The 284,474-nt window shown below is 48.3% G+C and overlaps 3 protein-coding genes across 4 annotated transcripts in view; 2 read left to right on the plus strand and 1 right to left on the minus strand.

The window, feature by feature from the left end:
• Positions 1–15,342: 15,342 nt before the first annotated feature.
• CSMD2 (CUB and Sushi multiple domains 2) lies at positions 15,343–242,290 on the plus strand (the record flags this gene model as incomplete). The annotated part of the gene is made up of 70 exons (XM_079545965.1): positions 15,343–15,499; positions 33,275–33,491; positions 46,280–46,392; positions 68,070–68,264; positions 74,833–75,040; positions 103,471–103,583; positions 108,586–108,663; positions 115,611–115,698; positions 116,859–116,983; positions 119,271–119,392; positions 124,949–125,052; positions 128,453–128,565; positions 135,527–135,709; positions 145,379–145,705; positions 147,522–147,716; positions 149,739–149,877; positions 150,045–150,232; positions 150,609–150,797; positions 150,957–151,073; positions 155,233–155,448; positions 157,092–157,280; positions 159,210–159,379; positions 160,345–160,501; positions 160,849–161,040; positions 162,324–162,450; positions 166,740–166,942; positions 169,251–169,442; positions 171,805–171,943; positions 172,345–172,532; positions 178,547–178,741; positions 179,545–179,661; positions 182,408–182,521; positions 182,684–182,779; positions 185,161–185,364; positions 185,889–186,013; positions 189,489–189,585; positions 190,616–190,720; positions 193,281–193,399; positions 193,494–193,563; positions 196,204–196,320; positions 196,606–196,815; positions 198,198–198,386; positions 200,648–200,825; positions 201,180–201,325; positions 204,852–204,932; positions 205,296–205,409; positions 206,965–207,153; positions 207,624–207,770; positions 208,710–208,898; positions 213,187–213,372; positions 213,601–213,795; positions 215,177–215,354; positions 215,596–215,843; positions 219,081–219,254; positions 220,057–220,245; positions 222,887–223,060; positions 225,363–225,545; positions 229,732–229,908; positions 230,213–230,392; positions 231,595–231,768; positions 232,583–232,756; positions 235,016–235,089; positions 236,182–236,293; positions 238,195–238,374; positions 238,817–238,882; positions 239,498–239,659; positions 240,184–240,296; positions 240,987–241,074; positions 241,435–241,573; positions 242,131–242,290. 70 exons carry the CDS (start codon positions 15,343–15,345, stop codon positions 242,288–242,290), a joined length of 10,872 nt encoding a protein of 3,623 aa, XP_079402091.1.
• A 26,980-nt stretch (positions 242,291–269,270) lies between these two features.
• Positions 269,271–280,903, minus strand: COL9A2 (collagen type IX alpha 2 chain; the record flags this gene model as incomplete). The annotated part of the gene is made up of 33 exons (XM_079546039.1): positions 280,605–280,903; positions 278,841–278,923; positions 276,977–277,051; positions 276,387–276,422; positions 276,232–276,294; positions 276,021–276,074; positions 275,906–275,941; positions 275,771–275,794; positions 275,604–275,657; positions 275,285–275,338; positions 275,128–275,175; positions 274,821–274,877; positions 274,540–274,593; positions 274,157–274,210; positions 273,491–273,544; positions 273,346–273,399; positions 273,222–273,275; positions 273,053–273,106; positions 272,880–272,933; positions 272,752–272,805; positions 272,606–272,650; positions 272,442–272,495; positions 272,108–272,161; positions 271,987–272,040; positions 271,792–271,863; positions 271,539–271,574; positions 271,149–271,193; positions 270,967–270,999; positions 270,706–270,852; positions 270,229–270,283; positions 269,937–270,125; positions 269,765–269,842; positions 269,271–269,476 (listed from the first exon to the last, which is right to left on the minus strand). The coding sequence occupies exons 2-33, from the start codon at positions 278,907–278,909 to the stop codon at positions 269,271–269,273; spliced, it is 2,070 nt and encodes a 689-aa protein (XP_079402165.1). The 5' UTR covers positions 278,910–278,923; positions 280,605–280,903.
• The window catches only part of SMAP2 (small ArfGAP2), a gene marked incomplete at both ends in the record, with an annotated part of 11,204 nt that continues 7,534 nt past the window's right edge, over positions 280,805–284,474 (plus strand). For both annotated transcript variants that reach the window (XM_079546040.1, XM_079546041.1), the window contains one exon: positions 280,805–280,907. In XM_079546040.1, coding sequence (XP_079402166.1) covers positions 280,805–280,907 — 103 coding nt within the window. The remainder of the gene's footprint in view (positions 280,908–284,474) is intronic.

Below are 284,474 nucleotides of genomic sequence, written 5' to 3' on the forward strand. Positions count from 1 at the left end.
AAATTTACATTTTTATGTAGCCTGCTCCATAGAAGGTTATAACACTACAGTATACTTATGTCTGTCTTTGCAAGATCAATGTGAAACCAAAGACTAACACAAATGATTCACCTCAAACTTTTTTGTAAATGTCACAGTTCTTAATAGCGTGGAGTTCAGAGTTCTGACTTGCTTTGCTCCTGCATCTTGAATTGCAGCACAGCATTCCATGGCAATGCTCCTGTGAGCCCTGTTCCCAGAGGAAGGATTTGGTGCATCGACACCATTTGGGCACTTTCCTTGGAAGCCTTCCATCCAATAATGACTCAGTTTGCAGCTTGCAAGGGGAGCTGGGAAGGGCTGGTGCTGAATCACAGGAAAGTCCTGGAGATGAGAGGAGGGAGGATGGTGGGAGAAGAATAAAAATGAGCTAGTGTCAGATTTTGATGGGCCTGCAACTGTGTAGAGGGATGCTTCTTGAACTGTTAATTAAAAGGGGAAAGAAAAAAAAAAAGTAGTCGCTAACAAGAAAGGCTGTCAGCGCTTAAGAGTGGTTTGGGAATAATAGGCAGAGATGCTCTTCATGGAAACAGTTTTATGAGTCTTCTGACCTTGGTGAGTCTGATGCCATCCTACTTCTCAGGCTGGGTCGGGTCTCAGCAAAGAGCTGAGATTTCTGGCCCAGTTCTCTCCTCTTAAGTGCTTCCACCAACCTGGCAGCTGTGACGTGCTGGGATCCACTGGCAGCTCCACTAACAGCCACTCCATTGGGGTGCTGGCAGTGCTGTGCAAACTGTGCCTGCTGAGCTGATCCCCTGTGCAGAGGGGCTGCCTGTAGGAGACACTGATGTGCTTGTTATTCTTTCCTCATCTACAGTATTTATGTATTTAAGCACAGACTTCCTTATCTTGGAGCAATCCTCTTCCTCTCCCCCAGGCTCTGAGCTGCAGTAATCTCAAATGGTGGTGAAAGAATAAACCTTTTGCCTGGAATAATTGTGTTCTGCATTAGTAAGAGAATCTATTCTGTGTTTGTTTGTTTTTTTTAAGTTGTAATTGTAGAAAACTTTTAAATTCTTCTCTATAAGCTATATATAAAATATAACAGATAGGCAGAAATGTATTATTGGAGCTATCTATTTTTCCTTGACGTTCCTGTAATTTAATAAACGGTGTGAGCTCAATTTCTGCAGTTTATGACATCACAGGAATAAAACCCATCTTTTGATTAATAGCTATCCAATCCATCCCCTCCCCACATGTTAAATATAATGGACTTAGGAAACAAGCAAGCTAATTTTCTAGAAGTTTGCTTTGGATAGCTGGATTAAATTACTTTGGGGAAAAAACTGCAGTGATAGCAAGATGAGCAGTGCAAGGCTCTAGAGGGAAGGGAGGGAAGCTGCTCTGTGCCTACCGATGGAGATGTGCTGTCTCCAGTATTGCAAATCCAAGCGACTGCAACTCCTGCAAGTGTCTGCTGAATTCCTTCAGGTCCTGTAAAGCTCTGTGGAGCTGTAAGCAATTCCACCATCCGTGTGCTGGGGTTGGTGTTTCCATCCTGGCTGTGTCCTGGTATGAGATTCTTAAAACCCATCTGTTCTGTTTCTCACATTCACAATTGGTTTTGGTTGGCTGCCCAAGAAGGATCTAGTGCACAGCCTTTTACATCCATTCACTCCTGAGACCTGCTGAATAAATCTGACATTCTTGTACGTAGGTGGAAGACGAGGACTGCTGAGAATGACTTGTAGCAAATCCTTAAGTGGCGAAGAGTCAACAAGATGAAAATGAAGCTGACCGCTTGTAAGGAGGGCTGCTCTTCTGAGAACGTTGTGTTAAAGACATGCAGGAAGGGCACTGGAGGCGCAGAGCAATGCTATGTCAACGATGACCTCTGTTCCCAGAGAGCTGTCTCTGTGGCAGAGCGTTTCCTGTAGTACTCCTACTGTAAGTGCTATGTTATGGGCCTTCAAGGAGCTTGGAACAAATCCCTTGAGCCAGAGCAGCACAGGCAGCGTGCAGGGGTTTGGATTATTCAGTGAGTGAGCTGAATGTGGAAGGAGACGTAAATTTTGTCTGGAGCTGGTGTGACTTGTTAGAGCACAGGATGGGCACTCGGCTCTCTTTCTAAATTTGCTGCTGGGAGCACAAACTTTGCAAGTCGAGCACCTTCACATTGAGTTTCCCTCTTTGGGAGGCTGGGAGTGGTGATGCTGCTCCAGCAGGATGTGATGCAGCTGCTTCAGCCTCATGCGTGGAGCAGGAAGCTCCCATCACAGCCAGCTGACGGAGTGGGATGGAAAGTCTGCTCCTTTTGTGATATTGCCAGCTGGGGAAGCATCTCATGCTCTGTTGTGCCCTCACTTCGTAATCCCTTTTGTGTGAAAAGAGCTGCTGCCATCCCTGTAGTGAAGGGGAAATCAAGGCACTGGGGCAGTGCTGCTGCAGCCAGGTTATGGCTGTGCAGAAGAGAAGAGCTTTGAAGCTGGGGCTCAGCGTGCTCACAACTGAGCTGCTCCTTCCTTTCCTTTTTCTCAGTCGTCCTTGTTCATGTTGGCCATTGGGGCTAGGGAGTGCTTAGAAAATAACCAGCTGTTTCGTTAAGTGAATTTGCTCAATCCCTCAAGTTGACAGATGATTTTTATTATGTACTATTACTTAATGAACTCTTTTGTGGCAAATGTAATTCAATACGGATTCTGATTCCCAGTTTGTCATCAGTCCTTTTGTAAAGGAAGAAAAATGGAAAAGGACTTGATTCCTTTATCTTGTTATGCTAATTGCATTAGGAATATTGGAGAAAAACAGTCAGTGAATTTAACAGCAGAAAAATCCAAGCCTGTATTTTACTGAGAGAAAATGGGAATTTATTGGGGCTGAACACAGCTGACTTTAGCCAAAGCAAATTCTGATCTGTTTTGGTTTTTGAAAAACAGAAATATAAAAGTAATATGTAAAAATCTAAATCTAAAATTCATATGAGAAGCCTGTAACAGACAGAACAGGATGAGAGGAAGGAGTTGTAAGAGGAACTTGGAAAAATTCAGTACTTATATCTCTCATGAGCAAGGACCTGGTCAGGGAGCTGCATGTGACATCAAGCAGTGGTGGGATGCACTGGAAGAGAATGGCAGTAAGGGTCAAACCAGTGGAAAAGTGTATGTGAGTGCTGTGCCCTCTAGAGACTGATTCGTGTTCTTATATTTGACTGCCTGCCATTAGAGCCCTTAAAATGAACGATGTTTCATGTCTCTTATTTCCTAGAGTTCAGCTTTTTAATTGCAAAATTGGGGTTTTTTTTTAGGACAAGAGTTTTGTGCAAGAACGAAATTGTGGGTTTCAGAGTGTGAGCAGAAAGCTCCTGAGAACTTGGAATACTCATGGGGTTAAAACAGGGCTCACAGCCATGTGTTGAGTAATGGCTAAGGAAGGAAACATTGATAGGTGTCTTCATTAAGTGCCTTTGATCCCCAGCTGAAAAAAACTGCAATCCTGCCTGAGTGCACTGGTGTTACAGACTGAGGCTCCAGCTGTGGTCAGACCACTGGTGCTGTAATGATCCTATGGCCCCATTCCTTGCAGGGAGCTCCTTTGTACATCTGGGCTAGTTTTCAGTTCCTTGAAGGATCACAGATTTCTAGCCCAAACTGTGGTGCTGTAATACGCCTGGTTAAGGGGATGTCATTAACAGATGACATCTTGGTGGCCCCTTTTGTTGTCTTTTTGGATGTGAGGTGCCCTGGAGCTGTAAGATCACTATGTCTGTGTTGCTGACACCTGTGGGAGCTTGTAAGCAGCATATGGACATCAGCGCTGATTTTCTTCAGTAGTCATCCAGATCGTGTTATCAACCTATCAGCCACAGGACAAGGAGATTGAGGAGCAATGCTTTGAGGAAACACTAGAGGTTCCTAATTGCTAATTGATTTATTAATGTATCTCAGTGGAAATTTGGGCTCATGGTTGTACCATGGAGAAAAAAGGGCTAGCATGAACATCTTGTCAAAGCATCCATTTCTTAATAGAAATTATCCTAGATCTCCTTGGCCACCAGCTAGTTGATCCAAATGAACGTTGATGCGGTGTGGAAGGAGGCTGCAATGAGAAGGGAGCAAACTATTAGCAGACATCACCTGTGTGTCACTGGGATTGTGTGTCAGCCCTTCAGAAGTAAGGAACTCCATGTGAACGTGCACTGGCTGCAGGTTAAGTCTACACAGCTAAGCTGTGCTGCTCGTTAAACAAGATTGAAGGGAAGGAAGAGTTGTATTTGAGTTACAAGACCAGTTTCATTTGCATTTGTCTCCTAGTAAATTAATCCTGTGTTTGTTGAGTCTCTGGGGCTAGATCTAAAGCTCAGTGAATAGAAGGAAGCTGTATCCTTTGTTTGAGGTACAAGGTGCTGTTGTAGCCAGCCCTATGGCTCCCAAAGCCCCTTGCAGGGGTGAGGTACACTTGATCCCCTCAGCTCCATGTCTTGTGGGGCTGTAACTATCTGCAAAATACCTGAGCTGCTGGTAGGCAACGTTTAAAAGCTAATTTCTGTCAATTTAATCCAACCTCAGTCACTGTGTGATTTGACATACACAGATGTAATATACTTATGCAAAACACAAATCTCAAGTTTAAGAGCAGACTCTTTCACACTGCTCAGTTTAGGGCTGTCATGGTTGCAAACTGTCAGCTCTGTGTAACTGAAACTTTCTTCACCAGTTTTAAGGCAGGAAGAGATTTGTGATAACTTGCTGTGATGTGCACAGCACAGGCTGTGAGATCCCACAAATGCCCTTGAGACCCAGCAAATTGGCTCAGGTAACAGCAGAGAGCTCTCCCTGCTCTGTGTGGAAGAAAGCCTTGCTGCTCTGGCTTTGCAGTCATGATGCAGGTATGGAGGCAGCAGCAGGGACAGAGTCAAAAGCCAGAGCCTTGAAACTGAATTAAATAACCAACAAAATACACTTAAAGAGGATTCTTCATACAGGCATTATGGCTTGACCACCTTTAATACTACAAGTCAGATTAGCACGTGGATTAGCACTAGGGTTTGCAGTAACAGGATGGGAACATTCCATTCATGGGGCTGCAGCACAGACTGCATCTGTGCTCACCTCACTTTGGATGTATGCTTTAGAACTACCATAGCTGAAATTTGTGGCCAGAACTTCTTTTTTTCCAACAGTCTTTATTGCACCAACATTCAATTTTAAGTGTTCAGACATCTGTCATAAATAAAACAGTTTTTATTACGTCTTTGTTTTCCAAAAGGGAAAAAGCCCCTTTTTCTGTCATCCTAAAAAAAAAAAAAAAATTATTTCTGATTTGTCACGCAGCTGTTTCTTAATGTTTCTTAATGTGTAATTCATGTGGAATTATATTCAAGATAGAAATTTTCTCTTTGGGGAAACACAAAGTTCTTATGGAATCCTAGGGCTTCTGATATTTACATAAAAATCTGGTGCTATTAGAACAGGAGTACTGGTCCTCTTAGAAGTTCATGCAGTTCCAATTGGGGGGGTAATAGTGTGTGGACCTCACAGCTCCTCCTGGTGCGGCACCAAACCTAAAACAAGAAGGAACATTCAGTCCAGCTTCAGGAGATTGCATCAAGTTACAAAGAATTTTTTAAAAAGACACCCATGTGGTTTCTGGAAAGGTGATGGAGGGAAATTATGTGCTATTCTGTAAGTACTGAAAGATGTTACACAGAACTTACATATCCTAAGATTGTAAGCAGATCCTTGGTTTTTATAGAAACCTATGGAGACGAATCTTTTAATGACATTCTGTGTCAAAACGTTTTGGTTTCTATCATGCTGAAGCATTTCCTTTCTGCTAGGTTACAAAAATTTCGTGCTTTATCCACGAGGACTGGAAAGCTGTAGGTGTGATCTTATCCCACAGCAGCTTCATTGGATTAAAACAAACTATTTCATTGCTGCATCGAACTTACTTTGGAGTTATATGCCCTATAGAAACTTTTATTTTCTGTTCTGATTTGGCATTTGGTGAGAATGGAGCTGGGGAACCCAGTTTGTGATTAGGCTGTGAGTTCCATGAAGGGGTGCAACAAGGGATGATCCCTCACTGGGCACTGAAGCTAGAATGCAGATCTGCACGGCCATACCCATAGAGAGGAGGAAACGGGAACTGCATCCCATTGTGTGCTGCTGGCAGATCCTGGATGCTGGTGGGCAGCTGAGGTGCGGCCCTCGGGTAGGGAAATCCAGGCTGAACCAGGGGGATGTAATTCAGCTGAGGAGTGTAGGGTGACCGGAACATCTGTGGGCTGAATGGAGCCCCCTGGGGAGGAGAGAGAAGGCACAGGAGAATGGTGAGAGTCTGCAGGGGGGTGATCATCCCAACGATAGGAACTGCAGTTCACTGAAACGTTTTCAGATATTTTGGTGGATTCTTTTTCCCCGCCCCTAATATCTCCTTTAACCCGCTGCTCTTCTCCATGCAGACTCCCATCTTCACTCAAGTTTGGGCTCAGCTTGCTTCACGTTAGGTGTTTTTCAAGTAAGTCTCTGGAGCAAAAGCTGGAGGAGCTGCATGGCTGTGGGACCTACAGCTGTGGGTTTGACCCTCTAAGTTCACTCTTCCTCTCTATTTTTGATCCTAGAGAAAGGTGGTTTTTGCCTTTATATAAATGCAAACTCTTAAAAAAAATAATCATAATAAAACTGCAGTCTGAATGGAGAAGACAGACAAATCATTTGGTACAAAACTTGAGCGTATGCAATAGATCTCCTCCCTTAGAGGCTCAGGGCTGTCTCCTGAGCTATCTTGCAATAACTCCTGCTCCAAAGAACTAAATGAACTCAGCCCAGCTCAGCATCTTGTCCCCAGATCTGTTTTTATCACCAATGTCAATCTTGGCATACGACAAACATTACTGACTAATCCATTGTGCTTAGCATCTGTGCTCTGCAAATTGAAGCACATTTGTAGCCATTTGAACACACCTGTCTTGAATAGCATCCAAAGGAAGGGTGCAGAGCTTGCTGGAAAGGGATCCTTGCTCTCTGGTATGGACCCTGTTAAGCATATGGAAAGCATGATTTTTAAAAACAGTTTGAGTCGCCCCGTTAATTATTATTACTTTTGTGTGAGATTTTTTTTTTTAGTGGGAAGTTATGTTCAGAGAAACCAGGTTGAACTAAATTAATTTCTTAGCTTTGGGGAAAAGTCTTCCCTTGGTCTCCCTACGGCATCCACAAGTGTTTCCTTTCAGAAACTCTTTCTCTGCCCAGGCAGAGCAGCCCAGTGCTGGGGGTAGAAGGGCTGCACTTGTCCTGTGCTCAGTAGGTCTCTGAACTGTGGGCTTCAGGGAAAATGGGGAAATTCTTGGACTGTAAGCCATGGATACATGGGATTCCCAAGGTTTTATTCCTCTTGACTTAAGGATTTGCTGTCTTAATAATCCTGGCTGGCTTTTTTACTTTGAGATGAGGTCCTGTTTCATCAGGTGAAGAAAGCAGTATCCCAGTGTGTGAACAGAGCCACCAAGTGAAATATCCCTAATGAATTATTAGCTCAAAGTATTTGTAATACAGGATAAATATTTGTAAATACAACATAAACGTGGAAACTAATGAATGCCAAGTGAGGTCAGCATTCAGTACATGTCAATAAAACATCATCCTTTGATCACAAACATCTCAGAGGACTGCATTACATAGGATGTTAATACTCTAATGGTGAACCACTGCGATGCCAGTGTAATTAATCACTGTAGGACAGTAGTCTGGTTGCTTTTAAGCTCTGCCCTACAAATCAGAAAGCAGTTTTCACAGCGCTGGTAGCTGGTGCCCTGAGCTTGTTGGTACGGGCCTGGAAATGTGCTCCTCTTCTCAAAATGTGGGTTTACTTAATCTTACCTGAAAGGGTGGGAAGTTTGGCTGGTTTGGAAATAGAGGAAGTGGAGGGAAGCTCAGATTGGGCCACGTGGGCTGGTTGAAGGCTGTGGTTGTTGTAGTAGCAGAAAAGCATGGAGTAGAAGTACTGGCATTGTATATAACAACTTTTTTATCCAACATTGCAGTAGTTACTGTAAAATAAAACACGGTTGGAGATAATTAAGCATTCCCTTCATTAAATTGTGAAGCACTTGCAACTACGAGGACACGCTCTCCCTGTGAGCAAAGTGTTTAAGATGCTTTTGCAGGCTATATTTCTGCAGCACAGAGACCCCACACTTAGAAATCAGCAGTTCATATTCACATGTAGGGCCATTAAACACCAACCCACAAGACCTGGGATAAAGTTAATTGCCTGAGCTGTAAGAACGACTGGAATGGGGCACAAGGTTCTTGTTTCATTCTTACAGAGATCAGAGATAGTTTATCTGAGATCAGGAAACTACCACAGAAAAAGCTGATGGTGTGGAGTGTCTCCAGACTGATAAATCCAACCCAGAAACTTAACAGCACATCTAGAAATGCATCGTGATTTTTCCCCATTCTGAGATGTTTAAATGCCTTAAGTTATCAATACTTTGTGGAAATGTGGATCTCTTAAGCATCTCTTACTGGGAACCCAAAGTCATAACATCTGATACACAACCAACCCCCTCCAAACAGCGTAGCTTATAGAAAATATTGACCAGGTACACAAAGCTCTGTGGTTATGACCTTCCTGTATTCCTTGCTTGTTCGTATGAGGAGGACATCGGATAGAGGAGAGAGCAATATTGGCATCTGATATGAAATGCAATTTGAGAATGGAAAGGATTAGCTTGGTACATTTCAGTCCCACGTACACGTTTGAAAGACACCACCGCAAAGTGAACCCTGCAGGGCTGCTGGCCACCTCAGCCAACTGCGTGCAACCACTTCCACTCAGCCTTGGTTCTCCCATAGCTCCCACTGCTTTACCAGCACCATGCCCTGATCCATACCTGGATTCTGCAGTGCCTTTGTGGCTGCATTGGAGTCAGTTCTGGAGCAAATCTTGCCAACCGTTGAGAGCTGCTGCTTCTGTCCTGCAGTTTGACTTTCTGCTGTCAGAGCTGGCACAGCTGTGCTGTTCTTTGCAGTGCTAAACATGCCATTCTGGAGGAACTCTTTCACTGCCTTGCTTTCCTCAGCCATGACCTGCCTGTCTGGGCCTTTGGCAATGTCTGTGTGTTTCAGCAGCAATGGCATCCCCAGCTTGCTGCCAGCATCTGTGGTGCTGCTGTCCCCCAGGCCCTTGGGAGAGCTTGCTGAATGCAGGAGGTTGGTGATGGTGGATTTAGCAGAAAGCTGAGCATCGCAGAGAGCTCTTAATTTCATCTCTCTTTCTCTGTTTCCAATCACTGCTTTGTATATACTTTCAAGTCCCTCTGTTTCATCTAGCAACCAGTCTCTGTAAGAAAGTGGAATAAGGATTCTGTTCAGAGTTTGACATAAGATTGAGCTCATTTTCTTGACTCCTTCTACACCTTGCATTTCTCTCTCATTTATGCTCTGTTTAAGATTCGAGCGTTCCTTCTCAACCAGAACAAAAACTTCTCCCAGCACACTGTTCTTTTTCAAAGAACCACGTAAAAATGGAAAAATTAAAACAAAATCTCAACTTAATGCATCTATTCAGGAATAACTGAAGCTTGGGTGACAGCATTTCAGATAGAAAGCCCTGAAATCCCTTGAAGGGATGAAGCCCTTACAGTGGGATGGCTGCAAGGGCTGAATGCTGTGTTCTCTGAGGCACACCTCAGTGCCCGTGGTGGTTCCCTGCTCAAAATACTCATTTAAATTCCACTTTGCTCCTGCACAGACAGGTACGTTCAATAACTTAACGTATTATCAGTTTACTCTCTTCAGTTTGAGGGAAAGCGACGCTCTGTGCATGCACTGCACAGATACATATATAGTACATAAATGGATTGCTAATATTAGTGAAATCTGAATAGTTAGAGGTATCTAATTATCCCTAATCATAGGATCACTATAATTGGCAGGATGCTGCTTTGTCCCCTATTTTTAAAGCGTAGATACCTTAAAATCCTCAACAAATTCATATTATGGGCATAAATATAGAAAATTGCTGTTATTTCCAGAGTAAAGCTTATTTTCTACAACACTTTATCCCACCTTTCAGTGGGATTCCTCTCTCCAATGGTGGTTGGAAAGACCTGGAGGGTTGGTTTTGGACATGGGCTTTAAATTACTGAAGTCCTCAGTAGCTTTGCTCTTCTGAATTGAAATACTCCAGAACAAACCCAGGAAGGTGAAACTTGTTGTTGTTTGTTCAAAAGATTCCAGGTACATTTTTAAATGAGCAAAACAGCAATTTGCATAAGTCAATATTCTAAGATAATTAAAGACTGCTAACTAGAGCAAGGTCGTGCAGTGTGATCTTTGACCACTGACGTTACTGCAGCTGCTGGGCAGGGGAGCATCTCTATTGACTCCTGGGTATGGAGAGATGAGGGAAAATAATTCAGTGCAGCACTGTCAGGAATAACAGAGGTACCCGTGGTACAGAAGCTGCTCTCTCCAAGGTCAGAGGTGGGCGCCTGACCCAGGGCTGCCTCACCTGAAGAGATTTTAAGGAAGTTCTTTTGAATTCTGTACAGCAATTTGGTTTCAGCACTTCAGGTTCGGTATTTTTGGGAGGTTCAGTGACTCAGGAGGGTCTTTGAACAACTGATGAGCAATGTACTGTGATGAGTGTATGCAGAGGGTACTTCTTTGCTGAAGTGCCTGCTTGCTGAATGCATGAAAATGCTGCTGGCAGAAGGGTCAGAGCAGCTGCCCAAAGCAACTCGAAGATCAGCAGGCGAACAATGAATCATTTTTCTGAACCTGAGAATGGTGCTTTAGCCACTGTGCTTTGCTGGCTTGTTAATTTCATCTTGGTTGGAGTTGCTGAGTTTGTCACAGGTCCTTTCTGCTTGTCCCAAACCATTCTGATCTGCTGCCTCAGCCCTGTTACTTAAGGCTTAAGCGTGGCTGCAGGTTGCTGGGGGTGGGAGGCCGCTGGTTGGGCTGCTGTCACTGCATTAGATTAATTGCTAAAAACTAGATCTGTGTATTTCTTTTGGTAGCTTTGTTTCTGTAGCTGTTAATAGTTCACGGTGCTTCATATCATATTCCTTGCTTGGATTTCTAAGCAGCTGGCAGGACCAAGGGATGTAGCTGAGCATGTGCTAATTAAGATGTTTCAGCAGCACAACTTGACCTACCAGTGCAACTCCATTGGCTTTGCTGGTTATTCTTGGGTTGTTTGCCTTCACTTAGTTTATTCTAGTTCAATTACTATTCTTGTTACGGATATGGAAGGGAAAGGGAAAGAGCCAGGACTCCAAGATCAACACCCTGGGTTTCACACTGATACAGTGTTGGCCATTTCCCCTTCTGTTCCTCCATGTCTTCAGCTAAAATTATCAAACTATCAGCTTTTTCAGTCTGTGAAGTTGGCCTCAAAAGACACGATCACATTTTTTTTCACTGTATCAGGCAAGATGTGTGATTTATGTAGGCTTTAAGATCTGGACACGTGCTAATAACTTGCTGATTGATAGCTGGATTTGTACATTTCACTTTTTTTCTACTTCAGGAGCATATAGTAAATATTATCTCATTAATCTGAAGAGCATCCTTCCCTCCCTTATCACCATTTGTCCCACAGAACATGATTTGGCATAATTTTTTCTGTACTAAATTCAGCTTCTCTTTGTAAAGATCAGCTGTTTACAGTAGCTTCCTTATAACACTTTAATTTTCGATTTTGTTCCTTTTGAATGCTGCTTTCACTTCTTCCTGTAAATATTTTGATGTGCGTGTGGTTGTTTTCCTTTAAATGTTGTGGGGAAGAGAACGCAGCAGCTGCTTATGGTGCTTCAGATTTTCAAGTAGCTGGCTTTCACAGGACACGCTCTCCCAAAGAAAAAAGCCTGGTTACAGTGGGAAAAGTGGGAAAACTTTGTCCTATCAGGATCCTGCCTGAAGCCAACCCAGCACCCCGTGCTCCAGTTCTCTGTTTCCAGGGGTTATGAGGGCTCTTTTGAGCCGGGCACTGAAGGGAAGGCAGCAGCCCCTTGTCCTGGCTCACTCACCCACTGTGGGCTCCATTCCTGCTCCATGGGGGACCAGGTGGATCCGTGCAGACGATGGGCTGCAGATCCCAGGAGAGGCTCTGCACGCGTTTCCAGATCTCGTGGCAGGCTTTGTCCAGCCCGTCTTGGGGTGTGTTGTCGTGGATCCAGATGTGTCGTGGGAATGGCCCCAGTGGGAACGGCCCCTCTGATTTCACTGCTGGGGCTGAAAACCTGTCCGTGCCACTGAGCATCCTTCAGCCTCTTTGCATTCAGGCAATCTTTCTGAACGATGTTTTGTGTACGTTGCAAACGGAAAGAAGAGCCGTGGCAACCATGGAATGCCAGGACCTGGCAGTTGGTAACGGCAAAAACCCACTTGTCCTTGGCACAGCTGGGAGCTTTCCCTCCAATAAACCTGTAACTAGATTCCTGTCTTTCCAGGGTCGGCATTCAGCTGTCCTTTGCTCTTCTTCCTCCTCCTGGAGCTCTGCCTCTCTTACTTGATGTGCAGGTGCTGAAGCTCTGAAGGGCGCATGGCTCTGTTAACTCATGGCTTTGCCCACATAAATGTTATTTTCTCCCTACTAATAGTGATGATATGGTTAAGAAAGAACAAATGTGTGGTAGTTACTAAGATGTTTTGCGTTCCTATACCAGATTACTAGTGGTGAAACTCTCCATTTTTGGCATCGTTCTCCAAGTGCGAATGCCTTCTGTGGTTCCTCATTGATCACCAAGGGTTGTGTTTGTGAGCTGCATTGGGGGGGAAGAGAGAAAGGAGAGCCCAAGGGATGTGGGTTGGTGTTTGTGCCTGGTACTGACACGTGCCCTTGCCAAGCTCTAGGCTGCTCTTCTTGTGGGAGGCCATTGTGAGGATGTGGTTCCTATCTGTGAGCTTTCAGCTCTCTGCCTTAAACCAGGAATCAGGGATGTTACAATTGCTCTAATTTCATTGGGAGGGATCACAGAGTTTACTGTTCGGGCTGGGAGGAAGAGGTATTTTGAGCTACACAAAGTATGAAATAGTTGGCTGAATATCTGCCACAAAGTCTGAAGGCAGGAGGCTGATCTGAGGCCTGGTTGGACTGCAGACTTCCCAGCCCCAATGATGCTCCTCTCCCCCCATTGAGGACTCCTTGCAAAATCACCCCGAAGGTGAGATGCAAAGTGAGCATCAGAGGTCAGAAGTGGGCTGTTAAGCAGAACCTGCAAGCATCTCCTTGGGGAGGTGAGCTGTAGTGGTAGATGCTGGTTATGGTGATGGATTCTACTGCATTCATCACGCTGTCCATTTGGCAGATAAAATACTTTTTTTCTTTCTTAAAGAGCGAGTAAGCTTTCTTTGCTAGGTGTGGGGTCCTGCTTGGTTGGGAGCCCTTCATTTGCAATAGGTATGGCATTACTGCCCAGGAATAAAGTAGGACTGTGTCTCCTCAATGCCTCGATTATGCTGGCTGCTTGCTCCCGGTGCGGGGCTCCAGCTCCAGCCCTTGGCTCGGCCGCGCTCTGCTGTGCGCAGCAACCGAGTCGCATCTCCGGCTACAGCCTGGGGGTGGGGGATCGAGGTGGATGGCTGTGTAAGGGAGAAGCAATGTATAGAGCTGTCAAGTGTGGTACCCTGTTCTCTGATCCTTTTCGATTTGGATCTGTGCCTTTGAACAATAAGGTCTATTTGAATAGGACACTGCAGTTTAAGCAGACATAAAGCAACTCTTTCATGTAACAGCACTGGTTGCCTTGGCTCTTGGCATCGGCTCACAGTGTAGGCAGTGGAAGGATTCAAATGCAGAGGGGACCCAGGGAAAGGGAGCGAGAGAGAGGATAGATCCGAGGGCGGAGGGACAGATTTGCGAACCCTCGATATAATTTGTTTTTAGCTGTCAAATAAGCTCATTCAGGGCAACCGGAACAAGCCCCAAGAAGGGGGTTTTGCAGCAAAGCAACTGCAGCAAACGCAGCGCGGGGCGGGGGTTGGGGGCGGCCCTGAGCCGGGTCGGCTGCTGCGCCCTGCTCCGTCCCGGGGGGGCTTGGGGGGGTGGGGGGGGGTGCGGGTCGCGGTGCTGCGGGATGGGGCTGCTGCTGGCCTATGGGCGGTCGTTAGGCAGCAGCTTGCCGGGAATTGGGGGGGCGGGGGAGAACTGACGACTTCTGAGGGTGTTTTTTTTCCCCTTTTTGTAAGGCTGTAGGGTCACGTAGTTGTTGTTTTTTTCTTGTCCACAGATCTGCGCATCATTACCACGATAATTAAGTTCCTCACTGTATCTTTAAAGACAGCATTTTTTCCCCCCTATCTTGCATGCAGCCGTAGGGCAAATGTCCTAGCAGACGCTTAAAAGAAAACCACCAACAAGGTGGAGGGGGGTGGGGGGGAGGAAGGGGAGAGGAGAATGCCGCTCAGCCCCGCAGAGGGGCAGCAGAGCAGGGTGCCCGGGGGGGGAAGGGCACAGCTCGTTCCGGTGTCCAGGACGGGTCACAGCCCTGGGGTGGCCCTTCTGTGTTCTGCGTTTTGCTTCATCACCAAAATCGCGTCAATATCATCAAGTTGTTTACAAGGGGGGGTGGAGGGGGCTGCGCTGCTCCCCGGCTGATGCCCTCGTAGCAGAGATGCTGTACGTGTGTCCGTGGGCACGCCGTGCTCGCTGCAAAATGGGGGGCTGCGGGCCCGGCTGCCACGCCAGAAACCTGTGGCGTGCATTAAAAAACAATGCCTAAAGATGCTAAAACGTAATTTGCGGCTTGGCGGTGGTGCTGCTGGGGCGGGGGCTGGTGGGAGGACTGCGCTGGGTCCAGGAAGCAGAAGCGAAGCAGATCTGCTCGCTGACTACACAGCAGCCCCTCATGACAGCGCCCGAGCCCCCTCCCAGCATTTAGAGAAAGAGGAGAACAAAGATACAGGAGCGATTAATCAAGTGGCTAATAAAAAAGTATAAATCCCCGGGGGCTGCGCGCCGCTGATGCCGGAGAGCTGGCTCGGAGACAGCCGCCGGGAGGGACGAGCCAGCCCTCCTCTCCTCGCCTCTCCTCTCCCCGAGCTGCTGCCACACTTGGTTCATTCCAGCTGCAGAAGCTCAGAGCCTTCCATGCGGTGGGATTTTTTTTTTTTTTACCCTGAGCTGAAAAAAAAAAAAATAAAATAAAAAAGAAATCGCAAGCCTGACCTGCTTTTTTTTTTTTTTTTTTTTTTTTCCTTCCTCCCCCCCCCTCCCCCCCCTCTTGCCTTTCTCCTCTTCTTCCAGCCGAGCCGAGGACTATCCCAATCGCAAAGGGGGAGAAAAAGGGGGGAAAATCCGCCACCAACCAACCCCCAGCACGCCCCATTCCTGCCGCCCTTTGACATGCAACCTTCCTTGGGATGGGACCGGCCGGGATGCAGCTGCAGCATCGGAAGGAATTGGGGAAAATTGGGGATCTTGGCTCTGATGACGGTGGAATTGAGCTCCTGGAGCCGGGTGCTGCTGCTCTCCGTGGGGCTGCTGGCTGCCTCTGCGAACGGTGAGTGTGCTGGGGAAGGCTGGTAACTTTGGGGCATTTCCCTGCTTGCTGCTTATAGCCTGGGACTGCTGTTAATCCTCTTTCCAGGGGACTCTGGTGTGTGTGTATGCGTTTGTATGTCAGCACACGCTTCCCTGTAGTGTTGAATGAGTGTTCAGTTTTCTTCAGGCAAGATTGTTGCACCCAGAGGCTGGAGAGAAACTGCCTCAAATGATGTAATACCACATAGAACCCCGTAGTATTTCTCCATCTCTGATGGGTCAAATAATCTGTGCACGGTTGCTGTGTGATACGCAAGACGACTGTAGAGAAATGCCATTGCTTTCCCCCTGTCTTTCCCTTGCATCTTAATTCATTATTTCAGTACCCACAGCGTTTGACCATAGCTGATAAAACAGGTTTGCACTCCTTGAATGGAAATTGAAGCACTTTCCTCTTATTCCCCCCTGCATTTGAACTTGATAAGACGAGCTCTTTGGCCTCAGCGTGGTGATTTTTGTGGGAAATGCATGTATTGACTTGGAAGAAGGAGACTTCAATTTGGGGGCAGCGTGCACTCGTCTCCTCCCCGCTTTCTGCAGCTGACCTTGTAGCCAAAGGATATCTATGGACTGAAGTTTATTTCTGGTGCAAACAGCAAATATTTAGGGACTGTCTTTGTGTATGTGGGAGGGGGAAGAGTGGGAGAGCTGTGCTTGGCAGCCTTCTTTCAACGCTGCTGTGCCCTGGTTTCCAAGAGTTTCTGAGTAATGTTTGTCTTGTCTGCTGCATCCTAGGCTGGAGGAATGTATGCTTGTGTGCGTTCATGTGTATAAAAGCTTTTCTTTTCTTTTTTTTTAAAAATCCTCGTGTTATTTAGAATGCAACACTCATTTCATTATGTAAGACAGACTTTTCTCCAAAGAGATTCAGAATAATTAACTGTTCCTCCCGAGCACTCTTGCAGTGGACCCGAGGAGTTGTGCTAACGGGAAGCATCTATTAGGGAAGGAGGTGGAACCACCCAGCAACCCACAAGCCATAATTAGGGATGAGTATTTATTTTTGGTGATTATTTTTTTTCCCCTTTCTTCGGCAGGAGCATTTTGCCTATCCACAAGGGAGAACCGTTCCAGCAGTTTCTGTTGTGCTTCTCTGATACAAATAGAATGATGCAGAGATACCTAAAGAAGATTTATTATGTCAGGTTTTTGCAGCTCTCTCTCCTTCTTTCAGGCTATCTGTAGCTTTTTTCACACTAGATTTTCCAGGCTTCTTTCTGTACCTGCTTGTTCAGTATTTAATCTTTTCTTTCCAGGCCCCTAGCTCTATCCCTGCATTCAGAGTGCTGTTTGATGCCTTCATCCCCTGGTCAGCGCTCTGTTTTTTTTCCTCTGCAAGTAAATCTGCAGAAGCTTTTCAGATGCCATGTTTTTGTTTTGTTTGTTTGTTTTTAAAATTTGCATCGGAATCAGAGCTGTCAGTCGATGAGGACTCTTTCCAAGCTCTTCCTTTTCACCACATTCTGAAATCCCAGTGATGATCCTTTTTGTCAAGGTAAAGGTTCCACTTGGAACCGGTGCTGCCCTGCTGCAGGAGCTCCACAGTGCAGTTTGCCACCAGGCAAACACAGCCACCTCAGTGCAGAACCCAGTGCAGTTTTGGGGCCTGACCCCAGCAAGGAAGCTCACTGTGCCCTTTGGTGGGCAGGCAGTGATCCTTGGTAGAGCAAAGTTCCTCAGAGACTTCAGTTCTGATCTCGCCAGTTTTGGGGGTTTGTGTGGGTAGTAATAACCACGAGTACCCATAGTGTGGCAGTAGAGCTGTATGTATTTATATAAAAACTACCGGTTAGTGGGTCTGGCCGGCTGAAAAAAATAAGGGAAAGAAATCCTCCTGAGATCACATCAGTTGTGTTTGACAGCGGTTCTGCTGCCCGACAGCATCCTTCCAAAACATGGCTGTTTGCTGTGGGTGCTTCCTTCAGACGCGTGGGGAAGCAAGACGAGGCAGCTCCTGTTGTGCAGCGAGCTGAACCAGCTGCAGGAAGGTGTTCTACCATACCCCAAAGTTCATTATGAATATGGGAGCTGATGGGAGAGGAAGTGGTTCATGGTTTCCCTTTCTTATTTTGATGGTGTGCTAACTTGATGGCATTTGGGTTTGAGAGGTCTTTGGCTGAGAGCAGACTGATTCACGTATGTGCTCTCAGCAACAAAGTGCATCTTGTGCTGAAATTTCTCGATGGTGCAAACAGGTGGTCTTAATAAGAATGTTTCTGTTCCCTGCTGGGTAATGAGCTGTGCGTTGGCACTGGGGCATTTGGTGTGTGCATTGGCGGAGCGTGTTTGGTGCACACATGCAGTTTCTCTTGAAGGACTGTTGTGAAGGAGGTCTCGATGTTGTTATTCACACTGTGCTTTACTAGTCAACGTCTTGTTTTGTGCTGCGTAACAGAAAGTTGCAGTGGCTTGAAATGTGGTCTCACCAATTTTATCCCACTGTAATTTTCTGTTTTTCTTGACGGAAAAGAGTTTTGGCAAATTCTTCCTTTGAGGAGTAGGAAGCAGCTTATGAATTTTGATGCATGTGTACGTATCTCCATTGTAAACCATCCTTTTATTTTGTTGTCTCTAATCTGCACAGGATCAAGAGTGATTCAGGGATAGTTGCTCTGCTAGGGAAGCAAGTGAAGCACTCAGAGTATTTTTGTAGGGGGTAAGGATGTGAGATATTAACTCTGATGCAGTGGATGGATGTTTGTGTAGGAGGGAAGGGAACAGTCGCTAGCGTGATTACATTTGATTGTGGCACACAATGAAACGACAGTATTTGATGATAGTAGCTGAGCGTATCGTTTTGATGTGAGTCCTACTACCAGCATTCAGGCAGTGTGGATATCAGTGCTAAATGGAATGAATGATTCCCACTTATTCATTCATATCTTGCTGATGCCTCTTGTTGCAGGAGGGGGAGGTGGTTCTGGCAAACATTTAGAGGGTGCAGCTCTTTGCTTGGGATCAGGCTGGCCTGGGGAGGGTGGGCACAGCAGAGGGCTTTGTGTTGCAGTTCACTTTCCTTGCCTTTGGGACTGCGGTGGAGGAGATGCTTGGCCTGGGCTGGATGCTTTCAGTGTGTCACAGTGGGGTGACACGGGTGTGATCCTCAGTTGGGTAGGGTTGGCCAATCCTTCCCTCTCTGTGTGCCATGTGTACCTGGTTTGACTGGTGCACACTGAGCTTTCTTACCTGTCCATGGAGGTTGGTGCTTTCGTGAGTTCTTCCTGAAGAATATCTGCATTTGTCATGGCTTTCTCCATGGAAGCATGTGCCCACATAACAGGTAGGGGAGCACAGGGGAAGGAACCAGGGGCACTGCAGTGTGTGCTGCTGCCTTGCTATGTAACCCTTGGCAGTCGATCTCACTCATTCTTTGGCTTCTCATTCTTTGTGCTGATCGAGTTCATCATTTTGGGTGCAGGAGCCTTTCCTATGCTATGTGGCTCCCCATTGCCCATCACTCTGGTTTTTGTCGTGGCCTCTCGGTGCTGCTGAAGAACATCCAGGCTCAAGCTCTCCTTGCCGCAGAGCCGGTCTGTCATGTCAGATACCTCCTAGGGAAATTCTGTATTCAGCTGGCTGATGGTTCCCAGCCTGCAGTGGTACAGAGGTGGATGTCTGCTCTGCTGATCCTTGGTGGCTGCCTTCCAGTTGTCTGTGAGTTTCTGTCAAAAGAAGGCAACTGTCAAAATGGGTTCAGGGAATGTGATCCAGGCAATCTGCCGTGGATCCCAGTGGATGTGTGTTTGCCAAGGTGATTTAGGGCTCAAGGTGTAGCTGAGCTGTTGATAGCGTATTCATATCATAGGTTGTATTCCTGCTGTAGAGAATGCTTTTTCCTAAACAAGAGTGACTGCCTCATTGATTTGTTTTCAGGGACAAGAAGAGACTTTCAGATGTAGGTACTTACACTGCTTTCAAAGAAATCTAGATAGAGATGCATAAAATCCCCAACACTCCAGTGATGGTAGCCCCCATAGTTTCTGTGTTTACACAGTGTTTCTGGAGGAGTGAAGTGCAGTGCAATTATGGAAATCAATGTACTTTACTTGCTATAAACATGATGCAGTGCAGTAATCTGCAAAATAAATATGCCTCTGCCATGCTATGCAGTGGCTGACTGATCTGATAGTGGTTTATGTGTAACTGGGAAAATCCCATTGATTAAAGAAATCAAATTAACTCCGTTTCAGTCTTCGCTACCATGGACACGGCCAGGATGGAGACAGTATGCTGCAATGAGCTTGTGTGCAATTTCCTTATACCTGCCCTGTGTGGAAGTGGAACAGAGGGTTTTTTGACTTGTGGCTTTCTTACATTGCTTCACAGTGGACTGAATATGGTGTTCCCAGGCTGAGCTACATGCCCTGCTTCAGCCCCTTGCAGGAGTGACTGCAGTAATTTCCTGTCTCTGAGATGCAGGCATCGCTGCTGTGATGCACTGTGTGCCACTGCTGTCTGCTGGTGGGAGGAGGAGCAGGGGCTGTTGCTGCTGGTCATGGCTGGGAGGCCCAGACGATTGTGCAGCAGGGAGATGTGGTGAGCTATGGCTCTCATAGAAGTGCAGGAAGATTTGCAACTGTGAGGTCTGGAGCAGCTATGGTTGCCAGGGAGATGTGTGATAAAAAAGTAATTAAAAAAAAAATTCTCTCCGTGTTATTGACTGCAAAAAAAAAAAAAAATCTGCATGAAAATGAACTGATGTGTAGGTTTGGGGACGAGCCTATGGTATTTAGAGAGTGAAGGAAGGGGAATGTCACTGAAAGGGACTTATGGGTCCCTTCCAACTTGAGATGTTCTGTGATTTTGTGACACCCATGCAACATGTTTGTAGTATGGTGACTGCTGCAGCTCTGTGGGTGAGCAGAGGTCGTAACCTATGTGTTCATAATGTTGGAGGCAGCCCTTGCCTAGAAGACAGCAATCCAAATGATAACAATCCCGAATGTATCTCTTGAGTGTTAGAGGACTGCAAAGACTGGAGGAGACAGCAATGCAGCATCTAGAGGTGATGTGTGAGGGGCAACCAGCGCCACCAGAGAACAGCTTTGTACTCATCTGTACCTTTGACTGGGCTTGCTAATAGCACTGCCAAGCTCTCACCCAGGCCTGGTGTACTTCAGTGTTCTCTGGCATTTGTGCCTCTTCCTTAGTAATTTGTGGTGACTTCAACATGCAAGATTCCATCTGTAATAAGAAGGAAATAAACAGCGTATTATATTCCTATTGGCAGGTGTTTTCTTCCCTTCCACTCCACGTGTGAACCATTGCTGCTCCTGCTTTGCTGTTAACCCTTTAAGTGAAGGCACTGGGCAGAAAAAGTCAGTCCATTTGCCTGTAAGTGCACAGTGGGGATGAGGTGGGACCCGATGCAGAAAGCCTTGCCCAAGGTCAGCCAGCATGTTCCTAGCAGAGCTGAGGACCAACTTGAGGTCTTCTCCTGCTGTTACTGCAGCACAGAAGTGCCATCCTCTTGCTGCTGGGATAGGAGATGTTTTTGAGATGTCTTCTCTCTGTGGATGAGGTCTCAGCTGTATCCGCACCGTGAATGTGAAGGCATTTTACTGTAGTTACACTGAAACAGAACAATTTCTCAATCAATTTATCAAAATGTCTGCAGTTCCCATTTCAAGGCAGATAAAACAACAATGAATATCAGTAAAGGTGTCTTTATCCAGGACATTTAAAAATGAAAGAAAGAGAAGATTGGTTCCTTTGGCCTCCGGCTGTTGTTAGCACTCTGGAATGCTAAGTGTGTTCCGTCCTAATAAAATGGCTTCATTTAGGCTCAATCCACCTGTTTTTGTGCCACACGTGTTGCTTTTAACATAGGAATTCAGCTGCTTCTCAGGCTGTCAGCTCAGATGTGGACCAAGGAGGACATCTCTCTGCCCCAGTCTAGCTTGGTAATCATGGCCCCACCAGCATCCAGAGCCAGGTGCTGTAGGAGGTGCAAGAGCACTGAAATAAGGAGACTGAAAAGATGAATTAATCACAGCTAGAGAGCTGCCCACCACTGGGGATTTTATGGTTCAGTGCTCTCCTGTTATTTGTGTTCTTTCTCTACTTGGAGAAGTCACCGCAGCCCAATTCCTGCTGTTTTCCGTGGCTCCTGGAAGTCCTTGAGGGCGTAAGCCTTTGTCCTTCTGTTCCACTTCCATCCCTGTAAGGTGGGGGTGAGCAGAATCTGCAAAATCCTGAAATGATTTACAGATTTATTCTGCGGAGAGATGCGGGTATGTTTGTGATAGGCTTTCAGCAGATACAAATTGCGCTCTGTTGATTAGCCTCACAGGTTTTGTGCTCTTGGTTCTCTCCCTTGATTGCATGGAGTGAATTCAATCATTTCACGTACAATTTGGGATTAATTGGGAATGATGTTAAGGTGAAAGTTGTCTGTTTGCTGCTGAACTTCAAGAAATAAAGCGCTCATGGCAAAAAGTCAGGAATGTGATGCAGGTTCTGTTCCAGCCCGGGTTGCTTGGCTCATTCTGTAGGTTGTGGTGCATTACTTGCATGAGTTTTTTTGTATGTCTGTATCCACATTTGTGCATTTTTTTTGGTGAAAGACTGCAGCACAGCATTTACATGTGCTCCAATGGAGGGTAGGAGACCTGCAGACTAAGAATTTTCCAAAAGCATCAAGGAATGAGATACTGAAAAAAGCAGAGTATTGACAGGGGAGGAGGGCTGGGTGTTGAGGTTTGAACCCTCTGCAAACTCACTGGCTCCAAAGCAGTTGTTCAGTCTGTGTGAGCTTCAGCTTCTTGTACAGAATGGATAAAACAATGTTACCCGATGTGTGATGGAAGTTTCAAGGACTTTGGAAATAGGGAAGTTGTTTCCTAGTCAGGGTGCCTCTTGTTAGTAGTTGAACATTTATTTAAAGCACTGGAAGCCATTTGATGAATTTTTTTCATCTTTTTTTTTTTTGTAATAGAAAGTTTGTCAAAGAACGTGGTTGTGTAATCTCTTGCATATTGTTCCAGTTCTGCCCTCACTCTGCTTTTCTGACTGGTGTGTTCCCAAGCTTGAGATCTAATGGCTTGTAAAGGGAATTCTTTTTCTCTGTTCTTTGAGCTGAAATGAGCAATTCTAGCTGGCGTTTTAAGCATCTTGCAAAAGAGCCAGTCTCGCAGTTTCAAAATGTAAGGATGTTCTGGGTGTTGTTCTGTTCCTCAGCCATTTCTCCTTCACATTTGTCACTCCATTATCTTCAGCAGGATTCTTTCCACCTCTGGTTGCTACAGGGCCAGAGAGGATCTGGTCCTTTGTCAGATAGATGTGATGCTTGGTGAGCAGCCATTGCCAAGCTGGAGGTACAGAAAATGGCAGCTCGTTTCTTCTACAACAAAGGCACAATTCAGTATTCCTTTCCCATTTGATACACCGAATAATGATATCGAGAAAAACATATATTCTTCCAAAAAAGAAATCTGTTTCCTCAGAAGGATAACAAGCTTTCCCAAAGCCAGTGTCATTTTACAAGATGCTACCTGCATTGTGCAGCATATTGTTTATATCCCTCGATTGTATTTTTGTCTCCATTATGGAAAGGTTAGATGCTGGTTGTGGACCCTGCACATCTGTCAGCCACAATCCTGGGTTGTTTCCATTAAAGTTAAGCACCACTCGGAAAACCTCTGTGTTAATGATGAAAAGAAGCGTCCACCTGCTGAAATAATGAGCGTTTGAAGGGTAGGGGACTTCTCCTTGATTGCTGGGATTTCTTCTAAAGCTGGGTTTAACACAGCCTCCATAGGAACCAGTCCTGGGATGGGCTGAGAAGAAGCTGAAGCCTCTGCAGGGCTCTCCCTTTCCCCGAGGGCTCCAGCTCTGCTTCTATAAGCTATGATGACTCTCATGTTCATGAAGGATGACGGTGAAGCAATTGTGTTGGAGTCCCAGTGTTTTGGCAGGGTGTTTTCATGAAAACACCTCTAAAAAAGCTGGCAGGTACGCATTTGTTGAGGGAACAGTATGTGAAATGGTCCCCACGCTGCAGACATCGTTTTGCTTAGAGCTTGGAGCTGAAGCACAGTGAAACCATCGTGGTTTGTGTGGCTTTTTATTTTAATTTTTTTTGAATGAAATTCTTGGGCCTTGGTGGTGAAGGCAGCTGTGGTAGCTCCGTGCTGATGTCTCAGACCCACAGATCTTTCCGTGCTGGAAAGTGGTGTTTGCTGTGCCTTTGGCAAGAACGAGGGCATCAGAAACGGTCCTGCAAGCTCATGCTGCTGTCAACAGCTCTTCATAAATAGCTGAATCAATTCTAACTGATGGAAGTCGGCTTAGCAACAGCGAGTTAATTCATTGAATTTCAAGTGCTCCAGAAAATGATGTTTTATGGGAGGGTTTGTATTTGTTCCTACTAAGTGCTGCGACAGACTTAAACTAGAGAACAAATTATAACCTTAATTTTATTTATTTATTTATTTATTTATTTTTCTAGGAACCTGATGCTGAGGGCTCTTGTGGGCAGGTTTTTTCCTTTTCCATGACTGCATTTAGCAAATGAGGCTTCTTACAAAAAAATACCCAATTTGAACCTACGAGTCGATGCAATTCACCCCTTGTTAACTCTTTGATTGAGAGCTATGTAGATTGAAGAAGAAAGGTATTGATCTCCTTTTGGGATTGAAAACTAAGATTAAATAGAAAGTCCGAGAGTGAAAATGAGTTTTTAAATGAATGGACAAGCTGAAAGAAAAATAAAATAGTACAATATACTGGAAATAAGTTCTGAGACTTTGGTGCTTAGCATGGATGGAGGCCACAGAATACAGCGACTGTATGGAGGTGCGTTGGGAGTTGCACGTGGCGTGTCAGGTTGGTGAGAAACTTTCTAAATTGGATCAGAACAAGAGATAAAGCAGCCTGGTATCTTAGTTTCAGAGTACAGATTGGTTGCTGGTATAATATTATGGACATTGAAAACTGTTGTTTGTGTGAAAGGAATGAAACTTTGGATACGATTGAAATGGTTTCAAATGGTTGCTTTTTCTTCTGCATCTGATTCATTAGAGACCTTTGGTAGCTTTTTCTTCATTAGTTTGTGTCACCTCTTCTGGTTAGGGTGTTGTTTTTTTTGGCTCATTTGGCCAAGTGAATGGTAAAGTCTGTGCAGTGTGGATTTCTGGTGACTTTCATTGATTGCCCAAGGTGAGAAGCAGGCATTTGGTAGTAAATATGAAGCACAGCTACACTTAAAGGATGTGAATGTGAAAGTGCTGCTAACAGAATCAAATACAAAAATGGATTTATGTCCCAACAAAAATTCCCTAGAGAAATTGCCTTCTGTTTGCTTCTTTTTGTAATTCAAATACAATAATAGAAGAGCAAGCTGTTACAATGCAAACGCCTGGCAGTGTGTTTTGTTGGAAGATCTCAATGCACTTGTAAATGTAGAGCACATTTCTTTATTGAGTGCAGCAGAAGAATGAAGTGGAGGATGTGCTTATTCAGGATGAGGGCTTTTTATTTTTTACCCACAGGCGTAAGATCTTGGTCACTACTGACAGCTAACTTGCTGGTTATGGCTTTAGCTGAGTATTTGAAGTCTGTTCTGTGTCATTTTCTCCTACAGAACTTCTGTCTCCTTTCTTTCTGAGCTCCTGGTGCTGGAAAGGACCGGTGGCTGCCCTGCAATTACCACAAGCTTTCGCAGATTGGTGCAGCTCCTGGCTTTCCAGGAATTACAAACAGATGAAAACATAACCAGGTTGCTCTGTTGACATTTAAAGGTTTAAGCCAGAAGTGGAAACGTAGTGGGAAGGCAAAAAAAAAAAAGAAAAAGAAAAAGCTTGCAACTCCATGTGAGCATGGGGCAGGCGTGCTTCTAAATAAGGCTCTATACCCAGTGTGTTTTTCCCTTTGGGCTGTTAATTCTCCATCAGTGTAACAGTGAAATTGCCAATATTGGGGGAACTCATAGCTGGGCCAAAGGTTTCTCCTGGGACAACTTCCCTTCTTGGTGGCCTTGAAGGGAACGTTTTACTTCACAGGTGGATGCTTCATATCTAATAAGGCAAATAACACCACAGGTACTGCAGGTCATAAGATCTTAATTAGCACCTTAAAAATTGAGAGAGTAAAAATTCTGCCTGTGAATAGAGTCAGTCTGGGCTTTGTGCAGATGCTTTTGACAGGTTGGTTTCCTTGTTGTGGATTTCCACGTCAGTGATGAGCTGAGATGAACTGTCAGGTGTAGAACACCAACCTGCAGGAGAATGGCACAAAGCTGAGCAACGTGAGACTGGCTGTGGTATTTGTGAAGGATATCTGGGCAACCAAAAAGCCATGAAGGGAAGTGGTGGGAGAACCTGGTGAGGCTGTTATTCACACTGGAGGCAGCGTGAGGAGAATAAGCATTAATTGGTTAATGGTGGTGGAGGGCTTTGAAGATGGAAATAACTGTATAAGTGCTTGGTGTGATTATTATGCTGACAATGGCAAGGTAGAGGAGTGGTGGTGCTCAGGGAGCAGTCAGAATTGATTAAGAGATGATCTTGAAAGGGAAAGTTTTGAAGGGAGAAAATTGCATCCCTTGAGAAGGAGCCGCTGAGGCTGAATTTGGGATAACTGATAGTGCTGAGAGCTGAGCAGGTGATGTCACATAATGGATGGTCTGTGTGAGTTCCTCAGTTTCATCAGGAGATCATGAAGGACTGGAGGGGAGCACGGTCCCTTTGCAGAGAGCACAGCCTGGAGCTGGGGCTGTCAAATGTCCTGACTCTGTTTAGCACCAGCCACAAATGCTGCTCAGAGCCGTACCGCTGCGTTTGGATGCGTGATGTAGATCTTTGTACAACAAACATTTCCTCCCACTCTCTCCCCATTTACATGAGGAATCTTAAACAGAATCCCTTGCTCTGGTTTCACACTGATACGCAGAGATACCAGCGTGGCACATCCTCAGCAGCAGCTGTGCTGAAGCCAAGCCCCGCTCCCTGGCTGAGCTGCAGTGCACTGCCCTTGCTGATGGGATTCCTGCTCTTTGTTCATTGTTAAAAGGTTCAGGGTTTTCTTTTTCTATGTACACTCCTTGCATCAACAAACTGCCTGGCTGGACGCCATCTCTGGGGGTCAGTAGAGCGTGGAAACAATCTCTCCTGTTGTGCTCCAGGCAGACCCATCTTTCTGCTTTGTTCTACAAACACTTCCAGATGAAGCAGTCATTGTGATGCTCTTTGTTACCGTGTTTCCAGGGAAGATGGTGAAAGCTGAAATTTGGCTAAAAGGTGCTGAGGTGTGCAGTTGGTAATGCAGTAAGTCAGGTTCCTCATCAGCGTTGGCCAAACAAAGTTCTGTTTTACTTACATGGGGGATGTTGTCTGATGTTGCATCTATTGATGTCGCACTGTTGGATCAGATGTGTATGGAGGGATATGTGTCCCATCTGCATCCAGCTAGTGAACTTCAGCTAGCTCAGAGAGAACAGTGGTTTTAAGATTGCTGGTGCAAAATACTGAGGGGAAAAAAATCATTTATGTATCTTTAATAAACAGAGACATCTCCATTTTCTTTGATACTGCTTAGATTATTTAGCATTAATAGCAGGGATTTTCTTAGATGATTATTAAAAGTAGATGTATTCCTGCTGTGTTTAACAGAGTATATTGACATCATTTTGTCTATCTACTTATGCAGTGATTCATCTGTAGAGCAGCCCCTTAACACAAGATGATGTAGTTTTGCTGGTTGTGCCATCTCTGAAACGCTGGTGCAAATCTTCTGCTAAAGGCCTGGCCTGTTCTCTAGCTTGCTTTTGGTTCTGTTTAGATTGTAAGCATTTCAGATAATAAAGTGGTATATAAATCTGCTGGGGTAAGTGCTTCTAAAGTAGCTGAGAAAGATAGAGCACGCACCTGGGGAAGGCAGCGTGGCACAGTAATGTCTCTGATAACCCAACTGGGAGGTGTGCTGCGATGTTCGCAGTACAACTCAAATCCTTACCAGCTATGCCCCGGGTAGTGTGATTTTTTTAGGTCCCCCTTTGATAGCAATCTGCTTTTAAAATACAAATCTGATAAAGGTCTTGAAGCCTGAAGTCCCTGCTGTTCCAGGGCAGGGGACAGCCTGTGTCAGGTCAGCTGCCATGCTGCCCTGTCCTCCTGTTAGAAACAGGGAGCTTCAGCCTCGGGGGACGATCTGGCAGCTGCTGCCATGACCCATGTACTCACTGCAGCAATTTGTCTTAACCCAACAAGGCATTACATTCCAGCAGTTGAAGTCTCTGGCCTCTCAACATGTCAGGGGCTGCTGTGCAGCTGTAAGACAGACATATGTGCACTGTCATGTTCTTGTGATTTAAGTTTTGCCCTGCAATGCCTTTTGATGTTACCCGAAATGGGATGTTGTCTTTATTTTTTCAGGATAGCATATCAGAACTCCTTTGATCTTGCTACTGGAACTGCATGCCCTTTTGAGGTTCAATCGTGAAATATAAAAATAAGTCTTTTCAGCTTTATTATGTCTTTTTTATTCCTCCCTTCTAAGGGAGAAGGTCAGCTTGGTGCTGAGGAGGGGAATGTACAAGCAGGGATGACAATCAGTTTCCCTTCTATATGGATGGGGCAGTGATCTGCTCAGTCTCTGCCCAAACTGCAGCATTCTGGCCGATTCTTGGCTTCAGACAGCTGTGGAAGGGCTTGGGGAGTCTAGAACCTGGCCAGGGCCTCAGAAATATCATTGAACAAGGAAGCAATGAGCAGGTTGTGTTCATCTATGACGGTACTTCCAGCGTTTTGGATGTGTTGTCCTCAGCGTTTTCAGTGGAGGTGCCTTTATTGTGTAATAATGAATTATTATATTATGATATTATGTAGGTTGTTATTTTGGGAAAAATGAACTGTCATCCTTTTGTGTGGGATTTTCTGCATCTCGGATGTGTGCGTCGCTTCCAAGATGTGTTGGAAAAGCTGTTCAGCCAGCACTAAGTGGGACACAGAGATGGTGATGGGACTGAGAGACTGCTGGATGGGAAGAAGTAATGCCTTGGGACTGGAGGGGTGACGTAGCTGGGTTTGGAAATGGTGTGTTGGGTTTCTGGTATCCCCACAGTACTGTGCAAATCTGCTGTAGTATGGAACTCGTGTCCTGCTTTGGATTGGAGGCCCATGCTGTAATTCCTTCTGGGACTTGGCAGTAGGGGTGTGAGCTAGATTCAGATAAAATGTGTGCTCTTTGCCCTTGTGTTCTTCATTTCGTGTGTTCACAGTAAAAAGGCACTGGCTATCAGAGATGTTAATCATCCCCTTGATGATGTTCTTGAATCCAGTGGCTTTTGATTAAAAGTTATAGTTAATGGAATGTTTCTGCATTATTTATTACCCTCTGGGCTTTGATATTAGACTGCAGGTTAAGTTAAAACTATGAAAAGGTGAATGCTTAGGGAAACAGGGCTTAATTTATGAAGTATGAAGGTACTTTCCCTCTGCGTTCACTTGAATTGTGTGAACAAGAGAATGAAAGGCAGCCTATGGGCAATCTAGTTCTGATTTCTGAGTCTGTAAAGATCCAGAAACCTGCTTTGTAAGAAGGCACAGTCACTTGCAGATAAATCATTCAAAACAATAAACCTTAGGAAAAGGGGCCTTTTTCTAACCTTAGATGGCAGATCAAGCAACGCTTAAAAATATATTAAAAAAAAAAAGAAAAAATTGATTTGAAGATCTTCATGTGGTGAAGGTGAATGATTCTGAGCAGTACATAGAAAAATTTGGGGAGTTATTGATGCATGAGCAGAATCTGGCCCTGGCATTGCAGCCTGGAAGGGAATGTGCTCGTCTGCAGGGTATGGATTTCAGTTTTATGATGGAAGGTGTATTTTATATTAGTCTGTTTCCTTGAGTAGACTAGAACAACACAGACCAGAAACACTTGCTCCTAAGTAGCAATAACTACAGAAACTGACAATATGGAGCACTGCTGCACTGAGGAGAAGGCAGCCATGTATCACCAACAGCCACTACTACTGAGAGCAACTCAGTAGATATGGTTTGATATTTGTTCCTTGAATTGTGCAGTGACCATACATCAATGTTAGCTAAATTAGTTTTTCCTTTTTTTCTGCTGAGAAACAAAGGGCATGGAGTTCCATTTTAGGAAATACTTCAGAAGTAAATTCTGTTTTCTTCTCTCCTAAGAATCGCATTCTAGAGATTTAATATCGTGTACATCTGAGCAGTTAAAATGCTGCTTTGATTTCTACCAGATCCAGCCTGGTAAGCTTAAGGAACTGGAAGTAGGTGGGAGATGTTAACCAGCCTTGGATTGTTGTCTATTGTACAGGGAATGGGTACATTTACCATCAGACTGCATCTTATATTACTACCATTCTTACCAGAAGTTCCAGTTTTTGAGTTCTGGGGCACTCTGCCCTTCTCTTGGCACGAGGCTGATGGGTTCCATGCAGAGGGGTTTGCAGCTTTTCCTGCTCAACAAGCAGGAGGCAGTCAGAGCTGTCCTTGGCTGATATTTGTGCCCAGTCATGTTAAGTTCTGTGGCATATAGATCAACTGTGTGTTATAAAACTGCAGGCAGCCCCTATTTCTGCCAGAAATATGGTTCCTCTGTGAACATCATGCAAGGTAAATGCTTCATCCTTTTCCTCTTGTGTATGGACTAGAAGTAAAGCTGATCTATATGTATATCTTGTGTATATGGCCTAGAAGTGAAACCGAGTGCTGCAAGCTGAGCGGGGTGAAGCTGCCTTAAGCTCTGTGTTGAGGAGGCGGTGGTTGTGCTGCTGGGAAGAGATGCTCTTCTGCAGAACCCCAGTCCTGCCACTAATGCATCTTTTTGGGTTGTGATGTTTTCCTCTTCCACAAATTGAGATCTCTGTGGTTGAAAGGCTCTGTCCACTGAGCAGTGCCAAGCCTTTTGTCCTTGTCTACAAACCGAGCGCTGCCGCAATAAAATTACACTGATGCAGTCATTAAAAAGATACACCCTCATAATAAACCACTTCCCAGAATTGAAAATGGCAGGCTGCGTTGGCAGAGCACGGGTTGGAATTAGCTCTGTTCTCAGACTGCCCATCTCCATCACAAAATAGGACAGCTGCCCGCAGACGCATCTCCGCCGATGAGTTTCATGTTGGTGTTTTACCTTCAGAAAGTGGGAGTCTGTGAGTAACAGCATTAGCAGGGGGAGATGTACACAAATATTTACACGGTCATGCTGGTGCCGAGCCGTTCGCTGCCAGTGTTCACCTTTCTCATCCTTGTTCTGGCTTTTGGATGAAGAGTGGCAGAGGGAGAGGGGGATGTGGGGTTGTTCTGGTGTGTGTCAGCCTGCAGGGAGTGGGGGGCAGTGAAGGGAATGTTCTCTGCCAAAGGTGAATTCATCGAAACTGCATTGCGCTGAGTGGCATTGTCCTTTCAGACCTCTCTGTTTGTTCGTGCTTCTGGGCCAAAGGGATAAAGAGAATTGTTTCTGCAAGTATTCAGAGGAGAAATGGTGTGTTTCCTTGTCATGTACTTCAGATAAGGTTTTGTCAGTCAAGCCTGAGCTGAGCTAACTCATACCTGAAAACAAATTACAGAGCATGCATAAATTCTCTTGGGCTTTCTGGATCTCTTTCCCGTGCCTGCTGACTTTTCCATCAGCGTCCAATATAAACGAAGCTCCCTACTATCACAGTTGATGAAGTATATATTGCTTTTCAGATTGTCAGCTTTTGGAAAACTAATTTTTCTTTGCAATGAGCAGCTTTGTTAGCGATGTGCAGAGCACATCTTGGTCAGAATCATGAACGCGCAATTATTTCAGTAGATTGATTGGATATGTCACAGAGCTCTGTCCTAATTTTCTCTTATGTATTTGTTTTTATTCAGCTAGGTTTGAGGCCTTATTCTTTCCTTTAATCACTAATTATGCAAGGATAGCATAAGTTTGTATTGATCTTAAATCTTGTTGTCTTTCCTGTGACCTTGGAAACATTTGGAACGCAGCATCTCTGACCTTGAATTTCCTTTCTCATGCAGTGCTGGTGGCTTTAATACCATCAGGAAAAGGAGAGATACAGGCTCTTTAATTTCCCACTTTCCTTAAATTGTTCTGATGATATTTACTTACAATTAAGATAAAACATGTGCAGTAGCTAGAGATTCAACTGCCGCATTGCCTACTGTGTGCCAGTCTGGTGAAGAGAAGAGGCTGTGATTGAATTCTGGAGGACTGGAAGTGATGGACTTCTGGCAGTCTGAGGCACTAAACCAAACCCGGCTGAATTTTACCCCTCTGTGCCATTCCCAGTCCTGTGCTGGCGCCTGGCTTACACATCCTGCAAGGAAATGGAGCTAAGGTGAAAGAGGGAGGAAGGATTCACTCTTGTATTCATTTATATTGACAAGCTGCACTGAGAGAGGCAGATGCCAGGTGCTGCAGCAATGCAAAGTACTGGAGTCTGGCCTTGTTAATGAGTTATGTGCCTAGCTCAGCTTCAGTCCCCCGCGGATTACTGGGCTGTCGTAACTCTGGCTGATGTAATAAACATGATACAAAAAGAGTCCCCGGGTAGTAAATATGATTAACCATTTTAGATTCATGAAGGTGTGAGCTCCATCCTGCAGAGACAAGTTTCACTAAGCATTTTTTGCACCAAAGTAGGTCAATTTAATTGTAATTGGCTTTAATGAGCCTTACTCTGCAGTTCTTTACCTGTAGCTGGTTGGCCCTCAGAAGTGTAAATGCCATTGCTGCCTTGAAAAAAGCAGTGAGAAATCAAAGAGGCAATTTCTACTCTGATTCATTTCAACTCAGGTGATGCATAAGCAGGGTAAGCAAGGCAGGATCCATGAGAAAAGCTGGCCCACACGTCAGCAGTGCTGACCTGCAGGTCTGCTGGCTGTAGGATAAAGGTGAAACTTTGCTTTGGGTTTCACAGCAGTTGCCTTGCAAACTGTCTGCAGTTTCATTTCGGTGCGGGTGAGTGGAAGATTATTGCATTACAGCTGCAAAGAGATATCCAAGTTTGCATGAGTGAATTTGTCTTTGTGCCTCAAAAGACATTCCGGTAAAGTAGCAGTGAAGAGAGGAAAGCACTAAGGAGAATTTGTCATTTGGGCTGTCTCCAGCACATATTTATGTACTAGTTTCCCTTGAGAGATAGAAAAAAACTCTCATATATCCGGAAATTGTGCATCATGGCAGTTGATCTTTATCTTTGGGATGGAGTGCTCACAGGTAGTGCTTTGGGGAAGGAAAAATTGATGAAGGGAGGCTTGAGGTATTTAGCTGGTGGATGTGGGATGGGGTTTCTGCCTCAGCTGTGGAGTCAGGGCAGTGCTTTAGGAATGTGGCCCAGCAGATGTTTGCTGTGTGTTTAGCCTGCACCCTCAGCAGGTTGCTGATGACTCCAAGCTGTGTGGTGCAGTCAGTGCTCCCGAGGCATGGGATGCCATCAGAGAGACCTGACAGGCTGAGCAGGGGGCCCAGTGAACTCATGAGGTTCAGCAAATCCAAGTGCTAGGTCTGCACCTGAGTCATGGCAACCTTGACAAGGTGGGGGATGTAAGGATTGAGCACAGCTTTAAATACAGGAGATTGTGTCTGGGGCCTGAGCTCACACAGGGGGGACAAACAGGTGCTATGTTGGTGTGTGCCTGGGGAAGAATGCCTGGGGAAGAACAAATTCAGTGGGAAGAATCCTGCATGACCTGTTTCGATGGAGATGATGCTGGATTTCTATTCTGCGCCGTCTGACTTGTGCTTTTGTCTTCTCTTTCACCAGCCCAGAACTGCAGTCACATTTTGCATGGCCCGAATGGGACAATACAGAGTCCAGGCTTTCCGTATGGATATCCAAATTATGCAAACTGCACGTGGACAATCACTGCTGAGGAGAAGAACAGGATACAGCTTGTTTTCCAGTCCTTTGCGTTAGAGGAAGATTTTGATGTATTATCTATCTACGATGGACTGCCTCAGCAGGGAAACCTGAGAACAAGGTATATTGTCTATTATAGAGATGTTTATAAACCTATTCCTATTTCTGCCAGTAGGATTAAATGCATCCAGCAGTAAACTGGGGTTCTTCATGAGCAGTTCTTACAGCTCTTTTGCTTTCTTATCTCTGATAAAGTTTGATATGTTTCTCTGAATGCCTGACAGTAGTGATTTATCAAAAGTCATTCCAGATATCCAGAGAAGTTAATTAGAAAATGGAGCAAGAGGGAAGCAAAGCTAATGTGCAGAGGAGCTTCCTTCAATCCGAAGGAGATTCTCTGAGTGGGAGGACGGATAATGGGCTTCAGTTTATATCTCTGCCAAATGCTGTGTGGGGAATTAGCCAAATCACTGAATCTGTGGCTTGCCCATCAGCTGGACTGGGGTGATATTCTCTCAGTTCTGACTGAACTGATGGATCTTTCGGGGTAAGGAGTTATCGAGTAAGATAGTTTAGTATGAAGACCCTCCATGGAGTTTGATTTCTGAGACTTCAGAGTACCATCCTGAAATAATAAAAAGTCAACGAGAGGCTGATTATGGAAAACAATGCATTACTGTATAGCAGCTGTTAAATGGTATGCTAGTTTCCTCCATTTGGAGGAGTAATGACTCCTATATGTTGTGGACAGTATGACTATTGTTGTGTGATGTGGTGTCTGATTGCTGCTGATATCTGATAGTGATGTGCTCAGAGAGGGACCAATGGTGGCATCTAGTGTTAGAATCCTGGTTGGGATGCTGGACGTGGACAGTTCTGGAAGTTTTACTTCAAACTATTTTAGTAGGGGTCCTTTGACCTCAGTATCTTCTCCAACACAACTGTATAATCTGAATTAGAAACACTGGCGAAAAATCAGCTTTTTATGTACAGTTATATAAATAAATATTCATCTAGCAACCATTCTTTAGAATCATCCTAATTATGGGACCTCATCACTTAAGCAGAAGGTGAGGTAGTGCTTTGCTTCAGATATTACATGAAGGATGCCCACAGCTAGCATATAATTCTGCTGATGAAACTTTACGTGCACCTCTTGCCCTTGGAGGCATCCCAGTGAATGGCTTTGCTCATCAGCAGTGCCAGCTGTTTCCTTTTGCCCTCTGCGTGTCAGTGGGAGGTTCTGCTGAAGAAGCAAAATCCATGAATGAAATGAATTCAGAAGTGGGGTCGTGGTGGAGTAAATCAGTAGGACGCAGTAGAATAACTGTGCCCAGCTATTGCCCTGAGCTGCTCTTCAGCATAATATGTTATGGTCTGAAGTACCAGCAAGGGCGTCGTGATACAGTCCATTGGTACAACAAACCTCTGAGGTGCAGCTTGGCTGCTGCCTTTTAGTGTGTGGACTTGCATTTTTGGGGAAGGTGCAGGAGACAAATCAGATCCTCTGCATCACTGATGGATGTTTTGCACGACTTGAAGCATATGCAAGTTTGCAGGAGCACAAAGCAACGTGAGAATTTCATCTCTAATGAGTGGGTGATGCATTCAGGTGGTGGTGTGCCACGGAGGAAAGTGAAATAAACAGAAAAGGGTATTGTGGAAGTTTTCTAGAGAACTGAAAGCACTTGCAGGGGGCTTACAGAAGTCAATGAGATTTGGGCTCATACGTGATGGACACCTGTGTTTTCTCCCGTATGTTTCTAGATTAGTGATTGCAAAACCTGGATCTTGCTCCTCTGTGCTGTTTCCTGTCTGATCTCTTTGTTCAGCTCATATTTTTTCATACATCCATTTTACTTCATTAAGCTCTGAAGCTGTTGCCCAACATTGGACTTTTTTTTTTCTTTCTTCATTTTTTTTTTCCCCTTTGGCTATCAATTTTTTTTTTCTTGGACTGCTTTCCAAATGTACTCCATTCATCACTGAATTGCAGCACCTGAAGATGGATGACCACACATCATTCATCAAAGCTGGTGCTACCAGGAGGTGAGCCATAATAAGCTGTAAGCAAGCATACAAAAGGGAAAGAAAAGCTGTTTCTATAGAGAAGGTAACTGCTTTGTTCACTGTTGTTCAAGGCCTATGAACAAAACAGTTAACAAAGACAGGAACCGTGCCTCCCTGCTTCTCCCACTCAAGCTTGTATTATTGAGCATCGCTGATTTATTTCAGTAGGTCTTGACTGGGAGAAGTGAGTGATCTGGGTATAAATGAGTGGTTTACGTGTCGATGTGCTGAGAGATAAAGGATGCTACAATTTTCTCTAAACCCTGATATTCCATTTCAGGCCTATATTGCTAAGAGTCCCTCCAGTCTGATGGCTCAGTGGCACACCTATGCTTTTTGCCTGTGCCTTCCTAAGGAAGGGTTAATGATTGCCTTCATCGTGTGCTGCCAAACACCCTGTTGTCATGCAATTTAATGTGGTGTGAAAGTTGCCTAATAGAATAAGAGCAGACTTAATCCAATGAGACATTTGCTAATAAACTGCTTTACTGTATATTAGGGAATTTGCACTGCGTGTTTGTGATGAGTATGTGAATATTAAATGTGTTCCAGTGTCTTAATTTAGACGTGCAGGAATCTTGCCATCTCTTGCTATGACTTTGCTGTGGTTGGTAGAATGGGAGCTTGCTTCAGAGCCCTTGCTTCTTCAGCCTGATTCAGTGATTCTGCTTTTTCCCCTCACTGTGGGGCTTTTATCAGTGACAGCACCACAAGCAGGGACCGTTGTAGCAGAATCTTCCTTGGATCCTGGGAATGTGGAAAGATGCAGATTTTTCTCTCCTTGGCTTGCATAGCAGAGCTGTGTTCTCAACCATCAGATTCGTAACTTCTCTTTGGGGCTGCACGTGGCTTTCCTTCTCCTGAGCTGCATGAGCTCACCAGACCAAGCTGTCCCAAACTCCCATCCTTTGAGTTCCTGAACTGCCACTGGAGGTCGGATCTGAAAGCTGCAGTTGCTCAAGAACACTTCTTGTGAATTCCCATTGTGCTTCGCTGATTGCCTTTGTGCAGGGGATGCTCCAATCAGGTTCCATTCCTGATTGCTTTCCCACCGCGCTGGGCTTAGCAGCTCAGCAGAGACCTGACTGAAATTTGAATATTTGGAGTTATTTTTGGATCTTAGATTGCTGTGGGATTTGGGAGCTGCTTTGCACCTTTTCATATCTGACTGTGGGGACGTGACATAACCAGACAGTAGCTGACAAGAAAGAAAGAAAGTAGAGAAGTGAGGCCACGTGCCATCTTCAAACGTTTTCATCTGATGCTGATGATTTGTAGGGTGATCTTAATGTAAGAATCCTTAATTAGTTGCTAACTTAGTGCAGGCCTGAAACTTCAAGTAATTAAGATGATGGGAAAGTGTGTTTGCAATGTATTCAGTAAGTCAGTCATTTCACATGTTTTTTGTGATGGAAGCTGTGGGGTTTACACTCAGTATAGGACTGATGGGTGGAGAAAATCAGATTTGTACTCTTCCTTCTAAAAACTCTTAAAATATTCAGGAAAGGCAAATAGAATGTACCAGTGGTTTGTTGAGGGGAAGAATGTCAACAATATGTAGTTAAAAAACATCTCTTTGGCCATGTTTAATTGGTTGCAAGATGAAGTATTTTGTTTGATCTTAAAATTGTCAGATAGCGGTGATGAGAGGGACAGTTGGTGCAAGGAAATCTGAAAGTTTTGGAGAGCTAACGGGGTAAATGCAACAGCATTTAGGGCTGTTTGCGTTCTCTGCATTTCTATTAGGTCATGTTTTTGTGATGGGTGATAGAAGCTGACGGTGGAATTGGGGCAGGAGGATTTTTGGACTGGAGTTTTTTCCAGATACGGCTGTTCCTGCTGTGTGCTCAGTGTAGGGGCTCTTTGTGGCTGAGCCTTAAAGCATCGCTGTTATCCAAACCATGAGTGGTTTGTTTTCCCACTGAACTGCTGATTAATGGTGTTTATGGGTGAAAATCTACTAGAAATCCTTGACAATGACTCTTGCTTCATATTAAGGTAAGCTGAGCGCAGAAGGATTCCCTATAATTAGGTAATGTCTATTAGATTTAATTAAGACTCCACCTACCACCAATATTTCCCCACTAGAGCGTGTCCTGTAGTACAACATCTAAACGTTTCTTGAGCACAAGAACTTCAGGCTGAGTGTTAATAGCATTTAGACAGCAGAAGCAGAGTGTTGTGAGCTCTGAATGTGATCTTATTTACGACTATAGATCCTGCAGTGCCCAGAACTGGTGCTCCAGGTAAAATACATGGGCAAGGTGGGAGCTGTAATGGCTCTCCTGGGATTGCTCCTTTGCCTTATCAAAGTTGTTTTGCTACTGAATGTCCAATAGTGGGAAAGTTGATTATCTTTTTATGTGTGTGGTGTTCAAAACGATACGGTCGTGGATGTTTGCAGTCCATAGAAGTCATTGATGTAGACGTGGAGTTTTAATTCTTTTAGCAGGAGTAGCAATTTACAGAGGCAGTGGGCGAGCTTCTGGGGTCAGAGCAAGGGAAATGAGTTTGAAAGTTTTGTCTTTAGCAGTGAAGGGAAAGAAATTGAACCCATCTACTGACTTTGCCTGGTGCTTCTCACCTCCCCATCAGTGCTTTGAGGCCTCTTATGTTATAGGGCAGGGCAGACAGCAGCACAGGGAGGCTCAGTGAGCTGCCTTAGGCAGCACAGTGTGTCAGCAGCTGTTGGTTAGTGGTTGTTTCCATCTGTAAAATGGCACAGCTTTATTTGTGGAAGTTGTAGCTGTAGAATGTTTAAAAACTCCCTTGGAGGGCCTGTTTGCTGGGGTGGGAAAAGACTCAGTGCACAAAACAAACTTGAGCTGTGCCTTCCTCCTGAAGGGAGGCTTTTTTGGATGCAGTGAGTCTCCAGGTCAAGGAATTATTTTATTTCACTTTAATGTCTGACCTTGAGAGTTTCTCAGGCAAAGCATCTCTCCAGTCAATGCGTATTTCTCTTTTATCAGAATTAATGAAAGACTGCAGGAGATGATACAATCTTACTAGATCATTGAAGATACAATGAAATTGTGGAGTGCTATTACTTGCAGACTCAAATGGAAAATTGACAAATCTGCAGTGCCCATTGCCTCTAATTCATTACGCTCCTGTTGGGCAGCAGAGGGTGGGCTGTGACTCCCTTCAGGCTCTCAGAATTGTGTTTTGGTGTGGCACAAGGCTGCTGACGTCCGGTCTTTTTTTCTTAGGGAGTATAATTGTCTTTTTGCAGTCTCATAACTGTGCAGAAGACATAAAGGCTTCTGCTGTCCAAAGGTGCAGTAATTGCCCTGACATCTTCAGTTACCTGATGATACACAGTCCTGCAGCTGATTACTGCTGCTATGGTGGAATTAGAGGGACTGGGAGGAGGAGAAATATTTCCACTTGAGCTGTTTGGTAGCTGTTGTCACCAATCCATGTGCAAACTGAAGTGTGAAATGTTGTCTTAGTATTTCCTACACAGATTTTTTTTCCACTGGAATTGGGTCCTTAAGCTGTGCAGATTTGTAGCACGACAGCCTCATGCTGGAGTTCTTTGCAGCCCATGTGTTCGTAGCAGAGGAGGAGAAGTGGAAGCAGAAGTGGCTGATGCAAAGTGAAAGCTGTGATGCTGCTGGGACTGAGGCTTTTTGTCTCCAGTGCATCGAGCGTTCCTGGAGCTGGGATCTCCTCTAAACTCCACCATTTATCTGCATGGTTCATCTCATCTCTGCTTGGTACTCAGCATTCACTGAAGGTGCAGGTGAACAGAGAATTAGGTATGATGTGAATCAATACTGCAGTCTTTTTAGATAGATCTTCATCATCAGAAACTTTTTTTGTTTCAGGATGTTTCATCATCCAGCACATCTGAGAATCACATCCCTTATTAACCTGTTTTGTTGGTTGGTTTTTACTGCATTGGTTACGGAGGCCAACTTGCATCACTTATTTGTGCCATTTGGATGCTTCCCTTTAATTTAGATTTATGGAAAGCAAATTTCTGCTGTTTCCTTCTTTCCTATTGCTGTTAAGTTTCATTACTGTGTACAGTTACAGATTAAATTCTAAGGAGGCATAGCTGTCCTCTGGTCAGTAGTGAGGCTGCAGTTTGTGTCCATCCCCAGGAGGATCAGAGCTCACCACTGAGCTGCTGTTCTGGGGTCACCTGGGCAGAACAGTTCCTGCCTTCTGCTGCTGCTTAACATTCACCTGGGAGAAGTGAAGGTTCCCTCTGAAGGCCGATGTCTGAAGCAGAGCTCAAACCCTGCTTGTGTATGCGTCAGGAGTCGGAGGGATGCACAGAGTTGGCAGCTGAGACCCAGAGTCACTCTGCATGTCAGCTTTGGCTCTTCACAGTTGTGTGGCTTCAGCTTCTGGAGATTCAGATGGAGAGAGCAGGAGGAATAGGGTTGCATGGCTGGTAACAAAGCCATAATTAAAGTTTTTGCTTGATTATGCCTCCATACACTCACCCTCCTGGATGCCCAGCATGTTCTGGGTTTATTCACGTGGCTAAACAGGCAGGCTTTCAGCCTTAAGATCCATTGAGCTCCTGCTCCTGGAAAACGTAAGGTTCCCTGAGAATTCCTTGGCTTTGTTAGCTGCTGGCACTTAGAGCAAAAGCCTGTCTGTGCTCCTAGAGGATTTATGATAACAATCCCATGGTCTCTGTTAAACGGTGAGGTTAGAAATGATACTTGAGGACAAGTTGCTGTGCTCCTGGGGCATCAGCAGCAGCATGCTGCTCCATCAGGCCGATGCTCGTGCTGTGCTCAGTGTGCTGCATACCCAGACACAGCTCCTGCTGGAGGGGTCTGAGAACAGAGCAGCTCCCACCAGCAGATGTTCACCAAGGGAGCCGTTAAGGGCAGGCGATGTCCTCCTTGCACAGCATTTGTCCTGGGTTGCTTTGCTTTGTCCTGCAGGAGCCTTTTTGAATCGTTGATGGGGATCTTTTTGGGAAATTAAGCGACTGCCTGGGGTTGAAAATATTTTCTCTTTTTAGAATGTGTTTGTACCAATGCCCAAAAGGGAAGAATATTCTCTTGGCATTATTGATTGCAGTGTGTACGTTCTTTTGGCTAGGAAGATAATTTACCATTCCATCTTCTTGGCTAGATAGAACTGATCGTCAGACTCTTTTCAAACTGACATTTTGCTGCTCCAGAAAGAGAACAGCCAAACTCACAGATGCTTGGGCAAAGACCTTCTGTGTTGGATGGACAAGAAATGAAAATGAAGCAGAACACCCGCTCACTTTATGAGCTACAGCATTTTGTTCTTAATGGTGTCTGCAGTTGTTGCAGTGTGACCCAGAGCCTCTTCAGTCCGAGCCAGGAGATTGAGTGCTGCTGAACCTGGAGCTCAGAAGGAACATACGAGGTCAGCAGGATTGCCTACATCATGGCTGGCTTTTCTGAGGGCACTGGCTGTGCCTTGCACTGCTGTGATCTCACCAGCTGTCCTCCAGGGGAACAGGCTCAGAAAGCAGCCTGAGAATTTTTACATTCGTTCCCACATCTTTTCCACACTTAAAGTTGTTTTTGAGCATCTGTATCTGTTTAAAGTTCTTATTCTTTAAGACACTTTTATTTTCCCCCCCCCACAGCATGCAGCAGAAGAACTAATGGTGTGAATATTGGGGTGTTTACAGCACGCCCGGTATGCTGATAATTGTTTTTCATCAGCTGCATCACATGCAGCATTGAGTCCCCCAGCAACTGGATTTCACACCCCTAATGACTCTTTCTGAAGAAAGTCGTAAATAACCCAAATCTGCCAACTTTTGAGTTAACGCTGCTGAGCCTTACTTGGTTTGTGGCCAATCTTGTTGCTGTTTACTCAGAATATCAGATCTGATTTGCTGAGAGGTTGCTAAAATTTGGTGAACCTTTCTGATAATTTGTGCTGTTCTTCTGAGTTTGTAATAATAAGACCAGAGATACAGCTGCCAAAGTTTGCTTGTTTCTCTGTTATCTGAGGAAGTAAAGGCAAAATGTGCATGGAAAGGATGTGATAGGAAAGCTGTGAACTTGGGAGTTTTCTACTTTTTTTCCATACACTGGAAAAATGGCATTTATTGAAATCTGATGCTTAGTTCCTGTTCATAGCTTGAGAGCCATGAAGGCCCCATGTATTTGAAATGGCTGTGCAGGCTTTAGGCCCTATAAATAATACTTTTCTAGTGGGAATTCACCCAAAACTCATTTTAAATGAGCAGAGAAATCCATCCAGGCTGGAATTTATGAGCCCTGCGACTGTCCCTGGAGACCGTGTTAGTTAATGAAGCCTTTGTCAGTGTCAGAGGTAAGCAGAGGACTCTTGTGGCTTGATGAATTATCCTTGGCTTGGAGAAGGGAAAATGCAGTTGCTGCTTAAGTCATGTTGGCATGGGGGGGGTTGATTGTATCAAGTTAGATTGAGGGCTGTTTGCAAAGGGTAGGTAAACTTCCTGAGAAATCAGGGCGTTGCATTTGTCAGTGGGCAGGAGCTGAAGGGATGCTGACTTTGTGCTGTCTCAGGAAGAAAAATACAGCAGTGCACTGGGTCTGGTTGAGCTTGACTCCAAAAGAAAAGCATCTTGGTTCCAGGCATAAATCATGTCTGCAGTTTGTAGAAGTTGTGTGTTAGAGGAATGCCAAGATGGTCTCCATCTCTTTCCATTGGCCACTTCACCCTGCAGCCACCACGGCTGCTCTGAAATGAAACATCTACTTGTGGGGGTGTCTGTGCTGGGGTTGGGTTGTTGTGGATAAATTCCCTGATCTCTGGCATCTGTTCTTTTATTGTTGTTGACATAGTCCATGAAGCAGTTCACAAGGCAGCCTAGAGGAGGATATTTGTTAGTCACCACTGACTTTAAATGAGGCTCTGTTTCTTGTTTTCCTAAGGCTTTAATATTTAAACATGCACACGTTTCTGAAGGTGGTCTTCTGGCAGCAGAATGCTTGCACGTTGGTTTCATCAAAATTGAGAAAGTTGTTGGTGTGAGATGAACAATCTTTCACTTATTCAGTCTCCAAGGTAGTCTCCTTGAAACTAGCGAGTTCCCTCGTACTTCTGTGTTTACATCAGCCAGCTGTCTAACTGAATGCTAAAGACATGAAATTCAATTCCAGGTCAATGGGAAGCTATTGGGCTTTTCCTCTTGGCACCAGTCGGTAATAAATCAGCTTTGTACATCATGAACTCTCCATCGCCTGCATTGGCTGCTTGGTGAGCAGGAGCTCAGTGCTGGAGGACTTGCTCTGATTCCCCTCTTAGTTTTCCATAGAGCAACTCCTGCTCCGGAGTGCTTCCTTAAGGCAGTCCCCTTACGCCCAACTTTACTTGTAAATTGTCCTGGGGATAGCAAGGGGGGTCAGACCACATCTTGTTTTGACTGTATATGGTGAAGAGAGTGGTTCATTTGATGGGAAATTTCTTTAATAGGTGCCTTCAAATTAGATACAGGAAAAAATCACTGAAGTATGGTGTAGTGTAATTTAATGCTGGTTTAAACGATGCAATCCAATGCATTTTCATTAGATGTTCTGAGACACTTCTCTAGCATTTATGCTTTGAAGGCTGCTGGATTGCCAGCTGCAATAACTATTTTGATTGCAGTCTGAGCTGATGGTGGGCATCCTACCAGAAAAATAATGTGCTCTGTTTTAATTATGGCACCTGCATTCCAAAATGGGAGCCTGCGTCACAGTCTGTGATGTTGCTGTACTTGGTACAGTGGAGCAGGACAATATGCAACAGGTGGAGGTGGGCACACGAGCAAAGGGGTTTGGTGCTGCGACCTGCTGTGCACTTAGCTTAGCAGGTGGTGCTTCTGGCACTGCTTTAGTTTGGTTCCCCACTGCAGGAGCAGAATGAAGCCAATGGAAAACACATTGAAAAGCTCACACAATCAGCGTTGGCCCCCAAGCAACTTAAGGGGATAATGACTCAATAATCCATTTGGCCAGAGATACAGAAGGAATGGGAGATAATTTGTGCTCTTATTACTGCCCTCACCTTCTTGTTCCAGCCCTTAATGAAAACAAGGGACAGTGTTTGCTGCTTTCCTCTCTCTTGTTATTGTATACATCTTTTTTTATTGCCACGCTAAATAACGGTGATGTCAGAATGACTGTTTCGTGCATGAGGCCATTTGGGGATGACTTCATGTTGTCTGCAGACATGATACCCACGCTTTGAATTTGCCTGGGCTGCAGGTTTAGGCAGGAGGTGTGGGACTGGAGGGATGTGGTGCAGGCTGGGCTTCTCCAGGCTGAGGACAGCAGTGCTGGGGCTTATGGATGGCATCTGGGCAGAGCCTTGTTAGTGAAGTTCCCATTCCTTGAATATTGCCTGTGCTCTTACTTACTCAGAGAAGTTGAGGACATCAGATGGGAGAAGTTAGCTGCACATGATGGTTGAGGGGTTGAGAGGAAAGTCATAACTTCTCTGACTGCAGCTGCTTGTAGTGGAGGGCATGTGGAATTTCATGGCATTTCTCATGCAGGCTGTCACTGTAGAAGATATGAAAATTAGCTGTAGAAAAGCTATATATGCTAAAGCTATGATAGGAGTTGCTGCATAAATACTTGATTGAGGCAAACTTTACTTCTTCTTCCTAGGTGTAGCATTAATGGGGACATTTCCGATGTCTAGTGTGAAGGGCAGGATGGCATTGGTTGCCTTCTGAACTGCTTCTTGCTGCTGTTCCAGGGGTACCTCCTACAAAGGAACGTAGGAAGCTCAGGATGTGAAGAGATGGCTGGGTTTGGTTGTTTATTTTTTTCTTTTACAATTTCTGAAAGTCCTGGGTGCCCATGGAAACATCTTCAAACAGTGTGGAATCTGTGGAAAGACTGAGGCCAAACTTCTGCCTCAATGTCATGCCCCTGTGCACAGACCATTCTTCTCTTTAAGCACCCTGTAACTACAATGCATGAATATATGCTTAAGGGCAATTTTGTTTCAGGAGCACTTAATTCCCATTGTCTCCTCTGGGACGTGTGCACTTGCTTACAGGTAAGCAGACATGTAAATGTTGCCCTGAATTAAAATCAACATCTGCAGAGTGGAGTCGTCCTGGTGCGCACTGTGAGCTGAATCCAAGATGCAAAAACCTTCACTCAGAGAGGACAGATCTGCTCAAAATAAAAAGCACAGGCTTTTGGTAACTGATCCCTGGGTAGTGATGAAGCAGTGTGTGGAGGTTAGCTGGGGAGAAAAACCACCAGGTTCTGTTTTCTGTTTTTAGTAAAACTTATCTGTGCGTTGCTTGGTGTTTTTGGGGACGTCGGGGTCTCCATCAGCCATTGTAGCTAAGTTGCACAGTAAAACTGTGGCACTCTCCTTTAATTCTGTGCACAGCTGTATGGGAACTACTGAGTCACGGCCTGAACCTCTGATTGATCACCTGAGGCGAGCCATGAGCCAGCCAGAGGAGCACAGCTGAAGGCAATTCACCTGTGCTGCTGGAAGGGGTGGAGCCAGGCTGCCCCCCTCCTAGACCTATTGAAGAGCTGGCTACCAGTGGGGGAGGATCTTGTCTGGAGATCCCTCCTTCTGGTGTTTTGTGGGTGAGCCCAACATAAGGGTAAGCCTTCCATTTGTTCTCTCTTGTTATCATAGTCCACTTTGCCTAACTCTCTTGTTTATTTTGTGGTTGTAACGTCTTAATATCCATTGATCACACAACAGCAAAATTGTCTGAATCCTAAGAAAAACCTGGAAGCTTTAAATCTGTAATAAACAGCAGCAATTGTTCTTTCAACTTGCGTAGACAATGGGTTTTATGCTGGGAGCTGGGAACTACTTCTTTGCTGACATCAAATCATCTGCCGTCATTGGCAAGTGCATGAATTTTGCCAGCAACTGAACATTTTTGCTTTAATAAGGTTCCAAAGGCAGAGCATGTCAGCTTTCGTTAGTCAGTTCAATCTGTTTGACATAAATATTGGAGCTCACCGAGTTGGGGATGGAATAAGAGCAGTGAGGGAGGTTCGCTTACTGTCTCTGTAAGTTGGCTGAGGGCAGATTGAAGGAGAAGCTGCTGGGCTGGGACTGGCTGTGCTGGCCCCTGGTTGGTGAGGGTGGGTGGCCCCAGTGCTAAGGGTTGTTCAGTGGAGCTGTGATACAGGAGGTGAATGGGATAAATCTCTGTAGGTGTGCTTTGTGAGGCGTCGCTTGTCTGTGTTGCGAGCATCTTTCTCATGGAACAGGAAAAAAGATGTAACTGCTGTATAAAAGATGTGGGATGAGCGTCTGCGTGAGTAAGAAGGATTAGGCTTTCTCTTACAGCTTTCTCTTACAGCAGCGTGTTTGTACCTTATGTAAATCTATTATGTAAATCACTTAGCCTTGTGTGGGGAGATGGATTATAAGTTATAAAACTGCGATTGTTTGTAAGGAATGTGCATTAGTTCTTGGGCTGTGTCAATATAGTGAGAGGGATTTGGTGTCTGCCATCTAATAAAGCGTTACAAATAAAACATTACAGAAGAAAGTTTTGTAATAAAATTAAGTTGCCATTTAGCTCTGAGTCTGCAAGGGGGGAGGGCAGAGATGCACATGGAAAGTGGCATTTCTGCAGTGTTATGCTGGACGGAGTACATGAGTAGTTCCTGTGGAAAGCCAGGAGGGGTTGCAAGCCCAGGATGGGTTTGCCCAGCGTTAGCTGAACAGCTGTGTCATTGACTCAACCTCTGCATGTCCCTTCCAAAGGAGCTGTTAGCCATTCTCCTTCTGTCTCTTGGGATTTCCCAGCCCTTTCAGGCTATGCTGTGTTGGCCAGGCGGCAGCTGCCCTGCTTGTTGCTGTGTGGGGAGGTGAGGGGCAGTGGTGAGTGTAATCTTCCTCTTGATTTTCTTCCAGGTTAACGGGTTTCCAGCTGCCTGCTCCTATAGTGAGTACGGGGGTCGTGCTGTCCTTGTGGCTTGTGAGCGACTACGCAGTCAGTGCTCAAGGCTTCCAGGCAAACTATGAAGGTAAGTGCCCAGTGCAAACCTGTCTTGAATCATGTGTGCATGCTCTTATGGCAGGATGAGAAGCTGAAGTGCGGAGTTTATACCACAAGAAGTGTTTATACGCACATATATACCCATGTGCCGATGCTTAATCTAGGACAAAACACCCGATTCAAATCGCTCACCCTTTACAAGGGGAAATGCATTTTTCTCCTTTGCATTTGTGCTTAAAATCTTAGTCCAGCAGCAACTCCAGAGTGACTGAGGCAGGAGTGGAATTTGGCAGTGGGATCCTCAAGGCTGCAGCCAGTGGGATTTATGGGATTTACAGCAGAGCTCATGGGGAGCACAGAGGAATGCAAAGGATGTTTAGAGGTTGCAGCACTTTTTTTTCCATTCTCTTTGCTTTTTTTTTTTTGTCATGCATCTCTTCCATCTCTCTTGGAAGTCATGAAATACCTAAAAGAACTGTTTGATTCTCGAAGGAGATTGTGGCTGTGTGAGCTGGGGCTGCTATAAAGGACAGGTTAACCATGTCTAAATTGGAGTTGCATTTATGTTAATTATTGAACCTAGAATATTGTCTCTGTCCCTGTAAATGTTTTTCTTAAGTTCTCAGCCTTAATGGTAATTTTTGGTAATGAGTCCTACTGGCCAATTACCCAATGCATTAAACCAAGCAGATGCCTTCATTTAGATGATGATTTGATCTCTCAATGTTTTTTGCACTTGACAATTGTGCAGGTTCAGGAGAATTCTGTTTAAATACTCTCTAATTTCTGTTTAAACACTTTGCTCTGCCTTGAGGCAGCAGAGGCTTTGCAGAGAACAGGGGCTTTTTATTACTTCCAATGGTTGGTGTTGCAGCAGGTGCTGAGAGCAGCCTGGCACTGCTGTGTGCTGTTGTCCAGCTCAGAGCAGGCTCTGGTTGTTCACAGGGCAGAGGAGGAGAAGCAATCTCATCCCATTGATGGGACCTCTGGTAGAAGTCCGCCATTATGCTTGATAAATGCAACAGCTCATGGCTCCCAAATTTGGTGACAGAGGACAGAGCTGTTTTTGTACTTTCCTGACTTTGAGAATTCATTTTTTTTGCCATTTAGTTGCACAGCTCTTTGCACTCTCCATCCTGTTGCTGGTTAGCCTGGTTCCACCAATTGCCCTTTGCCCAGGCAATGCCAGCCATGCTTCTGTGCCACAACTTGTTCTTACATAGGAAGTTCTGCAGATAAAATGTATATAACTTCATTTTCATGAAGCTGTGTTCTCCTTTCTTCTCTGTGGTACCTTCCTGCCTTTGTGCCTTGCTCACTGCTTGTGACCTTGCTGCAGCAGGTGTTCTTGTACACAGCCTGCTCCAGGGCTGCCCTTCAGTCACATGTCATAAATTTGCTAAGGAGGCTTTAAAGCAGATAACAGAATGCATTGCAGGGGAAAAAAAAAAATGGTTTTTCAAACTTGACAGAACCATTGAGTGACACAGAGCAGATGGAGGCTCGCTAAAAGCGTGGCGTTGTGCCTCCCTCCCAACAAGGTGCTCCTATTTAGATTTTTGTTAACTCACGGTAAAGGAGGAGATAAGCCAGCTTTTGATAAGAGGTACATGCTCTGCTGTAGTGCTGTTTCAGCTCGCTGGTAATCCACGACTCGGTGAATAGCTTGTGATTCTATAATTCATGCTTAAAGACAGAACAATGCATCAGAGTCCTTTTGGTAAATGGCTCCTTTATGATCTGCTATCAAAGCACGCTCATTATTTGCATCCTCCCTGAAAGCAGGCATTTGGAAATGGTAACAAAAGATCTCGGGAACCCCTTTTTTGAAGGAAGGAAATACATACATGGGACATTGAAGTGATAGGAAAACATTGCACATAAGCTGCTGTCTGCTCTATCCTGGTCTTCTGGGAGGCAAAGAAGTTGAGGTTAGCTTTATCGAAGTGAAGGTCTTCCTTGTTTATCTAATTAGTATGAGTATGCGTGATGAAGACCATTTATAAGCAATTTATTGGAAGCAACAAACATCTGCTTAGATCTGTGTATATGTTTATTCATTTCTGGCTGCACTTAAGCCATGCACTTCAACTGGGAAAGGGAGCACTTGCATGCACGGGTGGCAGAATGCTTGCACCGAGAACATGTAGAGATGCTACAAGAACAGATGGACAGAGCACATTTCTGGGAGCCTGCAGAGCCCTTTGTGAGCCCCAGGTATTGCTGGTGCCAGAAGGGCACTGGAATCTGAAGAACTGCCAGCTCCAGGACTGCCGTGCTGCAGCACTGCTTGAGTGTGTGCTCCTCTGACTTGTTTTATACACACCTATGCAGTGCTGCAGGATATTCCTGAACTCTCTTTTCCTCTGATTTCCTCATCTTTGTTCATTTGGTTTGCTGTGTGTTGCCAGCTTGTTTGTTTTCATTGTCTGATTCCTCCTGTTCTCCAATCTCTTGATGTTTGTTGTGATTTTTCTTCTTCTATTGATGTCAACTGTTATTTTGAAACCCAGTACAAACACTAAGGATTTTACATTCATTTTCCTGCTGTGGAAGGCGAACAGGCTGATGTGATGCTTCCCCAGCACAGCCCCCTTCTGATGGGTGGAACATCTGCAGCTGGAGGTGGTGCTGCTGCAGGGTGCAGAACTCTGTTAGAGGTGCTGGGGGACAGCTTTGGGGACATGGGTGCTGCTTCCAGCTCTGGCAGGGGTGTTCTGCAGGATCTCATGTTGGTCCAAGTCTGGATTCCAAGTTCCCGTGATGTAAAATAAGGTCAGGATGGCTTCTTGTCATACACACTGCTCTGAGCTTGCAAAGGTGGCGTTCAGGAGCTTCTCTATGGTGTGGTGGATTTGGGAAGACCTCACACATGAGGAGATGTGGCTGGATTGCCAGTACTGAGGTGGATCATCTGGAAGCAGAGTGGGGGCAACTGCTGTAAGATGAGTGAGAGGCAGTGAGAAATGGCCTTGGTCACAAGGGTTTGTTCTTTTAAACAAGCAATTCTTAAGAAGCTCTACTCCAGGACCAGTGTTTTAGAAAATGCTTACATGAAGTGCTTTCATGCCTACAGCAGACTTTTTTTTTTTGTCTTTCTTTTTTTCCCCCTACAGAACTGTCCCTTGAACTCCATATGATTCAGTTAGCCTTGTTCCCCTCCATCTGTGGGGCAATTTCCCTTTGTGGTTAAACACTTCTCAGGGTTCCCAGCCGACCCTTGGAGCCCTGTGTTCCATTTTCAGGAGAGCTGTGAAGCAGCAGCCATCAATAAGCAGAGCACAAACTGCACTGGGATGTGAATCTTGACCACGTTGTCTTGTGAATAATATTCTTGGGGACCGAGGAACCAAAAATGACCGATGCCTCCATTGATTGCTTCCCCTGAAGGATGTCTGAAGCTAATATTAAGGCACATGCCTGCATTACAGTGTGAAATTAATTGCAATCACAGCTGCCACACACCTGATGAATACGCAGTGAGTTAACATTTACAATAAATTGGGCAAGTCTTTTACAATAAGAGGAAATCAATACACATTCCACATCACTTCCTCAATAATACTAATAACACTTCATGATGAAGAGAGGGCGGGTTATTTTAGCTTATTAATGTAGGTATAAAATAACATTACGTTATTATTTGTAAACCATTACCTCTTGGCTGCCTCACTTTAGCACTGAGGGGATGAAAAATGGCAGAGGACTTGAGGAAAGATACCTGAAGCTGCTCTTCATCACACATGACTGAAGAGAGCACTGCTATAAAACACTTCTGCCCTGGCTTTGTGCACTGTAGCCACAGAGGCTGGAGGCGTTTCATGGAATCATAGTCACTCAGGTTGGAAAAGAGCACAAAGATCATCGAGTCCAACCGTCAGCCCATCCCCAGCATGCCTGCTAACTGCATCACCCAGCATCCCGATGCTGTGCCTGGGGGTGTGAGCAAAACAAGGAGGCATACAGAGGATAGATGATGTTCTAAGACTGCTGGTGTTCTTTCCCAAAAGCAAAAGTTCATTTAGAAACTCAGGCCCTGGAATGAACTGAAGGGTTTTGGACTCTGGACTCCTCTGCTTCAAAAAACTGCTGTGTGATGCAGTGAGATGGAACAGTAGGTGAAGATTTTCCTTCCCAAGACATCGCGTTTGATTACAGCTGCAACAAATTTGATAGCTGCAAACACTGAGTGCCTGATTGAAAAGAAACAATTATGCCTAGAAGAACACTGCTTATTTTAAGAAATTAGAAGCGTTTAAATACAGAGGGAAACAACCCCAAGTAAATGGTACTGTTTTCCTTCATAATAAATACCCTCCTCTTTCTCAAGCACAAATATTTCATTCTTTAGAGGGTTGTATGGGGAGTTGTGCGTATATATTTAGATAATGCAGTTTAAAAGTGGGTCCTGTCCATCTTTATCCATTGCTTTTCCTAAATTTGAACAACGTTTCTTGACTGTTGTTCTGGATGTGTCGTCACTGTGCTCTGTGTCTCCCTTTTCCCATCTGTCATTTGACTTCACAGTGGCAACTGCCCCATTAATGGAGTCGCTCTGATTTCTGTCTTTAGCAGCGAAGGATGCAGAGTTGGTGCAAAATGTCCAAATCAGCTTCTGATTGTTCAACTCGGGGCTCCCAGAGGGGCAGAGGGAGCTGCCTGGGGGGGTGCAGAGGCACTGGGGTGACCCACACTGCTCAGGAAGCTCTCAGAGTATTTTCTCCATCTGGGAAAATAAATTTCAGGTCTGCCAGCTTAGAACTGAATAGGCTAAAATCTTTAAAGCTGTAACAGAATGTACTTTTTACGCCAATTTTCTTTCTGAGCAAACACCGCATTGGGTTCATTTAAACATCCAGCTGGGTCCCAGCTCTCTCAGTACCTGAATCATAGCAGAGACACGCTGGGTGCTTGGTAAGCTTCCTCAGTTGGTGCTTTTCTTTCATATTGAGGCAGAGGAATGTGAATCCTGCAGCAAAGCACAGGTTAACCCTTGCTCTGGTGGCAGCGGGAAGGATGGAAGCTGAGGGTGCTGCTCTGCTGCTTGTTCTTCTATGGAAGTTTGCTGTTGCCTCCGTGCTGTAGTTGCAGTCGGAGTGATAGATGAGGTCAGACTGAAGGCAGCTCGTGGGCTGATTCACTTCCAAAGTGATTTAAGCTAAATGGAATTAGTAATGTTTTAAATATGATCTAAATGCCTACCCAAGGTCTGAATGCAATTCAGCTAATCCGTTTTAAAAATAATTTGCTAATTTTTGCGTGTAGCCCACCATATGGAGAAGCAGTGAAGTAGCAGAGGACAGCAGCAGATGAACCAGAAGTTTTCATCTAATTCTAATTGCTCTATTAGAGTTTATTTTGCTGCAGTAACTCGCTTAGAGCACTCAAGCCAGCCAAAAAGATCAGCAGCTGAGATCCTCGCTTGGCCGTGCTGGCTGTGTGCACTTGTCAGCAGTACTTGTTCTTAGTGGGTTCACAGCTAAGCTGACTTGTTTGGGTCACACTGCTGTTTCCCAATGGCTTTAAAAGAACGGATTGTTTTCAAACCAAGTGAGACACCCCCAGACTGCTGTTGTTTTGGGGGTTCATAGCATTGCACTTACAAATGCATACAGAGAGTGCAGTCAGAGCAGTGCCAAACCATGCAGCTTCTCAATCAGCACACCGTGCTGTGCTTCGCTTCCTGCTCGTGCAGAGTCAGTATTTGGAGTACATGATCAACCAAGACACCAAACGAGCTGTGAGGCAACGTGCTGTTGTCAATAACATTGAGTGGCAGGTTTGTTTTACGAGTGACTAGAAGAGAGTTTGCTTCACAATTAGGTTTTAAGCATAGCATTGGATTTGTTCTGTCTCCAATTAAAGTGTTTTCTGTGAATGCGAAAGATGTGCTTGGCAATAGGTTTACATATTGTATGGTTTCAGATTTTGTCTGCTCTTTGGAATTTATCCAGGATTTCTCAACTCTGTAGCTGTGTCCCTGTTTGTTATCAGCTGTTCACAATGTGCAACTACTGTTTCATTTCATGTACCATATGCATATTGCACACAAGTGATTTTCATACAATCATAGAATCGTTGGAGTTGGAAGGGACCCCTGCAGGTCACCTGGTCCAACTCCTCAGCAGCAAACAGGGACACCCACAGCTCTGTCAGGTGCTCGGATCCCCTCCAGGCTTCCTGCTGCCCCTCTCTTCTGGCCTGTGCCAGCTCCATGGAGCTGCTGGCAGCCTTGCAGGGATTTGTTCCTTTGAGGAATGTTTGTTTGCTTGTTTTTTCTTATATTCAGAATGAGATGCTTTAGAGAAATAGCTGTTTTAAAAGCATTTTTCAAAGGATAAAAAGTGAGTACAGGAGCAGAGGGCTGAGCTCCCCATACTGTATGTGTTAACACGGGCAGAGCATGACCCATTCATTGAGTTTCACTGTGCCCAAGGTCAATAATAAAGCTTGCAATGAGGACTGGGTGTTTTCTGCATCTCAGCACCCAGCACGGCAGCTGTGCCCACTTTATTCCAAAATTGAAGCACCCCTCAGGGGATCTGGGGTAGGAAAAACCAACCTTCCTCTTCTTTCCCTTTTTAACTATACAAAAGATTTTTATTACTTAAATGAGCTCCCAGCAAGTCTGCCTTAATTTACTACTAATTGATTTTAAGACTTGAAAGCTGTGGAGCTTATTAGCATTTGCTGACTCAGCTCCAGCCCTCCCCTCCTGCACACTAGAGCATGCAGTGAGATATTGACCCGTGTAGCTGCGGCACTAAATGAAGTTGAGAGAATATTAAATGTCTCATATTGGCGTTTGATTTGCATATGTAAATGAGATCAATCAGTGCAGACGCAGGAGAGCAGAAATAACGTGCTGCAAATAGGATCCTGCATTAAGCATTCAGACAAACATGGAGTGATACTTGCTCAGCTGCAACATGGGGGTCACTTTGCTGTCAAGCAGGTCCCACTGTTCTCACCTAACCACAGCTGCTCAGTTACTGACCAGTTTCAGAGATAAGTGTGTGGAAGTGCAGAAAGTATGAAAGAAAAATTGCAAGATCTCTTATTGCTTCTGCTTTGCTGGTGGTGGGAGGTGCTGCCAGACCTGTGGTGCTGGGAAGGAGCTGGAAGCAGCACCTCCAGGAGCTGCACATCCCCTTGATGAAGGTGCTTGGGAAGGACTCGGATCCTGGCTCCCTCCTGGCAGACCTTCATTTTCCTTCCTTTTTTTATTTTTATTTTTTCCCTTTTGCATATAATAGAGCCATTTCTTTTCAATCAGGGAATCTATTTGCAGAACATGTAGTTGTTAGATGCGTTTGGTTTTGTTTCAGCATACATTTCCATAAAAAGTCACCACTAATGAGCTGTGTGAAAATTGCAGACTTGCTGCCAAGGCAATTTGGTTAAAAGGCTTGTCTGTCCTTCCTTGCCATTCCATCATGCCCACTGCTCGCCCAGGGATGCTGTGGTAGCAGTGAAGGGGGAGGTGAGGGCTGGGGTGCCTCTCTGTTCTCTGAGGAAGTCCCACTGCTGCTGTTGTTGCCCCTCCGCTGTCTTATTTTACGTATCTCTGTGTGTGGTGGCGGATTTTAAGATGTATTGGCCAATTTGTAGTTATAGCCCACACAAGGAGTTTTTGGTCATTTTATCTCCCAAATTGACCACTGGTGAAATTCAGTTGATTGAAAATCAGAACCAGTTCCTTTTCTGGATATTGGTGTAAGGGATTCGACCTGAACCCAACATCTGGTCTCGCTGTCCCTCTGTAGAATGACATTCCTAAGGACAGAGGTCTGCGTTCACAATCTGAGCCATTTTCCATATACTTGAAATCAGGGTTCCTTACTGTGCTTCTCTTTGAAGCCAATGAGGTTCCATTTAAGGGATTATCATATTTTAATTTGCTTTGAGGATGTTGCACAGAACTCCCTGCACCGCTGCAGGGGATGGAGATCTTCATCACTCCAGGATCTGCTGCTTACACCTGCTCAAGTGAGCAGAGGTTTGGACATCAGTCAGAGCTCCTCCAGCCTGGAGGTGGTCCTCGCACGTCAGGATTTGCAGAGGTGATGGTTCAGCTCTTCTGGTTGTGCAGCTTACCAGCTGGTTCTGCCTTGGAGTCAGGGAACAGGGGGCTGCTCCTTGGCTGAAGGGCTTGATTTGTCTCTCCTATGCCAGCTGAGACTTTGGCAAGAATCCTCATCTTTAACTGCTTACACTGGTCTCTAATGTGTGTTTTTTTTTTTTTTTCTTTAGTGGGATCAGTGTTAAAATGTCTCCATCCCAATTTAGGCTCATGAATGTCCCTTCTGATATGCAGATGGGATTGACTTTAGAGGAACTTCTATGGGGGACAGCTGAAAATCCAGGCTAAAGCTGTCTATGTGCAGCAATTTAGATATGGAAAATTAGCTTTAAGCTTAGCATTCTCCATTAGTAGGAGGCTAGTTGACTTTTGATTATGCAGGCAAGGCAATTATTGCAGGAGGAGAGGAGGTAGTTGGGCTGACCAGCCTTGCTTTTAGCAGCTTGCCCTGATCTGAACTCGTCATTCATAGCAGCAATGGTTGGGAAACAGAAAGCAGCTTGCAGAGAGACTGAGGGGAAACTTGCTTGGCTGAGTAACAGCAAACCTATCCCACAAAATCCTCTGACTGGATTTGATTGGATCTAAGCTCCTGTGAGACGTCTCCTCTCAATCTGTTCAAATCTACCCAGTCTGTGGATGGTGATTCCTTCCCCCTTTTCTTTACCAGGTGGTATTTCTTCACAATTTTGAGATTAAAATGTCATCTGTCCAAGCAGAACCTGACTATAATAGAGAAATAGAATGGAAGCAGTTTGCTGGGCTGTCTTGCTGGGATCGCTCTGCTCTCCTTAAGCTTTGGCTTGCTGGGGACTCCTGGTGGGTGGCTTCTGTTTTTATTGCAGAAGGAAACTGGGAGGGCTCCGGCCCTTTGGGGAGTCAGGACGTGGGATGGCAGCAGGGGTGGACACACAGGAGTTCCCTTTCTGCGTGCTTGTAGAGCTGAGCAGGGTGAAGCAGAAGGCACTGAGGTTGGGCGAGGGACTGATCCAACATGAGATCAGCATCATGTCCCCATTGGCTCACCCAGAGAGCAGGGCAGGAGTCTTCTGTTCTTTTGCTGCCTGATTTACTATTGGGAATGGGAAAGAAGTGGAGAGCTAAAGCACATCTTACAGTAAGAGGCTTGTGTGCATGTATTCAACTACACAGTTACCTTCAGGAATGCTTAAATACCAGAGGGCTACTACTGTGTGCAGCAAACCTTTAGGTTTAGGCTTTGATCGGCTCATATAGAGTGAATCCTTCTTAATTCAAATTAAATGAGTATTTAATTAACTTATCTCTGTTTCCAGAAGTGAATGCACATGCCACATGGTGATCTGTGCCTCTGATTGCCGTGCATTCTCACCTTGACTCATGTTTTGATTCTGAAAGCGCTGTGATTAGCTGTCAGCCATCAGAGATTTGAAAAACACAGCCCCACCTCCTTCTCTTCCCCCCCCCCCCCCCCCAGACAAATCCCTTTGTGCTGGCTGTGCTTAATGGAGATTGTTAATTGTAAAGGCCACGAGGATGGGGCTGCTCACAGCTGTTTGCAGCTGGCAGAGCGTACGATGCTTTAGTGCAGGCACTGTGGAGTCCCTCCAGCAAATGGAATATAGGTTAAAGGAAAATATAATCATTAGTGGCGTTCACAATGGTGGTAAGGGGTCGGTGTGGCGTGTAGTCCTTTCCTGTACTGCTCGGCTTTGATTGGGTTTTTAGCGAGTCCCCAGGTCATGGATAAGTGCAGGTGGATGAGGCTTCCCTGGCACAGCTCTCCCCATCGGAGGACATTGGCAGTGTTTGGGGTTCGGCCTGGATGCGCTGCTCTCAACCACTGCAGGGCTCAGCAGCTCCTTGATTTCTTATATTCATTTTTCTCTTCCTTGACTCAAAGCGAGGTCTTGTGTCTCTCTGCAAATAATCTCTTTGTGCAGAGATAAGCTGTGTTGAGAATGGCTCAGCTTCCAATATACAAATAGCGTGTATGCACTAAAATATTTCCCCTCAGATTTACTGTTTTCCTCGTGTCCCCAAGTATCAGCTGCCTTTACAGTTGTGTTATTGGTTACTGTGCCTGGAGCAACAGGTAGATGGGAACGTGTTTGTAAATGGTGTTAGGCAAATGCCACAGAGAGCTCTGTGAGGCTGAGCAAAAGCAGTGCTGTCTTCAGCCCCACTTTGCTGTTCCTCTCACCCATCAGGATGATGTGTGGCTGGAGATGGAGCTGCTGAAGGCTGCTCCCATTGCTCTGTGTTTGTTCTGCAAGTTCTCAGGTGGATAAGGAAGGTCACAACAGCTTTATGCTATTGAGTCTTTCGTCTCAACCACATCCTGCTATTATGGAGCAAAACCAATGATTATTCAAGCACAGAAAGGCTCAGTGGTATTATTATTATTAATAAAAACAGGGCCTGTCAATCAGTAATCCTTGAAATGTGGAGCAAAATAAATACAACCTGGCTTTCTGTCACTGTGTGGAGGTACTGATGGATCTGGTCCGTGTTTCTTTGTAGCAGTGCTGTACTAAGTGCTGTTCTGTCTCTAGAAGATATGAAAGCTCAATATAAAAGAATTGTTGGATTGCTTGTTCTTTAAAAAGCAAACAAGCAATAGGACTGCCAACACTGAAAGCTCAGGTCTGTGTGATCGTGTGATGCTATCCTGGTGGGCTGGAAGGCGAAGGAGACGAAACCCAACGCCCAGCCCTTACAGATTGTTTGATCTCGTCCTCATTTGTTCAGCTGCTTCATCCATTCCTTCACACACCGACTTGTCTGCTTCTTTGTTTTGTTATTTATTTTTTCGCCTGGAGGAATGGCAGCTGCACGCTTGTGTTTCTGTGCCAGCAAAGATGGAGCACATGCAAAAAAAAATGGGGCACGTGTGGCCATGGCTTTTGGCTGCTGCCCAGCACGTGCAAGATGTGCTCTGCAGGTTGCTGTGCTCTGCAGGTCGCTGCTCCATCCATCCATGCGGCATCACGACTCGGTTACAGGCAGCCCGAGTGCTGATTCTTTATTTTTAGCTCCCACCAAAGCAAATGAGCTGCATTAGGATAGATACCATCTCAAACGTGCATGCTGTGAGGTCAGCTGCTTGCTTTGATCGGCTTGGCGATGGTGTTTTCTCCAGGCTGACACAGCTGTGATATTCATTTGATTATTCTTGTTATTTGCATGAAAATTATAACTACTTAGTTGATAACGTCGTGGCGACTGCCTCCTGCCCCCGGGGAAGCACTGTGCTGTGCTTTATCTTGGAGATTTCACAGAGATCTCATCTGCAGAGATATCACTCAGCACTTGGGTTCATCCCTTCGTGCTTCTCTGAGGTTTCCCCCACCCCGCCAGCCCCACTCTCACAGAGCTTTACTTCGTGCTGCCTTCATAACAGCTTGTCCTGAGCTTAATAAAGGAGTTTACAACGTTGGCAATGAGCGCTGTTTTAGAATGTTGGTGCAAATCTGGTGCCTGTCTTCTGATGGTTCAGGTTATCATAACCTGCACTGAGTGTTACCGAGTCCAGGTGGCAGATCACAGCCTTCTCCTGTGCACATCCCCCCCATGCTGCTTTTTCTTTTCAACAAATCCCCTCCCAACACCCCGCATCAACTTCTGGCCCTTCGGTCTGTTTAGATGTGCTAAAGCAGGGAGAATTGCCTTTGTTACTAAGGAGACAAAAATTAATCTAGTATTTAGAACAAAGATCCTCAGCTCCTCTTTGCATCCATTTCTAACTGGGAAGCATGAGAGTTCACTCAAAATGCTTCTTCCTGCTGAGGAGATATAAATACCCATTGCTGCTTTGATGTTACGGCCCGTGTTCTTGATCAGCAACGGAGGATGGAGGGGGCAGTTTGGCAGTTCTGTCATTGCTTCCATAAACCATTGGGTTATCTGGAAATTTCCAGCTTAGCATAAAAAGCTCAAGGAAAAGAAAGAGGTGGGTATGAAAAAGCATAAGAACATGGTTTTGTGCTAATCCCGAGCTTGTTGCTGTGGGAAGAGGCTCTTTCTGAGCATTTTTCCCTTATTTGTCTGGTTTTTAAGAGGATTAGTCTTTCACATACTCACTTACGTACAGTGTTGCATATGAAATATAGCTAATACACTTCCTTCCCTCCAAGATTTATACTTCTCCTCTGTGCCCCCTTTAAGATACATTATGTGAAGGCAGTCCCTCTTACTTTTTTGGTGGGAAGCTCATTGATTTCACGAATGTTTTTGTTTGGCCTTATGGAGGAAAACGATTTGCAAGGAGGAGTTTTTGTTGGTTTTTTTTCTTTACTTTCTTTCACACGTACAGAATTCCCCATTCAAAGATTCAAACGTCTGCCCATTGGTCTTCTGGATTTGGGAGCATCCCAAGGCTCAGCCTTGCACAGACTGAGATCTGAAAGCATCTTGGATTTGCAGAATCATAGAATGGCTCAGGTTGGAAGGGACCTCAAGGGTGATGAATCTCCAACCCCCCTGCTCCGTGCAGAGCCACCAACCTCCACATTTCACAGCAGCCCAGGCTGCCCAGGGCCCCATCCAGCCTGGCCTTGAACACCTCCAGGGATGGACAGGGCATCACAGCCTCTCTGGGCAGCTGTTCCAGCACCTCACCACTCTCATAGTAAGGATCACAGAACTACCTTGAAATTAACCTTCCAGACACTGCAGTGCTTTCTCAGTTCTGCCAACTAACACAGAGAGCCTTTATGCTAATTAAAATCTCTTGCTGTCGCTGATCTCACTATTATCGTGTTCTTCCCACGTAAACTCTCATCCTATAAAATTAGACCAGCCTTGCAGAAATGCACAGTGGGAGGAAAATGAGTTTTTGGTAGCATATTTCATATCGTAATCTCATTAGCAGTTGTGCTCTACTGTGAATATATGACAGAGTTGTGCATATGTGCTCTTTTGGATGCGTTTATGCTGAGCTCTCCTCCAGCACCCTCATCTGCTCCTGGCTTTGTGGTGCTGCCCTGGGTTTGCCTGCTGTGTGCAAAGATGGGGAGGAGTCAGGAATGAGTGCTGAACTGTGGCACTGAACTGCAGCACCTTGAGTTGGATGGAGGAGTTCCACATCTCAGTAAGCACAGCCTGGGCCACCAGCATGCAGCTTGGGAGGGTCCCTGTGCAGTTATGGACCCCTTGCAGGTGCTGAGCAGCTGTGCCTTTTGGGATCTTAAAGAGCATCTGTAACAGGGAAAGGTAGCAAAAAATTATGTTATTCATTCTGTTTCAGTGACTTTCAAATCGGCAGCTTGGTTTTTACATATCAGAAGGTGACTTTTCCAACTGTTGGTGCTCTGCCTGACCTGGGAGCTGGAATCCAGGTTAAAGTAGGCCCTCATCTCTCATTGTGCATTGTCACAACGTTTTGTGTAGAAATCAAATGAAAAGGAGAATTTTAGAGCTTGAGAAAATGTTATTCATTTGAGACTGCAGGTTGCAGTGGAAGCATGCAGGCTGTGCTACTCCCCAGGCAGATCTATTTTTGTGGGTTTTTTCTCCCGTAAGTGAAGCATCCATTATCAGAAATCCCACGAGAACTAATTCAAAACAGAGGAGTTCCTGCCTGGCTGACCCTGGGAGGCAGGTAATACCTGAACAATGCTTCGAGCATATAAAAATACCTTATAAATGCCATATGTTGTTAATCCTTCTGTTGTCTGCACTGTGATGCATCCTTGTTGTGATGCTCCAGTGACCCTGAGCACCAGGGTTTGCAGGGGGAAGATGCATCCATTGCCTCCATAGGAGCTGCCTGATGGGACCAGAAATAAATATGCTTAGACCAATAGCACTTTTTTTTTCCTAATCTTGTGACGATTTCCTTCTGACTTGTACAGCAGCTTCCCTGGTTTCAGTAAATCCTTGCTGTGTTTACAGAGGAATTGCTGGCTGTCTTTAACCATCGCTGCTGCCAGCAGTGGATGGGAGGCAGTGCTCCATGCCTTGTGGTCCCAGCAGGTTGGGATTTCTCCCTTCGAAACATCACATGAGATGCTGAAGCTGTCTGAACAGTGTCTGGGAAGCTTCCAGTGTTGCACTGAACAAATGTACCCTCAGCAGTTGCTCTGGTGGAGGCCAACAGAAGCGTTACAGTGTGGAGTTCATTACTGAAAGGATACTTATATAACTTTCTCCCTCCTTTGTGGTAGGGCTGTAACTTCTATAAAAGCAAATCATGTCCTGAATGTCTTTTAAGATGTCAGCAGGAGACAGGACTGAGAATTGGCCATAATCCTGAATATGTGGCAGTTGAGTCCAGCGGTTGCTTTGTGCTTTTTAAGAATGGGAAGGTTTAATCCCCAACCAAAGTAGCCTTTTTCTGCTGCTGCTCAGATCTTTAGCTTGCATAAGCCACAGCCTGCTGTTCTGCTTTGGAATTTATTTAATAGCTCGGTTGTTTGGACATGATTAAAAATGTAATGAATGGAATGAAGCAGTAATAAGATGAACAGCTCATAAAGGACTTCAGCCTAAAAATATCTGCTTCAGCACAGCTACTGTAGGGAAGACTGTGGCAGCAGTCATAGAAAAGTCCACTGCATGAATCTCTTAAAAGTTTCAGTGAGTTACTGCTGGCTGTATGAGGCTAACACATCCCCCCCCCTCTGGTTTATCTCTTTACCCTGTTTTTTCCACTCTAGTGTTTTGGCTCCAGTGCTTTTCCTCTGAGTGCCTGATGCACATCCCTGGAGAAGAAGGTTGAATTGCACATCGTGTATTGAGTTGCACATCAGCTGTGTAAATTCTCCTTTGCCAGTACAAGGATTGGAAAGGGTCAGACATCCACGGCTTCCTGGATGTGTGCTCATGTTCAAACTGATTCAGAATGATCTTTCTCTGAGCAGATTTGTACTGCTAAGGCCCAGTCGTTCACCTTTAATATACCAATGCATAGGTTTGCTCCTTGTAATGGGACAAAATTCAGATTCTCAGATGCTGGAATCTTATTCCCCAGGTTCCCAGTCCTCTCTCTTTCATTAATGTGTTCCGAGTGTCCTTTAAAGCAATCTTGTATTGTTTCCGTGACAATATTTATACAATAGACGCCTTCCATGCAGTACATCTATGAAAATTCTTCATTTCTATCACCTCTTTGCAGCAATTCTTGGTATATGTGAGGTCTCCTTGATGGATTTGTCCATCACGCTGCTCAGGGTTGGCCTTAGGTGAGCATCCTGCATGGCCATCAGCCCAACCTGTGCTCAGCAAAGTGAGCGCAGTGAAGGAGGGGCATTTCTGCTGCTTCACTGCTGTGTATAAGAGAAGGGCAGCACCATGCCTTGTCTGTCAGCTGGGCCTCTGCAGGTTTTCCTGCATCCCAGCCTTGTTTTCACTAACTGGAACTAGAGCTGCATAGCTCTGCTGATGGTGCACTGAGAGCCACCAGGTGTTTCTGTGGCTGAGATCTGAGCGATGTTTGGTTGCTGTTGCAGTGACAGAACGTTTCTCCATCCCTCTCGAACACCCACACCACAAAAAGGTCTCTGCAGTGATGTCCATGATCCAACGTGGCAGCAGGCTGTCCGTGTCCCTGCAGGTCGTGTCAGCTGTGATTTCTGGCTGGTGGTGGGGTGGCTTTTAGGTTTAATTGGTCTTAAGGGCACCACCAGCGCTGCCTTAACGTCAGCTTGTGTAAGTGTCCTTTTAGTGCCCATGACACACGTATGTGTGGGGAAAGGGCAGTTCTGCATGGCAGCCAGACGTGTGTAACAGATGGTCAAGGGCCTGAAGGCAGAATCATTCACAATTCTGAAGAAATTTAGGTACTGGGGAGGTCCCACATGGGGCTAAAAACTTGTTCTCTGCAATAAGTCCATGTTATTGCATAGCTTGCAAAATACTGCTTGTGGCAAATTCTGCAAGCTAGGCACCTGTGAACTTAGGAAACAGAACTCAGCCCTAGGCCTGGCTTTTGGGGTTTTTGTGGTCATAATTAGATCACTTCAGCTTTGTTTCCAGAGAAGAGGATAAAATCACCTTTAAATATTTTTTAAAAGTCATTTACAACTGCAAATTAATGGTGCACCTCCAGGGCTAGAAAGCAGAAGGCTTCATGATTAATGCAGCTCTGTTATGGCATCATCTTCAAGTTATGTTTGCTGGTTACCAGTGAGCAGTGTGCACACTGAGCTCAGCAGTCCTGGCTGCTTTTACTATTGACTCTTCTACTCAGCAGTACAATATTTCACCTTTCCAGCTTTCAAGGGCGTTTCCCCATGAGCTGCAATTTCACCTCTTTGGTTGGCTGATGTACTGCTCGGAGGTTTTTGTCCCAGTTTGTCACGCCTGCAGTATTGGCCATTGTGCAGTGCTGAGCTTCCTAAAAAAAAAAGTACAAAAACACGGGGCTGTAAAGGTAATAAATGAGAAAATAAATGATGAAGTGGTTTAAGCATGGTTAGGTTGGTCTGGTTTTTTTCGGACATCTGATGTGGGTGGAACAGAAGTGTGAGTTACAGGTGTTTCTGGCCAGGCATCCTCTGCTGAGCTTAGCAAGATGTGGCACAGAGCTGAAAGCATCAGCGAGTGGCAGTGAGTCCTGGCTGCAGGGACCCCTGCTTGCTGCAGCTCTGCAGATACCATCCCCCCTGCTGGCTCTGGGGATGCTTCTTTCCCATTCCTTCTCTTTAGAACATGGTGGTTTGTAAATCCCACTGAGGAAATGGACACAGCTGCGAGTTTTATATGGTTTGCTCCCTGCAGAAGCATGGTGCCATCCTGGTGGGTCCTCTGAGGGCTCCAGAGGGCTGCTGATGTGGGTTGGCTGCTAGAAAGAAGATAGTGGGGCTGTGGGTGTGCAGGGCCCAGGGGCAGCCCTGGCACTGTGGGGTGATGCCTGGGGCTGGGCGCCTCGCTGCTGCTATGAAATGTTTACTGGAACAGATGCAGTTGGCTACAGTTCTTGTTTCTGGGTAATCAGCCAATAGCCAGAGAAGATCAATACGCAGATAAACAATGCAGGCTCTAAAGTTGGAAGTGGCTTTTTTTACCGGAACAAAGATTGTTCTCTGTCCAGGGATGGTCTCCAGCAAAACGCAGAGCGGATCAACACTGGCACCCAGTGTCTGGATAGGAGCCGGCGGAGCCTCTCGCAGTGAGGTGCTCTGCTTGTTTCCCTAGGAGTGGTTAACCTTAGTTCAGGGAGGAAGAAAGGACAGAAACGCAAAGCCACCCTCCTGCTCCTGGGAGAAGTCTTTTCAGGTTGCTCTGCAGCTGGTAAATGCCAGTTCAATGGAGCCTTTAAACGTGCACTTAAATCCATTCCTGCTAAGCAAAACACTTAACCGCATACTTTAAATTAAGCTTGTGTTCAAGTGTTGCTGCACGGAGAAGCAGCAGGGCTGGAGCATGCTCATGAAGATGAGCACGTCCTCAAGTGGTTGCTGATGAGGCTGCTGATGCAGGAGAGCATCCTGGGCTGGGGTGGGGTTAGAGGACCTGGGCACGTGCCAGTGCCCAGCAGAGGAGTTCTGTGTCTGTGCTGCTGTGCTGGCCAGGCATCCTCTGCTGAGCTTAGCAAGATGTGGCGCAGAGCTGAAAGCATCAGCGAGTGGCAGTGAGTCCTGGCTGCAGGGACCCCTGCTTGCTGCAGCTCTGCAGATACCATCCCCCCTGCTGGCTCTGGGGATGCTTCTTTCCCATTCCCTCTCTTTAGAACATGGTGGTTTGTAAATCCAACTCTCCTTGTCCTGTTTGGACCAGCAGTGAGAAATGGCTGACATTGGGACCACAATAACTACCTACGTGTGTCTACTTGTGTACTTACATACTTGTGTACTTACATACTTGTGTACTTACATACTTGTGTAAGTATGTGAAAAGGGCTACATCCATCCCGCTGTCAGTCACACGTTATTCCTGAGGGTCGCGTGCTTTGAGAGCTCAAACCTTTGATTTGGTGCTGCAGAGAGCTGAGGTGCAAATAACAGCTTTCCTCTATCCAGCTGTATTCACACGGTTTGCAGCGGGGTGGCACACTGAGCAGCTCTGCAGTTGGGCCAACCTGGTCGGTGGGCATTAGAGGGGCATTAGAGATCCACTGTGATCTCATTGCTTTCATGTTTTGAATCTTGTGCCATTTCTGCAGCGGGGTGATTAATCAGATCTGAAGCACTCTCAGCTCTCTCTCGATGCTTTGGGAAGTTGTGCTGGGGTTGCTGTAGTGCATTGCAGGAGGGGAAATTGAAAACTGAAAATGAATTTCCAAAAAAGCCCTAGAACTACTACTGCAAAGAAGATGGATGGTGAATCATTCTGGTCTGTTATTATCCAGAAGTAACTATCTAGCTGTTTTTTAGTGAACAAAGAAATATTAGAGGGAAAAAATAGTTTCTATTTAGCTTTATCTCTGTTGGCAGTACTGGAAATGAATCATGACATAAAAAAGGATAAAATGAAATGAAGAAGATACCATTTATTTCCTTTTCTGTAACACATACTGGACACGTATTCTGAAGGTTACAACTCTTCAGAACTAAAACAGATTGCACTGAAACACCTCTGGGAGATACTGGAGGTTGGTGGAGGATCCCCGTGGTACTGAGCCCCACAGTTATGGGCAGAAGGGGAGAGAAAGGTGCTGCTCATGGACCCCCACCTCTCCCTGCAGTTCACCCTTGCGCTGGCTGAGGGTTCTGTGCCAACGTGATGCTGGTTTTCTGGGATCTGTTCTGCTTAAAGAACCCTTTGCTCTCTTTGGGTTTCTGGGAAGGTACCCAAGGCAGCAGCCAGGAACGCCGCTCTGCCCAGCACTGAGTGTCCATCACTGGGTTTGGGTGCTGTGGTTTCCACCCAGCCTGCATTTGGGAAGTGCAGTCAAATAGAGACCTTACAAAAGCATATTGGAGATGGACTTTGGAAATGAGTTGTTGGCTGAGCCAACTGGTTTAGGTCAATGGTTTTGTTATTTTGCTTTGTCTATGCAGCATCCTTTCATGGGGATTTATAAATTATTCCTGCTGTAGTAGCAGCACTCAGGAGCTATAAGTGCCTGCTCTGGCATTGGCTTGCTTTGCTTTTTTTCTGTCTTTTAAGCTCAGGAATGAAAATCAGTTTTGAGTGAGGAGATGATGTATGATCTCATATCGTAAAAGTTGTTCTCCTTGATAAGATTTCAAGGTTACAACAATGATAGCATTGAAATATCTGTCATAAACTACCATAGATGATTCAAACAATAAAAATGTTTCTCTTAGCTATGTAAATAGGGTAATAGACTGGAATGTGGTAGCGAGATGTGTTAAATGTTGGGGTTAGTTTATATTCAAACAATGCAGGGAGGAAATAGAGCTGCAGATTAATTTGAAAGGAAGCAGGGAGGATTCCTCTTCTGAATGGCGAGAGAAGTAGGGATGGATTTGAGTTTCTGTTTGAAGGCACCTGAACTGGTAACGTAACTCAGATGTATCAGTGTGATGAGCAGGATGAGAAGCACCTCTGGGTCTTTGGCCTGTTTTTCCTGACAAAAAACAGCCCATGGGGTTTTAGGAAAGGCTGATGTAATTAGCCTGAATTTATTTTGATGGTGGGATGCTGTCCAAGGATGCGCTGAGTCACATCTAATGACTTAAAACCTACTAATTAATTTCGAATGAACTGGAACGAGGAGACATGGCTTGACGAGTGCTAGGATTTGAAAGCTTCTGATGTTGGGACTTTCCAACATAGTGATCCCAGGTGAGGGGCTGAGAAAGAGCAAAGCCAAACGGGGTTCGAAGTGGAAGTCAGGGAATGGTGTGAAGCTTCTGATGGTTGTCAGCTCCGGCTGCTCTGCAACAGCTTGTACGTTCGGGTGGTGGAAATCGATCCAACACGGTGTTTCCATTTCCAGTTTGTTTAGCAGTTTTCAGGCTCTTGGCACAATTGCAGCCATGGTTTCTCCCCTCGTGAGCTCAGGGCCTCACGGTCCGTGCTGCCATTACCCCATGGCCAGGGTTCCTCCGCAGTGTCACCTCAGAGAGCACTCAGGACACTGGTGTTTATGGTTTGATGAGGTGCAACTGCAATAGCATAACCCTATTTCCTTTCCTCTGACATAAAATAAGGTAAGGGTTTGGCAGCCTTTCAAATCAAGACAAATAAAATAAACTGTTCTACATTCATCGTGGAAAGCAACAGACTTTGCTACAAAATGACTAACAGGACATTCTATTCATCTGCACCAATCTGGTCTGTGGTTGCATTCATTTCCATACAATCACTTGAAAATATTATGTTGATTGCCAGGAACAAAGCTTTTATGGGGATGAAAAAAATCCATGCTACTAATAATCTACAGTGGAATTGGTAAATGGGTAAGACAAAGCTTTAATAATATTATTCTGTGCGACATCTGATGTAAATAATACAGTTCTATTAATCTCTCAAGCAATCAGAGTCTGGCTGTTAGAGGCAGTCAAGGATGAGCAATAATATTCTCTCTTCTAAGGAAAGTTGGAGTAGAATTGAAATCCCTTGCTGCCAACACAGTTGCTGCCCCGGTTTGGTGAGCTGGGGTTGGCCCTAAATCCGAGGCACCTGCATCCCATGCTGGGCTCCCAGAGGCACCTCAGATCTTGGGCTCCCACCTTGGCAGCTGCTGTGGGGCTTCAATGCAGCTGGGCTTTCTCAGGAACACAGGGGAAAGGGAACATCAGCAGCTCACGTTTGGGGTGATGGATTGGTTTCCTGCATGCAGACCTCAGGGCTGCGACTGAGCATCCTCACGTGGCAGCTGGCTCTGCTGCTGACGTTAACCTGGAAAGCACCAGGCTCTGCGCAGGGAGGTTTTTTGGTTCGTGATGCCGAAGTGTTTGTCTTCTGCAGATGTGCACCAGTGTCTGTAAAAAAAATAAAAGCAAAAATCAACTCATTCAGCAGCCCCATTGAATCCAAAGCAATCAAGGAGTTAATGTTGCTTCCCCCAAAAGCACGTGTGCTATCCGTCCTGCAGCACGGTGTTAGTTAGTTAAGGCAGCCAAACGAAGCAGAATTTTTAAATGAGATCCTGTTTTTCAAGTATGATTTTAAGATACGATGCAGGTTGGGGTTGTCTGATTCTTCACGGTTCATTAACTAGGGAGCAGCTAGTGTTAGAGTGACTTTTTAAAATGATAGATTTTTATTTATAGCGAAGTTCTAGTCATTAATTTTAAAGGAACGAAGCATAAAACCAAGAGTTGGGTTCATTTTAATTTTTTTTAAAGTGACATTGGTAATTTAATTAAATTGGGGCTCTGAGTATCATTACAGAAAATGAAACATTAGTTCTGCACTGCTTTTCAACCCAGCTGACGTGTTCCACAGCATCGCCCAACTCTTTGCAACGTGCGGTCATTGCTGTTTTGATGTGAAGTTATTGCTGAACATGGAACTATTCAGGTTCTGGAGTGACCAACGTGGGAAGCAGAGCAGTGGGGCTGAGGGCAGGAGGGTCAGCCCTACATTCCCTACAGATGAGTCCTTCCTCTCCCTCGTTGCTGCCCACACAACTGTTGACCATCACCAGCCTAATGACTTCAGTTCAGCTCTATGGTTATTTGCTCTTACACTGTAATTCACTTGGAGACAAGTTCTGCATTCCCCACCTGACGACGCTTCACTTTCGCTGCCCCATTTCCCTAACCAGAATCACTTTCCTTTGGCAGTTCTACCCAGTCACACGTGTGGGAACCCAGGCAGGCTGCAGAATGGTGTGCAGCAAGGAACGACGTTCAGCATCGGGGACAAAGTGAGATACAGCTGCAACCCTGGCTTCTTCCTGGAGGGCCACGCTGTGCTCACGTGCCACGCCAGCATGGAGAATGGAGCCTCGTGGGATTTTCCTCTCCCCTTCTGCAGAGGTAAAGTGCCCTCCTTCCTTCTGCAACAAAACGAAGAGGGATTTAACGAGCTGTTTGGGGTTGGGAAAAACTTCATGGAGCGTAAGCTTGATTTAGAAGAGTTGAAAGCTAAACATGATGTAGTTAATATTGAGGTTCCTTTTTATTGGATTCCCTAAAGTTGCCAGGACTTGGGTGACTAATGGGAAGGTTATGAAGTGCTCAAAGTATTCAAAATGCTGCACCGCTGCTTTAACTCCAATTCCTTTGTTTAAATAGAGGCCAAAAAAAAAAAAAGCAGCAGCCACATTATCCATTGCAGCAAGGCATCTTCCTAAGACCGTGCATTTTTCTGCATCAAATATTGGGAAATTTAGACTGAATTTTCTGCTCTTCCCCCACGTCAACCTCAGTTCCCCTTTGGCTGCCTGTAAAGAGGAGGGGGTCTGTGCAGATGTGCTGAGGGCTGCAGCCTCCAACAGGGGAGGTGAGTGGGGGGTGACACCTGGGCAGGGATGGGCAACTTTCCTGCAGGCCCTTTGGGGCAGTGCAGCTTTGATTCCTTTATCAGCGCAGAGAGCTTCCTGCTAATCCTCTGGAGCCACGAGGGACTGGAGAGGCTGTAAATATACAAGTGTCTGTGTTGTTTTACCAAAAGAGTTGCTGCTGCTTTCAAGTCTTTTCCCCTCAATTCCTTGTGTACTTCAGCAGAGCATCTTCTATTGATTCTTTTTATTGACTCTGCTTGTGCAATCAATTAGCAGTTCTAAGCTGTAGCATAAATCTTGAATTTAAAATGAACAAATATTGTTTGCTTGGCGTGTTTTTAATGCTTTCTTGAACGAGTTACACAGCAGGGATGTGTGCTATGTTGTGTATTTCTTGTGTGCTTACCTGCTGCTTTGGAGCCAAGGGCATCACAGCACTGAAGGTTCACCCAGCCATGCTGTGCTGCAGAGGGACAGCTGCCATTGCCACCTGAGTGTCATTGCTGATGAGTCTGTGCTTTTCCTTTGAATCAGGACTCACTGTCACCTGAAAAGCAAACAAACCAATGAAGTTAAAAACAAACAGAAACAACTGAAGTGCGTGCGCATGCGCCTGCATTCAGCTTTGAGAGCGCACAAGGCAACGGCCTTTTTAGAAAATAGCAGATTCTGTGCTTGAATGGATCTGTGTATCCTTCACCTCCCTCCAAAGGAAGCGTGCCATCTTCCCGTGGCCCAGCTATTATTCAGGTATTTGTGTAGCAGTCTGCAATAAGGGGAGGATTAACTTCTGACCCCAACAGGTGTTGAAGTACTGAAACGTGAAGGTTGGCATGGTTGTAATTTTGATGCAATCCCCGCGCAGATGGAGTAAGGACCATCTCTACATTTTTGTCTTGCACTGCCAAGCTCAATTTTAATTTTAACACCACTGTTTCAATCTTGAATCCAGCAACGATGATGGAGGCATCTGATGTACTTCAGAATGAAGGAATATTAAATTCTATGGTGCTTGAAACGGTGCTGTGTGAATTGCTCTGATCTCAGGGAAGCGTTGGCTTGTTGAGCTGTGCTCGTGGTGCTGTGAGCCTGCAGGCTCCTGGAGGTGCAGCACTCCTTCCTGAAAGATTGGAACCTGCTGCTTCAAAGCTGGCACTGAAACTTCCACAGCAGTTTTTTTTTTTGGAGGCAGGAACTAGAAATCTCCTCATGTAACATTTATATCTTGTCTCAGGAAGGCAGAAAGTAGCAAAGACAATCTGCAAATTGACTCGCTGAGTTTGAAAACCAGCTGCACTCCTTCTACCAGAAGTGGGTTTCAGCCGTCAGACGTTGGTGCTTGGCTGATAAACTGGCGGTACAAAATTCTGTTGTTGCAAGGGGTGAAGAGGCAGGCAGGCAGATTTGGTGCCTTCTTCTGCAGGGAAAATCGTGTTTAAAAGACTACTGCCTGAGGAGGAATATGTATTTCCCTGAGAGATGGAAGATCTTTGCGGCTTGCATAGTTTGTAATTAATTCTGTCAATATTGGCTTACTGGTGATTTGTGTCTGAAAGTTTGTAGAATGAATGTGTGTTTTCTTTTCTAACGCAAGCTGGAGATGGGTCGTGCTGCTGGGTCACATTCAGACAAATGAAGATGAAAGATGCCCTCTAGCTGAGCAGGTGTTACAATCTGGGGAGCAGCTGTCTTGGGAATAGACTTGTCTGATGTCACTGCATTCAGTGTGGGGACTGCCCTTTGCTTCTTCCCCTCCCACTGCAAGGGCAGAGGTGGGAGACAAGTGCAGAAATCAGCAGGAAGTTCCGGCCACGCTGATCAATACCTTCTCTCTGGTTCCTTTATGCTCTTGTCTTTGTACCTGCTTTCCTCTCTGTAGCATCCTTTTTCATATTTTGGTAGCCTTGTCTCCATTATTCCAGTCCTCGTGCATTGAAATAATCAAAGATGCAAAGAAATGCATGGTAGGAAAAGAAAAAGAAATGAATGCGTTCGAGAAGCTGGAGCTCCGCAGTGCCAGGGCAGCAGTGCTTGGAGAGGAGTGCTGTGCTCAGCTGCTCTGTCTTCATGAGTTGTCTGCACCCCTTCACCCATCTCTCAGTTTAGAAGTACTGTTTTTATAAGGGATAAGTGTATTCTTAATGAGAAAGGAAAGCAGGAAGGAATCCCAGATGCAGAAGGAGTGGAGTGGTGAAGCACTGCTCTGCAGAGAGCGATGGAAGTGGTGGTGCTGCGGCTCCCTGGTGGTTTAGAAAGCACAGTTATATCAGAATTGATTCTTGGACTCTGAGCTAAAAATCACTCAGCACACACTCTGTTCTGGTGAATTATGTTCCTTGCTTATGTGGCAGGAAGGACTAAAACTGTGGTGATCTCATTCTGGGAGCAATGAAGCAGCAGCGGGTGGCATCTCTGTGCTGATGTGCCCATGGCAGGGCCTGGGGGAAGGCTTGGCTCTGCCTGGGAGCACATGGGCAGCCTGCAGACACACCTCAAGACTGGGCGTCCTCTGTGAGCCTGGTGCTGACTCCAGGCTCTGATCTACTGGCATTTATCCAATCTGTAGTGTGTCAGGGTATTGTATGGCTTCCCTGTTGCATCTTGTATGTCACATCCTGCACAGTTTTCTGTATATAGGATCGAATCATCTGAGCTGGAAGGGACCTTTAAAGGCCATCTAGTTCACCACCCCCTGCAATGAACAGGGACACCCACAGCTCCATCAGCTGCTCTGAGCCCTATCCTGCCTGACCTTGAATGTTTCCAGGGAGGAGGAGACCACCACCTCTCCGAGACCCCCTCCCTCACCCTGCTGCCCGCATTGCTTTTGATGCAGCCCAGGACACAGCTGGCTTTTTGGGCTGTGAGGGCAAATTTCATGGCCAGCAGTACCATACCGGTACCCCCAGTTCCTTTCCAGCAGGGCAGGGTGGTACTTCTGCAGCTCTGAAAGAATGCTCTGAAATGTCTGTTTCATAAGGCACTTTCAGGCATGTGGAGAGAAGTCTTGCCCAGATTGTTTGCTGAATTTAAGTAGAACTGATAGATTTATGATTCTGGTAGGCGTCTGAGTAAAAATTCAGTAAGCCAGCTGAGAAGTTGAGAACATTTGCAAAGCTACATTTTAAGAGTATCAAATATGCATAATCTCATTAAAAGTGGTCTGTCTTCTTATAACTCCAACAGCTGCTTAGATTGTACCATGCCCAAAATAATTGAATGACTGTTCAAGAAGATTTTTAGAAGATCGTAGAACGTATTTTAATGGTAGAAAGCTCTGCAAATCTCTAATACAGCATCAAGTCAAAGCTCTTTGGTGTAGTCCCCATTTCTCCTTCTACAGGAGCAGATGCTGCCTCAGAGTTCCAAGACCCCAGCAGTAAATGTGGCTGAGAAATTGCCTGGAAGAAAAGCTTGCTGCAAAAGCAACAAGGGTTTGCCTTTGGGTGTGTTTATGGAGCAAGAGTGCATGCGCACAAGAGGAACAGCTTGTTTGGCCATTGCAGCTGTGCCCTGCAGGCCGTGGGGCTGACATCCAGAATCTGAACTGCTTGTAGGTGGTGCAGGGCTTTGTGTGCAGAGGTGTTGTGAGTGGGTGCCTGCAGTGGTTGATGTCAGACATGGAGTTGGCATTAGCAGCCCCAGTGGGGCAGGTATCTGAAAAATACATGGGCTTCTTCGGATCTCAGTGCGTTGCTGAAGCAGCTGGTAGTTAGGTGTGTGGTCTGGAAGAGGTCACTGGCTGAGAATCTTTCTTTGCATGTGTTTCTTCGTAGTATTTACAGGGGATCTTATTCCTGAGATATTAAAATGTGAACATACAGTAAACTGGTGATTTATGCTGATCCTCTTTGGCTTAAACCACTCATCCTCTTAAAAGCATTTTCACTCTATTCTGTAGGAGAAGAGGGCTTTGCAAGTAGCTCTTTCACTTTTTGGAAAGGGCCGCCTTTAGAGGCTCAAGTGTGAATCCTCTGTCAAGTTTGAAAGATTTCCTGGGGCCTGACTTGGTTGCAGCATCAGCAGTTGCCCAGCAGTGTGTTGTGGCAAGCCTTAAGCAATGTGATCTAGCCTGAAAATCAGCCCTGCTTTGAACGGAGAGATGAACTGCATGAGAAATCTTTTGGTTGCCATTACCTGATGGTTTCAGTTGCACTTTGGTGTCTATATCAATACCAGTCATGTCATTCATTGGAAATACGACTGCAGCAAACAGGTATCTTTGAATTCCAAGCAACAGAGCATCGAGTGCCACAGCTCCCCCCACTTATGGCCACGGTTGGGCAGGTGTGATCCCAAACCCTAACTGTGCCTCCTGCCTGTGTTGGGGCAGCAGATGGCCCTGAGGGAGGAGAACAGCCGGCAGAGCTGTGCTCAAGGCACTGCATCCTGACGAGAGCTGAAAGCCAAGCCACTATCCCGAGCTGCCTGTGGGATTCTCTGCTCTGTCTTTGGGTGTGCAAATATTCCCACCTGTGTTAAGTTTCAGTGTTGAAGGTATTTTTTTTTTTTTAAAGTTGGTAATAAAAGGAAGTGTTTATGCTGCAAAGCCCCGAGCTCCTTGACTAAAGCATCAGAGATGCTGCTCTGTAACACATGTAAGGTTAACAGGCTTTTCTGAGCGACGCGCCAAACAAACTCCAGGCTGACGCTGTAGGTGGGGAAGCCACGAGTTGCTCTGATGCAAGTCAAATTAATGTTTGGCTTCCTTTATCTTCATGCCCGTGTTTTCCTTAGATCTCCCTCCTTTAATTGCTCTAATAGCTCCTGTTGATGGAATTCAGGTTGCAAAACTGAAAGATCCTGCAGCAGAGAGATCATTACGCAGCCAGGAGATGTCACAGCTTGATTTCTGAATAAACTGTTTTAGCACTGATTTGGTAACTACCCATTACCTTAAAAAAACAGAAACCAAAACATGTGAGGCAGGGCAGCGAGATTCTCCAATCCCTTCTGTTAAATTCAGATTCACTAAATACAATGCTTGTACTCCTGGGTGCTGATGTTGTGGTCCTTGGGGTGCTTGTCTTGCTGATGGAGGTGCTGACATCACTGTGAGTTGGGCTGAAAGCTCCTTAAAGCCACCAACCTGCTGCTGCCAGCCTTTGAATTTTGGTGGCTCTCCTCCTGCTTTGCTGGCTGCATGGATGGGAGGAAAGCTGTGGAAAACGCCTCCTAGGAGCCCAATTAGAATGAAGGGATGGAACAAAAACTGAGGCAATAATGTGAGGACTGAGAATCTTGCCAGCCACACACATCGGGCTGCAGCAACCTCCCCATGGAGCAGCAGCAGCTCTGTCCTTGGGGTGGTTAAAACTAGACTGAACAAATTATGGTAAGCATGCAATGAGGAATAAGCTGGCACTTGCAGGGAGGCAGACTGGCTGCCCTAATAGGATTTTGCATCTCTCAACATCTTTCTCCTAGTACTGTGTAGTAAAAAACCCCCTGTGCTTCTCCCAAAAGCCACTTAACAAAGACGTGTGTGAACTTTCAATGCAAAGATTTTCTTATCAATCTGTATTTGATGACGTGGGTTAGGGCCAGAATTTTATCAGTCGAATGGAAAACACTTTGCTTTTTAAGAAAGCTTTTGATCAATCGAGATAGCTGTCTTGCTGCAAGCTTGAATGCTGCCCTTGCCCTTGAAAAATGCTGTGCACAGGTGCTGGTGTGCAGATCAGGTGGTGTGTGGTTCCTTCTGCTCCTCCAGAGCCCAGGGAGCTTTGCTCAGGAAGGCTCAGAGCTTTTAAGAGTTGGGTCGGGTGCTTTTGATCTGATGCTAGGCTTTATATGCTGCTGCTTGTTTGATTTTTGCCATCAAATTTAACCATTGATTCATATCAATCAGCATTGCTTCTTAAAACAACAAACCAGCCACCACAAAAATAACAAAGAAAAGAAAAAAAACAGAAAGGGAGAGGATGTTAATCAGTAAGTTTTCTCTTATTCTGAATATGGCATACAAATAATATCCAACCCAACCATCCAGAGGCCTTATCTTACTACAGAAGAGTTCAAAAGTTTGCTTTTGGGCTTTTTTCTGACTCACTGCTCATGCATTTCAGCACAACATCATAACTTGCCTTCTCTGTTTGCAGCTGATGATGCTTGCGGAGGGACGCTGAGGGGACAGAGTGGAATTATCTCAAGCCCACACTTTCCTTTGGAGTATGGCAATAATGCAGACTGCACGTGGACTATTCTCGCTGAACCCGGAGACACCATTGCTCTGGTGTTCATGGATTTTCAGCTGGAAGATGGATATGATGTGTTAGAAGTTGCTGGAACAGAGGGATCCTCGCTCTGGTAGGTTTCTGGTCTTGTTTAATTATTGTCCTTACTGTCGTATACGAGCTGCTAAATTTTCATGGGTGTTCATAGTGCTGGGATGGGGTGGTTCCCAGTGATCCCCAGATTTGGTTGCTGCCTTCTGATGGATCTCTTGTGGATGCCTTTATTTGCTTGGTGAACCTCGTGGTGACCACTGTCTGCTTTAAACCTCCGCTGTAGGACGTCACTGCAGCAATCAAACCTAAGAAACCCAACTCAAACATTGCCACGCTCAGAACAACATTTCTACTTGATTGTTTTCTGATTATTGCTAAATATGCTGCTGACGAGTTGACTTTACTGCTAATGAACCTCTGGCAAATGTTTCTGCAGATCAGTTTGTTCTTCAGCCACGCGGCTGTGCGTGGAATTTCAATGGCTCTTGCATACCATTAAGTTTGCTTGAGCAATGCTTTCAGAAGCACTGCTTTTATGTATAATAAATGCTGCATGGATTCTTTTCCCTCTTGTATACAAGAGCTGCCAGATGAAGTTGAGGGCTCACAAAGGGGATTTGGCAATATTGCTTCCATTATGCTCAGCCAGGGGCTTCACCCTGTGGTCGATTCCCAAACCATGAGCAAAGGAGAGCGGGTCAGCTTAGACCCGACATCCTCGGGTGGGAAAAGCAAAGTGTTTTAGGTGCTGTCTGGAGTTATCCGTGGGAAGTTAAATAACCATCATTTGTGAGGATTCTCTCACTGCCACAAATAATGTTTATTTAAGTAATCTATACTTGCCTGATAGCGTGGATCTGAATGTTCTGGATGTATGAACGTGAGGGAACCATTTACCATCCACCAGTTGCTTACTGTTCCTGAGACCCTGTTCAAAATTTGATGTTTTCATGGGGAAAAACAAAACAAAACTGTTTTTATTAGCATGCATAAATATTTCAGGGCCCCATTACATCTTAGCCGTTATGTACTGCAGGGAGGATCAGTCATCTGTAGTATGTGGTAAAGATGAATGTAAACTAGTTAAGAAACATTATTCAGCCTGGAGGTGTTGCCAGTGCAGCCTCCTGTCTTGTCATATCAGAAACGAAACAATGCCTGTCAGTGGGAACCTGCTGGATATAATTAATAAACTACCCCTAAATACTCCATGGCGGAAATTCAGAAATGGCAAATGAGTCTTTGGGAATTAAACCCTTGAAGTTTCAGTGGTAGACACACGGGGAGGGCAGAAGACTGAACAGGGCAAAATACACCAAATGCACCTTGGGGCTTTGGGGCTCATCCTGCATTCCTGCAGCACCGTGCGATGGGATCATAGGATCATTAAGGCTCAAATCACCTGAGATCCAGCCATCAGCCCCAATAGCTGATACACACCAGTCAATTCCAAGGAGCCTCGTTTGCCATTCTCAAAGTCAACTTTTCAGTCCCAGAAGCAGAATTGCAGCGTGTCTTATTTTAAATTTCATTTTTCAAAGCTGGCCTTCACAACTCAGAGCCTGGTAATTAAATTCAGATGACTCATTTTTCCCCATTTTTTTTAATAATTTTTGCCCATAGGAGGAATAAATAGAGCTCATATCTCCTCTTTAAACATGTTGATATGATTCAGCTTGAAAATAGAACTAAAAGCCTTTTTTCCCCCTCTATGAAGACCTAGTTTTAATTATTGGTAATACTGCAGATAGACTTACAGCCAGATAACCAATTCTATTGAAGAACCTCGCAGCCGAGTATTTCATTTCTTCAGCATTATAAATAGTTTTAATCCGGCCCTGAGATGTACACAAACAAACAAAATTGTATTTCATATAGCTCACATCCATTTTTGAGCTGTATATAATGGCAGCATTTCCAAGGGAGCTCACTCAGCACATGGAGCTGGCTTTGGCTCCCATTGGAATGGGAACGAGTGCAAAATGTGTATGAAATGGCCTTTGAAATCTGTATTTAAATGTCAGTTACCTCTTGATCAGGACCTGGAAATAGATTGCCTTATTTGACTGGTGTGGTTTAGTTTCGTTTTGTTCTGTTAAACAATTCCTAGTGCTTTTAATAAGAAATTCTACAAAGGCTTTAGAGCTGCCTTTGGTGGGAAATCTTACTGTAAATGGCTGCACCCCAACTCCCCTACTGTGCTGTGATGGTGGGACGTGGAGCTCTCCCAGCTGGAGCAAGCATTGGGACAGCAGTTGGTGGGAAGGTGGCAGGTTGGCTTTGCTCAGAGGTGCACCCAGCAGCTGCCTCTGCAGTACAAGTTGTTGGGAGCACACGGGGGGTCTTGTGTGGGGCATCTTGGCTCACCTTTCTTGCTCAGAAGCCAGCATGCATCACGTTCTGCACAAGGATCCCCGCTGTTGGTTAAGACGTGCGTATGCAGAGGGTCTCACTTGGTGGAGAAATTCACCATGGTGAGGGAATTGGATTTGAATGTCAAAATCTGCCTGCCAGAGCTGATAAGTCATGTTTTCCACTGCCTGCCCTTATCTACAGCTTCAAAGTGAAGGAGCAGAGACACCTCTGCAGCTGCTCTGCTGCTTCCAAAGATCTTTGTTCCAGGGCTTCTTCGTGGACTTGTTTTGTAGCTGCTTTCATGTGTTTCCAGGTTGTGATAGAGAATGTACGCGCTTTGTTTTCAGATGTCATCTGCTTCACAAAATACATTTTAAATGATCTTTGCCTTCTGGGTTTTCCTCCCTCAGTTCTCAGCAGCTGTGCCTCTCTTACGAGAGCACAAACCCATCCACGTGTTCCCCCGTCTGCAGTTTTTGTCCTGTGCTTTGAGGGGAAGTCGCAGCTGATACGGGTTCTGTTTGGTGCTGAATTTGCTCTCATTTGAACTGATTCTGGATGTCTGGTGGCAGTGTATCACACACTGGGATCAAACTACGGCTCCGTTTAATTTGTGTTGTGTGTTAATTCATTGAAGCTGGGGAAAAATCGCATTTCCCACGGTTTCCATAAGCTCAGGCTGTGGAGAAGTCAGTTGTTTTCACACTGATAACTCTCAGGTCAAACCCATCTGCCCAACCTGATCTTTCCACTTCTCTCTAGAAATATTTCAATGCATGAAATATATAGTGAAGAAATTCTTGGGAGTCATCTTCAGGATAGGTTGGTTTGGTGCGGGTGTCCCTCAGCAAGATAGAGATCACCAGCAATAACATCAACCATCAGTAACAGATCACCATCAATAACAGAGCTGTGAAACACTGCAGAAACCATGCTAAAGATCCCAGAACAGCAGAGCTGCAGCCGTGGAGGTGGAAGAACTATTCAAGTTTAAGTATTATGAAGTGTGTTCTTAGAGCTAGTCCATTGAATTTGTCAAGTTCTATATATTTATATCTTGACATATCTATAATATACGTCTTGACAAATTCAATGGAGTACAAAAATATATATAAGTATGTTTTTTTGCTGTAGCCACACAGCTGTAATGTGATAGCTGCAGCGGAGCCCCAGAGGCCTTTGGCCCCTTGAATAACAACCTTTCACCTGGAACAGAGAAAATTGACTTCTGTTCCCTTTGGTTGCTTACTGCAGACCCGAGCTGCCTTAAAAAATAGATAAGGATACCATGGCAGGGATCGATAGTGGATGAAAAGCAGGGAGCAGGCAGGCTGTGCCAGCCCAGCGTGGGATGGAGCATCCAGAGCTGGGGCTGAGCGGGTGGAAATTGGCCATAGGAGCAACACGGGAGTCGTGTGGGTTTTCTTCCACTCTGGCATCTGTTTGTGCTTCACATCCAATGTTTCCCTCTGGGAAATGGTGCTGTTGACAGATCTTGGCACCGCCGCGTCTCGCGCTGCTCGCTGTAAGCCTGGGAATATTGGTTATTAAACTTGATACTTAATGGCCCTGATACTTTGTGTGCTGAGATCTAATCCGTCTTTGAGAGCCTGGATGGAAGATGGAAATAATGTGTTTGGGGTTCATGTGGCAACTGTGTTTTGCTTCATCCCTTTGGTGACATTTTGTTTTGTCATTGTGGGTCACGGTCTCTTTAGCTCACACCGAGTTTGTTTTTGACAGGCTTGGCTGCCGTACAACATTGGGTGTTTGGATTCTTCCTCTCAGGGAATGTTTTTGTAGCTGGATTTATGGCAGGGAGCAGGAAGGTGCCAGGACATCAGTAAATATCAGAGCATTAGTAATAGGCAAAACGCTGTCAACACCAAACGTCTGATGGCCACAATTTTCCAAGTCTCGGGAGAACTGGAGCCATTGTGGTTCACCACCAATGTGTGATTGTTTTGCTTTGTTTTGTTTTTAAAGGTAATTGCTGCATGTACAAATTGAAAAAGGCAAATCGCCATCCCTGCCTCTGCCTCTGGTGTAATCAATGCAAACAAGCTCACTTCCACGTAAAGCAGTTGAAGCTGTGTTCATCAGACTGTATTTCCAATCTCTGCTCAGCTCGGTGCTGAAGGGAAGCCCAGCCTGGGCTCTGATGCCTGGTGCTGAGTGCTGTGTGCCTGCAGACACAGCTGTGCTGGAGCCAAGTGCTCCATCAGCCATCAGCGTGCCTTGGGATGAAGGCTGGCTGTGATGCTGCAGCCCATGCATCTGCCCATCTCCCCCTGCTTTCCTTTTTCCCTTTTGTCTTCGTTTTGCGCTTTCCAAATTAATTTTTGTAATCGTCCTTTAAAAGATGGAGCGGTTCAAATTAGCTTTTAGTCAGAATTACCTGCATTAAAGATCTCTTTAAAAGAAATGCATAAAAGTAATTAATTGCTTCAATTATAATAACGTGGCTTGACTTGTGGTTTTCTGTTAGAAAAACCTAGGTTTTGATAAGTCAGCTCTTCTTGAAAGGGAAAACCTACAAGTGCTTCAGGCTGGAAGCTGGCACCGAGGAGCTCTGAAATGAGGCCATTGGCACGGTGCTGTAGAAGCAGATACGAATGGCATCGGTCCCACAGCCGTGCCCCAAATGCCCATCTGGGATGGGGTTGCTTGGAATGGGTCTTGCCCAATCCTGGATGCTGTGCTTGCTTCAAACCAACACCGTTCTGTTTGTGAGCGTCTGCATCGTCACGTTTCCTCTCTAATAGGATCAGTTTTAAACGTGGGAATAGTTAAGCAGGAGGATCTGTGTGTTCCTACCCGGGATCTGCCCACCCTGACCCCTCTGCTCCCCTGGGAACAAAAAACAACCTTCAGAAGTAGGAAGATGTCAGCCAAATATTAGAGGTCGCTATCGATGTCATTGATATTTTTTTCCTTAGACCTTTTAAGGAGCCATGGACTTGTAGCACAAAATTCATGTAACAGGATTTTTGTGCAGAGAATAAAATACTCATTAAACTTTGCAACCCTGGAATATGTACAAAACAGAGCTTGCAATTACACTTCATTTTAAGCAAGTTAACAGAAGTTTTGTTAATGTTTAACATCTTTATGGGTGTCATTCTTCATAAATTTTAACTAATTAAGTCCAAAGGGACAAAATAATATATTCTGAATGTGCCGTGATGCCAGTGCTCACTTTGCTTTTGGCACTTTTCCTTTTTGTGCAAGATCTGATTTTAATAAGTTGCCAAAAAAAAAAAAAAAAAAAAAGTAAGTATTTTACTTCATATGCCAAATTATTTGGAAGGCCTTGGTGTTTGCTTACCTCCCTGCATTTGGGGTGTTTGCTGCTAAGGAGATCTGGAACTCTTTATTTTCCTAGGGCAGCCAGCCTGCAGCTTGAGGTTACCATCAGTGGTTCGTAAGGCTGGATGTGGCTCTGAGCAACCTGGTTTGGTGACCCTGCACATAGCAGGGGGGGCTTGAAACTAAATGATCATTGTGGTCCTTTTCAACCCAGGCCATTCTATGATCCAAGGCTCTGCCAGTGAACTCACATTGAGCTGAAGCTGAATGCAGCTGAGTGTGAATGTGCCACGACCGTGCTGAGCCCCTGCTGCTGTAAGCAGTGGAAGGCTGGGGATGGGTCATTAATGCTGCTTTACTGATTGCAAGAGTAGCAAGTTCATCCAAACTATGGATAATTCTGGTTGTTTCCTTGCCAGTTTGGCTTCTGTGTAGCTACAGTGGCTGCACCATGATGGGAAGGCAGTGCTGCTGACCAGCCTGCTCCATCCATTTGCAGGGTCGTTGGCTGTGGCCGTGCTCTGGGTGAGCTGAACTCCTGCAACGCAGATGGGAGATGCTCATCTCCTCACAGAAACTGACTCTTCGCTTCTGCTTTCAATGAATGCTGTTATGGTCTGTTTAATTTCAGGCTGATGCTTCCATTACAGGGTTTTTATCTGATCAGACACTTGGAAATTGGGAATGATGGGTGAGCGGGGAGCAGTCAGCTCTGATGCGGTGTGTGTCACTCGGATGCTGAGAGCAGAGCTGCAGATGGGTCTGCATGGGGAAGAGAAGAGAAACCCACAGCAGCGAAGCACGCAGAAGGCAGCTTTAAAAGAGTAAAATTTAAAAAAGTCCCACCTGGCTTTGACATTCTGGCAATGCTTTCAAGTTCTCAGCAGGTTCTGCAGTTGGAAGCCTTCAGGCTATGCTGGGGTCATCCATGCAGATTGCTTCAAAGGGAGGTTTTACCTCTGTGCAGCTCTCATTCTGCTGCATGGGCAACTTCAGCAGTGCCACAAACCCCTAGATCTGAAGCCCTCAGGACCACTCACTGCCACGGTCAGCAGCAGGAGGCTCACCCAGGGACCTCAGCAAACCTGGGTGCTGGGGCTGTGCTGAGCCCTCAGTGCGATGGGATGCAAACTGGCGTGTGAGTCAGGAAGGATTAATGTTGGGTTTCTCTTTGCTGTGCTTGCTGCAGGGTCGTGTTTCATTCAGTATTGGCGAGCTCCTCATTGATTGCTAAAGGAACGAGGTGGTCTTAAGACATGTTACCTCTTCAAAATGTAAGCCTTGCTACGACAGAGTGGGTTGTGTGTTCTTTTCATGCACAGAGGATCGTTAAGGTTAGAAAAGACCACTAGGATCACCAAGTCCAGCCCACCCCATCATGTCCACTGACCACGTCCCTCAGTGCCACATCTGCACAGTTCTGAATACCCCCAGGAACGGTGACCCACCACTCCCTGACAGCTGTGCCACCACATCACCACTCTTTCTGAGAAGAAATTCTTCATGATATCCAACCTGAACCTCCCCTGACACAACTTAAGGCTGTTACCTCCTGTCCTGTCATGTAATAGCATGGTAGCGATATTTACCATGCATGCACCCAGAAAAAGAGTTAACATCCTCAGCTGTAAGATGTGGCCAGTAGGGCAGATCATGGAAACAAAGCAGTGGGCACTGATGGGCAGTGATGGGCAGCTAGGAGAGGGCAGCCAGTGTTTAGTTTCCAGCTGTCATTGAGTGATCTCACCCACATCCAGGAGCTCCACGTGCAGGTTCCCATTTGATTATTTATTTAAATTTCTGTGCCTACCTTGCGTTGTCATCCGCTCTTCTTGGAAGCAGAGAAGGCATTTTGCAATATGTGATGGAAAATGTACTTGGGCACATCAAGGGTGGTGATTTATGGAGCATATTTAACATTCCCTTAACCAGCAGTTGTGGTCTCCTGAATAGTAGTCTGATGAAAATTTTATTTTTCCACTGGAAGAGGAATTAGTATTTTAAGCATGTTGCTCGTATTCTCTTTTATTTTATGCATTACCCCCAAGAGAACTGCAAGCCTCGCCTATCTGTCTGCCTGATTGAACATACCTGTCATGCCTTCATGTGAGGTTGGAAAGAGCGCGAGCGGATATTTATTTTATCCATCTAAATGATAAATTCTGGGAAAAACAAAATTGGGTCTGTCAAACTGCCGCTCTAATTGCACTTCTAATAACTTAGCACCTGGCTTTTGTTGGTAGCCATTATCAAATAAAAGAAACAGATGGGTTTGCAGTTCAGTGGGAGTGGTGCGCTGCTGAAGACGTGTTCATTATCTTCACTCCAATTTGAGTGAAGATGCCTCTCACCAAGGAGTGCAAGGTCAACAGGCATTATCTGCGCTAAATGCGTTACCTTGTTGGACAGAGAGGGAAATAGAGGAGCACTTAATTAAGCTATATTAGCTATAGCATCCTCGAAGCAGGGCTGCACCGCGCTGGGTGTTGCAGGGGGCACGCAGAGGACGAGTTTGTTACTGCAGCGATTTGTGATGTAAATCAGAGCTAACAAGGGTGGCAGGATGCGCTGCCTCTCAGATCTGTGCAGATGGAGAAGTGATCTGTAATGCTCAATCTGTGCTTTGTTGCAAGATGGACTTAAAAGAAGCAAGCTGTTGCTCTCTTCACCACAGATAATGCTGGTAGCGTCTGAGTAACTTGGTGCCTTTTTGTCACATTAAAATCAAGCTGTGAATAAAAGCAAGTTATTGATTCTTTAAAACAGAGAGATTCTTTACCAGCCAGTTAATGAGCAAAGAACACTTCCAGGTTCTGATTTCTCTGAGTGTTTAAGTTGTAAGATCTCAATTAACTCACAACGGGGCTCTTCCTACAAGGCTGTGCGGTGTATTAGTCTGGAAGTCACAACAAATGCATCACTGCAACTGCCAGAAGAACTGCAGTGCCAGGCTGGGGGTTGCACCCAGTGCAGCTGTGACCTCTGTGAGCATCACTCCTCGTGTCTGTGTTACACACAGCAGGCAGCAATGCAGAGGCGTTACTGCAGGGAGCATCTCTTCAATAAATCTGCTATTCGGAAATATTCCAGTACTTCCCCTACTGTTGCTGTAATAGGAGAGCTTTTGGACTACGCCTTTTTCACATATGGAAAGAAATTGCTACAGTGAGGAGAGCGGAGGCTAAATGAAGGAGACAGGATGAAGTGCTGTTGTTCCCGTTTAACAAGTGAGAGAGGCAATAATCTGCAGCAGTATGCTTCTCCTGATGTCAGTAGCAGCATGAGAGCAGCACCTGGGTCACTTTACTGATGGCAGGCACATGCTTCTGTGCTCAGACACTGTTTCCTTTCTTTTTCTTTTCTGAAAGGTTGGGAGATATGTAAAAGTTGAGCCTGTGTGTGCTTACGCAGGCTCTGAAGCCTGACCCAGGTGCATGATGTGATCCAACATGGACAGCTGTGGTGACAGATGTGTGTTTGTGCCCCCAGTCAGAGCACAGCAAAGTGGATTTCTGAAGGCTTTGGATAAAGATGGAATACTTCTTGCTGTGCTTTTCTACTCTGAATCTCTGCCCCTTAGAAGCCCCTGTGTCAGGATGGGAGGCAGAGCAAGCTCTGTCTCTGCCAGCTCTCCTGATGAATCCATTTAACTGGCTTGGAGGCAATGTAGTCCAGCTAATCTTCTCCTGCAGAATTTACAAGGTATTTTTTACTCATCTTTCCCTTAGCAGTGACAACGCAGGCTGCATTAAGCTCTATAAAAATGATATTACTAGATCCATTATAATGTCATTATCATTAGTTTTGAGTACATGAAAAGTATATGAAACAGCTTTCATGCAGTGGCTTGCTGTGAGCCTGTATCGTTCTGATACCGAAAAACCCAGAGGCTTCAGTTGAAGGTTTTGTTGTGTGCTTTTGCTATGCTCTGCAAAGCAGAGGGAATAGGAACCCACCCCAGACCTCCAAGATAAGTTTCCCTTCTAATAGCCATAGTAATCATTACCCCCTTTATCCATCCGTTATCCACAGGCTCTTCAAACATCATAGTAGCTTCCTTGCTGCGACTGTAAGGCATCTCCAAACACGTTATTTGTCTCCGGTAGCGCTCAGCTCTAACATCTATTTCCATCTATAGTCTGTGTGACAGTAGTGTGAAAACGGATACTGATGGAAAAATGCTGCCACCCTCACGTGCACTGCTCTCCCACTGCAGGCAGCTGGAATTGCCTTGCATGCTCTGAGCTGGCAGGCAGAGGTGTCCTTCAGCTGCTCGGGTGGCATTGCAGCTGATAGAAGGAGCCGTCGTGGGAGTTCAGCAGAGTGTGTGTTTGCAAAGAAGTGTATGTTTTGAGGCAGCACTGCAGGTGTTTGGAGGCATTACTCACCAGCAGGTTGTGATGTGCTAAATTGAGTGGAACCTGCGTGCCAACTTCCCAGATCATGGTTTTACCTGAGTGCCTCTTGTTTAAGAAGTATCCAAGTGGAGGAATGGAAGACAAAGATTTCTCATAAAGTATAATTGGATGGATGATATCTTGGGCCTTTTTGATGTATCTTTTTTAACCACTTCATATTTGTGACGTGCCAAAAATAGCTGCACAGTCTGGTGTGGCCATCGCTAGTGCAGCTGGGAATAGATTTTAATTGATGGATCCTGTCAAGCTGTTAGCAGCCGTGCAGTCATGAGAACCATTAAAGTGATATTTCTTGTCCCTGCTATCATGTCACAGCGCAGCATTATTTTTTACTTAGTATGTCAGTCTTTGCACTGATAGCTCACTGGAGTTGTGTCCTGGGTTTTGAGTTTCTCAGCAGTGAGAGCTGCTGACCTCTGACTTCAGCTCCAGGAGCTATAGCAGATGGTGCTGATGCCCTAAGAAAACCTGCAGTATGGAATAAGGAAGCAAGGACATCTTTGGAGCCTCGTTGGCTTTGTGACTTTTTGAGGTAAAGTGCTTCCCTTGTGCACAGGGAGGGAGAGGGAACAGCACTGACTGCAGAACTTTGATGCTTTGTGCTGAGGCTTGCTCCAGCTTGGGACATGTGGAAGTATTTTGGGGTGCTCCACTTCCACGGACTGCCTCATTTTCATTGTGTGTGTGTGTGCAGTGTGTTAGGTTGGGAAACTGTCATTGAAACTTTATCTGGAGCTGAGAGGAGAGTGGCTAAGTCCCATCAAATTCTAGCCTGGAACGAAATTTTAACTCAGAAAAAAGTGGCATGTGGCAAAAGACAACAGCAGCTTCACACACAAGACAGCAGTTAAGAAGGAATGCTTTCCCTGCTCCCCTTTCCTGCTGTTTTTTCTCTTCCAAAAAAGAAAAGAAAGAAATATGTAGTCGGGGAGAAGAGGGACAGGGAGGCTGTGCTTGTGGACAAGACAGGCTGGCAGAATGCTGGAGCTGAGACAGCAAGCAAAGGCTTCGGATGCTGGAAAGCAATTGACCTCCTTTCCGAAGTGCAGCCTTTGCAAAGATGCCATTACAAGCCAGATAACCAGCAAGCATTGCTTGGGCAAGAGGTTATCTTGCATTAGCTGCTAAATAGGATGGGCTGTCAGCCTTTGTGTAGTGGATGTGGTCTTTGGATCGAGTTTAGGCATCTCTTTGGTTGAGCCAAAGGAAAGAACACGGAACAGAGTTGCTTAAAGAAGAGAGAAGGCAGAGGAGACTCATTGCTGTTTTCACTGTGGATAAGCAGGAAACATCCATCTCTAGGCTGCACAAACCCTCCCTTTGCCATCACTATGGAGCCAGCTATATTAACTCTGAATTATTGCCCTGTCCAAAAAAAGCTGTGGTTATCTAGAGTTTGCAGTTATTTTTACTGAGGCTTATGATGAACAGCACTGGAAGTTTGCAAGGAGCTGCAGCCGCAGGAGCAATGAGGTGGAATTGCAGCAGGTCGTGGCCTTATCAGCAACGTGGGCCATTGCAGACTTTATTTCCAAATTTCTGCTCATTTTTTCCTGCAGAAAGCTCCTTTCCTGGCTGTTCCTGGCTCCTGCCCCAACCTATGCTCTTCTCTTTTATTTTTGCCCCCTCAGCCTTGCAGCCTGCTGCTTGTACATCTCTTTGACCCCTTCTGGCTGACTGTGCCATAATTCCCCTAACCTGATGGCCGTTTTTGCTGCCGTCCAGTGTGGATTCAGTCTCTGAAGGCAGGGACGATGCTCTTCCATGAATAGGAAGAAGGCAGGAAGTGGCCTTTTTCTCTGCGTTGGTCTCACTCCCTGTAGAGAATCTGGCGCATTCTCTACATTTCCATACTCCATTTCACGCTTCCTCACCCTGCCTTCAGCCTTCTTTTGCTGCACCCCAGGCATGGTTCTCCATCTCTCAGAGCTCACCATGCCAGCAGCAGGCTTCACGCTGTTCGTGCTCTTCTTCTTGGTGATGGACAAGTAGAACACCAGGCGGCGGGGCGGCCGGGCCATGGCTCCGCTCACTGCCCCAGCATGGCGGCAGGCCTTGTGCCTTTGTGACTCACGGAGCCCTGTCTGCTTCCTGCAGCCCTATTGGCTGTGGGTTGTGATGACGTCATGGCTGAGGTGACGTCATGGCGGAGGTGACGTCATGGTGGCAGCAAAATGATGCAGCGCTTGCTGCCTGGCGTTGCAGACCCAGCAATGTGCGCCCTACCCAAGGAGACAAGTGGATGCCTCTCATTTTTTGTCATGATAAAATGGGAAGCTGCTGCTCGCTGCTGGGAGGTGGCAGCTCATAATGTGAGGACGGTTTAGTAGCAGCCCTAAAAATAATTGTATGTGACAGCTGTTTCTTGGTTCCTGTCAGGATAACTACTATAATTTAAACCTGCAGCTCTTGGGCTACATGTCTAATTTATTTGGGTGGACTTTTCATTAATTTGAAAGGTTCTGAGGGCGTAAAAGCCTTCATTAATTACATTTCAGTAAATGAAAATGTAACAAGGTTCTGCAGGTTTGTGTGGGAACGTAAGAAATTTCCCGTTTTGTTTACTTGTTTTCAAAAGGTTACATCGGTTGTTCCTGGGGATCTGGAAGCTTTCCTGCACCTCTCAGAGTTCTTATGACTAAGAACAGGCCTAGAAACAAAGCACATTGAAATGTTGACCGTTCATTGTAGGTGTGGGATGGCTTACTGAGGCTCCTGGTGGTGTTAAACATTCATACGGAGCAGGCTGTGTGAGTATTAAATTATGGAGCAGATGCTGCTTCTGTGGAACATGTCCTTCTGAAAGGCAGCGAATGGGGAGCAGGGAGCATCCCTGTCTCACCGATGACTTTTTTTGTTGCATGATTCTCTTGCAGCAAATAGGGCTTTTTGTAATAGCTGTGTTGCTTAATGATGTCAGAGCAAGGGTCAGATGACTTAATGGTGATGTAATTATGCCAGGCTTGGGGTCAGATGATGTCATGGGTTACGTAGAAGCTTGTGGTAAACCCCCAGTTCCAGTTCAGATGTTATTACAATCAAGCCTAGGCAGAATACTTGACTATGGGGGTGCTTTAGTGCTTCCCTGTTCCTTTTTGTGTTTATTCTCCCTTGTTTGCAGGTGACCCCACACAAGTAAATAAAACTGGGACCTGTTTGCAGTGCCATAGGTCTCGCTCCTTTCATGTCAGAGCTTTGTGGCTTACTGCGAGCAGACTGATTTGCATTCCACTTATCTATCTGCTTTCCCTTCTGTTGTTTCCTTTGGTCTCAAAAGAGAATCCGCATTTGTGATTATTCTGGGGCAATGAAATAATTCTATTACAGCATTTAGAGGTCTCTTCAGCAGGTGCTTTATTATCTCAATAATTCAACCTGAGAGACTTTCCAGATTCCCCAATTCCCAGAGTTCAGGAGCTACAAAATAAAACTCTTTTGCTCCTTCCCTGATTTGGTTTATTTAGCCTCATTTATCTGTGTTCTTTCCAGATCTTCCCCAGGAATTTCATTTAAATGTGCAATTGACGATATTCAGTAAAATTGACTTCAGGAGTGCATTGTGTTAAAATGCACACGAGACAGCATGAGTCCCACTTGGTTTGGGTCATTTATAAAATTTGCTTTGAATTGAGGCCATTAATCTGCACTCAGTAGAATGTTTGCTCATGTCCCTGAATTACCTCCATAATTCATCACAATAGGCCAGCTGTGGTCACATAAATCCTGGGTTCAGAATGTTGGAATGAACATGGGTCAGAGCTGGAGAGGGGGTCCCTCCCATGGCAGAGCACTGCAGCAGGGCTCAGTGTGGAGGTGATGCCATGTCTTTCCTGCTCTACACTGCCCCTATGCTAAGGAGAACACTTTGTGCTCTGGAGAGGCTGCAGCGAGGAATGGCTGCAAGGATGCTGCTCCCCTTCCACCACTGCCGTACACGAGTCAGGAACATCACAATAAAGCAGAAAAAGAGCTATCTGATATGAGTTTATAGGGAGCTATAACTTGAAAATGACACTCTCTTCCTGATAACATGGTGAGGTACATTGCAAGCTCATTGCTTGCTGTGTGTTTTGCAAAGGGAGATTCAAGCACAGAATGGATGAGATATTCCGTGCCGTAAGACGCTTCCAGTCTTTATTTTCATTGGACAGTGTTTCCTGAAAAGCTCTGCCCTATCTCTCATAGCAACCTGACTTCTTCCTGCAGGATGAGTCTCCTTCTGGGCTCTGGGATGTGGCAGCTTCCTCATGGCTGTGCTCCCAGCAGTCTGTCATTGCCATCCTCTGTGCTGCACGGGTTGGGGGTCACAGCCTGAGGGGAGGGGGGCACAGATGGGGCACCGAGCCTGGGGGGAAGCAAGCACTTTGAAAGGCTTAATTGGAGCACTCTGAAAACAAAAGGTAATTTCATCCTGGGTAAAATGTCGGAGTTGCCTTTGCACTTTGTTCTTGTGGATCACCCCCTGGTGCTTTGGCTGTGTCTTAGCAGTGGTTGGCTGGTCAGCAGTTGAGATGCAAGGCAGAATTCCTTTGGGGATCACTAAAGTTGTGAATACTGTTTCTGCTAGCTTAAAATTCCCACCTACTTTGCAAGAATATGCTTTAAGCCTTCAAATAATATTATATTCCTTATCTTCATAGTCCAATTGTCATGCTTGTATTGACATGTAGGTCCATGTCTGACCTGCTCTGATGAGCAGTCCAATCTGCTCATCAAAAAGGAATATTTCAGCTTTACTTTGCTCAGTTTTAGTATTTGCATTCAGCACATGAATCCAGCTGGCATCCAAAATGAGTTCCTTGTAAAACCACTTTGTGCCTTGCTCCAAGCTGCTTCTCCCTTTGGCTGCGCCACTTCAGCCCGTAATCACCAGCACCTCTAAGGCAGGAACATTGCTGTCCTTATCTCCTTGTGCTGACATTTCCCAATGAATTTATGGAAAATGTAGGAAACGAACCCTTCATGTCAGTGCTGAATATTCAACGTGTTGTCCCTTTGTGGAGTGATGGATTTCAGATCAGCCAGTGGGCTGCGAACGGTTGGGGTAGAGGTTTGTTTTATGTACACATAAAGGCATCCTGGAATTGTCAGTAGTTTTTCATCCACTTCCCTGACTGAATCCAAGCAAGTCCTCTGACTATTCAAAATACCTGCTTGGTGGTGTTATCTAGGCAGTGCAGTAGTTAGAAATGCATCCGAGGCTGCAGACACCTAATTATGAAGAAGAGACATTGCCATCAGTCCTGCCAGAAGAAAATCTGTGTTGTGGACCTGTTCAGATTCCCAGCGAGAAGCAGAATCTATAAGGCTTGTATGTAATACATAATAATGTTCCTTTAGTATTTGACATTTCATTAAAAAATGAAGGCAGCAGTGACAAAACCCTCAGTGGCTTTGGCCACCAAAGTGTCTCACTCATGCAAGACCTTACCTCTGTGCTGTTAGTTAATGAGTGTTGAACCCTTGGCTTCCCACCTGTGGCCACAGCACATCAGAGCTCCTTGCTGGGAGCTCCTCCCTCATCAGCACCCATCTTTTCACCATCTCTTAGCTGTCAGTTTGACAGAACAGATTTTTTGGTTTTGGTTTTTTTTTTTTTTACTATTTCTTTAAAAAAGTGAAGTGGAAGCAGCCCCTTGACAGAAGCTGTGAAGGCACAAAAAAAACCCAAAACAACCCAGAAAGATGAGAAAAATGTCACCGCTCATAATGATGTTAATTATAAGGTAAATGAATGTTGACGTTTCTGAGTTTGCTAGAAAAGATCAGACATGGTAAGGCGTGGAGGATCTGTGTGAGTGTGATGTGGAGAGAGGCGAAGTTGTGTAATGTCTGAGCGCTTGCATTTATAGCAGAGCAGGAGAAAGTAAAAGGTTCAGCGCTGCCGTCTTTGTCGCTTCTTGTAATTATACAGTGTAAATCTAAAGATACTTTTAAAAGCCTCCTCTCCTGCAGCCTTTCTTTGTCTGATTTGTGATTGCACAAAAAGGACTCAACGTGGTGAATAAAAGCCACCGGGTTAATAGAAGTAATGCATTCCCTTTCACAGTCTGGTGTTTTGGTGAATGTTTTGCATTTGCAAGAGGTGCAGGTAGTCTGAGTTGCATAAAGCGAAGGTTGAGGGTTTGATTTTAATCAGAATAGCTCTCTCTTTAGCTGAGGTGTACACATGGGTCCTTTTAGCAAAACCATAGAATCATAGAACAGCCTGGGTTGCACAGGAGCACAGTGCTCATCCAGTTCCAACCCCCTGCTGTGTGCAGGGTCTCCAACCAGCAGCCCAGGCTGCCCAGAGCCTCATCCAGCCTGGCCTTGAATGCCTGCAGGGATGGGGCATCCACAGCCTCCTTGAGCAACCTGTTCCAGTGCATCACCACCATGTCCTTCACCTGAGGCTGTATATGAGCCCAGTTTACTCCCTTTCCATATCTGTAGCTATGTGCTTCTGCCTTTTCCCCCTCTTTCTTCTTTCCCTGTTGTTATCCTGACTCTGCAAGGTGAGGTCACTGGGAGCACAGTGGTCCCTCATGCTCCGAATGGTTTTCCAGATGCTGACGAACCGTGCCAGAAATTCAGCTGCATGTCATAAAGTATTTATTTTCTCTATAATTCACACCATGTTGCCTTTTTATTTCTGGTCCTTTTTAATATGAGTAGTTACTCATGTTTTCCACTTTAATGCAATTATACCATACTTTGCCTTTTCTCTCTTGCAGGTAGCTGACAAGCTCGTTCAGCCATTACGTGGTATTAAATGAAGTAATTGCAATATTAAGTTTTTTATGACATGGAAGAAAGAAATACTATTGAAGAGTAACTGCATGAGGTTGCCTAGAGAATGAATGGGCTCTGGGCTGAAAGCTTGGTTAGGGACATGTGCCTGGCATGTGCCTGGGATGCAGGGCTCTGCTTCTGATCTCTGCATCCCTGCTCTGATGGGATGGGTGCCCGACCAGAGTTATGCACCACTGCTGGAGCTCAGCTCCCTGTAACACATGTTTTTGGTCAGTACCCAGATTAAATGCCATGGTAACTCCTGGGGAGCTGCCATATTACTCTGCTGCATTCTGTGTTGCCCAAGACATCACCTTACCAGGTTCTCAAGGTTGTTTTTGTGACCATCCCAGTCCTTCTGTCCATAACAGAGCTGCTGTGAGGCGATGCTCTGCAGTGTGGGGCTGATGGTTGGTTGGGCCCTAGGCACAGCTCTGCTCCAGCCGTGTCACCCCATTCTGTGTGTGACCTGGAGCACAGCACAAAGTGCAGCTCTCATGTGTTATATGTGGGGAAAAATGAAGGGCTGACTGCAGAGCCATCTTGTAAGGGAGCGGGTGGACATGGCAGAACTGACAAGGAATTACTCCATATGCTGGATGTAAATGCTGCTGAGCTGAAGCGCTGTGAATCCCCACATAAGATGCTGTTGGGTGAGATAACAAAGGTTCAAGGAGGACTGATCTCGGGAACATTTCCTGATAGCAGTTGTGTTTGGATTTCACGTGCTGCCTGTTTCTGCTTGATAATGAGCTCGCCTCCCTCTCGTGCCCACTGTGGTTTGGGGTTTGTGTTTTGGTGATGTTTGTCAACAGAACAGACTGAGTGTGTCACGCCATCAGCAGATCTTTGTTCCATGCACCCACTCACTGCCACCCGTGCCTTCTCCTGCTAGCAGAGCCCTCTCAGGGAGCAAAGCGAGGGTGGCCATAAAAACCCATTCCCAATGGGATGGTTGGAGATTTAACAGCAGTACAGCAGTTATAAAATGGGTCAGCTGCACCCGGATGGAGTTTCCTTGGTGAGGTGTGATGTGTTAAGGTGTTGAACATACCTCTTCCTTTGTGTGCACACATCTTTCACCAAGCCTAAGCCCTGAGGCCTCCGAACATTTGGCTGAGCAAAGTGTTTTGTAATAGCACAGTGCTTTTCACAAGGCAGCACAGCTGTACCATATATTCTATACATTACATGGCTTCTGAAATGCATTGCTTGTGCAATCCGTTTTTGTGACCTTGGCTCGTTCCTGTCCTCTTTCACTCGTTGTTTGGGGCCATAACAGGTTGTGCCACCACAGTTCCATGGCCCATAGCCACGGGGTCTGTCCTGAGGGACTGTCTGGATTATAACAGGAATTGTTTGCGTTATGGAGATTTTAATGATAATTTTGCAATGTTTTCTTAATCGCGGCCAATTTAACATTTCCGATGGCTTTTGCAGACATCAAATTAAAAGGGCTGAGATTGTTTTTTGGCGCTATGGTTTGCATGATAAAAGGGTACCACCAGCTTAGTGGCAGGTGTTTCTCAAAGTCCATCAAGACCTTTTGTCTTCAAAACCTGCTCATGCCTTTGATTACTGCGGTGTGATTAATGTTACAGCAGTAATACCTACACCCTGCATCCTCTTGTTGAAGATGATACCACGACGTCTTTGGAAAGAATATAGTAAGGATGAGACGTTTGTTCTTCCTTCAGGTGCACATTGCATGTGAAGGCTGAGCACAAAGGCCCCAGAGAGCAGAGAAGCGATGAGCAGTGGGATCCTTAACAGAGGGTCTCTAAGGACAAAGCAGCTCCTTGGCTTTTCAGCCCTTTCTTTCTAAGGTCACACAAGGGCTGCAGTGCATCAGGCACTGAGACCTGGGCTCCTGAAGGAGGAGGCAGCGAGCAGCACCAATAACCTGATTAACCTGGTTAATTGTGTTGCTGGCTGAAGAGATGGAAGAACAGTGGCACGTAGAAGTTAAATGATGTTAGGCTTTCACAGACAGAATGAGAAGCTCCCGCTCAGCTATGGGATGTGCAGCACTGTGAGACAGACACAGGAGTCCTTTCTCTGTGGAGAATGCACCGCCTGGTCCTCACAAACAGTGATTTATTTATTGGGATCAAAAGCATGGAGTTCTCTCAACAGCAAACTGTTTTGTTACACTAGCCCCTTGAAAATGGATTTTTTAAATAATTCACCAAAAAGGACAGGAAGAGGCTTGTTTTATGCTCTTCTGCTCCAATTATTGCTTGCTAAGTAAATATACATCATCTCACAAGCACCTCTTCAGAATCTGCCCTGTGCCAGGAAGAGCTGAAGCCATTAACGATGACTTGGGATGGAAAGCTTTGAGGTGAGCACAGGGGGGAAACAAGCCTTATTTTTTCCATAGCTTTGCTGGCTGGGTGCTGCTGAAGATGCTTCCTTGTCTCTGCTGCCAGATTACAATAAGGCTCAAGCATCAGCTTATCAGTGAATGCAATATCAAACCTTCCGGAGTGATTTAAGCAGGTAACTCTTCTTCTTTCTAAAGAGGCAACAAGGACAATGAAGTACTCAGTGCAAGAATGAGAATCTGGCTTAACAATTCATTGCTGTAACTGCTATACTGCTCCTCTCACAGGGCTTTGATATCCTGGCAAAATAAGTATTTATTGCTGTGCAGGTCTCATGTTAAATAGCGGAGTGTAAAATGACAATGTCAAACCAAGTTAAGAATCTGCTTCATTATGAGAGATTTCCCTGCAATAATCCTATATATTATACTTTTGTAGTCACTGCAGAAATTACCACGGGGACCACTCTGTACAAACAACCTCTTCTTCAACATCATCATTACCAAATCTTCGCTCCCTCATAAAAGCTCCTCCCGGTGATCCCACAGATAATTTCTTTGGTTGCTGTTTATTTATTAGCCGTGCCTGAGCACTGCGGCTGTTCTCCCAGCCCTGATCAGTCCTGCACCTGGAACGAATTTGGGGCAGAAATGTTGTGTGTGTTTTATCTCGGATACGGGAGGTAGCTGAGGACAAAGAGGTCGGTGTGTGTGTATGGGGCTGTTCAGGAGAAGCTCTTATCCCGGACACATCATGACTTCTCTAAGTAGATTGCACATGAAGAAAGAGCAGCAGCTGGGGCCCTGGGGACCCGAGCTGTGCTGGGTTGTGTCACCTTGTCACCAAAGGCCATTCTTGAATGACCTGTAAAACCCTGAGATCTCCTGACGCGCCATCAGTGGAAGATGAGTGCTCCCAGGTTGGTTTTCTGGGAACGGTGCCTAGCTTTTATTTAACTTCTGCCCTATCCCAAAGGCCTTGATCACAAGATAGGAGCATCAGGAATTAATAAGGTAAACATGTTGGCTGCTGGAAACAATCCCTGTCTGTCTCTGTTTCTCCTCCACTCTGCTTCTCTTTGACCCAATGTTTGACTTCGTGCTGGGTTTCCTTGATGTTTATAGCTCTCACTCAAGGCTTTAATAATATTTGATCTCTCTTTTAAAAAAGTTTTAGTATAAAGGATGTGTATTTTAGCTTTATGAATCTTTAGGGAGGCTTCTACAAGAACTGCAAGAAGCCATTCCATCCCATTCCATGTTGTGATTTATAAGGCAGTGGAAACATTCAAGGGAAAAATGTATTGTGCAGTGCTTTGGAGGAGGCTGAGGATGTTCTTCCACACCTTCTGGTCTTGGTGTGTGCAACACAAATACCCAGTGTCATCAGCTGAAGCTGATGGGAGTACTCCTGGGATTCTTTATTCGGTGGAATTGTATCTCAGGTCTAGATGCTGTTGCAAAAGAGATTCTGGGGTTGGACTTCCAGCAGGATTCCCTGCTTTGGCATTGGGTCTCCAGCTGCTGGCATGTGGAGCTGGCTGGTGATGCTTAGTGCTGGGAACTGCTGAGAGCACTGCCACGGCTCAGCAGCTTCTTGATGCTCTCTGTGTAGAGATACATGAAGGTTTAAGGAATGTAGAGCAGTGCTGAGGCTGGAATTTAGGGACAAAGTGGCTTCTGTGGATTTGGCTTGAAGCCACTTTGCAGCTTTTCTTCAGTTTTGGGCTTCATGCTAAATTAATATCTAGAGTAAATAAGCAGATGGTTCCACTAAGCCCTTTTTAACAGAAATTCTAGTCTCACTGTCACTGTGCTGCAGTTGGAAGTTCCCTAGTAAACAGTCTTGACCGTGATAGCTCAGAACTCTTCTGTCTGCTGAGAGATTCAGAAGTGTCCCCTCTGTGTGCATACCCAGGGGTACAGCTGTGGTGGTCCCTGCTCCTTTTGGGAGATGCTTTTTAGGACAGCAGCACGTTTTCATGGCTGTAGGAGCTGAACACAGTACAACCAATCTATTGGCTGTCCCTTGGCTGGGAGGGCACTGCCATCATTCTGAGGTCACGTGCGCTTAAAAATGGTCAAAATAGCACAGGAATGAATGCAAACTTCAGCTGCCTCTGGCTTAGCAGGAGGGCAGCAGGATGTGGGGCTGCCCTCAGCCTGGAGCAAGGTACCACTCATCACTTGGTGATGGCTGGAGCTGCTGGACCAGCCCTGTATCTCCCTGGGCTGCACAGCCCATCAGCTCCCCACTGCTTTACAGGGCCATGGCAGCACCGTGCCTGTGAAGATGGATTTTCTGCATGTGGTGTGTTTGTGTCATTATTTATTATCAGCACTGAGTTGCAGTGCTATATAGAAAACTCCAGTCACATTCAGATCCTGCAGTGCTAAATGCTCTCTGCCTCGGAGAACTTGCAATTTGTGATGACTTTCTTCATCCCGAGGCTGCTTTGCATTTTGTCGTAATTCCTACAGCCATGACTGCTGTAATTCTCACGTTTTCACTGAGCTGTCAGCTCTCTGAGCTCCAGATTGCAAATTGTGTTTTCTGCAAGTTTCTGTGACTGTTGTGTTGTAGAGGAGCCTCTGTAGAAACTACAGAACCTGAAACCAGATGGCAGCTCCAGTCTAGGCCAGGCATGGAGGGGCTCCGGCTCTGACTCTGCTTGTAACTGAAGCTTGGCATCTTCCATTTTTAACGTGGCTTTGGAAGGCAGCATCAGCTCGGCGAGCTCTGGGAATTTAGAAATGCAGTTGCCTCGACCTGGTAGAGCAGCAGCTCCCAGATGGAGCAACCTTGGCTGGAAATGGGCGGGCTGAGATGTGAGCTTCATTTGGTTTCTTGGGCTCAGCCACCAGAATTCTGTGGGCTGACTGTTGTGCCAACACAGCCCGTGGCTTTCCAGCCTCATCTGTCAATGCGGAGTCCACACTGAATGGAACTTAAGAGCACTGTTAGCCTGACAGAGACGTGAGAGTATCTGTGCACGCAGTGATGGAAATGGCTGCTATTTATCAAGTAATAAACATAGTGTCTCTTGCTATCAACTCATCTAACTCTGCCTGCACGGAGAAAAACAATCTCTGTAACACTGATAATAAGGCAGAAAGGGTTTATAGGAAATTGTAATAAAGCTGTAGCAGATTTCTTTGGGGGATTTGCAGCGCGGCATTAGTAAGCTTCGATTGCATTAGCTGTTCTGCTGTTGTGTTGAATTAGTGTTTGTTGTCTCCTGAATAGAATAAATATAATCACGTTTGTTACCTATCTGTTGGTGTGACGGCAGCCCAGCGCCGTTTCTGTGCAGGATGGTGGGAGGTGCTCCGCAGAACAGTGCAGCTCCAGCAGCAGCTCCTGCTCAGTGCCGTGTCCTTGCAGTCCTGCTCTGAGCCAAAAAGCCACGCTCTGGTTCTGCATTTGGCTTCCATTCTCTCAGATCAGTTTATGGCTGCACTAAGGGCCCTTTGCTTTGGGGGAATGGGCTCCCAAAGGTCCCCACGTTCCCCACGTTCTCCCTGTTGGCTGTAACGTGGCTTTAGCTGCAGTATGGTGAGCACTGAGACTTCGTGCTCGTGGCCAGATGGAGCACCTTGCAGTTACCTTTATGCACCACCTGCATTTTGCTCCTTGCTGCTGTAAGCGGCATGTCAAATTGTGCCTTCAACTGGAAGTGAATTTTATCCCAAAAATGCACATCTCCATTTGATTAATGCCTTGAAAACTGTGTACCTGCAAGATAAGCCACGTGCTTGTGTGTATCTAACGCCTACTTACGTATGCATGTGTGTGTATATATGTATGCAGTACTGCCTATGTAAATGTAAGAACCCAATTAGGAGCAGTAGGTGGGTGTGTGGGTAAGCACTGCTCAGCTTAATAAGAATTCCCTAGAGACCATCGTGTCTGTTGGATTGCTCCATCGTGACAGTCTCAGCAATGCGTACAGACTGAATTCTTTCATGAAGTGCCCATCATTAATCCAGAATAAAGATCCAAGAGAATTCAGACTAATGAGACTGCGATAATTCTGAAACATTTCGTAGGTTAAGGAAAACAGCAGAGAAATGAGGCTGTCGTGTCCTGAGCCTGGTGTGAATTTGCTTGGCTCTGTTGTCTGCAGTGGAGCCACGTCACCTTGGATCAGCCAGGGCTTTGGTTTCTGCTCTTTTAAGGATGAGCTGGGGAAATGTCACTTAAAAAATGAGGAATTAAGGACTTTGGTGTAAAGGCTCCTGCAAAAAAAGTATCGATTTGTTTTTAGCCAGCAAATTTATCTGGGAGCAGGCAGTAATTAAAGTCAATGCCGATGACTGAAGTTTTGCTGCCGCACGGAAATGCTTTCATCTTTTGATGGAATGCAAAAAGAAAAAAAAAAAAGAGAGAAAAAAAAAGAAAAACAAAAAAGAGGGAGAAAAGAGGAAAGGAGTGATGAATTCATTGGGTTGCAGTCCCAGGAGCAGCGTGGGCAGGCAGCACGGCTGCTGGAAGGCAGTGGGAGCAGTGCAGTGCTCTTGGAGCCAGAGCTGAATCCTGGTGTGGAAGATGAGTGCAGCTCCACTGGGAGGAGGCAGTGGCAGAGCATCTGAGGTCAGACTGCACGACCTGGTCATGGGGAGAGGAGTTCAGCACAGAGCTGAATCCAGGGACTGAGAATCAGAGGCGAACTCCTCATCAGCAGAGTGCTGTCATTGAGATGCAGCTGTGTTCCTTCCATCCCCAGCAGCATTTAGTGAGGAACAATAACTTAATCTAATTATTCATTTTCCATATAAAAGTCCATTGTGCTGGGATGTCTCTCGTCACCAAAAAATGAGGTGTAAAGGTGCTTAAGTGTACTTTGTTTAAGAGACCTGACATGCTAAATAAGATGCTCTAAATTGATGGTACTTAATTCAGCTCTCATGATAATTTGAGCAGAGGCTTGGATGCAAAGTTAGAAGTACGGGTGAAGGGAATAATTGCACACAGCTCCAGCAGTGTCCCCTGGTTGTACTGAAAGGAAAAATGGCTCTCCAGCCATACTGCTGCTCCTTCCAGGCACCTGTACATGGGTACATGCAGATCAGGGATCCTCAGTGCCCTGGCAGACCCTAAGGAGCTTTAAAATAAGGGCTGTAGAAGTTTTTATTCTCAAGATACAAGGTTGTTGGCAATGCAATGCTTTGAGTGTCACGGTAGCCCTCGTGCCTTCAAGTTGACATTAAATTCATTACCTCCCACTGCTGCACTTGACATAATGGGGCTTCAAGGGGAGTTCTTAACTCCAGTTGTGACCTTTGGCTCTGTGCTCTCCTACAGTAAATCTGTGTGACATCCACGCCATGAGTTACCCGTCATCTTTGGGTTCTTAAGGGAAACACTGTGGTCAAACTCAATGCTCATCATCTTGCAGGGTGGTTAAGATGGATCTTCTGCCTGCAAATATCTCCTTCCTCCATTCTAGAGCTTCTGCTTCGCTTTCTGACGTTTTATTGATTTTTCTTTTTCTTGCTTTTTCTCTCCATGTGGAACAAAATTAAAGCAGGAATTGGGATTGTAAATAGATAATGGTGCCTGAATGCAGATTAATCATTGCCAGCCATGTACAATAATACTAATTGCACCAAGGGAGGAATGGTTGAATGAGCGGTATAAATATTTAATGCTTGAATCCAACGTGAAATACAGGAGTGAAAGAAGAAATAGAGAAAATAGTGCAGTTAAGAAAACCACACTTCACAGCTTTTGCTCAAAAGAAGAGTTTTGATACCATTAACCTTTCTGTATTACGGAATAACGGAGCATTACAGGAGCTGCGTCTAACTGGGAGGCTTCAATTTCACTTAAGAAAAAAATGCTTAGTGCTTAGATTAAAAATATTGGAAGCTATTTGGGAAGGAATTGGTAAAACTCAAAAGCTGTTGCTTGAGAAGTGCATTTTTCACAGCCCATCCAAACCTGCAAGTGGGGCTTTGGAGATGGGGATCAGGAACTGCCCAATGAAGTAGAGGATGGGGAAGAGTGGAAGTGTGTGTATCTGCAGATATTTCAGCAAGACTAATGCACTCATAAATATCTGCTGGGGGGGGCCATCTCCTGCCCTGCAGTTGGAGCAAACTGCTAAGCGGAAGCCAACTGCTCGCTGACCTCCATCCACCACAAATGGTCCCAAATGGACCCAATGGGATCCCAGGGCAGAGCTGTTCCTGCTGCTTCAGAGGAGAGCTGAGATTACAACAACTGTGTTCAGAGCCTCCTGGATTTGCAGAGATATTTCATGTAGGATGGGTACTGAATTCCTATCAGTGAGTAATGGGTATTGATTTTACTTCCAAAAAAAACCAACCAACCAACCAAAAAAAAACCCACCCCTAATTCTTACATTTCTGGTTAGTCATTCCAGGGCCTTAGAGTTCCAGTTAACATGCTGTCACATTCAGGAAGCTGCATATTGAGTCAAGTGATTCATAACTCCTGGTTGATGGCAGCAGGAAAGGAGGGGAGGGGAACAAAGCAGCGCTGGGTTTATAACACAAAAAATAAGACCTTGAGAAATTGGAGGTACGAACGCTGTGTGCTCCGACCTCGTGCAAGCAGCACCTCTGTGAGCACTCACAGTGCCTTTGTGTGCTGCCCTGTTTGCAGCTGCTGCTCTGGCAGTGCAGGGTGTGCTCCCGGTGTTTGCAGTGCTTGGGGGTGCAGGGGGCTCGGGGGGCTCTGCAGGTTCTGTGCTGAGCATCCTCCCCACACCGGCTGGAATTCAGCAACAGCAGCCAGGGCATTTGCATTCAGAGACCATGCAGCTGCTTCAGTTCAACTGTGTTTACCTGTAATTAAATATTCCATTATCAATTAACCATTAATGCTTTCCAGTGATTATTTTAAACCTGTGGGAGCCTCGTAATGAAAAAAAGTGGTAGTTAACTGCAGGTGAGCGGGATGTTTTCTGTTACATGCACAGCGTAACCATTTGGTTTCTTATCCACGAGAACATTTCAGCCTGGCGCTGAGCAGAGTGCAAGGCCTGGGTATTGCAACCTTCACTCTGCAGGTGTCCATCTGCTGCTCAGAGGCAGCAGCTGAAGGATGGTGGGTGATGGGGATGCGTTTGGCCGCTGCCGTGGCAGTGGATCAATGCTGTCTGTGTGGAGCGAAGCAGAAGCTGCTGCTCTGGGGCTGGAGCTCACACTTGCAGCATGCTCCCACCTGCAGCACTGTGGGGTCTCCACCATACGCACAGTATGCATCACCAGCCTTCACTGGGTAAGCCCAAGCAAGGCAGCTGTCCAGTGCTCCTCTTCATCACTTGTAGGGCCAGAAGGAGCTGCCTTTGGGAGCTGAACGCGAAGGAGGAGCTGCTGAGATGGCTGTCCTGGGAATCTGAATCCTGTAACTGATGTTAACAATGCACTGCTTCACTGCAGAAATAAAGGGGTGGGAAGATAAAAGGGAGTCTGCTGGACCGGAGCCCTGGAGAATACAGTGTGTGTGTGCTGGGAGCTTGAGCAGCAGCGTGTTGGAAATGAAGACCTGATAATGCTTTTGTGGCTGATTTAGGCCTTTCAAAGAGCTGTCAGGGTCTTAAGCAAATGCCACATGATGCTGATGGATTTCCGTGCAGAGATTTGGGGAGACTTTGCCCCTCACCCCAAATCTTCTGTAGTTCTCTATAGCAGGGCAAAGCTCTCTGGTTATGACTGTTGTTCTGCTTTTGCCTTCAGTAATTTTTTATGCTGTTGCACAGGTGGCAAGGAGTGCTATCCATTAATTTTTCGAATCAGTGTTCCAAGTGTAAATTCACTCGGCTGACAGATGTCTAGCTTTTCACTTCAGCTACGTGGGATTCTTGGGAGTTAACAGTGAACTGTTGATGTACCTACAGGTCAGTTTGTGTGTAAATGATGAGTCAGCTGCATCCACTTCTCCAAAGTACACATTAAAAAGAGAGAGATGGGGAAGAGGAAGGTGAAGCTGCTGCGTGCAGCCAGGTTAATTTTACTGTTCTGCAGTTCTTGGATCAGGTAATTGAATTATTCAGCTCTACACAGTTCTGAAGGCAGAGTTTGGCTCTGCGCACCTAAAGATTCTGTGTGAAAAGTTTGACTTTTAATTCAGTATAAATCATAAAAGAGTCTTTGGGGAAAAGAGTGTGAAGTTTAAACACGTTGTCATAACAAACAGCCACAGCGACTTTCCTGGAATTGCTTTTAGATGCCCCGTGTCTGATCTCAGCCCCAAAGACGTGTGTTTGAACTTAGTCATTCAAAAAGGTTTGAGGTGAAATTGGAGTTTGTATTTCAAAAGGGTCTGCAGAATTGACATGAAATTGTCAACAGTGAAACATTCAGGAGCGATGTCAAACCGACGTGCAGCGTGCAGAATGTGTTCAGTGGTGGTTCTGAGTTGTGCAGAAGTCGGCTTCGCCCCACGGGATGCTGGAGGTTTGAAGCCTGTACTGTAGGTGGCAGAGGTGCATTAGCTATGCTGCATCATCATCTCTGCTGCTTCATTAGCAAGTGGAGCAGGAGCACCTTGCAGATCTGCCAGGTGTCATCCCAATTCCCTGCTGTTTGCCTTGGGAAAAGGGAAGAGTTGTGACCTCTGCAGGTGTTAGTTGGGTGTAGGACTTTGGAAATGCTTTCTGGCTGTCGGTTCCACTGTTGAAAATGGAAAGTTATGAAATCTAAAGCATCCTTTTGAATCAAAGAGATATACGGTGTACTTCTACCTTCATCTAAAAAAGCATAGATAGCAAAGTACCAATAATTTGTAAGTCAGTGACAGTCTATGATTAAAAAATTAAATGGGTTTTAGTTAACAATAATAGGATTCCATAATAGCTTTTGTCATGGTAGCGTTATTCCCTCACCGTGCTTAATGCTCCCATTATACACCTCAATTCAAAGGTGCTGTGACTTAGGTAAACACTGTTCCAGACTGAGGCTTGGCATGTGACACCTCTGCCAAGAAATATGGCTGTGTTTAATAACGCAAACAGCATAATACTGCTTTTTTGTTGTTGTTAAGGAAGTATAAGATGGTATGGAGAGAGCAGTTGCTAATGGGCTGTGGAGCGTTGCACCTCACATTTGATGGCTGTAATCTTTCCTCCAGGTTGGGGTAGATCATAAATCATCGCTTCTTGCTGGCAATTTCCAATGAAAGAAGATTGTTCTTGCCTTTTGCTCAGCTAAAATAAACATTTGTTTTTTCTTTGAGCGTTGTTAACCAGACACATCTCTCATATTCACCAAGGAGGATCGGCTGTGCAAGGACGTTTGGTTTTTGCTATAACTCACAGTCAAAATAACGCTTGGATGTTCTTGGTTGGTTTCTTGCAGGTTCACTGGGATGAATCTGCCTGCCCCAGTTATCAGCAGTAAAAATTGGCTGAGGCTTCACTTCACATCTGATGGCAACCACAGGCAGAAGGGGTTCAGCGCCCAGTACCAAGGTGAGCACTCGCAGCACATCCAGACAAATTCCACTTGATTCTTTGGTGTTTTTAACCTTGATTTTTCCACCTGGTTTGCCAGGTGGTGTTGTATGGAGGGCTGCTGTTGGAAATAGGAATGCCTGAGAGTTACTGGCAAATTGCTTTGCACTCTATGCCACGGGATGCCACCGTTCAGTGCATCCTGAAGGGTCCCAGAGGGAGGATCAGCTCCAAGGGCAGGGGCAGGGTGGGAGAAACTGGAACAGGGAAGGAGCTGGAAAGGCTGACCAGCTTATGTCCAACTTCCAGAGACAACAGCTTTCCTCAGAAGGAAGGAATGGGACTTGGGGAGGACGAAGTGCTGTAGCACTGACTGACAGGAGCACAGTGAAAGGGAGATGAGTTTCCTTTCATAAATCTGTAATCCTGCCCTTTCCGTTCCTTGTTTGTTTGGCCTTAGCAATGTAGTCATGGCCTCAGCAAGAGCCTTGCATTATGAACCACCGTTGTTTCTTAACTTTCCTGGTGTTCCTCTGATGTATAAATTTATTTTGAATTATAATTAAAAACCTTTTGGTTTCTTGTTCTGTATAACACAAACGACCATGCAGCTGATGGCTCTTGATACAGCGTTTCTTTTGCAGCCATGATTGCTGCTTTCTATTGAAACACCTGTCTGAATCATCCTTTTTCTTTAAATAGAAAAGTAGAGATTAATGTTATAATTCCCTCTGATTAGATGAATGTCAGGGGGGTTCTAATCTAGCACGCTCCTTGGAAACTCTTTTGTTAGATATAATGAGCTGTGCTTTTGTGTATTGAGTGTTTAAAAGGTGAAGCTAAAAACATGCCCTTGGAACACCACTGAAGCAGGACCTCCATCCAGTGGCAGGAGGAGCCTGATAGCCATTCTTCAGTCTCCTGCTGGATGGTCTGGAGTTTGTGAGGGTCTTTCCACCTGTTAGGAAAGATCCATACCTTAAAAACAACGAACAAACAGTGCAGCAACAAAGCAGCTCAGGGCACGAGGGCAGGATTTTGGCAGGCAGTGGAATCTGTGCTGACAGAGCACCCAAGTGCCAGTACAGCTTCAGAAAACTCTGCATAACCCTTTCAGAGAAACAGAACTTGGTTTGAACATAAATATTTTAATGGAGATAAATAAGTAAGTAGATACAAAATAGGACATGTATTGCCTTATAAAGTGGAGCAGCTAAAATGTGGTTGTTTAGCAGTAGAGACAGAAGCAAACCTCAGGGTTGTCCAAGAGAAGGAAGGAGGAGAGGGTTAGGATTAATCTGATTTGTTGCTGGTTTTCCAAAGATGTGTTCATCCTTTATTAACACTCTGTTTCCTCTCAGATGTACCTGGCTTTGCTGATAATCTATAAGAAAATCATTTCCCTTCCAACTTGTTTAACATTGATACTTAGATTTAGCAGAACTCCATCTTAGTATGTTCCATTTCAGCTCTTGCTAATCCATGCCCCAGTTTAGAAATCTTTATGAACATAAAAGCAAGGTTAGATAGAATCAGCCCATATACAGGTTTTCTTTATGTTGAATGCAGTAAATTTATTCCTTTGCAGGGAGAGTGGAAATATTTTTCCCTTTCCTGTCTCTTTTATGTAAGGTGAATCTTGCATTCTTGCAAATATCGTGTTCCACATCCTGTGAAAGCAAATGAAAGGAACCACAGATAAATCAATGCATTGATCTTTTTTCCTTCCTCCCCAGCCTCCCACTCCCTCTGTCTTCATTCCCCAGTGGGTGCTGTGTTATCTGCAGCTGATAAGAGGCTGAGCTGGGGGTGCATTGCTTGGGGCAGGTGACAGTAAGGGTGCAGAGCTCAGGGACATCAGTGCAGTGATGGGATGCTGTAAATGAGGTAATGAAAAAGCTGCTGAATTTAAAATGATGCTAAACAGAACTAATGATCTGGCTGGTGTAGTCCATCTCTCCAGCATATATTTTATTACTTAAGTAGGGTCCCAAATTGCTTTTTAGCTGATTGTTACCAACACATAATTGTATCTTTTATTGATCTGCCCTCCCCATTCCCTTCCCTTTCTGTCCTGCACTCAGGTAGAAAGATAAATGTGGGTGAGTTGCAACCCACAGCAAAATGCAAAATGCTAGCAGACCTGTCATCTTCAATAATGCTCTCATGAACTCTTTTGCACATATTGCACCACCTAAATGGCTTTTAAGCATATGTACATCTATACATGCTTAATTTCTGGCAGATCTGCAAAGGGTGCAGAGGGATATGGTGTGTGCTGTGCAACCTGTTCAGTCCTTTGGGCCATACTGGAATATGGAAATAAATACAGGAAAAAAGAGGAGAATTGTGATGTTTGTTACAGGCTCCAATTCCTAAATAAGAGTTTCTCAGAGCAGCAAAGGGGAGGCACAGAGGTAAGGGGGTTGTTTTGCCAGCAGCTTGCACAGCCACGTGGGGTGTTTCACTTTGCAGGAAGGTGTTTTCTCCTCACCTCCAGCTTAGGTGAAAATCCCCATAAGGAACCTGTGCTGATGTCACAGGTGATACTGGAGCACCTCAGCAGGGGAAAAATAAAGTAGAAAACCGATCCAGGCAAGCCAATATTTAATAGCAATCTCCCAGCAAATCTGCCAGCAAGGGGAGCAGAGGTTGGTGGAACAGATTTTTGCTGAAATGTGTTATTTTTCAAATTAAAAATAAATAAATGCCTCCTTAAATTCTCATTTAGAACAACATGAAGCATGTTAGAAAAGACATCCCAGAATGCCTCCTCACTGGAAAAGCTTTGTAATGTCATCTTTTAAATCTGACAGGATGCTGAGCTTTCCATTAGATCTATTAGGAACGTGTGAGCAGCAAACCCCTCCAGAAGACAGAGTAACTTCTGTTCATCCAATTAGCCTGACACAGGCCTTTGTGGTGCTGTTCTGCAGTCAGATTTGTAAACAATATAAATTTTCATACACTAGATTTTTGACGGAATAGCTAAGGGGAATTGTTCCTTTTTTTTATGAAGAACAGTGATAATGTGTTCTGAGTTGCTCTAATCGAAAGTAAGTCGTTTGTAAAACTTGACTTCATCATTTCATCTCCTTGGAACAAAATGGGGGATTAAGGAGGGAGAGAATGCAGTGATCTGTACCAATTATTGGTGAAAGGGATGGAGTGCATTTATGGTAATACATGGGACATGCTGATGGGCAATGCAGTTCTGTGTGTTTTAGGACCGGTCCCTTGCAGTGTCTCTCTGTTTTCTGCTGTTTTTGTTGCTGTTGGGTGGTTTTGAGCTGAATTTTCTGTTGGTCGCAGATTTGGAGTGGAGCATATTCTGGAAGGCAGGCAATGAATGCAGTTAAACCTTTTATTACTGAATATATCCTTTTAAGGATTCCCAGTCATACGCCAGGCCCAGCTGCATGCAGGCTGTGCGTTCTCCATGCCGTAAGCTGGGGTTTGGTGATGGTGCTGTGAAGCACTTTACAGAGCAGTGAGTTGATACTGCAAATTCACACTGAGCATTGTGCATCCTGTGATAGCCCACATTTAACCCCAGGAACTTGGGCTTGGCTGTATCTATTGGCTGGGAGGGGATGCTGGCTGGGAGGGTTAGTTGTAGCAGAGGCAGCATAGGCAGAACCTATGTTCCAGGCTTCCCCTGAAATTTCAGCTTTTGTGGCCTCATTCTCTTTTTTACATCCCTGACACAGTGTTGTATTGAAAGCCTTGAGATCAGGCTGCAAATGTCCCAGAATTACCGTAATGTCACCTGGAGGAAAGCAGTGCTGTTGGGCATTCTGAGACCTGCTGCCTTTCCCTTAGAGCGTTTGCAGATGGATTACAGTCAGAAGGAAGCAGGCACGTCTTACATTTGCTTTGGAATTGGCATACTGTTAATTATTTGTCCCTCTGAATTTAAAAAAAAGAAAAAAAAAGGCAACAAACCCGCAGCAGATTAAAGATACTCAAACCAGGCAACGTCAGCTTTTCTGCATGAAAGTTTTTTGAGGTAATTCAGCCCTCAGTTTGAAGTTATGCTTTATTTAAGGAGAAAGCAAAAAGCTGTACCAAATGATGAACAAAAAGCTGCATGCTACAGCATTGAGCTCAGAGCAGCACTACCTTGGGTGAGCTTCAAGGAATGATGCTTGACATCTCCCTGTCTGAAGCTCCTGCAAACAGATGTTATTAGCTTTTTTTTTTCTTCAAGCTGAAAAAGCATGATTAAAAAAACCTTGTTAGTTCTATTGGTAATTTTTCTTGACAACTTTGTCTTTGGAATGTGCTAATTTAGAGATGAAAGTATGATGAGATAAAGAACAAGAAAAGAACAGTTTGAAGTGAAAGACGGACTGCTTTTCTCCATAGATAAGAACTGGCTCATCAGAAAAAGGATCCCATAAAGCAATATGGCCATCGTGCTTCCTTTAACCACATTAACTTCAAACGTGCCAGTAAAAATTCTGCTGTGTGTTACTGCAAAACCTCTCTGTGCTGCAGGAAGCTGTTGCGTGTCTGCCAGTAGTCAGATGGATTTGGTGGTGTGGGGTTTGTGCAGAGCCCTCTGTGCAGAGAGAGCCTCAGTTTGGCCAAGTCCAGATAATAGGGACAAATAGTTGCTGAGTTTCATTGGCCATCTTTGTATTACGTGGGATTCTTTTGGCAGTGGACTGATCAAAGTCGAAGCTTAACTCCGCATTTGGAGATCCCTGCAGTTTCCTTCAGTCTGTTTCCCATTTGTAGAACGTTAAGCAGCATTGCGTGGCTACAGAGTGCTGAGGATTGTATGCCCAGCTTTTATATTCAGGCTGGGTCAACTTGGCTCAGTTCTTCAAAGACAGCAGTAGATCTAACAAGGGTAAATGAATGGGGGGAGCTGATGGGTTTGAGGGGTTAGGAAAAGTGGTTCAAACATCTGGGAACTATCGTGTGTAGCTGTTGTGCTGCATTCTCATTTTACATCATCACCAACGGTTATCTAAAAATTTTCTTTCTTTGTGTTTTAATTCTGTCTCTGCAGTCAAAAAGCAAATGGAACTGAAATCCAGAGGGGTGAAGCTAATGCCAAGCAAGAACAGTAACCAGAAGACATCAGTGTGTAAGTGTTCTGACTCCTCCATATGCTCTCTTTGTAAAATGGTCTCCTTGAACATTCCATTTGACTTTCCAATAATCTCTAAAACTTTGTCACTCTTAAAAGTTTTAATGCTTTACCCTTTCTTCCCTTTGCATTACTGCATCACTCCCTCCCAGTGCTCTATTCACAAGCATGTACTAACCCCTCGAAGTGGGTATGCAGGGGATTGGTGTGTGTGCATTTAATATATACTGTATGCTTCCTATTCAGTGACAGACCGGGGTTCGTTGCTTCTGTCTTCTTTTAGTGTGGAAAGTGTCAAAATGTAAACAATTTGGAAATGTGAAGTGATGTTGCTATCGTAAAACCAGGGATAGGGATGAGGAACCACAAAACAAACAAACCTGATAGAAAATCTGCAGAAGCAATAGCGGTCTTTGTTTCCCTCTTTGCATTTTATTTAATTATTCATCTCCTGCAGAAAAATCACGCCCCTTCAGTGTGCAAAAGCTTATAGCACTGACTTCTATGATCTCTGTATGAGTTTCTCACGTTCAGCATGTCTGATGTTTGGTGTCTGTTAGGGAGATGCTCGCAGTGTCACGTTGTCACCGGTGCGTTTTCCTCCGGCTGTAGGAGAGCCCATTAGATCCGTTCATCTTCACACGAGGTCCTTTTCAGATCAGAAGCGACGCTCATCTTTTCCTTCCGCACGTGGCTGAACAGATGGCTGCGCTCCTGAGGGGGCTCTGAGATTAAACATGAGGGATCTGAATTACCTGCACGGAATATTTCACGGGGATTTAAGTAGGATCAGAACGCAGACTTTCTTAAGATGGTTTTTAGAGGAGAGGTTGTACTTGTTCGTTTTCTGCATAGCCCATTACGCTCATCAAAGAGGAACTGTTTGGACATTCTGCTCGCCTGAATTTCAGATGCAGAATTCAGTTAAGAAAAATGGATGAACTGAATTTAAAACATCAGTCAATGAAAAAGGCTCACTTTTAGGTTCACATGAGTGCTTGTAGCTTTTAGTCATTCAGGAGAAAAGTCCAACAAGGTGACGAAGTAGCAGGATGTAGATTATCCAAGATCTCCAGAGTACAAAATGCTGGGGCACGTTCAGGTAAAACTCAGTTGTAAGAAAGGCTCTGAATCCAGGATGCTCTGGGCTCTATGAAATCCAGGCTGGATGTGGCTCTGGGCAGCTTGGTCTGGTGGTTGGCGACCCTGCACATAGCAGAGGGGTTGAAATAGATGATCGTTGTAATCCTTTTCAACCCAGACCATTCCATGATTCTATGAAATGTTCTTGCCAAGTATAATTTAACTGTCATTTTAAGGTGTGATAAATATTTCAGCACTTAATGGAGAGTGAGGTTACGATAGAAAATAGCCCTGCCTCTGTTTGAGTGAGCGCTGGAGCTCCGTAAGATGGAAGGTTGTGTTTGCAGTGGGATTGATGCCGTGTGGGATGTTGGGATGTGTGCAGGGATTCTTCCCCAGGTGGAAAATGGCAGTTTGTTTTCAGCTCATCAGCCCACTGTGTTTTCAGGGTGTCGTGCTGTGTTGTAGTCGGGCTCCACTGTTGAGGATGAAGTTGCTGGAAGTTACTGGTGCCTCTGCCCAGCCTGTCCTCACCCAATGCAGTCCAGACTGCAGCCTTGAATGCCACCAGTTCAGCATCTTGTGTAGCACGAATCATGTCATATTTGATAAGGCAAAACCCGGTGCAGGAAGGCAGCTTAGCCTGAAAGTTATTGAGCTGTAGTAGTATTGATGGTGGAGGAACTGTGGCCCAAATCCCTTTCTGTCACCAGCGTGGGGTTTGCCACAACCCTCCTGCCTTCAGCTCCTTCCCTGTACACTGTGCTCAGCAACGTCTGGATTGTAAACCCCAATTAACCTCCATCCTGCACAGCCTTCTGCTGTCACACTCCTGTTACAGTGAATTTTCAGCTTCAGAAACGCTGACTCCATAGGAGGTATCTCCAGAAAATGGTTTATTTTCAGAAAATGGAGCCCTAAGTGTTATCTTCTTTTTCCTTTGCTTTTCTGATTTGCTTGGCTGGCTGTGCCCGCTCTTCTCTGAAACTTTCATGAGCTTGTGAGCTGTGCATCACAGATGACCGTGCAGGTGGGACAGGCTGATTAAAGGTCTCTGAAGTTGGATACTATTGCTCTTGTCATTTCATCTCGCTCAGCTATCAGAAATTTAGAAATGTGGTGAAAACGAGAGCTGTGCCGCGCTTTATTTCCAAACCCTTTCCTGCCAGCCGTGGTTTCTGGTGGTCTTTGCCCCTCTCCTTTGGGTAGTGCAGCTCCTTCTTTGAGGCCTCTGTTCTCTCATAAGGCAGCTTGCAGCTCCACGCTCGCAGCCCTGCAGGTTCTTTCAGAGGATTTCAGTTCTGCTGCATGGATGCTGTGGTTACTTGCCAGATTAAAGCCCATTTCACGTGTCCGAATGAGGCAGAATATATTCACATCACAGTTGTTTGTACTCTTTCAGAAAAAGGATTTATTAAAAAAAAAAAACATGGAATTTGGTGGGGGACGTGCTAATTTTGTTCAGTTGCAGTCAAACGTGTTTATTTGAAATTTAAATCAAGTACTTCAGACTGTTCACCATCCCTAATATTAATTGGGCATCTTGCTTTAATCATTTTTAGGGGGAAATAATACAGCTCTGGAGAAAAAGCTATAAAAAATACGGTTTAAAGTTTGAGATTATGCTTAGAGGATTACTTCTGGTAGCAACTGAGGGACACACCTTTTGCATCTGCAGTATTCCTGAAGCAGCAAGAAAGTGTATTGCATGCAATGTGTAAATGTGTATATTCCATGTTCATACAGTGGAAAAAATGTGGCACCTTGGTTACAAAACAGCATCAGAGTTGCTTTTGTGACATTCGAATGAGGCACACCTGAAAATGCACTGCTGGACATCACTGGAAGGGATTGCGTGAAGCAGAGAAAGCTCTGCGTACCTTCAGTTGTATCAATTTGTACTAATTATGCAAATGCAAAGTCGTTTGGGAGGGTTGATCCAATTTGGTCTCAGCCAAACGTACGGGAGCTGCTGGGTTCAGCAGTGCAGCAAGCCTGCTTTGTGCATCAGGTGTGAGGAGTGTCTGTGTGGGTCTGTGTTGTGCTGCAGCAGTGGGGCAGAGCAGCTGCTGGGGCTGTGAGCTGCAGGCAATGAACTCCCCAGTGACTGGGGCTGTGCTGCAAAAAGGCTTTGCAAACTGTCTAAAAATCCGCAGGGCTGTGACATTTTGAACTCTCAGATACTTGGGAGCTCTTTGTAGGTAGCGACAAGATGTGAAATAGGGGTTCAGAATGCCCCAAATGATGCCAGTACAAAAATTCCAGCTGGAAGCAGTCGTTTCCAATGTTAGGCTCTCTCAGCCCAAGTCTTGCAGAGTGCTAGCTAGACATGGGAGCGCTTAAGGTCTGGATTTGTAGCCTGGAAGGGCCCTGAGCACATTGTTGGGCTCAGTGTGATACCAACAGCTCTGCTCTCCAAGCTGGGCTCTGTAACCTCTCATTTGTTGGCTGGCTGCATGGAGTCACCATCAGCCTTACAGCACTCATAAAGATGGACTGAACATTTTTAACTGGTAACTGCTGAAGTGCTCCCATTCCCCTCACACCAGTTAGAACAGCTCATCTTCTTGGATTGTGTTTTCCATGCTGAGAAATACTGAGTTTATGTAAAAAACAAAACAAAACTGAAGGAAACCGTTTGGCCATCTTTGTCGTGTAGCTCATATTTACCATTCCTAAATTCAATAAAAAACTGTCCATTGGGGATCTCTCTGAACTTTATTAACGTGGGGAAGTAGAGAGAACTAAGGAAGGTTCTCAGTTCTTTTAACAGATGGAGTAAATTCCTGGGACAAACAAAGCAATCATAACTGGGTGCTACTGAAAACACAGTGAGGAAAGTGGTTGTTAAGAAATAGGAGGGCAAAGGGGCTGGAAAAGTGTTATTTTGGGAGAAGGAATCCTTGAGCCTCCAGCACAGAACTTCAGCACTTCACTCCAGTTTATAAGATTTATTGTTGTCTTTGTAACCATGAAGAATTTGGAGCATTGCAGCCTTGGTGTGAAGCAGTCCAAGCTTTAGGCAGATGAATGCAGCACCCACTGCGTGTTCTCAGCATAACAAATGTGGTTTATCAACTTTGGTTAAGTTACATTGCCATGTGTGCGTTTAGAAGACAGAAGAAGAAAAGTTTCAGTGCCCATCTAATCCATCCTCTGCTTTCCTTTGTGTTGACAAAGCAAAATGTCCAAACTACCATGCTATGAAGATACCTTTCCTTTCTCCTCGCTCTGTTCGTATCTAATCTGCTCACTGGTTTATGTATATGTATTATATGGGTATTAATCAAGTGCTAGGTAACGAGAGAAGAGCTGCTTTTAGACTTCAGAGGTGTGATTAGTCATTTGCAACTTGCCCTCTGGTGCCTGTGGGTTCTGCTGGTTATCTGTAGCCTTGCCTGCTCCCAAAGCCATGAATCAGGTTTGCTGTCATTCGATTTGGGACGTAATAAATGGCCGTGACAGCAGCTCAGAATAACCAACACGGTGTAACTGATGTTGTCTGGTAGTCTTCTGACCATGGGAGAGAGGATGGAATGTGGAAAGGCAATCTGGTGATGTGCTCTGCAGGAAGGGGTGTTTCAATGCAGGCGTATGTGGAAGCTGTGTTGGTAAACGTGTGCATCGCAGGCTCAGCTCCTTGGTTAGTGCACTTTTATCCTGGAGAAGGTATAGAAATAAGATGAGAAATCGAAGCATTTTTTCTTAAATACCACGTAGACTTGTGATGTACGTGTTGTGCAGTGAAGCTGTTGTGCCAGGATATTCTGACCTTATTCCTTGCTCTGACCAAGGCCGTTTGCTGCACCCTCTTTTTCATGCTCTGAATTCCCATTTGCTTTGTTAGAACAGAAGCATCAGGTATGCATCACACCTGGGGAGCTCCATGGCAGAGGAGTGTTTAGCTCCATAGATGGTATTCAACAGCCTGATCAAAACTCCAGGCAGCGTCTCCAGGTGGTTACTGAGAGTTCCCCCAGTGGGGCCAGTCTTCTGTGCCACTGTTTTGGCTGGCACTGAAATGTGCCTGCAGCTCCTGCAGTGATGAGGCAAATTCTGGGTTGCACAACCAGCTTCTTGCAGAGGTTGTAAGCTGCTCAGGCTCTAAAGCAAACCAGCCAAGTTAGCAAAAAGTTAGCAGCAGATTAAAAGCTGTTCCATATTTTGTGTGTATGTGAGCAGGACATTTATCAGGGAAGGGAGAATCAGTGGAACAAACCCACTGAGTTCTCATGCAGCTGTGATGGCTGCTGGAGATGCTGCTCGTGGAGTGTGGTTTGGTTGTGGCTTCTAGAGTGCCAGGCACAGCAGTACTCTGTCAGGACAGAACTCTGCTCCTTCCTTCCAACTCGGAGTCGTCAGCCTGGGAAATGTGGCAGCAAAGCTTTGTAGCTACAAAACGCAGCCATCAGAAGATGCTGTGTGCTGCTTTAATGCTTGTGTCTCGCTAGCATCTCTGCTTGTCCATGTGATGGAGCTTAATGTGAGGTTATGAATATGCAAAAAGGGGAAAGCAGTTTCTTAGGAGGCTGATTAGCCATCAAGCTGTATCTCTGCCTGGAGGAGGAGGCCGAAGCAGTGGGGCAGGGCTGGGCAGTGCTGTGCTGGGGAAGGGGCAGCAGGAAGGGGAGGGATGGGATGAAGGAAGCACTTGGGCTGAGGAGCAGTTATGAGCTGTGATGCTTTCAGCACTCAGCCAGCACTGGTGCAGGTGCTCAGATGGAAGCAGTGATCCCTCCATCCTTTTAGGTACAGCCTTATGTCTTCCAGCTGTAGTGAGGTGTCGTTACCAAATGAATAATGTTTTGATGGCCCTGCCTTTTGGGTGTTCATGCTCTGCAGCCTGTGTTTGTGTAGACACTCCATGTGTTTATCAGTTTGTGTAATACTTCATGCCCAAGCCTCCATATCTCTCAGCAGCAGCTCTGTGCACCAAGATCATTCATCAGGGGATGGGTAGAAGTAGAAGGGAACGCTCTCACTTCAGGTTCATGCTTTACCACCTCAGCCCTGATGACAAGAGATGGTGTGTTTTCCTTTCATCCTTCCCTCAGTGATAGGAGAAAACTGAGCTGCATCAACTTTGACAGCGCTGTGACAAAGTTGCCCCTTTCTCCTGAATCATCCCCATGCGTTGGTCGTTGCTGGAATTCAGAATAGAAATCAACAAATTGCCAGATCTCATTTCATGCTTTCAGGAGCCGCCCAGGTTCTGTCCATCCCAAACAGTGCTCAGCTGTGCCACTTGTCAGGCTGAAGGGGAAGGTGGAAACGGGGGGCAGAGCATCAGGATGGCAGATGTTTACTCGATGCTGATCACCACTTCATTGATTCCATGTTTGTTGGCAGTCACGTTAAGGTTGCTCCATACAGTTTTTCACGTTCAAACTACTTACTTGCTTTAGAATGCTAGACTCACCTTTCCCTCTCCTCTCTCTCTCTTGTTCTCTGCCTGTTCTTCCCTGGTATCACACCCCACCTCCTCATTGGGTTGGCTGTGTTCTCAGCTCGGGTTGGGGAGGGCAGGCCGTTCTAATCACAGGCTTCGGAAATGGGCTGCTTAATTGGTGCAATTTTGCAGAATGAAAAATCTCTCCCTTCAGAGGTACTTCTGTAGCAGAACAGAGGGAAAGCAATGTTCCTAGCTGGCGCTTCCTAGAAAACACTTTGGTGTCTAAACTGAGCTGAAATGATTCCAGTTTAACTTGTTTCCAAAGCTGTTTTTTTCTAAACAAAATGGAACGTGTTCAGGTTTTCCAGCTACCAGCTGCCATTTTTCTCTCCACATCCACCAAGATAAGTTGATGAAAGAATGTTTCTTTTGCTATTCTGTCTCTGTATGTGCTGTTTTTGCTTTGTAGTAACTCAGGTTGGTGTGTCCCAGGGACATAATATGTGTCCAGACCCTGGGATTCCAGAGAGAGGCAAAAGAATAGGCAACGATTTTAGGTAAGAACCTTTGACGTGTGTGTTTATGCATGCTGCAAAGCTTTTGTTACAAGCATTGTGTGTTATCCTTGGCATTATGTAGTCTGTTTGCAGAGCCCCTCTGCACACATCATTGTGCTGTGTCTGAAAAGCTTGCTGAAGCCGGTGATGCAGAAGAACGAGCGTGTCTGAATTTGCATGTGTGTGTAATCTATTACAGAGATCCATAATGATCTCTTTGAGAATATTCCTCATACCACAAAGTGGGCACTGGACCTGCTGCTATCATCCCTGTTTGTTGTCGCTCCCTTCTCCAGTTAAGCACAGAAGGAACCATCTTAAACAGCAACAGCATCACTTCTAAATTAGCCTAAGTCCCAGCACGACCCTGTGCCCAGAGAATTTCAGGTGATTTCCTGAAGCAGTGGTACAGCTCCTTGTCAATAAGGAAATGTGGTGCTGGATAATTGTTTTCTTATAATGTTTAAAATAATGGTGTTACTCCCTTGTAGTTGCTGGCGTTCATTTAAAGCGTGTAGGAATGAATCAGCCTGTTGTTAGCAATGGTGAATCAATATTTAATCTTATTTTGCTGTCAATAGCTGTTTTGTTCACTAAAAATGTCTTTCAATTTAACCTGCGTCTATCAGACTCTCCTGAAATCCAGAGAACGTATTGGAGGAGAAGGAAAGCAGGTGGAGGAAGGGGTATTCCCAATAGAGTCCCTAAATGCCATAGGATAAATTCTCAGCTGCTGTGAAACTGGCATTGTGTCGCCTCAGTGAATAATACAGCACTGCTTTAAGCAGCAAAGGATCCGAATCCAAAGCGATAGAACAAAGAACAAATCTTTCAGTAGTAGATAAAGATTTTGTTCTTTATAAGAACGCTGAGCATTGTCATCTCCTGGGACTGAGTGTGAGCTCCCGAACTGAACAAAACTCCCACTGAAGTTGCATTGAAAGACTCAAATCTGTTCGTGGACTCTCACCACCTCAGGCAACCAGCGCCCAGCACGAGGAAATGAATGAGGAAAAGCTGGCCCCTCATTCATTTCCACTGTTGCCTGGAGGGCCAGTGAACTCTCTCTGTTCACAATTTGGATAGTAAAAAGCAAGAGACAGAGCTGTTGCTGCAGAGGCGTCTCAATCGCTGACTTTCCCCTCTGTTCTGTCTGCTAGGTTAGGCTCCAGCATCCAGTTCACCTGTAACGAGGGCTACGATTTACAGGGATCCAAAAGCATCACCTGTAAGAGAGTGAGCGACATCATTGTTGCCTGGAGTGACCACAGGCCAGTGTGCAGAGGTAAGAAGGCAAAGTTGTTTTTTAATGAGTGATGAGGACCAATGAGAAAACCCAGCACGTCACGTTCATGCGTCACCCATTCTGTCCTTAAGTTTGTCCCCACTTGGTTGCTGCCTGTTGCCCTTTCCTTTTGGCTTAGAGCTCTGCTTCTCAAAGCAGTGTTTAACTGGAGGCTGCCCTATGGAAGACCATCTCTGGTTCCTCTCAGAGGCAGCTTCATACAACCCCTGTTGTTTAGCTTCTGCTTGGTTCAGTCTTTCCTTCCCTTTCAAAGACAATTACGTTGTCAGGCAGTCCTAGAACAGTTCAAACCTTTGCTGAACATTATATGCTGTTCTCAAAACCCTCACTCAGACAGGAGGTGCAGCCAGGAGAGCGACCTCAGTGCTCTCAAGCTGTTGTCAGACATCAGCTCTGTGCTGCTGGTTGTTCTGCACTGCACTGTGAGCATTTGTGCTCTTGGCAATGAGGGTTTGGTCTTGCCAGCAGTAGGACCTCATACTTTTCCAGTGGAATGGAATTAACAAAACTAATTCTGTTAACTGTGGAGCCTCATTAGCTTTCTGCCCCTTTTTGTTTGCTCCACCCCCGATATTTCCCCTTAACGTTTAAGGAGGAGAGGACACGAGGTGGAGGTCTGGAAGCCAACATCAAACTGGTCACCTTCTGGCCTCACCGAGAGCCATCAGCAAATGGAGCTTTGTTTCAGTGAAGAAATGAGAACTGGTGTCCATTTTGCCCTTGGCCATTCTGTTTTCTTTCACTCTATCCTTTCTCTGTATATAAAGTGGCATGCATAATTGTGCTGTTTGTAATGCTAATAATGAACTACTTGTAATATTTGAAGCTAAATCCATCTAAAGCTCTTAAAGTCATAAATTGGTATTTTTTCACCTCTTTTTTCTTTAATTTCATCTGCAGAGGTTTTCAAGGCTTTGGAATCCCATCTAATTCTTGAAACAAGCGTAGAATAAATTGAATCAGTGTAAGAGGATATTTGGCATAAATATGTGACACTATAAAGGAAATTTATGGTGTCCTCTCACAAGAGATAAGAAAGGATTTGCCTGCGTTATTAGGATTCTATGAATCAACTTAATTTTTTTCCTACCACTAACTTCTGGGTTGTTTCTTTTCTTCGTAAAAAGTTTCCCTCTTGCTTTTTATTTCAGTTCTAAAGCACTTTTTCTGTTTTCATTTTGTTGCTGGGTGACGGGTTTCTTTCAGCTTGCAGGGCACCTGATCAGCCAGTTCAGATCCATTGGACTCTGCCATCTTCTGATGCGTGGCAATGGAGCATCTTGCCACTGGCTTCGAGGCTGCATTTCAGCTTCCCCACCTGCAACAGGCTCCCTATGGCTCCCAGGGAGCGTCTCTTAATCTTTTTTGTTGCCCACTCTTAAAATGGGAATAAGAAGGCTTAACTACTTTCTGTAGGATAGGAAGGGTAGTTGTAATGGCCGCCAGGGGCTGGGTCACACGTGCAGAATGCAGATCTGCCATGTGGTCAAACAATTCAACCAGGACATCATTCTCCATGATTCGCTGTTGTCTAGGGATGGAAAAGCCTTGCGGATGCCTTATTTGCAAGTGTGACTCCTTTGAAACTTGAGAGATGAATTTTGAGGATCCATTACAACAGCAGATGCAGTTACAAAACTAAGATGCTGTTCTTCACATTTTCTGATTAAATATTGCATCAAAGGAACACCACAAGCAAAAAATTCCCCCTTAAGCACTTTTCAGCTTTTACTTTACCTAAGATGTTTTTGAGATGTGAAGCTGAGTTGCCATCGTCGTTCTTTGAGCCAGCAGTTGTATCAGAATGAAGTCAGCCCTCACCTAATGAATTTTTGATGTGCAAGACTTTTTTTAGGCTTGCAAGGAGGAAAGGAAATGTAACTTTCCTGGAACATGAAAAAGGAACTGCATATTCCATGTGGTTGCTTTCATTGTCCTGGATGTGAAAATATTTCTTCGAGGGCTTTAATATAGTAAGAAAATACTAAATCAGTGTGAGAGAGAGGAATGTGTTGGTCTGGTGGTCCATCTCTTTGGTAGCTCCTGAAAACACCCCACTCATCCCATCATCACAGATAAATGCGTCGTCTCTGATGTTACATGGAAGACAGTGACAATTTTGGCTAGTGAACAACCCAGCAACAATATTTCATTCTCCCACGCCTTCATACTGCTGTGCATCTCCAGTCTCTACGCAAGGAGCACAGCGTTCATCTCCAAGCCAACAGATCTCCCTCACACGTCTGCCTTGCTTTTCTGTTCACAGCACGGATGTGTGACATGTACCTCCGTGGTCCCAGCGGTGTGATAACATCTCCCAACTACCCCGTCCAGTACGATAACAATGCCTACTGCGTGTGGGTCATCACTGCGCTCAACCCAGCCAAGGTAGGTCTTGGAGATGCATTTCTTTTTTTGTTGCCTTCACTGAAGCAGTGTGGAGCTGTGCTTCTTCACAGCACTGTGCTCTGGCGTTTTAGCCCTTCAGGGTTCTGTTTCTGAAGTCATACCCCCCCTCTCTCCACGGGCTTCTCACATCCCCAACCGTCGTTATAGACTGTGACGTGTCGTATTCTGTCAGTGCTGAAGAATCAGTTTATTAAAGGGTGTAATTAAAAGAGATTGTAATTATTTTTAATCGAAATCTCTTTGATATCTTGGTGAGAATGGTGGTGAAACACCGAACAGCTTAGCAAAGCATCTCCCTAAGCCAGTGCTCAGCTATGCCAGAAACCCTCATTTCTCATCACTTGTTTCTGGATGATAGCTGGCCCATAACCAATGGGGATTTCAGCCCTCAAACAAGTATTTCTCTTCACTGCTATCTAAACAGTATTTAAAGTTAATACAAAAGTCCTTTCTGTCGTGTTTGGAACAGTGGATGTTGGTAGCAATGTTTTTTTTTCCCTTTTGGTCAACTTGTGCAGTTTGGAAGGGTTCAAATTCAGTGTCACTGATCCATCCAAGGCTGAGGCCTTTTCCATTTTCCACTGGCACAGGAAAACAAGGCTCAGAGCCTCTTATCTCTTCTCCCCTCCTTGCAAACTCTGCCTGCTCCTCTCCTCCAGATCCGTATGGGAAATAAAAACAAAAAGGACTCTGTTGCTGTGTAGCTCAAAATACCCCGAGGTATTCAGCACTTCTGCTCTTGAAAGAAAACAGTTTTCATTCTTCTCCGTGCCTGGATTCCTCCTAACATAATTTTCATTAGTTCAGGAGCAAGCCTTGCATTCCAAGGCACTGAGCTCATGTGCTTATCCAGTCAATTATTTCTTGGGCCTTGCCTCCAGACAGCCTTGCATTCTGGCACTCAGCCTTATGCTGCTGATCCAAGGAAGTCATTTCGCAGACATGATGGTGTCCCAGGATCTCATCGTTCACAAGAAGTTGTTCCAGTCTGTAGGAATGCTGGCAGCCATCCACACTGCAGCCTTCTTTCTGCAGGGATGGGGTGGCACTGTGTGCGCTCACCTGCGGCGCTCAGCTGAGTTCTGCTGCTTTCTCCCCATTGACCTCAGTGTGAAGCCTTTAATAAGTAAACATCGTTGGTGGATTGCAGTTCTAATGAGGGGTATTCCTATGTTCCAATTGCAGAATGAGTTTGTAGTTAAAGGGCTGTCATTAGCAGGTTTGGCTGCACAGGAGCCTCGTAATGACCCAAATTCTAGGAAACTGGATTGTGAAATCAGGGTATTGTTCCAGTACTCATTTATTAGGAGTGATCTGCTGGTTAATCAGACCCTGGAGGTTCTCCTTTATCAAGGTAATGTGCAACTGGAGAGCAGACCACGTGTAACTGCAGCCATTGCTGCTCACGTGTCAGCTGTGTCTCAGCCTGCGTCCTGCTGACCCTCAGATGTGTGTTGCCTATGTATGGACAGGCTGTTGAGTACATCAGCTTTTTAGGCTGTGATGTATCTATTATATCTCTTTCTTTTTGTACATCTTTGTCTTTCAAATATGAACAAAATCCCAATTTCTTGGATAAAATAATCCTGGCTTTAGAAAGAAATGGTGCTGAGTTAACCATGGATATTCCCTGGGTTTTGGGCAGGCTGCCTCTACCGCTTAGGAGGGAGGAAAAGGCAATTGAACACCAATAAATGATTACAGGCCACTCTGACAGGTTTTTTTTGACCCTTTTTCACATTGCTTTAGGGTTGAGTTTTTGGAATCTAATGTTCAGTTCTGTTCATTTTCTGGCTTTTCTGCCAGCCTCGTGCCTAGCCCAGATGGTAGCAGCAAACTTTCTCTGCTTCTTCAGCAGTGCCATAGGACAAACTTCTCCTTCTGGAAGCTTCCTGGGCATGCTGTCTCATTTGTCAGAAACTCACTTTCTTTTTTTAATTCCTACAGTCTGAGTTTCTCCTCTTCCCCTGGTTAGATTCTTTAGGAGCTTTTAAAGCTGTTTGGTCATAAGCTGTTGGGAGCAAAACCAAATCTGTTCCTTAGCTTTTGTACATCACAAAGTGAGCTGAAATTGTCAAAATCCATTCCTTTCAGTACGTAATAACTCAGCAGAGGTTGACTGGAACTTCTGCTCCATGCTACAGCATGCCCTGTATGGAGGTGTAACCCAACAGAAATAAGAAGGATAGATTGATAAATCAGCAGTTTGTGTTACCTGTCTGTGAAAAGACGGCTGGTTTCCTTTTGTTTGAAGTGATAAATAGTTAATTAGCAACATCAGCTTATGAAGGGTTTCTGAGAGAATTTGTTTGTTGAGCGTTTCATCCTGGAAGCGCGATTTACAGGTAGGGAACATCTCAGTCTCTTTGAAGCGAAGGCTGGGAGAAATGCACTGACTGTTTTGGGAAAGGCACTGCTGTGCATGCGTGTTCATTGCACGGTGCTCTGCATGCTCACATTACTTGGAGCTGTAGAAAACTGCAGCCTGACAGCTCTCCTCTTTGTGGCTGTGTGAGCCCAGGCAAGGCGCAGGAGTAAATGGGAGACAGCAGCATGGAATCCATTGCTGTGAAAGTGTGTAAAGAGTTCATCAAGGCTCCAGATACCAAAGCTGTGCAGAGAGGACCACGGGTCTCATGGGTCAATGTGCAAAATGCCAAGTCGGTTCAGCGGCACAGAGGCTCCTTTCATCCAAAAGCAATCCCTGGTGCTGGCCTTGGGGGCAGCTATGGCCACACGCTGCAAGGTGTGCACAGCTCCACGTAATGCTGTGTTCTAATGCCTGGTCAGTCCCTGCTATTCGTGCCTTACAAATCAACTAGTGCTGTTTGTTGGACGTTCCTGGACGTGTCGAACTCTGACTTTAAGGCCCATGTTAGAAGCATGTTGCTAGATGGGCGAGCTCACCTCCCTGACTCACGTTGCTTTTGTGCAAAGGGGATGATATCATCACTGTAGGGCCCCCAGCATGGGTGAGGGAGGAGTGGAAGATGAATTAATTAAAATGCCCATAAAGTACTTTGAAGATTAAAGCATTCTGGGCCAGAGCTGAAGCCTGCTGAAGTCAGTGGTAATCTTTTCATTGACTTGAGTGGTCTTTGGATCGGGTCCTGTTCTATGGAGCTTTTAATACGAGCGATGGGAAAACCACTGAGCTGAATTTAGAACTCATTTGCAAGTCATCTGTTCTATATTTGGAAAAGAACTGTGAGCCAGATTCTCTGAGCTACATAATCCCCTCCAACTTTGCTCAAAAACCCACATAAACAGCATTAGGGGCGCAGTGCTCTTCAGCTGACAACTCGGAATTATTTCCTATACAGGGGATGACATAGAAAAGCTATTTGGGGGAGTATTGAGGGCTGACAGATTTTTTTTTCCCCCCCAGTCTTTGGTGCCGTGGGAATTATTTTCAACCACACTGGAAAAATAAATCACTGGGGAACTGAGAAATGCATATGATAATTGGCGCATTTGCATCAAAACTATTTCTGAACCTTCTTGACATAACAAATGTCACTGGTTGGTATTTCTCCTGGGGTTGTTCTCACCTGGAGCCCAGCTTGCCAAATAAAGCTCTGTCCAAGCTCCTGTGTCATCACTGGAGAGAGATGGGTCCCTCCAGGGGATGATTCATCACGATGAGGATGGATGCTGGAGACGGGGGAGGACGGGGGGAGAATGAGTAATGTGAGCTTGTAAAGCATTTGAATATAACTGCAAGAGGTGCTGTGCTCCATGGAGAGAGCGACTGTGGGATTTTTTTTTTCCTATGGATGTGACTGCATTTCAAATCACTTTGCAGTATGGGAAGCCTGAGAATCAGGTGTCATTTGAAGCCTGTTTTCTCAACTTTGCTAATTGCTTCCTGTCACTTCACTAGCTTAAAATTGAGGTTTTGTGTCATCCGTGTGTTTGTATGTGCTGGTAGGTCTCTTGTTGTTTAATGAATCATTAAGTAATTTCCAGCCTATAGCCCAAATAGGAAAGGAAAATGGATAAATAAGTATTATATTCAGCGTCCTGCTCCGGAGCCACAAGGTTAGTCTTCAATATACTGGAATATAATTAGTTATTTAATTAGGGTCAGACTCCCTAGAATGCGGTTTACTTGAACGAGTGGTTTAACTAATGATGTGTGCTGTTTTACAGCCCTGTGTTCTTTGCATTAATTACATTATTCCATCGTTACATGGCTTAATAATAATCTGCACACGTTAATATTTTGATACTACTGACTAAAATTAATGGTTCCAAACTTCTGTGGAGGACCACAAAGCCTCCTGTTCCAAGATCCTGCTACTTTTGGGTAATGTGCTTCAGACAAATACCACATTTGCTTTTCGTTTAAATAATAGTAATTGCATTTCTATATAGAGGGTAATTGCATTTCTATATAGAGGGAGGCAGCACCTGGCAGTTCAGTTTGAACTCTGCACGCACCCATTATTTTTTAAGAACCCTGAAGCTGTTTGGCATCTGATAAATTAATAGAAGTGGTTGAAATTGAGGAGCTCGCAACAGAAAAATGCTGTCATCATCCTAGAGAGTACCTGCAGGCCTTGGAGAGAGCAGAGAGACGTGCTGGTGTTTAACAGAGCCCAGGTGATGGTTGCCTTGGGGTCTGATTGGGGTGGAATTGTGGTGGCAGCTGCAGTTTCCTCTCCCCAGGCAGCAGGCACTGTGTGTGCACTGGGCTGAAGGTCCTCAGTGCTGCTTTGGTAACTTCATGTGTTAGGTACCAAAAGGTGGTGTGAAGCTGAATTTGGTCCTGGAAGCTGGTGAGAGTTGGGAAATGCAGTTTGTTTGTGGGCGAAGAGATGAGTGCATTCAGGTCTCTGTGCTTTCCTGGGTCTGTGCTTTCAGAGGCAGCTCCTGCTAAGGTCAGCTGGTGTTGTCCACAGATGTAAATTGTAAAGCAGTTCTGTAAATGAAGCTCTCTGCCTTTTCTTTTTGTTCACTTTCTTCAAGGATGGATTTAAGGCCTTTCTCCCCAGTCTCCAAATGTAATTTTCAGTTATTTGCAAATAAAAGGTTTCAGGAGAGACTTGGAACTTGACGTAGTGGGACCTCTGCTCCCAGATGGTGCCTGCAGAGCTCCATGAATCCTGCCTTTTGTTGGGGGGGAAGGCTGAGACTGAGCTGGGGAGGGATGCACAGCTGTGGGCAGGCAGTGCATGGCAGCTTACAGGGCAGAAGGCAGTGGTCACAACGTGTTGCATGGATGGTGCTGACAGAACAGGAGCAAACACTTCTTTTTTTTCTACTGTGGGAATGAAGGGGTCATCTAGAATATCAGTAGGTAAAGCAGGAAAACCTGGTAGGTAACTTCAGTGAGAGCAGCTGAAAAAAGCGCCACAGGGCTCTAAAAAGTGATAATAGGTGATCACCTAATCCTAACCTAATAGGTGATGTCCTGAAGATAGTAATGATCTTATAAAGCGCTCCTCAATAGAGCAGCAGAATGAACAAGGTGGGAGGATCTGCTGGCTGCCTCGGCTGTTGGTCCTTATTAACACACTGCATCTTTGCCAGGTTATCAAACTGACCTTTGAAGAGTTTGAACTAGAAAGAGGATATGACACTCTGACAGTTGGTGATGGAGGACAAGTGGGAGACCAGAAGTCTGTGCTTTATGTGTAAGTACCACGTCCTAAACGTGTCTGAGTGCTGAGATTGAGCAGATGTGGTTGGATGAAGGAGCCTGATCTGCTTGCTGTTCCTCACTGCACATTTTATAAGCTGGTTTTCATTTTTGGTGGAGCTGACTGTCCGTGGCATTTTCTTTTCTCATCACATTCTCTTAGGCTTCAGCTGACAGAAAGGCTTTTACCTCTTTGCTTCTCCTCTCCTGAATTCCCTTTGTCAGGACCCCATAGGGAGAAGCTGAGGCTTTCCAGGGAGCTGGGAGAACAGGATTAAAATTTGGATACCAAAGGAAATGCAAATCAAGCAGAAGCTGAAAACTTTGGACCTCTCTCCTGTGCTGCCTTTCTCGAGCAGCCATTTTTAAGAGTGCAGAGTGGCTGTGAGTGCAGTACCTTTGAGTCACAGCAGTTTGCACCCAGCGTGCAATTGTGTGAATGCTGATATGCAGGGAGAGGCTGAAAGCAGTGCAAATCGTGGGGTGTGCAGGACAGTGCCAATGCAATCAGGTCTTGAGCACATCTGAAAGCGTGGCTTCTTGTCCTGCCCACGTGCTGTTGCCTCCACTGAGTAAAGACATGAGCCAGGGGTGTCAAAGTCTTCAATGTCTTTTCCCTATGAATCTGCATCCACTCTGCCTTCACCCCCCTTAATGTCTGCTGTCTTCTCATAGTCTCCATTTCTCTGAGCTTCATTTTGCTGCACTTTTCAGGACGTGAACAGCAGTGATACTGAAATCGCAAACTCCAACCTGCCATGTGTAGAAATGTAAAGTCTGATTATGGCAAAAGTGTTTGTAATTAAAGTGTCACAGAACGTTTCACAGCTGATTGGTCCAAATGTGCAAATTACAGCTGAGGGAATCATTTGTAAGAACTTGCTGAAATGGTTTCTCACTCCCTCCCCTTTCTGTCTCCTGAGGTCTATGGAAATTTCACTGGATTTTGTTCTGATTATTCCACGTATTCCATTTCACCTTTCCATGTATCCTCATGTATTCCATGCTTTTGGTTATTCCATGTGTCCTCACTCTGTATTAGGGATTCAGAGCTGTGCAAATGCAGGTGCAGGATCCCTGTGACTGACTGCAGTGGTGTTGTGGTCTCTTCTCCCACTGCTGGGGAACGCTTCCCATTAAATTGCTGATGCTAATCCTAAAAGGGAATTTATTTATTCATTACCTGGGAGAAAAAGTTGAAAATCAATGAAGGAACCCCCATGCAGAAAGCCAACCCTGTTAAATATGAGAGTTCTTATTACTCATCATTTATTTGCTGCTGTTGAGGACGAACTCAGTCCTGCACTTTGAAACCAAGAAATACGTTTGAGTCAAGTTTCATAGCACCAGACATTACCCCAAACTGAGGTATAAAGGACCATTTGTTTTCAGTCTCACTCTCATGCCTGTAAAATGCATCTCAGAGAACATAACAGATTGTTAGGCTGAGCTTTCTGACTTGCAGTGAGGATTTTATTCCCCAAAGTAACAAGCACCCAGATCAATCATCCAGCTTGTTAAAGTGGAATGGGAAGGCATGCAAAAACTGTTTAAAAAAAACCCTTTTCTGAAGTTTTTTTTCTTGGTATGTTCCTTGTTCCTGTCTGTCTGCTGCTTAAATAACTTGAGAAAAATCAACAGTGGCACTTTTTCATCTTTTCCCATCCACATCAAACTCTCTGGATGAAAAACAGTAATTAAGAAAAGGTTACTTCTTCATTTTCTAGCAGATACAGAATCCCTGTGACTGACTAGAATCAATAAAATGCCTGATGGAGCGCTGAGGAGTAACGGAGCAATAGATGGGTACAGATGTGGGTATGGGAGATGGATCAGTTTCAGGGGGAAGCCCTGCAGGATGCACAGCCAGAGTTGCAGAGGTGATGGTTTCAGGCGTTGTAGCGGCTCCTATTGCTTACGTGAGTGGTAAGAAAATCTGTGGGATGGGGGGTGAAATGCATTTGTACGGCATCGTTGGTCCCAGTTCTGATGCTAGGTGCCTGTGTGGGTATGGGAAAAAACCTGGACTCAGCAGGCAGCTGGTTTAAGGGTGTCAAGCAGGTGGAATAAATAGCACAACCCTTCAAGCACTCGTTTTGCATCACTCTGAGCAAACTGTAACTGGCAGATGAGCCATACTGCCTCCAATTACCCAGGAAAGTGAGGATTGCCATAATTGTGCCTGGAGGTTGCAAGTTCCGTTTATTCACGAGATGCTATCAACACACAGCTGCTGGGTTCGTTCCCTTGCAGCTCTGGGTTGCAGTAATTCTGCTTTGAGAGCTTGGGGTTCCATTTTATCAAGTCTTTCAGGTGCTGCTGTCATACTTGAGAACGATGCCAGGCAGAGGCTGTATCTATACATATGTATGTGTTTAGGTTTAAGCAAACACTACAGAAGAAACCACCTATCCACCTGCAATAGTTACGCTTACGGTGACTTACAAATTGATCTCAGGTGGTACCTTAGCAGAAATAGTATAATAGCATTAAGCACTGCCACGAGGACAGACAGCACTCGTATTGCTGGAGTAACGATCCCTTCCCACGCACCGGGACTCTGCTTTCAGAAGCAGAGAGAAGGAGCTGTGCTCAAAGTGGGCATTTGTGCATGGAACTGCCTGCACGGGTGCTGTGTGGGTGGAGGATAAAGCTCTGAAGCTGTGTTGAACCACAACGAGGTGATTAATCCCAAAGGCTGAGCGAGCCAAACATGCCTCATTAATGCAGCTTTTATTGGTGGCATTTTTCTTAATCTCATCACTCTCAGAGCAGCGTCCTTGTGGGGTGGGCTCTGCCCTGATCAACCCACGCTGCTGGGATTAGTTGTGTTTTTCCAGGGGTTCATAGGATGTTCAGCAGATTGGAGGCTCGTGCTTTGTCTTGCAGAGCTTTTCTGAGATCCTGGTGGAAATTTCTCTGTTGGGAAAGAGACGCAGCAGAGAACGTGCTGAAATTAACTTGGGAATGCCAGAAAATATCTCTAAAAGGTCTTAAGAGGAGTCAGTCACCACTATGGTTTGTGGGAATTTTCTTTGCTTATGTTTTGCTTCAGTGAGAAAGGAAATGATTACTGTTGATGCTGGATAAATATATTGTAATGGTGGTACTAAACTGTAGTTACTAAAGCAGTGGTGATAATAACTTGCAGGCCCTCAACTCTGCTAAAGGACTCATTGCTGTATGTGGAACGCAGAAACCCACTGAGAGCATCATCTGCCTTGAAAATCTCTCAGGATTTGGGGCAGTGTTCTGTCTTGGGGGCTGTTCTTACTGTAGAGGCATTGTCCTGGTTGTATGCTGTCCCACAGAGGTGTAAGTGACCTGTATTTTGGTGAGAAAACTGAGGTGCAGGATGCATACAGACTGCTGATGTGTTTCATTTGTTTGTACAGCTTGACAGGCACCACAGTCCCCGACCTCATTGTCAGCACACAGCACCAGATGTGGCTCCTCTTCCAGACAGACAGTGTCAGTAACCTGCTGGGATTCAAAGCAACGTACGAAGGTAACTCAGGTGTCTCTCAGAATATAACTGTTTCTAAAAGGAGATGAGATGGGTTCAGCTGCTGGTGAGAAAGGAGCTTCTCCACGTACTGAAGCTCTTCAGAATTTGCCTTAAAATTGAAGCTTTGCTCCAATAAGAACAGCTTCTGTGATTTCCATGAGAGCAGACTGGATGGTTAATGTTTCATTGCCCTCTCATCTGCTTTTTTGGATGAGTTGGTGAGCTTCAGCTGAGTGATGACATCTGCAACAGACTGTGCAAGAATATGAGATGGAGTTATCAGTGGTCTGAGCTGCTAATCTGGAGTATTACAGATGGAAGGAGAATTAATTCTGGGACTTTTATAAAGAAACTCTTCAGATGAATTAGGATGGGAATGCTGAACTCTGCCATAAGCTTCTATCATTTCTGTTATAGGTATCTGCAAAGTTAGAGAAAGTAAAAAGTACTCCTTAATTCTAACTGATGTAAGGGAACAGTGCTTCTAGCTGAAGCTTTGCCTGGGTCTCTGTTCAGAGATGCTGCTGGGTTTTGCACAAATTCCCATCTTTTGTGGTCTCACAGTGTGTGAGCACGGCGGAGCATCGGCTTCCTCTGATGGGTCCGAAGAACTTCTGTCTGATGGGCTCACACCCACCAGGGGATGCTTGTTATCTATGATAAGCTTGTTGCCACGATGCAGCCTCCAGCATGGGAACACTTGCATCTTCTTTTTGGTTTTGTTGTTGTCTTGAATTCTTTTTCAAAGCGTTTTCAGTTTTGTCCCAAACCTGCTGATATCAGGGATGGCTTACTCAGCTCTGATGCCTAAAAGCAGGCGTACAATCTTTATCTAGACATGGGGGCTGATGATGAAAGGTCTGAGTTGCAACAGCTGATAGCAGCACTGAGGCTTAAATCAAACTGTTTCTCTCAAGGGCCCTCAGTGCACATTAGTATTCATCCATATTTAAAATGTTTCCCTTGGACTTACTGTGTTTCAGGGAAGTGTCACATTGTGCTGGGCCAGGAGCTGACCCCCCTAGTGCTGCTGATTGATGCTAAAGCAGCATCAGTTAGGAGCCTGAAGGGACCTGACCTACTAGAAAACCTGGTCAGACCAAATGCCAGCATGACCAGCAGGCTGAGCAGTGCCTGAGAGGGGGACTGGGTCACAGTGCTCCACTATTTACAGGATTGCAAGACCAGGGCAGCAGAAAGTCATTAGAGACATAGATAAAAGACAGTGGAAATGAGGAAGGAAAAAAAAAAAAGGCAAATCCAGCCTGGTTGTCCAGGGAGCATCGTAATGGTGCTATTTCAGTCTTAGTGGCTGTGGTGGTACAGCCTGAAAGCACGCTTTCTGCAGTCACTGTGATGTCGATTTCTGCCACGTTTGTCAGTGACTGATTTTCGGCTGCTGCACCTCCACCTGCCTGCTGTGGAGGGGTGAAGGCACTCCCCAGCTTTGCTTTCAGATCTGATCTCATTTGTCAGTCTCATCCCGAGGGCAATGTGGGCATATTCTTCTAGTCGTGTAAAGATACGGGGCCTTGGTTTATGCTGTTCTTCTATGAGCTGTGGGTCTATAAGGAAGTTGACTTTTCCCCACTCTGGCTTGCTGAGATGTTATGGGTGGCTTCATCTGTAGATTGCTGTATTAGGAGCTGCTGCCTGCTCTTCAAATCCTTTCTCTTTTCCTGGGCATCTTTGCAGTCATTGTATAGCAGATCTGTGACCTTGCAAAATGGATTTCTGCATGAACAAAAATACAGTTGTGTGCCTGGCCCTGTCCTGAGGTTCAGTTGACCTCAGATCAGCTGACTCCATAAAATTCTTTTCATTTTTGCAAGTGCTTTGAGTTGCAAAGCAAGATCCATTTAAGTAAGAGGCAATTAGCACTTGCCAAATACATTATGAAATTATACCTAACTTACTAACAACTTTCAGTACCAGTTTTATAGGCACACTTCTTCCTAACTGCGAGAGGAAAATTACAGCTAATGGAGCAATATAAAGTCAGGACCAAAATCTGCCTCCTAGAAAAGCAGAGCATTGCTTGTAGAGTAAATAGCCATGCATCCTAAAACATGCAAGTTTTAGTGTACCTTTTAGGTATAATGCAATCATAAAGCCAGTTGCTAAGGCTGAAATGGTTACACCTAGGAGACTTATTGGTGCATGGATTTTAGGACCTGCTGGAAAGGACGTGCTCAGGAGGGCGATGTGCCATCAGATTTCTAATGTGGAGATCTGGGAGAGGGGGAACCTACCTGGGAATTTTGCTTCATCTGTGGGTAAAGGAAGAGTCATACAAACCATGAGATGTCTGGGTTCTGTTCTTTTCCAAATCTGCACTGCAAGATTGGATTCTTTTGGAACACATGTTCAGCTGGTGCAAATCGGTGTGACAGCATTGATTTTCAATTAAGCTGTGTCAGTCTTTACCAGCTGAGGATCTGGCTCATTAATGCTCATGAAGATTACTTCTAAATCTCCTATGTCTCAACCGCAGCCATGCTTATCCTTTTAAACAGACATTCTCTCATAATAGTGAACAATGTTTTTGGACTTGCAGAGCTTGTCGGAGGAAATCTGGACTAAGCTCTACTTTGCTGCAAAATTCTTACCCTTCTCCTAACTGTAGCAGGCTGATTGGTGCTGCAATTTAGTGCTTGGCATGTGAGAGAGCTTGCAGCCTCGTGGGGTCCCAGCTCTTCTCCCTTTAATCTAAGACAGCTTCAGAGAATACCTTCCCCCTGGGGCAGGCTGCTGTTCCACAGCCATTGGCACAGTTCTCTGGGAGCTCCCAGGCCATCCCCCTCCTATAGCTTTCTTTAAGTCGTTCCTCCAGGTAACGTGTTCCAAACTTGGTGAGAAATGTGGGGTTCATTGGGCAAGGTTCAGACTCCCATACAGATAAATGTACTTCTGAAAATCCCAGGCCTTATCCTTTTGCCATTATTTTCCCCATTGGTGAAGCTGGAGGTGTGTGTGGGGTGCGATGCATTTGTTCCTGGTGAGCTTGAGGTTATTACAAGCAGTAGTGTCCAATAAAATCAGCAATCCAGAATTCACTGTCAGAAAAATATTAAAACGTGCAAAAGCAGGAAAAAGCAGCTGTTAATGTAATCATATATTTAAATTATTTCTATGTTTTTTAACATAAGGTGGCACTAATCTCAAATTAGAACTTCATTTACAGGCCCTCAGAAGCACGAATACGGTTTGGGGTTCAGCTGGCACTGGGTTAGTGTGGGTAGAGCTGGCTGAGGTCTGTGTTCTGAGGCAGCAGCGTGCTGCAGGCAGGGGATGATTAAACAGTATTTATTATTGCTGGGATGCTGACAAAGTGCTTGGCTGTGGAGAGGACAGCTTTGCAGCTCAGACAGAGAGCTGTGCTGCTAAGAGGCTTAGGAGCTGCAGCCTGAAGATCTCCTCTCCTGACCTTTCTGGTCTTAATCAAATTGGTGCTGCCCGAGGCGTTGGGTCGGTGAGCTTTGCTGGGTTGCCACGTTTCTTTGTGCATATGCATTAGATGTAAATACAGAACTCTGGGTAGATGCTAGCAGACAAGCTGCTTACAAAGGTGTTGGCATGCACGTGTCCTTTCCTCTGTCCTCACACACAATTGTACCTTGCTGCTGGGTGGCTGCAGGTGTTTCACACCTCTGTGTATCTGTTCTTAGGTTCTGCATTGCCTTGCTTTAGGCTCGTGGTGAACTCAGGAAGCAGCGCTGGTTTCCCACTGCGTGTTTCCATTCAATATATCGACTCCTGCCATAAAACACTGCTGAGCTGGCTGATGTGAGGGCTTTTAGCTGATAGTGCATTGGCCTGAGCTGCTCCCCAGGTCACGTCCCTTGGACTTGAGTTTCACCTGAGTTCAGTGGATGGATCTGACATCGCACTGTGGGGTTTAATGAGCCTGGAGGGTCCATCTCTGCATTTCCCCTTCAACAGCAGCTTGGATGGGAGGGATGTGACAGAAATGCAGTAAGAAGAAAGGTGCTTTCCTTTCTGCTTTATCTTCTCCTTCTTGTCCTGTTTCCTCATTAGAGCCTTTTTTCCTCGTGGCTGGAATCAACTCAAAGAGCTAGACAAGAGAAACTCCCTGCTCCCGGCTCATTAAAGATAGGTTCCTAACACTATTAGCTTTCATTAGTTTAAGCAAAGTTAATATAGATGCAAAACTGTGTGTATAAGACTAAGTATACTCTTAAGGGTTTTTCAGACCAGAGCTAATATTTGTATGATTTCCTCAGGTATGTCTTCTGAGTGCTCACAAATCCCACATTATATGGATTGTGGTAACACACTGGAACAGGCTGCCCAAGCAGGCTGTGGATGCCCCATCCCTGGAGGCACTCAAGGCCAGGCTGGATGTGGCTCTGGGCAGCCTGGTCTGCTGGTTGGTGACCTGCACACAGCAGAGGGTTGGAATGAGATGATCATTGTGGTCCTATTCAACCAGGCCATTCTGTGATATGATTCTTTGATGTGTTTTTGCTAGTGCTGCATCTCCGAGATGCTCCAGTTCATGCAGAGCTGAGTCAGGAAGGAGCAGAGATGCTGAGCCCCCTTAGAAACGATGAGATGTGGAGTTCTGCAGTGTGTCCAGTGCTGCCAAATGGAGCGTTGGCTGTGGGACAGCATTGCCCACACTGCTGAGGTTGCCACTCAGGGTCCCCCACCGCTGTGGGCTGCTCAGTGCTGAGCAAAGCGCCCACCCCCAGCACACACAGCCCAGAGAGCAGCTGGGAAATTCTTGCTGAACCAATTTCTGATGGAAACGACTGTTTTGTCAAAAAGCCATCCGCACAATGTAATATTTGAGAGAGGATTTTGAAAGATTCATTTCAACTTGTTTCTTTTAAACAGTGTCAAAACACTTGATTTGGATGTTCTTGTTTGGTTTTGACTTCTATTATTCTAGTGGGGAAACGACTGTACTTAAACATTCTTCAGGTGAAACATTTCAATCTTACCAAAGTAACGTGTTTTGATATTTCTGAATCACTCATTTTTGGAATTTCAGCTCTGCCAAATATCTCATGAATTTTATGATGTATGAAAAGAAATGTAGGAAGCGGGGAATTTGCTCAGAGCAGAGATGCCGTTTCCAGACCTCTGTGAGTAAGGAACTGGGCTGGCTCTGTTTGCATGCTGCTGACAGTGAGATCACACACGTGGTGAAACACGTTAATGTGATTCTTTGTGTCTCTGCCATTCTTATATTGGTGCTTTCTCTCTCTGTAGTTGCTCAGATGGGTTTGCAGAGCAGCACCCATTCAATCAGCACCTCGAGAGCACCCCTGTTACCTTTATTCTTTCTCATCAGAGGCTCAAAAGGGAGTTATTTTCTTTCTCTGCTTGGCTACATTTTTTTTCTGATTACCTGCTAGCCAGAGCATGTCCTGATCTTACAAAGGCACTGAGTATGCTGGACACTTGGAGCTCTGCTTGTTGCCCTCTGTGGTGGCTGGAGCTTCATAGCACAGCACATCTCTGCACAGCCTCTCACTGCAGTTCCTATAGCCGCTGCAGAGTAGGAGTTTGGGTCTGAACTCAGGTCTGGGATGACCCCTCACCCTTGGGAATGCAGTAGCAGAGCTCTGCAGGCTTTGTGGCTCAGGGCTCTGTGCAGCCAGGAGCACAGGGGTGGTGCATCCCCAGCAGCAGGGTCCCATGGGGGGAAGGAGCCTGCAGGGTCCCACTGCTGCCGCCTCTCAGCGCTGCGAGGGGTGAGAAGGAATGGCACAACGAGAATTCATTTCTAAGGGCTGTTGAGTTCTGGCAGAAGAAGTTATCATCTTCCTGCGTCTGTTTCAGGTCACGGCAGTGCATGTTTAAATATGCATTCCGCCCTTCAATCTTGTTACCATTCCGTGACTTTTGAAGCTCTGCTTTCTTCCCACGATTTACACTTTCTTCTGCTTTTTTATTTTGTGGAGTAGTGTACAGTTCAGTAGTTCAGTGCTACTTTACCATCTGAACTGCTGTACCTTTTATCCCTCATGCGCAGTGCAGACCTGCAGCGTTCAGATATTCAGAGCCCGCAGGAGGATGCACAAATCCCAGCAAACTGTTTCCAGTGACAGGCGAAAGAAGAATCCCACTTCACACCAACTTTTCTATTAATATTAATTTATGTTAAATTATTTTGGGGATGCTTCATTACCTGGCAGTGACTTCTAGTTCAGGATGCACGCAGCGGTAGCAGAAGCGAGGTGCCTCGTCGTGACTTCTATTCATAATACACCTGTATCTAAGTTGCCTCAAGTCAGCATAATAATGAGGTCGTTGTTGTTATTCAAACCAAATTGGAATATTAGATGGAGTCATGCAAATCTGGGATTATGCGATTTTCTTCTGTAAAGAAAATGTCATAAAAGAAGTTTCCAATTTGGTGTAAGAAATTGAAAACGGGGAGAGAAGACAGCGAGGCTGATCATAGATGATGGGGACAGAAAGCAGGGGAGGCTGCAAGGAGAGATGAATGTGAGGCAGATGAATAATGCTGAGCAGTGAGATGACTGCGAAGCAACGAGGAGCTGTCGGTGTTGGTGATGCGGAGCAGGGGGCCCTTTTGAAATGAAATCATATGGAGCAGCAGATAACAGCGAGTTGTGCGCGTGCTTACATGAAGTCCCACTATGCACACAGAGAAGGATGAGCAGTGAGCACGCAGGAAGGCATCAGCTGTCAGCTCGGGACCACACGTGGAAATGGGATGGGAGGTGGTGGGGCTGGAGGGAGCAAACAGCGATGCTGCAGCACTGCGTGCCTTTGTGCTCATGGCCGAAGGCTGCAGGGTCTGCCCATGGTACGTGTGGTTTAACACGAGTCCTGGCAGTCAGGTTGCTGTGGCTGTGTTCGTTAGGGGCCTCACAATGGCCGTGCCAGGCACACGTGGGTGGACACACAGCGCTGCTTGGGGTCACAGCCATCCCCTCACTGCTTCTGTTGTCCTTTCTTTCAGAGATCGACCAGGGGAGCTGCGGGGATCCCGGCATTCCGGCCTACGGCAGAAGAGAAGGATCCACATTTCGCCACGGGGACAGTTTGAAGTTTGAGTGCCAGCCTGCCTTTGAGCTGAAGGGCCAGAAAACAATTACCTGCCAAAAGAGTAGCCAGTGGTCTGCTCAGAAACCTGTCTGTGTTTGTAAGTCAGTGAGAGGAGGCGGCTCTGAGATGCTTTCAGTGCGTGGTGAGGCGGTGATGTTGGTGCTGTCTGTGAGCCGTGCTGGGATGGCAGAGCTGCAGGCAGTCGTGGCTCAGTGCTCCCAGCAGGGCAGGGATTGGGGGCAGCACCCACAGGCACAGCCCTGTGCACCCACTGCCCTCCCAGCATTTGCAGCTCGGTTCTGGAGAGAAAGAAGCACTTCTTGTAGCCGAGATGGGGCGTCGACAGCGAAATTTAAAATCTATTGAATTAAATTCTATTTCTGGCCGTTTAATTTTCTTTCGTTATGTCTGATGATATTCAGGCTCCCTGCTGCTGGACCTCAATTTTTAATTTGTTGCACGAGTTCTCAGCAGAAGTAGGATATTATGCTCTCAGTAGTGACCAAGGGTAACATTTCCAGATGCAAATGGGTGTTACGTGCACAGCGCCCATTGGGTTTTAATGGGCTCACATCCTTTGAAGTTACACTGGGCAGTCTGCATTACTGTAGTGACTGAACCTTCACGTTTTGTTTGAGCTTTACCAAAACTCACAAAAATATCTGCATTTTCTGTGACTGATAACAAGCAAACTCTTTGTGTTTCATCTCTACTTACGTGGCTCTGCTGGATTGCGTTACTTTGAACAAATGCTGTGCTCTCATGGAGTGAGACTGAATCTAACCAAAAAACATAGGGAATGAAAATTCAACTGAGCAAGAGACAAAAGGACAGAAACGTGGGGAGAAGAAGGGTAGTGAGCAGAAATGTGAATTTTTAGAAGTGTGTTCACTATGCATGGAAATGCACCAGGATTAGAAATGCAGTGTAAAACGCTCATTTGTAGCATGGAAGAACATGATCCGTGCCAAAGGTATCATACAGCCAATGGGGGGATGGAATGTATTGCTGCAGAGGTGGATCTGGGTTCTTTGGGGGCTGCAGGGGCTCAGCATCCCCACTCTGGGCAGTTGTGGGCATCAGTTTTCAAGTGAGCGCCTTTCTTTGCAAACTGTGGTTGGACCTCTGAGTATTTCTGTACGTCTGTTTGGGGAAGGGAAGCAGTTACATTGGGGCTTTTACTTTTCCAGATGCCTTTCTTCCTTCGTGGTATTCTCATGAAGCAAAGCAGCTAGAGATGCTGATGAGGAAAGTGGAATTTCCTGGGGTGTCTTAGAGGTGGGAGGTGTCAGGGCGTTGCTGTGCTTGGCTTCAGAAGGTTTTACTGCTTTCCCAGGAGATGAGTTCATAAAAACAGCTGGTGATTTGGCTGAGGTTCCTGCTGATAGTTTGTGGTGAGAGCAAACCTGTTGTTCATACCGGGGGTGAGGTGATGTTCTCATGGTAGCAATAGGACAGGCTTCCCAGCAAAGCAGGATTGTCTTTGTTCTGTACATAGAAACTGAAAGAGGGCATCAAATCAAACTGCAATTGCCAACAATCAGCAGCATAAAGGCATACATTTTTTAGTTAAGAAACAGTCATTGCATTCTGTTCTCTGTGACCCTCAGAATACTGGATGTCAGTGAATCAATGTGGCAACATGCAGGTCGTGGGGAAAGTATTCCATTGCTTTCTTACACCTTTGCTCCCCTGCCTTCGAATTTACTTATTCTAGAGAGTGTCACACTGGTGTTCATGAATCAGAAGAGGTGGCACGACAAAATGTGTATCCTGGCATGAAATCTGTAGTGGAATTAGTGACAACTCTCTGTAATGTTGGGAGACCATTAAGTGTATTGGGTATCAGGCAGGAAAATAAGGTAACCTGATTTATGTGCTGCTGGTTGGGATATGCAAACAATTCAGTGCTTCTGATACTGCCTGCAAACGCATGACAAATGCAGAAGATTGAACAGCATGCCACGGTGCATCCTGCTGTCCTGAGCAAGTGATTTGTGAGCAGACAATTTATTGTGGAGAGCTCATTTCCTGGGGCTGTGATGACAAAGCAACACAAACCATTAAAGTAATGCGTTGGCTTATTGTGACGAATTCTTAATTTGTGACTCTGTGCCTCTGTGATAACAGCACCTCCCTCTTCATCCTCATTGCATCCCTTAACTGCTCAGGGTGAGTATGTGGGTCACTGGAAGAACCTTGCAGGACTCCTTGATGCAGGTCCTTTCCACCCCTTACTAAGCAAGGAGTCCCTGCTGTGTGGGTTTGGATCGATGATCTGAGATACTCAAATCACTGTGGTCTGAGAACTTCTGGCACCACATCCGTAGTGCTTCATCCATCCATAGGTGGGCTCTGCTTCCTGTGGTTCTCTGGGTCGATGCTGTGTGCTTACTGAACACCTTTCCTTCTTTCTCTCTTTTTCCCTGTTCTGCACGTGTTCTAGTGCTCAAATCAGGTTTGTAGTCCCTGCCTTTCTAAAATTACAGAGCTGTTCTGTCTGCTGGGGCTCAGGCAGTTCTCATACCCCAGGGCAACTCAAGTCATTGCTTTCTTACTGAGCCACGTTTGGTTTTCTTGAAGTCGTGAGGGACAGCAAAATGGGCGTAGGAGGTGTCATGTGGATAAATGTTGCCCCTGGGAAATGGTTGCGCTGCTCAGATGAAGTTCCTGCTCTGATGATAGGAACTTGCAAGGGATGTAATATTCAAGCTGAAGTTTTCAGTTATGTGTGGCTGAGGAGGTTATAAAGTTTACAAATGGGGAACCAGCCCATAATTTCAGCTATTGGAAGAGCTGTGGGTTGTTCAGATGTTGCAGTGAGAATGATGATAGAAGTCAGGACTGATGCAGTCAGGAGCTGGGCGTTGTGATAGCAGCATAGCTTCCAAATAGTGGCTGCAATTGCTGTTTGAACCTCCTCGTGTATAGCAGGGCAAAACTCATTTTCTGAATGTTATGTGAAATATTGCAGTGGAAAGCATTACTACAAAACATTTTATGCGACCATAATCTGTTTCCTCACTAAGGAGAGGAAGAGCTGCCATCCCTGCTGCTCTTTGTCTCTCAGCTCTCCCCCTGTGGACCCTTCAAGTGTTTCAAAGTTATGTAAAACACAGAGAAAGAAAACAGTGTGGATTATGATGGTGAGGTGTGGAGCAAACCTGGGGTGAAGGTCTCTGTAGTGAACCTAAGGGTGTTTGGTTGGTGTTGCTTTGGGGCTCCGTGGAGGCGGGGGGATAAATGTGTGTGTGTGTGTTTAAATGGAAGGCCATAGCTTGGGCTGTGCTGTTTCAAGCCATTTTCACAGCTTTCTGAGGCTCTCTGACCATCCTGTAGCCCACAGTCCCATCCTTCACACAGAAGTGCTGTGCCAGCGCAGCCATCTCCAAAGGCATTGGGAAGCTGTGCACTTTTCCAGGCTTTCCAAACATCTGATCCTTCAGTAGCAATATAGAATCTACTTCCTTAGCTGTTCTGCTGATCCTCTCTCAGTGTGTGATACCTGCTGCATAACCTGGACTCCTCTTTGCACAAAGCACAGGTTGCAGTTTGCAGCAGAGGAGCAAACCTTTGGTGTGTGCTGTCTGCTGTGAGCGTTTGGGTTTTGTCTGCAGAAATGCAAAGTGCTGTTGATGTTTTCCCAGCAGTGTTCTGAACAGAGCTGTGTCACTTCATATCACTTGGTAAGGTTTCCATTTAGCTCTAAATTAAATTGTCAATTGGCTGTTATTTTCTTTCTTTCTCTCTTTCTCTTTGTATTCTTTTCCTGCCCACCTTTGCAGTACCCTACAGTGCCATCTTCTTGTGAAGGGTAATTTGCAGAACAGTGTGTTTCAGGTTAGCAGTGCTAAAAGCATAGTTTGCCTTTTAAAAATAGTAGATTTTAACACTGAGAGCAGTTAACCCTTGGAGCAGTGCAGTGATGGGTTCTCCACCCCTGAGCGCTGAGTTGAGATGGGTTAATCCCTCCTGGATGCCCACAGGAAGGAAGAATTGCTTTGCAGTCTGTATTAAGGAGGTGGGTGGATAAGATGACCAGGATGATTCTTTCATTGCCCAATTATTCTTTGATTTGAAATTCTAGAGAATTTTCTGTTAAAGGAATTGAGACTTTTTCATCCCAAAGGGAGGCTTCGTAGGCTGCTCCAAACTGTAGTGCAGGTTCCCATTCTTGTAGTGAAACCCAACGCAGTGTGCTTTCTTCATGTTTCAGTTCTATTCTTAATTCCTCTTTATGCAGTGCTGCTGCAGTTGTTGCCTCACGATGTGCTCCACCCTCCTGCTGTAAGCAGGTTTTATTTCTCTGGCTAACGTTGGGCTGTTTATCTGCGGGGAGATGCAGTTGCTCATAATGGATTTTGGAAAAAGCGCAGGGGATGTTTTTATTTCCGAGCTGTTTTACCATGTATTTTTGTTTGCTTTTGTTTTTCTAATTGATGCTTTTATGAAGGACCCTGGTACAGTGATCCTGAAATGATGAGGGATGCTCCAGTTGCCTCTGCCAGACGAGTTGGGAGAGGAGCTGCTGGGTCACCTCATCCTACCGTGATGTTTGCTCTCATTTCAGCAAAGCAGTGCCCTGGGTTTTTGTACAGCTCAGAACCCACCAGGGAAAGGTCCTGCTGCCCATTGAGTTGGCTCATAGCTTTGCACAGACGTGCATCTTCTGGGACCCGTTAACGCCTTCTGCTCGCCATTAACCTCAGCTGGGTTCAAAGAAGCAAATCTGCTGAGATGCTCTGTATCTACCGCTGTTCCCCTGAGCCACTGAGACCCATTCTTTCTGCAGCAGTAGGTGAAGCAAATTAAATGAAAGTAGGATTACTGTGATCTCTGTATACATGAGGGATTTGTAGCTTTTGTTAAGAACCTTGTTTCACGTTTGCAGCCATGTAAGACCATTCTGCTCTTAAAGTTAAGCAGGTCACGTTCCCTCAAAGTCCTGCTTCTGCACTGCAGGCCCAGTTTATCAAAGCACTGAGATTTAAATTCTTGCCTACGTGGACATATATGTTTAAGTGCTGTGCTGGACAGAAATGCACTGTAAGGACCTTAATTACAATGAATGGCATTCTTGTTGTCTCCAGCTCTCCCCATCCATTGTTTTGGTGTAGCCTATATGAGAATTTTCCTTTTCCCCTCTCTGTGACCTTATGAGGCTTTCCTTGGGAGCTCCTGCTTCTGCTCTTCCTGGAGAGTTGTGTCAGAGAAGCTGCATGTTTCCCAAAGGACAGTGCTTGCTTCGGTCGTTCCGTTTCCATTGGAAAGCCAAGCTCCACCTGGGTCCAACCAGAGCCTGCCTTCTTCCTTGGTCACTGGGATCTGTTAGTGGCTGAAGAGCCAGAAGCACAAGCATCCTGCTGTGCCTGCCGCTCTGTGCGTTCTCCTGGTGTCTGGTAGGGACCTGGGGAGCTTTCTTTTGTGCTGCCATCCTGTTTTAGCAGCGATGCTCTGTGACGAGGCTGCTGCGTTTCTGTGCTTTCAGCCTGAAAGCTGAGCCTGCTGACTGCTGGGCTGGTGATGCTCCAGCAGCACAGCGGGCTCTCCAGCTGCAGCGGGATGCTGACAGCGCAGCAGCCTGCACATGGCAGAGCCTGGCCCCAGCTGTGCTCATCTCTCATCAGGAGGATGCACTTCACTGGGCCATCTCTGTGCTTGTTGTTTTCCTGATGGAGCCAGTGGAGCTGTTACCCTGATAAGGTTCCATGCTGGTGCAAATGAGCTGTCCTGTGCCAAGGCATCTGTCCATATTCCTGACTGCAGTTCACAGCGTGATGTATTGTCTTTCTTCACGTGAGTCTGAGTCTGAAATTACACTTACTGATTTTTATCAGCATGGAGGTCATCTTTATCTCCTTCTCCTTTTTCTCTACCCAGAAAACAGGGGTTACATGTGGGTTATGTTGCTGCCTTTAATTCAGTCTGCAGAGAAGTTTCCTCGTGTCTGCCTTATTTGATGTTAGTATTTTACAAGTGGGGTTGATGTTTGGGAAAGCTGCAGCGGGGGCGTTTCCAGTTTGCAGGTGGAGTTGATGTATGCATCTGTAAGGCTCACGGTGTTGCTTCCCACACAGCTCACCTTGCAGTCTGTCACTGCTGTGCAGCCACCACCACCCGTGCTGCAGCTGCACACGTGCAGAGCCCTTGCTTGTCTTGCAGCAGCTGCCCTTCAGGCACTCTGTGTGCAGAGATGTGGGATTTGTGGAGGCAGACTCACGTCCTGCAGGCAAACGGCGCAGCGCTGCTCAGCATCTCCCAGTGAGCTGAAAAGCTTTCGTTGTTCCCAGCAACCTGGTCGCTGCTCCTGTGTCGATTGGGTAGAAACGACACCTGCTTTGGCATTGTAACTCCCTGCCACATTCACGTAGATTTCTGTGTGATCCATTTTAAGAGTGCTGATGATATTTTTCACATGTTCTGGTGCCCAGAGCCTGCCCATTTCTCTTGTATTTCAGCATACCTGCTTTCCTGCCCTTGGCCAACGCACTGGCAGTGACAGCTCCTCCATCAGAGCGAGCTGGGGAGCTTGTTGCTCTGCAAAAACAGAAATGTTCTGGTTAATATTTGCTTCAGACTCTGTTCCCTCGCCTCCCACTGGCCCTGCTGGTGCCCCAGGGTTGAAGAAGGAGAATGCATTGTGATGCAGATGTGTTTACTGAGGGAGTAGCTACAGAGAAAGGAAAATGCAAAAAGTAAAGCACTTTGCTTCACAGCTGGAACCAGTGCCCTGAGCTTCCAACCCTGTTAGCTATTGGGGACGTGTGCTTCTCAACGTGAGCGATCAGTTATTAACCAGGCTCCTGCTGAGGTCCTGTTTTTCCAGTCCATCATCAAGTTATGCCTCAAGGAGGGAGCTACTTAAAAACAAAACGCAAAGCAGAAAGTATGTTCCTGTCTTCAGGCTGTGTCCCAAGTGGTCACAGACTGTGGGAATGATATCCGAAAGCTGAGAGAGAAGTTGGGATTTTTGTACTGTTTCCATGGAGACTGAACTCATTACAGCGATTCCCTGCTTTGTTTTCAGCTCCTGAACCTGTTGCCTTTCCCCCTTCCATCCGCTGCAGGTGTGTGCTCTCCCCAGCATCAGCCCAGGGTTCTCATGGCAGGATGAGAGCAGCCATCAGCTTCTGAAGGCAGAGAGAAGCAAGTTGTGCTTAGAGTGACCAGACAGTGCAGAAATAGCTCCAGGCTGAAAGCACAGAAACAAGCAGCCGTGCTGGAGAATAATTGCCAGATAGGCTTTGTGTTGTGCTGAGCATTGCTCATGGGACCACGGGGCAGAGCCCTCCAGGCACAGCCATGCATCCCTTGGCATTCAGAACAAGAAACAGTGAGAGCTTCTTTGCTTTCTTACTGCTCTGAAGGAAGGCAGAATGTTGACAGTTTGCAGTGATGTGAATAAACACCTGACACTCATCCATTAATGATGTGGGTCTCATTGGCTTTCTTGGGCAGTTCGCTGTTTGAGTTCTGCCATGATTTATTCTGCTGTATTTAATAACAGCATTTTTCTAATTGCTTTTGCCTTACTTCCTCAGTAGCAGTAATTGACAAAGGTCAGTATAAATTTGAACCTACACTGCGCACGTAATGAAATGTGCTCTCATAACATTTAAGAATAACGGTAATAAATATTAATTTAGATCTCTTCGCTTGAGGCCGCGGAGCCGCAGGTATTCCTCACTCAGTGCTGCTGACGGATGGGCTGTGGGCAGCACCACTGACCTCTGTGTGTCTGTCAGGGCCCCACAGCTCCTGGTTGTCACAGATGCTCAGAGCAGCATGAGGCAGGTAATGCTCAGCTGCCTTCCACCTTTCCTGGCCGCTGTCATCTTTGTTCTGATGGCACTTCTCGGTGTCCTTGATGTCCTGCTTGACAGCTGCTGTGTCTGACTGGGTGGCAAAGCGTTTGGGTAAAGCAGGGAGGCTGAAGTGGGATCGCACCCCTCCATGCCAATGCCCTCCTCCCCTTTATTTCAAAGAAGAAACCTCTTCCTGAAATAAATCCGTGACGCCTTCGTATTGCAGATAGCTTTGGTAATGAACCTCATGCATTGGCCCTTAGGGCGAGCCGCCGTCAGGGCTGGTGGTCCTCCAGGGCTGAGTGCCCCCCAGCAGGAGTGGGATGTGGGGTCCCATGGGGTCCTGCCTCATCCCAGCTGCAGCTCAGCTCTCTGCCGCACTCAGTGCAGTGCAGAGCATCAGAAGTGTGACGTGCTTCCCTGCCGTGCAGGCGTGTGGGGCGTCAGGGCTGTTATTTTTTGAATCTGCCATTTTCTGTTGTCTGACAGAGGTTTATTTTCTGTTCTACTCTCTCTGCTCTTCTCTCTTTTGTCCACAAGTTGTTTGTTGTTATTTCCAAGCTCTGTGCCACAACCACAGCGCCGGCACTGCTGCTGGCACTGTGATGCTGTGCATCCCATGGATGCTGATTTACCACTTTGGACTTATAAACTTGCAGGAGAAACCTCACACCTGCGAGGAGCTCCTCCTGCTCACATCTTTGTGTGTGTGACTGCATTTATTTGCAGTAAGTTCTTGTTGGCAGATTATACCGAGCTTACGCTGACAGAATTATTTGACAGCATCCCTTGATATTTCAGCACAGAGCCAAAATCCTGAGGATATTTTGCAGTTTGTGTTCCCTTTAATCTGTTCCCTTTGTTGCTGAGAGCAGGAAATGGATTGTGTAGCTTTTAGCCTTGATAACGTCACGGTAACGTCCATCCTATTTGATCCGAAACCATTAAGCGCTGAAGGAAGACGGAGGGAAAATAATAGAGGGAGGGTGAGCACTGAACCAAAGAATTGTATAAATGCCAAACTGAAACCAATCTTATCCTCCGTGCGATGTCCTTTTGCCAGGAATTAGTGAGATCTGTGTTCCAAGTAATGGGTTTTACCCCAAGGGTGTGTGGTAGGGGGAAGAAGATGAGCAAAGCGTACGTACGTAAGGTATAAAGAACATGGAGTAGGGACGTGCAGCCTTGGTTGTTCAAATTAATGGACCTTGTCATGCTGAAATACAGTATATATTGAAAACTCCTGGGACGTAAAGTTGTTTTTTCCATACGCACTCTTCCCCTCAACTTCAGTTTAAGACTGCTTTTAATGATTCCCATGGGAATGGCGGTCTGGTTGGATGCCTCCTTTTGGTGGCCCAGCAGAAGTCAGTGATTGGTTTGCAATGGGAAGGAGCTGCAGATCAATGCTGGCCTTGGGCTGCCTGAGCTCCTGCGGCCAGGGCAGCACCTGCGGGTCCTGGGATGGCAGCTGCTGTCAGCTGTGCTGAGCTGTGCTCACAGCAGGAGCCACTGCTGCTTCTGAAGCTGATGTTCTCATTTGGCAGCGCCTGCAGTTCCACCCTGGATTCTCCAGGAGGATTTTCCGCTGGGATATGCAGGAGAATTCTCCTGCAAAATACCAAATCCCTGCTTTTCTGAGCGGCACTTCCTTTGTGGAGTAAAACCAAGCCGTTGCATTGTGCGTGGCTCAACACCTGTGCAGACATCCAGGCAGTGCTGCACACATCAGCCCGAAACCAGGGACTGGGGGCCACCTTGAAGTCACTTCTTCCCCATGCAAATAAATCACTGACAAGCAGCAGTGAATGGAGCACTGAGCATTTCCTTTGTGTAACCGCTCCTCGGGAGCCGTGTTGGGAGTTTGCAGGAATCATTGAGCTCGGGGGACACACTGGGGAACACGACAGCAACGTGTGGGAGCATCGTGCTGCCCGAGTGATGCTGATTTCTCATTGCAGTTTCCTGCTTTTTCAACTTCACCACCCCGTCTGGGATCGTGCTGTCGCCGAATTACCCCGAAGAATACGGAAGCAGCTTGCACTGCGTTTGGTTGATTATAGCTAAACCTGAGAGCAGAATTCATTTGGCTTTCAATGATTTTGACGTGGAGCCTCAGTTTGATTTCCTAGCCGTGAAGGACGGCGGCACTGCGGAGTCTCCAGTGCTGGGCACCTTCTCAGGAAGCCAAATCCCCTCCTCGCTGACCAGCAGCGGCCATGTCGCCAGGCTGGAGTTCCAGACTGATCACTCCATGGAGAAGAGAGGCTTCAATATTACCTTCACCAGTAAGAACTCGATCCTTTGCTTTCCGTTTCAAGCTCCAAATTCTCATTGGGTGCCTATTGGCAAAAGCCTGACCGTACCAAAATCATTGGAAATCCAGAGTGAGGCTGAAAAGTGGGGATCGTGTCAGGTAACAGAGGATTGGTTTCACGCTCAGAGCTGGTTGCACAAGTTTTGTCTGGCTGTGTTGTCCACCAGTAAATCAGGGTTATCTGTTCCATGGAGCATCCCATCAGCCTCCAGCTTGCCCTGTGCCAGGGGCTTTCTGCCTCCCCTCTGCGTGCTGCTCACTGCGTGGACAGCAGATGCATCTGTTGGGGCCCAGATGGCTGATTCCATCCATCAGCACTGTCATCGTTTGCTGACTCCCTATGCAGGGCTCTGAACACTGAAGGAAACCTGTTGCTCTGTTATATTCTAAAGCATTGAAACTTCCTCAGGGACTTTTGGCTTCACTTAAGTCCAGTCTTCAAATCTCAGATGAATGCTACAGTAATTTTATCCTCGTATTGTCCTATAATTTCCTAAGGAGCATTGTTAAACCTATTCAGCAGAACTGATAAATGATTTTGTTATAATAGCCTTTCGTGGCACCACTAAATTAATAGCCTTTCCAGTTATGATTGCAAATCCTCTGTTTAAGAAAAAATAATAATAATTCAGAGGTCTTAAGAAATCCTTGGCCACATGGAGGAGGCTGAGGGCTCATCACATGGAATGGCATCGTGGGGCAGAGCTGCATACCCAGGATTGAACCCTGGGTGCTGTGAAGTCAGGAGCTCTCCTATGGATGCTGGCAGTGCAGGAGGCAGTTTGGATCTGTCCGTACCCACACTGGGAGCTGTGGTTTTCCCTTCTATGAAGATGTTTTTAAGGTGGTTTGTTGTTTTTTTTTGCTGTTGTAAATGACGCAGCTACACTTGGGTTTATGTCTTCTGACTGCTTGAGCTGCCAAAAGGGAACTGCTGAGCCTTTCTCAGGCACCTTGCTGTTCTCAGATAGGAGACAGGAGACAACATATTGCTACAAGTTCCAGCAGCACAAGACAGAGATTCAGCCCATGTTTTCCCCTTCAGCAGTGTATAGTAACACATTACTGTAAGGCAGAGGATGCTTTGTAGGGAATCCAGAACTGTGCTTGGCCAAATGCATTAAAGAAACGGATAGCATGTGGGTGTAATGAATCTGCAGGCTTTAATCTTTTATATATTGTTCATCTCTGAAGACCACCTCTGAGCCTGTGAAGATATAGTACATAATTATGCACTTAATGGGAAGTTAAGGCTATGGGCTCATTCTCTGATTGGTTGGCTGGCCTGGCTTTAGCTGCAGGAAAAGGGCAGTCCTTTAACCAGAGCAATGTGTCTGTGCAATTCCATCCTTAACTTTGCAACATGTAGAAAGGTAATGGCTTTGTGTCCTTGCTTTTATCCCAGTAATGATGACAAGGAAGGCTGGGGACCGTATGGCAGCAAATCACACAGTGTCCTTAATGGGTAACTCACGTCCCATCTGTGTGGATGCACTGTCTGTGTAGATCATATGCACTGTGGTATTTTTAGAGCTTTTTTTTTCTTTTTAAATCTGTCTCTATTTTGAGTATTTTAGCATTTTCACATCGGAATGGTTGCTAAGATGGGATGGTTTGCACACTCATTTCTGGTCCCAGTTGCTGCACTGTGAGGCAATCAAGGGCAAGATCGCGTGCTAATTGCCACCATAGAAATGGTGTGGAAATATGAATTCTTCACTTGTGATCTGACCTGATTATTGTTACATCATTGAAGGGAAGCTCACTGTCCTCTCTTTGCCTCTCAGCATTTAGGCACAACGAGTGCCCAGACCCCGGTGTGCCTGTGAATGGGAAGCGCTTTGGGGACAGCCTGCAGCTCGGCAGCTCCGTGTCCTTCCTTTGTGATGAGGGCTTCATCAGAACCCACGGCTCAGAGACCATCACCTGCATCCTGAAGGAAGGGAACGTGGTCTGGAACAACGCCGTGCTCAGATGTGAAGGTAAACTTTAGAGCTGGAGGTGCTTCTAAGCCTCAGCTTCTCAGTCGTGGCCATGATTTTGTGCAGCTCTGTTGGGAACTGTCTGCACAGAAGAGTTTGCTTGGAAGGGAGAACCAGTCACACAACAACCAATGAGCTCTGAGCTCAGTAGTTCTAATTTGTTTGTTCTTGTTGCAAAATGAATGATGGAGATGGTTTTATTTGCTCAGCTCGTCTTAAAACAGGTGCTTTTCTAATAACAATAATGGAAGGCTTTGATTTACCGATGACTGAAAACTTCCCTGCTCCTCTTGGCATGAAGGGAATTAAAGAACAGAGAATGGAAGACAGGTGGAGATACGTCTTCTGTCCTGATTTTTGGTGCATGTAAAATACATTATATAATATTTATGTAATGAAAGCAGCGAAAGGTGCAGATCTTCCCTGTGAGAAGTGAACTCATTGCTGCCATCATCCACACGCACACCTCCAGCGTGTCTCTTGCTGTGGCACATCAGTCCCTACTAATTGATTCTGGCAATCAGGAGCCATAAATTGTGTCTGCATCTTCTTGCCATTACTGCTGTGATAGCCAGTGCAGAAATGGGGGAAATGAAATGGTTGAATTAAAGGCTTTATTACAGACTTCTGAGCTTTTTCGGAGTCTTTTAAATCTTCCATTATAGAAAAGAAATGGAAAAAATAAAATTGCTCATTAGAGGTGAAAAGTCTTGTGTTGTCAGAGGAGTGATGCCCTGCGCTGGTATTTACAGCACTTTGAATAACAGAAGTGCTCTAATGCTGAGAAATCATTTTGGTAATTGGTCATGCATTGTTCAAATGGATGAGCAGCAGAAAGCACGCAGTCCTGTCCATTGTCTTGGAAACTGAAATAAGAAGCATTGATTGTGTTCAATAAATTTTATGGAGAGAGAAGCCGGACTTATTTTCTTGTATAATTTTTCTTTTGCAAGCAGCTGACAGTAAAATGTCTGTGGGTTTGATAGAGGGTGTCCTTTCCTATCACAAACAGGAGTATTTAAATCTATGTATCTCTGAGTGCAGCGGGGAAACATGCATAAAGTAATGCATTCCCAATCAGTGTTTGTCTTTGAAGGCTTTGAGAACATCAGACATCCTTATACCATTAATTGTACTTTTCTCTCTGTGGTCACAGTGTTGATCTCTTTCGCTCCCTCTTTGGTGTGCACTGAATTAAGTGTACATTTTAATCACCTTTTCAAACAAGGTATGGATCCAAAGTAACGTTTATGACTTGAATAATTGATGGCAAGGAAAGACCTAAGAGTTGAGTTGAAAGATGCACAGAAGTCTTGACAAGAAATTACATAGCTTGGGGCGTCTCGTTCAAAACTGATTGGTTGGGATCCAGTTGAGATCTGGCTTTTATTTGGCATCCTTCAGGTCAGCAATGATGGCTTTAGGCCCAGATTTCTGTGGGCATTTCGGATCACATTGTGACACTTCATAGCCCTCGTGCAGAGCTCACCCTGGGGCGCACGCACCTGTCAGTGCTGTTGCATTTTGTAGAGCACAATCCACAGCAACTTAAGGCTGTAGGATTTTGTTCCTCTGGTCCATCAGTGTCCTTTTTTGAGAAAAGATGATACTGTGCCTTCAGCTCCTGCTGCTGGCACGAGGGACTGCAACGTGGAATAAACGCCACAGTCCTGTGATGTCCCTCGTGGCAGAAAAGACATGACTCAATTACCCGCAGATACGAAAGCCTTCCTGGCACCTGCAGCTGCTGAAATCCACACCGACCTTGCAGTTTCCTCGGGTTTGTATCTAATGATGATTATTACACCCTGTCCACTCGGAGCTGCTGCACAAGGTCAGGTAGAGCTGCACTTTGTCAGCATGGACTTAAAAAGGCGATTTCTTGCAGTCTGGTTCTGGTTGGTTTTAACACCTGAGAAACAGCAGAGCATGAAAGCTATTGTGTGGCAGGGGTGGGTCCCTGTGATCCTGCAGCAGTTTCCGTGCTGTTTGTCACCTGAATGCATCCTTTCCTCATTGCAGCTCCATGCGGGGGCCACCTGACATCTCCCAGTGGCACCATCCTGTCCCCCGGCTGGCCTGGCTTCTACAAGGACTCCCTGAGCTGTGCATGGGTGATTGAGGCCCAGCCAGGCTACCCCATCAAGATCACATTCGACAGGTGGGCATTTCTCAGAGCTTACCCAATTATCCTACATCTGTATGCCTCCGTGTTATCCTGTAGCCCGTGCTGCTTTCTCATCCTTAGAGCACATTCAGAGTTACAACAGAGCAGAGTTAGCAGTGCTGTTGTTCTTTCTCACGGATGTATTCTTCTGTCTCTTGCAGGTTTAAGACGGAGGTGAATTACGACACCCTGGAGGTGCGAGATGGCCGGTCCTACTCGTCGCCACTGATAGGTGTCTATGATGGGACTCAGGTGCCACAGTTCCTCATCAGTACCAGCAACTACCTCTACCTCCTCTTCACCACTGACAAAAGCCACTCTGACATTGGCTTTCAGATCCGATATGAAAGTAAGTGCAAGTTGTTCACGTAATTATGCCTTCTCCAGCAGCACAATGGACTCAATCAAAGACCCCTCGGACTTGCTTCTCCCCTTTGCCAGGCAGTTAGCACCACTGCCTTGATTTGGGAAGCCATTACAAGTCAGGCAGCACTTTCTGCTTTTCAGCTATCTTGATTGATTAGAATTTTTTTTTTTATCTTTGTTTTAGCATCTACAGAATGTTACTAGAAAGAAAACAGGGTGTATTTTGGAAAGAAGCAGAGCTCAGTTCCTCTGCCAATTTCATCCCCTTGCCTTGGGGATAATCAGCAGCACTCTGGAAGAGCTCATAGGGTGAACCTTCCCCCCTATTAACAACTACGCCTTGGCTTTGTTTGCCACAGCTGTGAAGCTCCAGTCCGACCACTGCTTGGATCCTGGGATCCCCGTCAATGGGCAGCGCCATGGCAATGATTTCTATGTGGGAGCACTGGTGACATTCAGCTGTGACTCGGGCTACACCCTGAGTGACAACGAAGCCCTGGAGTGTGAGCCAAACTTCCAGTGGAGCAGACCACTGCCAAGCTGTGAGGGTAAGGAGCGCAGAAGAAAGCATCTGCAGGAGATGGCAAACACTGAACTGCAAAGGCAGTGCAGCAGTTGGGAAATTCGCAGTGATGTTTGATCTGTGTGCTGGGTTGGGCTTTGTTTGGACCTTCAGAAGAGCTGACTGTTTGTTGCCTTCTTTGCAGCTCTTTGTGGAGGTTACATTCGTGGTTCCAGTGGTACTATCTTATCCCCGGGCTTTCCTGATTTTTATCCTAATAACTTGAACTGCACGTGGACAATAGAAACGTCGCATGGAAAAGGTGAGCAATTTTTAACTTACAGTGTTTTGGAGTTGGGCTTGGAACTGTTGGAGGATGGTCAGAAGGAGGCCAGTGCTCAATGTCTTTGTCTCCAAGGCAGTGCTGTTGTGCGTCCACGTGTTTGGCCAGTTGTCGTTCTTGCCACCACTCAAACATTGTGTCTGGACATGGCATAAAGGTTTTTGTGGTCACATCTTTTACACTCTTTGAAACAGAGAGGACTAAGAGAGAAAGGCGGTCCTGCCCTTGGCACTACTGCTGTAATTGGTACTCGGTCGTACTGTCACCCAGAATGTTCTTTGCTGTGTTGGAGCTGTATCTGTGTAACATTTCACAGATAGAGAAGTGTAGGTGCATGGTAAATAATTTCCAAACATAGGACAGAATTCAGGCTGTCAGTTTCCAGGTCTGCCCTGGTTCTGCAGCTTCCATTTCTCCACCAGCTAGGACTGCTGGCAGCCTCGAGGCAATGCATGGGTCTATTCAGTCCAATTTCCTGCACGGCACAAGCCAATTTTGTGTCTTGGAAGAAGAATTCCAGGAAGTGCATCACTGAGAATCAGAGAAGAAATTCTGTGTGGAAAGAAGGGTGGTGTTTGTCTCATAGAATCATAGAATATGATGCCCACAAGGATCATTCATCGAGTCCAACTCTTGGACTCATCACGCAGTCAGAATGTTCTTGGGGTAAGCACCCAGGGTACAGCCTTTATGTAACTTTATGCACTGTTATGCAACTGTCTCATACTGGATATCAGCACAACGGGAGCTATCATGAGCCAATTTTGCCATACCATTTGTATTACAGCAAATAAACTTGTCAATGAGCAGCACAGTGCATTAAGGGAACCATCACATGCTGTGAAAACTATTCAGTTGAGTAGCAGCAATCCACTCTTCATTAATCCACTCTGCCTTGGATTCAGCTGTGTGACGAGGCACTGCATTATCCTGTTGCTAAGCTAAGCACAATGCAGCAAACTGACACTCTGTCATATAAGAAAGTGTAACTCTGATGGCCTGTGCACCTTTTTTTTCTTTTTGGCTAATATCAGAAGAAACGATCTTTTGATGAAAATAAGTAAGGCTTGAAGAACTGTCCATTTTTAGATAGTGGGGGAATGCCCACACAAGTCTAGGAATTCTTTGTCCCCTGTGCAGCAGCACTGGAAACAGCACCTCCCATAGAGCAGTTTGGTGTCACTCAGTTCTGGATTGGCCAAAGAACTCAGGCCTGGGTCTGACCATCCAATACTGGGCAGTGTTTGCCTCACTTAGAGAAAATCAGGCTCAGTTTTAGTTGTGTGAGCTTCGTGAAGGCACTGCTTGGGTGCAGGAAACCTCCATATGAAAGAGGTGAGGATGAGAGGAGAGGACGCGCGAAGGATGCAGTGCAGTTATAATGAGGTGGCATGTGGGCAGGCTGCATGCCAGCAGAACCTTCCTTCCAACTTATGTAGTTCAGGGGCTGCTTATTTACCTCTGCCATGGAATAAGGAAAGGAGTCCATTCCTCTAAAGCTTTGTGAAACACAATGAAATGCCTTTACCTGGGCTGCCCCGGTGGAGGTGTGCATACATATGTGTGCGTTTGTACACATTCCGTCTCCTGCAGTGGCATTCTGTTCTTCTTAATGATCAATTTGCCCAGCCATTGATATGCTCAGCTGCTGCATTGCTTCTCCCAGCCCTCCTCAGCATTCCTGCAGTGTTTCTGCTCATTCCTCCAGTACGCCGACAGAATGATCCCAAGTCAGGGCAGCATCCACTGGAATTGAATGAATTTAGTTGCTGAAGAACAGAATGGGCTTAAAAAATGTGTTAAAAAAGCACAACCAAAAGCCCAATCTTGGCTGACTTCATCTGCAGTGCAATTGCCAAATCTTCACAGTGTGCTTTGGCCTTGGCCTTCAGTTCCCTGTTCTTGGATACCACGGGGACAGTCAGTGGAGATCGGGGTAAATCTGCTACTGGTTCAGCCTGGGATTGTTAACAGTTCTGCTGTGGCAGCTCTAACAGGCAGGGGAGGTGTTTGCATCACCCGTTGCCGTTGTCCTTCACTCTTCTTGCTGTGGGTGTGAGTTCCCTTCTCCCATAACATGGCTGAGTAGAGTTGGGGTTTTGCTTTGGCCATTCCTGGTGGAACCACCTGCACCATAAAAGCTGACCTCAGGTTACTCCCAGGTCTTGATGAGCTTCTTGCAGGTGGGCGGCACACGAATCCCCTGATGGAAGCACATTCATTGTTGTAATAGTTGTTTTTATGTGGCTGCAGACAGATTGACTTTATGGACTCGTGGGCTGTATAATTTAAGTTTAAAAGTGGCTTAATTTTAAAGATGTTTACATGCTTAAAAAGAGACTGTTATTTTTCATCTTAGAATTTCGAAGTGATTTCTTTTCCCTATAATTTTTGTTGTTTCTTTTCCTGAGAATGGGCAAAAAAAACCCCTGCATTTACAGAGACATTTTGTGCCACGGTAAATTGCAGACCAGTGCAAAAATTTAATCAGAGTGGCAGACTCTTTAAAATGGTTTTGTAATTAGCCCTTTTGGCTGCAGTTACCCAGCCCTTGGTGGGCTCTGCTGCTGGAGAGCCCCGTGTGTGCGGTTGGCTTCGTTATCTCTGAAGCCCTGAAATTGGGAGCTGTTCTCCCAGCCCCAGGCACTGAGCTCTGGTGATGCTGGGGGGTGTGATATTTCTCTTCCTTAGATTGGGTTTTGTAAAGGCAAGGGTATAAATCTACTGTCAGTTGATAAACAAGAAACGCTTACAGCATTTTGTATTCCCTGCATCTCACCGAGATTTCACGCCAAAGCAGTTCATATCAGCTTTGAATCAATTGTACTGCTGGTACGGATAATAAACGTTTGGGAACGTTTAAAAGTTTCCTGCCTTTATGGAGTTCCACAGAGGGGAACAGATGAAGTAAACATTTTCTGCCAGGCTCCAGATAATGCTTACAAGGGATGTGCTGCTGTGGAGATGTTACACGGCTGAGGTTCCCATGAACCCTGCACCTTCCCAGCCATGGCCATGGGGAGGGTTTGTGTTGGTCACCCTCCTCTGAGTCCTTCTATCCTGGGAAGGAAATTGCTTGCAGTCCAAGAAATTGGATGGACGTAGGGACGTGTGGAATGTTAAGTTATCATTGGATGCTGACAGAAATTCTGCTGGGATGAATATTAAAGCTCATGCTCCATAGCTTTAATCAGTCTCTGGGTTGGTTGCATCCCGATCTCCCAAATTAATGGGGAATGGGGAGCAAGGAGGAGATAATTCCTCTGATCCTTATTTACTTGGTCAGAGAAGGGATGCAGAGTCAGACAGCCCTCAGGTCTCCCCAGGTTGGCTGTCTCTGTGCTGTTAATCATTGGCTTTAATGTAAGAACTTGGTCGTGGCACTGGGCGCTCCCGATGTGTGTGAGGAGCAGCAATCAGCTGTGACTGATGGAGAGCAGATGACAGCACCTGTGTGTGCATGGAGGAGCCTCGTAAAGCTCTGCTGGGTTCAGGGCTTGTGAGGAACTGTGAAGGCCATTGCTGCTCTGTAGACCTCGAGATGTTGATGTTGCAATGTTGGCATAGAGGGGGACAAAAGCCATGTGTGCATGAGGAACGTGGGCTTGTCTGTGAGTGATCTCCTGGTGTCCTGCAGGGACCATCCCACCATAGGAAGGTGCAGGAGGTCTCTGCAGTAGCACTGCTGGCAGAGATACCTTCTGGAGGGACCTTCCTGACCTTTGGTGTTGCCTTAAGTCCTGTTTTCTAGGTATGAATACCTTCCAGTACATGCTTTGTTATTTTCAAGTCCTCACGGCTACAGCTTTTACTTTCCTTGCTGCCCACCTGCAGGTCAGCACAGCTAAAACAAAGCACTCGGAGCTGCCGGGCTCCATCCTTGCTGCTGCAGATCCATCCTCAGCTGAGCTGTGCTGCCTGTTGCAGAGTTCGAGAGGCACAGGAATGGAAGACCCCGACTGCCTCGCTCTGTTCTGGGCCCTGGGTACTTTTCTAACATAAACGTGCCCTCTCTTTTCAGTATGGTTTTTCTTTTCCATCGGGCTGCTCTTAGTGGAAAACAGGCAAAAAGAGCCCGGTGTCATTGCAGGGAGCGCAGCGGGCTTTGGTTCGAGGTGCTGCTGGTTCTCTCCTGCAGGCGTGTTCTTCACCTTTCATACCTTCCACCTGGAGAATGGCCACGATTACCTCCTCATCACCGAGAACTCCAGCTTTGCACAGCCCCTGAAGCAGCTCACTGGCTCCCGCCTGCCTGCCCCGCTCAGCGCAGGGCTCTTTGGGAACTTCTCTGCACAAATCCGCTTCATCTCAGACTTCTCCATGTCCTACGAGGGCTTCAACATCACCTTCTCAGGTAAGAACAGAGGTGGACAGACTTCATTCTTTCCCTTTTCTTTATACTTCAGTGCACATCTTGGGAATAGGTTCCCATTGATTCATGCGGTTGCAGTTCTTGGAACTGGATGCCCAAAGAGGCTGTGGGTGCCCCATCCCTGGAGGTGCTCATGGCCCTGGATGTGCCCTGGGCAGCCATCCCACAGCAGGGCTCTACCTTCCAACCCAACCCTTCTGTGATTGTATTCAGTTCTTCCACTGATAAATTGTGCCAGCATTGAACTGTATGTCCCAGGAAAAATTCTCTTGACAGCCCTTTATGTTCATATGCAGCAGTTTTGTGCACCACGAGCCCCCGTGATGACTGATTGGACCCCCTGGAATTATATCCCATTGTAAAGCCCAGTGACTTTTCCTTCTCTGTTTATGGGTGGAGTTTCAGCTCATTTTCTTGGGTTATCCCCACGAGGCCCTTCCTTTTTGCAGAACAGATCATCACCCTTGTAAATAATGCCTTTGCTCGGGCAGTCTCTGGTTGAAGTGTCCTCAACCCTGATGTCCTACAAATGACTGCTGAAATGTTGGCCTGTGCACACGTTTCAGTAAATGCAGTCTTTGCTGCCTGAGTGCCCTGACAAGCAGTTCCATAAAGCAACCAAGGAACGAACAAAAGCTCGTTGTATGGTTGCCATTCTCTTCTTTATCTCAGCACACTTTTCAGTGCCCCTACTCTGCCTGCTGGGGAGGAAGGGCCATGACCAGTTATTTGGGGCTGGGTGCTGATGTGTTTGCAGTCTTTGAGGGACAGAGCTGCTGCCACAGATGCAGTTAAAACCTGCCACACTCCAAATTGGTTCCCAGCGCCTTTGTTCTGCCCTCTGAAGTTAGGGATTTCCACGTGATACTCTGTGAAAACTAGACATAAAAATTCCAATTAACTTTCATTTTGATGGGGAAAAAATGGCTTTTTGTCTAAACAAATTGCCTCACGTTGTCCTGCTATAACTGTTACTTTCAGTATTTTGGGACCTACTTCCTTTCTCAGAAAATGAAAATGGGAGTCAGTTATGTATTTTAGTTCTCTTTATTTATGTAAGTACATACTTTGTATTTTGCAGCTCCGTTATTTGTTCAAAGAATAACCCCCAAAAGAGGTTTCTTTTAAAATGGTTTGTGGCCAAAGGCATGCATTTGGCTCTTCTCCATAATGCTACATGACCTTTCATTTAGTAGCAGCTTAAATGTTCTCTTGCATTCCCCAAGCAGGATGCTGTGTTCATTCATTTTCAGGATTAGTAATGTAGAGGCAACAGAAATCCCATCCGGATCAGTTCATCTTCATTGTACTAAACCAGGGGGAGAATGACAAACCTCCATCAATGCTCTGCCACCACTGGTGTCACTTTCTGCTTTGGCTGGCAGCAGTGTCAGAAAACGAGGAATGGTTTACATCAGTTGTCTGCTGGGAGCTGTGTTTTGAGAGTGAGACCCAGGTTGTGGTGTTCTTGGTCAAACAGGTCACACGTGTTGCACGAACGCTTCTTTTTCAGACCTTACCCACATCTGTATCTCAACCCACAGGGCTTGGAGCACTTTTGTTGGGGAGGACGGGGTACAGAGCGTCTCCGAGCCGTGCAATAAATGCCCGTCTGTCTCTCATAGAATACGACTTGGAGCCTTGCGATGAGCCGGAGGTCCCAGCCTACAGCATCAGGAAGGGGCTGCAGTTCGGCGTGGGCGACGTCCTCACCTTCTCCTGTTTCCCTGGGTACCGCCTGGAGGGCACAGCACGAATCACCTGCCTCGGGGGGAGACGGCGTGTGTGGAGTTCGCCTCTGCCAAGGTGTGTTGGTAGGTGGTCATGTGCTTTCATTTTGCTTGGCTGGTTGCACCGTGCTGGAGCTGTTAGCGGGGCAGGGAAGTGCGTGGCGTTATCGCAGGGAAACCTCCGGGCTGGGTGGTGCAAGGGTGGAGAGAGGGAGCTGGGATGAGCTTCAGCCCTGTAACTGTATGTGGGGAAGGGGAAGGCTGGGCGGAAGGGCTGCAGCCCGCTCTCGGGTTGGAGCACACAGTGCGTGGTGGTTCGGGGTCCTCAGAAGCCCTGTGTTGTGGCCCAGTGGGTGAGTCGCAACCTGGGGGAGCTCCAGCAGCCCTTTAGGGACAGGTTCTGTAAGGTTGTGTGATTTTAGGGCCAACCTCCCTTTGAATTAGAGTGCTGTAAAACGTAATAGGGTGGAGATGAAGGCTGCTTCAGGGTGGGTGCTGGTGAGGAGCACGGATTTCATCTCAGTGTGGTTCTCTCTCCCACCTTCAATTCATCCACCTCCAACCACTGCAGGTTCTTTTGTTCAGTCCCTCTTGCAGTTATTTATACTAATAAACAAACGTGTGGGGAGAGGAGATGAGGAGGTCACCTGAAACACTGAGCCAATTGCTGGCTGTCATCCCTAATGCAGAGGGGCTGCGGGTTGAGCTGCCCACAGTGCCCTCTGAGCACAACAGAACAGGAGTACCAGTGTAGCAGCAATGAAGCAGGAGGGAAGAAGGATTGCCAATGCCTCAGGCCTTTGCAGAAGGATGATTTAACACATTTCTGGGTTTGTTGTATAGTACAGTAAGTCAGAAAATATGCAGAGCTCTGCTGCTGCCTGGGTCACCCAGAGCAGCGTGGAGATGCGTGCAGATGAGACAGGCCACATTCATACCTGGTATCACTGCAGCAAAGCCTGCTAGGTGGATGTTCCTCATCTGTGGCCCCTGAGGGATGTTGGAAAGGAAAGCATCCCAGCAAGAGCCAGTCTGCTTTCGCAGTCTGTTGAGCTTTGCTATTGAGTCCTGTCATGCTGAGTGCATTTCCCAGCACTGTTTAATGCCTAGGTCACAGGACTGCATCATCCTGCTGTGACAAGCAGCCTCTTCAGGGCATGAATAATAATCAGGTTGCAGAGAAAGCTCATCAGGGGAATAGAAATCAAAAAGCATCATAACACAGCTTTAAATCTGGTTTTCAGACGTCCCTAAATGGACACACGAGTTCCACGTGCCCAGATCTCTGCGGTAGCTGGCTTAGAGTTAGCGTGCTGGTTAGTGATGATGGATCGGATTGCCTGTCTGGTGATCTGTGCACAGCTCTGCTGGCAGTTTTTTCCACAATGCCCCTGCTGCACACTCAGGCCTGTGTAAGGGTACAGCTGGAAACTGGAGACCTCCTTCCTATGGCCCACTAAGAGATCTGGTTTTGCTGGCAGCCCAGGCACATCGTATTCAGTTCCTGTTCTAGGGATGGATCTGGATTGAAATGAGAGCAGCTTATCCCTTCATCCTGCCCCTCTCTGCAGGTGGGGATGCTCTATGCTGACCTCTGCACCAGACCAGGTCCTGCACGGTGACATCCCCAGCATCAGCCCCGGGTACTCAGTGCTGCAGGGAACGTTGTCCTCCAGGGAAGAGGGGAGGAGAAAGTCACCTCCCAACCGCTTCCTCTCACCATGTCTGCTGCTGCTTCCTTGCTTGCTTTCCTGCTTGACTGGGAGGAGCAGCAGAGGTGGGAGAGGTGATGCAGAGAGCTGCACATGCACTGCGCTGGTTTCCTGCAGTCCCAGCAGCTCTGTTGTGTGCTGCATGAGTTTGGAAGTGAAGCTCATGGCTGTGTTAGCAGATGGGTGTAATGGGTGTAGGAAGGAGTGAGCATCTGTGGCCATTTGAAGGAATCACCTGCATGTGCTGTATGGCTCAAATACACACGTGGTTATTAAAAGGTGGTTTTGTGTCTTTCTGTAGCTGAATGTGGCTCGTCTGTAACTGGAACTCAAGGTGTTCTGCTGTCCCCCAACTACCCAATAAACTACAACAACAACCACGAGTGCATCTACTCCATCCAGACACAGCCTGGAAAGGGGATCCAGCTGAAAGCCAGGACTTTCGAACTGGAAGCAGGAGATGTCCTCAAGGTAACTCTTTGTCTCAAGCAAGGAAGGGTAGCGATGCTAACGAGAGCAAGATCTGAAAGGAATTTGATGTTCTTGAGTTCTAATAGAGTGAGCTGGGGCTGACCTCGGGAAGGTGCCATGCAGGCAGCACCGGTGACACGGTGGTCATCTCTGGAAGACTCTCCTGCCCATAGCTGGGCTGGTGTCTGTGGCTGCTGGTGCTGGTAATCACTGCTGTGTCCCTGAGTGCCTGACACAGCTGTTCTGAAGGCAGCAGCACGAGTCCCACGGACCAGAGCGATCTTCAGGCTGATAACAGAATGTGGCCTGTGGGTACTCCCCCCCAGTGCTAGAGCAAGAGGAAAAACTGCCATACATCTGTGAAACTGTGTCTTCTAGCCCGGAGACACTGAGCAGTGTGTCACTGCTGTGTGTTGGCTGTGCTTAGAGACATTTTGTCACTGTGGGGAATGGGCACCTCTGAACTTCGTGAGCTCACGGCAGTCTCTGGCAGCAGCTTTAAGGTGGTAGTGAAGGTCTGTTGTGCTTCAGCTTAGCTGAGGGAGCGTGGGGGTTTTAGCATTATTTTTGTGATTCTAGGAACCAAGGCTGATTCCTCTGCAAATGGGGTTAATTTAAATTCAAGCTACTCAGCATCCCCGTACTCGGATTAATCTGCATTTACAAGTTTCAGGACTCTGTATGGAAGGAGACAAATGTAGGCTGAGTTTCTATTAACCACAAAGAAATGGGTTTGTAGGAGGTATTGATACCACAAGATGTGTTCTGCTGTTCTAAAACCAGAGAACGCCTCTGCCCTTGGTGGAATCCACGCATGTTCAACTCACAGAATCACAACCACCAGAAACATCTGCCAGCATTTCTTTGGCTTCAGATGAGCCGCCCCTGTTTGCCCCCCCGAAGGGTTTGACCCCTAAAGTGGCAATGAAAGGTGTTTTCCAAAATTTGTTTCTCGTTCCTCCCAGGTCTATGATGGCAGCAACAGCTCTGCTCGCCTGCTGGGTTCCTTCAGCCGCTCGGAAATGCTCAGCACCAGCATCAATAGCACTTCCAGCAGCATGTGGCTCGAGTTCATCACCAACAGTGAGAACACCAGCAAAGGCTTTGAGCTGCAGTTTTCCAGTAAGCCTTAGGCCCATTTTCGAGGTGTAATTCTATGGCTCAGTTGCATGAGAAGAGGACGCAGTCCTTCCATAGCAGTTCTTGCAGTCCGAAGTGGAGTCGGAGCAGGGGAGAGGAGCTCTGCCCACGAGCCCTGCTGTGCACACGAGGCTGCAGCTGGGATAGCAGATCTCTGGGATCTCGCTCAGATCTTATTTGAGAAATGGAATTCTGCATAGGGTGTTTCTTCTTTGCTGTCATTCTTTTCCATCAGAGCATTTTCCTGGGAGGAAAATACTCGGCGTGGTCTTGTGTTAACGCCTTCTGTTAAATGCCTGAGAAGAGCTGACGCCGTTTCTCCTGTCCAGGTTTTGAACTCATCAAATGCGAGGATCCCGGCATCCCGCAGTTTGGCTACAAGGTCCACGATGAGGGGCACTTTGCTGGCAGCTCGGTGTCGTTCAGCTGTGACCCTGGCTACACCCTGCGGGGCAGCAGAGTGCTGGTCTGTCTGACCGGGGAGCGGAGAGCCTGGGATCAGCCCCTGCCAACCTGTGTGGGTGAGAAGCTCTTGCTTTCCAAAAGTCCTCCAATGCTTTCTTTGCTTGTGGGCACTGCACCAACGCCCTTCCTTTCTCTGTAGCTAATACATGTGATATTATCTTTAATATTGATTGCAGCCATCGACATCAAAAGGTAATGATAAGGATCCTGTGTAAGGCATCTTCAGATCGAGAGCAGCGATAGCTGCAAAACTTCTCCAGGCAGTGTTAACACGAAGCACCGCTGTGAGCACAGATTTGACAAGGTTTTGTGCTTCTCTGCAAGGAGACTGCTGCTTTTCCAGTCCTTGTCCTTTCACTTGATGAACACATTGTGTTAAATGCAGCAGCACTGCCTGGAAATGGCAGACAGCAGCATGTCCTGGCGTTTGACAGATCAGAGTCGTGTTGATTTGAGAGCTACATGACACCTCATTCCAGTTTTTTGGGTATTTTAATTCCCTCAGCCTTCTCCTCGTCAAGTCCTGGCTTCCCCTTTACCTCTCCAAATAGATATCTTACAGCTTAGAAAACTCTGCTGTTGAGTTTTGTCTACCCAAACGAAGTGTGCGTGCCCAAATCCATGCGATTAATGAGGGCTTCCAGGGCACGGTGAAGCTCTTACAGACTTTGTCCCCTTGGAGCTCTCATCAGCTGCTTCCATGTGGTGCTCAGATGTTGGCACACCAAATTCTCCCATGCTGGGAGCTCTGTGCTGCAGCTCTGCTGAGTTTTAGCTTCGCTTGTTGAGGGGAAAAAGACAAATTTCTGTCATTTATCCATCCTGTTAGCCTGCGTCCTATTTTCTGGGTGTTCATGAGAATGATTGCGTCTTCATGAACGTGTGGGAACTTGGAGAATTTTAATGGACATATAATGAAAACATATTCAAAATGCTCACGTTGGGGTTCATTTAGCAGCCATACGTATGCTGGCTCCTCCGTTTTATCACTCTTATGAATCGTTGAGGCTTTTTGCAGATGCAGGCAGAACTGAGCTCTTTGGCCCCACGTCTGGATCAGGGGAAGCAGGATGTTGGCAGGCTCTGCCTTTATTCACTGCGGAGCCAAAAAGGTGAAGAGGAGCTCTGACAACACGTCAGGCGTTAGGAAGTGTTGTTGTTTGATGGCTCTCTCTTAGCTGAATGCAGTGACTCCCTAGCTTTGCCTGGTAGGCTGTAAGAATCTCTTTAAACTGGGGGCAAGTCCTCTGTTGTATTGATAGGCTGAGATTTGTGCTGTTGCCAGTAGGAGCCATGACAGTGCAGTGAATCTTCTCATTAACCCATGTGTTTCTTACAGCTGAGTGTGGGGGTTCTATCAAAGGAGAGACGTCAGGACGGATTCTGTCTCCCGGTTACCCCACACCCTACGATCATAACCTGAACTGCATTTGGGCCATAGAGGCAGAAGCTGGTTGCACGATAGGGTGAGTAGAAGCTCTTCGTGCTGGTTTTTCCATGCAGCCTTCTATGGGTGAGGCGACAGCTTCCATAGCCTGAGCTGTGAGCTAGCAGAGAGGCTGGATTGTGTCTCTGGGGTTCCAAATTCTTTCGGCGTTGCTGAAATTCCCCAGTGGCTTTCACCCAGCAAACCCGATCTTTATCTCCTACTGGTTATTGTAGCTCGCTTTCCTTTCCGTGTACAGCTAATTTTTCTGGAGGTAGATCAATAATGACATAAAGCAAGTAGCGAGAATGCAGTGTCACTTTGAGAGTCCCCCGTGGGGGATCAAACACTGCTTTGTCCGCTTGCCAGGTTGGACAGAAGTGCCACTGCTGCTTCTTCCCCTTTCCCCAGTGCTTTTCAGCCCCATCTGGGCTGTGTCTAACAGCTATCTTGCCATGTGATGACGAAGCCAGATTGTTTGCTGTTGCTGCCCGTGTTACTGCTGTATGAAAAAAATCTAAGAGCTTTTTCGTATTTACAAGTCTAAGAGTAAAACGTAAATGCTCTTCACCCCTTTCCTTGACTGGGGCAGAAACAAATGTCTTCCACCACGTTAGGGCTAAATTTCTCAACCGTATTCTAGCATATGTCCAAGTGGCATAATCCTAAAATGGGGATGTGTGTATAAAATTGCTTGGAAGATCACATCCCAGAAAAGGATAATGGAAGGCAATGACAGATCTGGTCATTCTGCCATCTGCAGTACCAGAGTAAGCCAGCACCAAAATGGATGAACTCTGTGGAATCACATTTGTGAGAATGAATGGTGAGGCATGGGGTCCCCAGCCAGAAAAATGAGACCCAGCACCTAGCTTTCACCTTCTAATCTTATTGTTTTATGGTTTTAATGAGAAGAACAGATGAAATACAGTTATTCTCCCAAAGGAAAGGCTCAGGATGGTTTCTGAACATCTGGTCTGTTCAGAGACCCAAGACTGTTCTCTACTCCTGCTCCTCTGACTTCTGTTCCCGTTTTGTTTTTACTTCCCTGTTGGAAAATGGCAGTTTGAAATGTAATTTGGTCCTAAGTTGTGTGAATGTGGTGGTTAAGTAAGCATGATGCTGAGAACAGTTGGCTCATAAAGCCAGTGCAGTCACCAGCAGAATCCAGGCAGTTCTCTGCCCTCTGATGCTCCATCTGTGATCCCCGCTGCTTGCTGCTGTTCCCAGCTTGCCCCCATCCTGCTGAGCCACGTCTGTAAGCTCTCCCAGGGATTTCAGCCCAGCAAAAGCCACCTTCAGCAGTGATGTTGGCAGGTGAGGTTTGTGCTAAACTGATGGGACTATGGGGAAAAGAAGGGTAGATGATGAGGCTCGTTCAACAGTAGTTCTCTTCTCAGGCTCTCCCCACCATCCTACCCCTTAGCTGGAGTGTCAGCCCCAGTTCAGTGCTGAGCTGAGCCCTGCTGCCGTTCAGCGCTGCGCTCACCCATCGCACTTCTGCCTTCACCACCAATCCATTGCTGTATCAGCGCTCATCTGCTCTTCAGCACTGACTGCTCATCTCACTGAGCGCTGTGCTGCTTTTGTCGATAGATTATGTGGGGATAGATTTGGTTCAGTGTTTTCTTTTTTCCTTAATGGAGAAATTCCCTCCATTAGGTGTGCTCTCAGTGCGGTTCAATAACGAATGGTTTCTGATCTTGCTCACGGAAGGAAGAGCAGAGCTAGCTCAATTCCTGCCCGAGCAGCTGCCAGTTGAATTCTCCTCTTTCTGTCCTGTAAAGGATTCTGCAGATTTCTGTCAGACAGTGTAGGCATGAGCCCCCACTTCTGTTCCCCCAAAAGTACAGGAGGTGGCTTCATCCAGAGGCTGCTTCAGCCAATACAGTCCTGTCCCTGGACCCACCACAATTGTGTCAGAGCACGCCCAGGAGCAGAGCTTTGGGTTCGTGTTTGCAGCATCACAGAGCTTGGAAAGGGCCAGGGCTGGAGTGAAGGGATGCAGTGACACCAGGCATCTGTATGGCAGTGCACCTCGAGAGCCTCCCTTTGTCACCAGAGATGAAAGCTCCCTTCTTCTGCTCCTTTATTTGGCAGCACAGGAGAACAGATGATCTCTGGGTAGTTGAGAGCACATTCTCAGCAAGTTCATTTTTATGGTAATCCATTGGAAAAATAATCCTCTTCACGCATGATGCAATTGTATAAAGCTCTCATTTATAACCTACATTAAAATTAATCACCACAGCTTTTTGAATAAAGCTGTATCTGCACAGAAGGAGGAGAAGGGAAGGAAGGAATGAGAGACAGAAATGAGTCTGTCCATTACTGCCATGAAAGTTAAAGGGTTGTGCTGTGAGAGGGGATGAGTTGTGCTGATGTGTGAACACAGACACATTGCACTGCCCCATGGAAGGGGCCATCATCCCATGGGTGGCTCTGGGTGGGGGGCTTGGATGGAAAGCACCACCAGAAAGCCTTGGATTGGTCAGGCAGCTTCCATATATGCACCACATACAACTTAGTTACTTTTAGCTGGTTTGTTTGGTTTTTTTTGCATGTAATTGAGTTTTCCCCTCTCCTTTGTTTGCTAAACCAGTTGCTCTGCCCCGTCTTAAATTAAGCCCTGCTGGGAGCAGAGTCAGGCTGACAGAAAACTGGTGCCGTTTGGTTCCAGGTGTGCCTGTTGAACAGACGGATTGCTTCAGAGCACACAGCTCTTCACAATGCAGTGCTGTGTCCCACTGGACTCCTGAGCTGTGCTGGGCAGCCCATGCCCTGCTGCTGGTTGGCAGGGCACAGCTCTCCCCACGCTGGTAAAGTGGGAGTGAAATGAGGAGGGGAGTCACAGCAGCCCAGCAGCTGCCCTTGCTCCACTGCCCGGCTCATTTCCATTCACATCTGCCCTTCCTGAGGACTTCAGCACAGGCTTTGCTCTGGCAGGTCTGGCTGATGGGTGCTGCTCAGCCTCAGAGCATCGTCAGGATGGGCTCCTGTGCTCAGCAGTTCTGCTGGGATCCATCCTCTTTTTGTTTCTTTTTTTTATGATTCTACCTTACTTACGTGCATTTGCCCCAGATAAATGGCAAAGCAGCCAAAAACCACATCCATGTTTTGCTCCGTGCGCCGTCACAGCTTTAAGCCCGACACCCAACTGTTGGTTCTCACAGGGTTTCTCCCCATTTCCACAGCACACATCTCTGCTCCATCTGCCTGATCTCAGTGCTGGGCAGTATTTCCCCCAGTGCTGATTTGGCTGTGAAAAACAATGCACTTCTCAGGGCTGAACCCTGATGTACTGCAGCCTGGAGCTGATAACTCGGCTCTAACAAGAGCAACAACGCTATGTGATAGCTTAGCTGCTATTTGCACTTGCTGTTTGTGGCAAACACAAATCCCCTTTGCTGCCCTGTTTCATTAACTTGGGGCACCTCATGCCCTGCTGAGGGTTTCTTTTCCAGCATGACACTATTTAAATAAAGAGTGGTGTTATTTTCCTTTCCTTTTCTTCTCCCCTGGTGTACAAGATTAGCTCGGTGCCAGGAGCAAATTCTTTGATCTGAGAGCAGGTAACAAAAATCAATGCATTTTATCGGTAGACGAAAAGCTGCTCCTTGTAAGGACACCAAAAAAAGCAAAAGGACGGCCAAGGTTGTTGCTGTGTGCAACTACAGGGACAATGTGTGAAATGCACGAGAATCCATCAGTTGTCTGGAGGGATCTTAACACATCTACTGCTAATTTTCCTTTTGGAATAAGTTTCTCAGTGCTTCAGTGGCTATCTGTAATAGAGCTCAGCAAAACCCAGAGCAAAGCCTCTGTCTTCCAGTTCACGGCTCCTGTGCCTCTCTGCTGCATGTTCTCTGTATGTCCTTGACTGGGCCCTCTGTCTATGGCAGCTTCCAATGTAAGGTGTGAGCACACGCAGTGTGAAAGCAGCAGTGAACTTAAGCTGGGGGCTGTGTGCTGCCCACAGTTGGCCTTTGGACCTCCACGTCACTGCTTGAGAGTTTGGGGACAGGTGAGTGGTTCTGTTTGCTTAGGGAGCACCAGAAAGGGGACAGCTTTTCAGAAAGCACTGCTACCCGTGCCTTGGTTGTTGGCCATGGATGGATGTTTCAGTAGGGATGTGTGCCGTAGGAGCTCTCAGGGTTTATAGACAAGCATTGGTAGAAGGTTGAAATACTTGAAGGTGACAGCAGGAGAGCACATTTCCTATTCACTGGCTCTCAGGTAGCTGAGGTTGGTGTAAGTACTGTCGTAACCCTCCCAGCAATGAAGGCAGAGCTCAGTTTGGGTCTGACCTCGGTTCTTTCTGCCTCACAGACTCCATTTCATGGTTTTCCACACCGAGGAGTTCCACGATGTGCTGAGGATCTGGGACGGTCCAGTGGAGAATGGGATCCTCCTGAAGGAGATGAGTGGCTCCATTCTGCCTGGTGACATCCACAGCACTTTCAATTCCGTCATCCTTCAGTTCAACACTGATTTCTTCACAAGCAAGCAGGGCTTCGCCATTCAGTTTTCAGGTCAGCTTTGCATTCTTTCCCCAGTATTGTCTTTGCAAGTGATTTCTGCATCCATATTTAAGTGCTGCTGGTGAGCAAATGAGGTGGCACTGAACGCAGTAGCAGGAACTCGTGGCCATTTGTGCTTTTGGATCTCCACACATAGAGGACTCTCACATTTTGTCTTTGCAATGAGGTTGAATTCTGTGCTGCTCCCTTTTGCTGCTGTCACCTTCACAGTGGTGAGTTTGGCAGCAAGGCACAGAGCAGCACATTGTGGAACACACAGAAGGAATTACAGATATTTTCCACCACATTCCCAACACATCCCTTGGAGACAGCAGCATTACAGGCAGCTTCTGCTGGGCGTTCTGAGAGCAGTTGGTCAGCAGCCTCTGCAAACCAAGTCTATTTAAAATCCCTCAAATTGGATCCCCTGTGATGCAGATCCCAAAAAGCTCTATTTGCTGTATGGATGTCATTGCAAGCAGCAGCACTACCTGTAATGCAACTGCAGTCTGTCATTGCCTGAGTCCTGCTGGTCATTACCTAAGACCTGGCTTTGCAAGCACATTTATTCCAATTACATTAGGGTAATACATTTCAGCATGCAAACAGATTTCCAGGCCTTCACTGACTTTTTCAGTACCCTGCCAGCACTTGCCCATTTTGGAGATGGCAGTAAATAGTTCAGTAAACTATTGAATGGTGATAAAGCTTCTCTAGGACTCCAGCACATCAAAGCAGCAGAGCTCATTCTGTCACTCCCAGGTTGCTCACAGCTTTCTGTTCCAGCTGTGTTGGGTGGCCTGGAGAGCAGACCAGCTCTGGGGAGACCTGAGCTTTGCTTGCTCCATGCCAGGCTCGTGTCTGCTTGCCAGGGAGGACCAGGACTGACTGCTGCCTTGCCTTATCTTCAGTTGCACAGAAAGAGAGAGAGGGATTTCCTCTGGCTCTTTTAAGGAGAGCTTGCTGTAAACCAGCTAGGTGTAATGAGCTCATATCAACATAGCAGGAAATAAGCTCTGTTCTGCTGCCTGATACAGAGCTGGTCTTTATTGAATGCTTCTGCTCAAAGCCTTTGTCCACAAGGTGTGACTAAGCAGCCAGCCCTAAGCTCAGCAGTTGACAGTTTTGGATCTGGTGAACTTCAGTGATCTATATAAGCTTGCACGACTTGTGTTACTTCAGGACTTTCCCTGCTGTTAAATGGAGCTGTGCTGCCTGCCCCAGCTGCCAAGGCACTCAGGGAGGGCTGGGATACCAACAGGGCTCAGCTCACAGCCTGCAGGGACGTGGCAGCAAGGCACGTGTGTTTCTAAAAGGTCGGGCATGATGCTCACAGGGCTGAGGGCGAAATTCCCCTCCCACGTGGGGGAAGTGAGAAGTGCAGGCAGATGAGTTTACTTTGCAGTATGTCATACATAGAATTCTATAAAAATGCCATGTAAGATCAGCAGATGCCCGGGCTTGCTAAATAAACACGCATGTGCACAATTATGCATCAGACTTGCACTCTGTGTAGTGTTCTTGAACTTGCTTCTCCCCAGAGCCTCCACCAGCTGGAGTGGCAGATGTTCAGTGCAAAGTAAAAGGCAGCTTTTGTGTGTGTGACAACTTGGGGAGATCCTGAAGGAGGATCCTGAAGGATGGAGCAGGAAGCCATGGCCTGGATATCTGCTTAAGGATGGGGCTGCAGTGCCTGGCATCTGCACTGTGAATCCCTGGGGTATCTGCCCCCTTCTCTGTCCTCTGCAAATGAGTCTGGATGGAAATAGAAAGGAATTTGTCCTTGTTGTTGAGGTGATAGTGTGGGGTTTGGTTGCAGTGTGCCATTGGTCTCCTCAAAATGCAGATGCAGTGATCTTTTCCTGCTCGTCTTGGTTTCACAGTGAAAATGGTGCTTCTTCCTGCTGCAGAAAAAGCACTGGGACAAGTGCACTAAAAATAAGGAGTTGTAATGTGTTAGAGCAACAGGGGCTTGAAATTAGGGCATGAAGGAGCTAAGGTTGTATCTGATATTGTCTGAAAATCAGTGCTTGTAGCAACGGAAGGTCTCTGCTGGAAGGGCCAGCAGAGGAGGGAAGGAAGCTTCATGAACTTACCTGGTAATCAATGGTCTGCAAAATATTTGACAGCTCTGTGTTCAAATAATTAGCATTTGTTAGCCTGTAGCAAAGAGGGAGGGAGTTTGACATTTTCCTGTGAAACTGAATATGTTGAAAACGTCTGGAAATATGCAAGGTTCATCATTTTGCAATAAAAAATAGTATAAGCCACGAGGAAATCTGTAAGCCTGTCTTAAATATGCATCTTTCATACTCGTCAGTTTCCACTGCCACTTCCTGCAATGACCCAGGGATTCCCCAGAACGGGAGCCGGAGTGGTGACAGCAAGGAAGCAGGAGACTCCATCGTCTTCCAGTGTAACCCGGGATATGCTCTGCAAGGGGAGGCCAAAATCACTTGTGTGCAGATTGAGAACAGATTCTTCTGGCAGCCGGACCCCCCCTCCTGCACAGGTATGAGCCAGCATCCCTCCTCCCATTGCATTGGCTTCCCTGCATGGTTTCACTGCGAGACATCCCTGTCTGAAGGGGGCGAGTCCCACCTGGTTTGAAGAGATGTACATGGAGGTACATATGTCTCAGCCATGTCAGCTTTGTCCCTGGAGTGTCTGAGACAGTGAGAATCTAGTTCATGCTGGAAGCTCGCAGGACGTACTGCAGTGTAAGTGATAATATTTGACCTGACAAGTCGCTTCTTGAAAACTCAGGCCGGTAGAGAAGATTGGGGTCATGGGTAAATGATTTCTGCATGAGAAGATAACAAATCCTAAAGAGAAAACTATGTGACGTTCTCTTTGAGCTCATAAAGTGATAAAAGAAGCTCCTGACCGTTTCCATTTGCAGAGAACACACAAAAGCAGTCATGCTAAGAACATGGGAGCAATAAGCATCAGCTGTGTTGGCCTGTTAAACAGTAGCCACAAATTATTCATCCTATAACTTCATTCCTTCTGGAGCAGTGTTATCCCAAGGAAGGAAAATGAGTTAGTTGTGATTCTAACATCTGGTTTAATGCCAGCTAGTAAGCTTCTACAGCACTGCAGGGATCTGTGCTCCCTGCAGGATGACTTGATTTCTGAATGACTGTCCTGATGATCTGCTGTGGCACTCGTTCAGCCTGATGGGGACGGTCCTTCTGGTCTTCCTGGAGCTATAACTGCATGTCATGCCCATCTCATCATCCCTCTCCTGGTTAGTTTTCTTGCACTGCCGAAGCTGAGCTCGCAGTCCTTCTCAGAGGTGCACAGCCAGTGCCTTCACCTGGGTGTGGGATTTCTCACGGATCGTTTCACGCAGGCGGTTTGACGTGGAGATCTGAGTTGGGCCCTTCTTGAGCAGAGCAGTCCTGTTGTAGATATGAGCTCTGATAGGCTGTGACAAAGCTGAAAGCAACGTCTTGCTCCTTCCCTTCCCTCGCTGGCAAAGGATTTGGAGAAATAACCAGTAGTCAGATAATGCCAGCTGTAGAGTAGCTGTGTAACAGGCCGCCTGGTTAGAGCTGATTGAGAAAATGGGGTTTAACTGAAGGCTTGAGTTTGATGACTGTACTTAGCATTTCAAATACGTTTTCACATTTATTTTGCACAACTTCTGAGGTCACTAGACAACGTGGGCTGAACCAAAACGTCCACTGAAATAAACCCCTGAGATTTGGGGGCATTTGAAGTCTGGATCCAAATAGCTGTGACTTGAATGAGTTTCCAGACCAAATCCTTTGGAGAGTACGGGTGGGATTTTCAAAGAAAATTAGAGGGTGTGAAGCAGTCATTTCCCATAGGCTTTTCAAAAATGAGTGTGTGTTTTAGTTTCTTCTAAATTTTCCCATAAGCATTCATCTGGTAGAGGAGGGCACCCTAAAGGCTGAGATGAAGGTTAACGGACACGGAATGTTTGCTTGCAGTTCCTCCAGGTTCTTTTGAGCACGACCTTCAGCCTCTCCCTTCCCCATTCTGTGCACTGCTCCCTATTCAGGAGGAGTGGCAGCTCTGGTGCCTGCACTCTCCTGTGGCTGGGCTTGACTGGGGAAGTTGCTTTGGTTCAAGGATGTTTATTTTGCTCTCTTTATAGTGCAGCCCCGTGCAGTGTTACCTGGAGGTATGCAGTGAGAGCTGCAGGAATGCCCACAGGATGCACACACAAACACGCACTCCTTCGTGTCAGTTCATTCCCCCCATTTCTGCCCCACGCGGCTCAGTTCCCAGCAGCTGTGTGCAGTGCTGCAGGCTGCTGGTTGCTCAACACCTGCGTGTTTCACCCCACCGCAGTGTGGGGGATTGATCTGAGCAGCAGGGAGGATTTTAGGGCATCGACCCTTATGAAGGAGCTGCAAGAAAGGCTGACGAAGAAATCAATCACGGGTATTTGCCACTGTGGAAATACGTGCAGGCAATTTCAGCCTTAAAAAAGGTAATAATTGATTTTTCTATCAGCTTGGCACTTAATGTGTTGGTGAGCGCAATAAACGCGATCACATCATTAGTCCCAGACAGCATTTTCGCTTATTTAGAGACATGCCAGACGTTACCTGGAGTTGCCTATGCAACAGAAGAGCACCAGGTAGCTCTGTCTCCTTTGGGTTCCTTTTGGCTAATACAGATTGTAGCAGCACCCAGAGCTCTTTCCCTGCATAGAGCCTGGCATAACAGAGCCCTCATTTCCATTAGGGCCTCGTAATACAGGTAGTATTGCAGACTGCCTCTCTGTCCCCATATCCGTCCACCTCTCTCTCTTTTTTTTTTCCCCTCCTTGCATCTCATCTGCTATTTTTAACGTTTCTCTGAGACAAAGCCTCATCCCTGTGCCTGATTGCCTTCAGCTCCCTGCGGAGGGATCCTGACAGGACCAGCAGGAGTGATCCTGTCCCCGCAGTACCCAGAGCCCTACCCGCCGGGGAAGGAGTGCGACTGGAAGCTGACCGTCTCTCCTGATTATGTCATTGCCTTGGTATTTAACATGTGCGTACCCCAGAGCTGTTCCCTGCTGTGGGCTGGGGAGGAGATGCTGTTGGAGGGGCATTGCCTGGCTCTGGGCTGCCTGTGGATCCAAATCTCCCTGGAGGAAGTAACCCAGAGCTGGTGGGACTGGCCTCGAACACAACCATGTAACCACATAGGAAAGCCCTGCAGCATCACTTGGCACAAACTTAGCTGTATCCCCACTCCTTGATGCTTACGTATGTACAGAATGGAGGCGGAGGCGTCCCGTCCTTAGCTGGGGAGCTGGCTGGGGTCAGGAGCTGCCTCTCAGCACTGTGGCAGTGCAGCCCCCCCAGACCCCAGCCTTGTTCTCCAAGGGGCTACTGCAGCATGCTGATGCTTCATCCGCCCTTCCTTTTTGGTTTTATTTTTCTTTGCAGCTTCAGTTTGGAGCCTGGCTATGATTTCCTTCACATTTACGATGGACCCGATTCGCTCAGCCCCCTGATTGGAAGCTTTTATGGCTCCCAGCTACCTGAGAGGATAGAGAGCAGCAGTAACAGCCTCTTCCTCGCCTTCCGGAGCGATGCATCTGTCAGCAATGCTGGTTTTGTCATCGAATACACGGGTAAGAGATGTGTGGGTGCCTGGCCCAGCTAACTCATCAGAGAACTTGGGATTCTACCACAGTGAACTTAAATAGCTCTGTCCTCTCCTTAGCAGAACATGCCATTTAATTTCAGCTTCGAGCACCAGAAATGATCAAACTATTGAACGGTTGTTAGGAACACTGCACAATACCATGGGTTTATGATTTATTCTTAGCAGCAAAAGCAGCTTTGTCCAAGAAAGGAGATGCAGACCTTCATACCCTGTATTGGGATCTCGATCTGAATTGTTGATATGTCATTCAAGAGCAGAGCTGGGTGACTGGAGGTGGAGGTGAGGATCACAGAGGTGGATGCTCAGCTCTCTTTGAATCAATGGAGCTCTCCTGAAATCTGTGCATTTTAAAATTCTGAATCATTTACTTAAAAACCCAGTAATAATCAGCAAAAAGAACAGAATATTCAGTTCACAGGTCTGTGCATTACTAAGCGTTCACTTTTCTTCTTGCTTGCTTGAGGAAGAAGTAAGCCTCTGCTTTCTGGTAGCTTCAGCTCTCACTGCCTGAGACATGGGCAGTGGTTGGAGTTTTCCCTGGATCCTGTTAGCTCTCTGTTGATGGAGGAAGCTGAAACTGACAGACCAGGCACTGCTGCTCTGGGAGATAGAGAGCAAAAGGGAGGCTTTGGCAGAGCCTGTTGCTGGTTTGTAGGCAGAAGAGTAGAGTTGCTACACACTGTAGTTAAAAATACGCTCTGAAAAACTGGATCTGATGAGCCAGGATTATGTAAGACAGAAAAGTAAGAGCTGCAAAAAACAGAGCTATGAAGAAATGATACTTCAGGCTTATATGGTCTGTATGTGCTTGCTGTATGGGAAAAAAATGGCTTCAGATGCACTGGATGTGTGCCACTGTGAAGCCAGCATGGCTTTGTGTTCATCGTGAAACAGGCTGCTGAGCCTTGTTGGCCCAACTGTGTGCTGTGGGAGCAGCAATGGTTTGTGCTGGAGAGCTGAAGGGCTGCTGCTGTGCTTTCAGTGCTCAGGCATTTCCCTTCTCCAATGCCACCTCCATTGGTCGTTCCTGCTATTGAGTTCACCTGGCCAAAGGTTAGCTGATAGCAAAATGACCAACTCCTGTTATTTATACAGAGCAGATGGATTTCCCTGCAGTGAAGGTGTGGGATAACAGGACAAAGACAACCAGCGCTGCTTAAGATCAGAGAGATTAAAAGTTTTCTGTTATCATTAGAATGAATTTTACTGAAAATTAAGTCTTGGGTTTCTCTTCTTTCCCTTTTTGGGCAGTTATACAGTTGTTAACAAATGAAATCTCATTAAATTAGGGTTGTTGTGTGATGCCTTTTTCTTCTAAACACTCCTACAGTGTTAATCGTGCCTGCATGCTTCCCAAAAAGCCAAACTGCTGGGAGAAAAGAATGAGGCTTTAGGTTTGCTCATTAATTTCCCCACACTTTAAAAGGAGCCCAGGATCCGAGTCCGATAAGCAGCAGAAAATAGAGCTTATGGGAATTGAAGGAAGAAGAAAAGAAGAGCAGGGGGGAGGATGTGTGAAAGAAAATCAAACACCCAGCTCAGCTCCTTGCCAGCGTGGAGTCCCAAGTACAGTTCAAAGACGCTGCCCCACTGTTTGGTCAGTGCTGCAACACACCGTAGGCTTTTGCCCCGACCTCCCTGTCTGACCTGTGTCAGCCGTAAGTGAAATGCTGTTAATTACCAGGGCTTTGTAGTCCTCTTTTGGTGATATTTGGGTGGAAAAACAAAGCAGCCATCTGTCAGCCCCTCCTTGAAATCCTGCATCTTCCCTGGGACTGGGACCGTACCGCTAGCCTGCAGCTACGGCGTGTGGGGTGAATTTCAAACAGCCTCGGCTCTTCAGCTGAAATTGTTTCAGGGGCAATGGCTCTTCTAGAGAAAGTTGTCCTCTGGGGCCAGGAGGAGTGGAGAAAACAGAGACAAGAATGAGTTTGGCTTTTATTATGCTGATTTTTGTGTGGAGCGTGGCAGTGAGAGCGAAGTGGGAATGCAGCAGTGCCACAGAGGTGATGGAGGACAGACCCACGGCTCGGCTGGGTCCCCATTTAACCACACTGATGTGCAGCTCCAGAGGGATTTCTGATGGATGAGCACCCATCTCTGCTTTGTACCCGTGCTGCACTGTCAGCTGTGGAGCAAAATGAAAAATAAAACCAAGGTTACCAGCAAAAAGCAGAAGTGCACATACGCTTCAGTGTAGTGGTTTACAGTCTGCATAAAGCCTTTGCTGGGTTCAGAGAGGAAGGTGTAACTTCAGTGCAATAGTTTGGGGGATTTCACATGGGAAGGAATGCATCCTTTAGAATGAGTAAGCTGTGCTGAGCAGGTTTTGGCTTCGGGCTGGAAAAGTGCTTTCCTCAGGCATCCTGTTAAGGTCTGGGGATGTTACCACAGCCCTTAACAAAGTGCTTCTTTGCAACACCAGCTTGGTTAGTGCTGCCATTACTGAAGGCAGCTTGCTTTGTTTGTAGCAGATTCACTGGAGCCTGACAAGCATTAGTCTAGCAAAGCAAAAGGATGATAAGTTCTTCATTACACAATAAGAAGGACAGTGACAAAACAAAAGCTTAAATACAGGGAAGACATTGCTTTCAATTTCCTAAAATTTATCTTTTGTTCCAGTGGTTGCTTAAGAATATTTTTCAAGTCTTTATCTCAGTATCTCGGTATGTATTAGCTTTTGAACCAAGATTACATTTCTGTGCCTCAGTTATACCTGGGAGATGGATGGCTGCAGAGCAGCACCAGGTAAGTCCCCAAACCTGGCTGCAGTCCATTCAAAGGAGCCCTGTGTGTGAGTGGCTCCCTTTCATCTGCTGCTGCCAGAAAGTGCCACCAGATATCCTGAATTGATCTGGGTATGAGCGTCTATGGCAGGGACTGTCTTTTCTCACTGGGAAATCAGCTGAATTCTAACAATCAGTTTGCATCACATTATGTTGCAAACCACAGAATTCCGTATTCGTACGCTGATATTTTTCAATGGAGACCACGCTTTGTTGGTGCTGTGAAAGGCAAGCAGGAGAGCTTTGGAGAGCTTTTCCCAGCTCATCTCCCTGCTGTGTGTTCTATGAGCATGGTGGGTCCGTGGCCGTGGGCACAGAAGTGGGTCAGACCCATCGATTCCTACCTCCATCCCAGCAGCCTGCACTGATGCTGTGCATTCAGGTCTGGCTCCTCCTGTAGGGCAAAAAGTGGGAAGGAGTTCCCAGGTGAGGTGCTTCAAAGCAGGAGGGTTTCTCACGCTTTTTTAGTGCTTTCTGTTTCTGTTTCAGGCCAAAAGTGAAGAGGCGTGAAATTGAAAGCAAACGAAGCAAAACTGATTACTTTTCACCCATCCAGAGGAATGGGGAAAGAAAAAACAAAAAAAAACACCTCACCTTATTTTAAATCCATTATTATTTTGCCAGAAGTATTTCGCCCATCCTGAGCATATAAACATACACTCAGCATTACTTATGGGTTATTTAAGGTGGAAATTCCTCCCAGAAACTCTACCGTGCAGTCTGTTGCAAGGCAAGCTGTTTAAAAAACATCTAGTACTGTTTGCTGTTGAAAGAAATGGGAAATGCTGCGTGAGCCTGGAACAACATCATGCGAAAGCACAGAGGTTTTCTTTGGATCAGGCAGTCTGGTTTGCTGGGATGAGTGGGAGGAGGCTGTGCTGCGCCTGGGCTGGGAGATCCTGATGTAATTTGTCTTTTCTTCAGTCTATGATGACTGCTGTGAAAAACTCTTTCAAGCATTTTCTCTGGGTGTTGCTTTAAGGCTTAGTGCTTATTAAAGGCTTGCATGTGTTCACAGGCATGGAGCTGGTGATGCGCGGGGCAGACAGTGCTCTTTGATGGAGCTGTTCTGAGCATGCTGATAAAAGCCTGACCTCTCTGTCTAGGAGCTCCTGCAGGCTTTGAGTTTTCCTTGAGAAAGAAGAGGGGAAGTGCAGAAAATCTCTGCTTTCCATGGGCTAATGAGGCAATTCTCATGGCATTTTTGTCTTGATTCTTTTCTAAACATTTGGCAGCCTGACTCCATGTTAATTGGGACATCGTGGTGAAGTCCTCAACTTCTGAAGTGGGTGATTGAAAATAAAACATTAATTCTAAATGAGCAAGGACTGTTCTCACTTTGTAGCCCAATAAATCAAAGGCTGCTCTAGCTGTGGCTTTTCTTCATCCCTCTATGAGCCTTTTGCTGTCAACATGCAACCCAGTGCTTCCTCGAGCTCGAGCTCCTGCCTTCCTCTGTACTGCTGAGAACGAGTGGGGCCGTTCAGCAGAGATGTGCTGGTGTGTCAGGAGGGGAGCGGTGTCCCAGAAGGCACAGACCCTCAAGAGAACAGAGAAGCGGTCGGGAATGAGGAGAACACATCAGAAGCAGCTGGGCCATGTCAGCAATCAGCCGGTGCTCCTTTGAGCAGCCTGCAGTGACTTGAGTGCTGAGCAACGCAGCTTCACAAAGAAAGAGCAGAAGATGAGATCAAGAGCGTGGCTCGGGCATCTGACAGCTGGCTGGGAGGATGGCTGCCAGGTTGAAGCCACGTTAACTTGTGAGATGAAAGGCAGCAAGGCTGTTCCCAGCCACACGAGGGGCATAAAGTGGTCATAAGAAACCATCAGGCGCAGCTTTTGTATGGAAGGGGCTAGAAGTGAATGTTAGCAATTCAGGGAGATAAAGACTAGCAGAACAAATAAGTATTTTGGAAATGTGGGTGAAGCACTCTTGCGAAGGACTTGTGTGCTGCAGAGGGCTCTGAGCTGTGCATCTGCCCTGCTCATCCTCAGGGCCTGGGCTGGCTGATGCAAGAAACGGTTCACTCCCTTCTGTGGGCTGCGATGGCTGTTCTGCACAAGAATGTACATCTGTGAGGAGCACTGAAGGTTTAGCAGGTCCACGGCTCCCAGAATGGAGAGCTGGTTGTTTTAGGAGAAGCCAATGGCAGCTGCTCCTGGTGGTAACACCTCGCTGATGGGATCTCTGGAACAGCTGTTGTGTAAAGGCGGGCGTAAAGTGAATCCTGTTTTTTAGTGGGGAGAAAAAAATGAACGAAAACGAGACTTGGCTTGGCTGTTTCCTCTTTCTCCCTCCAACCCCTCCCCAGCCACTAAAAGCCCGTGATTTAATACTTAAACACATTAAAATTGTTCGCAAACGCATTGCTCTCAGAAAAACCCTCATCTTTAATGAGCAGTTTCCAAACGACAAAAGAGCAGGATTAGTCAAAGCCTCTAATTATATTTTGTGCAGGGAAAAAAAAAAGAAAGAAAGAAAAGAAAGAAAGAAGCAAAGAAAAAAAATGCCCTCAGAAGAAGGAAAGAAACATCCAAGTCCTGAAGGCTCGTAGTCTTTACTGAAATTTTCATATGTAAATGGGATTTTTAACTCTGCAGGGCATAGTGAGCAGAGAAAAATGCCTTCATTTTGTCTAACTGCTTGTAATCATTTTGCAATAATTGCAGCCATGCTGCACATCTGGAGAGTCAAGCAGCTAGCACGTGGCACTGCGTTTCATGGCGAGAGCAGACAGCTCTCAGATACTGGCATGATAGGTGCCAATGAGAGAATGTGAACAGATGTAGCACATCTGAAATGTAGTGTGTGTTCAATCTGTGTTCAATATGTCCTGACTTGCAGTTTCCTGCAACATCCTGAGGAAGAGGGAGGGCAAGTGTAGGTAGTTGCCTCGTTGATTGGATTTTGAGTACCAGTTAATGTGTGTGAACTGAAGCTTTCCTTCTTACAGTATATTTCTACTGGAGCTGAGCATCAGTGAATGATCTGGACCAGAATCTGACCCAAATAATTCCCCAGATTCAGCAGCTTGAGAGAATGCTTGAAAACTAAGCCCCGCTAGTGGTGCTGGTGTTTGTGATATGCTCAAGTGAGAATCTAAAGCAAGAAAAGTCAAAAACTATGTCATTGTCCACAATTTGAAAGCAGTTGTACCAGACCGGTAAAGATGTTGGCAATTTTGTCTTACAGAAAATCCCAGGGAATCGTGCTTTGATCCTGGATCAATTAAAAATGGTACACGAGTGGGTACAGATCTGAAACTGGGATCCACCATCACCTACTACTGTGATGGAGGGTATGATATCGAAGGGGTCTCCACGCTGACGTGCATAATGGGAGAGGATGGGAAACCTGCGTGGAACAAACCCCGACCTACCTGTACAGGTAAGGGGAAAGGGCCCAGTGCTAAAGCAGTTTATTCCATTGCAGCACTTGGTGTTACTTCTGCGTAGAACTGCTTGCAAAGAGACAGAAATGTGTTCCATAGTTCTTTCATTTCTAACACCGTAGGGTCAGGAGGAGTTGACTTCAGTCAGCATTCAGGAGCTTACTTGAACATTTGCTTACCTGACTCCCTGCTAATCAGAGCCCTTAAGCATGTGCTGTCCTGAGCAGGGTCATAATTGAGAAGACAGGCTTTTTTTTTAGATATTCTGTGTTGTGTTTGTGGGTGTGTTGTTTTCTGGCTTAATGAGAAAATGGTTTAAGTGATGGCTTTGCAGTTAGACCTTAATGTAAGAAACGGCAGAAGAGAGAGCTGTAGTCTGCTGGCAGGAAGAATGGGATCTTGGGCTCCCCTCAGAGCTTCTGCCACTGGGAAAGGCAAAAAGAGCAGGAGCTCATGCTGCCAAGCCCTGAGCTCTGGGAGCAGATGGAGAGCAGTGCAAATCACCCATTAGGCTACAATACCATACATGGCATCCCTTAGCCTCAGCATGGTCTTAATAATTAAATGTGAAGCAGGCATGAACTCAGGTTAGGATAAGCCTTATTTTTCTTAATAAGAACTTGCAGCGAGAGCTGCAATGCCTGAAGCACAGAATCGATCATAGGTCGGGGCAGCTGACGCTGCGCAGAATTACAAAATGTGTGTGGAGATGGATATGAGAGCAGCAGGAAAAAAGCTGGTGGTTCTGGCAGGCTGTGGGAAGGGCACCTCGTGATCTCCTCTCGTCTTCGTCTTACAGCGCCCTGTGGTGGTCAGTACACAGGCTCAGATGGTGTAGTCCTCTCTCCAAATTATCCCCAGAATTACACCAGTGGACAAGTCTGCTTGTACTTCATCGTCGTGCCAAAGGACTACGGTATTTTTCTTTCTTAACAGATTTTCAGACACCTGATGTTGTTCTGATGAAGCAGTAGAATGAATGCATATGGAAACAGATGTAAGGGAAATTGGAAGATGGCACTGTTGCATGCTAATTGTGCTTTGAGGTCACTGAAGCTTATGGAAATTTTCTGAACTTCAGAATTATCAAAAATGAGGAAAAAAACAAATCTAACAAAATCCATGGTCCCGTTCCCATTCCAGTTCCTGTGCTGTATCCAATTGTGTAGAGTTGAAAAATCAGCAAGAAATAATTCATGGTGCTTAATACTAACAGCAGACTCTGAGAGTATGAGATGTACTTGCTGTAATTGCATTCTAACTGAGGTTCTAAATAATCTATCTGCATGAAGAAGCACATACATGTGTAGTTTTGTTGATGTGAAGCTATAGGACTTACAGGTAATACTATGTAGATCAAATTGTATTGGTTGAGCAATTCGAGGTGTATTTTGAAGATTCTGACAACCTCGTTCAGCCTTGTTCAATGATTAGGACTGAACTAGCTCCTGGCTGGTGTCATATGGTACCTATGGTCAGCTGACAGAAAAGCTGTCAATACTGGAACAATGGCTTCCCCAGGCATTGTGAGAGAGGGCAGGCACTTGCATTGTTGATTATAACTTGCTTGAGTAAAGCTTCCTTGTAGATGTTATTTCTCTTGTATGTTCATCATGATGTGTGCATGGCATGCTTTTAAATGAATATGGTACAGCTACAGATTAAAGGAAAGCACCTTTTAAGAGAGGAAGGGGAAAGCTTGCTGGTAAATGAAGTTCTGACAGCACCAAATCTGTGTTCTGGTAGCATGCTTGAATGAGCTGATATTCTACATCTATTTGCTCATTCAGTCTGTCTACTGAATTGAGACATAAACGCACATCAAAGTCAGACTCATTTAAATGGATCATCATTCTTTTAATAGACTCCAATCCCACTTAATTTTGGTCAGTTAGGATAAAAGCATGGTGGACATTGTAGGAACACTTGAGGTAAGTAGCTTGATGGGTATTAGTATTGGTTAACATATTTTCTTATTTGAAGGGAATTCAAAGCTCTCTGTAAGAGCTCCTGCACTGACAGCTCTGGCAGATGAAGGTCTCTAAATTCTGTTATTTGATACAGTTTCTCAGCGCATTATATTGATCTTGTTCTAGTCAGTCCCCGTGGCCTTTTCAGTTGTTTATGATTTCCTTTGCTAAGAGAGCAAGGTGTGAAATAAGATGCCGCTCACTTCAGTTATAAGCTCCCTTCACTTGAATTGCCCTTCTGCCCAAATGGATCTGGGTTACCTCTAAGTTCCTGGCTCTAACGGATGAAATACTACACTATAATCACACTTCTTAACCTGCCTTACTGCAGCTGGTCTTGATACTCTCTTAAGAAACACAGCATCTAATGGGCTAGACAGTCTTGATCTGCAAGTGTGACTTCTGCCAACTATAGGATGACAGCTAAATTAGTTTCTTTTCTCCACTCGCTGCCTTTCAATGGCTTCATTGAAAGCAGCCAGGAAAACCATTAGTAGCAAATGTTATGCATTTCCCATCTCCTTCACTTTGCTGCTCTGTGGTCACCAGGCATCAGGGTGTGCTGTCGTCACTTTTTCAGTGCTCCTAGCATCAAAGCTGTGCTGGAAACCTGAATGTGCAGGAAACAAATGTTATAGCTTGGTGAATGATGAATTTCACAGCAAGAGACCTCTCAGCTTGTGAACCTGCAACTGGGCTCTTACAACTTGAAAATGCAAAAGGAGGAGAGAAAGACAGGGGTGAGACTTCTCTGGGCAGATTTGGGAGGAAAAGAACCTGTTATTTTATTCTAAAAAATAAAGATAAATAACAGAAGTCTTTAGCGTTAGTTAAGCAAACAAACAAACAGCCCTCTGATCCTCTCATTATTTTATCGTTGTTTTTTTTCAACTCTGCATGCCCGCAGGCGCACTGGCAATGTGTGCAGTGAGACCCAGAGCACTGAATGGCGTTATTAGCAGTCTCCATAGACTGGCCTAGGACTGGCTGTTTGTAAAATTGTGACTGTCCTCCTATCTTACAGTGGTCCTCCCTGGCCACAGTGGCACAACCCAGAAATGAATTCCTTCAGAACAGAGACTGTTGTTTTGTTCAGGCTTTGCACAACACCTAAAGAGTGGGGGCCCAGCTCATGACAGAGGCTCAATATAAGTAATAAATAATTATCTGTAGGTGAAATTATACACCTTGTGTTACGTAGGCAGGCAAATGGGATGATTCATAAAGCAGCCCCTTTTGGCCTATGAATCACAGTTAAAGCGTACTGGCAGACAAACACGGGGGAGGCTGGTTGCTGCTTCTGTTACGCTGACTTTGTGGATAAATAAAGGACTCCCACCTTCTGGGGCTGTCAGTCAGGCCCTTGTTATCCTTGCCAGTTTCCTGAAATAAAAGCGCATGAAATGCCTCAGCTCAGGGCCTGGCAATGTAAGCCGCAACTTGGCCTGGCTGTGTAGGCCACAGTTCAGGGCCTGTCTGTGCAGGCCTTGAATCAAGGCCTGGCTGTGTAAGCCTTGAGTCGAGGCCTGGCTGTGTAGGCCTCAAGTTGGGGCCTGCTTGTGTAGGCCTCAAGTCGGGGCCTGGCCACGTAGGCCTCAAGTTGGGGCCTGGCCACATAGGCCTCAGCTCAGGGCCTGGCTGTGTAGGCCACAACATGTCCTGGCCTGGCTGATGGGCTGCCTCTCTCTGCAGTGGTCTTTGGGCAGTTTGCCTTCTTCCAGACTGCGCTCAACGACATCATCGAGGTTCACGATGGCCCCAACCAGCACTCTCGGCTGCTCAGCTCCCTCTCAGGCTCTCATACAGGTACGGACCTGCCTTTGTGGAAAAAAGTAAGCTGAAAGATAGTCTGATATTTAATGCTTTGCTCTGAGCGAAACAGTATTGTGTGCAAGCTCTAGAAAAGCTTCGGTAAGCCACTGATGCTGTAATCTGTCTTCTCTGTTTTTACTCTTTGTCCTCATCCAGGTGAATCATTGCCATTAGCCACCACCAACCAGATTCTCATCAAATTTAGTTCCAAGGGTCAATCTACAGCCAAAGGCTTTCATTTTGTCTACCAAGGTGAGCATAGCTTGTTCTGAAGGTGTCCTTGGGTAGGTATTAAGAGATAACGGTCAAAAATATGTCTTCAAGTGTTGTAAACAGTGTTAACTGACTTTGGCACTGTGGGTCATTGTGCACTTTCAGTCTGAACAGGAAATACCAAAGGAGATGGAGGTTATTTTGGTAGCAGGGGCTTGCAGGTGGTTCCTGGAGGTGCTTAGTATTCAGACCTTCCACTTGCACTCAGCCTCAGCCCTCGCACGTCCCAGGATTAGTATCAGAAGTATCTCATTGAATCATGCCTGCATACACAGTGAGTTCTTGAGATTTATACCCAAGCAGTTTTTCCCACTGGCATTTTATCATATTTCTCAGCGTAAGCAGCTGAACACTTGTCTAGCAGCTCTGTAAAATCCTAGTTCTCTGCGTGTCATAGGCTTAGGTCCCCTGCTGTCAAACTTCGCCCTTTGATCCTTTCAGTAACAGCTTGCATTGCATCAAGTGAGTCCCACTTAGAGATTTTAAAGCAGTAAAGTGATGTACAGAAGAGTGGGAAAACAGAAGTGTTTTCCTCACGCACATGCTTTGTCTAGTTGTGCTTCAGCCAAGCATTCACATGTGTTACTGCAAAAGGGGCCACGGGCAGCAGGGACTACTTGTACCTTCTCCAGGAGTGAAGTAAGGCATGTTTTGGATTTTGTAGTATCCAGACATACATTATTTTTAATTTCTACCTAATTGTTTTACAATAACCGTAGTTCAGACAGTAATCGTCACAGATTTTGCCAAAACAAGTTTTTTTTAATGGAGTCTGTAAGGATTACTTCCTCCTTCCTGTGTGCTAGTTACGACCTGCACACTCCTCAGTGATTGCTGCAATAGTAAAAGCAAGAGGAATGCCTGGTTTTGACCTGCCTGGGTGGGATCCAATAGTATGTACTCTGATTTTTTTACAAATGAGTTCTGCCTCTCTCAAAGACTCCCCCATCCAGTGGTGGAACGTGAACGGCAAGTTCCCCTGAGGTTAAGGAATTGGAAGCCTACATTTGAAAGCAATCTGGACTGAAAAGCAGAGCTACAGAGTCAGACATGAAGGTTCTTTTGGTGGTTTGGAGAGAGGCAAGGCAGATGCTCGTTGGCTCCAAATGGCCGCACTGGGGCTGTCTGAGCAATGGTACAGATCCACAAGTTTTCTGGCTATCTTGGTTTTAGCTAAAGTTGCACATCACCACAAGTGGATTGTTTCTGCCTCTCTGTTCCTCTTCCAAGGCCCACCCACATCTCAGCTCAGTGTCTCACTGTCCACTTGCCCAGGCAGTCTGTGTGTTGGCTGGGGAGCCATCACGTGTGACTGCTGAAGGAGTCAGATGCACTGTGGGTAAAACAAAAACACAGAATTACTTGAGATTCATCTTTCTGAAACAAATTAAAATCAAACAATATAGCTAATGTGCTCATCATCTCTGTATTTTCCCCCATCCCAGCAACTCGGGCGTTAAACACTAATAAATTGTAAAGCAACTCAGAGATAAATACGAATTGGTTTCTTCCTCAGCAGTAGACATTTCTTTGACTCAAACTTCCCTCCAGTTTTTCTATCAGACTCTCTCTTTCTTTCTTTAGCTACTGTTTTCAGTATTAAACAGGAATGCAGACAGTTTCAACAATTGGTGATGCCCTTTTCTTTTTCTTACCCTTCCCATCACAAAGAAGGTTGTTTAAAATTACTGTCATTTCTGGTAAAGTGGCCAAGAGAGCTGAGAAGCCTCAAAGGGTTTTCTGCTGAGGCTCTATCATTATATAGCAAGCCAACTTTTCAGAAAGTCATTGCTGAATTCATCAGTTTCTCTATGTAGAAATCATCTTCTGGATGTGGTGATAACGTTTTCTGAAGGCATACAGACAGCATCCATGGTTCTGTAGTGTCCTAAATACTTTTGCTTCAAGTAACAGTTGTCTTGGCACAAGTTTGGTTGCAGTGTTATTTCTTTTCCTTCCCACTGCTTGTGCTTGGATTCAGCCACTCTTTGGGCTTTTACTGTCATCAAGTTCCTGTGTTATTTTTGTTGGATCTTTAAGTTGACAATAAGAGAAAGCTAACTTGCACTTGCAGGGCTGTGTTTTCTGCCCTTCCTGGTCCTGACCATGGGCTTTGCTGCGCTCTGGCACAGGTTGTGCTGAGCAAATGCAGAGCCAATAGCTGAGCCCTGTCCTCCAAGAGCTAACTGCCTGTACTCCCCTCCTGTACTGAAGAGCGTTTGCAATCTGGACACTTCGTATTTCCCGAACGTTTGCTTTAACCGCTCCATTCACGTATTTTGTGTGTGGGTTTGTTTGTCTTCTCTTTGCTTTGCAATCGCACGCTCCTCTCTCTGCTGACGGTTCCTGCGCCACGCCAGCGGTTCCTCGCACCAGTGCCACGCAGTGCAGCTCCGTCCCAGAGCCGCGCTACGGCCGGCGGCTGGGCAGCGACTTTGCAGTGGGGGCTGTGGTGCGTTTCGAGTGCAGCGCCGGCTACGTACTGCAGGGATCCCGCAGCATCGAGTGCCTCACCATGCCTGGAGCGCTGGCTCAGTGGAACGTCTCTGTCCCCACCTGTGTGGGTAGGTGTCCTGGGCCCGGGGCTGAGCAAAAGGCAAAATGGGACAGCAGTTTGTGCGAGGAAAATAAGTGGCAGCTTTTGGGATGGTTAAAAGGAAACCAAGAAAGTTGTTTCTTATCTTGCACGTACAAACAGGCCTGTTGGTGAACAAGAGCCTTAAATATTTGAGAAAGGACAACTGGATCCAGTTCTCAGTTGTGGAATCCAGGGTAGCATCTAGTGTAAATAGGATCTAAAAACGCTTTCTTCTTCTTCAGAGGAGAGCAGTCCTGAACAAGTTCACATGCTGAAACACTCTGTGCTGCCCTCTTGTCAGGACTGCTTGCAGCTGATGATAGAAGTTACCTGGGAGAGTTACTGAAAAGAGATTATTCCTACAAATCATGTCCTTAAATCATGATCCAATTCTGCTTTTGGTTTTTTTGTTTTGGTTTGGTTTTTTCCAATGAATAAATACTTTAAAGAGAATGTTCCTGTATAAAAGCCAAACCCTTTCATGTTCAAGCATTGCTTTGCTCATTCCAGTGCCATGTGGTGGAAATCTGACTGAGCGCAAAGGCACCATCCTCTCCCCTGGCTTCCCAGAGCCGTATCTGAACAGCCTCAACTGTGTGTGGAAGATATCAGTCCCCGAGGGAGCAGGAATCCAGGTACTGAGTTAGCAGCATGATACAGAAAGGAGAAAACACAGCATCTAGTGCACATAGAGGCTGTGTGCTGGGAGGCTAAGATGGGTTGAATGTGTAATTCTCTGGAATCAGACATTCATTTACACTGCAGCTGCCATACAGTGGGTAATATTCCCATGGATTTTTGCCTCCTGGAGGCACTCACCATGAGAAATACTTGGAACCATGTGGCTGTTTTGCTGCAACAAAATAATTGTGGTATTTGGGGTAAATACCTTTATATTCCTGCATTATGCAACCTTGAAAGCATTGTAAGCTATACCAAGGAAGAGCAGCTTGCTCAGCATGCCAGTGCAGCTTTGTTCTGCCAGCAGAGTTACAGCAGTATGATTATACAATTAGAGCTTTGCTGCTCATTGTCTCCAGGTAAATGGGCCCTCCAGGTTTTGTGTGGTCCTTATCGTTTCTCTGCAGAGAGTCCTGCCTGCTAGAGGATGGAGAGAATTAAGCCCAACATTAGAGACCAAAGTTTAGATTATGTTCCCATTCAGCACATGTGCACTTCACCCTACAGAAGGTGTCTCACCACGCGTTACACTGGCATCAGTTGATGCAGAGAAGATGGATGCTTTAATAGGTTCATTCTTCTCATTAACAGAGGGTTCCTGTCTTCTTTTCACCTCTTCACAAGGGTTTTGTTCCCGAAGTGCTTTCATTTCTCTATCATGTGTTTGGCCAGAAGACTTGCAGGTGGATTCCTCCTCCTCTGCCATATTGTGCTTCTCTCACCAGTTATATTGCAACATCAGCTCTGTGCTGTTAGATTACAGTTCTGCCTTTCTGCAGGAATAGTCTTCCATGATGTCACCAGTGTAACTCAGAGCTGAATAGTGGGCTGGGGAGCGTGGTGGCCAAGCCTGGAACACCAGCTTGTGCCCTTTGCCACGTCCAGCAAATTCCCATTTTCCCTCATCTGTTTTTGAAGCCGTTTAACTTAATGTTTTCAAAGGCCTCAAGGCTTATTGTCAATTCTTTTCTGTTCATCTGAATTTTCAGCCGTGCTCCAAACCCCTAAATGGCAGAGGGATCCATTTAGCTCAGCAAAACGTCTCAGCAGTTGAGGCAGTTTGCAAGTTGCTCAGGACTCCTGGGACCAGGAGGTGATAATTCGCTTAATTTTTAAAGTGATGTAAATAAATGTCTGTATTTTGCACTGCTGTGTTCTGAATGCAGACCCTTGCTGCCAGTTTCTCAGCCCATGGAGCTGTTTTTGTGTACATCTGCTGAGCTTAGAGGAAAGGAGCTATTACAGCAGGCTGCTAAAAGCATTTGTTTCTCACTTCTTTTGCTGTGCAAATGCAGCTATTGGATGTCGAAGTAGAAAATGTAATGTCAAAAGTGTTTTAAAGGGTTCTTCCCTCCTGCTACATACATTTTGCAAAGAGAAGATGTTTGGGGATCTAACACAGAGTGCAGGCAAATAACTAAGAAAGGGTGCATCCTGCAGCTGAGTGTTGCCATGTCACACCTGAAGCTGAGTTTCCAGTTCTAGAGCGGTGTTCTAGGTCCAGTCCTAGTTCTCAGCAGCCCTGCAGTGTCCAACCCCAATCCCAGCTGCAGAGCACTGCATTTCCCTGCCCAGCTCTGCCCCTACACATGGGCACGATGCTGGGTGACATCTTCCCTGACAGCAAACCAGTTCTGGTACTTCCAGTGGAAGTCCTTTGATGGGAGGAACCTGGCCTGCTGCGATCAGCTCGCCCTGCATGCACCACCCTGGTCACCCACTGCTGCATGCAACATGCTCTGGGTTATTAGATACTAATTTAAACATCGCTTTGCCCTCATTTTGTACAACAATTAAAGGTTAAACAGCTGTAAATCAGGGAAGGAGGTGAAATTAAAACTTCCTTAGCAGCGGCGAGTCACTAGTAGGATTTTTATGTAATCAGTGTATGAGCAAGCACTTCTGCCATGAATTATTCATTCCTGTAGCAAACCTTCCTGGGTGAATTAATTTATATACATGGCAGTAAATAGATGCAGATCCCTTGTGAATCCACATGTCAGACTTGAATTAGGCCCTTAAAAATGTTTATTCCGTTAAGTTGGGGACATGGGAGTGGATAAATAATTTAAAAAATGTAAGAGCAAACAAAATAAATGCACGTTCTCAGTCCATGGCCTCTCAATAATTTTAGTCACAACAGGAGTGTAATTGTACAGGCTGGAAGGTATTGACGTGGTCAGTGCCATCACTGATGGCTCTGTAGGGGTCACTGCCATTTCTGCTAGATGAACTCTTCCTTTTTTTCTTCTTTTTTTAAAAGAAACTTTCCTGGAACTTTTTTTGTCTGCTTTATTATTCAGAATAAATCAATGAGAAAAAAAAAAAAGGTTAAAACGGCGGAAATCATGGGATTTGATTGTCTGTGTTTTGTGTTTACCAGAGCAAAAGGAAAGTAGGTGTTTGAAGCAGGTGTGTAAGTACAGAGGGAGAGGGAAGAGGAGAGCACAGGAACGCGTGTGTGAGCATGCTGCCTCGATTTCCAGTGTGTCAAAGCCTCTTCCAAGAGTTCTGCCCAGCAAATGTGCCCTGCTGAGCTCAGAGCTTAAGGGAGTCATTCCATTGAATTCAGCAGGGCTGCTGAGATCAGAAGCATCAGGCTTAGTAGGAAATCTCCATCCAAAGAGACCTCAAAGAATGGAGTCTCTCCAGTGAGCAGATGCATGAGGGTGGATGTGAACACGCATCTACCTGCTGGAGCTGCCAAACCTTTCTCCCCAAACCCAGGAGTGGTACTGAGCAGCAGTGCCTCTGCCACGGGGAAACGGAGCATTGAAGAACCTCATTTTTAGATTGGTGGCCTAGAAAATAAGTTTGAGTGTCTGAAAATTTCATCTAGAGCATTGCAGATTCAGGACGGCTGCTCCATGTAATCCTGGATCTCTCTCAGGTTTGCTGTTGGACTCTTTCAGGCAATTCAACAAACCTGACCTACAGCACGGCTTATTTTTTGTACTGGCCCACCGAATGCTTTGAACTCCCAGTACTTAGAAATAAAGGCAGAATTAATTTGAGTGATAATTAAGGAAAACAAATCTACCGTGCAATTACATCTCTATCATTACTGAAGTACAGGAGCTGCTTTTCGGGGTAAATGCAGATTCATGAGATACCATGATGTTACTCATTTAAGGTTTGTATTGAAGTTCTGAGTCACGGAGTCAAGTGACTTGTATAAACCTTCAAACCCTGCAGTGCATGGCAGAGAAAGGTGGGAAATTTGAAAATGCAACTGGAGTAATGGGGTTAAAAGCTGGGAAGCAAGACAACTGCAGAGAGCTTCACTGGATTAAAAGATATTGTGATATAATGGAGGTTTCCTTCTTCTTGTAATAGTTTCTGGGTGGCTAGTGATTGCTTTCACATGAAAACATTGCAGAAGTCTTGAGGAATCTCTTTTTTTCCCCTCCCTTTCCATTATTACTTCAGATACAGGTGATCAGTTTTGTCACTGAGCAGAACTGGGATTCCCTGGAAGTGTTTGATGGAGGAGACAACACAGCCACCATGCTGGGGAGTTTCTCTGGTAAGTGCTCAACATTGTGTTTGGTGAAATGCGTCGTGCAAGCTTCATTTCAATTAGCATCAGCTGCACTTCAGCACATACACGACGTACAAACACGTGCTGGAAATCACCAGCACCTTCAAGCTCTTCCAGCAGCAGTAAAGTGAATGCTAGTGTGTGTACGTGTGTAGCTCTGAGTTTTATCTCTGTTACAAAAACTTACCCTAAGCCCATCTTTATTATTTTAACCCTTGCTGGAAAGCACTCTATTGCAGATGAGCCTTTCCTCTTTCCTTTTTTCCTTTTTTATCCACCTCCCCGGTGTGCCCTGGCATTTTCTCTAAGCTGTGTTAACTCAGGACCGTTTCCACAGGCTGGGAGTTGTGCAGCACTGCTGGGTTGTGCAGGCTCATACCACTGCACAGGCAGGTTCACCTCCTGGCTGATTGCACCAGAATGGAGCGAGGGCTGCAAAACAACATTTATCCTGCATTGTACTGGGGAACTGAGGTTTTTGGCAGAGCAGGGAGTAACCAGCAGCCCAAAAGCACTGTGAAGCTTTCAAATAGCAGAAGCACTTGCCAACCAACGGCCCTGATTCTTGATTGCTGAATGAGCGCAGGTTCAGAGGGCTTTGAGGCTGGGAGAGTCATGCGTAACGGCTGGCAGACTCTCCTCCCGGAGCTGCATTCTGGATAGAACTGCCTTGATCTGCTGCTGCAGCTTCCAGGGAACGAAGCAGGAGAAGGAATCCAGAGCTCCACTCACACTGCTTCCCTTCAGCAGTTCTTTTCTCAGTGCTTTCAATCTGTCTGGTCTGTAAGTGGTAAAACTTCACATGATGGAATTCATCATTATACCTCGAAAAGGCCATTGCAGAGAGGCCTTGGGTATTTCTCAATTGGCCTCATTAGAACCTGATCAAAACCAACAGAGCTTGTTAAGTTAAAGGACTTTCTGTTCTTAGCCTCTTCTGCAGCAAGTCTCTGAGGATATGAAGGAGGAAAAAAGAATCCTCTTCAGTATCTCTGTGCACCTCTTGTTTTCCCAGGAACTACAGTGCCTGCGTTGCTGAACAGCACTTCAAACCAGCTCTATCTGCATTTCTATTCGGATATCAGCGTCTCTGCTGCTGGCTTTCACCTGGAATACAAAAGTAAGAGCAGTGCAGCCTTGATCTCACAGTACCTCTGGGTAGTGGGGAAATGGCTACAGAGCTGTTGCCTTGCAGAAGTGGAAGCTGTGTAGTGCGGGGAGGGGGCAGTGAGCTGTAAGGCCCACGTGTGCATGGTTCCTTTTCTCAAACTGCAGAGAGGTTGCGAGTGTAAGTGAAGAAGAGGATGCGTGGGGTCACAGAGTGGCTTGGCAGCGCTTTTTGGTTCCTCTGTTGTAGTACAGCAGGAGGTATGGAAGCCAAAGTATTAAAAATTCATGGGGAATTTGCCTGTTCAATACGGTGCTGTAATCTTAGCTTGGGAAGTGCCTAAATGGTGCTTGCCAGATAGTAGGAGGGACCGCCTGCTCTTTGCCATCCTTCCTAGGCATTCAGTATTTGTCATTGCAGGGGGCAGCATACCAGGACTAGGCAGGTCTTCATAGGGTTGTTCAGGCTGGAAGGGACCTCAGGAGGTAATCTCATCTAGCCTTCTCCTGAAAGCAAGGTCAGCTATGAGATAAAACTAGACTGCTTGCATCTTTATGCAGTCTGTTCTGGAAAAATTCCAAGGATGGAGGCTGCACAAACATTCTGGGCAGCCTTTCATGGCAGGATCAGCACTGCAGCCCCTGGCCATCCTGGAGCTCTTCCTGCTGAACTTATTCCACTTCTCTGTGGAAATGGGGGGGGGAGGGAGCAAAACTCCCCCAGTATTTAAGACACTGCCTAATGGGTGTTGAGTAGAGCTAACAGGTGTAGAATGGCAGCTCTCAGCTCTGTTCAGTGCATCTAAATTGAATGTTCAGCAAGCAGGCTTGTGCATTTGCAGGGTACTAAAGATAGAGGTGTGGCAGGGCCAGGAGCATGCCTTGTGTACCTGCAACTCTCAGAGGACTGGTTAGTGCATGGTGATGGGCTGGCCCTGTTTCTGCATTGGTAGCAGTGATGCTGAGCCTATGAGAGGTGTGCTGGGACTGCTGTTGTGTTCATGCAGACTTCCTTGGGGCAATGCAAACATAATTGTTTCTTGCTGGACACTAAGTCTGACAATTGCTTTTGATCACCGATTTTGTGTTCGTCTCTGAAGCCAACCAGTGTTCTGTTTATTTTGTCCAAAGTAGCAAATAGATTTGAAAGTGCGTTTCATTTTGTACAACATCCACAGAAATGGCAGAGCTGTTTGACTGCAGGGACTGCCTGAGCTTTTAAGGGGCCAACTAGTAGTAAGCTTTCCAGGTTTATTGTGTTTGCAGGTGGAAACCTTGCATATTAATGGCTTGAGCAAAATTACAGCAGCCAAGATTTGAGAGAGGAGTGCACTAGAGAGCTCTCTGGAAGCTTGGGTGTTGTTACAGAAATCCTCCTGCTGCAACTCTGCTTCTTTCCCACTTCTGTTTCAACCAATAAATTCTGTGAGGATTGTGTTGTCGCACTGCAATAATCACTCAGGTTTTTGTGAGGCTTGGGATTGCCAGGTTTGTTTGGTTTCTTGGCTGAGAAAATTAATATGTGTTGATTTGCAGGGCAGATGGAAAGTAATGCAGTTTTTGCTTTGCTTGTACGACTGAAATTTCATGGTATATAGGACTGAATGAAGCTCAGTGTCTACTGATCGGAATGGGAAGTTGCTTAGGGCTGTTTTCTCCGTCTCTCTGAAGGTCAGGCAGCTCAGCCAGGGGTGGGCAGGGACTGAGAGCTTTCTTGCTGGAAAGCATGACTCAGATTTTTGAAGGAGAATCACCATCACCTCCTTCTTTTCTTCACCTGCTTTGGGCTCAGCCTGCAGCCAGGAGCTGGAGCAAAGCACTAGCCTTGCAGAGCTGTGAGAGGTGATCTTGCGGCAGCAGCAGGATCGCCCTGATCGGAAGCGTAGCTCAGGTGGAAATGGGATTGAATGACATTTCTGTGGGCTGTTCTGTGGGTGCTGTCAAAGTCTGGCCTCGCTTACTGCTTTCTGTATCACCTGGAAAATTCATTCCGCAGATGAAAGCAGGGAGAGTCGGGTAAGAGAAGAAACTAAGCAGCTTTTTACCCAAATTGCATTCTGCAAACACATTATGTCCTTTATATTGCCAGCAAGGGGCAACATGGGTGATTCCCTCACACATCTTCCCCGGTGTTTCATCAAATGCTGCCTGGTCAGTAAAGGAATACACAACATACCATGCATACAGACGTCTGATGAGGAGGGTTGGTGATGGGAGTTTTGATTCCTGAACCATTGAGAATGACTCAGCCTGCCCTGGGAATGGATGTGCTGATGCAGATGCAGCCCATCGGTCGAGCCATTAATGTTCAGTCAGAAATGGTTTTGGCCATGAATCGCAAAATGATTAGTGATGCCTTCATTAAGAACAGTGTGTTCCAGATAAAGTGGAGGCGATGGATGTGTATACCTCTATGTCCAGGATCCCTCTGGGCTGTCTTCGAGGAGAATCCAAACACCACCAGACTTTTTCACATAGTGTCAGTGCCGGTCAGAAGCCCTTGGTGAAGGTGTGTGCTTTCCTGCCGCCTGCCCTTCCCTGTCCCACAGCACTCACCCCCCTTTGCCTTTCAGCTGTCGGTCTGTCCAGCTGCCCAGAGCCCCCAGTTCCTGGGAATGGCCTGAAGGTCGGGGAGCGCTACCTGGTGAACGACGTCGTCTCCTTCCAGTGTGAGCCAGGCTATGCACTGCAGGTAGAGGAATGGGGGTTTTTTGGCACAAAAAGGGACAGCAGCAAACATTTGGGAGGGAGACCTCCAAATTCTGTCTCGTTTTTCTCTCCCTCAGGGGCACTCTCACATTTCCTGCATGCCAGGCACTGTGCGGCGCTGGAACTATCCTCCTCCGCTTTGCATTGGTAGGATTCCTCCTGCTCTTCTTCCCTAGCAGATATTTATCGTGCCCTTCTAAAAATCTGTGTAATCAGATGCTGATGAAATGGGGAGAAGTTTCTTGCCCACACTGAGCCAGCTGCATTGTTACAGCTGGATGTCTTCAAGCCTTCTGTATTTCCTGACGCGCTCAGGTTCTCAGCCTGTTCTCCCATGTAAAGGTGCTTTAAAAGTGGCTGTATAAACCACAGCGTGCTGCAGCTGATGGTTTTGCCCTCTTCATGGTGGGGCAGCACAGTGGCCAGGAGCACAGTACAGTAGGTTTTCTTTCAAGTGCATCCCTGTGGCTGAGGGCTGCTGGAGTGGCAGGGAGGACAGGAGTTCTGTGAAGGTGTGAGTCAGAGATATGCAGCTTGTTCTGGAAGTGAGGTAAAGGCTGGAAAAAAATCTTTATTAGCTGCAAGGGAAAATTTCAGCACTCATTCCTCCAGGGCAACCAGAATGCCTAATTTTAAATGCTTGAAATGTGGTTGTGGTATAAAGCGTAAAAATACAAAAATGGTTTTGTCAATAAAAACTCATTCAAAAGGGAAAACCTGAAACTACTTTATACTGGAAGCAGATTGTCTTTATGGGTTGAGAGTTGTTTGTTTCTGTTGGCTCTTTTTTATGCATTAAGGAAAGATCTGCAGGCTGTGGTTCGGTTTTTTGTTTGTTTGTTTGTTTGGAAATGCATCTTGATGTCACCAAAACTGCTTCTTTTACTGCTCTTCTCCCAGTATCTCCAAGCTGCCCACCTGGTGCCTTGCTGTCCTCACTTCAGTGTCTACAGCTCCTCTGTGACCAGTGAGGGCCAGGTGTCCTGTTTGCCTGTAGCAGCCATGGCTGAGGCTGCTGAGTGCTCCCCAGGAAGGGAGGACCAGGCAATTAATTTCCACTGAGGCAGAAGTAAACGCTGAGGGAAGAGATGCAGAGGTGAAAGGAACTTGCTGGAGTTTCTGGATTATCTTCAAGCAGCATTTTGCTTTTAGCAAATCTAGATATTTAATATTCATATTGCACATTTTACAGCTTTGAGGGAGACATTTATGCATTTAATAGCTTTAGTTAACAGTTATTTCAGGCTCCTGCTGTTTTAGCTTACATCATTTTGCTTTAAAGTAATTATAAGAGCTAACAGCTCTTTCATCTGATGATCTTCAGGCCAGCAGTAAGTGCAGAGACAGTTACAGCAGAACGTCTGAGCTAAAGGGCTCACGCCCCTGGGAGCTGTTGTAGGAGAAACCAGAAGCCCTTCAGCTCAGCATCCGGGTAGGGGGTTCCAGCACGAAGGAGGATCCCAGTATTGCACCAGGATTGATGGCAAGCTGAGCAACTACAAATTCTGTGTTTTCTTCTGTCTTTTGATCAGCATCAGTCATGCTGTTCAGCTGGATTCTGCCTGGCAGGGCTGTGCCTGGTAGGCTCTGTCACAGTGTAAACCAGCACGGTTTAGTTCAGGATCTCTGCTTTAGGGCAGTCGTGGTTAAACGATACAAGCACCTGTCCACCTGTCTGTTCCTATCTCTTAGCTTGCATCACACTTGACTGAAAAAGGTCATCCAGCTTCAGAGACACACAAGCACATCTCCACAGCCGAGTGCAGATCTGTACGAGTGACACAGTCCTTGGTGCGGCTGCTGGCAGCACTGGGGCTCCTTGTCCTTTGTGAGTCATGCACCCATGTGTCTAAATGCTGCCAGAGCACGCTGGCTGCCAACCAGCTATGCAGGAACCCAGGCTGTGTCGTTCCCCTGCTCAGAGAACTCCTTGCCTCCCCAGCAGTGGACTGATTTTCTTTTTGTCTGCTTCATCCAGATGCTTGACTCCTAAATAATGTAGCACTAGTACTACTAAAGAGCCATTAAAAGGAAGAAGAAACTTCTGGGGAATGCCTCATTAGTAGCAAGTGCACACACAGAGATATTGGACAGAGGGAAGCTGTACTTCTGCTGTCAGAATGTGTTAGGAGCACACCTGGGTGTATTCTGTTAGGTGGTTTTACTGTAACAAGGTAGAGGTCATCCAGATATGCCGGAGAAGATGATATCTGTGCTTCACGTGATGCTTTTTGTAAACATATTTTGTGTGCTGTGTCATCTCCAGATCACTTCTTGGTAGGGAATTTGCTTCAGTCAGTGTGCAAACATGCTGCTCTATATTTATCAGTAATTGCCTCGAGAGTGACAAGTATAGCAGTCAAGGTAGATCAGTAAACCAGATAAAGTAGAGGTAAATGGAGTCAAAATAAGATCATTCTTTTTCTTCACAGTAATTTCTGTGGTGGTTAAAAATTCAAACAAGTGCAGTGTGCATGATGTGCACTGCTATGGTGTCCATAGAGAGAGCAGGCCATCCATGTCTCTCCTTGCAGCTTAAATCTCTCCCACTGTGGTCACCAAAAAGTGTATCTCTGGGTCGAGGCTTTTATCTTGAGGACAGGAGGAAGGCACCTGCGTTAGTAATGCAGCCATTCACTGCCTGGCCAATCTGTGCTAGTTCTGTGGCAGGCTTTCCTTTTTTCTCAAGTTTTCAATTTCTCTATTTCCAACATGGCTGATGGGCCATGGCCACTGTGCAGAGAGACCTGCGAGTGATCCTGACCGTGAACACTGTTGATTTTACAGCCCAGTGTGGAGGAACAGCAGAGGAGATGGAAGGAGTCCTCCTGAGCCCGGGGTTTCCAGGAAACTATCCCAGCAACCTGGACTGCACGTGGAGGATATTGCTGCCGGTGGGATTTGGTGAGTGGGCTTTGGTGTGAGCTGGCTATGTGCTGTTTGGCAAGAGAGAGGGCTGCGTAGCTGTGTAGCCTTCATAATTCCTTTGCTGTCAGGCACAGGAACTCAAGCAGCCTGAAACCACAGCATTTGTAGCCTGATCTGGGCTGAAACTAGCAGGACAGTCGCCCTTTTCCTCCAGTGCAGTAAATGTTTGCTTTTCCAATTATCCAGGCTATATTGGGCGGTGCCGATGTGCCAAGGCTTGTGCATAACTTTGAAGGCAAACTCTCTATTCTTCCTCCCTAGGTGCTCACATTCAATTCCTAAACTTCTCCACTGAGCCAAACCATGACTTCGTTGAGGTGCGCAATGGGCCATACGACACCAGCAACGTCATCGGGCGCTTCAGCGGCACCGAAATCCCAGGCTCCCTCCTGTCCACATCTCATGAAACCACTGTGTACTTCCACAGCGACCATTCGCAGAACAAGCCAGGCTTCAAGCTGGAGTACCAAGGTAAGGAGGCCACTGAACAAGCAGCAGTGGGGCAACCCTGTCCCCAGGTGCCAATGGGGAGGGTGGGGGAGAGAGGGTGCACGACACGGTTGCTCCTATTCCGTTGTGTTTGTTCCATGAGGACTTAATCCAAATGAGTGGAAAGGTGTTACATGAAGAGCATGCTTAATCCTCATAACTGGGATCTGTTCATCCCGACTTACGCCTTCCGGCAAATAACAAATGTTCCTCGAGTGCTTTGTGACAGTGAGCTGTCTTTGAATTAATTCCAGCCAGATTCACTTAGATCTTGGCTCTGTCGACCGGTTTCTGCAAGGAGCTGTGAGTTTGCTCTAAAATTTTGCAGCTGATTTTCATATTGAAGTCCAGTACGAGCACTCTGGAACGCATCCCTTCCATCCTCAGCTGCAGCTTAGCTTTGTGCTGAGGCAGGCTGGTGGAGGGGCCTGAGCTAATCAGGAAATAGCTAACTAAAGTGACAGTGGGGCTTGGGACTGCCTGTGAGACTTCAGCCTGTTGTAGGAGGACCTGAACTTTTGGTCCTGCTTGATCACAGCTCTGCCTTTCACAGGGTCTTTGCAAAATCCTTTGGACTTCCTTGTCCACCTGACTTTGGTATATGGGAATGTGGGCAGAGGAGACCAGGGGCAAATCACATGCTTTGTACTGAAGAAAATTAGGATGGGCTTTGCTGTGCAGCAGCTGGGAGCCAAGTGATCCAAGACTGCCTGCGAGGGAGATCTGAGGAGTGGGAAAGATGGAGCATGTGTCTCCAGCCGTGTGCTGTAGCCAAGGACTGACAAAGGGCTGCCTCCCCAGAAATAGCAATAAAAGCCACTACTCATACTTAATTGAAAACATTAATTTTGTCTTGGCTGTCCTGTTCATGCACCATATAATTCATGCGCTACTGCACAATTTAGGAAGGAATGTGTTCTGTGAGGCATTCTGGGTAATCTCATGGAAATTGCTATGCAAATGAGCTCTAGCAAGGCTGACCAATAATTTATAATGCCAGGTGGAACATGCTAACCAATTGACTTACATTCATCATCAGGATTGTCCACGTTTTGCTGAAAAACAGGGCCAATTTCCCAATTAGAGGTGAAGCGTGGGGTGACCTGTGAACGCAGGGTCTGAGAAACCAGAGGAGCAGAGTGGGTCCCAGTGCTCACATCTGAGGTCACCTCAAGGCTGCCCAGGATTGTCCCTCGTCCTCCATGCTGATGTGTGCATGGTTCATTAAAGTTTTATCTCTTTCAATTAAGTCGTTGTGTGAGGGGGAAGCAGCTAAGCAGCGTGGTGAGTGTACAGTTCCTGCTTTTATGAGAAAATTACAAGTGTGAAGCATTCCTCCATTTATTGATTTATTTCTATTTCAGCATATGAGCTGCAGGAATGCCCTGACCCTGAGCCTTTTGCCAACGGTGTTGTACGAGGAGCTGGTTACAACGTTGGCCAGTCCATCTCTTTTGAGTGCCTGCCTGGGTACCAGCTGATCGGTCACCCCGTCCTGACTTGTCAGCATGGAACCAACAGGAACTGGGATCACCCATTGCCCAGGTGTGAAGGTATGGCTTTGGGATCACTCTCTTGCTAAAGAACTCAGGGCCAAACCAAAAATCAAAGATTTCACACAGGAATGCACACACTTCTTTGGGGAGCACAGAAACTGTATGTTGTTGCTGTTCTGCCCTTAGCAGTCTCTGAAAAAGACTCTGGCAGCTCTGGGGACACTCAGTGTGAGAAGATTGGGTCCCTGTCCAGTCTCTTTATCATGGCAATAATGACATCTCAAAAACGATCCAACAGTTCTTCACTAATCTTGCACACGTGTGCCAGGTGGACCCTGCATTCCGAAGGAGCGGATCTGTGGTCCAGGCTTCAAAGCTCCATCTTCTCAATTTAGATCCAGCGGGGCTCTTTCACTCTTTTATCCTTTGGACTGGTGGGCTGAGTTTTGTGAGGTTTCCTTTCGAAGGGTTTCACACAAACCCTTAAGAAATTCAAGGCTGCTCATTGAAGATTTCCGCTGCACTTGCCAGTGCACTGACCTTTATCCCAGCCTCCCTGCTGCAATTGGTCTGCGCTGGGGAAAGAGAGGGAGGGCTGATGCTTTCCCTCTTTTAAGTCCTAAGTCCTTGAACTCCAAGAACAAAAAGCATAAGGAACGGGATCCTAGCTGTGCTGCCTGTGACTCCAGCAATGCAGAGGTGTGTTGAAAACTGTTTGGCTGCTGTGTGCTGTTGGGAGGGCTGGTGAGTAATGGTAGCAGGATGAGGCCCTTTCCTTCAGGCATCAGCTCTGCCAGCTGCAACCATCCAGGCCTTAGATCTTTACTGTGTTTTTAAGTAGCTTTCCTGTTCTGCTGCACTTATGGTAGGACAAGGAGGTGAGAGGATAGGTGTATTTTGGTCCATTTGCTTTTTTCCCTGTGCTAGCACATCTGCTGGGCTGTTAGTGCTGTTAAAGTCAATGCAGAGTGTTCCATTTCTGGCTGTTTCCTTAAATGCAGCTGAGCTGGATGGTCCATTTTTGCATACCAGCAAGCAGCAGTGACGCACTGCCTTAGGCTAACCACCTCACCTACCCCACACAGGTCACAGCTGAATGCCTGTTTAATTAAAAGAGAAGTTGTAGTCCAAACTAAAGGCACAGAGGCTGAGTTTTCCAGCAGCACTCCTAGAAGCTCTTCTGCTGATCAGCAGGCTGCCTGTTTTACAGGGCAGAAAGGATCTTGGCCCCTAAGGTTCCTTGGGTTTTTGTTTAGAGAAGTAAATGTACAGGTTTATATAATTACTCAAGGTTTTCTCAGCTTGACAAACCACAGGAGAAAGCAGAGCAGAGCCAAGCAGTAAATATTTGGAGCCTGACTTTAACTTCACCTTTGGCACATCAAATCATATCCAGAGTGGTAGGTATCTGTGGGGCTACTCCCCTATGAACAGGAGAGTGTGGTGCCATGTTTTAGGACAGCGCTGAGCCTGACTTAATAAGTTGTGCTGGGAGGAAGAATGTGTGAACCTAAGCCAAGGACTGGGTTGACACAACTGTGTGGCTTCTGAAAGGGAGCTGGCTCAGGCAGGGGGCTATCAGAATTTACCCTGTGAGAGGTCCAGAAGCTGATTCTTGTGCATGGGACTCTTGGACCCTGGGACTTGCTGTGGCCCTCCTGCACTTCAGCAGGATGTCATCTTTCTGTCTCTCTTCTTCGCTGCCCTGGCTGTTTCTAATTACGTCTCTGTAGCTTCCAGGTTCATTTAGGCCTGGAAGATACCTGGTGCAATAGAACTGTCGTCTTGATTAATGAAGTGGATGCTGCTGTTGTACAAATAAATCATCATTTCCCCCCTGCTCAGATGCGATCTGTGGAAAGCCAGCTGCTCAATGGTTCTGGTCCAAGCCAAGAACCAAGCCAAGAACTATGAGCAAGTGCATAGATTTGCCCACTGGTGTGATCTGGTCAGGAGCTGTGTTTTCTATGCATGGGTGCAAACAGCTGGTGGACCCCAAGGGCTCTTACTTGGCTGTAAGGAGTTGATTTGTGCACCTGGCCATCACATCTGTACAAAGCAGTCTGACAGTCTCCTTTCGGCTCCAGAGCTGAAACAAATTTATTGCAATGGAATTGAATTGAAAAGGTTAGAGGTAGTTGTGACAGGCGTAAACTATTCATGGTGAGGTAGGCTAAGGTTTTGGGGCTGGATCCACCTGTGTGCAGAATTGCTTTTATTCCCCCCCAAAAAAAAGAAATAAAAATGGGAAAGATATTAGAAAGTCATTGTTTTGGGGGATATTTCTTCACTAGGTCTGTATTTGTTTGGTTCTGCAGTGCCTTGTGGGGGCAATGTCACCACCCAAAATGGGACAGTTTACTCTCCTGGCTTTCCCAACCAGTACCCCAATTCCCAGGACTGCACGTGGCTCCTTACAGTGCCTGTGGGCTACGGGATCCATCTCAACTTCACTCTGCTGCAAACAGAGCCCTACAACGATTTCATCACCATTTGGTGAGTACAGCAAAGGTGTGAGGACTGAGCAGAGCTGCTGCTCCGGCCGCGTTTCAGCAAGATGCTCTTGCAAAGACAGAGTGCTCCCGTTGCTGCAGGGTGTGGGGAATGCTGTATTTAAGAGCAGGAGGAAGCGTCCTCTGGGGACAGTGGGATTTTGGACAGCGTTGTTAAGACTTAGTAGGTCTTTAATTCCATTAATTGCTGTGATCAGCGGCTGTTAAAGTGAGGCACATCAAATCTGCGTGGTACTGGGGGGAGTTCTGTGTGTGTGTGGTGTAGGAGGGTGGTTGTTGCCTGGGGTTGAAGGTGTGTAATAGTGCCTTTTTCTTGTATTCTCACCTACAATTTTAGGGATGGTCCTCAGCAAACTGCCCCGCAGCTTGGAGTATTCACTGGCAACTCTGCTAAGAAGTCAGCCCAAAGCTCTTCCAATCAGGTCCTGGTGAAATTCCACAGTGATGCTGCAAACGGAGGGATTTTTGCCATTTACTTCTATGGTCTGTATTGCTTCCTGCACGATGCATGCACTGTACCTGCCTTGGGATGCAGAGGGGCGTGGGTCAGCTGTGGCTTCCCACGGGGAGACGATACATGGAAGAAATGGGCTTTTACCTGAAATCTTCTGCAATGGGGTGAAGCTCTCACAAGTTTGAGACTGAAGGTCTCTTGTGCGATCAGGTGCTGGCAAGCGGTCGCGCCGTCTGGGCAGATGCAGAAATCCATCTGTAACACTGTGATAACTCAGGCACAGCCAAGAGCCCACGCACTAACAGCCACGCCATCCTGCGCCCCTCTCAAGGTGATGCTGTAAATACTGTCCTCCCCGTGGCAGATCCCATTATGGATAGCTCTCTGTTTACTTAAAACTCTCCCTCTCTGCAGTTGTAGCTGGACACGGTATTGTCTTTCCAATGCCATGCTGAACCAATGGGGTCATCAGCTGTGTTCTGACGGAGAGGTGACTTCGTTTCCACGGGGAGGAAAATGATTCTTGTAAATCTCTGAATTATTTGGGGATTCTTTGGTGTGAGTGCAGCTCACACCAGAGAGATGTGTTGGGTATTACATCAAAATGAGAACATTTGCTTTCCGCCTCTGAAAGAGGACCCAATTTTAAATTGGATTAGCTAGCAAGTTGCTACGGCAGTACTGGGTTTTGCTGGGTGCAAATGGAGACCTCCCCTTGCTCTGGTAATTTGCTTGCAGCAACTTCAGCAAAGTCTAACATGAGTTACACAATGAATCTGTGCAGAATGTTTCTGCTTACGCTCGGTTCCAAAAGGCAAGAATTATACAGATTGGCTGAATTCAAAGAGTGCTTGCCAGGCTTTGGAGGGAATTGGTTTTCTGCTGCAAAACACTGCAAGATTTATGTTATCAGACCATGGTGCATATGTAGGAGTTATGCAAAAAACCAGGAGTTAGGCAGTTTGGTGCAGAAATGAGCAGTGTGTGAACGCTGCTGCAGCTGAGCGAATGCTTCTTTGTGTCACACGAATTAGTTACTGTCTTTGCTGTGCTCAGAGCCCATCAACATGTGCTGCTGCCCTCCATCCTTGATAGCCCTTCATACTGAGGTTTCTTCAGCTCGTGGTTTCTCTGAGGTCTGAAGCCACCCTGGGCTGTCCAGGCAGGAGGTCTGGAGTGGTGCTGGAAGGAGCAGCGTCAGCCAGCAGCCGTTTGGAGCCCATTTTCCAGATGGGCTCTCTTGGCCTTTTATTAAAGCACAGCTCACTGGTTTATTGGTCCCTTTATACATGAGGCTTTAATATAAAGCCTAACCTGAGAGATTCGCTGATTGAGGTGCTTGCCTGCAGGGTGAGATTCCTCTCATTCTGCGTGTGGAGCCTGGTGGCACTGGGGAGATGGAGAGAAGGGAGAAATGTTCATTCTGGGATTGCACAGCACAGTCACTGGCAGTGCTGGCATTGCTCTTTGGGGTGTAACTGCAGGAAATGGAATTTCCTCGGGATCTGTAGCAATGTGTATTTTCATTTCTTCAGCTTCACGTTGGCAGATCTGGGACATAGACGCCCCCCTTCAGCTTTCAATTGTCTTTTCCCGTGCAGAGCAGATCAGCAGCACCCTTCTCAGAGAACCATTGCTCTTTCAAATGCCTGCAAAGAAACATTTCCTCAGGGTGGAGGAGAGGAAACAAAAGAATGATTTAGAGAGCTGGAAGATTGAATAGCAGCCCTTGAAAAATGATGATGTGGCACCTATTATTAAATGGGTTAGCTCAGGTGCCAGCACCAACTGAAGTGTGAGTGTGACGGGGGGGGTTTATGGCACTGTAACTCAGAGGGTCCCACTGTGGTTTCAAGGACAGGACTCTGTTTTGTCCTGGTGAGAACAAATGGATGTGCTGTTGAAAGGAGCTTTGCTAGTGCTGTATCACCCATATGCTGAAGCCTTCTTAATCGCACCTCTTTATTGAAATATGGCCCATTAAGGAGAGGAGATTAATGCTGTAAATGTGGGTTATCTTTCCACTTCAATAGATGCTGTCAAGTGCTTTTTAAATCGCATTTAATTTAAATTTTTGTTGCGGATTCCCCCTTCCCCCGCTGTCAAACAGCTGTTTAAAAGATTGCAAACAAGTGTTGTCCCTCTGGCTCCTGGCTGTGTAGCACAAGGGCTCTCCCCCACTGTCCCCTCCGCTGCCTCTCCCCTCCTGCACACCCAGGGAGGTGATGATGATGATGCTGATGGCGCCACACAGTCCCAGGGATCAGTGAGCTGTAGCTGAGCCCCATTCCTGGATGCAGTGCAGCCATGGAGTACAGAGCGCTCCGTGCCTGCAATGCTGACCTTCCAGCATTATTGTTCTGCAGCACCTTAGGGGGTAGGGAAATTGGGGTGAGAGGATGGGAAATCTGCTTCTTTACATGTGTATTTAAGCATTATCATAAGCCTCATTAAGGTTGCTGCCAGCTTTGCTGTGGTGTGAAGAGTTTGACATAGTGGAGTTGGTAAGAATTAATATTCAGTGGCAGCTTGAGCTCCAGTATCTTAAATTAAAGGGCTGATATAAATTTCAGAGGAAGTTATGCTTGTCCAGGGTCAGGTGCAGGGGGAGCAAAGATGCACAGAAGTGCTGAGCAAATAGCAGAAAATGTCTTTCATTAATATTCATTTAGTTCCCAGTACCATTTTTTTTTTTTTTTCAATTTAGCCACGCTCGCAGCTCCTGTGTGTTTATTTTCGTAAGCAGAGCAGTTCTCAAGCCTCATGCACCCCTCTCCTTGTAAGCAGTACGTTTGTTTTGTTCCGTGTTTGCTCATCTTTAATTTTTGATAGCAGATGTGCTCTTTGCAGTGTGTTTGCTCGGGTGCTCCTCGACTGGAGCCCTTCCCACGTAGCCACCTAACTGCACAACGTCTGCATGGCTCTGCCTGGTGTGAGAAGTGAGCCTCACAGCCTTGCCAAGCTGCTCTGTGACCTGAGCTACACACAGAGTCTGCAGCTGAAAACGTTTGCGCTCCTGGAGTTATTCTGCAGAAGAAATTAATGAATAATGCCGGGTTAAAAATAAGTCATAGAGGTTTTTGATCTCTGTTCAGGGTCAAGTTGAGATTCTCTGAATAATTATTGTAATTTACTTGGTGCTGGAGCAGTCTGAGAGTTCTCCTCTTCTGTGACTGACCTAACCCCAATGAGGGGCCTTCTCGTGTATCCCAGAGGACAGCAACATTGCCTTATGGCAGCACCCAGCAGTTACCATTCAGTGCTCATCCAAACAGTCCAATGGAGCCCAGGCACCTCTGGATCCTCAGACTGATGAAAATCTGTTTCCTATTAGATGCAAAAAAATAAAAATAAATAAATAAAAAGCTGTTCTGGGAACGCAGGTAACTGGAGCCATCTCTGCAGTGTTTGGAGAGGGAAGGGCTGGTTGCATTTCTGCCCTTCTGCTGGTCAGGGGAGGATTTGCTCCGATGTCTGTTGTGCTGTTGTGAGACAGCCGTGGCTGCTTCCATCCCCAGCTTAACATTTGCTGCTCTTCCTTCGCTGTCTTTTCAGCCTACCAGCTCTTCAGGTGTCAGCCTCCAACCATGGTTCCCAACGCAGAAATCATCACTGAGAATGAGGAGTTTAACATAGGTAGGCTCACGGTCCCTGTGCCCTCCTTCCCTTGCTGTCCTCAGCTGCTGGCAGTGCCCACGGGAGGACACATGTTGTCCATCCCAAATCCCGGGCTCCAGGGGACCCCTTTGCACGTGTAGTTCTGTGACACTGCCTGGTGTGTGGCCCTGCTCAACAGCCACCATAAACAAGCTCCCCACACTTCATAGAATCATAGAATTGCTCAGGTTGGAGCAGACCTCCAAGATCATCAAGTCCAACCTCAACCCAACCATACTACCCTTACTCTAACAACCCACCACTAAATCATATTCCTGGCCCTCTTTTCAGGGCACAATTCATCCTTCTCCTCGGTCAGGATGTTTTCTGTTTCTTCTGCAGGTGACATTGTGAGGTACAGATGCCTTCCTGGCTTTACACTGATTGGAAACGAAATCCTGACCTGCAAACTGGGCACTCACCTGCAGTTTGAAGGCCCTCCACCCACCTGTGAAGGTACAGCCTGGGGTCCCCACTGGCACCCAAAGCTTTCCTGCCCAGGGATGGCTGCCATGGGCTTGCTAAGGGACGTAGCAATGAGGGATGGCAGCTGGAAGAGGTTTCCTTGCAAATGCTGCAGCAGAGGGGTCAATTTTCTGACTTCTGGGGTCCTGATGCTGGAAAATGATGGGGCAGGGGTGCTGCCCTGCCTGCCTCGTGGCACTGGACCATGCACCTCCACTGGGCTCAGCCGGCAGCAGCTTAGTAATGATGAGGGATGTGCTGGGTGACTCGCTGCAGCAGCTCCCTGATAAATGATAGGGAACTTCCTCTGCTTCCTGCTGGGGGATCTGTGGGCTCTCAGCACCATATGGAAGGGCTCTGCTTCTTTTTGGTGCTGCCAAATTACCCCCCACAGCCTGAAGGCAGGAAAGCACTTTGAGCTCGGACTTGCTGAAGTGGGACTGACTGAAGCCGTGCTGATGGAGCTTTGCCACGCTTTGTGTCTGGCTGCCTCCGTGAAGTCATTAAAGCAGTCACCCAAACGTCCTTACCAGGGGTGGGGGGAGGAATTGTGCCTGACAGTTTGCCAGTGAGACGTGAGCAGCTGAAGCGGGGCAGAGCAGGCTGCAGCCCAGCCCTCCTCCTGCGAGGAGCACCTCTGCTGGTGCTGCAGAATGTCTGACGTGGGAGAGAAACGAGTGCTTGGGGCACGCTGCATTGTGCACCTTGCTGCTGCTCAGGAGGGATCCCAGGGATGTTTCCGTGCTACTGTGTTACCTTATTTATCCTCTGGGTTCCTGCTGCTACTTCTGTTTGCTCCAACTGTGATTATTTCATCTCCTTCATTCCCTCCTATCTGAACATTTTTACCATATAATGGGATATTTTTTCTGTAGCTTTATTCTCTCTGAAATAGCGTGACTGAAGGAGAGAAAGGGAGGTCATTCAATTATTTGCTGATGGTTGTTAGCCCGGGGGTAAAGGGACTCTTTAAATTACATCTGGCCACCAATTTACAGAGGTCAAAAAATCACTGATAGGATTAAGGATTTGGAAAGAATACAGTGTTCTTTCTGGATAGTTCTGGCTGTTTTCTATTAATACAAGTGCAATGTTTGCACTGGGTTTTAGAGACAATTATGGATAAAGTAAGATCCCTTTCTTTTTATGCTTTCTGCTCACTTTGTGTGTTAGCCTCCTCTCCTGGGGTGCAGTTGCCAGCCTTTTCATTTAGGGCTTTCAGCTGCATTGCTATGTCCAGAATTCCTCTGACTGGGGGCTCCAGTGGTGAGAGAAATGAAGTAGAGTGCTTCTGTCCTTGCTGACAACTCAATGAGTGCCTTGGGATAAGTCCATCGTTCCCCACTTTATTCTGCCCCAAGTTTCCAGGGGCTTCCAAGAGAACATTTTGCAATTTGAGGACAGTCGTTTGGTTGCGGTGCCATTCATTCTGAAAAGCGTGTGAAATGGTGCAGAGGCAGTTGAATTGTTTTGCGTTCCTGATTTTTGCCCCTTCCTTTCAATTTGGTGTTCATTTTCTGCGGCCTCTCCTTCTCGTCCCCTGCAGTGCCCTGCCCCATGAACGCGGTGATGACGGACTCCACCGGTGTGATCCTCAGCCAGAGCTTCCTGGGAAGTTACCCTCACTTCCAGACCTGTTCTTGGGTGGTCAAAGTGGAGCCTGGCTACAACATCTCCCTTACCATCGAGTACTTCCTCAGTGAGAAGCAATATGATGAGTTTGAGATCTTTGATGGTAAGAGATTGACCAGTTTGACTTGCATGGCATCTGAGGGGAAAGGGAAGAGGTAGCAGAGCTGTTAGCTGTGAATGCCATCCTTAAAGCCTGTGCAGACCAGGTATTGTAGGCCTGGACAAACTGCCAAGGAATGTGTCAGCACTCCTAAAGACAGAGCTGTGCAGCCAAATGCAGAATAGAGGTGCTCTGCTGAAGCCCTTGTGTTCTCCTGGAGCAGAAGCCAGGTCTTGCTACAGCCACCAGGGCTTTCTTTGCTGTTGGTTTTCTGGGAGCCAGGTGTGTTCGTTGGAGCTCACGCTCGCAAAACAAGCACTGAGCACGAGCTCATAGTGAAATGGAAGCTCACACGGTGCTATTCCAAAGCACACCTGTTTCTTCTTGCAGAAAGGCACTCTGGCACATAGGGCCCATGAGTGATACTTTCTGTGTGCCAGCCCTGGCTGTTACACGCTCCTCCTTCCTTCCAGGTCCCTCTGGCCACAGCCCACTGCTCTTGTCGCTGAGTGGGAACTACTCTGCCCCTCTGACTGTTACCAGCAGCGGGAACAAAGTCTATCTCCGTTGGTCCTCTGATCATGCCTACAACAGGAAAGGCTTCAAAATCCGCTACTCCGGTGAGTGCCTGGCAGGGGCTGCATGGCTGTGCCAACAGCCCGGTCATCCCTTCAGCTACAGATCTCCACAAAACTGCTGCAGAGGGGCAGAGGCCATCTGTGACCACAGAAAGGTGCCAAAGCTTGCGGGAAGGCACACGAATTCTTGTTCTGAGGCTGGTGAGGCTTGGGAAAGCAGCTCCACCACCAGCAAAACCCAGCGGCTCTGTCTGGGCTTCCTACTCTTAGCAGTCAGAACCAGAATGTATAACCACAGACAGCCTGGTTTTGGATAAATGAAACCCACCCGCTGCAGTTCAGTCAGATTCCTGTTACAAAATTATTGTGTCTCTGTAAAGATGAGACCATTTTGAGATGTTTGAAAAGTAACATCACGAGACGTAACTTGTGCTCAGAGCTTCCTGCTGCGTGGGGACACTCAGGTGTTACTTACTGAGTTACAAACTTGTAGAAGATGGTATCAAAAGCCTGGTGCCCTGCTCAGGCATTGTGCACTTTTCTTACAGGAGCAGAACCAGGGATTCCTGGTTGCTCATTCAGCACAAAATTGCTGCTGCGTGTCGAGTGCTTGCTGAGAATTCCTTAAAGTGAATTACTATTTTTTGGAACTTAGCGAATCTTAATTAATGGAAGTTATAAAACTGGGTTGAGAACTTGCCAGCGTGTCATAAATAAGTTATGACTTTACTCAGTAAATGAATTAAGTAATATTTAATTATCAGAAATTACTTTTTATTTCTAGAGCTGAGCGAAACGCAGATAGTAGCTCTGCACTCTTTCCCCCTTTGCCTTTGTTTTTATCTGTCCCTGGTTCTGCTTCTTGTACAGCCTCAGGTTATGGTAAGCAGCTGAAACCAGGACAGCCCAAGAACAGGAAAGGAATTTGTCGCGCTGCAGCCCGCGCACTGATTTCTGTACCTCCCTTTCCCCTTCTTGCAGCTCCTTACTGCAGCCTCCCGCAGCCTCCAGCCCATGGACTGATCCTCAGCCAGACGGGGCTGCAGCCCGGCTCCACGGTTCGCTTTGGCTGCGACAGCGGCTACCGGCTGGTGGGACACAGCACTGCCACCTGCAGCCAGCACCCACAGGGCTACTTCCAGTGGAACGAAGCGACCCCGCTGTGCCAAGGTGAGAACGAGAGGCTGCGTCCTTCCGAGGAGCTGGCAGTCCTGGGAAGGGCTGAGTAAAATGGGTACAAATGAAAGGCTGCTGTAGTTGCCCTGGTTCCCCGCTGAGGCTTTGAGCTGCGTGGAGGCAGTGAGAGGTGATCCTCTTATGTGCGAGTCCTTGGGAGGAGATGAGCAAGGAAGGAAGGGAGTTAGCTGCTGAGGAGCAGGGGGTCGTTCGGTGTCTGCGCTGGGGCAGGCGAGAGAAAGTCGGTCTGTGCAGAACCTTCAGCGTTCGAATTCTCAGTAAAGGCACAGCCAAGCTTCAGTTAAGGACAGGAGGAGCTGTTGCCTGGAAGAATGTGGAAAGGAGGGATGTAGTGTGAGTCCTGCTGGGATTTGGTGCTTGGGATTTCCTTTAGTGTTTCTGGAAATCCCCTCTGAGCTCTGTGTGTGTCCGTGGGGGATGAGAGGTCCTGGGATTCAGATGGTGCCCAGTTTCTGTTGGCTTCATGTGAGATTCAGGCATGCCATTGTTCTTTCCACATCACCTCCTAATTAGCCATAATCATTATGACATATCATACTTAGCACATGGCTCCTTCCAGGCGTGGGAGAGAGGGCAGGGCAGGGCAGCGTGCCTGGAGGTTTGCATTTGCACTGTTTCCTCTCTTCATGCACACTTTCTGATTGCACCTTCTTCAGAATCCACCAATCATCCCTGTGTTGATAAGGTGACCGTCTTTATTCAGATGAAACCTTTCAGTGTCTTTGAACATTCATCCAAATTCCAAGGGAACTGAACACAGGGGATTAATATTGCATTGACTTCCCTGGAAACTAGCCAGAGAACAGAGACAGCATAGGCAAAATCCCATTGCACTGTCTGCATCATCACCCAGCCCGAGCCTTAAGGAAAATTAAGCAGGATTATTTAGCGTGGGGGGTTCCAAAGAGCCTTGAAAATTCCCTTCTGCTTAGGAATATGGTTTTGTGGGCATGATGGCGATGGGTCAGTGGTTGGATTTGATGATCATAGTGGTCTTTTCCAACCTTTCTGATCCTATGAATCGCTCAGTCCCTTCTGGAGGCACACAGCTTGTGTGCAGTCCTGCCTCATAAGGGATGCTCTGCAACGGGGGTGCTGGATGGAGCCCTCTCAAGGCTGTATTTGTGTAAAGGTGGTTGGAAAACAGTGAACCAATCCTCTGTCACCAAAACACGGCGCCGTTGGCGGGGGAGAGCTGGGGAAATGGGCACAGGCTCTGGTGATGATTTAACTGCAGCAGTAGCTGGGCTGGGGCTGCTGAGCGGCACCACGAGCCAGGCATGCACAGGGCTGTCATGGCAACTGTGCCTGCAAACCCTCAGCCCAGCACAAGGAATCTCTCTGATGCACCGGCTCCTTTTTTTTAAGGAAAATCACATAATGAAGAACAGTGGTAATGCTGCCGAGCACTCGCTGTCCCGGTGTGCTGGAGTGCCACCTGAGCCTCCTTCAGTTCCGAAGCCTGTATTTACCTCTGGGAGCTGCACGGGGGGTGGATTTCAGACACAGAGACAGAAAGGGATGGACAGAGAGAGGATGTGAGATGTTGGGAGCATGTTGCATAGAGGGGTGGGAGCAGAACGCTCCTCGGAGCTCACGCAGGTTCTCTCTGTAACCCCATTGGGAAAGTCACCTCCTTTCTCTGCTCACACATGTTCCCATCAGGGATCTCAGCAACATCCCATGGGTACCGAATGCCCTGAGCTGGGAGTGGGAGGTGGGCGAGCAGCAGCAAACAGAGCCATAGGAGAATTCATGGCAGTGCAGCTCCCCCTGGCTCCCAGCAGCTGAGAGTGGGGTTGGCACAGCTCTCCATGCTCAGGTCAGCTGCAGAAAATCCAGCACTTCTTTTTTTGCATTGCTCCCAAAGCCAACTGGCAACCTTTTGTTTTGGGCTCTGCTCAATTTCTCATCCTTTCTGGTGGCCAGAACAAAATGGCAGAGATTTGGGAACTCGATCTGCAGCACAGCATAAACTGCTCACACAATCAGCTGTGTCAGGAGGAGGAGAACCGGGGTCCCCGTAAACACATGGTCTAGTTAACAAATAACATTTCCCATAGCTTCCTCCTGCCAGCACATAATCCTCTTCCCCTTCCCCGTCCCCTCTGAATAATCTTTACTACATGCTCTGTCCTCGCTGACATTTATGGAAGCAGCAGAGAATATTCTACAGGGAGCAATCTTGCGTTGGCACAATGGAGGAGAACACAAGATGATCTAATATGCCTTTTCTGTCTCTGCTGTCTATTTTTAAGCTGCTTTGTTTTTGGATTCCCAGCTGCAGATTTGCTTTCATAGCCTCTGTCCCTTTTCCTAGCACATTTTCTTCCTGCATACTGAGCTTTTGTACCTCTGCACCCCATAAGCGCTCCTTTTTCCCCGGATCTCACTCTCAGTGGGTCTCTGCTGGCCAAATGTTGATTGTGCTTTCCCCTGGAACAGCTTCTGCCTTTAATCTCTGGTTTTTGTAGATTTCCATGTCCAGAATTTGAGCTTCAGAAACGCTCTTTGGAGCAGGATTATCGCCACCCCAGAACCAAAGCTGGACTGTGTCAGTAATGAGTTCCCCATCGCTCCTTCTGCTCAGAGATGGCAGGTTGCAGAGAAGGATGGGACTGCCATCAGGTGCAGCAGTGTTTGCAGTCCTAATTAGCTCTTCCTGACCAGCACATCTTCATGTTGTAGCCTGACCATCTGCAGGAGGAGAGAGTTACTTTTTTTGTTATTTCTGATGGCCTAATGAACATTTTAGTTAACTGTCTCTGGCCCAGAAGTTCCGTATTATTGCTAACTAACTACTAGCAGTGCTGCTGCCTTTGGGATCTCTCTCTCCAGCCCCTGGGAGCAGCAGAGAATTGAGCCAGAGAGAGGAGGAAGCTTTGCAGGGCACAATGGCAAGGGAAGGGCTCAGCTTTCTTCCATCCTCTTGGATAGGATGCAGCATCAAAAGGCATAGCAAGAGAACTGCAGGGTGGAAGTGGAAGGGTGGGACTTCCCAGGCCTCCTCTTCTTTTGCCTTAGAATGAAATTGGTATTCAGCGTGGCTGCTTGTCTAGACACCCAGCCTTGTGAAGAGATTCGCTGAGCTCCTTAGCTCGATGAAGTGACATATGTGTGATTATCGTTTCAACCAGGGATATGCCTGATCATGCTAATACCAGCCTGCTGAATTACTCACACCTATTAGCAACACCGGTGTCTGTGAGGTGCTGTGTAATTGTGCTCCAGGCTGGGGCTCCGACCGACTCGTGGAGTAGTGGTGGGATAAAAACGTTCTGGACCTTGAGTGGTGGAGAGCTCCAGTGTTGTGCTGATGCTATACATGAGAATGTTGGTTGCTCCTTTCAGTGTTCAGTGGGGTCCACATCACCAGGAGGTCACTTGATGATTTCCTAGCTCCTGTTTATTTGCAGGGCAAATAATAGGAAGGTCAGCACAGGGCTCAGGAGACATAGGCTCAGCTTCCAGTTCATGCATTTGCTGGATGGATGCAGCTCAGGTTTGATTTCTCAGCTCTTATCAACACTGGGAGAGTCAGATTTGAATGACAGATTCCCAGTGCTGCTTTTCTCAGCATTAGGGAAGAGGGCAGCAGGGTTTGCAGCAACTTGTGAAACTCTTGCAGCATAAGTGAGTGCGATTCCAGCCTGTCTGTGTCTGGCTGGTGCTTGCATTGCTGGGACCTGCCTGGCCCAATCCTGCCCAGCTCCTCCCAAGTGCTGCTGTCCTGCACAGCCATTTGGCATTGTGCCTCTTTGTCAGTTTTCCTCCTGAATTTCCCCCTCCACCTTCTCAGCCACGATGCTAAATTTATCCCTCCTTCTGGCACTACATAATTATAGAATTTGCTGCCTACTGCAATCCAGAAGTGCAGTTAGAAGAGGGTTTTGGGTTGCCGCTGCTGTGGGATGTAAATACAAACCATTATTGCTATCTGATCCTTTATCTCTGTGTGGAAACTTTCGAATACTGTGTTGATGCATTTTGTGTTACGGATATTATAGAGTATGAGCCAGTCTCTTCCAGCAGATGCTGGTACTGAGCGCTGGCTTTGCTGTTACCTCACCCTTAGAAAAGAGCTGAAAATCTGATCCTCTGTGGAAGTGGGCATTCAGTGCAGCTTTGGGATTCGACGGAGTGCTGGAGCTTTCACAAACAGGAGAGCCTGAGATCAGGCCTTTGGCTCACTTACAGATATCTGTGATAACACTGGGAGCTGCCTGATTGCTCAGCTGGGTTCTGCTCTCCTCCTTCCCAGCTCTCTCCTGCGGAGTTCCCAGAGCCCCAAAGAACGGCGTCGTCTTTGGCAAGGAATACACGGTGGGGACAAAAGCTGTGTACCACTGTGACCAAGGCTTCCAGCTGGCTCCTGGTGAGCCACACAGCACCGAGTGCCTGCAGGAAGGGCAGTGGAGCAACGGCAACCAACCCCCACCCTGCGTGGGTGAGTACCATGAGCACCATCAGCCTGCTCCAGCAGGGGCAGCTCTGCCTCTCAGGTACAACATTAGTACACAAGGATCCTCAGCCTGTGTAACTTGTGCCTCTGGGGCTTCGTTTTCTCACTTGTGAAATAGAGATGTTGATGCTACCCCCCGTTTAAAAAACCATCCTGAGGTACCCCAAAGCACCCTTTAAACAGCTTTGTCTCGTTTCTTTCCCTGGCTTCCAGCTGTCACCTGTCCCGATATCAGCAGCATTGCTGTGGAGCACGGCCGGTGGCGCCTGACCTACGAGATCCAGTACCACTACAACGCCCAGCTGATGCTCATCTGTGACCCTGGCTACTACTACACAGGGCAGCGGGTCATCAGGTGCCAGGCCAACGGGAAGTGGAGCATCGGGGAGCCCATGCCAACCTGCAAAAGTAAGAACAGAGCTCAGCCGTGCCAGGGGCCGGTCAGCTGCACCAGGCATCTCACGAGGATCACGCTTTCTGATGGCCGTGGGACAGGGGTGCGAGCTCTGCTGTTAGTGTGCAAACACAGCCCTGGGTGCTCTTGGCAGCACCTGAGGGGGTAGCTGCAGAACTGTGCTGCTAAAGGAGAGTTTGGGAGCAGGGAGAGGTCATCTGTTGGTCTGATTCTCGGTTTAATTTAAACACTTTTCCAAGAACTCAAGCACATTAGCTCATCTGTCGCTATCGGGTCCCAGCAGCTTAGCTGTCACCAGTGCCAGATGCTCTGAAGTTTGCTTTTAAGAAAGAAAACAAAAAATTCTGATTCAAAACCTAACCTCTTCCAATTTGATGCAAATGCCAAGTTTATGAGGGTAACAGAGTCACCTGTAAATCAAAAGCATTCCTGGCAAACAAGCAGCTCTCAGTCGTTCTGACACGACTTCAGTGCTTTGGACCTCCTCTTTTGTCAAAGGTGGAGTTTTTCTTTTTCTGAGTGCAGATAGAGGCAGCAAGATTTCTCCTTCAGAATGGCAGCTCTCCTTTCCCTCCTGGCTCTCTTTGTTTCTGGAGATGCGACTGCCAGCTTCAGTGACAGATGTAGTTTTACCCCCGCTAGCTCTTCAGCCAGATCCAGGAGCGTGAGCCTGACCCCATTTTATTTCTCCTGTGTTATTGCCACATAAATTCCAATGACAGGAACTTGGCAGTGCACTAAGGTCAGAGGAACCCAGCGTGAGGCTCTGTTTTCTTGCTGAGTGTGAAAGCTCCCAGAGGATTTGCAGATCTTTAAGGCAGGTGAAATAAAGAGCTGAACTTTGTGTCTGGAGCTGCATCTCCAAGGGCTCCCAGCTCAGCTCCAGCTGCGCCAGAGGAGGTGGCTCCCGGGCTCTCATCTGGGTGTCCTCTCTGGGTCAGGTCTGGAGACTGCAGCCCTATCCTGGAAGTCGCTGCCAGGAGCACAGAGGTCTCCAAGCTCTGGTTTGAAATCCCACATTAATCTTACGCCATTTTGTGGGTTTTTTGAAAGTCATTGCTTCCCAGCTGCATCTGGAGATGGCTTAATAATGCAAACATCTCTGTATGAAGAACTTCCTTTGTGAAAAAGGCTGGCTTCTTCCCAGCCAGTCTTACCTTTCCTGCTCGACTCATGTCTTGAAGCATGAACATTAGCAGTGCTCATGTGTCAGCTCACATAACGTGGCCAAACCGTTGTTGTTCCGCATGTAACTGTTTAATGCTCATTTCTGCCTTCAGTAATGGCTTGTGATGATGAGAGTCGCATTTCTGTTAAAACAAAATGAAGTACACATATAAATTTCCTCTTACTGTGCTCTGGGATCCTTTTCAGTTATCTCCTGTGGAGACCTGCCCACGCCTCCCAATGGGAACAAGATCGGCACGCTGACCAGCTATGGGGCCACTGCCATCTTCTCCTGCAACACTGGCTACACCCTGGTGGGCTCCCGTGTGCGCGAGTGCATGGCCAACGGGCTGTGGAGCGGGGCTGACGTGAGGTGCCTGGGTACGTGGTGGTGCTGAGGGAGCCCTGACGGCGTGTCGGGAGGGAGCAGGGGTTTAAAGGCTGATAGGAGAAAGAGCCCGAGCGAGGACCGAACGCATTGGGGTTGTCAGTAGATGTAAGAAGGAAGCGGGCTTTGATTCCGTACCGCTCAGCAGCTGTGAGATGTTTTGAGATCGGAGAGGAGAGCTTTTATTAAAAATGATCTGTTGTTTTTGCTGCCGCTCCGGTTTGATTTATGACTGCAGATCCACCCAGACAGGTCGGCGTGCTCCGGCTCTGGGCGGGAGCTCTGACTGCTTCCCCTGTGTCCCTCCTGCAGCCGGGCACTGCGGCGTTCCCAGCCCCATCGTCAACGGGCAGATCAACGGTGAGAACTACAACTACCGTGGCAGTGTGGTGTATCAGTGCCAGCCCGGGTTCCGTCTGATCGGGATGTCCGTGCGCATCTGCCAGCAGGACCACCGCTGGTCCGGGAAGACGCCTGTCTGTGTGCGTAAGTATGTTGTCAGGTATTTTAGCCCTGGCTGTGGTCAGAGGATGAGAAAACACGCAGAGGCTGTTGTTGAGTTGACAGCAATGAAGAGCTGGAGCGGGGGGACTTGCTTTCACTGTCAGTCCTGGCCCTTCTAGAGATCATCTGGTCCAACCCTTCTTCCAAAGCAGGCTCCCTCAGCTGAGAAACAGTGGTCCCCCATCCTGTTGCTCCTCTGGGAGGAGAGTTCAGCTTTGTTTCAGAAATGCTCCTCATTCACAGAGTGCTGTCAGGCTGACAGCCCAGCTGAGTGCCTCCCCTCCGCGCAGAGCAGTCCTTCCTGTTCAGCCCGTGTTGATGGCAGCTCTGCAGTCCATAGCAGTGCTCTCCATAACAGAACAGCCATCTCTGGCACTGATACCGTGTGCTCAGAGGCCAGATAACAGAGATGACATTGGGAGATCAGGAGAAACACAGACAGGTTTCCAAAAGGACCAATGCTTGGAAGCGAGCCTGATATTTCTCCAGGCAGTCCAAAGATGAAGTTGGTTCCGGCTGTCCTGCTGGGAACAAATCTGGAGTGGCAGGTCCTGTAGGCAGCCACCCTTGGTTTGGGAAGGAGCAACCTGTGGGCTTTCAGGTTGCTTTGCTTATTTTTCCACTTCCCAAATCATTTCAAACCCGGGCTGTTCAAGATTGCTTTGCATGCACACAGCGAGTGCACAGTGCATGAACATCTCTGGGGTTTGCACAGGACAGAGCTGAGGAACGGCAGCAGTGGTGGCATGGCAGTTCTGACTGCTTTGCTTCTCCATTCTACTGTATAAATTCCACTTTATCTTGGGGTTTTTCACACACATTTCCAGTAGATGAGCACAGGTGAAGGGGGGCTTTCTGAGGAGGGTTCATCGGGGTGTGGGGAGGTTGGAGGCAGACATGGCACCCACCAAGCACACTGCTGCTCTCACCTTCCTTATGAGACCCATGCTCTGTGCCAGAGAAGGTCAGCTTCTCTCTTCCTCTGATGCACATTCATGAGTCACCTTGCACAACCTTCTCATTTATCTTTCCAGTAAATAAGCTAATTAAGGAAGTCTCTAGAGCTCTGGTTGTTAATAAGTTTAAGCATCTTCTTATCGCTGGACAGTGCAACCCATTTCATATCACGATTCTCCAGGTGTTTACTTCCCACCTCTGATGTCTGGGTTAGGGCTTTGTGTGCTGAGGCACAACAGTACCAGCAAGATACGAGGTAAGGACGACCTGCAAATCAATGAATATGCAGATGCCAGCCTAAAAGTAAGAAACAGACTCAAGCTGTAAAGTCTGCCCAAGGCTCCTAACACTGTTCATGTCTAGGATTCCTCCTGGGGCTTTTAGGATAAGAACTATTGGGAAGGCCTCTGGTTCTTTAGGCAGGCGTGAATTATTCCGGTGTCTGAGGATGCTCAGCTGAAAAAGTTGAAATTCACTTTTGCCTGCCAAGTACACACACAGTAACCTTGGACCAGGAAATCACACTGATAGAGGTCCTCCTGCTGTCAGGCAGATTTATGGAAACGGAGGATTTTTTAAGCATCCATTTCCTTGCATCGTCTTGTTTCTTTCAGGAGGGACCAAACCCTTCAGAACAAAGCTTGTCTGCGTCTGTCTTCTGGTACTGATCCATCCCTCACCACTGGGCTCATTTGCACGCAGTTCCTTTGTTCAGTGCTGCTTTGTGCTGCCTTCCCACTCCGGCACCTGAAAGCCCAGCAAGCTTTTGTGCAGAGCCCTGCAAAGGTGTCCCAGACAGAAACTGGCCTTAAAGTTATTACACTGCATTAAGCCTTATGGATAACATTAAATTTATATCATTAAAGCAGACCACTCTTGAGCTCTGAAATGAGATGGATTGAGGCTTTATCACCTTCAGAATAAGCTCAGGGTACTTCGTGTTACCACATTATCATTTCCCACTGTCCTGATATTTTCCCTTTAAACTTGCTGCAGTTGCTTGCTCTATGTGAACTGGTCTTTTTGATCCATGCCAACTGGAGGGAGCCTTTTTTTTTATTTTTTCTGGGAAAGAATCCATCAGCTATTTCAAAACGTGCATAATTGTATTCAGAAGCCCCTCAGAGAATCTGACATCTGCTTCCTGTAGCACTGAAATGCTGTCTTGCTTCATATTTTTTAAACCTGTACCTGTCACCAGCTTGCATAAGGAATAAATTCCTATCCCTGTGGTACAGTCCAGCCCTGGCAGTCAGATGTGTTATGGATCTTTTGTGGGAATTTCATCTTCCCCTGTAGCTTCTGGCTTTGGCAGCCATACAGCTGAGTGCTGGACGTCTACTGCTGGGCCATTACCCAGTTTCAGCGTGACAATAATCAATATCATTTCGTCCTCAGCTGTCAGAAGATGTCACATTCCTTAAGCAACCAAAAAGCTCTGTATGGAGCATCCTGACATTTCCTTTGCACGGTGGGGTTTGCTGCTGTGCCCAAAGCAAAGGTCTCCCAGGTTGCTCCCTCTCTCCCAGCCCCACCTCTGCCAGCAGAGCGACCCAGGTGGAAGTGCTTTCAACTTCAGCATTGCAGGTGCTGGATGCTGCTGGGCTCCCGCTGCTCTGCTCTCTGTGCCTTCCCCACCTGATGCTTCCCCTGGGATGTGCTGGAGCAGCTCAGGGCTGCCCTGGGCTTCGCATCAGCCACAGGAAAAAAGAACTACACAAAAATCCTCATTACAGGGATTTAGTTACAGAGGTTTTCCCCTGAAGTTTCTCAGACTGAAGCAGGAAGATTTAAGCTTTTTAGGCCGTATGCTCGAAACCTGATTTTTCTTCTCTTTTTACTATCCCTCCAGGTGTAACTTTATACTGCAGTGAGCATCTGACTTACACCAGGCAGGGGGAGGAAAACATCAGGTTTCATGGCTGCGTTTGCAATGCCCAGGGTAATGCAAGGCAATAGATTAATAGCAGTAGCTGGGATTTTTGAAGAGGAGCTCTGGGGATATATGGTATAAGTCAGTAAGATGCTGCCACTGTGCTGCTTAGGGAGTGGTTCAGAGAATTTCCTACACCAGTGAAATGAATAAAGCTACCGTATCCTCAACTTGATTCAGTATTGCAGCAGAGCTGGCCACAGATCTTTGAGGTCCGTGTGAGTTTCAGAGTTGATGTGAGTTTTTCCACGCTCCCTTTTCTTGAGATTTTTATGTTTTCCACCACCGGATAATTCAGAAGAGGTAACATCTCCCATTTCTAATTGTAGCCATCACTTGCGGCCACCCTGGCAACCCTGCCAACGGCCTGACCCAGGGCGCTCAGTTCAACCTGAACGACGTGGCCAAGTTTGTGTGCAACACGGGGTACCGCCTGGAAGGAGCAGCGCAGTCGCAGTGCTTGGCCAACGGGCAGTGGAGCAGCACCCTGCCTGCCTGCCGTGGTAAGTCTGCTCTGCCCAGGAGTGCTGGGCTGCCTCCCATCCTCACTGACTGCTCTGCCTTCCCAAAATCCAGCTTGAAGCTGGCCTAAGCTTGTGTAAAACACCTCGCGGTTGCTTAGGAATGGGCAAGTGATGTTGGAACTCTGAGGGCCTGCTTAGATGTTACAAATTCAGTTTTCCCTTGGGTTTCTCTTAATGGTCTCTGCCCAGCCCTGTATCCTCCAAGACATGCAATTATTTGCTTTAATTGGGAGTACAAAAGAGAATATCAGGGTAGACCATTAGCAGAGGTCATCCTGATAACCTTAGACCAGTTTACTCAAAGCAAACATTCTGCTCTTTGCTGCTGAGCCCTTTCTCCTTACATGCTGCCCTACTTCTAGTGATATTAGCACCAAGTTTGCTTCACATTCCCTCCCCTCCTTTCACTCTCTCAGTCTTTATTCCATTAATTCAGTATCTGTTGATGCTGTCACTGTGTGGGTCAAGAAATCAGCCTTAGCTGGGTGTGGAAGTCCTGATCTGGGGCTGGACAGTGAGGCTGTGCTGCTGAGCACCATGTGCCAGGCTGTGAGCCTGCAGCATTGCCTTCACTCTCTTTTTTTCTAATAAAGATTTCTTTTTTTTATTTCTGCTCCCAAAGAATCTGAAAAAAAGAAACGAAACGAAACCCGCCCCAAACTGTGGAATTTGTTCTTGTGCTTTCTTCCCCTTTTCCTGCTCATTTTTTGAAGAACCTTTTGTTCTCTGTTACACCCTTTGTTTTGTACTTTTCGTTGTTGTTGTTGTTGTTTGTTTGCAGTTGTAAACTGTACCGACCCCGGGCACCTGGAAAACAGCATCCGTCAAGTGCAGCCGAGCGGCCCTCACAGATTCAGCTTTGGAACAACTGTCTCATATCAGTGCAGCCATGGATATTACTTACTGGGTACACATGTCCTTACCTGTCAGGGGGATGGCACTTGGGACCGTGCCCTCCCACAGTGTCTTTGTAAGTTCTTCAGATTAATACCATTCACTCAGGGCTTCCAGCCCCGCTCCGCAAACCTGCCACGCGTTTTCATTCCACGCGGCTCTCCTGGTGCTCACTTGGCTGAAATCTCTTGTAAAAAGTCTGAACCCAGAGCCCTTTCTAATCCATGGGAATGTTTCTGGCCTCTGGTTCTGCCCACAGGAGGGAAAGAAGAGGTTTGAGGAGAGAAATCTCTTCAGACAGAGGTTGTTTCCCTCTGCAGGGGAGGCAGCTCACACTGGTTCCGTGCGGCTCCAGCAGAAATACTGTGGGTAGAGAAGAGAAGCATCGTTTCTGAAACACAGACCTTCATAGGGAACAGCATCAATTAGCCTGACCGAGGACAGAGTGTATTTAGCACCAGCAGGGCATGGCTGAGCTTCCTTCCACCCACTCATCCCCATGGCTTCAGGGAAGGGAAATGGCATTCTGGTGAAACACACTGGGACTTTGTTCTGCTGCAAAGCAGGTGGTAAAGAGGACCTGTTTCTTTACTCTTTCTTTACATTTTTTGGCCTTTCTTGAAGTGTCCTGGCCCTGTGTGCCACTGCGGTTTGCAGAGCGAATTGGGAGGTTCAGGGCACTGACTTTGGCTTAAGGGATATTTCCAATAGTGTAGAGGACTTCACGTGTAGGAAGACACAAAATGCTCATGTGGCTCACGTGCTACAGTAGTAATGCCTCAGCCAGGAGCTCCCTGGGTTCAGGGAGTTCAATTCAGTCAGTGGGATTGCCCCCAGCACAGCGTGCTGGCTTCATAGAACAGGCTCTGCTCTGCCCCCAGTGTTAGCAGCCGGGGGTTTGGCCCCAGGAGCAGTGCAGGTGACACCCAGGGCAGAGCATGGGGAGCTTTCCTGGGATGTGAAAGCCATCCGGGAGGAAACAAAAGTTTTATGGGGTTGGTATTGCAAGCAGGCAAAAAAAAACCAACAGCCAGAACAGAGACATGGGGCTGTGCTGGTGTTTCCTTTTTAGAGACTGAAGCAACTGTGATCTCCTGTCACCCAGCATAACAAATCACTAAAGCAGTCAGAAATGGAGCTGCTTAAGTTTGAGTCAGCTGCGCTGTTCCAAAGCCATCACCAATTCTTTCCTCTTGTTCTATCCTCTGACACCGAGTTATAAGCAGGAAACTTTGGCACGTTTTCCTTTGCTTTTGTTAGCAGCATACCACCTTCTCGTGTTTACAGCACCCTGCACAGGCCGTGGGGAGCTGACAAGTGATAACCACGTGTTAACACAGCTGCAGGGGCTCCAGGCGAGCAGTTGCCTTTACAAACCATGAGTCTGCTTCCTTGGGCTGCTCAGCCCACAGCTGCTCAGCTGAGTAAAAGGGATCTCCTTCCCTAAAATGCTGAACATCCATTGATTTGGAGGAGACTTGTGGGCGCTTTGGAGACCCAGGTCAGTCCTACAGCTGATATCTGGAATCTGCAGGCGTAAAAGCTTGGAGAGATTTTTGCACATCTCTGTTCTCTGTGAGTCCAAATCAGGATGCACTCAGTGCTGAAACCTGGATTCCTTCCAAATGTTTATAGCTGGGAACCCAAAATTAGTGGGGACTTTCTAAAACAGAAGCCAAGAAGCTTGATGCTGGAGAGGCTTGTGCTGAGAGTCTCGTCTCGTGCCTGGTTTGGGGGGGGGATAAAGCAGAGCTGATCTCCTTTGAGGAGTGGGAGAGAAGTCCAGGAAGGAAAGCAGATGGGAGCTGAGCCCAGCGCATCAGAAGGAGCAGTCTGCCTGCTGTGTACATAAATCCCCTAAAAACCTCAATACTGCCACAGGTTTTAAGCTTAGCTGAGTCTGCCGGAGTGTCTGTTATTAAATTGTTAGTTACAGTGCGAGTTTAAGTATTAGCTATCAAACCCATTTCTTTGCAAAGCGTCCTTGGTTTTAGTCACAGCTCTGCACCAATATATTTCAACGCCCACATGCCCAAACAGAAGCGTGCTCTCCTTTTATTGAGGCATACATCATGTTTTCTACCTAATGCCAGTATTTGTATTTTTAGACTCTAGCAGAGGGAGAGAACATATCCGTTACGGATGCTTTCCTTCAGCAGCCGAGCGACGCGTGGTCTTTAGGCTGAGAATGCTCATCCAGACCTGTCTAATAGCCCCTAGATCTGTCGGTATATTTGTCAACACCCTCGCTGTCTCCACTTTGATTGCCAAGCTAAAGTAAACCTATTAATTATTGTTAGCGGTGCTTCTTTACTGGTGATGGCTGAGCGAGCAGCGCTCGGAATCCGCCAGGATAATTTGCTCAGGTGTGACACAGCATCGATTACAGCTCTGTGCTGCCGGGACGGGGCGGGGGGTGAGGATGTGCATGGAATGGTTTGAGGTTAAGGAGGGTTCTCTGAGGAATGCGCAGATGCCTGTGGGTGTTAGGGCAAGGCAGCGATGCGCAGACCCTCAGCGGGGTCTGTGCCTCATGCGCCCTCAAAGGAGGCGATGCAGGGTCTGCTCTCGGTGTGAGCCCATCCCTGGCGCTGGGCGCTGCTGTTTGCTGGGCATCTCTGGGGCGGCTGCGTCGCTGTGAGCTGCCAGAGTGCCAGCAGGCAACCGCAGCCAGGTGGTTCCCTGGTGGCTGAGGCTGTTGCATCTGTCTCTTGCAGTGGTCTCTTGTGGGCACCCGGGCTCCCCACCCCACGCTCAGATCTCGGGTGACAAATACACCGTCGGCTCCGTGGTTCGCTACAGCTGCCTGGGGAAGCGGGCTCTGGTCGGCAACTCCACGCGCATGTGCCAGCTGGACGGGCGCTGGAGCGGCTCCCTGCCACACTGCTCAGGTGAGCTGGGCCTGGGGACGGGCTGCAGCCCGAGAGGGGACAGCAGGACAGCTCTGAGCTGCAGGAACGCGAGCGCTGCCGGATGCTGGGATGCTGAAAATTGCAGTCTTAGCTATTGGGTCCCCTGCAACTTGGATGATAAGCACTGGCAGAGTGTAAAGCACTAAGCTTGCAAGAGGAGGAATAAATCACTGCAGCAAATGTTTGTGGCAGGAGGTGTACTGCAGCCTGCTGCTTTACAGTTTTCTCTGTACAGGGTGAACATATCTTGTGAAAAATTGGGTCCTTGCATCCAACTGCAGTATCTGATCCTCTTTCTCGTGTGTTCCAGTAAAAGAGCATGTGTGGCCCCTTTCCAGGGCCTGGCATCTGCTGTTGAGGCACCACAAGTTGTCCCGGCTCTCAGCACATCAGCTGGGAACGGTTTGGCATCAGGACTCCATCTCTGCTTCCGTGCCAGTGAGAAAGGGTCTTGCACTGAAAATGTCCTGATGAGCCAAAATGTCCCTAAGGAGACAAATCAGACCAGTGGGCGATACAAAGGGATGTGCTGCCAAGCCTTCTTGAGATCAGGGCACTGGGATCCCAGCTGATGGCCTCCAGTGGGAGGAAAGATGCTGAATAACTGGAGGATGCTGTGCAGAGCCCTCTCTGTGCCATCCGGTCAGTCGTTCCGTGGAGAGCACGGTTGCAGATGAAATGAGAACTTAGCTGGAGCAAAGCAGTTGGGACAAGTGTTAATTTTTAATTATGCCACTTAGCAGCTGTACTTGACCAAGTTTAACCTCTGCTTTGGAAAGCGAAAAGAAATCAGGCAGAGCCGTCCTCCTGTTCAGAAGCTGTGTCTGCAGAGTTCTTGATCTGTAGCTGCTCTGAAGGGTTTTCTGCTCTAGTTCGTGCTTCTTCCCCCTGTGGTTTTCACTGTCTCTCCCATGATCTTTTTGGGTGGATGTTTGGAATGCTCAGCATCGCTCTGATGAGTTCCTGCTGACATCTGCTGTGTGTGATTTTTCTTAAGGACATCACGGCAGCAGTGTTAGAGCCGTGCTGATGGGTCCTGGTGGGAGCTCCCTGCACTGGGGCCCCGTGAACACCCTCAGAACCAGGGTTGGGGATTTCTCCCCAGCAGCCAAGACAGGGCCCCTCTTATTACCCCAAACTTGGGTGGTACAATGACCAAAGCAATGAGTAATTAAAGCATTGTCACGTTCCTTTAACTGTAGACCACAAATCTGGCCTGGTGCTTCATTTCCCTGTGCCCTCCCAGTCCGTGCCCTTGCTGGAAGCTGGGACAGGAGAGCAGAGGCTCATGGCTCTGGCTTTTGCCCAGGGGAGGTTCTCCAGGGCCCTTTCCCAGCCCAGGGTGGAAGCTGAGAGCAGAATAAGTCCTGAATGTCTCCTGCCCAAGGTTCTCTGGTGTGCAGACCTCTCCAGTGTGATGACAGCTTCTGCAAGGCGAAACAAAGGATTTTGGTCCAAGTCAGGGTGAAGGAAAATGCTGAGCCTGGAGCATTTCCCCCTTCTCTCTAAAAGCGAGTGTTTTTCCCCAGATGATGAATACGTTCATTATATTTTACATTACATGTTACACTGCAAAGGTTGTACCTGCAGCAAATGGGAGCAGGGCCGGGAACTGGGACCTTCCTTGTGAGCTGCTGGAGTGAAATTGTCCTTTCTGGCTTGGGGCTCACTGTGTTTACACAGATCATTAGCAGAGAAAGCCAAGAGCAGGCGTACGCGGTGCGAGCCCAAACCAGCCAGCGAGGAGGTGGGCATTTATCCAGCCTGCTCCAGCAGCTCCCCGCGAGGCATCCGCTCCAGCTGCTCCCTCCTCCCATCCCCAGACGCAGAGCCAGCAGCACAAAGTGTTCACAACTTGTACCAGCGGATGGTTCTCAGCTGGATCCCTCTCGCCTCTGCGCTCCAAACCCAACAGCTTCTTGTTTTGCAAATACAATGGGGCTCGCTGAGGTGGCCTGGAGCATGTTGTAATTTCTGCTTGGAGGGAAACCATCCACATGACTGATGCTGGCAACCAAGCTGCTGTCTGCTGGAGCAGCTGCCACGGAAAGCAGCTCCAGCTGGTAGGACTCCATCTTGAGATGCAGGAGTTACGGCCAGATTTTGCAACCTGCTTGCAAACAGCGGGCTCCCAAATTCGGGGGACTTGTCACGTGGAGTTAAATTGAGTCAGCCACACGATCCCAATCTCAATGTTGGTGCTCTCAAAGTGCAGGTGGGTGAGAAGAGCCGTGCCCTGAGCTTTGCTGGCTCTGATGGTGTCATGCTCTCTTCTTAACAGGAGGCAGCCAGGGGGTGTGTGGCGACCCGGGGATCCCATCGCACGGCATCGGGCTGGGAGATGAGTTTGGTGTGGACAGCGTGGTGCGGTTCAGCTGTGAGCCTGGCTACACTCTGAGGGGCTCATCTGAGAGGACGTGCCAGGCCAACGGCTCCTGGAGCGGCGTGCAGCCCGAGTGTGAAGGTACTGCTCAGCACTGGTCCCAGCCGAGCCGCTGACCGTGAAACGCATCGAGGCCAGGCTGGATGTGGCTCTGGGCAGCCTGGTCTGCTGGTTGGCGACCCTGCACACAGCGGGGGGTTGGAACTGGATGAGCGTTGTGGTCCTGTGCAACCCAGACCGTTCTGTGAGTCTATGTCTCCGTGTCTGTCCATGTCGTGAGGCAGCCTCTTCACCTCCCCAACATCCGCAGGGCACGCTGCATTTAGCACCACTAAGCAGTTAATAGATGCTTTATCAAAGAAACGCATCAGAGTGAGTGATGTGAACAGCCTCAAGCCTGTGTCAAAGCTGGAACTGGCACGTGCAAGAGTCATTTGCATTGAGCAGAAATGCAGAGTGCAAATTATGAACCAGTAAGCAGATTTTTGTATCAAAGAAAACCCAAACCTCTTATTTTTCTATTTGAAGGAATCAAGTAAGGCCCCATCATCCACTGTGATAAACCCCCAGCCAGGTTCTCTGAGCTGTGCTGCTTATTGCTGCTGTTTTATGAAAGTGTTTAAAAATCAAATGGGGAAAGAACAAAAGCCAAAAGGAAGCAGGATACCAAATGCGAGGAGACCTGGGCAAGTGCTTCTCTCCTGCTGATTTGAAAGCCAGAAGCCCAGAGAGATCTTGTAAATGAATTGGAAATTTATTCCAAATTGATGGAGCTCTTGATTGAAAAGACACTGAATCATGTTATTAATACGCTCAGGTCTTGGTGGTTGGGGTTTTTTTTCCCATTCTGTTTTTTTTTTTCTTTCAGTAGGAAGGTTCTTTTCATTAATCTCAGCATAAATAACCCATCAGGTTCCGGAGGCACCAAAATACGGATCCCTGGTGGATTCTTTTTTCGTACTTTATGAATAATAATAACATTATGCCCATAATGTACTCATTTAATGTTAAGTGCTGACTGGCCAATATAGGAAAGCAATTTGCAGCGAGGAGCAGCGAGCTGTGTCTCTGCCATTTGCATTCACAGCAAGTTGCAGGCACTGCGAGGTGCTCTTATGGCTGCACTACTGAGTGGTGCATTCAACTTTCTGGAACGGGTGTTCATAGGAGAGGGGTTAATTTGGGGATTGAATTCAGGGTGAAGGAGAGTGCTCTGAGGGCACAGAGCTGCTCGGGGGGAGTGGAGGAGCCCCAGCTCAGCACTCGGTGCCTCCGCAGGGCATCAGCCATCCAACGGAGCGGCTCTCAGCCATCGCGGTTGAGCGAAGTTGGAGCTGCTGGGGCTCTGCAGGTGACTGGCACACACCTGCCAGCGTGCAAACTGCTCTCCTGATCAGCTGCAAAGTGAGCATGGGGGCTCGGTCTGCTCGGCTGCAGGTGGGATGTGTAAGTGCAGAGAGGTGCAGAGGACACCGTGCAAATGCTGCGGTGTGGATGGAAGGGGAGAGCAGCTCCAGGCTGAGCGGAGGGCCACCTCAGGCCCAGCAGTAATGAGTGCCTTTCACCTGCTGGAATATTTCTGTGAAAACCAGAGGAGTTTGGAAACAGGAGGGAACCACAGCTGGTTTTTGCAAAATGCACAAATGGTGCGCAATTAAATTAATTGGAGGGACACATCGTGGGACTCTGCTTCAGTCAGTTGTACGCAGCTCTGGTTTTGTTGTGCCCACTCAGAGCAGCTCCCTTTGCTTCCTAAAAATCACAGATTTCAGGCCTCATTTACCATTGATTTGCAGCACATTTTGAAGATGGAAATTGCATTGTAGTTTTTCCTTCTTTCTCCTCTTTCCTGCTGCCCAATTGGTGCTCCCGGGGGCAGTGCAGGAGGGGCCCATTGCTTGTGCTCTCCTTTACACTCCCTCCTCCTCTCAGCTGAGCAGAATATTTGTTTTCATAATGTTTATCGTTTCACCAGATGAATTAAAGCTGCATCCAAACTGAGACGCAGCCCTGGCTGCTCTTCCTCAATTGCAGAAGACAGAAGTGTGTTCATTTAAAGCGGTAATGGAGGGAAGGAGCCGAGTTTTGTCTCATCCCAATCTGACTGCTGAGGACATGGGAGGTGGCAGGGCTGGGATTTGGGCTCAGGCTGCTTTTTTCTTTCTGCGTAGTTAGGTGGAATGTGGGTTACTGGTTAAATTAAACAGCATGGAAATTACCAGCCCTGGAGGGAAGGCTGTGAGGCCCTGCAGGCTGTGCCTGATGTGTCAGACATCATTAGGAAAGCCTCTCAGCCAGGTGCTCCGATGGCAGCAAAGACCAGAAGAAGGATCAGTGTGATGAAGGTGAGGTCACTGGGGGACACACAGAGGACACAGTGTTCACATGCCACCTCAGTGGAGCAGTCAGACATGCACCGTGCTCTGTGATAGCAGCTCCCAGCCTGCAGTCTTTCCTCCTGCATGATCTGAGGAGCAGGATGCTGCTCCTTGCAGGTGCCCTCCTCCTTAGCATCGGAACCATCAGTGCTGTGTGGGGCTGGGAGTGTTCAGCTCCATACCAGGTAACAGCACTTCAACTTGCCCTCTGTGGGCGCTGGTTTGGTTAAAGGATAGAGCACAGCCCTGCTAAAAGGCATGTGGATGGGAATCACCTTAATTACTGCTGATCTCTGGAGCATCCCTGAGCTTTGCAGGGTTTCGTAGCAGAGGTCACTTTGCAGTGCAGGAGAAGGTTTGTGGGAGCAGCTCTGGCTGTAAGCAGAACACCAAAGTCGCACTGCCCAGCATGGTGCTCCCAGAGCTGGGCAAGCTGCTGGGTTCTCAGAAGGGCTCAGGAACACTTCAGGTGTTTGGTTCCCTCTGTGCCACCTCCTGTTAGAGATGCTTGGAACCCGAGTTCTCATCCTTCTGCTTGGCCTGAAGCTGTTGGGAGAATCCCACTCTCTGGGCAGGCATTGGAGGTGCGCACGTGCTGGTGGGGATGGAGACCTCCTGGAATGCAGCCCAGCCCTCCCCTGCTGCAGGATGGTCTTTGGGTCGTGGTCACAGCTCTGGCTGCAGGCACACACATCTCCCCAGCAGCTCCAAGCGCTCTTTGGTCAGCAGGCAGCAGTTGCTTTGCTGCTGGTGATGCTCTCTGGTGTTCCTTGTGGCACAGGGTGCTCCCTGTGTCTCCAGCAGAGATGCCCATTGCATTCAGCGAGCCATCCAAGGGGTTTGCACAGAAAGGACATCCTGAAAATAACTGCAGGAACCAGATTTATTTTTGATAAAGGAGCAAACTGAGAAACCTCAGTGGTGGGGAGTTCTGCAATAATCATGTGCTGAAATATTTCACTTGCTAAGAAGCAGCAACTCCAAGAAATCCCCATTTGATGCAGCTGATTTTCAGGTTATTTTCTTGAATTTTGACTTAGTTTAAAGATGATTGGGTTTGAAATGCTTCAGGAGATGCGAGTGGATATGACTGTGGGACTTCCAGGGTCTTTAGGATTTATACTCAGAAAACAGTTCCCAAACCAGTTTCCTTTTGGGGTCTCATTCATTTTTCATCTCCCACTGAAGCCAAAGGGAATTACTTGCCCACTTTCTGCTCACTTGAGTGATTCGATCCTATATATATTTAATCTGTGATTTTAAATCTTTAAGCCTCTTCATCCTTATGCTTACAGCTTCTTTTGCATCTGGACCACAGGTAGAGGGAGGGAGCGAGGAGTTCCCTTCAAAGGCCTGGGAGCCCATGGCCTGAGCCTTTCCTCAATACCTGTGATTTTCTTTTATGTTCTGCAATTTCAGTGTAAATGAGGGCTGATAACAATTATTGCAGGCACTTATTTTGCCACGACCGTACTTTGTGCACCGCTGTCCACTCTGAAGCCCTTTTATTGCTGTGGTGCCTCAGACATAAAACTTGGGTTCTGGCAGACCTCTAATTGCATCCCACAGCCTTCTCTCTCCCTGGAGGGCACAGTGGGAGGGCAGTGCAGCAGCAGTGCTCAGTGCAGGGCAGCAGCTCCCGGCTGTCATTCCTTTGAGGTCTGCAAAGCCATGGGCTCCCGAGGGGCAGCCACCCCCCCAGGGTGTGCTGTAGGGCAGAGCTGTGGGACCAGCTGGGAATGAAGTCGGCTCTGAGTGGTCCGGTCCAGTGGCTTTGCAGCTAATCTCACTTCTGTGGCAAGCAGTCGATTGATTGCAGGATGGAAGCTTTATTGATTTGGTTTTTCATTCATTCAGTCTCGTAGTAACTCTGCTGTTTTGCTTTCCAGTTATCTCCTGTGGGAACCCAGGCACCCCCAGCAACGCCAGGGTTCTGTTCAATGACGGCTTGGTTTTCTCCAGCTCCATCATATACCAGTGCAGGGAGGGCTATTACTCCACTGGTGTGCTGAGCAGGCACTGCACAGTGAATGGGACGTGGACAGGCACCAGCCCAGAGTGCACAGGTGAGCACTGGGATGGGCCCCTGGGTGCCACACTGGGAAATGCTGGCACTGAGTGCTCACAGAAACTCAGCTGAGCTGCCTGGTACCAGCTGTCCCTCCACCTGCAGCCCCTGTGAGTGCCTAATGGAAAACTCTTGCTGTGGGTTTGTATTTTCCAGCTGGCTGAAGGGAGCTCTCTAAGTTTTCTCCACTTGGTGCAGCCCAGCTTTGCAATTAGGGGGCCGCATCCTGCTCTGAAAAGTGTTTGGGACCATGAGATGAGGGATGGTGAGGCCAGAAATGCTTCTTTCTCTTCTTTTGGCAGTGATCAACTGTGGTGACCCAGGTGTGCCAGCCAACGGCATCAGGCTGGGCAGTGATTTTACCTACAACAGAACAGTGGTGTTCCAGTGCATGCCTGGGTACATGATGGAGTCGGACAGAGCGTCCTCTCTGATGTGCACAAAAGACCGAACCTGGAACGGCACCAAACCTGCCTGCAAGGGTAAGGCTGGTTGGTGGTGTAAATGGTGGAGGATGTAAGTTGTACATGCCACGAAGGTTCTGGAGGTCTTTTCAATCCTTAATGGTTCTGTGGTGCCATGAGCTGCAGCGCAGTGCCTGAGCACACCTGGCAGTTTGTCGGTCCTGTCGTTCAGGCTTTCTGCCATGTTTACAGCACTTATTTGTCAGCACAAAGAAGACCATGCCAGCTTTAGGTCTACCAGTCATCCCAACGTGCCTGGGAGGGAGGGAATTGCTGTTATCCCTATGGGGAGAAGGAAAAGTGGAGCGCTGAGAGCTAAGTGACTCTTCACAAGAAGTCAGATCAGGCTCGAATGGCGCTTTCTGTTTCACAGGCACACGCTTCTTGAGCATCATCTGGAAGTCTGGAAAAGGCTTCCTCAAACTCCTTTCATTATTTCTCCATTCTGAGACTGCCTCTGTAATTCAGAGATAGGAAAGGGAAGTAATAGAACAGTTGTGGGACATGCTGGATCTCTTCTGTTTTACTCTCCCACCACGTGTAGATAAGACTTGTAGCAGCATCTGTGTTCTTCTTTTGCAATCTGGAAAATTCAACTGTCATGATTCTGATGCATGCAGACCACGTAGAAACTTCCAAATGTACTCCAGTTCCTTCAGAGGCTGTAAAGAGCAATTCTCACACTCCTCTTTCATTCTCACCACTGAGCTAATGTTGCAGGAGTAATACAGAATGTGGCCACAGTCTCATTTGGAGGCCAGGTTGATTTACATGAGCTTAGCATCTTTCCCAGTGCTCCCCTGAGCTGAAAAGCAAAGCACTGCAAAAATGTCACATTAAAACACCCCGGAGTGAGTGAAATACAGACTGGTTATTGATTCAGCTGCTAATCTGAGACTTAGCCAGGTTGTCCAAAATGCATGAATCTTTCAGGGAGCCTTAGATGAGTTTTCGCACTAAGTCAGGCTGGATCCTTCCTTCACTTGGAAGTGAACACAGACTCAGAGATCAGGGATTCCGTTAATTCCAAGTCTCAAAGTGAAATCCCAGTGCTCAGAGCTGCACACACAGCTGGGGAAGTTTGTGCAGCCCCCTGCAGGGGCTCCCAGGGGCTGTTCTTTGAGAGCAGCGTGACTTTGATCCTGCGTGAATTTGCTTGCTAATGGAAATAACTGCTGAGAAGCTCAGGGAGCTGCATGTTGCCTTTGTTTCTCGTTCAGCCATCGTCTGTAAATCCCCACAAGCCATCCCCAATGGCAAAGTGGTGGGCTCGGATTTCAGCTGGGGCTCCAGCGTCAGCTACGCCTGCCTGGAGGGATACCAACTGTCCCTGCCTGCCGTGCTCACCTGCGAGGGGAACGGGACCTGGAGTGGGGAGATCCCCCAATGCTTCCGTGAGTAGCAGCGCTGCGCATCCACGGATGGGTCGGGAGAGGGAAGGGGCTGAAACACCTGGATGCACTCATCCATCTCTTTGCATGTGGGCTTGAGGTCAGGTTTGTGACAAGTGTGAATTCCTCCTTGCACGTTCGTGTTTGTGTGACACCCTTAAAGCTCATGGCTGTTTGTCCAGGTGCCTCCTTGAGTTGGGTGATGAGAAAAGCCCTTTGACAAAGGGCTCTGTGGAGTCACAGCAGAAGTTAGGAACGTTCTGTGAAGACAGAGCTTTGGCTCTTGGAAACCTGTGTACTCCATTAAATAGCTAATGCAAAAAATTAGTTTAACGTCTCATGGTGATAAAGGCAGATTTGAGTTTCTTTTCTTGGCTGAATGGCTGGCAGCTGCACAATAGCCATTTTCGTATTAAATCACACAAAGCCCTCACTGTGTTCCTTGCACCCTTCCCAGGATCTTGTATAATTAGTGGGCTTTCTGTGTGACATGGAACCATATAGCAATTTGACATCATGCAATTAGGGACACGTTTTAAAGCTAAGCATGCTGCTAGGGGGGAAAAGAAGAAAAGGAAAAAAAAAAAAGGAAAAAGATGGGGAGAAGTAGAAGTTAATTAACAGCAATTGGCAAAAAGAGAGAATTATAAGGAAAGTAGCCAGCAACGCCTCCTGCCACCAATCATCCCCTGGTCAATCACTGAGCTCCGTGGCAGTGAGCAGTGAGCCTTGCCTCATTAATAGCCCCATTGCTGGTGCATTAGCATCGTCTGCTCTCGGAGAGGTTATCACCACCCCCTGCTCTCTGCTGTTACAGCTGTGTTCTGTGGAGATCCAGGGATCCCTGCCCAGGGCCGGAGGGAGGAGCGAGGCTTCACATACCGCTCCTCGGTGTCCTTCTCCTGCCTGGCCCCCATGGTGCTGGTGGGCTCAGCACGCCGCTTCTGCCAGTCCGATGGCTCGTGGAGTGGGACCCAGCCCAGCTGCATCGGTAAGGGCACCTCGCCTGGCCTGTGCCTGCAGGAGGAGCGTTGTTGGTCTGCATTTTCATTTGCAGAAGAGCGGCTTGGTTTGCTGTTGTTGTTTTCTTTCATTTCTGGGTTTTAAGTCCCGTTTCTGGGCCTGAACGTGCCGTTGACTGCAGTTCTGCCCAGATGTGCACGTGAGAGCTCCTGTGTTCTGTGCTGCATTTGAATTCTATCCAGAGTGGCAGAGCAGCAGCTCCTAGAACATGAAGGTGATGTATACAGAGGACAGAGTCCTATGGATTGCTTTGCCTAGCTGTTGGTATTCAGGTTGAAATCTCCAGACATGCTTCATGCGACTGTTTCCTGGGGCTTCCAGAACCCTTTGAAGCCTCAGAGAGGTCTATAATGATAATTAGTCACGGTGTTCTGCGCCAATTTAAAACTCTGGCTGCAGTCTTGAACTCCTGGGCTCTGTGGTGACATAACTGCTCAGGCTCTGTGCTGCTTTCCTTCACCACCACCGTGCTGCCTGCCCTCAGCTGGGGTGCAGACTGACCTCAGTCATTCTGGCTTGTTAGCTGCATCTTCAATGTGTCCCTGATTCTGTTAACGTAAAATCCTGGTGGCCTGAATGTCAGTTTACTTCCACGTTGGTGTCCCCATGGTCTTCTCACATGCAAGCAGCTGGGAGCGCTGCCTCCTGGAATAAATTTTGGCTTTAAATGCCCGTGCCAGATTTCTCTCTGAGGCCTCATCCAGGCATTCATCCCTCATCCAGAATCCCGTCCTCCATTCATGGCACTGCAGACCCACGAAGCTGCAGTGGTGCAATGCATCCAGCAGCAATTCCTGCTGCTGTGCTGGGGAAACATCTCCCCAGTCCAAACAGTGGGAAGTGGAGGGTGCCTACAGGGGGCAGGCAGCTGAACCTAGAGGGTTCTGCTTAGTCAGATCTCACTCATCTGTGAGGCACACAGGATGGGCAGAGTGCTGGGCGCAGTCAGGAGACAGAGCTGTGCCCTCTGCCCTGCACCATCCATCCCTTCCACCTCCACCAGCCCCTGGGGCTCTTCATCATTTCTCACAGACACCGACTTACCTGGGGGCTTCCATGGAAACCGCTTCAGTGATGAATGACAAAAGCTCAGCAGAGCTGAATGAGGGAAAATGACTTTGCTTGTGCTGCAGCCCCACGTGGGCCCACGTTGTGGGTCCCTTGTTGAGTGAGGCAGCAGTGCTCCGAGGACACAGGGAGAGCATCACGAAGTGTGTAGTGCTTCGGTGGGAACAGAGGGGTCGGTTGGATGGGGAGGAATAAAGGCATAGCAATAAAAGGCCAGGCTGTCAGGTACAGAGGTTGTGCTCGTTCCCCTGGAGCTGCAGCGAGGAGTGACAGGCTGCCTCTGCTCCCACTCCGTCCTGGATTTTTCTTAGAGGGTTTATGTCTCGATTGGCACAGTCCTGTTGATTGAAGTGCTTTGACTGAGTGTAGAGAGGTGCTGGCAGTGGGACTGTGTCCTTCTCATGGTGTGATGAAGAAAAAGGGCTGGGAAAAACAGGCTGGAATCTCGTTGGAACATGACTGCACAACGCTCCAGGTGCTGCTAGGAGAGCTGTGCCTTCGCTGGGTACCAGAGCATCCCCTGGGGGCAGTGGGGCTCTGTGCTGTGATCCCGAGGAGCAGGGATCCTGCTGCTGCTGCCAAATTGCCTTTCACACCAAGGCTTCAGTTCCTTTGCTCAGTTTGAGATGCTGATAATAGCGTAATGCATCTCTGCCTTGATCCCATTGGTGTGCTGCTACTGTCAACGTGCTGGGGAAAAGAAAAAAAAAGAGAGATGCTGGAAGAGTAGCAGCAAGTTTTGCTAGTGAGTTGTGTGTGTTCATCTTCTGGTAGAGACCAAATGAGGCATTAAGAGAGATGATGCATCCGAGATGCATTAGAACTCCCAGCCCCTGGGTAAAGCAGCAGGGTTCCATGGAGGGGGCTGTGGGCAGGGCTGCATGCAGGGAAGGGCACTGTGCTGCGTGCCGTGCTCCTGGCGTGGGCAGAGCAGCGTCTCCAAGACAAGCTCTGCATTCTTACGTCTTCTCCTGGGTGTCTGAGTGCCTCTGGTTGGGTTGCATTGCAGCCGTCGGGGATTTACAGAACGAAAATATCCACGTGTTTTTCCTTACTGCTGTGTGTTCCTTCTGTAGCAAAGTATTTCTGCTGCCTCGCAGAGCTCCGGTGTGGCTTCCACAGCTTCTCCCTTAACGCTCTGCTTCTGCTCTGCCCCCAGACCCAACCCTGACCACGTGTGCAGACCCCGGCGTGCCGCTCTTCGGGATGCAGAACAACTCTCAGGGCTATCAGGTACTGCTGGGCAGAGGGCATCGCGTGGCGCCCTGTGTGCACCGAGTGGTGGTGGGGCATCAGCTAAGAACGCGTTATTTATGGTATTAATTGCGGTGCTAATGAATAGTTATCAGCGTAATTAGCACTCAGATCGGAGGCACGGTTTCCATTCGTTGTCAGCCTAAATTGTGCTGGTGGTTTTTGTAGTCTGTACAGCGTGAAGGAGGGGGTCGGCCCTGCGCCCATGGGTGCGCGGTGCTGCTGCAGCAGAGCTGGGTGCAGGGCTGGGATGCTGCCTTCCATGCTCCTGCCAGGACCTTTCGGTCTTGCTGCCAATTAGTTATCTTAATTCTGGCTTTTAATGTATTCTTCCTAGCTTTTAATTAGTCCTGAGACAATCCAAGCCTGACTTGTGTATGGGCTGCCCGTGTGGGAGCTGCACAGCAGTGGCTGCAGGGAGCACTGGGGGAGGTGTGCCCTCAATGCAGTGCCTGGGGAAGGGGCGCTGCACGGTCCTGCCAAGCTAGGAAGAAAGGGAGGATGCTCAAAGCCCTCCCTGGCAGTTTTATTCCAGCGTGTCCAGGTTTAACAGCAAATCCTGTTGCAGCAGCAGAGCTCACAGCCATGCAGTGTCACATCTGATCTGTCTGGAGCAGGGAGTGAGATCTGCTGTCCTGTTGAATCCAAAAGCAAAGCAGTGAGCAGTCTGCAGGAAGTGAACACACCTCGGAAGCGTCGAGGAGTCACCTCCCAGTTTTTGTGATCCTTTTTGCTGTTTGCAATCCAAGTTGGCAACTATACTATGGCTGTGGGCTGTTTGTTGATGGTAATTATTTTGAATGCCCCCTTTTTGGCAAAACTTTTGGGCGTTGCTAAATCTGATGCTCGCTTTGGGTGCTTTCAAGACATAGCAGCTTTGCTTATCACTGAATGGAGGAACCCTCTGCCCAGTTCACAGCTGCTCTGGGTGCTGTGTGGCTCTGGCAGGACGGTGAGTGCAGAAAGAAGGCAGCTCACCTTTTCATTGCATAGAAGGTGGAAAACGATAGAAACACTCTTGCACTGTAAGCATTGGTAAATTACATTGTGTTGTGTCTCCTATGGAAACAGGTGGGAAGCATGATTTTCTTCAAGTGCCAGAAGGGCTACCTGCTGCAGGGCTCCACCACCAGGACCTGCCTGCCCAACCTGACGTGGAGCGGCGTGCAGCCCGACTGTGTCCGTAAGTGCTGGCAGCTGTGGGCACACTGGTCACTGCTGGCACACTGTCATTGCTGCCCTGTGAATTGCTGGCTCTGAGGAGCTGGTAATTTTTTGGGAGAGCTTGAAAAAAACAGGGGCTTGAAGAAGAAGGGAGACGGCGCTGTCATCTCTCTGCTGACATGATTGTGCCAGCAGCCACTTCTGCTTTCAGATGAGATTTTTTTTTTTTAGCTTGTCCTTTCCTCAGAGACGTGGTTTGAGGTGAGACTTTGCTTTGTGCTTCTGAAACCACATCTGATGGCCGAGATGTGAGCTGGAGCTCCAGGCACTGCAGTTAACACTGAGCCAGAAGGGCTCTCCGGCAGAGCCGTGTTCTCCCTGCCTTTAATAACGTGTTGCTCTTCCTTTTAAGCTGTCCATCATCTCTTCCCCGCTATACCAGAAGGAATTTGAGCTAATGTACTTAAGCTGTAATATCCACAGTGGCCTCTGTACCATAAGCATTACAAAGCTTCTCCTTCTCCCTTGTGAGGTGGGGTAGTGGTGAATAGAGTGAACAAACCCTGGAGGTGCACATGAGAGCAGCTGGGGGGGCTTTAAAGCTTCAGAGCAGTGGTACTGGGGAGGGGGATCGTGGTGCTGGGAGGCAGCTTCCCTTTCCCAACACTCACTGCAGTGAAGGGAGCGTGACCCCAGAGTTACCAGCTCCTCTTTCTCGGATTGAAGATGGCAGGGTTGCACAGCAGCTGTGGGTGTGAATGGGATTTTGCTCCTGGTGTGAGGTGCATTGGAACAGAAGGTGTTTTGTACTCCTCGTGCTGCTGAGTTGTTGCCTCCTGTGCCTGCAGCACGGAGCTGGATGTGGTCCCTGCTGACACAGCCTGGGGCTCTGGGACGCAGCATTACAGCTGTGTGAGCTCCATCATTCTCTGAGCCTTTCTGGGTTTTATTTTTCATCTTCTGTAAAAGGGGAATGAAGATAATACCTCATGAAGGCTGCCGAGGATTTGTTTTCACTCATGAGCACTTTGAGAGCTACAGAAAGGGGAAATTTACAGCGTGAGTGCAAGCGAGCTTCCTGGCCCCTGATTGATGAGCTCTGGGCCATAACTTCTGGGGAGAAGTGGTGACACGCTGCCAGCAGCACAGCCAGGCGCTCTCTGGTGGCAGCAGCTGGACGAGCTCAGCCCAGATCCCTGTGGCCAAATCCTGGAACTAATTGAGCAGTGATAGGAATTTATGGTTATTGCACACTCCTGAGGACTTGCTGTGCGATGCTGTGTATAGATAGGTACAAATTATCAGTAGGACAGCAGTCCTATGAAGTGAGGTTATACAAAAGCGGACCTGTGGTGCATCCACTGAAATCCTCCTGCAGAGGAGCATTTCGTCCATGAAAGTTTAAAGAGAGGAGAAAGGCAGCTGCTCGGTTTCTTTTCCTGGCCCTACAGCTGCAAGTGAAGGCATCACAAACGCTCCATCCCTGCTGGAATGCAGAAGTGGCCATCTGATCACAGGCTCCTGTTCGGCTCCGGGAGGGTGAGCAGAGCTTTCTCCTCCTCCGTGTGTCAGGCACAAGGTCCTCAGGATCGTTGGGTTTCGGCTTCTTTTCCTGAAAAGGGGAGGGGTGATGGAGCCTGATGTTGAGTTCATGGAGGCTGGAACTGAGTGAAGGATCCCCTGAGAGCTTCAGATAGGAAGAGCAATCTGGCAGCAAAGCGTGGGAAATGGTCTCATTAATTCCTCTGGCTGGTAAAAGTCCAGGCATGGCACTGCGTCCCTCAGTGAGCAGAGAAAGCTTTTGCTAAAAAAACACTCTTCTGAGAGATCCGTCTCCCGGCTGACATCGCTGGTGCCACTCTTCTGCCTTTCTGAGTGCCGCTGCCCGCTGTGTCACATCTCTGGTTTTGTGCTTTTCAGCTCACCACTGTAAGCAGCCTGAGACCCCCTCCCACGCCAACGTCGGGGCTCTGGATTTGCCATCCCTGGGCTACACCCTGATCTATTCCTGTCAGAGTGGGTACTACCTCACCGGAGGGTCTGAGCATCGGACCTGCAAAGCAGATGGCAGCTGGACAGGGAAGCCTCCCATCTGCCTCGGTAAGAGCTCTGAGCAGCGTGGCTTTGGCCTCCGTCTCTGCAGAGGGGGGATTTGCAGCCTGAGAGAAAAGAGCAATTCTCTTAGAGCTACGTGGGCGCTTTGGAGAAGCCATGGTTTGCGTGGCTGAGCTGATTGCAGCAACCACAGATCCCAGAAAACGGGGGGAAGTGAGGGGATTTTCTGCTTGATGTTTTAGACTTAGAAACATCTGCACAAGCTGAACCTGGTCTGTACCTGTGCGTTCAGTGCCTTGAAGCTCTTGGTTCAAGATCGTGCAGTCTTGAACCCACCTGAAGCCCTGGTGTGGTGGTAGCCCTGCTATGTGCTCAAGCAGCGTCAGGTGAAGGCTGTCCTTTATGAGCACCACCACAGCAGCGGTGTCTCAGCAGATTCGGGTGCAGCAGTGTTCATTTGGCTGTGGGTTTCATTCCTCTCTTCCAGCTGACATCCGCCCCAGCGGCCGGCCAGTGGGCACAGCGCGGGACCCGCCGCTCTCCAAGCTGTCAGGTAGGAGGCAGGGCTGGCTCTGTGGCAAAGGAGCAGCCAGAAAAGCAGCTGGTCCTGCACATCTCACACTGCTGGGCTGGTGGCAGCAGCCTGCGTGCCCCATCCCCTTCCTTCATGCTTTGCTGGAGAGCAGATGGGCGCCTTCAGGAGTGGAGCACCAGCGTCGCTGCTCTGAGCTGAAGCCCTCTGGGATATTTTTACATCAGAGCTTTTTTGGTTCTGTGTTTGGTTTTGGTTTGTTGGTGGTCTGTGCTGGTTTTTCCCTAGGAACCTGTTTGGGGTTTTGTTTGTTTTTAAAACTTTTGTGGGTTTTTTGTTGTTTGGTTTTTTTTTTTTTGGTCAAAACACTAAAATGAAAGTCATCAGCACGTTTGTTCTCCTCTCTTTGGCTTTGTACTCAGTGATGACAGCACAGCACTGAGAGATCACATCACTCTCACCACTGATGAGAGTGGGTGGGATTTCGGATATTTAAATACATATTTTTGAGTCTGAGGCAAGAAAGAAATCCGCTCTGTTTTGATTTCTGAGAAATGGAAACAAGTGGCAACGATCGCAGGATCGTATGATGATCGTATCTTGTGTTTCTCTGCCCCTAATTACTGTGCTTTGCAGTGCCTGCTGATGTGTTTGCAAGAAATTCCCTTTGGAAAGGCTCCTACGAATACATGGGGAAAAAGCAGCCTGCAATGCTGTCTGTCACCAGCTTTGACCCTGTCACCAGTAAAGTCAATGCCACTTTGATAGACCACAGCGGCGTGGAGCTCCAGGTTTCTGGTGAGGGAACCAACGTGGCTGTTTGTGGGGATTTACACTCACTGCACTGTAGTTCATGGCATTGCTGGGCACGGAGCAGTGTGCTCTGTTATCTGATGGGCTGGGCTTTGTGATAGAGATGGACAGAAGCTGGAAGTGTCCAGTCTTTGAGTGGAGCAAGACAAATCCTGTGTATGAGTTTGCTTTGACTCATCCTGGAAAGCAGCACAACCCAGCTCACTGACTTGTAATTTAATCCAAGCAGTTAAATGGTGTGAATGCCCCTTGTCTCTGGCCCCCCTAGGAGCATTGTGTTACTGATCTGGTGTCACATAGGAAATATTTACAGCTGAATCGCTTCCCACGTGCAAAATGTCTTTAATATCCTGGGGGACAGATGTGAGGTTGAGAATTCGTGGTGTGGTTCCAAGTGACCCCACTGATAGGAGCGTAGGAAGAGTTGCTGCCCACTCTGAGAAAGCGAATTGCTTCAAATTTGAATTGAGACGTTGTGATCTGGTGGTTAAAAGTCACTCATTTTCCAGGCATTTACAAGAAAGAAGACGTGCACCTGCTCCTCCAGGTCTATCAGATTATGGGGCCAGTGGAGATCTTTGTGAACAAGTTCAAAAACGATAAATGGGCTCTCGATGGACACGTAAGTGCTTGGACACCTCGTATACAAAGTCCACACAACTCATCCATTGCTGTCATAACCCCAGCTTTCCTCTCACTGCATTTGTCCCATTTGGGGACGTAACTCCCCAGATGAGGCTGTTATCCTCCAGTGACCTGCCTGCCCTGAAGGCACGTGGGCCATTCTTCCAGTACGTGAGATAATGTTCCATGAGCAGTCAGCTCTGCCACGCTGCAGCTGTATGTTTGGTTATCTGTGCCTGGTTATCTGTAGGTCTTCCTGATAACACCAGAGGAGAAACCAGCACAATTTGTTTCACTTATATCTGCTTAGCATCACATCAGAAGAGCCAGTTTTTCCTTATGGAGTCAGCTTTGCACCCCGATTTCTGAGCCTGGTAGCTTCCCATGCCCATAAGAGACCCAGTGGAGCTCACAGGCAGCGTGCATCCCATCGACCCACGGCCAGCTGGAGCTCAGGGCATCGCTGTCAGCACATCTTTATCACAGACAAGATGCTTTCCCCCCTTGAGATGCGAGAGTCTGAACAAGTTGCTGGGCAGTTAGACTTCTAAAAAGATGTCACGTTTTTCCAGGGAATGGAGTTAAATTAACGCAGTGCATGAAGTTGAAGGAGGCTGACGAGATGGGTGCTGCAAACCCAGGGAAGCGTTGAACAGATCTGTTCATCTCCGGTTTCTTATCGTTCCAGGTCTCATCGGAGTCGTCCAGTGGCACCTTTGTGTACCAGGGCTTTGTGCGTGGCAAAGGGTTCGGGCAGTTTGGCCTTCAGAGACTGGGTAACCTTGCTCTGACTCCTAGTTCTTCCCTTAATTGCTGATGGCTGCACTGTGGTTGCAGTGGAGGTTATCGAGCAGGAAACGTTTCTACTGTCCCTGGCATTAATTTTCAGCCCTGCTGGGCCAAAAATCAGTAAGGTTAATCTGTTTACATCTGCTTTTAATCACCCTCCTAAATAAATGATGATGAACTAAGCCAGGCTAGATTGCCAAGCCATTCTTCCTGCAAGTCAGAAGCTTTTGATTACCTTCCACAGCACCACTTCTAACCTTGTTGTTGTCTTGTTGAAGATGTAACTCAAGCAAGCCCCACTTCTTGCAGTGCTGCTTTGAAACGTGGTTACTTTTGCTGTGTTTCAGACGTCAGCATGATGGAAAATGATCCAGAATCGATAGGACACCATTTTGCATCTAACAGCAGTTCTGTGGCAGCTGCCATTCTTGTGCCTTTCATAGCCCTGATTATTGCAGGGTTTGTGCTTTATCTCTACAAACACAGGTGGGTTTCAGGAATGACACAGTAAGTGAAACAAAATAAGAGGGCTGACAGAAGTATTTGTGAGCTTGTCTTAAAAGCATTCCCTCCAGACCTGGTTTCTCATTTAGTTCAGAAAATAAAAAAAAAAAAGGAATAGAGCAAAAGTGCACAGAGATGCAGGGGTGTTGGAAGAGCAGAGTGCTGAGGGCTTTTATGGCGATCAGTGAGATTTGTGGCAGCGTTCAGGAGGATGAAGCAAAGTAAATTTCATACTTGGGCTTTGCGTACGTTGTAAATGACTTCTTTCTCCTGATCAGTGCATTGCTGTGGAAATGTTGCTGCACTTCAAAGCATTGTGTGGACTGGATGCTGTGCAGGGGGAGCACACATAGGACTATGGCAAAGCTTCCTGTACCACAAATCTGTAATAAGATTTGCTGTAGATCCCTCCTGCCTCTCCCGCAGGTGTTTGCCTTCTTCAAAAGCAGCTTTTTTCTTTCCCGCTGACTTTGTCAGTGCTGTGGCTGCAGCAGGAGCAGCCGTGACCTCTCTGGGTTTTTCTTTCTGGCACCCTGCAGGAGAAGACCCAAAGTCCCATTCAATGGCTACGCGGGCCATGAAAACACCAACGTCAGAGCAACGTTTGAAAACCCCATGTATGACAGAAACCTGCAGCCCACGGACATCATGGCCAACGAGGCAGAGTTCACAGTCAGCACTGTGTGCACAGCTGTATAGCACTCATCCCCTGCGTGGTGAGTGGGGCGCAGGGGGGACGTCAGAGCGGAACGGTGGCACCCGCAGCTCAGCCTGGTGAAACTGGTTGTGGATAAAATACTGCCCTTCTGCTGGGGGGGGTCTGTGTGCTGCTGATCCCCACTCCCAGGGTGTCTCCTTCCTGCTTTCAGGCTGTCAGAGCCTCGTGTTTGTCCTAAGCTGGATCAGTGTGGTTCAAAGAAACGCTCTGTGGTTTGGTTTGCCTGGGAGATCTCTGCGTTGGGCACAACCCAAACCAGAACTGCCATCTCTGGGGTCTGGTGATCAGCTGGGACGTGGCCTCTTGGGGAGCAGTGACAAAGCGAATCCCAAATATCCCTGTGATAGAGCAAGCACTGGGAAGGGGAGGAAAAAACAAGTCTGTATGGGAGATCACACACTGTGATTTTGTTCAGTGGTACAAAAGATACAGAGGAGGGTGAACCAAGGGGTTTGGAAGTTTGACCACGTAGACATTGAGGATTAAGTAGCTTGTAGACAAAAGCCCCAGGCAGAGCCTCAGGGGCATTTCTAGACTGGCAAGTTCTCACTCTGAGGTAACAAAGCTGTTGTGGGTTTTCTCAACGTTTCTGTGTGCACTCACAAACCGTTTCTTTCTCTCTCACCCTTCCCACTGTCCCAGATTCCTCCAGGGTCGGTATCTAGCAAATGATTGTGTTTCACCTCACTAGTCTCCGTCCATTCCCTCCCCATCTCCCTCCTTCCAACCTTGTTGAGGCTGTGGAGAAGCTGCTACGCCTTGTTGGACTCTGTGTTACTCCTGAGAGATGGCTCCATCATCCTCGTCCACCTCTGCATCCCGCCATGGATCATGAAGCCAAGCAAACAGCTGCTCTGCACAGCTCCTCCCAGTGGGCACCAGCCTGGTAGTGAGACGTGGGGAAGTGGAGGGCCGTGGAAACGAGGCGATGGGCTCAGTGTGCTGCAGGGAGCAGGGGGGTACGTGGGGTCTCCTCCGCTTTCGGAGGATCTTGGGCAGACAGGGAGGAAGCCAGGTTGCACTGCACAAGGTGCTGACTGGAGTCAATGGAAAATAGCAGCGTGGGGCAAGGTGAGGATTTGCTTTGTGTTGGGTTTGGTTGGTTACCCGCTGGTTTGTTGAAGTCGGGGCTTTTGTGGAAGTGTTCAGATGGGACCTTTTCGATGGGAAAACGTTTCTCCCCTTCCTTATATTTAATTTTCCTTGGTATGTTTAGTTGAGTTTGGGTTTCTTGTGCCAATTTACATGAAGTCTCTCGGAGCCTGAGGCTGCTTTCAAGGGCTGCTGAGGGAACGTCCCTCCATCCCTGGCTCCTGCAGCCAGCTGCCCATGGCAGCCATGCCCAAAAACCCTCACGAGAAAACTGCTGACAGACGTGAAGGGACAAAAACCTCTTTAAAAATAACAAATACTGATTTCCACCTCCCCCCAAAACTAGTTGCATTCAAAAGCCTCTGCCCTTTCCATATTGATCCTCCAAATGGCAATGCAATAAGAGTGCTAATTTCTATCCAAAGTTCTTCCCTTTATTTCCCAGGGGCGGAAAGGTTGGCTTGGCTTTCATGAGAACAGATAAAGGGACTTGACATTTTTCCTCCCTTAGAAAAGAACGCTGCTTTGTGATGCCCTCCTCTAATAAAGAGGAGAGCTGCTCCTGTTGATTTAGGGGTTTAGTCTGTTTGATTTGAGTCACTGTTTCTTGAACCGTGCTGGAGTCCAAGAAGGCAACAGTGCCATTTTACCAAACTGTAAGTCGAGCACCTCTCTGAAAATACTGTTGACTTAGAGCAGTAAGTCAATGAAACAGCTTTTTCTTACAGAAAACTTGAAGGGAAAATAATTAAAACAAATGGAGTGGTGTTTACATCTCTGCTTGTATTTGAGCACTGGCTCTCCCCTACCTGATGTCAGCTGAGGTTTTGTCTGATGAAAACCACAGGGTAGTTTTTTATGTTTTGTTTATTCTTTTACTCTGTGTGTGTATGTATAAATATATCTTATTTTTTTTTTTACTTCTGTCTCTCATTCAGTGCTCTCAGAATAAGCAGCATTCTCCAGCCTATAGTCTGAACAGCCAGCCTGCCAAAAAATGCCATCTGCTCCCCAAAGCATCACAAAGGTGCTCTGATTCGTACCTGAGAGGTGGGTGGAAGCACACGTGTGAGCTCAGTGCCACTCCTGCACTGCTGCACAGCTCCTCCCAGCTCATGCCAAACCATCAGACAGGTGAGAAAGGTAACCAGAAAGCTGGCTGTTGGCCTGAGCTCCTTTGGGAAGCCAGGAGGGGCTGCCAGGGTACCTGCCCTTCCCTGAAATGGCCAGGGCAAGTTGAAGGTGAAGTAAGAAGAGTGGGGGTCAGGGCTCAGCTGTGTCCAATTCCTCTGCTTCAGCTGAGCTGCTGCAGTGAAGTTGGGGGCAGCCCCTGCCTCACACTGATGTAACTGAGGTCAGGATGCTCCCCTGGTTCTCCTCCTCCTGTATGCAGAAATACAGCTGGTTCCTGACTTCACCTCTGCTCTCTGGCCCCTGTTTGACTTCAGAGGCCCCTCCCAAACCTGAGTTAATCTGTGATTTCTGCCCTTAACCAAACCCACGACCTGTTCTTCCTTGCCTTTGCCAAGTCCCCATAACACAGACAACAGACCAGGCTCCCTTGCCCAACGAATCTCTAAAGCTGCACCCTTTTACAATCCCCTGTGCCAGGGACTGCAGCACCCTGGCCCCCGTGTCAGCACAGACCTTGCAGCGTCCCACAGCAGCAGAGCTGGAATCTGCCCCAGCTCTGGGAGCTCGAGAAAATCATCCCCCAGCTGCCACCAACAGCAGGCTGCTGGCACTGCAGCAGGTTGGACACAAACAGCCCAGCAGCTCCCACGTTTGCTTTTCAGACCTCTCCAAATCCCATTCAATCAGTGTAACAGCAAGGAGAAGCTTGTGTCAAGGAGTGTAAAACAAACCTGGGATGTTTCAACAGCAAAGCAGGGAGAGCAGGAGCTGTCCTTACGCAAGATTTGCTGCTTTCAACCTATTAGGTGCCATTTTCTACTGTTCCCAAGCAACAAAGGCAGAGGAAGGGGTCTGATCCCATTTTTTTGCAAGCTGGCTGGGACGTGATGTGTGCCATTCTCCATTCTTGTGCCCAGAGGACTTGCATTATGTTCCAAAATGAAAAGGAAAAAAAAAAGAAAAAAAAGGAAAAAAAAAAAAAAAAGGAAAAAAAAAAAAGAAAGAAAAAGGAAAAAAAAAAGAAAAAAAAAAAAGAAAAAAAAGAAAAAAAACTCCCTCTTTTGTACAGAGATATATTTTTATGAAGCAAAAGTTTGTACAGTAAAAAAGACACAATGTAAATGTTTTTTCATTATTGTAGTACGCAGTAGTGGAAGATCAGCTTCTTTTTGTAAATGTAATAAAATGTATAAATATGGTTTACATAAAAGTGTAAATATGTAATCTATACATACACTTGGCTTGTCTGCAATATATACAATTTAATTTATCTGTCTCTGTATATGAGGCTTTTCATTGTGTCCAGGCATACTTTCCTGAATTTGAAAGCTATTTTAAATTTTTGAATTAAAATAAAATATAAATTTTTGCATTGCTTTTCTTATATATATATATATGTGTATATATATACACATATATTATTTTTTTTAATTTTTTTTTTTTCTGGTGCCTTTTTCACAAGCTGCCCAAGTTCTCTTCCAGGACATCTGGATGCTGAGCTGCACACGATGCCGTGCCCAAGGCTGCTGGGACTCCCCAAGGCTGGAGGTTCAGTGCTGCAGCAGCCCTGCAGCTCAGCCCAGCTCTACAACACACAGCAGCCCGCGGTGCAGCACTCAGCCTTTGCTCCTGTCCCAGCAGCAGCTCAACACGCTTCTCCCTGCCATCCCCACGTGGTGCCCTGGCAGGGCAGCCCCGATTTGGGTGCAGTCTGCACCAAGGCTTCATCCATGAGGAGCTGAACCGACCCGACGTCTGCCTGCCGTCCGTCGCTGCCCTCCTCTCTCCTCACCTGCTCTGCGCTGATGAGTTGTGATGCGCTTCCAGCTGTGCTCCCCTTCTGCTCCCCTTCCCCCCAGCAGGGAGGGGGTGGATGCTGGTTGTGCTGGGAGCCCCTTGGAAAACAGGTACTTAAAGAAGAACCTCCAAGAGACAAACAAAACCCTTGAAGCTGATTTCCATCTCCACCTCGCGACTGAAATCAGGAGCACAGCTCCCCGAAGTGAGGCTGACTGCTGTTGGTGGCTCTTGGTGCAGGTCTGCTGCTGGATTTGTACTGCGTCGAGTTGGATGGCAGAGAATTCTGGAGCTGGAAAGGGGCACGGAGCGTGTTTTCATGTCACACTTTGGGAGGGCACCCGAAATTCCTGAGTTTTTCAGTGATAAATGGACACATTCCATTTGTGGATTCCCCAAGACGTTTGCCTGCATGTTCCTGCTCTGACCAATACGGAGCTGTATCCCTGGGGTTCCTGCCCAACGCTTTGGTCTCCCTGCTGCTGGAGCATAGAACCTTCTTCTGCTCAGCAGAAGTTGCCTCTGTGCAGCCCAGGTTGGAAGCATCAGTTTGTGATGGTCGGAAAGGAGCCCACAGCCTCCTGTCATCTCTGTGCAATGCCTCTGCTCTGCTCCGTGCCTGAGGCTGGGGAGGTGGGAGTCCTGCAGTGCTGTGGGGTGACCACCCATCCCCCTCCGGTCCCTTCTGCCCCTCTGGCTGAGGCTCCAAATGAGCTTTAAAACCAGGGATGTAAAACAAGACATCTGCAACAGTGCAAAACTTCCATCTCTCTAAACCCCAAAGAAAGGCACAGCCAGACAACAAATCAGTCATTTAATTGCTGCAGCAATCAGCTTGGAAGAAAGAGCTCCGTGCCCCAGCCAAAATGGTGCAGTGTGTGGATCCCCAGCACCACATGGAAGAGCTGCTCCATCAGTTACAGCACTCCGATGTGAGATGTTCCCATCTATGGGTCGTGCTTCCTCCCCATCAGCTGCCATAAGGCTGGCAGTCCACGGTGCAGGAAATGATGGCTGTCCCTGTGCCATCCTGGAGGTTAATCCCAGCCGTGTGCAGGATGCACTGCTTTGCTTTTCCAGCTGGGTTTTCTCAGGCCCTGCTGCAGCTGTAAGATCCGTTCTGCAAGCTCTGCAGGGCCCCAGGATCACAGAATGGCCCAAGTTGGAAGGGAGCTCAAGGATGATGAATCTCCAACCCCCTGCCACATGCAGAGCCATCAACCTCCACATTTCACAGCAGCCCAGGCTGCCCAGGGCTCCATGCAACCCAGCCTTGAACACCTCCAGGGATGGACGGGGCATCACAGCGCCTCTGGGCAGCTGTTCCAGCACCTCACCACTCTCATAGCAAAGAGAGTTGAATGTTCCCCCCAACATCCAACCTCAATCTTCCCCCCATCCCACTGCTGCTCAGCTCCGCTCTTTCTGCTCCAGGATGCCTTTAATTAGGCTGTTTTCTCTGCCTCCCCCCCCAAGTGACTGAGTGCAATTAGCTCATGTCTGGGCACTGATCGACATTTGTTTTAAGGAAGGCTGTTACACTTTGATGCCCTGCTTTGCTTCTGCTCTGCCCACGCCGGCTGCACAGCTGCAGGTCGGCTGCTCTCTGTGGCTTTCACGCTGCTTTTTATTTGTCTCTTCCAAGTCAGGCGCTTCATCTGTCGTGTTCTCAGCTGCTCTACCTGGAATGAGGTCGGCAGGAAGGAGCTGGGATGCAGCCCTGAAGGTTTCCACAGGCTGAGCCATCTGAGCTGCGCACACGAGGATGGGTTTTAACGGCATTTAGGGCAGCAGCGCTGATCCTGCTGGACTCGGAGGACACCGGCGAGGGAAAACCCCGCATCACAATAGGAGATGTGGAGCTCAGCCAGCCCAAAAGTCCCCGACAGCCCACCTTAGAAATCAATGAGTAACATCAGCCCACGTTGGCTCGTCTCGCCCTGCCCAGCAGGTTCTAATTTAGCCGGCACAATGAGCGTTTGCGGAGCTAATGAGCGGCGGTTCCTATCAGCGCTTTGTAAATGAGCCATCAGCTCCAGGGCTGCCCCGTCCGTACCGCTCCACCCACAGCTGCGGCTCCTTTGGCTTTCCAGCAGATCTCAGGGATGGAAACGCCTTCCTTAATTACCCCCAATTAAGTGCAGCGGCCGTCCTGCCCCCACCTTATCCAGCCCAACGCGGGGAGGTCGCGATGTTACTGATTTTATCGCTTTGTTTTACTTCATTTCCTCCTTTTATTTACTCGCCCGGCTGGGGTTCGATCCCGCTGTGCTGGGAGCCCATTTCCTACGCGGTGGCTGAATTTTGGGGCCCGCAGTTGGGAGTGAGCAGCGTGAGGATGAGGGATGGGAGGAAGGTCCTTTCTGTGCTGCTGGGGGCGGGGGGGGGGGTGCAGCTGTCCAAGCGAATTACGGCCACGCAGCGGCTGTGCTGGTTACGCTCTACAGCACCCGACAGAGCACCTGGAAATTCATTTGTCACCGGAGGAGAAAGGAAGAAAGCAAGCGAGGTGAGTAATGAAATGCTGGAATAATTAACCACGGATGGGGAGCCGGGCTGGGAGGAGGTCTGTGTTGCTCGGGGCTGGGCTGAGCTCTGCCTGCTGCTGCTGCATCCTCGCTTTCTGCTCCGACCCCATCAGCACCCACAAGGCAGGCTGTTCTCAGCACACATCGGTGCTCTTCAGCTCCTACGACTCGTGGTTCCCCAGCAGATGTGGGGTGAAGCAATGTGGTGGTAGAACTTGTGATGCCTTCTGCGAGGAGAGCTGCAGCTTGTGGCGTGGGGGGATAAAATGTCTTGGCATCCACCTGGGAGGGGGACCTCCAAGCTGTGTGTGTCAATGGAAAGCTTTCAGCTGATTTTAATGGCATTTCCATTGGACCCTGCAGCTGCGTGCAGCCCTGGGCCTGTGGCACAGCACACGTTCAGCTCTGGGCTCCATCAAAACCAGGAGAGAGGAGAAAGGTTTTGTGGGTGGGAGCATCCTAAAGGCAGCTCAGGGATGAGAGAAATGCAACCCTGATGTTGCTTCATTGCTCAGTTATTGTTAATTTGGATCGTTCCAGTTTTCCTTGTCCATGTAAGGTTCCCACTTTGCATGTTGTGCTGTGCAGTCATGCCCTCTCTTCTTGTGAGATACAGATCATACCCAGAAGGCATCCCCTCGTTGGGCTGCTCCTGCAGATGCTTCCAAAGCTTTCAGCTCTGCCTGAGCGTCTGCAGCCCCACCTGAGGACTCCATGGCCAACTCTGCTTTATCACAGCTGAATGTCCCACAGAAAAATCCTGGCATTCATCTGCTTCACTGCGTGTGTGTGGCTAAATTCATTAGAAATTCCCACTGAGGCAGGTTTCCCTTTTTCTCATGGGATCTAATGGGGCTGAAGTGTCCAGCTGGGCTTCCAGCCAGGAGATCTGAATCATATCTGGGTTCAGCACGGAGGACCCCCATGCATGGCAGTGGCTGATGTCTGGGCCGGGGAGGCAGGGATCTGTGCTCAGCAGAAGGCAGCCAACGGCTCTGCAGTGCTGCTCCTGATGTGCTCAGCATCTGCTGCCCGTTCCCCCTTGTCTGGAGGGGAGCAGAGCCCTGGAGCTGAGCATACGGCCACGTGCGCCTCTGTGTGCCTCATCCCCACGGCACGACCCAGAGATGCGCCTTCGGAATGCTTAGAGGAGTGCAAAGAGGCATTGAAGCCGTTGTTTGGGGGCAGGTAAAGGCCCATGGAAAGGCACTGGGGTGAGATGGAGAAGTGAGGAGCAGGGGGGGCTGCCAGAGGTGGTGCAGAGGGCAGAACCTGAAGTGGTGTCAGCAGCTCCACGCAGGGCGTTGTGCTGCATCTCCTCGAGCTTTGCTGGGGCTTTGGGATAACAGCAGCAGGTTTGATCTCCTGGGGAGAGGCTGAGATGCTGCAAAATCCTCACATCCGAACAGCTGAGTGATATAAAACCCATCACGGGGGGCTGCTGGCTGAGCAGCAACCACAATAAATCGGCGCCTAAATGAAAAACCCAAATGTGACACATTATCGAACCGAGGTTTTGCATCTTCGGGGGGAGGGAATTGGGAGCTTTTTCTCTTCAGAAACATTCCGAGCTGTGTAAGGAGAATTCATAGTTCGGTGCTATGGGGGAAAATGCATTATTCATTTTTCTGACTTCGGAAGACAAAAAAACCAACAAGAAAAAAGAGGTGCTGTTTGTATTCACACTGCGGCGGCAGAGCAGAGCTGTCCTGCAGGAGCACAGCAGCCCTCCTGGGGCTCACAGGTGTGAAGTGCTGGGATTTCAGATGCCCCGTGGCAATGAAGTGCTGTTATGGTGTAAAAGAAACCGGCTCCGTTATTCCAGCAAAGAGAAATTATTCCCTTTGTAGACAGGTGGGATAATTAATCATGATCGTCTTCCCATTAATAAGGCAGGGCTGTGTGAATGGTCTGAAATGCCCCTTGGAGCCACTCGGGTTGGGATGGGGTGGCCTCAAGCAGTGGCAGGAGCTGGGGACGGATTGGGGAGCAGCACTGCAGCCCTGGGACAGGTTTGCTTCGCTGCAGTGCGTGGGAGCAGACCTGAACCCAGTGGGCAGTGAGCACAGCAGGGATGGAGCTGCCTGGTGTCACACCAGCTGCTGGGCAGGTGAAACCTTTCCCTTAATTGCTCATTAGGGCTTTTTTTTTTCCACGCCTGCGCTTTCGGTCCTTCGCTTTAAGATTTGTTTTAGTACTGAGAAACCCCTCCGATGCATCAAAGTAAAACAGGATGAAGAGTGGAAAGAAGGGTTTGGGGCAGCGGTTCCAGGAGGGCATCTGTGCAATGAACCCCAGCAGCGATGCTCCCAATCCCTTTGGACGCTTTTCTCTCCTGTTTTCCACTTCTTGTTTCTCCTCTGCTGTCCCAGCTGGGGCTGCTGCCTCCCTCTGCCTGCTGGGCTGTGAGCAGAGCCAAGAAGCAGAGCAATCCTCTACAGCCAGCGCTGATGTTGGCCCTTGGCTAATTGATGGCACTGCATCGACCAAAGAGTTTGCTCTTCGTTCCTAGAGTTGAAAATATCACTTTGCAATGAGAGCATTCAGCTTCTCCTGGCCCTGCTGCTTCCGTTCTGCTTTAGCAGAACAAAGCCTTGATTTTGGGGTGTCTCTGGGTCAGCCCCATGGCACCGCAGTGCTTCTGTCAGCCCGGAACCCGGGGGCTGCAATCCCCATTGGGACTGCTGACCCTGAGCAGTGATTTGCACTGAGAGCTTCCAGGCTGATCCCCTTAACACAGGCAAATTGCTGAGCTCTCCGTACACTCATTGCTGTATTTACACATCCTTCCCCCCGCTCCAATCCAGCCTTAATTTTCGACCGTTAATCAGGCGGAGCGCCGTGGTGCGCTCTTCTGTAATTAAAGAATTAAAGCCATACCTGAAGAATGCAGACGTGATGGCAAAATTAAATTATTTAAGGAAATCCAGGCCATTAATTATGCATGTCCTTCAATCTTTCATCTCCTGATAAGCTCCAGCAGCTCTTGGAAGGGGGAAAGAAAAGAAGCAGAGAGAATGGAGGAGGTGTGGGAAGGGGCAGCGCAGCTGTTGGGAATGGTTTTGGTGGGAGCAGATTTTGGTGTTCAGTCCCAAAAGTGACAGCAGCCGATGAGAGGAGGGATGGGGGGAGGTGTGGGGTTCATTATCTGCTTATAAAGAGAAGTCCTCTCCCAAGCCTGGGGGTGCCAGCTCCAGCAGCAGCTCCTGCTGCTGTTCAACGCATCAACACCAGCAACCAGAGAAGACCAAGAGAGCTCACAGCTGAGCCAAAGCCTTCAGAAGAGCTCCGTTGGTACAATTGGTCCCATTGTACAACAGAGGAGCATCTGCACTCTGCAGAGGATTCCCAGGAGGGTCCTGGCTCGCTTGTGGCCCCTGTGTTGTCCCTTATCCAGGCTTGTCACCCACCTGGCTTCATCCCCTTCCCTGCCATCAGGGCATCCCAGCCAACCCAGTGCTGTCCCTGCAGCCCTGGTCGGTGTGGATGAAGCAGCCATAGCTGCAATGAATCTGAGCTGATGAGATAAAACAGCAGGGGAAACTACTGGAATTCTTGCTTACTGCATTTCGTATTAATTAGCGCTAATTATGCCCTGTTATTAAGAATGAAATATCTGGCAAGGGAAATATCACAGCTGAGATTACTGGTATCAATATAGGAAGCTTTGGCACTCAAGAGTCAAAATGAAGCAGCAGTACACAATTATTTTGGCTGGGGATGGGATGGGATGGGATGGGATGGGATGGGATGGGATGGGATGGGATGGGATGGGATGGGATGGGAGGATCCCACCTAGGTCCATTTCCAGCAGGTGTGGGAGCACCCTGCAGCATGGCAGCCGGAATGGGATGGATGGAAGGCAGGATGGAGTCACTAAGGCCACCAAGGCCATCTATTCCAACCCATCACTCCCATGCCTACTAACCCACATCCCACATCTGGCTCTCTCTTCCAAACACCCAGATGCCATCTCACGCTGACCATGAACCAGAATCATAGCACTGCTCCAAGAGGTTCCTGGGCTCCTGCTGATGGAGAGAGGGGATGTGATCCACAGGGCTGCTTCTCTTGCATTGCTGCCATGGCTCCTCCGCAGCAAGGCGTTGCTGGGTGCAGGCAGTGGAGCAGCAGAGCACAGCGCTCTCTGGGCTGCTGTTGGCTGCCATCCCTCACTGATGCACTGCCCAGAGCCCTGCCAGCTCAGCGGCCTCCAATAAATACAACAATAACGATCTGAAACCACCGGGTCGTGATGCCCTTGGCTTTATGGAGTGAGATGGTTTGAAATATTTATATCTGACGTCCGTGTCAGTAGAAAAAGGGGAAATTGATGTCAACGAATGGCAGTGCAGGCATGTTTGGCCACGGTCGGTCCATAACTTCATTTGGTAGCCATTTCTGCTGGAAGATCACATTTATAGCTATCACGGTTTTGCTTATGAAATTAAGTGATGCTTTTTGTTGTCCTGTTTGTTCCTTTTTGGTAATGGTTGCAGTAATTCTCTCTGGTTCGGTCGCTGGGTTGGCTGGAGCAGTGCTGCTCGTCGGGCTGATGCTGGCTCAGCTCTGTGCCATGCCCTGTGTGTCAGTGCATGGATGTGGCTGGGAGATGCATTTCCAAAGGATGCTGAGTTCCTTACCTCCAACGTGAGCTGATTTTCCCCCACTGGCTTTCAAGAAAAGCAGTTTTGGGGATGGAGGAGACGATTCCATGTCAACATTAGAAGTGCATCTGCAGCCATTCCAGGCTTGCTGTCACCAAGCAATCCGTGCTCTGAGCCGTGCCCGGCTGCACCCTGCCCTGCTCAATAATGTATGACAGGTGGCAATGCAGCAGAATTATTTAAATGGTTGCTCTCTTCGCTCCTGCCTTGTAATATCTGTCTTATTTTCTGTTTCCATGTGTTATTCATAATGCTTTTCATGTCACCTTGTTTGCCAGCGGATGGGGAAGCCTGTGGAGGCAGGCAGGTTTGTTCTGCATAAAAGGCCGTAAATAATCTGAGAGCTGCCAAGCAGTGGCACATCTCAGGGACTCTGCTTAGTGCTGGGAGACGAGGCAGCTGACTTTGGGGTCTTTCCGGCTGATTTTCCCCTCCATTACTCCTCTCTGTAAATTAAAGGACAGGGAAGGGGTCGCTCTACCAGCATCGTGGCATCCTTCAGTCGCCCCGCTGGGTGAAGTTTGTTTCTGATCAGAGGTTTCAGCATAAAAAGCCTTTGGAGGGGGTGAGCAGGCGCCGTGCAGGGAGCGGTGAGTTCCTCCTGCTGCCATCCAGCTGCACAGAGCCCTTTGGAATAGGAAATGATAGAAACGCTTTGATCTGCTGGTGGAGGAGTCGCACAGTTCAGCTCTTGATGAGGGAATCTGATTTGTTTCTGGCACAGGAAGGCCGTCACCCCCTGCAGGAGCAAGGCAGCCAGGGCTGGGAGCTCCATGGGAACATGGGAAGGGACAGCAGAGCAGGAGTGTGAGCCGAGCATCCTCCATCCGGGATGGAGATTGAGGGGACAGAGTTGTATGGGGAGGAGGGGTGGAGGAACAGCAGCACTGTGTGTGCTGCCAACAGCCACAGCGTGTGGGGATGGCGAGGTGGGGAGCGCAGAACTCCACTGTGCAGCAGGTCTGTGGATCCCAGTGTGATGCAAGGGGGTCTGAGGATGGTATGGCATGGATCAGGCACAGCCAATGCCCCTCCTCCTGGGAGCAGGCTGCCATAGGCTGCCATTAAACATGAAGAAATAACGTCAAATTGAGGAACAGCTGCACTCATTTGCAGTGTAAAGATAAAGAAATGGGTGTGTTAATACGCAGAACGAAAGAACAAAACAGAAGCTTCTTGCAAAGGAGAACACCTATTTCTAGTCGGGTAATTTAATGAGAATTTTACCCTTGACTTCATCCAAATTAGATGAGAATCACCATTGTATTAAGTGATCACAATTTAACATGCACAATTAGGTTATGCAACTTTATATTTTAGGCCAAATCATGTCTCTGTAGCTGGCTGCTGTTAGAAGTCGTGTCCTGCACAGACGGAGCCCTCGTGCTGCAGCAGTGGCTGTGCTGGCGTTGCAGGTGAATTTCTCTGCTGCACCATGGGAGGGCTGTTGGTTCTTCCAAGGGACCACAGTGCTGCCATGGGGCATCAGTGTTGCCATGGGATGGATGCTGGTCCTCCCATGGGATGGATGCTAGTCCTATAGGATGGATGCTGGTCCCATGGGATGGATGCTATTCCTATAGGATGGATGCTGGTCCTATGGGATGGATGCTGGTCCTATGGGATGGATGCTGGTCCTCCCATGGGATGGATGCTATTCCTATAGGATGGATGCTGGTCCTATGGGATGGATGCTGGTCCTATGGGATGGATGCTGGTCCTCCCATGGGATGGATGCTATTCCTATAGGATGGATGCTGGTCCTATGGGATGGATGCTGGTCCTCCCATGGAATGGATGCTGGTCCTCCCATGGGATGGATGCTATTCCTATAGGATGGATGCTGGTCCTATGGGATGGATGCTGGTCCTCCCATGGGATGGATGCTATTCCTATAGGATGGATGCTGGTCCCATGGGATGGATGCTGGTCCCATGGGATGTTGCTGCCATGCGATGTCCATGCTGCCACGGAGCACTGGTGATGCCATTGGACATCAGTCCTTCCATGGGACACTGGTGCTGCCACCAGGTCCCAGCAGGTTCCCAACTACATCCCCATCTCCCACCAGCTCCCTGAGCCCATTGCAGGGAGGTCACCAGTGCTGTCACAACGAATGCCAAAGCTGTGTGTGGTGCTTGGGTGAAAGAGGCAGCTGAATGCATTAGCACTGCCGCTGCCTCCGTCCCTCGATAATTTCCTTTCTCGTCTCCCCCTGCCATGTGCTGTAATGCTCCTTACGTTCCCCGAGCATCCCAGAAATGCCTCAACCCATCTCTTTCACAGCAGCGTAATTAGGACAAACGCCTTCTGCTTTTTTATCTGCCCAAGGACCACGCAGTGCTTGTGGTTCCTCGTTGGGTTCATCAGGAGCGTGGCTGTGGGGTCCTGGTCTGAGGGCTGATGTCCTCGATGGGGACAGAGCAGCACGGGCAGGGCTGGGTGGTGGCTGCAGGCAGCGGGCAACGCTTACATGCAAAATCAGCCAGCCAATGCAGATCTCCTGTTCTGAGAGTTAATCACTGCAGCTCATCTCTTATCTGCAGCTCATAGGTGTGTGCGTGCATGCGTCCGTAGGTGCTTCCAAAGGAAAAGTAATTATCGCAGAGATAAAGCTTTCATTATTTTTAATAGCATCAGGTCCACCCATTGAGTTATTACAGTAATAAAAACTAATTAGATCCCTGGTGATGAAATCCCCCCGCGCACAACGGCCTGCCTCCCTGCCTAGAAATACACATAGCTGGAGGTCTGCTCGTGGGGCAGCTGTGCGCCTGCCTGTCTGTTTGTCTTCCTGTCTGTCTGTCTGCTGCCTCCTGCGGCCCAGGGTCCGTCTGCAGCTCCCACCCTGCTTGCTGAGGTCAGACGTGAGTTTCTGGGTTTGATTTCTGCTCCTTTGCTTTGCTTTCCATTTGTTTTTAGAAGAACACTTCCATCCAAAGCAAAATAGTGAATTTGCCATTGAAAAGAAGAAAGTCTCTGCTATTCTTTGCTGCCTCTGCTGCTCCAGCACTGGAGAAGCGTTCAGCAATGCGCTGCTTGCTTGGATTGAAACAAGGCTGAGCACTCCTGTGCCAGCAGAGTGGATATCACTACCTGTGCACATGAATTGGCACAGAGTTCCTCCTGTGAGTGTGTAGAGGCTTTTAAAACCAGCAGCAGGCGGTAATTACCTAAACTGGCCCTTTGGACCCAGGCAGGAGGGAACCTCACAGCAACGGTGCGATCAGTCCCAGCTGAAATCCACGCCTCCAGACCTCACAGCAACGGTGAGCACACGGCGTCCTGGCAGGTCGGTGCCCCACGTGTAGGATGATACCAGCAGGTGGGGAGGGGGAGGCGGGGGGTCCCATCCTGCTCCCACACCTGGCTCTGTTCAGCCCCCAGAACCCCTACTGGCGCCGCTCTCCGCTTTGCTGTAGTTTTGGTGCCGTTTTGGACACGGCGGGTTTCTCTCTCCAACATCTGGAGGGAAAGCATCAAAAGTCAGAAAACCCACTTTAATGAGAAGCTGCCTCTTTCTGCTCCGGAATGCCGAGGCTTTAATTATGCCATAGCACTGCACTGACAAGGCAGATCGGGGTGATAATGAGACCTGAGGCTCTCCAGCAGAGGAGAACCGTAATTTTCGAGTGCGGTGCTTCTGTGCATCCTCTGAGGAAATGCAATCATTCAGAACCAGGGAGTTTGACAGCACGCCGGCTCTAATACACCCACTGAAATGTTTTCTTGTCAGCAGCGCTGCAGCCACGTGTCCATCACGAGAATTTCCCTCGATAAACTTTTATTTTTTTTGCAACAAAGAAACGGCTGGGAATCACCTCTGGGCTGTGGGTTCCCACGGAGCTTTCTGCGTTCGATTTGGGGTTTGCTGGCAAAGGAACGGTGGCAGAAGAGCAGGAGGTGCCTCTTCTGAACAGATGTTATGGTCTGTGGACAAGGAGGGGAATGAAGGAGCTGCTATCTATCACCTGGTGGTTCCATGATGATCTCCCCCTGCACCCTGCCCAGTGTAACGTGGTACCCACAGGTGCCATGCATTTTCCACAGCAGCGCATGGAGCTGTGCTCGGGGCTCCCCACGCTTTGGGAATCCTTCCAGCAGGAACAGAGGCATCGATTTCACACCGATTGCCCTGATTTTCTCTGCTGAGTTATCCTAACGGCATCTATCGGCTCTGCTTGGTTCAGTTTCACTGCTTGCAGGCTTTAATGGTCAGCACATCCTGAGGGGCCCCATCATCCAGGATCCTCCTCTTGGAGGAAGCAGGGGGGGCCCTGGGGTGCTGCTGCCCCACTGCTGCCTTTGGGTCCCGGCCGTGCAGTGCAGGCACAAGGCAGCCCCACGCCTCAGTGCATGGCATTACAGAGAGAAACCACAGCAGCTGCCTCCAGCAGCAGCACCAGGATTCATTTCTGTTTACACAAAGCCCGGCAATCCCAGGCGATAAAGCAGCAGGTGACTGCAAAGAAATGACTAAAGACAAAATCACCGCTCAGGTTTTATAATTAGCTCTTCCTCGTGTTGCCCAGAGACTGCAGAACCCCGGAGCGCAGCAGCAGGAGGTGTCTGTCCTTCCTTCCCCAAAACCAGTTTTCCTACAAACAGGAGAGGAGCCCCCCAGCATTGGCCCATCCCCAACACGCAGCCGTGCTGCTCTGGGTCCCAGTTCCTCCCAGAGGTCCCAGGCCCTGCCTGAGGTGTGGGGCACCGTCTCACATTCGGGGTCACTCCTCCCCAAACAAAGCAATCCCTACCAATCATGCATTATGCAAACGCGTGAGCTGGCGAGAGGAAGACCTGCATGCACAATTAAAAACAAGAGAAAGGAAAAGTCATTTTGCGTGCGGGTTAATTAATCGTGTGTCTTCTTTTTTTGCCTTTTCTTTTTTCCCCCCTGCCTGTTGTTTCCTACAGAAAATGAGATGAAGAGCCCCGAAGGTTTCATGTGCTTCCTCTGAGGTGCCATGGGATCAGTGGGGCTGCGGTTGGTGATGCACAGCCCTCTTTCATTTTAATGGGGTGCAGGCTTTTGGGCTGCCCACGTGAGCTCACCAACAACACTATTTCTTTTCTTAGCCATCGTTCATGGCCTTTATGAAAGTAATTCAGCTCCGGTGAGGGCCATGCAGACCGCAGGGCAGGAATCAGCAGCATCTGCTGTCCTATTACCAAAGCCTCCGGAAGGTTCTGTCACCTACCAGTGACCAATGCTGGGTGAGAAGCAGGCACTGCCATGCAGAGCCGTGGGCTGTTTGTCCAGGCGATCTGCTGGATGCTTACAGGTAGCTCAGACGATTGCATTCATGATGTGTGTGCTCACATAGGACCTTTCTGCAGGAGGAGGCGGTCCCCAAACCCCAGCACAGAGGTTCAGCTTCCATTCCCCCATTAATCCTGGGGGATATTTTGTTAACGTGCCTTTAACGAGGAGGGGAACCGCTGAGTCCATTGAATTGGGCTGTGCATCACTTCCTCGTCTTGCTGACGCTTCCTAACTTTGCTCTCCTTGCTCTGGATCCTGCAGCACTGTTCTGGGTTGCGCCATAGGGTGGCACAGAGCTACTGCTGCGTCCCACCCACCGGCCTCCACCTCCACCCACAGCCCTGGGCTCTGCTCTCCTCTCCCCACAGGACAGCAGCACCGCAGAGCTCAGCAATCTCACTTACTGTCCCCCCCAGCTGTGCTGCCCTGGCTGGGAGCATTGGGAACGGGCCAAGCTGCAGCGATGGCTGCAGGGCAGAGCAAGCAAGGAGTGGGGAATCATTGCAGTGCATCTCCTCCTCAGTGCTTCCAAAGGCAATTCCCAACCCAGCCCTGGGCTCTGCGGCTGTTGCAGTCATCCTTCCCATCCTGAAATCCAGGAGCAAAGCAGGGCTGCCAGACCCCCATCCCCGTTGCTTTGCTGACCAACAGCATGATGCTGGGATGGGTTCAGGGCCTCACCAGGTTGCTTTCCAGCCTTCTGTTCCCTGTTTCTATCACAGACATTTACGTCACCTGCGGTGTTCGTTGCTCTTTTACAGCTTCTGCCATGGGCTGGGAGCCCCACAGTGAGCCTGGAGTGGGGCTGAGAGGAGGAGGAGGAGGAAGAGGAGGAGGAGGAAGCTGCATGGGCAGCACACAGCTGTGGGGAGCTCAGTGCTGAGCCCCAGGGAGGGCGGATTTCAGAGAGCATTTTATGGTGACCACTAAAAGTAAATGTGCCATTGCCCTCCCTGGGAAAGAGAACATTAAAAAAAACAGCAGAATAGCAGGGTTTTTTTCCCCATTTTGTTTTCTGTCAGGTCAATGGGATTGAATTACTCAACAGGGACACAGCAACGAGCCTGGCAATGCAGGAACCACAGCAGCACGGAGCTCACAGGGATGTGGTCCCATCACAGCCCAGCTGTGCTCAGAGGCTCAGACAGAGCAGCAGCTCCATGTGTTTCCCAGTTCCTGTGCTCTGCTTTGTCCATCATTGAAAGGAGAACACTGAGAGGTCTCTGGAAAACCTCTGTGTATCCAATCAGTCCCAGCTCAGGGTCTGGCTCCCTATTGGCATCCACGTTTTGCTTCTTAATGAGAGATTTTCATGTACTAACACTTAGTCCACAGCTAAGTCATTGTTAGGCCAATGTAGTTTCCCAACCCCACCAATGCTGGGGCATCTCCCCTGATGTTTTCTAGGGCACTGAGGGCTGAATGGCCCCAGGAAGGAGAGCAACGCATCTCTGCTGCCCCACAGTGGGCTCAGCCCTGCTGCCATCACGAGATGGATTAATTAGAATTTCCGTAATATAAATCAAAATCCCCCCCAAAGCCAAAGCTCCTGAGGGGAGCCCATCCACATCCCAGAGGCAACGTGTGCTGAAGTCAGAAGGAGGCACAAAACCCCCCTGGGAAACGCCGGTGAGCGCAGCACTGCGCCGAATGCAGGGAGCCCCTGTTTGCTCCCAGCTGTGGTTTTCTGCTCCTCCTCTGGTGCAGTAAATGCAGCTGTGCAAAAGGCCTTCAGCATAGGGATGGAGGGACGGGGGTGGGGGTGGAAAGAGGGTGCAGTGCCCGAGAATCACTCTCAGGAAATACTGCTCCCTTTGCCCCTTCAGGCATCCACCTCCTCTTACTGCCAACCACAGCGCTGCGGCTTCTTAGAAATCCTTCACCCACACCGCGCTCCTTGGCCTCTCCCTCCCGCAAATGGATTTCAGCTCACGTCAGCGGGGTTATTGAATTGAGCCTTGAAATTGGAGGGGTGTGTTGGCACCTTCCCGAGGGCAGCGGGTCGATGGGAGGTGAAGTGGCCGCAGCGGAGCTCTGAGCACCGCACTGCTGCTCTTTTCCCCCTGTCTGCTGCTGGGTTGGGCGCCCCATCTCGCAGGCGCTCGGTGCTGGGGGTGCTGCAGCCCACCTGGGTGGCTCTGGGACACCCAATGCTCTCCCCACAGCCGCCCATCCCCACTGCTTGTTGCTGGAAAATGAGAGGTGATGGCAGAGATCTGCAACGTTTCCATCTCCTGCCGCCTCGGCTCCCAACACGCGTGGCACCGTCATGGTCAGAAATGTAATTTAGGTGATGGATGAGCTCTGCACAGCTCCTGTAATATCCTCGTGCCATTGTTAAGCAGCAAGCATTACCCTGTGATAAACAGCCGCCTGTTTGGGGCACCCAGGCAATGCAGGGGGTGGATGGGGAGAGAAGCTGGGCAGGAGGAGTGGGGCTGTGCCCCACAGCTTGTGGGTCAGGGCTGTGCACATGGGCTGCATGCAGTGCTGGTGTGCACCCTGCAGCCTGCGTGAGGCCAATGTTTGCATGGAGTTGGAGCACTTATTTCAATAGCATGAAGGTCTGATGCCTTCTTGCTGACGTAGGAAGGGAAGGCCGGTGAGCCAAAGCTGACAGCAGACTGGGATCAATACCAACGTCCCTGTGTGTGCCAAGTGCCAGCCTGTAAAATGCAGCGGGAAGCACCCTGACCCTTGCAGAGTCCCCAAAGCAGAGGTTGGCTGCATGCACGGCCCCAGCATCCCTTTCCCCAGCAGCAGCAGTGCTGGAGGAGAGAACTGCACCCAGCAACGGATGGCAGCTGTCATCATTCTTCAGTTCCTGCTCTTCTGCACCAGGAAAAAGAGACAAACTGAGGTCTTATGGGTGCTGTGCCCCCCAGCCAGCAGCTCCTTAGCAATGGGGAGGGGATGCACAGGGGCCCTTTGCACCAAACTCCATTGGATTTCTGCCCACCAGCACTGCAGGACGGGGCCTCCCACACATGGAAGCTGCATGGAGCTCCAGGTTTGCTTTCCAAAGGCTCAGAACTGTGCAGAGCTTTGTGCTCTGACCCAACCCTGAGCACACCAGAACTGTTCCTGGTTGCCTGAAAGCCTTTTGCTTCACAAAGTGATCTTCTGTTAGGGAAGCTTTTGCTGCTCAAAGCATGGCTCATTGGTAACACCAAGCCAATGGGATTGCAGCTATTGATTTTTTTCCTGCTTCTGCCACCATTTGAGCGCCTCGAAAACATTTCTGTAGCAAACAGCAGTCACTTTGCAGCAGCCTTGTAATTGCAGGAGCTCAGCAGACAGCTTCCCTAAATGCAACCTCGTCGTCCAGCCAGCAAATTTGTCACCAATTGAAAGCAACTCCTGAAAACGCGTGCACCTAAAAGAGCCTGGCAGCCACACGCAGGTCAGAGAAAGAAGCTTTTAAACTCCTCACAGCACTGAAAGGAGAGGTGAAGCCAGGATGGGGAGGGGATGCAGCCCCAAGGCTGCATCAGTGCCATCGGGATGCAGCCATTGGGACACCATCGCCGCCATGCAGTCGCAGGGAGGTGGCACTGGCCAACGCTGGCTGTGAGCAGGAGCAGCAGCGGGGTGCAGCCGTGTGCAGGCTGGGATCGGTCTGGTTGGCCAGGGACGGGTCGGGGTTGGAGATGTTGGAGGTCTTTTCCACCCTTAACGACCCTCTGGGTCTGCGATTGGTGGTGAAAACCCAGCCACGCTGCACCCCCCAGGATCAGCCCTTCCAGAACCCGCTGAGCCCCGGCTCTGGGACTGATTAACAGCAGGCATTAGAAGACCATCAGCACGACGCATAGACAGGGAACGGCTGTTCCCTTCGTAAAGCTACCTTTAAAAGAGCATTAAACCCCCCGTCCGGTGCTGTTGGCAGCGATTTGGGGGAGCCGCAGCTCCGCGTCCTTCCAGGCTGCTTTTCCCTTCTCCCATCGGAGGCTGGCCGAGATTTTCTCCTGCTGTTTCTAACCATGAGCCAACCTGCAGCAGGGATGGAGCGGGGCGGGCAGAGCCCAGCATCCCTGCTTCCGTGCTGGAGGTGCTTGTGTTCCTCCAGCAGCTCAGAGCCCTTCAGAAGCAGCAGCCGATGTCCCTCCCGGTTGTTAGAGATGCACAAACCTCAATTCTTCAGTGTTTCTTTGCTTAATTTTTCTTTTTCTTTCTATTTTGTTTTTTTTTAAACAGTGTTTGGTGTTGTTTTTTTTTTTCTTTTGGAAGCTCATCTTTCTCCTCTGACCTTTTGCAATATCCCAACCTGAGGACATCACCCAGGTTCCAGCATCAGCCCTGCAATCCCCATTCGTGTGCAGCTGCTTCCAGGAGCCAAACCTGCTGGGCGATTCCCCAAACCTCCCCCACAAAACTGAATTCGCTCAGGTGCTGCTCGTTGGTTTTGAAATCCCTTCACTTTTCCTCCCGTCGAAGCCGCTCTCCTTTAAGCCTTCCTCACCACCTGCATCATCACTGAACATACAGATGCTACGTTAAGAAACCTCCAGGAAAGTGGGGCGAAGTCAGATGATCCCCACAGGAAGATAACGAATGGAAAATGCTTACAGGCGCTGCAGGCTCACGATGTTCTCCACCAGCAGCGACGTGCAGGAAGGGATCCTTCCTCCCAGCACTCAAACGGGACCCAGGAGAGCCGCAGCCGGGCTCCACTCCTGCAGCAGCTCCATCTCCTCGCTGCCTCAGGGGCTCAAGCAGGGGCTCAGGCCGTCATTCTGCTGCTCCCGTGCACCCAGACCCCGTTCCCTGTTGGAATTCTGCAGCAAGGCACAGCACCCTCTCCATTACCATTAATTAACGCAGAGGATTTAATGAAGGCTCAGAGCTGGGGGCCGCAGATGGGGAAATCCATGGGTGTGGGGAGCAGCTCGGCCCCACACTGGGATTTCAGCTTCACCATCGCCATCCCAGCGGCTGGGAAAGCACAGAGAGCCGCTGAGCCCCGGAGCACGCAGCGCGCTGTGGGTTCATTCTCACTCCAAAAGCAGACATTTGTTCCCCAAATGAACATTTTAATGACATTTCCACACACAAAAAAAAAAAAGGAACGGGGGGTTTTTGGTCGGGATTATTTTTTAAGTTCCATTCATTCTCTGTCGGATTGATGCATATTCAGAGCGGTGTAAGTGGGGCCCTCACTGTTTCAATTAGCATTAATGCACAATTATTTTTCTCCATATTTATGCTGCTCTCGCAGGGCTTCAGGGTTGTTATTAGTATTTCTTTCTTTTTTTTTTTTTTTTTTTTTTTTTTTTTTTTTGCATTTCTATGTTAATTCAACATTTAAAAGTTCCTTTTCCCCAAACTGCCTGTGTGGTAATAGAGCAAAACGAGGGGCTGAGAGATGCGTGGCCGAAACACCGGAGGAAGTCAGAGGACGGAGGGCTGTCCATCAAAGCAGGAGATGAATCCTGGCTTCTGCCAGACCCTGAGGTGTGATTGCATCCAACGTGGAGATTTCACTGAATCACTGCGCTGCTGTTTGCTGCTGGGAACAGAGCACAGAACTCCGTGCTGGGAATGGCTCAGCGCTGTGGCACCAAAACCCCTTTGGCCCCACAGCACCGCAGCCCCACTCTGTGCCCCTCTCTGCCCCACAGAGCAGCAGCTGGGTGCACACAGAGCTGGAAACGAGGCACTCTGTGCACTTTGCATGGAGGAGATGCTCAGTTTTGCAGTGCTGGCAGCCACCTCCTTCCCATGAATTGAGGTGAGGGAGGGAGGAGGAAGCGAGCTCTGCCATCCCCTTGTCATTAGAGATGCACAAACCTCAATTCTTCAGTGTTTCTTTGCTTAATTTTTCTTTTTCTTTCTATTTTGTTTTTTTTTAAACAGTGTTTGATGTTTTTTGTTTTTCTTTCGGAAGCTCATCTTTCTCCTCTGACCTTTTGCAATATCCCAACCTGAGGACATCACCTGGGCTCCAGCATCAGCCCTGCAATCCCCATTCGTGTGCAGCTGCTTCCAGGAGCCAAACCTGCTGGGCGATTCCCCAAACCTCCCCCCCAAAAAAAAGAAAGGGAAAAAAAAAAGAAGAAAAAGAAGAAGAATGCCAAAGAACACCTGCAACACTGAGGCACATCGTTAGGGATGAGGTTATTTCTAGGTTCATTTCTCAGCTCCTTTTAAGTGTTTCAGAGGCATCCCATGAGCTGTTCTGCGTCCAAGGCAGAATGCAGCGTGTTTGCATGGCTCTGAATTGTTCTCTCCCATTGCCGGGACGGATCCTGATGAGAAGCACCTGCAAAGAGAGGAGAAAGCCCCGATCCCACGTAGGATTGTGTCTGTGTGCAGAGCTGTGCTCCCTTCGTGGTGCTCACAGCACCGATCTGCTCACATCCGTTTGGGGGCTGAGCCCACGTGCATTGGCTTGTGCTATCTGTGGGAACAGCCGTGTTTTCCTCGTGGGACCAAACGGACCCGGGACGCCGAGTTCATCTGTGCCACAGAGGGAAGCGCAGCCTGCAGCCGGCTGAGTTCCCGTATCTATGGAGATCGCAGACACACACGGTGCACGTGGGGATGTACGAAAGACCCTCTGTGCCCGGTGCCCAGGGTTCCAAACACGCTCATTTCGGGTGTCTGCATGGATTTCGGGATTCAACCGCATCGGAACGGGGTTTGAACCCCTCCGGGGGTCCGCGGAGCTCAGCGCCGGGCGACGCAACGCTGCGCCTACGGAGCTCTGAGGCCGGGATCGCGGGGCTTTGGCGCCATCTGGCGGCGGAACGGAGACTGCGGCCGGGAGCGGCACCACGCGGACCCTCATGGCCCCTCAAGGCCCCTTATAACCCCCCATGGCCCCTCATAGCTCCTCATGGCCTCTTATAACCCTTCACGACCCCTCATGGCCCCCCATGACCCCCCATGGCCCCTCATAGCCCCTCGTATCTCCTCATAGCCTCTTATAACCCCTCATGACCCCCCATGGCCCCTCATAGCCCTCCAGCTGCAGCATCTCAAATGAAAGTGCTGTGTTGGTCACGTCCTTGTTGGAAACTTTGAGAGCTGTGGGGTAGGGAGGGAAAAGAGAGCAAACAGAAGGCGGCAGCAAGCTGCAAGCGTCCTCAAAACGTCCTCCTCTCCTTCCCAGAATGGCACACAGCATTCCCACCCGGCCCCAAGGAGCAAGGAGATGGGATTTCCATCAGCAGGGATGTGGTTGTGGATGTGGGCTGTGCGTGGTGCTGTGTGGAAAAGTTGCTGGAGCTGCAGGAGAACAAATGGGGGGTGATGGATTCCTCCAGGATGTGGACTGCAGGGATCACAGGATCGTAGAAGTGCTGAGGTCAGATGGGTGTCTGTTGTTGCAGTGGGAAGGTCGCTGCATTTCTTGGTGCTCTCAGAGCTGCTGTTGCAAGAAGGAACAGGGAATCGCTGGCACTGTTTGCAGCCTGAGCTGCAGGAACATCGTAATTACCTTCATTAAACCCATCTCCACAGGAATGGAAAGATGGGATTAATGAGGAGCAGGGAAAGAGCTGAGCACAGATTCCGGGCCCCAAACAGCCCCCGAGCACAGCAGTGCCCAATGCACGTGGGGTCAGTGCCATTGGGAGAGTGGGGTGATTTGGGGGGGCTGCCCACAGCCAGAGCTGCTGTGTGAGGATCCCAGGGCAGCAGGCAGGCGCTCAGTGCCCACCATCCCTCCTCCAGAGCCACCCCTCACAGCCCCCAGCAGCACCAGGGATGCTGACCCCACCACTCCCTGGGCAATGTGTGCCAACGCATCACCTCTCGGTGGGCACAGGGGGGGGATGGGGGTTTATTGGGCACGGGGTGGGTGGCTGAGATGATCCCAATGCCTTTTTCCACTGGGATTCCTCCAGCCCAGCCAACACAGCCCCTCACCTGGCAGCGTGTGACACAGTGCCAGTTCTGGAGAGCGGTGAGAAATGCAGGGTTGTCATGAACTCCTGCAAAGAGTCGCTCTGTTCGTTTCAGGCCTGGGTCTGACAGTGCCCAAACGTGACAGATCCCAGCAGAGCTGCTTTTAGGGAGCAAGCATGAAGCATCCCAGCCTGAAAGCAACCAGTGGGGCCCACAGCTCCCCAGCAGCACCTGTAGGGCAGCTCTCAGCAGCACACAGCTAGGGCTGCTCTGCTATCATGCACACAGCTGACACTCTTCTGCCCATTCCTGCTTAACAGCCATGTGCTCTCTGCAAGGGAGAGGGGTCCTATGGGGGATGGGGTTTGATGGGGAGGAGGGAAGTGTGCTGCCCGGCTTCTGCTGCTTGCTCAGCCCCAGTGGAGGGAGCAGGGCTCAGTGCAGTGGCGTGGAGCAGCACCAATGTCTCAGTTGAGAGGAGAATGAGGTCGAGAATTAATCCTGCTAATGAGACGTCAGGATCAGTTTGTGTGCCCTTGTCAAGTGGGCAGGGTGACAGTGTGTGAGAAGTGCTCGAAGGGACCCCAAGGCTGAAAGCTTCTGGATTTTTCCTGTAAGGAAGAAGAGCTCCTGTGCCACCTTCCCAACCTGTCCTGTGCGGTGAGTGCAGCTCAGCTTTTGATCTTTGCTGACCGGAGGCTGTGGGATGGAGCTGGAGCCCTATGCTTGCGTGCTGCTGAGGGTGAGTTCAGTGCAGAGGGCACCCAGCAGAGCAGGGAGAGGCCCTGGAAGGGCTGTGGGTCCCCAGGCTCCGTCCTTGTGCTCCATCTTTCCCCTCTCTCCCTGCCAGCGTGAAGTAATTAAGTTCATAAGGCATCAGACAATCAGCCAGCAGCCCACAAGACGTTGTGTTTAATCATGTACTAATGGCATGTTCTTGGCAATAATTACAAGATAACAGTGTTTGCAGGCTGTAATCAGAACAATTCTAGTAATTAAATCAGCCTTTTGTCAGCACGTTCCTTCCCCTCCGCCGTGTGATGCTGCGGGACCCCCGCAGAGGAGGGCTCTGTGCTCAGTGACCACACAGCCAGCAGAGCCTGGAGGGGTGGGACGTGGGGCTGGGGTCCAAACCCCAAACCCCAGCGAATGCTGAGGGCAGTGGCTCAGCCTCATCCCCACGGATGGATGCATGGCAAGGCCAGGGGAGCCCTGAGCACCCGACATGCAGACCCTCAGCCCAGAGCTGCCCTTCTCACCAACGGGGCTCAGCCTGGGCTGCATCCCCCTCCCCCCGCTGTCCTACTCCCATTTCAGCCCCTCCTGTTCCTGTGTTCACCTACAAAGCTGTAGTTTGGTCTCCAATGAGTTTCCCAGCTTTGCTATCGCAGCCAGGGTCCCCGCTTGCATGTAAATGAAGGGGTTCTTAACAAAGGCCATTCCCTGAGTTGTGTCTTGGAAGGGTGCTGTTCCTGCACAGCTGATATCCAAATTTGGGCCGTTTTCTTGGACAAGGCCCATCTGTTTGCTCTGGGCACTGCTTGCCTGGTCCCCCAGCCCTGTGTCTGTGTGCAGCACACACCTCCAAGACAACCTCAAGAGGAGGGGGAGAAAAAAATCAAACTACGATCCAAGAATAAAAAGCAAACACGGGCAGCCAGGGGGCTCCTGAAGCACCCCAGGAATGGATCTGCCTGCCTTTGGAGGCAATGGGGAAAGGCACGCAGGGGATCAGGGGTGTGAAGCTGGGGCAGGAGCAGGTGGGGAAAAAAAGAGCAAGAGATCAGGCAGCTGCTTCCTCAGTGCTGTAATTAAAACCTCATCTTAATCTCCCAGGGCTGGCCTTGCCAGCTCATGAGGCCACAGAGCTGGGAGCAGCTGCCTGGGGAGCGCAGCCGTGGGTCAGAGCTGATGGGGCTGATGTTCCCCATCCCTGTCCCATTGCTACTGTGCACACCCAGCTGCATGGCAGCACAGAACCTGCAACAAAGCAACGTCTGCGGATGCTCTGAGCACGGCGTGCAGCCCTGCAAGCAGCATCTCCCAGCTGCAGCACCTCCACCCTGCAGCAACAGGGCACTCATCTGAAGCAACAGGAGTCTGACCCTCGTTAACGGGTCACAGATCCATCCTGCTGCTGGGTCTGGGGTGCCTGAGCCACCGTTGGGATTGGTGGGAGAGAGGAGGAACCTCAAAGAACTGAAGGGGTTCCGTTGGGTAACAATCCGTCTCAGCTTTATTGTCTGCGTTGGTTTCGTTTTTAAAGAGCTGGTGATTTCCGCGGTGTGGTTCATAAAAACAAATCCTATTTTACAAAGATTTACATCTGTGCGAGCGCCCAGCAGCCAACAAAGCGCCGGCACACCTTAAATAGTCCAACCACCGTTTTGTTGTCATTTCAAAAAGAAAATGAAAATAAAACAGGAGAGGGAAATCAGCGACAGCCCCTCCGGCCCCAAAAGGACGGAGCGCCGCCACAGGGGTTGGATCAGAGCCGCTTTATTTCTGTGGGACGGGGAGGGGATGGAGGTCCCTCTGTCCTACCCCACGCCGCTGTGCCCCGGGTCCCTCCTGTGTGTCGTGGAGGTGCCTTCCCATGGGTTTGCAGTGTTTGCTGGCTGTGTGGTCAGTACAGCGGTCCTTTGACGGCGCCTGGCTCCGTCAGCCGTGCCGAGGCGTAGGCAGAAGCCCCCAGGCAGGCAGCTGGATCACAGAAACCCGGCAGCCCTGCAGGGCCGGGGGACCCAGGGCGCCCAGCATCTCCTGGGACGCCAGGTGGGCCCCGCTCCCCATCCTTGCCATCCAGAGCGTGGCCAGGGATGCCGGGGAGACCTGGAAGGGATGCGGGGAGCTGTGAGCAGTTGGCCCTGGGGATGCTCTGCTCTGAATGCCGGAGGTACTGGGGGGGCAGGGGGGGAATTTCCAGCTGTGCACGAGTGGCACCACGGGGTGGGAAGAGAGGTGCAGGGTGAACCTGGTCGGGTTGGCCAGGATAGAGCAGAAGTGCCGTCCATTGCGTGGGGACGGGGCGTGATGGCCATCAAGGGCAGAGCAATGGATGGGAGAGAAGTGCAGCGAATGGGGAAGGGGGGCGATGGTCAGCACCCACTGGGGGTTTACCTGGGATCCCTGGCGGACCCGGCATCCCCGGGTGCCCACGGCCGGTGTCTCCCCGCTCACCCTTCTCCCCACGCTTCCCTGCAGGGAACGAAACAGAGAGAGAAGGGTTCACGAGAGCCTCCAGAGGAGCCTTTGCTTTTTGCCCCAGAGGACAGATGCCCACACTGCCCACCTTTGGGTCCGATGTTGCCGATCTGCCCGGCGGCACCCAGGAGGCCAGGAACGCCTCGAGCTCCCATGGGTCCATGGGGGCCTTGCTCCCCAGGTGGCCCCGGAGGCCCTGGGGGTCCAGGGGGGCCCATGGCACCGACTCCCCCCAGGGCGGCTCTCTTGGCGCTGACGGCCACCTCCGCCAGCTGCTCTGTAGGGCAGAGAGAAGCCGGTGTGGGACGGGATGGGGCAGCACGGCCAGTGAGGTCCCACACACTGGGTGCTCGTGCAGTGGGTGCTGGTCACCTCCTCACCTTGCATCATCTTCAGCACCACGTCAATGATGTGCTGGTCACCGGCATCCCGTCCCTGAGGGCAACAAGAGGAGGGATCGCACCTTCCTCCCCTGGGAGGGCTCCTCCCAGGGCTCCTCCTGGCTCAATCCCAGCCCAGAGCACATCCCTGCACCCGTGCCATTCCCCACCCTTCTTTTCTCTTTATTCCAGGCACAGGAGCTCAGGTCAGTTTGCGACCTGCTCAGTTTTCTGCAGCCCTGTTTTGCAACCCTAACATCAGACTCGCATGGCAAAATCCCAGTCCCCAGCAGGACACAGGGAAGCACTTTTGAGCTCAACCTGCTGCTTTGCTCAGCAAGGAAAAGAGCTGCTGCCTTCCACATCGGTGGGGTCTCACATCCAGCTCAACCCCCCCCAGTCGGTCAGCTAAGGAGCAAGGTGCAATGCATGTGGATCATCACGGATGGATGCTGTGTTGGGATTGTTGGTACTCACTGCAAGGCCGCGCTGCCCCGGCATCCCTGGCACACCACGCTCCCCCAGCAGCCCCCGTGGGCCGGGGGGACCTGGGTAGCCCCTCACACCGGGTGAGCCTGCGTCCCCAGAGGGCCCAGGGAAGCCGAGCTCACCCTGAATGCCTTGCTGTAGGGAAAGGAGAGAGGTGTCGGGGGGTGAGCTTATGTAGGGGGTCCAAGAGAGGGTCCTGCAGAGCAGCAGTGGGGTTTGGGGACACGCTGCCAGCCCCTCGTCTCTCACCTGTCCCTTTGGTCCTGGCTCACCCGATTCACCCTGGGGATGGAGGACACGAGAAAGGTGACGGGGAGGCAGAAGAAATGAGGCTGTGCTGCAGGGGGAGGCAGCTGTGCCCCTTCCCAGATGGTGGGGTGCAGTGCAACGGTGCCCAGCCCCAGGAGCACAGCCCTACTGCAGGGCCCTACCTTCTCACCCTTCACCCCTGCGAGGCCATGGACACCGGGGTCTCCCTAGAGAAAACAGGACAGGAGCCATGAGATTGCTGCCTGCACCCTGCTGCGTTCCAGCTGCTGCTCCTCTATGCAACAACTCGAGGTGCCCGGGCAGGGGGTGCCCATGGGGCTGGCAAGTTGCATCTGTTGCCCCTTGGTCCCCCATCAGGTCCTTGCAGCAGGAGAGGAAATACATGGGGATAAAATCATCCTGCAGCTCCAACCCCAGCCTGGGCGCTGCAGGGTGTTGTTGAGGGAGTAAGGGGGCAATGGGTGTCAGCCCCCCCAGGGTGGGTGCTGAACACAGGGGTCAGTCCTTGCCCAGCATGCAGCTCCCCATCCCCAGCATGCAGAGATACTCACAATGCTGCCTTTGGGGCCAGTCTTCCCTGGGGAGCCCTGGAGAAAGGGGAGGAAGGGGTCAGCCAGCCACAGGCACGTCTGATGTGCATCAAAACCTCAGCTCACAACTCCCCATGGACCCCCACCCTGACCCCCTCTGCACTGCCATCCAAGGCCACCCCCCTACAGCAGCTGCTGCATTGCCCACGTCTGCAGGGATATGCCAGAACCCCAAAGAGGTGGCTGCTCCTCTGCCTCCTGCAGCAGTTCTCACCTTGTCTCCTTTGACTCCTGGCAAGCCTTGGGGTCCTGGGATCCCTGGGGGGCCCTGTTCACCTTTGGGCCCCTGGAAATCAAAGTAGTGAATGGGAAGAGCCCATAGGAACACCCTCAAAAAGGTCCCCAAAGCTCCGAGTCAGGGCAGCTCCTGCCCCTTCCTGGGGCACAGAGGGTCTCCCTGCACACTCACCGCTCTGCCCTGCTCACCGGGGGCTCCAACGGGGCCACGTTCCCCCCGGTCACCCTGGGGAGGAAGCACAGTCAGGGCAGTGCCCGGCACGGCTGCAGCCCCCCCTGTGCCCCCTACTCACCTTCAGCCCAGGGACGCCCTGCGGTCCCTGCTCGCCCCTGGGGCCGGGTTCACCCTAGGGGGGAAATCATCCCAAGCAGTGTTAATGGTGCCGGGGAAGGAGCTGCCTCCAGATGGCCGTGTGCCCCCACAACCCTTCATCCTTCCTGGGGATGCTGCAGGGGGGCACGTGGCCAGGGTGGCAGGCAGGGAGGGGTGGATGCTGGCTGCAGAGCACGGGGAGGTTTGAGCGTTGCAGCGGTGATGCTGCAGACGGAGCTGCATCCCGTGGGTGATGGAGGAGTTTGTGGCAGCAAAATTTGGGGGGGAAGAGGGGGGGAAGGTGCTGCACTCACCATCAGCCCCGGGGCTCCAGTGATGCCTTGCTGCCCCCGAGCTCCCACCTCACCCTGTGAATGGAGACGCAGGCACTCAGGGACAGGTCCCCGTGCCCCACAGGGATGTGGTATGGATGGGGGGGTTGGAGGGGCCAAGGCTGAGGGCTCAGCCCCACACCCACCTTGTCCCCTGGGCCACCTTTACTTCCTGGCTGGCCCGGCAAGCCCTGCAGGAACAGAGCTGGATCAGACCCCATGCGTGGTGCAGGAGGCAGCCCCCTGCCCTGGGGTCACGTCTGCAGGTGGGGCTCTTTGCCCTCATACTCACAGCTTGTCCACGATGTCCCGGGGGCCCCGGGCGGCCAGGCTGTCCTGCAGTGCCCTGCATGGAAAAAGTACAGGTCAGAAGAACAGAGAAGGGCACAGGAAGGAGAACATTGCACGTCAGCTCCTCACCTTCACACCCGGGATGCCCGGCGTGCCGTCCTTGCCATCAATGCCAGGCAGACCCTGCGGAAGGGGAAAGCAGTCAGGGCTGACACCTCCAAGGGCAGCCAGGAGCTGTGCGTGCTGCTCTGAGGGAGGGCAGAGGCTGCTCCCCACGCTGGGCTCAGGCAGGATGTACTCACATTCTCCCCTTTGGGGCCGATGTCTCCCTGGGGGCCCCTGATGCCGCGGCCGCCCTGCAGCAGGAGGGACAAGAGGGCTTTATTCAGTGCTCCCAGCGCGTGGCATGGAGCACAGAGAGGGCGGCAGCACCCAGGCGGCTGCCAGGGTAAAGGGCCGTGGGTCTCCTACCAGCTCTCCCTTCTCGCCTGGCTCCCCTGGAGGTCCCTTAGGGCCTTCCCTGCCCTGCAGGAGAGAAACATGGCTGAGCAGGGGCACATGGGGACACCTGCCAGGGACAGCTGGGGACACTCACCGGCCTCCCAGCTGCGCCAATGGTCCCCACCATCCCCTTGTAGCCAGTAGGACCCTGCAAAGAGAACGGGGGGTGATTCCTCCTATCCCAGCCCCGTCAGAGGGACCCCATTTGGGGGTGCCCCCCGTGTCCCACCAGCACTTACCGTCTCGCCTTTGGGTCCTGCCATCCCTGGATACCCCCGCTGGCCCTGCGGCCCCTGAGGAAGGAAGCAGAGCCACTGAGCTCGGGGACCGACCTGGCAGCGCCCGGGGGGGAGGGGAGGGGGGTGCCCACAATTAAAGCAAAAGCTGACACTGCAAATCAGCCACTTTTGCCACCGCCAAGCGTCCAGCTCCTGATCCCAGCAGGCCCCTTTCCAGCTGTCGGTTCGATAACAGCAACAGCCCCAGACGGGCACTGCTTCCCCCACCGAGGGCTTCTGCCCCTTCCCGCCCCCGTCGGGCTCAGCCCGGTAATTGCTCCGCATCTTCAAAGCGTTCGGTGATCTCACACAGCTTAATCCCCACAGCCCAGCAGGGAGCCGGGCTCCACGGCCCCATCCGTGACACCGGGGGCTCAGCGGGGGCCGGGGGTTTATCCGGCTCGGAGAGTCAGCCTTCAACCACGCGGTGCCACCGCCGAGGTCCCCCCGGGCTGCGCTTTGTGACCCCCCCCACGGTGGCATGGAGAAGGACAAGGAGGGGATGATGGTTTTGCTCCGGTCCCAGTGAGCAGGGAGGGCAGGTCAGCATCGTGCCCCCCATATTTGTGGCCATGCACAACCCCAGCAATCGGGGATAAGAGCAGCAAAGAGACATAAATACGTTACTGGAGGGCCTGGGACACCTTGCTCTCCGGAGACACCGACGTCACCCTTGGGGCCCTGGGGAACAGAGAGGTGAGCAGCAGGCGTGGGATTGGGGATGGGATGGAGATGGGGACGGGAACAGGAATAGCAGATGGGATTGGGGATGGGATGGAGATGGGGAACGTGAAAGGAATAGCAATAGGGATGGGGCCACGTTCCTGGGGGAGCACAGAGCTTCATCCTCCACAGGAAAACCTCCGCCCGCTCTTCTCCTCCCAGCCCTGATCTTCTTTCCCTCCAACTGACCTCTTTCCTGCCTTCCCCCTTTTTCTCCCCAGCGCCCCCACCCTCAGCCCCAGCTCCCCAAGCCACCCCACTGTCCCAGCAGGGCTGACCCCACTCACCTGTTTGCCCTGCTGGCCGGGCTCCCCCAAGGCACCGGGCCGACCTCTGTGTCCCTAAGAGCAAGAAGGAAGGGGTGAGAACACACAGCACAGCATTGCTGTGCCACGTCCCTCAGTGCCAGCTGGCAGCACCCCACAGCCAGCCCCACATGCACGCATCCCCCCAACACTGGGCAGCAATCTGGAGCTGCTTCCAACCGGAGAAGATCCCTTCTCCCATCTCCCGCAGCGATGCAAGGGACAGAAGCACAGAATGTCAGGGGGCAGGAGAGCATCCTCACCTTCAGTCCCTGCAGTCCTTGAGGGCCCTTGGGACCTGGTGGGCAGTTGGTCGGGCACTGGTGGGGAGGAACAAGCATGGAATGAGTTGGGGAAGGATGCAGGCATGCAGAAAAGCCATGCCCACTGTGTGAAGGACAAGCTGATGTCAGTAGCATCCAGGCTGGGCTAACTGGGAACCTACCATTGTGCTTTGGGATCCTGCTCCCCCAACCCCATTTACCAAATTACAGAGGTCACTGCATTTGAGCTGGCTCTCCCAGCTGCCCCTAAAGCCTGACAGAGGGGCAAGGGAATGGCTGCTCTCACCAAGAAATCTGCGCTTCCCTCCACTCCTTGGATGTGTCCTGGGGGGCCCTGTGGGGAAGGAGCCCATCAGCATCCACGGTGCTGGTACACACACAGGGTGTAACTGTGGCTCCTGCACCAGCAGAGAGGTTGGCGCTCCCTCTGGGCAGATACTCACGGGTTTTCCTGGGGGACCTGGGGGGCCCCGTGGGCCATCGGGTCCAGGATCACCCTAGGAGAAAACAACCCCAAAGAGGGGGGATTTAGGAGCTGCCAGAGCTGGCACGAAGAGGGGCAACGAGGCACAGGGTCACCCTGGGAATGGAGGCATCCCCCAGCCATGGGATGGAGGGGCAGCACGAAGGGACCCTGCTGCAGTAGCACAGCCCCCCCCTGCTGTAGGGATGCCCACACACCCGGTGGGGTTTCCCCTGTTGATCCAGGAGCCTGTGAGAGGCAGATGCCAGGGCTGGGAGCACTCCCTCCTGCCCCCTCACCTTGGGTCCTGGCACTCCGATCTCCCCGGGCAGTCCGACCTGGCCTGGCAGCCCCTTACAGAGAGGTGAGACATTGAGTGAGGGAGAGGGGCTGAGCCCCAAGCCCCCCATTTGGGGGTGCACAGATCCGAGCTGAGGCGGCGTGCCCCATCCCCACAGGCACTTACAGGTGGTCCTGGCAGCGAGGGGCCCTGCAGCGAGGAGAGAGACACAGTGAGCCCCCAGGCTGCAGCCCCCCAAACCTGCCAGCATCACAGCTGCGAGCAGGGCGATGCCGTGCCACTACCAAGGCAGATACTCACTGGGAGCCCCGGCGGCCCCGGCAGTCCAGGTTGACCCTGAGGGACAGAAGGGACAGTCAGAGGTGAAACACAGCAGGGGAGGTGGGGGGGGGGGGGTGGCCATCCCCACACTCACCTTCACTCCTGCCCCCCCTGTGGGCCCTGGCTCCCCTTTGGCTCCTGTAAGACCCTGCAAGAGGAGAGAGCAGGGGGTCGGTGTGCGCTGTGCCCACCTCCTCCAGCCCTGAGTGCTTCTTCGGCCGCTGAATCATCACTGCTTCCATCAGGAGGGGCCGAGGGGGGGCTGCTCTTTGTGCCTATGGCTCACCACAAAGGCTGGTACTCACATCTAAGCCTGGCTTCCCTGGGGGCCCATCCGGACCCGGGGCTCCGGGCTCCCCTTTGGCACCCTTTAAAAGAGAAGAGTTGGGTGGGGGAGAATTAAAAGGAGCTCCTCCCAAAGAGGGGAAACATCGGGGAGCGCAGAAGGACACGTACTCACCGGGGAGCCGGGGGCTCCGGGAGAGCCTTTGTCACCCTGTGGGGAGGGAGGAAGGTTACAAATGGGGACCGTCACCCTGCCAGTGCTCAGGATGAGGAGAGCGAGCTCTGGTGCAGCTGTAGGACGGGGTATAAATGGCACCAAAGAAACGCTTGGGGCTGGAGAGGAGCCTGGGGCACGGCAGGCAGGCAGGCACTCAGCTAGATTGCACATCCCTCTGTTCAGGCTCTGTCCCCACTCAGCACAGCCCTTGGCCACACCAGTGCTCCGCAGGCACCCAGCGGGGGTCCTGCTGCCCCCCAGGATCCACGCCTGCAGCACCGAGCATCCCGCACCGCCCGAGCACCACGCGCTGCCGTTCTGTCCCCACCAAGCCCTCCAGGCCCCTCGTCCCCAGCTGTTCCGAGGGTCCCCGACCCCGCGCCCACCGCTGCCACACGCAAAGCCTGGGACGCCCTGCAGGGGCCGCGCTCCTCTCTCCGGAGCAGCGCAGGGCAGGAACCACGCGGCATCGCACCTCCGCCCCACACAATGTCCCCTTTGTGCTGCGGCATCCCCTCCCGGCTGCTTCCCCGCCGCCACGCACTCACATCAATGCCATCCGCTCCCGGCACTCCTGGCGGACCTGGGGGCCCTCGTGGGCCGGGCTCTCCTGGTGGCCCCCGCTATGGGGAGAGAAGGAGGGGATGGGGGTCAGGAGGGAGCAGCCAGACTCCATGAGATGCTCGGGGTTCAGGGTACATTGCGGGGAACGTAGCTCTGGAGCACTGGGACAGAGCGGGCACCCCAAGAGAGCATCCCTGAGTGCCCCCAGCGAAGGTATGAATGGAGAAACATGGCAATTTGGGGGCACTGCCCCCCACCCGTGGCACAACCACCCCCATCCATTGCTGGGGAATCCGGCCCCTATTTGAAGCGGGAGCTCAGCGGGGCGAGGGCAGCACTTGTAGGGTTCCCCCCTCAGCCATTTGGGGTGCAGTGGCATTTCCAGAAGCACGGCTGGGCTGCGGTGCCCCATTTCTAGGTGGGCCGTGCTGGCACGCTGCCGGGCCGCATGCAGGACTGCGGTGTCGTGCTGCTGCTTCACACAAAAGCACCATTCAGGAGCTGCTGGGGGAGCCCCCGCTCCGCCTGCCTTCCTCCAGCTCTGAGGTTTTTACAGGAGCCACTTTGCAAAGAAATCTCTGTTATCGGAACGGGGCGTCGCGGGGAACAGGAGCTGCTGCCCCCGGAGCTGCGCTGTTCCTGGCAGTGGGGGGTTGGCAGCCGCAGCCCAGCTGCCTGCAAGGCTTCTTCATTTTTGAATGTGATGTCTGAAGATGGGAGGTTTTGGAGGTCGGTTCACTGAACACCTCAGTTCAGCCCACAGTCTGGGCTGGGAGCGAGCGTGTGCCCCTGCATGCCCCACACATGGCAGCACAGCGCAGCCCCTCAAAACGTTGTCAGTAAGTTCCATCTGGTTCCAAATGCCCCCTAATTCCAAGGGCTCCCACATCCCCCATCCCCCAGCGCAGACCCCAGGAGCACCGTGGGGCTCTTCTGGCAGACCTGCCCTCCCTCCCCCCCCCCAGCCCATGGGGACACTTCTCAGAGGTTTTCTTCTGTGCCACAAATCTGATGTGGGTCACCGTGGGGCAGTGAGAGCCCTTCTCTGCTCAGCGCAGTGCAGCCAAGTGAAACAATCCCTGCATTTCTCTCCAATTCATGCTCTGGGTAAGTTTGCCCCCCAGGCAGCCCCCATGGAAGTGCTGAGCCCCCACAGCCCGGCTCTGCAGAGCGTCCCAGCAAAGCAAAGCAAATCCTCTTTTACCCAGGTGATGGGAAGCAAAGGTCCTGAGGCTGCAGGGAGGGGGAGCGTGGAGAAATCCCCCCCTTCTGCCTCAATGGAAGATGGAAAGGTTGGCTAACAAGTCCCAAAGCCAGAGATGCAATCCCAAAGCTGGAGCCCCGACGTCAGAGATGCGCTTCCAAAATCTGAGCCCCAAAGTTGGAGCTGTGCTCCCAGAGTCGGAGCTCCAAAATCGCAGCTACGATCCCAAAGTTTGGAGCCCCGAAGTTGGAGCTGCAATCTCAAAATGTGAGTGCCAAAGTTGGAACCCCAAAATTGGAGCTATGCTTCCAAAATCAGAGCTGTAATCCCACAGTTGGAGCCCCAGAGTCAAAACTGTGCAGCTCCCAAAGTGGGAGGTGTGAATTCAGAGCTGCAATCCCAATGGTGGAGCCCCAAAATCAGAGCTGGGACCCCAAAGTCTGAGCCCCACTGCCAGCCCCATCCCAATCCCCATCCCACGGACCGGAGGAGTTTTGGGTGCAGAGGTGGGAGCGGCGCTGGGGGCCCCCAGGGGGACCGGGGGACGGGGGGGGGGGTCGCAGGGAGCAGCCAGCTGGCAGGCTGGAGCTCTCAGGGGTAAATCAGCACCGGGGGGCATTGAGACCCCCACCCGCAGCACTCACGAGCTGGGCCAGGCAGAGGCAGGCAGCGTGCAGGAGCAGCAGGCAGAGCGCGGGGCCGCGGTGAGCCATGGCCGGGAGCGGGGCTGCGAGCGATGGAGTGCGGAGGGACCGGCAGGAGGAGGAGGAGGAGGGGGAGGAGGAAGGGGCTGATTAATATGGAGCAGCAGGGGACGAGGGCAGGCGCTGGCTGCCACCCCCCCCCCCCCGCAGGTGAGCGTGCTGCTATTTTGGGGCCGGGTGGCACAAAGGGGCTTTGATGGGAGCGAGGGGCTGCGAGATGGGAACGGTGGGGATGCAGGTGGGGGCTGTCGGACCGCTACTGCGCTGCGAGGTCCTGCGCTGGGCTCAGCCCCCAGCAGGTCCCAGCACGGAACCCGGGGAGGTTAGGAGGCACTGGGAGGGGGGAGCTGAGGACCCCGCCGGGTCCCACCCCACGGCCGCCCCCCCGGCCCCGCTGCCTCCCGGAGGTGCGCGGATGATTCATCGCCGCCGCATCTCCTCCTCCTCACGGAGCGCTCCGCAGCGAGAGCCGCCGGAGGCTGATTCACCGCTGGGGGGGGGGGGGGTCGGGGCCGGCAGCAGCCCCCGGAGCAGCGGGGCTTGGAGGAAACGGGCGCTGGATCCGTCTCCGTTTGCGCCCCAAACTCTGGCGTTTCCGAACCCGAACCCTGGTTCCGAGGCACCCACACTGGGACCACCCCCCCATTCACAAAGCCGAGGGGACATCGCGGCACATGGAGGGGAGGAGGGACGGGTTGAAATTGCTTCTGTGGGACACGAGGGGCATTTCGGAAGCACTGTGCAACTCCGGATGACTCCACACTGACACACGGTGTTCACCTCTCCGTACGCCCCGCTCCATGCAGCCCCCTCCATACAGCCCCCCCTCCATACAGCCCCCCCTCCATACAGCCCCCCCTCCATACAGCCCCCCCCTCCATACAGCCCCCCCTATATACAGCCCCCCCTCCATACAGCCCCCCCTCCATACAGCCCCCCCTCCATACAGCCCTCCCTCCATACAGCCTCCCCTATATACAGCCCCCCCTCCATACAGCCCCCCTCCATACAGCCCCCCCTCCATACAGCCCCCCCTCCATACAGCCCCCCCTCCATACAGCCCTCCCTCCATACAGCCCCCCCTCCATACAGCCCCCCCTCCATACAGCCCCCCCTCCATACAGCCCCGCACCATACAGCCCCCCCTCCATACAGCCCCCCCTCCATACAGCCCTCCCTCCATACAGCCCCCCCTCCATACAGCCCCCCCTCCATACAGCCTCCCCTCCATACAGCCCCCCCTATATACAGCCCCCCCTCCATACAGCCCCCCCTCCATACAGCCCCCCCTCCATACAGCCCTCCCTCCATACAGCCCCCCCTATATACAGCCCCCCCTCCATACAGCCCCCCCTCCATGCAGCCCCCTCCATACAGCCCCCCCTCCATACAGCCCCCAGACACTTCGCACCCCACGCACCCCCAGCCGACCGCTCCCGAGCTCCTCTGCACCCCTCCAGACCCCCAGACCTCCTGCACCCCCAGCACCCTCCCCAACCACCCAGCCCCCTCAACAAGCGCCCCCTATGCAACCCCCAACCAACCCCCCCGACCCATCACAGCCCCCCACACACTCCCCACACCTCCTCCACCCCCCAGCAGCCCCCAAAATCCCAACCGCCCCCCATCGCTGCACCCCCACAAATCCGCCGCGCGATGCTCCCAGCGCACCACGTGACTGCCCATTCATGCCTCCCCCGCCACCGCCCCGCCATTGGCTCTGACGCACTTCAGCGAATCAACGAGAGTGACGTAACGAGGGGCGGTCTTAAGGCTCCTCCGCCACCTCCTATTGGCTTCTCTCCTCGTCGCCCCGCCCACAACGCCGACCGGAAGCAGGAAGCGGCGGGTGCCCGGGACGGCGGCGCCGTGACCCGCGGGCGGGCAGCGGCGGCGGCCGCGCCATGACGGGGAAATCGGTGCGCGATGTGGAGCGGTACCAGGCGGTGCTGGGCGGCCTGCTGAGCGAGGAGGAGAACAAGTACTGCGCCGACTGCCAGGCCAAAGGTAACGGCATCGATGGCCGCGCCGCACCGGGCCGTGCGGTGCTGCCGGGCGGCGGGGATCGGGGCGTCGTGAGGGGGTGAAGGGAGCGGGGAGGGGAAAAGCAGAAGAGAAAAGGAGGGATGATTTATGAAGAGAGCAGCGCCCCAGGAATAGAAGAGAAAAAGAGGAGGAGGAAAAAAAGGAGGGAAGAAGAAAAAAGGAAAAATGCTTTTCTCTTCCCCCCCAACACACACAAAAAAATCCCTAAAGCGAAGCATTGCAGCCCGCAGCGGCGGGTGGGCAGGGCTGGGCGGTGGGAGCTGCTCTGCTCCCTGCTGTGCAGCGCTTTGCTTCCCGAAAGGGTTAAAGCGATGCCGATTGGAAATCCCACTCACTGAGCGGCTCGAAGGGTTTGGGGCTTTGCGGGCTCCTTACGGGCTGTAAGGAGCTGGAGGTGTGTGTCTGCTTGCTGCAGTGTCCTCTAACAGTTGCAGAGCCCTGCTGGAAGGTGAGCCGGCAGCCCTTCTGCTTCCCATCAGGCTCTGTGTGCTGCCTGGAGAGAACCCCAAAACTCGGTGTCCCCGCAGCACTGGGCTCTGCTGGGCTTTGCCAGCCCCACACCTGGCTGTGCTGCTCCGTATCAGTTGGATGTGGAAGTGCTGGCAGCGAGCAGCCTGCCCCTTGCTGTGTGTCCCTTATCTCTTGGCTCCCATGCTGGCCCAAGGGCACACACAGCTCTTATCACGCTTGCGAGGCATGAGGCAACGCACACAGTGTGGGAACAGATCCTCTTATCAACTCCTGTCCGACTTTGGTACGGTGATGCAGCCTCTCGTGGTGTGCAGAGTATCACTCACTAAACATTACCACCAAAGCTGGGAGCTGCTCGTGGCTGGGAAAGCACCTGGGACCTGCCTGGGGAAATGGGCTGCTGTTGCACTGGGGCCTTCCCAGCAAGGTTGTTCCCCAATGCCCTGGTGCTCTGTGCACTCTGTGCTCTGCTGCTGCTCCCCGCTTTGTCACTGGGACTTCTGCTTGAGCCTCACTGCAGGGAAGGCAGGATAGGAGCCCTGCATCTCGCTCAGTGCCTGGGGAAGCACTTACTGTGAGCCCTGGCTGCACTGCTGTGCTGAGCTTCCTGCATCTCGTAGTGATTTGCTGCCTGATCTGAGCGTTTCAGAGCTCGCATGACACACAGCAGAGCCTGCTCAGATGCCACCCACACTTCCATTATGCGTGTTCCCAATGACCTAACTTCTTGCTGGGTTTCATTACTGTATTTTTTTCCTACCTCTATACAGAGAGCTATATATGTAGAGGTTTCAATACCCACGGTGCCATAACTGCACGTCCCCCCACAGATCCTCCCTGTGTTGTTGTTTGAGTTTGGCTCCCAGGAGCATCCCTATGGGCTCCTCAGAGCTGCCCGTGTGTGAGTTGTTGGAGGTGAAATAAAGGCAAGGGAAATGGGAAATGAGCACAGGGAGGTTCTGCTTCTGCAGCAACAGACAGCGTGGTGTGGTTAGAGGCTCTTGGTTTGGAGGAAGTGGGGCCAGGTGCGTAGTGTGCTGCTTCCTCTTTGCATTGCAAAGCTTCTGTTGGCGCTGACTGTGGGAACAGAGGATGATCTGAGCAGAATCAGGCAGGTGTGTTTTCATGTGCTGCTCTGAGCACTCTCAGGATCCCTGTAGCCCTCATCAGAAGCATGGAGCCTTGGCACAGCCTGGCTGAGTGTCTGCCTTAAAGCTGGAGGGGCTGAGTTACCATCATCACCGTAACTTGAAGGCCTTTGCTGCCCTGTGATGCTTGAGCGTAATGCCTTACGAGAGGATCAAGCCTTTGGAGGGTGGCATCCCTTCTGTCGGCACGTTGATACGAAGCCTCCTGAGGGCTTTGTGCCACGTGTGTGAGATGAACGTGAGGGTGAGCCTGGGGCCGGGCAGTGACGTGGCTGCAGGAGGGATGTGGTGCAATCCAGAGATGGGACGTGACCCGAGTGCCTTGCAGTAACCAGGAACTGCTTTGTGTTGAGTAACACTTGGGTGAGCCGGGTTCTTCTCTGTGTTTTCTGACTCAATCTATGTGCTGGTCCTGTACAACGCTGAGCTAATGCTGTTTGATTCTCTCCTTCTCCCAAACCGTTCCTCTCTGCTCTCCTCTCCCTCTCACACCTGGGATGGTCGGTTCCTGCACAGGGAGCCCCAGTGAGGGATGCTCACCCGGCCATGCAGGCTGCCCTGCCATGCCAGCTCTGTCTGTTGCCCCTCCAGCCTCCCTTTCTCTTAGGGGAGCTGTGGTGCCGTGCCCAGCTCGCCCTCTCCTCATAACTGCAGTGATTTGATGGATTTGTGGCCAAACACAGCCTGAAGCCTGATGGTTTGAGTGGTTGTACCTGGAGGAGGGATGGGACTTTGAGGCCCACAAGGAGGTGGTCAAATATGGGATGGGAATGGAAGCTGTGGGGGAAAACGGGAAGAGCAGGATGAGGAGCTGTGATGGGACCATCGGGGAGCTGGGACCTCCAGCAAAGGGCAGCTGGGTCAGTGAGTGCGAACATAAAACACGTTGCAGATACCCAGCAAGTCCTGCTGTGACTCAGGTCCTCCATCAGCAGACTATTGAATCACAGATGTTCTCTTCAGATGGCTTTAGCAGAGGAGCACCTTGAAACAAACTGTGATGGGAGAGCAGAGCTGCGGGTGGTGATGAGTTCTGTTCACCTGCAACGGGCTTCAGAAAGCCAGGCACTGATTGGTTTGTGATTAGGAAAGAGCTCCTGGAAGTTCTGTGTTAGGAGGCACGCAGAGCTGAGTCACAAAGATAATCCTCTGAGCGGAGGGCATCTTAGCAAGCCGTGTCTATTTTCATGCTGCTGTTCTCTACCAGCTGGGTCTGTGGTGAGTGGCTGTGTAGCAACGGGTGTAAATCGGAGGTCCAAAAATGCCATGTGATTGTTTTTTTTTTCCCCATCATAGCTGCAACTTTGGAAGTTTGTTCCTATAGTAACTGCCAGCTGAGTTATGTAAGGCCTTCAGGAGCTCGCGCCTCTGCAGCTTTGAGGTGATTTGCCTTTCAGTATACAAGTAGGTTATCAAAACCAGCTCGAGTCGAGAATAGCTTTGGTCTCCTTCAGGTTGGCCCAGAGCAGCGATTGCTGCGTGCGTCCCAAGAAATGTGGGGCAGAGGAGATGGAGCTTTGTGAGCAGCTGCCCTCAAACTCCACCTGCAGAGCTGCCTTCACCCGTGCTGCCTTTGGGCCGTCACAGCTCTGTTGTCAGCACGCAGTCCCATCCTGGCTCTGTTCTGCCCCCTTGTTAGGAATATTTCATCCTTTTTGGGGACTGAGAGCAAGGAGCAGCTTCTTATAGCTCCAGATACAACCAGCTCTCAGCTCCATCCTCAGGCTCGGTTGCCATCGGTGCTGGTTACAGTTGTCTTGCATGGATTGGTGAAGCTGTTGCTTTCAAAGCACGTCCTGAAGGGACAAACGTTGCTGCCCCAAAGCAGCAGGAAGGACCTGCAGCTCACAGACCTGTAAGCACTGCAGCTGTCTGTCCAGCAAAGCCGGACGAACGCCCAGCAGTGTCA

Source organism: Tetrao urogallus (assembly GCF_951394365.1).
Source record: "Tetrao urogallus genome assembly, chromosome: 23".
In the NCBI taxonomy this organism is placed as follows: domain Eukaryota; kingdom Metazoa; phylum Chordata; class Aves; order Galliformes; family Phasianidae; genus Tetrao; species Tetrao urogallus.